Source organism: Tachysurus fulvidraco, chromosome 10, assembly GCF_022655615.1.
Source record: "Tachysurus fulvidraco isolate hzauxx_2018 chromosome 10, HZAU_PFXX_2.0, whole genome shotgun sequence".
NCBI lineage: Eukaryota > Metazoa > Chordata > Actinopteri > Siluriformes > Bagridae > Tachysurus > Tachysurus fulvidraco.
This window is the reverse complement of record NC_062527.1, coordinates 9,738,816-10,024,737: the sequence shown is the minus strand read 5'-3', so window position 1 is coordinate 10,024,737 and position 285,922 is coordinate 9,738,816. Positions and strand designations below refer to the sequence as shown.

The window sequence follows — 285,922 nt, the reverse complement described above, 5'->3', positions numbered from 1 at the left end:
AACGGGTTGTTGTAAATCTGTAGGTGTGACATGGAGATAAGAGCATCAAAAGTTCCTTTTGCAATTGTAGTAAACTTGTTATTGTTGATTCGAACTGAGCGCAGGTCTTTCAAGTTGGTAAAAGCATCCTTAGGCAGACTGACCATCTCATTGTTGTTCATTTTCAGCATCTGTAGGGCAGTGAGGTTAGAAAGGTCCTCCCATGGGAAATTGACTATTTTATTATGACTTACATCCAGATTCTTTAACAGGACCATTGGTGTCAGTGTGTTTCTCTCAATGGTGACAATTTCATTGTGGGCGAGCCAAAGAGACATAGTCTGGGTCACATTCACAAAATTCTGGGATTTCAACACTTTGATTTTGTTTGCTGAAAGGCTAAGAGTGGTCACATTGGATGGCAAGCCCTCTGGTACCAGTTGAAGTTCTTTGTAAGCACAGTCCACTAGGTGAAGAGGGTTTTTACCTGAGCAAGTACAATCTTTAGGACAGCACTGCACAGTCACAGCAAAGGTAATCACTGCAGTCCCCAAGGCGAGGAACACCAAGGACCTAGTCGCCATTTTCCACACCTGCAGTGAACACATTTACAAAGAAGGACGTTGAGAAAACTGTTCATAACTACTAAGCAAAAACTCACTGCCTAGAATAATTTAATTAAAGTTATTTTTGTTCAAAGATTGTGAGGCACCACATGCTACCCCATATTTACATGGAACACATTAGTTTCAAAATACTTATGTAGAGGCAAAGGTTTACAGTAATGGTAAATGCACAATGTAAACATACCTAATTAAAACGCATCTTCTTTCAATTCTCTCAATAATTAATGTAATAGTACATATTTAATTATGTTATATATGATTATGTAACTGTATACAATGTAAAGATAAAGACAAAAGAAAATTCCACAGTGTCTGCAGGTTAAGTGCGCTCGTTTCACATCGAGCGCAAAAGCGTGAAGCGCGACAGTATGCGCGCTGTCCGTGGTGCTAAAAAATATCTTTCAGAAACGTTTAACTGCTTCTACTTTTGCAAATAAACATAATACTTGACAAGATATGTCACATTCAATGAACTAATTTTAGCGCAATGGAGTCTGGATAGTACTCATAGTACTCAGACCAATTTGTGCGAAAAAAAAAACTTTCACAAGAAACTTTAGATTAGATTTACTTTCTTGATTTTTATTTAATTATATGCTATAAGCAAGTCTATAAACTGTCTTACCTGTGGCCGAGTATTCCGACTCCTCGTACGGAAATAAATTAATACAGCACTCGATGAAATATGATGCGATTTGTCTAGAGGTGGTAATGAGAATTACTCCAAAACATAATTAATACTCCTATGTTACTCTGGAAAACGAAGCAATATTTGTTATTGGACGGCAGATGAGACATTTTCGTCTCACTGTGATGCTTAGCAATCCGGAGGTAGTTCTCTGCATGCGCATCGAGTGTGAGCAGGAACCATTGCGCGCTCCCGCCTCCATAGAGCAAAGAGAAAGGTCGTGCACGCGCAGCCTCTCCCTGTCTATACATTATAGCTACGGGAAATGGCGCGCCAAGAAGAAAGGGTTCATGGTTTAGATGCGCTTCAAAAGTAGCAGTAGTATAATTTTTATTTTGTAGTATTGTATTATTTTATTAAAGTGCGAAAGAAACAAGCACAAAACTGTTTCGACTTTCCTGTAGGAGTCAGGTCTACATTTAGGCTGTACACAATAAGCACTGAATTAGATGGTCAAACTGATAATGACTCAAGTACATTAAATAGTATTGATCCACGAATCGCATGAATTGAGCTTTTAAGATTTAATGACTTTCATTTAGGTGAAGCATAGAAATAATGAGTAATTTCATACAATTTCATACAATCTATTCAATTTTGTTCGGTTTTGAGTCATTAATTGGACTTTTCTGAGACACACCCAAAATGTATTTTTATGGACTGTCAGACAGCATAGGTTTAATTTTTGCATACCATAAACCTTGAACCATACTTCACCTCCACCTAGATGTTGCTGATTACGCCTGGATTGGTTTGGATTAACACCTTAGTGAAGGAGAATTCGTTTAAACAATTAGTAAATTTTCTCACATTACTTAACACGAGTCTGTAAAAATGGTAATCGGTGTATTAATAAAGTATTACTGATTCAGTCTATGTATAGGCTGTACTTTTAAAATAAACGTATTCCTTTTGGATTTAGCTGAATTAAAAACAAAACATTAAATTAGAAAAGAAAAGTTAACCCATGATGCGACCACCCATGAAATCTGTCTTAACATGTGAAGGTTTAGGTCACTATGTGCCGTCCTGTTTTAATAACGAGACCAAACCCTGTCGACTTCACAACACACCCTGTTGCTTCAGAAAGCTGAGTGATGGACAACTTCTCATTGCTTCATGCGCGCTGCCACCTAGCGTCTAGTTTGCGCATGTGCAAAAATTTCCTTCAGTAGAGCAGTGTCCATTATAGTGTCTATAAATGAGTAGCTCTTAATGCATAATATACAAAAACAACAGACAAAGTACAACTTCCTCGGCATTAGAGATTAAAAAACATTATCCTTTAAAAAATAGCTCAATTAGCATGTAACTGTTATATATAATTTACATTTTAGATTAATAAAACAATGATGTTGAAACACTCATGTTTCAGGTAAAATTAAATAGAAGGTTCACCTCTCAGCTACGAGAATTCACATAACATTTTAATAGCTTGACACCACTTTGTGTCTGGACCACTAGTTTGAATGTAAGGGTGGGACTTCAACGAACAATTAGGGCATTAGGTGGTTGAGTGCCGTCAAACATGACATTTGCAGTGTTCAGTGATAAGCAGACACTAACTGAGATAAGGCATACTCTGACCCTGCCGCATGTCCATCGTATGAGTCCTTGAGTTCTTTACCCAACTGTCTACAAAATTTCATGTCTACCCAGTGCACCCTCATCCAATGTGAAGTAGGGAGAGAGGTACTATGCACCATTAAAGACCCTACGCCGTCTGTTTATCTCAGCACCTCCACGACTCAGATGGCTTTATTAGACTTACATTGCACTCATTGTACTTTGAGTGACATGTCAGACACACAAGATTGTAAATTATCATGTGAATCTCTGAGAGAAGAGATGATCTCATACATATAGTTGTACACTTTGTCTGAGGCATATTCTGTCTGAAGTATCGACAGGCTTGTTAAAGTCCCTGCCATACATAAAGGAATGCAGCTATGTTATCAATTTTGTCATGTGGCAATATTTTCAATGCAGTGAACATTAGAGCCATATGTTGGTCCTTCACATTTTACTTAATGGGGGTTTGATTCAACCTAAGGTTATAACTAGTCTGTGTTGGAACTGTGTCACAGTAGTCTCGAAATGATAAATTAGATCATTCTGTGCAACACTAAGTGTATGGGCTGTAAAATTGTATGTAGTTTTCTGAGATTATGAGCAGGTACTTGAGCTATGACTTCACAAACCAGGCAAATATTTAAGCCACATTATATTGCCCTATATTGCTAAAAGTATGTGAAATCTTGCAATCACACCCATATGTGGTTCTTCCCCAAACTGTTGCTAAAATTTGAAATCTCACAATTGAATAGTATGTCTTTGCATGCTGTAGCTTTAGGATTGCCCTGCACTAGAAATTACACAGAGGCCCAAACCTGTTCTAACATAAGAATGACAACACAAGGTCCAAGCTATGGTTTGCCAAGGTTGGCTTGGGACAACTTGAATGGCCTGCACAAAGCCCTGACTTAACTAAATACCATTAAACACCTTTAAACTCTTCCCCAGGACTCCTTGCCGGTCTGACTGCCTGACCTCACTAATGCCGTTGTGGCTTAATGGGCAAATCCCCACAGCCATGATCCAAAATCTAGTGGCGCACCTTCCCAGAAGTGGAGGTTATTTTAACAGCAAGGAGGTAACTAAATCTTGAATGGGAAGCTGAAAAACCACAAATGGGTGTGATGGTAAGGCAATGGATCAGTTTTCCTCATTTACGAAGTAAAGTGGTTCTGTGAGAGGACATCTGGAACCAGAGTGACATTCATTTTTCCAACTTCATTAAGAACTGCACATCTGACTGATGATAAAGAACCTTGGAAAAGTCCTTCAGCTGTTGGTCAAAGGTTAGTAAGGCTGTCATGACATCATCAAGGTCCAGGTCCAGTCTCTCCAAATCCGTTGACTCATGAGGCAGAGGTCAGAAGGCCTGCAGGATAACTAGATGTCCATCTATCATTGAGAACAGGAATGTATCCTGCTCTGGTTTGCAGAATAGCCTTGAACATGCCAAGAGCAAAGTCTATGCATTAAGGGGTTACTGGCAGGGCCTACAGATCTCCTACCCTTCTCAGAGAGGCCAAGACTAAGAGTAGTAGATAGTTGAGAATATTGATGCTTGCTCCAGTAAGGTGGAGTGAAAAGTGGAAGTGGAGTGAAAAGTACTGAATCCAGACACTTGACACACCTCTACTTCGTTCTATGAAAATCAAAAACATATACAATTATCTTAGTGGTGATGGACTTAAGCTACGTATAAAACACTTTCTCTGTGCACAGCTAAGATCCACCTGCTAATCAGAACACTAAACTACCCTAATTCATTGTTTTAGATACATTAATATGGGCTTTAATATGGGACCCTCTTTTGCAAACCACTGTCAAAAAACACTTTAACAAGAAATGTACACAAATGTAGGCTATGTAGGGAGTTTTTGTTTATTTGTTCATTTGGCTTCTCTGATCCTTTCGAGTTTTATTTTGCACATGAGTGGCATAAAAGTAAGTACTTCTAATGTCTCACAGACTATCACGTGATATTATGTGATATCAACATGCGTGTGCCACAACATTTAATAAAACAAGCTTAAAATTCTGATCACAGCAGTCATAACAATCGCTTATGAACATGTGCTGCACATTGCTTAAAAATGTAACTTAACTAACTTAATTCGATTTAATTTTATTTGTATGTTCTAACAATAAACATTGTCTCAAAGCAGCTTTATAAATACAGTATATAAAAGTTCATAGTCATATAGTCAACAGTAAATAGTCATTTATACTTATGTGTAAACAACATTTCTACTTTTGTATCTACATTTCTATAAATCTACATACTTCTAATTTCAGCTTTTCCTGTTAGGGTCACCACAGCAAATCATATGTTTCCAATTAACTCTCTCTTCAGCATCTACTCTCACACCAATTAACTTCATGTCCTCTTTCAACACATTATACTGTATCTCCTCTTTGTCCTTCCTCTTGACCTCTTACCTGGCAGGTCCATCTCCAACATGATTCTACCAATATAACGACTCTCTCTCTCCTCTGACAAACCATCTTAATCTAGCCTCTTTGACCTTGTCCCCAGAATAGACAATCTGAGGTGTCCCCATTGATGTGCTTGTTCCTAATCCTGTCTTTCCTTGTCACTCCTGAAGAGGATCTCAGAACATCCTCATCTCTGTTACCTCCATCTCTGCCTCATGTCTTTTAGTCACTGCAACAGTCTCTCTTTTTAAACCTTTCTTTTGATTCTTGCCGACACGCTTCTCTCACACAACTCTCATGACATTTTCTGCACCCATTCCTACCCACCTGCACTCACCTCTTCACCTCTTTCCCACACTCCCCATCACACTGGATAGCTGACCCCAAATACTTCTTGACCTCAGCCACCTGTAACCTCACTGTTCTACTTCCTTCCCTCTCATGCATACACATATAGAGCAGACTTCCACAAATCCAGGTGTTTTTCCACTTTCTCTCCACTCTCACTACAGATCACAATGTTTCTGCAAACATCACCTGTCTGACTTCATCTGTCGGCCTGTCCATCACCATGGCAAACAAGAAAGGACTCAAATCTGGGAATACTCTCTATCACCTCATCTAAGTAATTTTGCACGGTTTACAACGGATGCCCTTTCTGGTGCAACCCTCTCTATTTATCTGGGCTTGGGACAGGTGTTCTATCATTTCATTCTAGTCATCATTATTTCCTACCCAAGCTTTCTGCGCTTGTGCATTCCATATTAGCATCCTACCCAAGTGGGAGGAAATCTACAATTGTCTATCTTCACAGTCATAACCAGAAGGACATGACAAGTCACAGAGACAAAACCTGCTCAGATTTGACTCCAAATTCAAAATAATGGGTTGGTAAAGTAGCCATTGACTACTTCTCAAAGTGGGTTGAAGCCTTCCCATTGAAAACCAAAACTGCAGCTGTACCAACTTGTTTTAAACAACTTTGTTCTATTATATACAGACATGGCTGTCCTAAAAGAGTACTGAGCTATCAAGGGAGAGAATTTGTTAATGAAGTATTTTTTTAAAGTACAAAAATTAGAAATTAGTTTTCACTTTTTTTTTAAAGATTAACCATACACTTTGTAAACTGCTGAACATTAAAAAGAGTGTCACAGCAGCTTATCATGGCCCTGATGAAAAGAACCAATGATAACATTAAACGGTAAACTTTACAAATGATAATATTTTCTGGCACATTACATTACATGAAAAAAAAAATTCAATGATTGTATGGCATTATTTATATTTCAGAGCCCTCAAGAAGCTAGTAAATGATCAGCAGAATGATTGGGACATATATCTGGATGCGACTCTCTTTTCCCTAGCACTATCCATTTCTTTTAATGTATGGTAGAGAGGCAGTGTTTCCTTCAGAGGTTTCTGTGGACATGCCGGACAATGGATTGTCATTTTGTCAATGGATTGTCTCATTTTGTAAATCTAAATTTAAATTTAAATCTAAGTGTTTTGTACTATAATTGGACGAACTTTATATGGATTGTTTTGTTCAATCAATCATTATTTCAATCATTGTGTTCTAGCAAATGGAGAAACTTCTGTGTGGTGTGTTCCATGTTGGAAGGTAATGATGAAAAAAGTATGATTGAAATGATAAGGAATCATATTCATCCCACATATTCAGTTCATATCTATACATTTAAAGTACTTAAAGAAACCTATTTCTGTGGCTTAAATATTAATATTAAACTATTAATGTCTTCAAACGTATACCTGGGCTTTGAAATGGAAATATTGTAATTCAGCAAATGGTCAACTTATCCTATGATGTTCCAAATGCTCATTATCAAACATTGAAGTAATTATACTGACGTACATGTCCTTTAGTGACACATGTTTTCGAGGTGTGTAGGAACCCTTCCACCCTCCCACTAAAGGATGTGTCCTAGTTTGTACGGGTTAGTATTGAAAACACAAGATCAACTATCAGAGTTGGTCTTATCTTGAACGCAGGTGTCCTTCGGTCTTCTAACAAAGGATCCTCTTCAGGTTCTTCTACTGTACCTAATCTGTTGTTTGAATCTTTAGATGAAGGAGTCACAATTAGACCTTCTTGTCTTTTTAGGATCCTCACAATGGGAGGCCTTGTTTTTATTAAAAGAAGTGTAATACAAATAAATGTGTGTAATACATGTAAAGTAAAATACAAACAAAATATCCTTCAATTCAATTCAAGTTTATTTGTATAGTGTTTTTAACAATAGACATTGTCTCAAAGCAGCTTTACAGAACATAAACATAGAGCAGAAGGAAAACATAAGGAATAATAAACAAAATAAGGAATAATAAAAGAAAAAGAATTAACAGAATAAAAATTCAAGATTATTATTAGATATATATAGTTCACAATCTGTATGTATTTATCCCCCTATGAGCAAGTCTGAGGTGACTCAGGCAGCAGTGGCAAGGAAAAACTCCCTTAAATTGGTAAAAGAAGAAACCTTGAGAGGAACCGGACTCAAGGGGGACCCATCCTCATATGGGTGACACTGGGGGTGTGATTGTAATATACAGTCAAACAAATGTTGTATTGGTGTAAGGATCATGGACTTCAGATCTCCTTAGGATATCCTTCAAATAATAAAACAATCCTAGCATAATTTTGGGCTGCTCAAAAAAAATTTTTGGACCAGGCTCATTGTGAATAAATTCCTTTCTGTCCAGCACTGTTTTAACAGTCATCGCAATTTTCACCCTGTTTTCAGCTTTTCCCATGTCATTAGTAGCTGCACAGCTATAGTTTCCATCTTCTTTTTTGCTCAAACGAGGAATGATTAGAGTTCCATTTTGAAAGATGAGGAATCTTGTATTAGAGGGTGCACCATTAATAGGAAGCTCACTATTTTCAACAACTGAAGGCAATGGGAACGTTAATAATTGGTTTCCTGCAAAAACCTCCCACTCAACATCAGGTTTGGGGCTTCCTTTGGTTTCACAGTTTAAGATGACCGTGTGCCCCTCGTGAATTTCTGTGTTTTCAATGTTGGGCTGATAGGTTATGGTAACAGTTGGAGCCTGACATTCTAGTTTTGGCATATTAATGACCTGTAAACCTTTTAAATGGGCAGGCATCTCACATAAGATGCTGTCCTGCTCAGTCAAAATAGATTTAGATTTAGCAATCCAATCCCTCATCCACTCCAGTTTGCAAGAACAGGTGAACGGGTTGTTGTAAATCTGTAGGTGTGACATGGAGATAAGAGCATCAAAAGTTCCTTTTGCAATTGTAGTAAACTTGTTATTGTTGATGCGAACTGAGCGCAGATCTTTCAAGTTGGTAAAAGCATCCTTAGGCAGACTGACCATCTCATTGTTGTTCATTTTCAGCATCTGTAGGGCAGTGAGGTTAGAAAGGTCCTCCCATGGGAAATTGACTATTTTATTATGACTTACATCCAGATTCTTTAACAGGACCATTGGTGTCAGTGTGTTTCTCTCAATGGTGACAAGTTCATTGTGGGCGACCCAAAGAGACATAGTCTGGGTCACATTCACAAAATTCTGGGATTTCAACACTTTGATTTTGTTTGCTGAAAGGCTAAGAGTGGTCACATTGGATGGCAAGCCCTCTGGTACCAGTTGAAGTTCTTTGTAAGCACAGTCCACTAGGTGAAGAGGGTTTTTACCTGAGCAAGTACAATCTTTAGGACAGCACTGCACAGTCACAGCAAAGGTAATCACTGCAGTCCCCAAGGCGAGGAACACCAAGGACCTAGTCGCCATTTTCCACACCTGCAGTGAACACATTTACAAAGAAGGACGTTGAGAAAACTGTTCATAACTACTAAGCAAAAACTCACTGCCTAGAATAATTTAAGGAAAGAAAAAACGGGAAAAAAAATTTCAAAGATTTTTTTGCAAATAAACATGAAATATAAGTCGCATAATACTTGACAAAATATGTCACATTCAATAAACTAATTTTAGCACAATGGAGTCTGGATGGTACTCATAGTACTCAGACCAATTTGTGCAAAAACAGAAAATAAATAAAATACTTTCAAAAGAAACTTTAGATTAGATTTACGTCCTTGGTTTTTAATTTAATTTTAAACTATAAGCAAGTCTGTAAACTGTCATACCTGTGGCCTAGTATTCCGACTCCTCGTACGGAAATAAATTAATACAGCACTCGATGAAATATGATGCGATTTGTCTAGAGGTGGTAATGAGAATTAATCCAAAACATAATTAATACTCCTATGATACTCTGGAAAACGAAGCAATACTTATTGGACGGCAGATGAGACATTTTCGTTTCACTGTGATGCTTAGCAATCCGGAGATATGCGCATCGAGTGTGAGCAGGAACCATTGCGCGCTCCCGCCTCCATAGAGCAAAGAGAAAGGTTGTGCACGCGCAGCCTCTCCCTGTCTATACATTATAGCTACAGGAAATGGCGCGCCAAGAAGAAAAGGTTCATGGTTTAGATGCGCTTCTTATCTCAAAAATAGCATAATTTTTATTTTGTAGTATTGTATTGTTTTATAAAAGTGCGAAAGAAACAAGCACAAAAACTGTTTCGACTTTCCTGTAGGAATCAGGACTACATTTAGGCTGTAGGCTACACAATAAGCACTGAATTATGGCCAAACTGATAATGACTCAAGTAAGTTAAAAAATATTGATCCACGAAACGCATGAATTGAGCTTTTAAGATTTAATGACTTTCATTTAGGTGAAGCATAGAAGCAACTAGTAATTTCATACAATTTCATACAATCTATGCTATTTTGCTCAGTTTTGAGTCATTAATTGGAGTAAATGATTAGATTAAATGTTTTGTACTATAATTGGATGAACTTTATATGGATTTTTTGTTTAAACAATCATTATTTCAATCATTCTGTTCTAGGAAATGCAGAGGACTTCTGTGTGGTTTGTTCCATGTTGGAAGGTAGTGATGAAAAAAGTATGATTGAAATGATAAGGAATCATATTCATCCCACATATTCAGTTCATATCTATACATTTAAAGAAATTAAAGAACCTTTTTCTGTGGCTTAAATAACTATTAATGTCTTCAAACGTATACCTGGGCTTTGAAATGGAAATATTGTAATTCAGCAAATGATCAACTTATCCTATGATGTTCCAAATGTTCATTATTTAACATTGAAGTAATTATACTGACGTACATGTCCTTTAGTGAGACATGTTTTCGAGGTGCATAGGAACCCTTCCACCCACCCACAAAGGATGTGTCCTTGTTTGCACGGGTTAATATTGAAAACACAAGATTAACTATCAGAGTTGGTCTTACCTTGAACGCAGATGTCCTTCGGTCTTCTAACAAAGATCCTCTTCAGGTTCTTCTACCTAATCTGTTGTTTGAATCTTTAGATGAAGGAGTCACAATTAGACCTTCTTGTCTTTTTAGGATCCTCACAATGGGAGGCCTTGTTTTTATTAAAAGAAGTGTAATACAAATAAATGTGTGTAATATATGTAAAGTAAAATACAAAAAAATATCCTTCAAATAATCAAACAATACTAGCATAAGTAGAAGTAATTAAAATGCAAAGATAAGAACAAACCAAGAAACACTCCATGTGTAAGCCTGCATTTGTTCTCCTGATTCAACCTCTATCAGCAATAACAAAGTATAGCACACTGAGCTTGGCTCTAGGTGAATGCACACCAGTAACTGGTTCTAAAACTATTTATACCATTTATTAGTATGATTCCATAATGTCATTCTGCTTCTGTCAGCATCCTGTCATCTACAGTATCCTGTCAGGCGTCTCTTATGATCTCATGATTCGCAAAAACATCCTGAGAAGGTTCGTCAATTTTCTGCTGATTGTGTGTTCTTATGCTGCTGACACAAAACCTTGTGATTTCATTTTAAGCTTTCACTGTTACTCTCTGTTTTAATATCTGAACATACTATTGAACATTATATCATTTCTTAATCATACAAATGATTACATTATTTCATATAAAAGGTAAAAAAAACTTATCATTCTATAAAATGAAAAAGAAAATTCATATAAAAGGTAAAGAAAACTTATAACAATTCTATAATATTCTTTCAGCAAGATGATGGGTCTTGACCCAACTGTCTAGGTACAGTGTCTGTTCCTCTTTTGGTTGAATCAGCTTCCTTCTGGGTCTCTAATTTACAGTTTTAATCAGATATATCCAATTTATTTATTTATTTTATTTCTTTATTTCTTTTATTTTTACCCATTTCTTTTAGTTTATTTTCCACAGCTTCCTTTTTCCTTGCTTTCTGTCTTTGCTGTCTTTTATTTCTTTTGTATATACAGTCAAGCCCGAAATTATTCATACCCCTGGCAAATTCTGACTTAAATCCAACCATCCATTCATTTTCTACCACAAGCAGGGACACCCAGACTTCCCTCTCCCCAGACACTTCCTCCAGCTCTTCCGGGGAATACCGAGGTGTTCCCAGGCCAGCCAAGAGAAATAGTCCCTCCAGCATGTCCTAGGTCTTCCCCGGGGCCTCCTCCCAGTTGGACACCCCCGGAACACCTACCCAGGGAGGCATCCAGGATTCATCCGGAACAGATGCCCGAGCCACCTCAGCTGACTCCTCTCGATGTGGAGGAGCAGCGGCTCTACTCAGAACTCCTCCCGAGCTCCTCACCCTACAGTATCTCTAAGGGAGTGCCCAGCCACCCTGTGGAGGAAACTCATTTCGGCTGTCTGTATCCGGGATCTTGTCCTTTCAGTCATGACCCAAAGCTCATGACCTTAGGTGAGGGTAGGAACGTAGATCAACTGGTGAATAGAATGCTTCGCCTTGCGGCTCAGCTCGTTCTTCACCACAACAGACCGGTATATCGACCGCATCACTGCAGAAGACTTACTCCCGGCAATGCGACCCAAACTCCTGCTCCGGTCATATAGGGACCAGACAGCCCTTAGCAGAAAGCCCTGGACCCCATACTCCCACAGGTCACCACGAGGGACACAGTCGAATGCCTTCTCCAGATCCACAAAGCACATGTGGACTGGTTGGGCAAACCCAACAGCAACCTGGTGAGGGTATAAAGATTGTCCAGTGTTCCACGACCGGGATGAAACCCGCATTGTTCCTCCTGAATACGAGGTCCGACTATCGGCCGAATTCTCCTCTCCAGTACCCTGGCATAGAATTTTCCGGGGAGTGTGATACCCCTGTAGTTGGAACACACCCTCCAGTCCCCCTTTTTAAACAGAGGGACCACCTCCCCAGTCTGCCAGTCCAGAGGCACTGTCCACAGCCGCCACGCGATGTTGCAGAGGTGTGTCAACCAAGACAGGCCCACAACATCCAGAGACTTGAGGTACTCAGGGCGGATCTCATCCACCCCTGTTGCCTTGCCACTGAGGAGCTTCTCAACTACCTCAGTGACCTCAGCTTGGGGGATCAATGAGTCCACAAATGAGCCCTCTGCCACTGCTTCCTCAGTGGAAGACATGTCGGTGGGGTTGAGGAGATCCTCGAAGTACTCCTTCGACCGTCCGAAGATGTCACCAGTCGAAGTCAGCAGATTCCCACACCCACTGTAAACAGTGTGCTCAGGGCACTGCTTCCCCCTCCTGAGGCGCCGGACGGTTTGCCAGAATTTATTCGATGCCAACCGATAGTCCTTCTCCATGGCCTCACCAAACTCCTTCCAGACCCGAGTTTTTGCCTCCGCAACCACCCGGGCTGAAGCTCGCTTGGCCCTCCGGTACCTATCAGCACACTCCGGTACCTATCAGCAGCCTCCAGAGTCCCCCAAGCCAACCAGGCTCGATAGGACTCCTTCTTCAGCTTGACGGCATCCCTTACTTCCGGGGTCCACCACCGGGTTCGGGGATTGCCACCACGACAGGCACGGGAGACCTTACGGCCACAGCTCCGTGCGGATGCATCGACAATGGAGGTGGAGAATATTGTCCACTCGGACTCAGTGTCTCCAGTCTCCCTTGGGATCTGGTTTAAGCTCTGCCGAAGGTGGGAGTTGAAGATCTCTCTGACTGGAGACTCTGCCAAACATTCCCAGTGGACCCTCACAGATATTCCCATAGACTGTCACAGTTTGCAAAGGGTATGAATAATTTTGGACATGCCACTTTTTGTTCAAATGTAAATAAAAGATGAGTAATAATTTTTTCCACAATGATGATTCTTGTACATCGTCATATTATCTTCTAAGAGACGCTTGTGTCATTTCTAATCAAGAAACAACTTGCTGGTGTATGAATAATTTTGGGCTTGACTGTATATATATATATATATATATATATATATATATATATATATATATATATATATATATATATATATATATACTGTATATATTATTATTATTATTATTATTATTATTATTATTATTATTATTTTACATTTGTCTTTTAAATTAACTGTTGTACAGTTAAGTCAGTTTTTTTCTCTGGAGTTACTATTGTGCTTAAAATCAATTTTCTTAAATAATGACTTTACCAGAGATTATGCTGAAATAGACCAGTTTATTAAGGTGCTTATAAACTCTGGACTGGATTTTCTTATCAGAAAAAGCTACCCATGATTTTGGGTAGAACTATAGGAACTACATTCTGATGAAGTAAGTAATGTCAGTATCTGCTACCAATGTTAAAACTGAGTATTGCAGTGTTATGTCTATTTTAAAATAAACATAAGAAATCCTGACAAGTAGGGGGAAAACTTGCAACCCATGTGGCCAGATTAGTAAACAACACATAACGCTCACAATACTCATAATTAGCTGCATGCGCAAAAAAGAGAAATATCCAACAAACGTCCGAATGCTTATTAAAACCTTGTTTTAACCTGTTACACTTTATTCAGTTTGTCCAGCAGAGGACAGCATTGAGACACGTTTGTGGCAACGAACACAACCATCAGTGATCAGTTTCACTAACGTGAATAACATGTACTTTATATTGAGAATATAGGCTGGTTTCTGGCTATATGCATATAATGTTTTAAATAATATAATTGAATAAGCTTACATAATGTTATTTATTTAAAGCATAACTAATCATAGATTCAAAGACAAATTAGTTCATTATGGGCCACTTTGAATCTCGATGCAAACTCCACCATGCATGAAGCAATGCATAGACTCCTGACTGCTCTGAGCCACAACCCAAAACATGCAAAACAAACTGTACGAATTACTACGATACTCATCCATTATGAAAATTTAAGTACTCTCGATGATATGCCAAAAAGAGTATTATCGTATCAAATCATCCAGCCCAAGTGGCCATCTTGTTCAGGATTTTTTGGCCCCAAGTTTAGGTTTAATCTGACCTGTTTGGCTTCTCTTTTCCTTTCAAGTTTTCTTTTGTCACACTTACTGTGGGTTTATAATTATCCAAGTTCTTTCTTTACATTCACATTTACATTTACATCATTTGGCAGACGTGCTTATCCAGAGAGACGTACAAAAGTGCTTAAGTCTCTATCATTGGATACATTAACTCTGGTTCTCTAGGTTACATACTTAAAATAGCATGAGTCTAAAGCCCATGAAATACTTCAACTAGCACTTCCTCCCTGTTTGTTGTACGTGCAAACAGGGAGGTTGAAGTGTTTCATGGGTATTCACCCTTAGTTGAAGTTCATTCCACCACCTCGGTGCCACCTCTTTCTACTTCAACCCCACAGAATAAAACCATTTACAAATTAATTTCATACAATTCTCTTTAAATTCATGCTCATCAAGGGCTTTCCAATGGCAAGGACTATTGTCCACATATCCAATAAAAGAGTCTGTGCTTGTGCTTGTTTGTTCAAGTAATTGAGTAAATAATGTATAAAGCATAAAATAATTTTAATGAACAAACAAAGCTTGTGGGAAATTATTGCCTCCATATGTTTTGAATAATCGTTTTGTTTGAAGGAAATGTATAGATGTGCAAGGCGTATTGTTACCTCTTCATGACTAATGGTTCATTTGACCTAACTCATGAACACGTATTGTATTTAATGGTTCTTTGCAGAAACTATATCCATTATTCTGGACATGTCCTTAACCCTATATCAATAATCACTACAAGGACAAAGTACAATATGGCAGTGTCTCCCAGCGTTTGAAACAATCCTATTTGGGTTTCTATTCAGGACTTAGATTAACAGATTACTCAGGAGATCCTGACTTGACCTTAATCAGGTTTACAGGTCAACTCCAAAACTGCCTTTGCACCTAAGGCCAGGAAACCTCAAACTCAAGGTAAACCAAATTCACATTAGCCAGTTACCATGTCTTTTTAAGCTAACAACTTGTTACTGTTTTAAATACGTAATTCTGTATCCCGTGTTAATTGTGTCAAAACCATTGGCCATTAATATGGTGTCTCCATCATTTTCTATGATGTGCTTGCTCATTTAAAGTCAATAAGTAAACTGCTGAGTTTGTTTAGATTAACAATGAAATATTACAGGAAAAATAGACACCACGTCTTAATCACTTTAATAAAATATTATTACTGTCCAGTGTAGCATCACCCTACACCTAGCAAAATATAATGCTTTTAACAGGTTGATATCCTGTAGAGCAGACAATAATAGTTGAAATTCTTTGGAAAGGCTTGGTTGTTTTGTTATGTATCCTGTATCACCGCCTGTTGTTGTAATCATCTATCAATAAATAATAGCTCAACCATGTTTTTCCATGATGTAATGGCACCTGTTTTTAACAGCACACAGTAACTATATATAAAAATAAATATCACAAATGCACACACACACAGGATCCAGATTAAAAGTTAAAAATTTTCTTTATAAACAAGTTTTGTAAAATAAATAAATATACTCTCTAATTAAAATGCACAAAAAGTGCAGTAAAATAAACAGATTAACTTCATTCCACACCCTTTCCTTTATCCTCCATTATCATTCTGTCATCAGAGCCTATGCCCGGATGGGTGACACCTACTTCCAGTCTGAGCAATAAAAATCACGCAGTCATTCTTAATTCAGCCCACTTCTTAAATAATTAAGTTAACTGACTGTTCAATTCCATCAGATCTGCCACATGGATTACTCATTATAACACTTACATATGATCACTCGTATCAGTTACAGCCCAAATCACATCACTTTATAGACTGTACATAGATCACATTCTAATTCTACAGCAGCAGCAGGAACCACTGAACACTGTGTTGTTAAAATCTCACCCCCAAGATCCTTAAACAAAGGATTTCCATGCAAGATTCATATCTACGCAAGGAAATTAATAAAGAATGCTACATATGCATTAAGGGACTCAGGGGTGGTTAGGGAAAGAGCTTAAGACCAAGGGTCCTTAATAAACATGGGGCCCAAAAGGGAATCTAAAAATATTAATAAAATAATTTAATAATTTAAATTTAATAATTTAATAATGTAATAATTTAAATGTATAAATCAAATTATTAGAAAAGTTTAAGTAATTTAAAGATGTGATGACAAACATTTTTACCTTGAAACTAACAAAAAAGATGACTTACTGTTAAACCTAGGTGAGGAACTCAGCACAGCACCAATAAATAAGACATTCATTCACATATTTTTCAAAAATATTATAAAAGAAATGTTATTAAGAGCTATTAGACTAAATGATCTCAAAACTCCCTGCTATATAATTCAGACAACACCTACTTATGATCTGTTTCATTAATCTTATTTGAATTAGACTCCATGGCTATGACATATGGAATGTTACTGGTATTACACCATCCCACCAAACCCAAGACATACACTTTTGCAACTTGCTTGCTTTCCGATGCAACCATTGATTTATATTACTGTACACTGAAAAGAAGTGCAGTGAATACTGCCAACAGCCATTCTTTCTGAGCTGTGAGTTTGAAAGCTTTGCTTAGGATCTGTGGCTTAGCTGGAGCATGCAATTCATATACTTTAATAATTTTGTCATAGTTACGCTCCCTTGAGACACAGTTGTACATCCCATAGTCATGTTCATGGATATCTGGTATTAAATGGAGGCAGTCGGACTTAGTCCTCTGACATGGTATGCTTCTCTGATTATCTCTGTGCTTCCAGCTGTAGGTGGCATGGTGCGAGTCAATTGGGCAGGAAAGGTAAAAAGGGAAACCGTTGGGCACAGTGTGCACTATTGGAGGGGCTGGATATGAGAATGTTACATCCCGCTTGGGCCTTTTGAGAGCTGTGTAAGAAAAATGTCATTTAAAGGATTTTAGCAACAACAAAAAAAAAAACAAAATCACACAGAAAAAAAGAACATCAAAAGGGAATTTGGAATCTTGCCTGAATATCTGGAACATATTTGCGGTTCACCAGTGGCAATATTTTGAATTCCCCCTCTGCAATTGGTTTATAATACAATACCATTCAGTTCAGGCTTATTTAGCTTTTTTTACAATACATTGAGGACACAATTTTAATCTGACAAGCTTATAAAACATGCAAACATCAGGAAAATGCTTGCAAAACATACTTCATTTGTGAAGTGCATCCATTTTCAGTCCAAGCACAGTATGGGTCCCTGGCAAGAACACAATCTTCACAGGATGTATTGTAGTCGTGGCAATTCTGCAGGTCTAAGACAGACATTTTTCCAGGATATCCAACAAACAACTTTCTCTGAGAAAGTAAAGTGTAAGCAGCAAAAAGGGAATACGTTGTGTGATTTAAATTGTACTATATACTGACTGTATTCATAAAGATACATACTGTATATTAAGGGAATTTTAAGAATTTAAGAGAACAACATTTTCAAAAACAAATGAAAATTCAGATTGGAGTCAGGCTGTACCTTTTTAGAGTGTAGTTTCATTGAGAGAACAGGAGCAGAACCATTACAAAGACTTGTTTCAGAAATTATAAAGGCTTTGGAATCATGCTCCAGCATCTTATGGATCTTTCCAGTGTCTGTAGTTCACACACACACACACACACACACACACACACACACACACACACACACACACACACACACACACACACACACACACACACACACACATGGAATGACTAAAGAGAAGACAACTAACAAACAGCTAACCACCTCAGTTATTAACATTTCTCACTTTTGAGGTGGAGCTAAGAGGCAAATCTAGACTCATTGACAGTTTATAACTTAATTGTTATCATGTAACATGAAATCATTACACACACAGCTATATGGTAAATTATTGCCTGAAGTATACTGCAATGCAGAAAACTGCTGCAACAACCTTTCAACCCAGACTTTCGTTACCCGTTACCCATTGCATAATTATGCTAATTAGATTTTCCTTTTCCTAAATTTTCACAACTTTTACAAGCTTGTAATTAAGATGCTAGAATATCTTGCATGCCACAAGTCGTATCAAAGGCATGGGAAGCAATTCATTATGGAAAATGTGAGTTTTAACAACATTTAGTTTTTTGTACAAAATTAGAGGAAAGCACTACCTGCCCTCTTCATCATACAGTATATGAGATCACATTTGCCTGTTATTGGCTACTGTTGCTCTGTCTGCCAGGGTAGAGAGAGTACTCCAAAACCTCTCTCCCCAAGGTTACTGTCACGGTCGGCGGACCTGCCCCGCCTCCCAACCGGCAACACAGATAAGCGTCTCCAGAATATTAGTCGCTTCTGGACTACACCTTCATCACCCATCACGCAAACTATTTACTTCGCCACCCGATTCCTATCAGCCTGCGCCTATAAATAGGAACTTGAACGCTATGCGTTAGCAGGTATTCTGAGCGTTTCGTAGTGCCGGTTTTTTATCCTTTTTCTCTATTCTGGTTCCTCATTGTTTGCTGTGTGCCCTGACCTTTTGCCTGTCCTTGCGTGTCTGATTTTGCCTGCCCTACTATATTGTGTTTACCGTTGTTGATCCTGCTGCAAATGGCTCACCAGCCTTATGTCTCCTCATTACAGTTATACTGGGACAGTTAAAAATTTGATGACATTGTTAGACTTGTAGAGAGCCTGAAATCTGAGACAGGAAATGTTTTATTCAGACACATTAAAGTCAATGTGTGGCCCTCACTAAATAATGCATCATAGCACACACCAACAGTATTCAGAAAAAAAGAGGACAGTCCAGTAAACACTGAAAAATTTTCAAATTATACAATATAATGTACAGTAAATGCTGAATAGACATCCCTCGCACCATAGTTTTGAGCCACTTCCTTACATAGTTCCATAATTTCCAGTTATACACAATAAAAGCACATGGATGCAAACATACATTATGAAGCCTTGCAGACTGCCCCATCAATTGTAATTGCTTAGCCACTGTTATATTAGATGGTGGCTACCACTTTGTTTATCTCATCCCTGCCTTTTTCTGACCTTTTTGTTTTGATTTGCTGATTGTGTTTTGGATTTGTCTTTCTTGTGTTGACCTTGTTTGTTTCAACCCTCCTATTATTATACGTCCTGCGAATGGACTCTTGACCTCAGTGAACCTTATGTAACATTTGCTAAACTGTAGAGCTGAAGTTGAAGAAAGAACAGGAAGATAATTTTGAAGCATAACAACAATGTGTAAACCCCAAGTAATTGATTAATAGTGCATACCTGTAGCAAGCAGCAATATATTGTACACTTCTCCATCTGATGCCTGCACACTATCCACTGCAATTTTGGTGTAATTCGTATTGCTGCTATAGAATGGAACATGTTTCTGAATGGGATGGACCCAGTCAGTCATCTCAGGATAGTTTTTAACAATAAGGATAGGAGGGTTTGGTAGAGACCTACTGTCACTCACACACTGAAAAATACAAAAAAAAAGAAAAGAAATAAATCCAATGCCTGGATTTGTCCTAAGCAGTATTGAATACCCTGGAAAACAAAATATGGACAGCAATCAAAGACTTTACAAGTAGAACTGTCCCTGCAAACATGAAAATTGGCATAAAAGGGAACAAAAATGTCATAAATCATTCATTAAAATATTCATACTGTGTGCATGTATTTGTAGTTGTGGCCATGTGGTTTTTAGTGATATATGGTTTTTGTAAAGTAAAATATTAGTTAAGCTAAGGTATGTTTGTAATAAATTCCAGAGTTTTGTTCATATTTGAGTGGGGTGGGGGATTCAATACATCCTGACCAGTGTGGAGCTTATATAATAGGCATTGTTGTGAAATCTAAAAATATACTTACAGAGGATAAGGACAAGGATAACCTTGGTAAAATAATATAATTGAGACATCAAGAACTAGTATAATTTCTAATAATTACACCAGTCACAACTGCCATTATTATTATTATTATTATTATTATTATTAAAAATTACTTAACATAACCATTTAGAGGTTAGGACAAGGTGGCAACAAAATGACACAACTGGAAAACTTAAATGACACACACTTGGGTCTGTACACATAGAATTATTGTGTTATGGGCATGATGATGATTGTTAGGATATACTGAAACATGCATAATCAAATGATTTAAAAGAACATGATAAAGGTACAATTCAAATAGAATTATCCTTAGAATTTCTATGAGCTTGCCTGATTTTGTTCACTTGAGTACCTCCAGTTGTGATGGACAGGTAACAGTGTAAATGTACAGTAACTAAATATAGTCTTAAATGAAAAAAGAGTTCTTACAGTTCCTGGTCTTGGGATGGGAATTTCCTCATTGTATCCTTTAAAACTGGATTTCTCAAAAACATCATCAAGCTCATCTAAGGAGTATATGCAAACAGCCGTGGCATTCCTGTGCCATGTGTTAACAAACAGACATGTTAATACAAACAGATCCTTATAAAAATTATTCACTGTACAGTATCTTTATGTTTCACACAAGGAGTATATACACTCCTCAGCCATAAATTAAAAACCACTGGAAGGCAGACTGTATAACATTGATTAAAATGTCATCTACCATGGGGTGGGATATATTATGCAGCAAATGAGCAATCAGTTCTTGAAACTGATGTGCTGAAAGCAGGAAGTATGTGTAAGGATATGAGCAACCTTGACAAAGAATAAATTGTGATGGCTAGACGACTGTGAAGGCTAGGTGACTCAGATGGTATGCATAAAAGTGCCCAACCCGACCCCTAGTCCGCAACCAAAAGCCTACAACACGCCTACGGTATGTACTGTACTTGATCATAAGAAGCTAATTAGTGGGTACATGTATGATGCAAAAATGGTTCAATGAACCTGACAAAGAGTTCACTGTGTTGAGTTGGCCTTCAATGTCCGATTTAGCAACTGAGAAATGAGCTGAACAAAAACCCTAAACCACAGAGGCCCCACGATGCAAGGTACAGGATTTAAAGAAACTGCTGCTGCTAACATCTTGGTGCCAGATACCACAGCATACCATCTGAGGTTTTGTTAAGTCCATGCCTTTAAGAGGGACTGACACAATAATAGGTGGGGGGCTTCCATGTCTTGGCTGGTGGGTGTATTTAAATAGTTGAACTGATGCCATGCTGTGCATAAATAAAGGATGTTGTTCACCTCCACTAATAGAGGAGGATGTTTACAAACTAAGCTGTACAAAGAGAGAGTATCTACTGACTAAGCTATACAGAGGTAGAGGAGGATGTTTACCAGCTGCTTGAGAAAAGAGCATAAACCCGGGATTCCTTCCAGTCATCAGAGTGTAGCACAAAGATGTCTTGCAAACGATTAAAGTACAGTGACTCTCCAGGAATCGCACACACAAGGCGTGCCTTCAAAAATGATGTCCAAATGTTTTGGAAAATTCTCTTCGGCCCACCTTTGTCAATCTACAATGAGATGCTATAAATGAAAAAGAATCTGATGCTGCAACTGCAAAGTGTTCTTATATTACAAACCAAGCTATAGCTGAACCATTGAAAGCGACATCTAAGAGTATTATCAAATAACACACCATCAGAACTTTTCCCCATCATACAGTTTCAAAGGACAATGCACTTTTTTCTGTAGAATGCTTGTAAAACACCCAATATTTTAGGGCATGTTTATTGTCTATCAATACTAAGAAACTTGGAATGTTATCTGTGCAAAGTCCTGCCTACTTAAGTGTGCTTTACCTTGCATACTCTGGCCACTCTAGAAATCCAGGGGTCAGCTTCAGGACTGATGTCTGAGTTTTTCTCTCGAAAGAAAACATAGATTTTCTCATTCTGTGGGTCCCCAGGTCTTCTGGCCACAAAAGCTGAGATAAATGTTGGTTCTGGAATGGAGTAGGCCAAGAGAGGAATGAATATTACAGCAAACCCATTTAGAGCAATTTGAATATAAACATTGCTATCACAAATATTTAGTAATTTTAATTCTACAAAGCTCATAAATACATCCATTCAGTGGTAAAATGTAGTATAATTTGGTTCAACACCAAAAGAGTCAATGTCAGTTTTCACATGTAATATATAATATTCATGTTTTTTCAGGGGTATTTGTGTAATTTCTTTTATCTACCTGTAATCCATGGATCATACATAAATAAACTGTTTTGGATGCCTGAATGCCTGCGGAACTGTAGTGACGTTCCATCCGAATAAAGTGGAGCTGCAGCATAAATGTCTCCATCTCGGTAAAAGAAAATAATGAATTAAATATTTAAACAAACAAACAAACAAACAAACAAATAAATAAATGTGTATCCTTTTCACATAACTTTTATGTAACACAATTTATGTAACTACTAACTGCACAATTAGTTCATAAAAACATCATAAAACATATTGTGCTTGTACAAATATCTTGTGAATATTACTTTCTTTCATCATATGACTCAATCTTAGTTTGCGAGGAAATGATATTTGAATGCTGTAGATTTATGTAAGGCCAAACTAGCCGGAAGTGCCCTTAATAAATTGTTAGATTCAGCATTATAATGCACTCTAAGCTTTCTGAGGACAAAACAGCACAATGCATTTTGTATATCTTTATGTTCCTGTCATTTTTCCATAAATGTAATTGAAAACCCGGCAAAGTGTGTACGAGCTTCTTAAGCATGCCATAGGCATTTAAATAATGATTGCTGGTAATTGTGCATGCCAGGTATTTAGATTTATATCTATTATAGCCTTTCTACATGTCATGTACATGTTTTCATGCTGCATCTAAAGCAGAGTATCTGCATCTTTAAGCATCAATAAATGGGATGTGGTAGCCTAGTTGTAGCCTAGTGGGTCAAGTGCTGGACTACCAATCGGAGGTTGTGAGTTTGACTCCCAAGTCCACCAAGCTGCCACTGCTGGGCCCCTGAGCAAAGCCCTTAACCCTCAATTGCTCAGTGGTATAAAATGAGATAAAAATGTAAGTCACTCTGGATAAGGGTGTCTGCTAAATGCTGTAAATGTATATGAACTTTGCATACCTACTACAAGCGATAGAGAGTTTTGGGAGTAAGTATAAGGTGAGATGCCAATGCCATCAATACTTTCCACAACCACACTAGAGCTATTGATTATTCTTGTATCCTATGAAAAAGAGCAATTCAAAGGAATAAGAAGGATCAGTTCAGTTCAGCTACACAAAAGCAAAAGAATATGTTGATTAATGTTATTAAACTAACCTACCAGCTTCCAGCACTTTGGCTGTTTCCCATTTGTTGCACAAACAAAAAGCCAGTCCTGGAATTCTTCAATTACAGTTATGACGTTTTCACAAGAGCTCTAAAATATTTGAAAAATGTGCATTTAATTGGTACCCAACACTGGCTCATTAGACTCAAAAAAAACTTCTGGTTTAGCTGCTAAATGAACCCACGCAAACTTGTAAATGTGCAATTATGGTGTCTGGAAATTTGGGTAGAATTTTACTCTTTTACTTAATCAAAGATGTCACACATAATACTTAAGTAAAGCAAAACGACTTAACAAAACAAAAAATCTAAGCCTTTTTTTAATCACAAAAAAGTACATGATTTCTAAGACGGTTCCTACTGTATATGATACATGCACATAAGGCATACATACCCCATGACAAGAACCACCGATATCTGTCAGATTCAGATTCTACAACCAAAACAAATTCATTTTATTACATTATTTCTATCACTTTTATAATTAAACTTTCTCCTCTTACAGTACCTAAATACTAAAGAATATGTAAACTTTTGACTGTTCATTCGACACACCACAGACACACATCACAACCCTTTTTGTTTTTCACAATGTTTAATAAAGAAACAACTATTTATTGATGTGCTGCTGATTTACAATTAGATTTGGTTTTGTTTTTAATAAATGTATGCTAATCGTATTAAAATAGGAATATTAATGATATAATTTGTCAGCTTGATAAATGTTATAGTAATCTTTATACTTTAATTTATATGTGTAATATAATGTAATATATAATTTTTATGTAATATATTATATATTATGAATGTATATTATATAATATATAATTTGGAATCTTTATAACGACTATAAACCATTATAATCTTTATAAATATTTACCTTTACTACACCCCCATCGTTCACCTCTAAAACATTGTCTAGTTTCCCCAAAAGCAGATTCTCAGATCCATTTCGAAGGAAGAAGACTGTATGGTTTACATGTTTGCTATAGTTTAGATGCTTACTTCGATTATCTGTTGAAGAAAATAAAACAAAATAAAGTAAATAAGATATTAGACAGAATGTTTTCCTGTATTATTACAAACCCTTCTGTCATTATAATGATTAATAAAGCAAGACAAAGACGTGATGCATGATAAATAAACATACCTTCTCGCAAAGTTAATCTGGGGATCGACCTCCAACAAAAAACAGACAGAAAACATGAACCAAAAAGAAGCGCCTGGAAGACCAGTTTCATTTCTGTAACAGCCAACATCTCCTGTGATGTAAACTCCGCTGCGGAGCGCAGTTTATTCAGCTTACAGTGCAAGATTTCATAGGGAGGGGATCTATTGAAGAGCCCATAACATGTCTCTGTGTCAACAATAATGAATGGATATATAATAATGAATGAAATATTATATTATATTATATTATATTATATTATATTATATTATATTATATTATTTAATTTTATATTATATTATATTATATTATATTATATTATATTATATTATATTATATTATTTTTTTTATGTTATATTACTCAGTTTAAGCGACGGGTTCCAATAAGTCCAAAAATCCAATAAGTCTGGATTTTTAACATTTTAATTTTTATTTCGTTTTTTAGCCAGTCATGTCCGGTTCTGGCGTGCGTGCACTTCCTGATCCAGACTTTATGGTGATGTAGCTAACATGGTGGTTACAAGCAGAAGCTAACAGACGGATAAAAGCGTCTACGCAGCTGGCTGCAGGATAAAATGGTGCTTTAATGATATTTCTTTTTGTTGAAGATCTATTCTAGCTCACATCATCCAGTTAACGTTATATTTGGAAATTAATAACAAATAAAAGCAAACCTTTCTTGTAAACATTGCGTTAGCTAGCCGGCTAAATTAGCATTGCTAACCTGTTATGATGCTCATGACATTCAAAAAATCTGTTCATTCTGTTTTTCAGCGGTTCCGATTTTGTGGTGATTTGGACTGCCCTGACTGGGTATTAGCTGAAATCAGCACTTTATCACGAATAGTTAAGTGACAGTTTCTGCACACACACACACACACACACACACACACACACACACACACACACACACACACACTGTCACATGATCTCAGTAAATATTAGTAAATCAAACAAACACTGATATGCATTTTCTTATTATTTACACCACAGTCAAGCGTCAAGATGAAACTTCTGTGTGTGCAAGTGATAAAAGACATCCTCGACGAAGGCATTGATGTAAGTTTCAGCAGATTTATAGTTCTGTACTAATGTATGCTTGAGTAAATATGGAGATATCATTAATATTAGCTTTTCTTTTCAGTATGACAAGGTAGCAAAACTAACATCTGATGCAAAATTTGGTGAGTTAATGCCTTGTTTATTTCAGCATTAAAAGTGGGTCCTGCATCTCTTTGACACACTGTACACAAATAAGCCATAAGCAGAACAAAGAATCAGAATCAGCTTTATTGCCAGGCATGTTTACATATGTGAGGAATTTGTTTTAGTGACATAATCTCCACAGTGTAACAGGATGTCATATGCAGTATAGAAGAAATTGTATGTACACATTTACAGGTGTGAAATGTGCAGTTTAAATAAACATATGAAATTATACATATGCAAATAAGTATACAATATATACAATTTGTATGTACACATGTGCAATTGTGAAATGTGCAGTTGAAGTAGACAGTACAGACAATATGTATGCATGTATGTACAGAGTGCAAGTATGAAATGAGAAATTGAGGTATACATAGTGCAAATATTAGGAGTTGTGTGTTCCATGGTGTTAATTGTTCATCAGGTGGATTGCTTGAAGGAAGAAACTGTTCCTATGTCTGGTCGTTCTGGAGCTCAGGGCTCTGTAGCGCCGACCAGATGGCAACAGTTCAAAGAAGGAGTGTCCTGGATGTGAGGGGTCCAGAGTGATTTTCTTTGCTCTTTTGCTCAATCTGGAGGAGTACAGGTCTTGGAGAGTGGGGAGAGTTGTGCCAATGATTCGCTCAGCAGACCCTCTGTAGTCTACTGATATCGAATTTGGTGGCTGAGCTGAACAAAACAGTTACTGAGGTGCAGAGGATGGATTCGATCATGGCAGTGTAAAACTGTTTCAGCAAATCCTGTGGCAGGTTGAACTTCTTCAGCTGACGAAGGAAGTACAACCTCTGCTGAGCCTTTTTCACAATTTAGTCAATGTGAATGTCCCACTTCAGGTCCTGGGAGATTGTGTTTCCCAGGAATCTGAATGACTCCGCTGCTGTGACAATGCTGTCCATGATGGTTAGTGGGGGAAGAGCAGGGATGTTTCTCCTGAAGTCCACTATCAACTCCACTGTCTTGAGCGTGTTCAGCTCCAGGTTGTTAAGGCTGCACTAGACAGCCAGCCGCTCAACCTCCAGTCTGTAAGCAGACTCGTCACCGTCCTGGATGAGGCCGATCAGTGAGGTGTCGTCTGCAAACTTCAGGAGCTTGACAGATGGGTCATTAGAGGTGCAGTCATTCGTGTACAGGGAGAAGAGTAGTGGGGAGAGAACACAGCCCTGGGGGGCGCCAGTGCTGACGGTGCGGGTGCTAGATTTGAGTTTACCCAGTCGCACTAGCTGCTGCCTGTCTGTCAGAAAGCTGGTGATCCACTGACAGACAGAGTAGGGCATGGAGAGCTGGGTTAATTTGGGCTGTAGGAGTGATGGGATGATGGTGTTAAAGGCAGAGCTGAAGTCCACAAACAGGATCCTCACATAAGTCCCTGGTCTGTCTAGATGCTGCAGAACATAATGCAGTACCATATTGACTGCATCATTCACAGACCTGTTTGCTCTGTAGGCAAACTGCAGGGGGTCCAGTAAGGGTCCCTTGATGTCCTTCAGATAAGCCAGAACCAGTCTTTTAAATGATTTCATGACCACGGATGTTAGAGCCACAGGTCTGTAGTCATTAAGTCCGGTGATTGAGTTTCTTTGGGACGGGGATGATGGTGGAGCTTTTGAAGCATGAGAGTACTTCACACAGCTCCAGTGACGTGTTGAATATCCGCGTGAAGATGGGGGCCAGCTCTTATCAAACAAAATCAAACAAATATATCAAATATTATATCAACAAAATATAAGCAGCTCTTATCAAACAAAATCACACAAAAAGGTCAGACCTCTTCACTCACAAACAGATAAACAGTACAGACAAACAGTAAACAGTACAGCTAAATTGTAAATAAGAATTGTAATATTTCTTCGTCCTGGTGTGCTACAGAACATTTCATCCCGGAATCCACTTTTGTTTATAGTCAAAGTGACTGGCTACATGCGCTTGTGTAAATTATGCTGATACCAAACGTTCTTTAAACAAAAATAGTTTGCTAGAACATTTGTTTCCCTTTGAGTCTTGTTCCTCTTCCTCTTGTCATCTCATGGAGCCTTTTCTGATCACTTCAATTCTGCATTTGGATTTCTGTAAAGCTGCTGTGTGACAAACTACTGTAAAGTGTTCATAAAACCGAATTGAACTTCCCCATTATTTTCCACAAAGTTCAGAAATAACCGTGTAAGCAACACACAAACAGTATTGAAAAATACTAACTACTAAAGACTGGCTTATTACATGAAGTCGTTTCTGTGTACCTCAAATCTCAACAACCTTTTTTTGTATGTTGCAAGCTGTAAAATACACTTTTAATAATAAGTGTGTCTATTCCAGAAAGTGGAGATATTAAAGCCAGTGTTGCTGTGCTGAGTTTTATCCTCTCCAATGCAGCAAAGCATGATGTTGATGGTGAATCTCTGGCCAGTGAACTTCAGCAACTTGGCTTGCCTAAAGGTGAGAATGATCTAGAATATTACCTACATAAAAACTGTTGACCTACCGTGTGCTTCTCTAATACAGCTACATTAGCAATGTGCTTAGTCATTGGGAATTATATTTATTGCACACCTAGCTAGTTACCTAAGCAGTCATGGCACCCTTGTCTTTACAGAGCACACAACAGGACTGTGTAAATCATATGAAGACAAACACACTGCCCTGCAGGAGAAGCTAAAGGGGAGCAGTCTACGCTGTGAGTACAAAAGGGCATGGAAGAGACTCTATATGAGCCTCTGATTAGTACCATTCAGTACCATATATACCACAAATGAGCAGAGTGCATCATGTGTCTTCAGTGGGGTGTCTTGAAGCAGTGAACTGGAGGGTGGACTACACACTGAGCTCCAGCGAACTAAAGGAGGTGAATGAGCCCACAGTACAGCTAAAGCTCCAGGCTCAGGACCCAGAGTCTGGTTCCACTGAGACCACTGTAGTTTCTGTCACTGCAGACAAGTTCAGAGTGCTCTTAACCGGTATGATTAAGACTATAAAACCATCTGATCTTTTCAAATGTACAAGAAATTATTTATGTGTAAAGTGTATTGTCAAATTGTATTATTTATAAGTAAAGTGTAAATTAATGTTGTTGTTTTTTTCTCTTTCTAGAACTTAAACAAGCACAAGCTATGATGAATGCACTGCAGTGAACCCATCTTGTATAATTCCATTACACTTACTGAATCTCCGTGAACTGTAAATAAATTTGTTACCTTCAGGTCACCACTCACATATGGCCTGTTGGATGTCACACATTTGTGCTTTCAGCTCCAGTGGAAATTATAGGACTATTTTGTAAAACATGGTCGAGTAATTCTCTATTATAAGGTGCATCAGTTATATAGATTTATGAACAACAAGCAGTTTAAGATTTTTTTTTAAATAGATGTAAAGCAAATTAATAACACACTGATTATTCAACTGAGAACTGAATTACAAGTATTACTTAGGCCATTATTTTCGATTGTTTTTTGTTTATTGTTTTTTATTTTACTTAAAAATGTTTGTATTTTCAGATGAATGTTTCTGAAATAAATCATTTGACATAGTGTATTGCCCATGATAGTTTTTTTTATGCTGACTTATGTAATTTGTGAATGTCATTTCATAAGGCAAGGACTATGACCTAACATGTATTTGATATATAAGAGAGTATTATATTACGCAGCACCGTAAATTCTAATTTCATTTTTTCCCCATGAGGTCTGAAGGATTGAAATGATTTGTGCTTCTTTGGTAACATGACACTAGAGAGAGAGAGAATATTACTGTTTAACCAGAAGTGAATACTGGTGTGTGTGTGTGTGTGTGTGTATGTATATATATATATATATATATATATATATATATATATATATATATATATATATATATATATATATATATATATATATATATGTGTGTGTGTGTGTGTTATATGATTGCAAATGACTAAGTGATATACCAGAAACTAGCATTAGATATTGTGAAAAATCTCTTTGAAACCAAAAAATTTATACTTTCAAGAAGAAAATCAGACTTCAGAAATTAGGCTATATTAAAAACAAGTATATTTTTAAATACTGATTGTTACTCAAGTTTGCAATAATCATACTAAATGACGTTTAAATGCTAATTTGTCATCTTTAATACTTCACTGTGGTTTTAAACAATTACTTCACGTTAGATGCATGCAAGTGGCATATGAGCACTTTCTGGCACTTGTATGGATATCTCTCAATCCTACTCCTACAGACACCTGCACAATCATTTTTAGGAGGATTCACTTGCATAATCATTTTAGGAGGATTGTTTTTAAACCTTGCTGATAAACATTTGATGTTTTTTAGCCTTGAATTTCAGACCAAATCAGGTTGATTACAGGTTATACATGTTTATATATGCTTACACATCTTAAATAAATATTATTTAATGTAACTATAAATTGTAATATAAATAGTATAATATTTTAATATAATAAGTTAAACAATTAAATAGTTAAACATATTGGCACTTGATCTTCATTTAAAAAAATCAAATAAAACCAAATTAAACAATCAAATAAAACCAAAGAAAAGTCTTTTTTTAACGATTTGTAAAATGTAATTAAAAAAATCCAATTTATTATGAGGAAAAAGAAGGACACCCCCACATTTATCTGTACCTACAGGTTTTTCACATCAGGTGCAAATTCTTAGAACATTGGTACATATATTTTGAAGAATGCTTGTCTTATTTAAACCTCGGATATTTATTTTGGTTTGTTCTTAATTGTTGAAGTGAGAGGTAGCACCATGGTGAGATCCAAAGAGCTTTCTGAGATCTTCAGAAAGAAGATTGTTGATTGTTATGAGTCTGGTAAGGGATATAAAAAGATCTCAAAAGAATTTGTAAATCAGCCATTCCACTGTCTGGAAAATCATTTACAAAAAGGGAACATTTAAAACAACTGCCAACAAGGCCAGGTCACTCCATCCAAGCAAATTCACCCCAAGAGTAGATTGCAAGATGAACCTAAAATATTATCATGGGACCTACAACAAGCTCTTGCTACAGTTGATGTCAAAATGCATGAATTTACAATTAGAGAGAGACTGCACAACTTTAATTATTATGGGAGGTGTGTATCATGGGAGGAAACCTTTGCTGTCAAAGGAAAACATGAGGGAAAGACTGAAGTTTGCAAAAGAACTAAGACAAAAGACAAAACATCTGTAATAATGTGATTTGGACAGATGAATCTAAAATTAAGTTATTTGGACACCATAACTGAGGGCATGTTTGATGTAAACCAAATACAGCATTTCAGAAAAAGAAGCTTTGCTGCAGAAGGACCTGGGTGGTTCATCATCATAGAATCCATTATGAATTGTATCAGAAGGTGCTGAGACCATCTGTCAAAAAAATGAAGCTGAAATGTAACTGGACCTTGAAACATGACAAAAACACCAAGGAAATCCACCAAGGACTGGCCAAGAAGTAAAAAATAGAGAATTCTGGAATGGCCAAGTCAAAGCCCAGATCTAAATCCTACTGAGATCCTGTGTGCTGATTTGAAACAGACTGTGTATGTAAGAAACCCATCAAACATCAAACAGCTAAAAGAATTCTGCATTGAAGAGTAGGGGAACTTTCTTCCAGTCGTGTTAGAAACTGGTAGATGGCCACAAAATACAGTACTCTATTACTCTCATTGAGGTTATTTCATCCAAAGTGGGAAATCCTAGCTATCCTAGTGAGCCAAAAACATCACAATTAAAAGTCTACTTGAATTTATAAAAAATTTATATAAATTACTGAAATAAATTACCCCCCCCACACACACACACACATATATATATATATGTGTCTATATATCTCCCCATGTAATTTATTAATAAATAATTAAAATAATGCCTTCATTCGCACACAGCTATGGAATATGAGGAATATATCACTTATTGGTGTGCTGTTAAAGAAGGATAGATAAATAAAGTTTGCAGGGTTTGACTTCTGATCCATGACCCTGTTCAACTACATCTCCCATCAACCCTCAGTTCCAGCTTCAAAAACATGTCCGTGTATTGGAAAGTAGCGTAAGTTCAGTTTTGCAGTAATAGACAAATATTTTTGTTGCTTTATACCAACTACGACTGTTACAAATATCGCACAATTGTAATCGATTGAATCTTTTGTCAAGCCAAAGTTTCTTGACCTCGTTTAAGTTCGTCATTAGTTCGTATTCAGGTGATTTAAAATAAGGTAGCAATGCCTGAGGGTCCTGAGCTGTACTTGGCCAGTGTGTTTGTGAACACAGCATGTGCAGGTGTGTTGTTCACCGGCTCTGTGGAGAAGTCAGAGGTGAGTAAAGGAGTCGAGGTGCAGTTCAGCAGCGATTCTTACCAAATCACCGCCACGTCCAGAGGGAAAGAAGTGCGACTCACACTGACTCCGATCAAAACTGACACACGAGGGGAAAGCAGATCAGGACCGAATCAGGCGCCTATGGATGTGGTCTTCCGGTTTGGTATGTCCGGTTATTTCAGCTTCACGGCGAAATCAGAACTCCCAAAACATTCCCATCTGCGATTTTACACCAAGGAGGATCCTCAGAGAGTCCTGAGCTTCGTCGATGTCCGCAGGTTTGGCAGCTGGCAGCCTGATGGGCACTGGCAGAAAGACCGAGGCCCATGTGTCATTTTGGAGTACAAGAGCTTCAGGTGGCTTCAAATACGGTTAAAATTTTTGTGACCCATTCTGCACTAGTCTTATTTACAGCTAGTTAAATGGCTGTCATGGCTCTCAAGTCATTAGATGGGTCTTTAAAAACAAGTGAAAAAGTTTAACACTATCTTTGCATCTGGTATCTTCTCTTTTTTCCAGGGAGAAAGTTTTGTCCAATTTGGCCGACAAAGCATTTGACAGGCCAGTGTGTGAGGCTCTCTTAAATCAGAAGTACTTCAATGGAATTGGCAACTACCTTCGAGCAGAGATTCTGTACAGGTTATATTTATATTGACTATAAATACTAATAGGTATTGATCCACAAATGCACAGAGATCTGTGCCCTAAATATAGAATTTCCAGTTAATTCTAAATATTAATATATCATATCTCAGATGCAGCAGCCATATCATAGCTCAGATTTCCCCCCACCTCCACCCCTGACTGCCCATACCCAACTCCACCCCTGATTGCCCAAACCATGAAGACCTGCAATTTGTCTGTGAGAACATAGTGGCATTTTGACCTTTATTTCAGATTAAGGATTCCTCCCTTTGTGAAAGCAAGGACCGCATTGGAGGGACTGAAACCACAAAATGAAAACACAATGAATGTTAAAGAGGAGCCCAGAACAGAGGCGGAAGAGGTGATGATGATAAAGGTCTTGGTCATGAATCAGTCATACATTAAATTACAATCATGGCTTTGTTCTTTTTCATGTTCAGAAAGCTGGTGTGGATGAGAAGAAAACTGAGAGTCAAGATCTTCTCTCTCTCTGTCACACTGTACCACTCGAAGTGGTTAATCTGGGTAAAAATATCCACCAATGAGTGTTCTATTATTAAGGATATGTGTGGCAGTCTGGGAAAAACCTTCACATGTATCTCATTTTAGTAAGCGTTTTGTTTATAAGCCTCATTTAAAACAACAATATTGCCCAACATACTAAACAGCAGTTTAAGGTTTCATTCCCCTGAATGATATCCCACTTACTTTGCAGCCTACTTATGAAAAAAACATTACTTTCTTATTTTAAAGAAAAATAAGTTTACCATTGGAAATAAAGGATTACTTTGCTGATCACCATCATCCAAAAAAATGTAAACTCACCTCATCAACCTCTACTCAACTATAAGACTAACATTAGTCTCTCTGTTGTGTATGTTTGAGTAAATTCCTGATTATTTCTGAGTGCATGAGGTCTGATCTGTTTTGATGATGTGCAGTTGCATTACAACAAATAGTACAGCTGGTATCTTTTCACAAACTAAATTGATATATACCCAGGCATATACATCACTAGGGAATGTAATTATCCAAATCTTGACAAAATTGTAAATGTGGGTTCATATTTAACTAGCAGGGCATTAGATATAGATATACTAACCTAAATATAAACATGCCTAGGTTGTTTTGGTAATGGATACAGTTGTGTGAAAAAGTGTTGCCCCCCTTCCTGATTTTTATTTATTTTTTTGTGCATGTTTGTCAAACTTTAATGTTTCAGATCATCAAACAAATTTAAATATTAGTCAGATATAACACAAGTAAACACAACATGCAGTTTTTAAATGAATGTTTTTATTATTAAGGAACAGATGAGAGAAAGAAAGTTTTATTTTCCACAAATGGTGAAAACATGGAACAGTGGAGAACCTTCTCAGGAGTGAGAAAAAATGTTGGTCTCGGCCGACCGAAATTACGCCAAGAGCGCAGCAACGACTCATCTAAGATGTCACAAAAGACCCCACAACAACATCCAATGATCGCAGGCCTCACTTGCCTCAGTTAAGGTCAGTGTTCATGACTCCGCCATAAGAAAGAGACTGGGCAAAAATGGCCTGCATGGCAGAGTTCCAAGACAAAACCCGCTGCTGGGCAAAAAGAACATAAAGGCTCATCTCAGATTTGCCAGAAAACATCTTGATGATCCCCAAGACTTTTGGGAAAACACTCTGTGGACTGACGAGACAAAAGTTGAATTTTTGGAAGGTGTGTGTCCCATTACATCTGGCAAAAAAGAAATCATACCAACAGTAAAATATGGTGGTGGTAGTGTGGTGGTCTCAACTAGCACTTCTCCTTATCTTTTGCATTAAAAAAATACAACCTTTGACACTTTTTCATTGTAACAACGGTTTTAAACTCATGGTATCTTAAGTATGTAACCTAGTGAACCAGCATTAATGTATTCAATATTAGAGATGTAAGCACTTATGTACTTCGCTCTGGACAAGGGCGTCTGCCAAATGCTGTAAATGTAAATGGTCTGGGGCTGTTTTGCTGCTTCAGGAGCTGGAAGACTTGCTGTGATAAATGGAACCATGAATTCTGCTGTCTACCAAAAAATCCTGAAGGACAATGTGTGTGCCATCTGTTTGTGACCTCAAGCTGAAGCAAACTTGGGTTCTGCAGCAGGACAATGATCCAAAACATATCAGCAAGTCCACCTCTGAATGGCTGAAGAAAAACAAAATGAAGGCTTTGGAGTGGCCTAGTCAAAGTGCTGACCTGAATCCTATTGAGATGCTGTGGCATGACCTTAAAAAGGTGCTTCATGCTTGAAAACCCTCCAATGTGGCTGAAGTACAACAATTCTGCAAAAATGAGTGGACCAAAATTCCTCCACAGTGCTGAAACTGACTCAATGCAAATTATCGCAAACGCCTGATTGCAGTTCTTGGGTAGCCCAACCAGTTGTTAGGTTTAGGGAGCAAGCACTTTTTCACACAGGGCCATTTAGGTTTGGATTTTGTTTTCCCTTAATAACAAAAACCTTCTTTTAAAAACTGCATGTTGTGTTTACTTATCTTTGACTAATATATATATTCGTTTCATGATCTTTGATGAACAAACATGCAAAAATATAAATAATCAGGAAGGGCAAACACACATCACTGTGTGTGTATATATATATATATATATATATATATATATATATATATATATATATATATATATATATATATATATATATATATATATATATTTTTTTTTTTAAGTGGATGCCTCAATGACATGACAGGTTTTTCAGACTGCTTTACATAAATGACACATTCTTAAAATTCAACTGAAAGAAACATTGATGTCTGGGAAATATTCTAAGTTTTTTGGGGGTTTTTTTAGGTGGAAAAGGTTATGACCCACAAAAGAGAGATTACACAAAATTGATTTCCTGGATGCAGTGTTACAGTGTCGAAGGGATGAATTCAGCAAGAGACATTAATGGAAGAACTATATGGTTTAAGGTAAGGAATTGTAAATGGTAGTAACTACTCAACTACAGAACAGCTAAATCTCTACTACATATTATTTGTTTTCACACTTTTCAGGGTGTTCCTGGTCCAATGGCCCCTAAAGGTAATCTAAGATGTGTGAATGTAATTGAATTTATATTTTCGCTTATTCATCACTTGATGTAGTTAATGACAAGTCAATTCTATAATTAATGCTGTTGGCTTTTAGCATCCAAATCTCAGAAAGCAAAAAGAAAAATAAAGAAAAGTGACAATACAGATACAAAGAAGGTGAGCTGCTGCCCTGTTTATTAACTGCAGTAATAATAGTGTAACTAATGAGGGTGAAACACAAAAGAATCCTAAAGAAACCCTAGGGGCATTCCACAGGAAAAGCTTGAAAAGGAAGCAGGAGCTGGAGAAAGGTTGAAGGATGTGGCCAACAAAAGGGGCAATACCAGACAGCAGAAAGCCAGCAAGTCTGGACCAGAAAGAGATGATAACAGAAAAAGACCAAACACACGCAGTTCAACAGGTGACTGCCACCATTCTATGGTCATACGTTTCAGTTTGGTCATATCTGTACCACCATTTGTAATTAAACCATTTGTAATTACCTGGTTCTTCGCAGGGCTACAGCAAACCAAAGCTGAGACTACAAGAAGACAAAAAGCTAACACTAAAGCGAAGGCCACCAGCAAATCTCGTAAGAAGAGCAGTAGAACTGCTTAGGAGCGGCTTCCTAAAAATAAACGTAATAAATTTAAAGAAATAATAAAAAAGCACAACTGCTGGATCAACAGGCAGCTGTCTGTATCGAAATACTACACTGTAGAGGGAAAATTAAACAAATTTAACCATTTGGTTCACATCAGCTATTTCTTGAGATACTAATTACCATTTTATATTAACACATTTATGTTTTGTTTTTTATGAAAATAAAAATACAATAGTTAACCACTGAGCTACCACTTTCTTTGTGACAATACATGTTTAGTAGGCATATTTTATATTGTTTATTATATAAACCCTCTTATGTTTGAAATCTAATAAGTCAATGCATTTTTTGTGAACATGATGTGAAACATTTATGCTTTACTACAACACAAAAACAACAAAATATTAACCATTTTGAATAGCTGTTTTTTATTACTAAGTATTATTTAATCTTTCAAGAAATTACAAATAAATCATGGAATAAAAAGGTTATTTGTACCAAATACGTAAATTTCAAGACTTTGAAATTTGACAGGTTTTGCTCAGTGTAGCTGTAATAGCAGTGAGACGATCTGAAACGGTTTAAAAGTGAGGGAGATCTCAGAGTCTGTGATCGAAGCAGGACGACCAGGGCGCTCCAGCAAGTCACAACTGGTCAAAAAGAGCAGACACATTTTAGTTGTAGTAACATCATAAAGCGTCATTACACATTATATCGGGGAGATATTATTACTTACCATTATCAAAATCTTTAATAGAAAATTTGTAATGAAAATGGGTTCTTTGATTTAAAAGGCCCTAGTCAATAGCTAAAAGATTCTTTCAAGATGTTCTATTTTTAATATGATTCTGTACTGTACCCTTATACACAAACTTACTGCCAAGCCTCTTGCACTGGAAGGGAAGTAGACAGAACTGCAGTGACACTGCTTCCGAAAGACTCATACAGACGGACAACAAGGATGTTCTTCCTTCCCTCAGCCTGTGGATGATAGTAGTGAAGTCAGCACTGACAGAATGGGACGGAAATAATTCAAACAAACATGTCTAACCACCTGTTTGATAGTTTCCATGATGACCGCTGCTGAACTTATGCTGAATGCGCTCCAGGGATTGCTAGTATTGACGTCAGGAATCAGACGAAGCGGAAAGTTAAGGTTGTAGGCGTGTTGTGTGACTGACGCATCCTGAAAAGAGCCTGAAAAGGTAATGTCATGAGTTATGATTTTGGTAGAATTATTCAGAATTTTTAATGACTAGAGACTCTGTATGAACCCACCCTTGTGTGGCATGATTGCGTATGTAAACTGATGATGCCCCATATCTGCATTGGCATCAGGAGATTTTGATGCTCGCAGTCTGAAGGGAGAGAAGAAGTTTTAATGAGTCTTTTAAAACAACACAAACCTTGTTAAATAAGTGAACTTACAATGATAACGTCATGACATTCTGGTGAACAGAGTGCCCATATTTGCAGTCATTTAGAAGAGCCACTCCAAAGCCATGTTCTGAGAGATCAGTCCATTTATGGCCCCACACCTAGAAGTATGAATAAAAGAAAAATCAAGTATGGAAATTTGTTAATAGGTATGAAAATATGCTCCACATGCTTAATGGCAGTTCCACATTCTAACAATAACTGTACTCCGCACCTCAAAGCGAGCCCAGTCCCAGGAAGTGTTTCGGTGTGTAGGTCTCTGCAGGTGACCAAACTGAATCTCGTATGTGGCATTAGAACTGCGAACCTGCACAGGAAACTCCACCTTGAGGAATCTATGTGCCTCTGCCCAATCCACCTGAAAAACATTTCTCAACACTAAGCATGTGCATGATGGAATCAAAATATTTGCAATCAATAATAATGAGACTTCTGCTCCTAAATCACCTTTGTGTTAAACTTGATGTAGGGACAGTTGGCATCCAGTATGACTTCCTGAGTGATGGTACTCTGCCCACTAATGCACAGGGAGAAGGTCACGCTTCCTCGCAGTCCTCCGGAGCTCAGCACTTCAGCAGAACGTTTCAAATCCACTACCGGCTTCCTACAAACATCACGTTACAGGGATGACTATACAAACGTGTTAACAAGACTGTTAACAAGACTGTTAACAAGACCTTACACTGGTAATTAGAGCTGATGGAATGATATGTTCTTAAAATGACCTGGTCTGAAGATGGTAGTCCATCACATCCCATGCATCCCAGTATAAAGGAATGTCATCAAACAACACAAACTGATTTCCAAAACAGCCCTCAGAAATGGACTCTCTATAATCAAAGGACATAATACGTAAATGCTTTAAAAGCATTTTTAGAATTTGTTTAAAACAAAATTAAAAATAATTAATATGCAGTTGCTTTAATCACAGAGCTTATACTTAGTATGATCTTACCGGTTTGTCTGCACATGAAGCAGGGACATCAAACGGCCCGTTTTATCCAAGACGGCCTTCAAAAGTCCGTTCTCCATTCTGACATTACCATCAGGCTGTAATTAAGATAAGAGTCATGAATCAAAGCAATGTTGTGTGTGGGTTTAAACAATTTCCTGTAATGAAAAATGTCCTCCAGAACACAATACCTGCACTGTTACAGACACTACAGTCGCAGGCTCAGAAGACTCTGTGAGTGGAGCTATTCCCACGCTAGGTGCTTTCACCAGGACTGAGGAAAGCAGGTGCAGAATAGACAAGCTTTATTATTCCTACCTTCTATCATTTTAAGTGAATGGAAAATTTGAGTCTGTAGTGATTATCATAATGTGGAAAGATGCCTTTTATCTAAAGGACTCATGTATGACAGAAACCAGGCACATTTTATGGTCACTGGTTTGAACTATTAGAACAGCAGAAAGGAAGATAAAAAATCAATCAAGCAGAAGAGCATGACAAAGACCGAAATCAAATTCCTTACTGGAAGCAGGATTTGCAAATGATTGCAAAGGTGAAAACACTACAAGTTTGAGTACCGAGCTTTCTCTGAGTGCCCTCTCCAGGCAGTTCTATGACTTCAGTGCGCTCCCAAGAGAGTGTGTTGAGAACAGCTGTCCTGGAGCCTGCTCCTATCTGTGGACTAGATATTAGCTCATCACAGGCAGAAAGCAGGAGTCTGGAGCCAGTCATTTGAATTTCTTGAAATAAAAAATAAATAAATAAAAAATGGTGATTTTGGTTGTGTTAACAAATTAACCAATAGTCACATCAAATTACTAAGTAATGTTAAAAAGGCAAATACGTTACAATAAATAAAAGTATACAATAACATACAGTACTTATGTAGGTAGATTTACAGGTTTTACAGATTTTATTACCATCATAATATTTTAGTGCATCTTCTACCACCATCTCAATGCAGCTGCCAGGAATGACATCATGAAACTGGTTGAGCAGAAGAAGTCTACATGGAAATCAGAAGACAATAAATTTAGAAACTTAATGAATCCAGGTCACACAATTTCATCTGTCAAGGACTTACCTCCATAAGTTTTGAAGCTCTTTTGCTGGGTATATGAAACTTGGGCTTGTACACATTGCCAAGCAGCTGGCCACCTCAATGTCATGCAGTAAGGCCTCACACCGGCGATTCCCTAGCTTTAGCTGTGCCACAAACATGCACTGTATTCACCTTAGGTCACAAGTAAGAGAACATCTGTCTACGTAGAAGGTAAAATTAAGTGTTCTTCTGACAGATGGCCACATACCTTTGCCTGAGTAGTGTATGTGCCGTTGTGCAGCTCTAGAAAGAGCTCACCAGACCAGTTACACAAGAGACCAGAGTCAGCCTGAAGCTCAGAGAAGAGACGATCTGGACTGGACATATGAACCCTGATGAACCAAACATTCAGATATTTTTTATTAGTGCTCATGTTTACAGTGCTCATTCTTATATTAAAATACAGAACACACTCATGTTAGTTATGTCATTTTGCCATAATTAGGCTATAGGAAGCAGTTTTTGTTTGTGTCCTGTTTTTCCCTAGAACTCATGGAGCAGGAAATGACCTGGGAAGACCATCTGAATCCTGTACACGCTGCAAGCGGTCCAGCATGACCTGGGTAGGTCCGCCGCCTCCATCACCAAACCCAAACAGCACTGCACTGTGATTTGCTCGCCCTTTGTCTTTGTTGTTCTTGACAGTGTTGAATAGCTGTAAAACATAGTGAGATGAGTGAATCACACTCATTCTCATTCTAGTAAGAGCCATATAGTTTTATGGTAAACGTTCACTCACATCTTCAACTTTTCCCATCATCCCATAGGAGTTCCCAGGTGGAAAGTGAGTTAGCACTTGGGATCCATCAATGCCCTCCCAAAAGAAAGTGCTGTGCTGATAGAAAGTGAGTTTAATGATGTATCAACGTTATGATCAAGATTGGAAGCGATAATTGTGTCATTGAGGACTAAAATACAATTGATCAAGGATTGAAAGGTTTGTGGACACCTGACCATCACAACTGTAGGTCATCCTTCTATTGCTATTATCTAATTATTGTCACAAAGTTTAAAGCACGCTTGTATTCGTTGACTTTGTGTGCTGTAGCTTTACAATTTCCCTTCACTGGAACTAAGAGACCTGAACCTGTTCCAGTGTAACATTGTTCCTGTGCCTAAAAACATGGTGAGCCTAGGGTGGTGTGAAAGAATTCAACCCTACTGGACACCTGTGGGATAAACTGTAGTGCTGTAGTGGGAAGCCTTTCCACACAAGTGGAGGTTATTTTAACAACAAAGAAGGGAGAAAATCTAGAATGGGCTGTAAAAATACACATAATGGGCAGTTGTCCAAAAAAATGTTTGGCCAGAGAGTATATGATCATATCTGTAACTTTCGATACTTACTGGAAATGTGTTGATGAGATTCCAGCTTAATTTCTGAGTGAGAAAGTGAGAGATACCACAGCCTTGCATTATCTGAGGGATCTGTGCAGAGTAGCCAAAAGTATCAGGTAACCAGAACTGTGAGGAAATAACAGTACAGAGACTTGAAGATTTTTCTCTGATTTTTCAAAGAGAGAGCAGTAAGGATTCATCATGAAAGTGTCTTTAAGACAAAAGAATGACATAAAATGGCAAATTAAAAATAATAATAATTAATAATCAGTTTGTTGTTCTAAACTTACCTCTTTGCAGTATTGTCCAAATTCTGCTTTGAAAAAATTCTGTCCTTCTAGAAATTGCCTGACCATAGACTCACCAGAAGGCAAGTTGCCATCCTGTTTAATAAAAACACTGCATAAGATTCCATTTTAAGCAACATCAGTCTGTTATTGTAATAAAAAGCATACCACAGCTCTTTTGAAGTCACGAGGTTTGATGGAGAACAATGAGTAATTATGCATGTTTAGGATTTTTATTTTTCATTTCATTAACGCTTCTGTGTTGCATCACTGAAGAAATTTAAATGAATAAAGTTAAATCATCACCATCTCCACCCAGGTGCCTCCAACTGGAATAAACTGTCCTTTCTGCACAAAGTGCTGGATCTGGGAGAAAAGGCCTGGGTACCAGTTCTTCACCCAATGAAACTGCTGTGCCTGAATGAAAAGTGCAGATTAAAGGGTTCTCCAGCTTTAGTCTGTGCCTTTGAGAGAACATTAATGACCTCTACAGCAGATAATTTCTCTTTAAGGAATAGTCAAAAAATAAGCTTTATAAAGTCTTTACTTTAGCTTCACTGACAAAAATGTCTCTCATCTGCCAACAGCATTTGCCTGATAATACAGTATCAGTAGGGTGTATGAATGTGGATGAAAGTAATTTGGCATAAAGTTAGACTGACTTTAAAATCATATTTTATTCAAATTAAATTTGGGCATCTCCTGACTTGGGTGCTTTGGTCATCACAAGAATTTTAGATAGAAATTTAGAAGGGGAGATTCTATAAAGAATAATTTAGGAATTTAATTAATGAGTGTGTATACTGCACATATGTAGAGGTACTGTATACATGTATATTATGGAACTGTAACATTTGCAGTCATGAATGTTGTTAAGTAGAGGAGATATTTATTTACCTGGGAGCAAGTAAAGATAAACTCTGGGTTCTTCTCCATCAAGCGAACTGCTGTGACCCAGCTGCGTGCACATTTCCTGATGGTCTCTTCATATGGCCACAGCCAGGCTGAGAAGGAAAAAAACACCATCAGCATCAAAAGTAAACCTTAGTCCTCTTCTCTAACTAGCATCAACACTTAAGGAACAATGAAGTCAAGTTTAAAACCTGTGTCAATGTGACAGTGGCCCATGGCATGCACAATGTGTTGGCTTTGTCCATTCTTCTGCCTGAAGAATTTTTGTGCCAGGTTGCGGGCCGAAGAGAAGGTGCTGGGATTGTTTGGGTCACACAGATTTACCATCTCATTCGCTGTAAACAAAGCTTGATAGCCACGTTGGTCTCCTTCACCTAGCACCTGATTTAAAGTAAAAACAGAAGGAAGAATATAAGCCAAACTTTGGACTTAAGAAAAGTCCATTTAAAAATCTTCACATGGCATTTGTACATCTTTTTCTTACCTTAACAATGTCCACAAGCATCTCAAAGTCAGTGAGAAGCTCCTGCACATCTTTATTAAAAACTACAAGCTCAGCCTTATGAAGAGTGTACTTCCTGTTCAGGTCCGGGGCAGCTATCATGGAACCGTTTCCAGCACCGAATAATCCATTACACGCTAATTCTACATACAGGGTCATGCTGTAACACATTCATGAAAAATCAGACTTATGAGGGCAAAGTAGAGGGAATTATTATTAGTTAGTGTCTGATATTAGTGATCTAGGCTGATAGATTGCAAGTGACAAGAGCAAGCAAAAGTGTAAGATAGAAAGAGTGGTAATGCAAGCTGGCAGTTTGCAATTCATGCAACTCAACACTTCTTGATATTTCTTCACCAGTTCGCTCTTTCCAAACGACTATTTAAGGATCTACTAACATGATTATCACTCACCTGTGGGGTTCATTCTGGTTTAAGCACTCAGTCAGGATGTAGCTCGTCTTTTCTCCTTCTTTGGTCAAACCCTAACAAAAGTTGAATGTAAAAATAATCAGAGTAATGACTGCCCATGTTGCTAGTTATAGTTTATTGCACATTCATTTACCTGGACCGGCTCTTGGTCTCGCCAAACCATTCCCTCTCCATCACTCTCCCATCTCAGATGGACCTCTTTCCCTTTCCACTCCTTTGGAATTTTTAAGACAACTTTGAACCAGCAAGTCCACCACCTGCCATCATAATGAGTACTGTTTTATAGTTTCTCTCATTTTGGTGCTATAATAAAACGATGTGGGGGGTTTAAACTTACGTGGGACCAAATGCATCACCAATATTGCAAGGCTGAAAGTTTTGCAGAACTGCCTCTGAGTATGAGATGCGTTTTGGAGTCTGAAACACTGAGAGAGACTCAAGTGCACAGATTTCTCCATAAAGTCTGAAAGGAAAGTAATAAACTTTTATGGGTGTAAAGGGCAAAGTCTCACAGACGACACTTAAAACTATTGTTGCAAATGATTACAAATGTATTCAGATAACGTTGTTTATGTTATTTATTTCATAATATTTAATCTGTGACCTTTATTTGACCACAGACTGCTGTTATTCGGCATCCTGGGAACAGAAACACAGCAGACAAAACAAAACAAAAAACTAGACATAACAATGACCCGTACTTTCCCCTGAGATTGCAGTCGGTAAAATACACATCTGAAATAAACTTTTCTGCGCGCTCCAGAAGAGTCCGTCTGTTCTTAAGTACGGGCAGGTGAAACATAGTTAAAATACAAATCACCGAACAGGTCCAATGTGAAGCTTAACAAATCCAAGAGAAATAAACCTGTGACAGATCTACAAATCATAATCAGAACCTTGGCAGCCAATGATTAGCAGATTAGACATGTACGGAAACCTGGAGGAGCCAGTTTTTTGTTTCGATTTTTATTTTATTTTATTTTTTTTGTAGTATAACATGCGCGGTTTAGGTTACTAATGTGACTAATGAGACTCTGACACTTTATTATGAGGTGATGAATTCCAAGGTTTGATTGGTTGTTTGTTTAATATTTAAAAACGAAGAATTAATTAAAGAAACGAGAAGCTGACGTCATCATATCGAGACTGAACATTTCAAAATAACAGCACGGAGCAGCGGACTTTTTTATTATTATTTATTAACAAAAAGCACCAACATACAAAACTCTCGTTGGGGAACAGGATATACGTGTGTATATACAACACAAATGTTTTCACTGTACAAGAAGGATTTCTTGATAAAACAATAAAGAATAAATAAAAGGGGGGGGGGTGACACTTAAATACACAAGTCAAAAAAGGCTAAAGAAAGTAAATGACAAATATTTAGAACAGTACATAAGGAGAGACTCATCAAAATAGTAGTTTCCTAGATATGTCACTATACATTTTCCTTGTAATTTTAGTAGATTTTATCTTTTTCAGTATGGAAAAAAACAATTTAAAGTCATTCATAAACCAAACAAAAAGAGGCTTAGAACACCTCCACTTACTGCAATGAATATGATATTTATCAATCATAATAATCATATTGAGTAAATCAGATACTGATGAATCTATATTGTCCATAAAAAAGAGTATGTGTGACAGATATGAAAGGGATATTATCCATCTTAAGTGACAGCCAATTGTGTATCTCAGACCAGAAGCTGTTAGATATGGGGCAAAAAAAGAACATGTGTTCCAGAGTCTCATCAGCCACCTCACAAAAAACACAAGGGTCTACAACAAATTTAAATCTTCTTCTAAGAAAGTCGGCGACCAGATCTTATAGATTATTTTAAAGTGGGTCTCTTTAATTTTTGGGGAAATGGGCCATTTAATAAAATTAAAATGTGATTTTTCTATGGACAATGTATCCATGTTCGGAATCTGTACACACAATCCTCTGTTGTAACCAAAGAACAATATAGATTTCAAAGCATCACTAATAAATGTATTATTACATTTATTGTGAAATAAAATGCAATCGTTAATAACTAAATTTGGTAGTGTTGGTAAGGGTCTTGTACTTGCATTTAACAATGTGTTTTGAATTTACTGTAATAATGGTAGGTATTGCTTTACAGATCATACGGTATTTTCTATATGTACATTCAAATTATATTTGTCTAGGAAGGCTTGTATTGCAATAGGTTACCCTTGTCATCTATAATATCATTCACAAAAACAATTCCCTTTTCATACCAATCATACCTGAACAGTGATTTCCTATTGATTATAATGACCCTATTGTTCCATAAGGTGGATTCATGAGGAGAAAAGTTATGGGTAAATATCATTTTCCAATATTGGAGAACTTGTTTGTGGAATTTTGAGAACTTAACAGGAATTTTGGTCACCTCAAAATCACAATGCAAAGGAAAATCAAGCCCTTGTACTTGTTTAAATAGGATTTCTAGGTATGTGAAACCACATACTGTAGAATCTGGTTGTGATAGATATGTTTTTAACTAGTTAATCTTAAATGTAACAAAACATTGCTCCAAAGTCCAATGCTTTAATACTACTCATATAGTCTTTAACCAGCTGATTTCTTAAAATAATGAGTTTTGTTTTCCACAGAAATTGGAAAACAATCGAATTAGCTTTCTTAACATTAACTGTAGAAACATACAGGAAGTGGCATGGATAGATTATTTTGGAAATACCCGATTTAGACAGAGTGACTCTACCAAAAATAGTGAGATCTCTGATAAGCCAGCGGCTCAAGGATTTCCTCATATCTATTAACCGGTTAGAAAAGTTAACATCTTCTCTTATAATAGCATTTTTAGATAAAACTATTCCTAAAAAAATTCACTTCATCTTTAACTTCAATTGAAGAGATGATAGAGTCCGTTGATGAGTGAATGGGAAGTAGCTCACATTTTTTTAATATTGAGGGTTAATCCTGAAGCTTTAGAGAAAATGGAGACTGAATTTCGGGCACGGATGAATTCCTCATAAACTTCTTATATGCTTTTTCAAATATTCGGGCAAGAAAAGTCACACATTTTAAGTGTTTTTTTAAGACTTGAAAGTGAGCTAATTATCACATATCTGGCCATGTTTTAAGGTGGCAGTGTTGAGTATGTATATTATTATTATTATTATTAGTAGTAGTAGTAGTAGTAGTAGTATTGCACATATCTGGCACAGAACTCTTGGATATTGCAGCACCTCATTTTGGTCAATATAATTTCAGCATAAATTATGACATATTTCTCATGTTTCAAAACTTTTGCACTTTCTCTACTTGGTGTATATTTCTCACCCTCTCAATGTCTAGGTAGAACTTGCGATGAAATGGTGGTTGCCCTATTACCAACTCAACAACTTAAATCAATTTAATTTGCATTTGAAAACCTTATTTTGAGGGTAATGGTTTGGTCCACATTTGTAGGACGAGAGTAATTGTGGAGCAGAGACAAGTAGAGATTGGAATTTTGGCTCGTTTTGACACATCTGGATGCTCATCCCTTTAAAAGTCAACGACATCAGAAGTACATGATATAAAACACAAGAGAAGAGCCGATTTTAAGTTGGCAGTCTGCCACAGTGATGTACATGAGAGCAGGACAGCCCTTCATTAGCCTAACCCATGTTCAGTGATTCATACCAACTTGACACCAGTGTGTTATGATTCTCCTGTTGAGGTCTAAGAATATGACATGATGTCTTGCTCTAAACTGATATTATATATGTACAGTGACATGCATGACTGATATTTCTGTACTTGTTTCTCTCCTTTACAAGTTGCTTTTCCAGATAAGATTCTCATCATCTCATTCACTGCTTCATGCTAATGGAGTGGCTAAAAATGTGTGGAATAGAAAATTAGTTCCTCAGTTCTTCAGTATGATAGTTTTTCACATACAAAGGTGTAGTGAAATTAGACGCATATTCACTGAAACAGTTTAATATCCACCATATATTTAAACCTAATATCATATAGTGCAAGGTAAATTCAACCATTATGGAAATAAACATACATATTAGTACACTCGGAGCAATAAATTTATAATGATGGTAAATTTATTTTCACACACAAAATAAATATACTGTCAGTCAAATCCGTAACTTTCATATTGCACAAATGTTCAGGGAATTCATATATAGCTTTATCTTTGGATTTGAAGGATTTAAATGATAGGAAGGAGTGCTGAATTTTGAAAAGTGGGTTAACGCAGATGATCTCGGCATCAAATCTGCATCAAAAACATGTGGCAAGCCTGTCAGTGCAACACATTATGTATATAAACTACTGTAAATAATTCACACCGTATGATAATATAAACTTTGTAAGGTGTCATGAATTTAGCATTTAAATAACTTTTAGCAACACAACATACGTGTAAACATATAAACCACAGGATCAACTGTATAAATAATTGCAGTAATATATTTCCAGATTTGTAGTCTGTATTTTTTCTTTCCCATGAAAGCCATGACCAGCTCTCACTTATTGCACTGGAGGTGCAGATCAATGGGAGTGCATGGGAGTTGTCTTGTGATTAGTTGGGGAGATTGAGGTCAAAGGTAAACCCACGTGCAGCCCAAGAAACAATGAGGCATTTCTGTGCCACGTTCAGTGGGAATGAATTGTGCTCTATTTGCATGAAGCATAGTGCCCTTTCATTATTCTAATCGACAGAGCTGCACAATGCTAAATACAGGGTGGAACTGACCTAACTACCCGTCTCACGCCACCTCAGATTACAAGTGAACCACAATGTACTCGGTCAGTGGCTGGGCTTTTCCACTACTTGGATGGACGGAGAGACAAGTGTCATGGTTTGGGGGAACTACACACACACATGGAGGACAAAGCAGTCTGAAGTCATTTATGTCAGCATTTGACCTCCATCGTCTGCTGGACAAGAACTATTTATTTATGTATGTGATTGAATAACAAATGCAGGAAATGAGAAGGAAAACTCCTTTAACCCGATAATTATACTTACGCTATATTGTGTGAAACATTTGCCATTGTCTTCTTACTCAGAATTATGGTCACCTTTTGGGTTTCGGAAGCATTGTTCAAAAATAAATCAAAGGGAGAATTCCATGTTGGAATGTGGATAGAAGAAAATGTGACCAAGGGAGAGCAAACCATGCACACTTAGGCATGTCATCTATATATACATATACAAATGTAGCCACCGAGCCCTGACACCCCTTATGTCAAGGTCAGAGAAACAAATATGAAGGATTTACGGTGTTCTTTCCAGAGATTTGGTTTTGTGTATACTTTTCAAAGGTTTAATTGGAAGATACTTCACTGCTCAGGTCTTCAGATGTGGTGTAGGAAATATTGAATTACACGCCTGTGCTCTTCTCTTTTTCTCCAGACGGATTGCATCCACTGGCTTTTATGTTCCCCATGTCAGCCTTTGACCTGAAAAAACATTTACATGCACAAATTTAACATTGTCGTGCACTCCTCTTGTTAAAGCCATAATTTGTGAGTGATCTCTAATTTATACCTTCTAGCCAGATTTTTTTTATAAAAAAATTTTTGCAAGCAATGATTCAGCAAGGCAGGCCTGTGGTTGTCTGTTTAAACAGATCGTTGCTGACGTTGGTCTAAGGTTAATGGTCTGTATGATTTCATTAAAGAGGTGCTGTGAGTCACAGTGATGTTGACCACTGTGTATCTGCTACTGCAAATTCACTTTTCAACGTGCTGCTTGATTTTTACTTTTGCTTGCTAAAAGACTTTGCAAATATGTTGAATAAAAGCACAGTATGAAATGTACAAATGTTTTATAGTATTCATCATGGCATTTTTTTCCCCATTTAATGTCAGTTTTTGCCATTAAAATCAAGTTTGAACATAAAAATATAAAAATATTTATAAAATTAAAAACTATTTTTATTACATAAGATATTTTATTTCAAGTTTATTAGAAAGAAATGTTAATAAAGATGTAAGCTTGGTTTTGATTTTATTTATATATTTCACTTTACACAGAACTTTGGTCATGACACAAATACATTATGTTTTTCCTATGACAAAATATCCTTCATATGAACTCCATATTCATATTTTGGGCAGGGTGTTTTTATTGTTGCAGCTTTTCTGATGGTAGGACATTTAATGCATTACCGCAACACTTTTGTATTAAGAACGAACTATTAAGATCATTCTAGAGTTCTAGACTTTTCTATATTATATAAACATGCTAATATTTCAATAACAGTGTTTACAGTTTTGTTAGCATAAAAGTGAACAACTTAACTTCATTTTGCATGAATCACTGATATTTCTGGCTCCGTCTCATTAATGTCTGACTATATAAGAGTGAAATGTATGGATTTTTTCATAATGTTGCAATTAACTTTAAATCAAGTCTTTTTCAGGTATCTGTTAATTACACAATAAAATTGGGTTTAAATTCATATCACAAGCATTATAAGAAGAATGGATTTACTTACTTTTACTTACCTCTTCTTAAAAAAGCACCACATGACTGTGATGATGAGCAGGATGCCAAACCCAGAGGCCACCACTAAAGACGTCAGAGCACCTGTAAGAGTGTGGAGTGTGAGTATAAAACCGTGTGAAACAGACCGTTACATGTGAATAAGCTGTATATAAATGTTGCATCAATTAGCAATGAATAAGGAATAATGTTATTAATGAATAGAGACTAATAAATGAAAAGTTAGTTTATGGAAGATACAGAGAGGTTGTTAGTCACAGATTATATTCTGCCTCACTTGAAATTGAATAATCAAATTATCTTAATTGTAATTTAGAACAGAGCATCTTGCTCACCTGTCACATAGATTAATATATACAGACATACAGATTTGCATGGACTGTTATTACCGGTCTATGTTTAAAATTCTTGTGATGTTCAAACACCATATACTGTATATAAAAATATAACTAAATACATTTTAGACAATTTAATAGTAAATGAACCAGTAGTGTTTGACACTAACATTGTTATGCTTTCAGTAGTTTAAGGTAACGAATACTTCTTTGAAAAATATTGTACACTTTTCATAAAAAATGAATATTTTTCTCTACCATAAAATTGTGTTTATTATTACTTTTGATATGGTAGCTTACTGGTTAGCATAACTACTAATTGGAAGGTTGTGAGTTAACCCATGCATCCCTGAGCAAGGTCCCCCTCAATCCCCCTCAAACCCTCAATTCTATAAAATGAGATACTTACGCCATAAATGATTGCATTATCTGTAAAGTTCTACGTATGAATGTAGCTTTTTAAACATGCATCTATTTTAAAATGATTTTATTATATAAGCTCAGAGATGGAAAAGGTAGAAGAGTTAGCTCTTAATTAAAAACTGGAGTAATAGCATGCTAGATCAAATAAACCCAAAAGAAGGAAAATACCAACAGGTATTTTAAAGGCCAATGCAAACACGGATGACTCATCCTGCAGAAAAAGGTTTCTCAAATGTAGTCTGCACAGATCAGAGATCAGAAAATTAGTGCTTTCAGCCCTTAAAATTATGGAACAAACATTTACTAAAAATGACTTGGTGTGTAAAAAGACTTCAGATGGACACACAAAGTCAAAGGGTGAATTTACGTGGCCATGAGCTGCTACTGTAAATGTAGATTTTCACAATTACCATCCACAATTACATCTTTGAATAAACTAAAACATGATTTAGTGAAGACTGAGGTCATGGTAGTGCTGTCTGAGGCAGAGACTTTTCCAGATAACCACCACTTCTAACAAGCAAATGTAATCATTACAAAACAATGAAATGTGAGTAAACCTGAAGTGTGTTATATCTACACATGCAAGCAAAGAAAAATATGATTATGGTTATATGTATAATGCCTTGAAGGTATGATGAATGTTAAATTATCATAGGGACAGTCAGTAGCCATGGATCACTTGGTGCCACTTATCTCATTAATACACAGTGCAATAGGTCTTGCATGTCATTAGAAACGAGGACGTCATTGAGGTGAAAGAAAAGACGTAGAACATTGCTGACATTAACACATATCACATACCCAAGCTCCAAGCAAAGTCACCTTAGTGAGACAAAAAGAGAAAAAACACCTTAAAAATAAAGAGAGTGGCATGCTGAAGTTGCATTGTTTTGTTGCAAAAAGAGTCTACAGAAATGTAGTCATTTTAATTATGGAACAAATTGACTAAACATAATTAAATTAACATATAACTCACAGCAGCTCATGCACAATGGATTTAAAATTTACACAACCCTTTTAAAAATGGCAGGTTTTTGTCATGGAAAAAAAATAAACCAAGATAAAATCATTTTCCACCCTCAATGAGAAATTACAATGTATATGAATTACGAGAAAACCACACAGTTTAGGGAAAAACTGAAACAATCATAAACTATAACTTGATTGCACAAGTCTGAACACCATTTTATAATTAGACATGTGGTTGTTTTCAGAATGAACCAAATCACATTCAGATTCATGTTCAAAAAAAGGAATTATACAGCTATCATCAATGAAATTATTAAATATTATTAACCCCAAATTCAGATCAGCTATTTCTGTGGGATTTTCTTCACATCTTCTTGGTTTCATTGGATTGCTGAAGTCATGTACCACAAAGAGCTTACAAACCATGATGGCATCAGACTAAGTGAAAGGCGTCAATCAGGAAAATATAACAGAAATTCCAAAACATGGATCACTGTAAAGTCCATCATCAACAAATAGAAAAACTGGAGCACCAGTGGTCTCACCAAGAACAGAATATTGTTCCAAATCTTATAAAAAGACAAGACAAAATTTTCCATGGAAACTGCCAAGAGACCTACAGAAACATTAATGAAACTGCTGGCGAGGACTGGTTACTTTTTGCAAGATAGAACAATTTCAGACATTCTTCACACTTCTGGGCTAGAGGGTAGGGTGACTAGCTGAAAACCCCGGTCTCACAAAAAAGATGATTCCTTAATATTGCCAAGTTAAAATGTGCCGCCGTGCTGATAGACTCTTGCCCAAAAATAAATAAATAAATATTTTAATTTGCTTCAACAAAGTATAAGTTTAGAGGTATAAATATTTATGCAGCCCTTTTTTGTAAGAAGTTTATGAATATTGATTGCTTTTCAAATAATTTTAATAATGTTTTAATTGCATATAGACCTGACATGATTTCCCTAGGTTTAATTTTTTTATTCACAAATCCCTGCTATTTTAAGAGGGTTCTGTGTATATAATATATATTTTTAGGCATACAGTACAGGGGAAAAAAGAATTAAAACTCTCATAAAGGGACAAAAAGCCTGAAGATAAAAAGTAATGAAAAGCCACACCAAATGCAGTTTAAGTGCTTTATTGCATTTTCTTCAACACATCATGAGCAATCTCCATTTTTCAAGCCACGCACTGTTCTTTCCTTTATGCTCCCACTTTGACGTAAACACACAGCTAAAGCTGTCTGACAGACACAATAAACACGGAATGTTTATGTTGTTAAGCACCATAATTTTTTTATCATTTGCTACCACTGTCCATTGTGTGTGTCTGTAATTGTTTTACTGTGTAATTACTGTGACAAAACCTAAACCATTCAAATACAAAAATATCTTTGTCAGGAATGAATTTTAAAAATACACTGAATTAGGTTTTGACTTAATTTTGTGATCTGCACTTACTTCCTAGTTAAAATGAATTTTGTCTGCTACATGAGGCACGCAATAGAAATATCCGAACATACAGTATTGCTCATACCAACATCACACAAATATGTCCAAAAGTGAAAAAACCTTTGGTAGGATTTGTGTTGTGAAATGCCAAAACCATGTCTCTACAGTACAGGTATAAACTACTATGCATCACGTGTCACATAAACATTACTAATTCTGCCATTTTTAGTTTTGAACACCTGTACCTGTAAAAGTAAAATTTTCTAAGCCCATAAACCCATTGCGACAAAGTACTACTAAAAGTCTGGTTAAGTTAACAGAGGTTTTTAAGAACTAAATGTTCAGAGCCTGCGTTATAGAAGGACTTTGATGACTGTTATAATGTTCTCTACAGCCTGTGTTTATGGCCTCAGTGGGGTTTAATCCTCCCACTCCATAGGCTGCAGTCTGTGATTAGTGGGCACCATGTTGTGGCTATTCTTCAGGACAGCAGCTTGGGTCTGCCCAGTTAGCTTGGTCAGTGCCGAGCCCTGATACTGTGTCATGGGCTTTTGCTTATGCTTCTGACTGGCTTTGGTCAGGGCCTGATCCAGCTCATTTGCCTCATCAGTGGGTCTGGAACGAAGAAGGTATCTGATTGTTTGCAGATCCAAATCAGACCTGCAGTTTAAGTAGCTCTTCAGGTTCAACTCTGGAAACACAGCTTTTCTCAAAGCTTGGATCATCTGAGTATTCTCATGATGTCTCCTGATCCAAACAGATACATTTTTTTCCAGGGATATAAAACACAATGCATCATCATTTATACCAGACATCCCTCCACTGGAGCTTGCATGGCTGTTCTTCCAGACTGATTGTTGATTGTTTCCAGTGGTGTCAATCCCCTTGTTCTTTTGATGTTTCTCAGTGACTTCACCAAAGTGCTGTTCCACTGGTTTGTTTCTCAACTTTTTAACAGCCCAAGGCTTTCTTTGGAGTTTCGGCAAAAGATGATGTAGTTCTCCATCTGCAAGATCTGCAAGGTCTCCATTTAGTAGCTGCTGGATGACCTGCCTCCTCTGCATGGGAGATGCCACTGATGTGATACCATGCAGCCCCCAGCCTGCACAACACACAGGTTTAAAGATCAAATACATAATTAGCTGTTAAGGCTTTCTTTAAACTACAGGTCAGGTTGGGAAAGCAGCAGTGCTGCAGCCTGGTCAGCTTTTCACATAATCACAAAATTTTGCTTCAGAAAAAGTGAGAGCCATGCAGAAAAAAAACCATAAGCAGCAGCTGAAAATTTGATATGACTATAAATTACATCTTCAGTGGCAGGGTAATGCACCAAAGATACAAAATATACGAAGTCATTTTATCTTTCATCATGCCAGTAACACACATACACACACATCCCAGCACAGTGTTTTTACAGCATTCACAAGGTTAAACCAGTTTGAATGGCAGTTTTATGTCCATGGAAGCATCTACTGTAATTTGAAGCACGAAAGTACAGTAGTGCTATCCACTGGTGAAAAAAAAGCTTGTTGACAAAGAGTAGAAGAACAAGTGCAGCCAGCAGTATTTATAGTATCACATAAGCAGTGTGTGTAAGAAGAAAGGTTCTTCAATTAGCCCCAGCCATGTCAACAGCCTATAATCACACATCCACATCCCCATTTCAAGCCAATCATTTCTTCATACAGCCATTGAGCAGGTAAACATTCCATAAGTTTTTGCAAAAAAGTTTCCCATTCAGTACTCACTCTGCTGGAAGGAGACCAGAACCACTCTGTTGTCCATTAACTGGGTTTTACGGTAGTTCCCAAACAAAGGCTTTGGGGCTGCCTCTTGTGCATGAGAAGAGCACAGAATAGTGGCTAAATCCAGGTACTATTTAAAAAAAAAAAAAGCAAGAACAGAAACACGGCATTAATAGGGGTGACAGTAATGGTTTTATAGATCCTAATGAATATCTCATTATTAACTTTCTACAAACAGCTTTCTTTTCAAAGCCTGATTTAGTGATTAAATCATTTTAATTGGAAGAGATTGCAGAATATTCTTTGTGATGCTCACAATCATTTCAAGAATATCTCTGGGGTTTTTTTGTTTCTGGAAAACGTAGCACAGCAGAGGGAATTAACTGAAAAGCCAGGAGTAAAAGCTTAAAAACCTCTGCATTTAGGCATAGTTTAAATGTGGGTGTGTTTGGTTTATTCAGTTGTACCTGTCTGAGAGAGATGCTGACTGGATTCCTGAATACTGTCCAGAGCACGCTGGGGTAACAGGGAGGAGTAGTAAGAGAGCCATCGTAACGGTAGTACTCATCCAGACGAGCAGGAAGCAGCTCCCGAATGTTAAAGCCTGCTACCTGCACTTTCTGACCTGTCACATATAATAAGAACAAATGCAAATGAGTTTCAGCTTGAAGTTAGGTACAGTGTATAATATTGTGAATTAACTCTTACTACTGCAAATCCTTATAAATTAAAAAAACAACAGACCTTTATATTTAATACCCTTGATATATTTGAGGAACTGATTGAAAGCAGGATTGTGCTCTCCAACCTTTATTTTAAAAAATAACAATAAATTAAATGCAGCTCTTTTATAATTTTAGAATAAATTATTTTTTCCTCTTTAATGCCGGCTCACCTCAATAAAAACACCAATCACTGCAAGACCATCAGACTTGTCCAGTGCTATGGAGATGTTGGGATATTTGTCAGAATTGAAATGAACCAAATGCATCTGAGAAAACAAAGAAAAAATGCTTAACAAATGTACATTCCTTGTGAAAGATTTCTCGATTTTAATGAGAGTATCTTGAGCAGCATGCTGAGCTGAAGTTCTGTGCCATGTTTTCACTAACAGAGCATTGAATTTTTATTTGTGTACACTCTTAGGGATTATAATTGTCTCTACTATGCTTTGAGTGTTTTTCGGTCAGAATGATTTGAGATCAGATCCCTTTTTAGTTGCAAAGAAGCTTTAATTGTCTAGTGAACTGTTAAAGGAAAAACATAAAAAAGCGTACCACAGAGAGCTGAGGACAGACAAATGAATCCTGATGAATTCTGGTGCAATAGAAGACTTCTAATGTTTTAACCATACATGTTGTTAAAGGAAGTTTTCTAAAATGCAAACTTTAAATCTTATTCTGGAAAAACAGTTATAGACATGCTGTGGGTCTTGGGAAAGGGGAATTCCACCAATTTAGTAAGGTGCTAATTTAAAAAATTATTCTCTTTGCTCAAAGCAGTTTTAGTTTTTCCATGAACCACAATGAAAACCTTTTTTTGGTAAACTAGTATCCAGTAAAAAGACACTATAAATTACTGGATGACTATGCTTTTCCCTGAGAACTTGGACGATGAAGATGACATGGACACTTTGGTTTATACCCAAAAACAACTAAATCTGCAGGTGGCGTTTCAAATACTAACATTAGCTTCTCTATCATAATCCAGCTTTCCATTGTCAAATATGATAAATGCTGTATTGTATACCTATTTTATAAAACAGCAGTAGTGCCTCGTATCAAAAAGACTTTCTACACCTGCACCATTGAGAGCGTCCTGACGGGTAGCATCACTTGGTTCGGGAACAGCACCATGCAGGACAGACGAGCCCTCCAGAGGGTGGTGCGGTCAGCTGAACGTACCATCCACACTGAGCTCCCTGACCTGCAGGACATCTACAGCACGCGGTGCAGGACCAGAGCCAGGAAGAGTGTAAAAGATCTCAGCCTTCTCGACAAGGGACTCTTTTCTTTGTTGCGTTCAGGGAAACGCAGGCCATTGGGATCTTAAACCAGGAGACACCCAGGATCCCTCCCCCACCAACTTTTTTTTTTTTTTTTGCACCGAGACTTTAATTCTGGACTGTCACTTTAACTCTGGACTTGCACAGCACAGTGCCACTTTACACACTATTTACACACCAAACTGCACCTGGACACTTTAAGGACAATATTTAAAAACCATACACATTTATGTATATACATTATATAAAACATTTATATAGTTTTCTTATATAGTTTATACTTTTTTATTATTATTTATTTATTTTTTTTTATTTTATTTATTTATTTTTTTAAATACTTCTTATTCTAATACAGGACAGTTGCATAAAGCATTTCACTGCATGTCGTACTCTGTATATATGTGTATGTGACAAATAAAATTTGATTTGATTTTGATATCATCATACTCATTTAAAGATAAAAGACATGCATTTACCTGTTTTCTCAGCCCTAATTGCAAATGTTTGCAAGGCTAAAACCAGAATATTGCATGTTCAGTTGGATGATCATGGGTAGGAAAGGAATCCAGGCTGCAAGACCAGACACTAAATGCACCATCAAATATATATATATAAATAAAAGAGTTGGCCAATAAGCTCTTTCTGCTTCTTCTAATGGGTGCTTGGTGTAGGCAAAAAAATTGAGAGTTTAGTTTCTCACCTCAGCAGCAAACTGCTTGCCATTGACAGTGTGTTCAGAGCCAGCTGGCATGTTGGAGGAGCCCCAGTGGAAGTGAAGCTGAGCTGCAGAGTATTGATAAGGAAGACCAGCGAGATGCATCCGGGATGGTAGAGAGAGCTGCACTGTAGTAATAAACACAAACACACCTTTGCTGCGGTCATGTGTTATATGCAGTTGATATTATAGGGATGTTGCCATGGATATCGAGTACAATGGGTAAAAGTAAAAAAAAAAAAATCTAAATCCAGTCTCTCATTAACAGCATGTCTCTGGTCCACCAGAACATAACTGCCACTGAAACTACAAGGATGTGATGAAACCTGCATATTTCAGTCACACCACAAACCCCTGTTTATTTGAGGAACGTTTTAACAGCCTGAAAACCACTGCAGGTCTAAGACTGTGTTCAGAATGTTCTAATGTTCTAAAATTTTCATCTGTCACCTGATTAGAAAATGTGCAAAATGTTTGAAAAGAATACAGAAATGTAACAATTTGCAAAGTAAATGCTCACAACAAGCATGAAATGAGAATAAAAATAGGATCCTGTTGCTTATGTGGTGCTATTTATTTTCCTAACCAGGATTACCAGGGCTGTTATTATGATCTAAACTTAATTTACACCCAAAAATGAGACGCATTTAAGAGACGATACATAATTTGTTTTTAAACAGATTAGCTCCAATCTGAGTCATGACTAAGAACACTCCATATTTTACTTACCTAAATTATGAGCTCATTGTTGCTTTTGAGCACATGGACAGTTGTCATAATAAGAGGGTGATTACAGAAAATTGCTGTGCCTGACATACAAAAAGAACCATGTTGTCAGTTTCTACATGTTGGAATAGAAACGTGGCTTGAGAAGAAAAATTATATTCTGCATTGTGGCTGATGGACACGTCTCCACTAGTTTACCAGCATCATTTCACTTGTCTGTGTAAGCATTTATTATGAAAGTGAGAAAGTCTTAGCATTGAAGGTTGAAAGTAATGAACTGAGCATACAATGCCTTACAGTATATCCACTGTTTGCAAATGCATGTGAATATATAATTACAGAGTGACCCATCAAATCTTTGTATTTATGGATTTGCCCACATACAGACTGTAGTGGGATTGTCAAATGCAATTGTTTGGTGAAGCAGTTACTAGAACACCAAGATATTTTAAGCCTAGATTGGGTTAACAGTTGAATGTTAAAATCAACTTGAAATCAAATATACTGCATGTTGTTGGACTGTATGCATTATAGTACTCAAGTGCTATGTGCTACAACTTAGATCTATGTATCTTTACCCATTATAATAATTTCTTACTATTTTGTAATCCCACATTATTTAAACACATTTTTTAAAGTTAGAACAAAAATATTCACTTAAAACAGATATGTTTAACAGAAGCCTCTCATACCAGAGTGTCCATTGTTGCTAAGGGTGAGCTGCTCTTTGCTAGAGAGGTTGTAGTCCTGTAGCTGAATGGGAAGCAGGTTTGGATCAAATCTTAGCAGTTCAGGCTGGAAGTTTATGGGAGACTGGAATGCCCCTCCACAGAATGGGTAATTCCTGGTCCAGTGGTGCTCTCCATCAGGTCCTAAAACCAACAGCAGTTAAGGCAGAATTATGCACAGCTTTCATCATAATGCATTAACACCCTGCTAAGGTAAATTTTAGATGGTTATTTGAGCTGATTAAGCTGTCTTTTTAGGTCAGTTGGACTTCTAGAAATTGTGTTTTATCCATAACTTCTTCCTTCATAATGCTCAGAAAAAGTGCCTTTAAATACCAGCATGTGTTGCTTGTGTATGGTTCACCAAAAAGGTATGCCCCAAAAAGATTTGCCAACCCACTGCAGGGCACAATCTTTGAAATGGGGTAGGATCCTGGAATACCCTGAGGAAATCTTCAAAGCACATGGAGAGAAGCTCTGTGCATGCTTGGCTGAAAGCAAGAATCATACTCACAACCCTAGAGGCGAGAGGACACTATGCCTTTGTTAAGAATTATATATAAAAGAAAGAATATATAAATCGAGGCTTTTGTTATAAAGTCACCAAAATAAATAAACAGTCTTTGGTTAACCATGGTATAGTGGGGAAAGAATTTGTTGGTTTGTTCCAAAATGTTTACTAAAATGAGGTACTGTATGGCAACACAACATGGTCATATGTGACAAAGTGTTTTCTCTGCCAAAAGAGGTCATCTCTTTAGACCCATGCAGCTGCCTAACCACAAGCCCATAAGCTGCCAACTATACTGCAATGCTTGTAATGGTTTTGTTTTGGGCAATGATAGAACATAACTGAAAGAACAAATGCCCAAAGAGATACAATGAACCACAGTACTAAAAGAGTCTGATATCTTTTGTCTTTCACAGTCATAAAATGGCCTCTGTTACTCTTTTCATAGAATAGCTGTCCACAGTGGACCAATGGTGGTGTCACTGCCATCTCTTTCTTATCAATCATCGTTAATAAAGGTGTTGCACAATTACCACAACATAACTTTGGACACAACAGTAGCAGGACAAACAGTAGCTGGACATAAAATTCATTTTACAACTTTTTTTTTTTCGTTGCAACCAACAGATAGTTATAAAATTTTGTAATAATCAACCGACTTTACTGTGCATAAGGCTCAAGCAAACACAGACACACAGACAGGTGCATACACACAATCAGACTTTTTTTGTTGTTTTGTGCACTTGAATAAAATGACATCTGAAAGTTTACATAACGTGATATATTGTCTTGTCTGATGGGTTGCACAGGTCTAAATGATTGTCATTTGTACCAAAACAGACATATTCCAGATTTATTGTGCATGTCAATGGACTCTAAAATCCTCCCGAGCTTAGTAAGCATTAAATCCAACTACATACAGTAAATGCTTTGGTTGGTAATTTCCTACCAAAATCTGCAAATAGACACACCTTCACTGCTCAGACACACCTTATTACAAAAAGACAGTACAGTTTTTTATAGATTTAAATGAAGACCAGTTATGCCATTAGAGAAACCGCATATCTCAAAATAAAACAATTACACCATCTTATTCTCACAGCTAATTATAGGGAGTTATTACAAATTGTGTCCAACAAAGCTAACTTAAATAGACTTTTAATATGTGTAAGCGCATTAAAGTAAGAGTAAAACATGTTAAGTAATATAAAAAGCCACTATCTAGAATGGTGAGATGGCTGGCAGCTTACAAGGCAGCCTGTGCAAGACTTGAGTCAAGATCAGAAATGAGATAACAACAACAGTGGAATAACAAGCAGCGATGAAAGTTACAGTGAAAATAGCTTGAGGGGCAATGAACATTTGCTTTACAGTTTAACATTTGTAAACTGTACAGTGATGACCAGAATAGCATCAGTAAAAAGACACTTGTCTTCATATGCTCATTTTACCGGATATTTAGTGCATTATGGTTAAATTGAAACAAGTTTCAATAAATCTTAAAGACACTTTTTAAGTAAGAAATTCTAAAATGTGCCTTGCCATTTTTTAAAAATGAGTTAAAAGATAAGAGGAAAGATATATATCTTCAATCTTCTATTCCTCACCAGGTGACTTCTGAAGGGACCACTATATTTGGTCTTTGTGGGGTGAGTATAAAATAAATAATTTATTTTTACAATAAGCAAATCAAAAATAAACTGTAATGTTTCACTTACCTTCATAAGTCCATTTTCCACCTAAAACAGAGTTTGAGAAACACGGTCAATAAAACATTCTGAATTTTTCAAACCAAGAACCAATTTTAAATGAACTCTGGGAAAGAGCTATTACACTATGTTCAAGGGCCATTAATTCTGAGCCCATGTTCTTGATCTACTTAGGTGATGCATACAGAAACTCCTAAATCAGAGAAATAATGCATTCCAGTGCCACATCAGTGTCTCTGGTTGCAGCATGAATGCCTGATTAATGGCAAAGTTTTCAATCTATTGTCCTCTCCAGCTGAGTGTCTGAAACACCTGTCAGACAAAAAAAAAGGTTGAAAGACACTAGTCATAGCTTCCACTAAGCCATAATGATCCAGGAACAATGTGCATAAGTGTTAGAAATTATTGTAAATAATTATATCTAATACAAGTTTCCCATCCAGCAATGTTAACAATATAGTGAGCTAAGAACACTTCACCCCACCCAGATTTTTCTCTACTGCTTTCACTCTCAGGAAGATCAGCAAATGTCCTTTTAGTGGAAATACCATCTAGATTCTGCACTACTACTCCTGTATTGTTTAATGGATGCTAATTTCAATGGTTCTGTTACATGTAAACTTGTAAAAGACCATGTAAAAGTCAGCTGGTACAAAAGTTCATGCAATATCAAATCATTGTTTTTGGTTACTACTCCTAAACCAGCACATTCATCCACAACAACACGTGTTTATACACATAATGTTATCTGAAACAAATGCAAGCACAAGTTAACAATGCCAGTCAAAAGCCTAGGTTTAAAGCAGAATCACATCACATCAAAACACTCAAATAGTAGAAAAGCATTCAACAGTATATCTGAAAACTCCCATAAATGTTTGTTAAAATCTTACCACTGGAAGACAGTGGAAAGGCAATTAGGACCATTATTAGCAGAGAAATTGGCATGATGCCCCTTTATTTCCTGTGTTTTCTCATGAGAGGAATGTTATTAAACGTGTCCAAATGCGCCTTTTATACTCCACATGGTGCTGCGTTCTTTCTCACTGTTGCGTCACCGCGGTGTTGTAAATGACTGCGTTTCTTCTGCCGGCTTTTAGGAGTGTGACTTCATATAAAACTAATTAGGTTCAGACAGACAAACAACACCGAGCATTATGTCAGACAAGTGAATTAGGCGGTGAGTTTACCAGAGTTGATCCAGTTACGTCGTGTCGAGTCCTCTAAGGAGAAAATTACTAGTGTTATATTGAAGGACAAGCGTAAAAGTGGAGCACATGAACACTTTAGTCAGCAGGGGGAGACAGAGAGTAGGATACGATTAATTACCCCAGGTATAAATGTGTGTATATGGTTTTCTGCTATGGACTGACATCCTATCCAAGATACAGGCTCTGGATCCAACCCTAACCAGTATAAAGCAGTTACTGAAAATGATTATAGATTTAATGATTAATGAAAGGAAAGGAATAGGATGAAACTGTGGACACTGAAGCAGTAAGGGTGCAACCACATAATTAAAACTTGATTATTCGCAAAGGCCGGTGCTTTTTGGAGGCGAGTGGACATAAGGGTCAGTGTTACTTTTGGAGGCAAATGTACATAAAACTTGTGAAATCTAGTAGAGTGCTTGGGTGCCAGAACTCGGATCCCTTAGAAAAGTAATAGCAACAAACTTCAGACCAGTCTACAACTTATCCGAATTATGTTGGCTTCTACAAATCCAACATAATTATAATTGCAAATTCAGGAAATATAGGCTACATTTTTAAAGATGTTTTTTGATTCCTTTGTTTTTCTTTAAAAACATTTTTATTCCCATTATTGACTATATTAATGAACACCATCACAGCCAGAGACCCCTGTATTATCAAATCAGTGGACTCCATCAGTATAGCTTTATTTTATGAACATAATGCAACTCATAATATTCTCATAATATTCATACTATTCTGACTATTTATTGGTCTCTAAGAGTATATTGTTGGAAGAACTTTCCACAGTTAAAGTTGAACTTTTGAAGACTCGTGGTTATACTTCATGATGTACCACACTTTGAGAACCGCTGAGATATAAAATATCTTAAAGAAAATGGAATTCATAGCTTGTGAAATAATAAATGGAAAATTAACATGTTCTTGAAGAGATAGTATAGAACATGTTCTTGAAGAGATAGTACACTGTCTACCTCCACACCCATATGGGCAGGTGTAGGGACAGGGAGGAGTCCCATAATCATTAACAAGCCCACTATGTCAAGCAATAGCATACATTACAAGATAGAAATCTATCATGATAAAAAAAAATTAAAAGCATATGCCAGAGGTATAAGACTTTATAACCATTTTTAAAACAAGAATTAAAAATTACAGTTAGACATCACTGTTTCAGAGTTATATTTTTTCTAGCATGAATATGTCGTAACTGAATAAACCTTTCTTCTCTTTGTCAACTGTGTGACTGCTTTATTAGCATGAAAAAGTACAAAGTTCAGTGTGTTCTCCACTCAAATGCAGTTTATGAGCCCTCATTTACTTCAGCTTCATCACCAGAGAACTTACCACCATGAGGAACCTCAGCATTTTTTTTCTAATTTCTGCTGTATTTTATTGTATCAAGGGACAGCAAATACCAGGTACATTTTTTACCCATTATCTAGAGCATACCCAGTTATAAACTGCATTTTATTTGCTGTGTGTTTATTTTTGAGTGTGTTTAGTGTGTTAAAAATTTTACTTTTATATTCCGTTTTGGAAAATGAAGCTTAGAAGATTATGAAAAATTTACAATTTACAATGTCACATTCCCACATAAAGTGTGCCTGTTCATTCTGATACAAGATTCTGCCACATAGATTATCCATTGCAGTGTTTTGGCCAGATTATTTAAAGCCATAAGTATAAATTTTGGTTTAAGTTAAACTATAATATTAAGTTTAATATCAAGCAATTGAACAGTGATTTCCACATGGGTTTAAACAAATGTACTAAATTTGTCTGTACAGAAAATTTATAGACAGTGTAAGAAATCACAAACAAAATTTATTTTTAGTGTGAAGATAGGCTTAAAAAAAAGGTTTTCATACTAAACTCAACATTTTTCCCTAACAGAATATATATATATATATACATACACAGGAAATTGTCTATCCTCAATTAGAAATAAGGTTTACATAAATATGGACTCAATATGTGTTGGTTTCTTGTGACTCACTACTATAATACAATCTTTGTTACTGCTGCCATAACCAAAACCAGAGTTTCATGTTCCTTGTAGCCTAGTTAGTTTATAGCCACTATAAATACTAGGCGTTGGCTGACTGCACATGATTTTTTCAATGTGACTTGCTGACATAATATAATGACACAATTCATCAAAGTTCTACTTTTTCAAACTATAGATTTCTGTGACCTGCCAAAAGATGAAGGCATTAACTCTGACAAAGACGTCCAAGTCTACTTGTACTACAACAAGACTGCAGATAAGTGCTATCCATTCCGTTACAAGGGAGAGGGTGGCAATCAAAACCGCTTCAATTATGAGTTTTACTGCATGAGAAACTGCTCCACCAATGCCGACAAACTGTATCCAACAGACAGTGAGTTCCCTTTTGCATTATCCATTGTTATATACTGCAGCTGCTGTTTAATTACTCAGCTATTCCCTTTGCTTTCTGCAACATGGTAGAAATTATTTTGTCTGGATCTGACATTAATTAGAATATATATAATGTCTAATGTATTGCTCTTCTTTTTTACCTCAGGAACTCTAGCTTGCCATTTGCCAAAGGCTCCGGGTGATTGTTATGGTCATTATCTACGATATTACTATGATGCTGCTCATGGAAAATGCACAACATTTGCCTGGACTGGCTGTGTGGGCAATGGAAACCGTTTCTTGGATTTAAATCATTGCAATACCACATGTTTTGGAATATTAGGTGATTATTTTTTAGTTATTGTATTTTTGTATGTTTTTTTAATCAGGGAAAGTCATGCCTAAATGCATTTGTGTGTCTGCTTTGAACAGATGATGAGAACAATGATGGTAACAGCGACATGGAAACAGACACACCAATTGGTGAACACCCCACCCACCCCACCTTTTTTTAAATAATGAAATATACAACCCCTGATTGAGCTGTTCATTTCCAGTGTCATTAAAATGTTTTTCTGTCCACAGGCATTATTTTGGGTGCTGTTTTAGGTGTTATTGGAGCCATCATTCTCATAGTTGTTCTTGTTCTGACATTGCAGAAGAAGTTAGTATATAAATATATATATATATTCTACTTTTCATTCCTAATTGTATTCTCTTTTCATATGTATGTAATTTTCAAATGTGTAATTTTGGATTTGTTCCTTATAGGCCTAGCAAGAGCAAAAAAATCAAAGCAAAGGAAACAAAAGTGAAAGAAGACTCAAACTCTCCTGGACCTGAGATACCCCTTCAAATTACTGAAACTGCATAAACCACAAAGGAACACCCATTTTCAGCATAAATACTTCTCAAAACTTCATATTAAATCTTGGACATCAGAACAATGTTTTTTTTACAAGAAGGTTTCATCAAGGGATCTTTGGTTAGTTTCTTGACTTACTAAAGTAGTTTCCACACTATTGTGGAATTACGACTTCTTAGAAACTTTCCCCCAGATGGACAGGTACTAGAACCAGGTTCTGAGGTAGCCTTTTTTTTCTTAAGAGTGTAAGCAGTCACTGCTGAATATTTGGCCAGATTGGAATTGAGTTTATAATGTAAGTGAGTTTTAGGATATTCGCATATACACATGCTGAAGAATTAAGACGGTACAATTGTTAACGTTGTCATTTTGATGGTGTGTAGATTTTAAGTTGTTCATTTTTGGCACTAAACTACACTACAACAAACATGAAAAAAAATGTTCTCTGTTCATAATGACTTGAACTTTGTTTTGTAAAGGGTGCTGATGGTAAATGTTTTAATAAAAAAAAATCAATTCCATATTTTGATCCCAAGTTGTTTTTTTTTATGAGACTTCTCTGATTTTCACCAATATCAATGTCAATGACATGTGACATAGGCTGATCGGAATCTCTTACATTTTATGAATTACAAACATTTGCCTGTCATGAGTTTTAAAACAGATTTTCAAATTAGATTTTGACTCCTGTTCTTAAAAAATGTTCATTGTGGTAAAATATTTGAAACGAAGAAAAAAAGAAAATTATATATATGAAAAAAGCATGTGTAAGAAACCAGGGGGACTTGCTTGGACTGGTTCACGTACACTTTTTTATAGCAAAAATAGATCTGTTTTTATTAACTATTTAACTCCACATTAATTAGTCCAGCGTAGTGCTAAACACTGTCAAAACTGTGGAGATGATAGTGGACTCAATACTCCCCCTCACAATATCCAGCAGCACTTTGTCATCTGTGGAGTGCTTCAAGTTTCTGGGCACTACCATTTCCCAAGACCTGAAATGGGAGTGCAGCATAAACTCCATTATCAAAAAGGCCCAGCAGAGGATGTACTTTCTAAGTCAATTAAGGAAGTATGGTCTGCCACAGGAGCTGTTGATGCTGTTCTACACTGCATTCATTGAATCGGTCCTGTGCACATCCATCACCATCTGGTTTGGAGCAGCATCAAAACAGGACAGAAACAAGCTACAATGTACAGTAAAAACAGAAGAAAAAAAATCATAGGTGCCCCCTGCTCACTCCCCAGGATGTGTTCGAAACACGAACCAGAAACCGGGCAGTAAAAATCACTACTGACCCTTCACAGGCACTACAGAGCTTTGTTTTCCAAAACTGCCAGACACAGTAACAATCACCCTTATTAACAACTCACCATAATTATATTCAATGCGTCATATCTATAAGTACTGCATTAGGGTAGTTGACGTGACATGGCTTTTTCACTGTCACAGAAGATAAAACATAATTTAATTCACATTTTCATAATTTAGAATACTGTAAATGGTTAAACATTTTCTTGTTTTATATGAATTTGTTGTTTTAATACCCAAGTTATTGTTAGTTTTTTTAGAACTTTGAGCCAAATCTCAAAATTGTCCTATGGTGTGACGGTAGACAACATTATTTCATAAATATTACATTTTATAAATAAAGAAAATAATGTTTAAAAATCTTAATGAACACTCCTGGCATAATTGTGCAAGTGTCTATTTCACTAAGTGGCCATCACTTTTCATATACATACATTTCTAAAAGTGTAGGAATTTCATAAAGTTTGTCACAGATAAAAATGTCCTTTGGTGTTATGCAAAAACCTAATTTTAATTTGGGCAATATCATGGACAACTACATTTAATTGAAAGACCCCACTCAAGGTCATGTGACTGAAGACCCCTATGAAGGCCATGAGAAGTGCACATGTTAAGTATTTCTCTCAGAATTGTTTAAATATTTAACTATGTTTTAAGACCACTGAAACTGTTAAGTTTTTTTGTCCTTTGGTGTGACACCATTCATCTATTCATGGTGAAAATGATTCTAATTAGTACTTTCATGTAAAATAAATATCACTTTAAGAAAATAATGTTTTAATAATGTGAACAATTCTATCTCAATTATTTATTTTATGTTATTTAATTATATCCAGTCATTTGTCAACTACCCATTAGCAGAACTGTCAGTCATCACATCATCCGTATGTTACACACATTACTGCTGCTGTATATTGTACAAAAGCATAATATTGCACAATATTGTTAATTGCACTACCATGCACAACTCACACTTTATGTACATAACTGATCAGTCATATATTCTGTATTCCTATTTAATACTCGTACTGTCTATATTATATCACATCATCTGCATTGTCTTGTATAGTCTGTCTTTGTCCAGCCTTGTATAGTCCACGCTAAATGTAGAGTATGGTGTTATTTATGTCTGTACTTTTGAGAGTCACAAACAGCTGGAACCAGATTAATTGTGTGCGTCAACACATTTACTTACTTGGCAAATAAACCTGATTCTGATTCTGATTAAAATGTCTGAGTAACATTACAGTAGATTTCCCTCTAAAGAGTTTACAGTATATTACCAGCAGGTGTCGCCAAAATGAGGCGTTTCAAACACTTCAGAGGCTTATTAAGTGACTGGTTTGACCAAATAAAAGCACTACAAGCTTTTTTTTTTCAGCAGCACTGGTTTGGTGAGACTCAAAATACATTTACTAGCCAACAGTCCGTTTATGTGTAGACTAACGATAGGAAAGCATTTGTCGGTTTTAAACGGTATCATTAAACTACCATATTTGTCCCGCTTGTGGACTCTGCGACCCTGCTGAACCCGTGACGTCATTAGATGGCGCCTCTTCCCCGTTGGCTCGATACCGCTTTCTATGGGTCAGTTTACCTTTTAATATGGTGCTGGTAGTGACAGTCCATAGATTTTACCTTAGTTAAATCTGTTTATCTTTAAAAAATAAAAATAAAAACACACCAGTGTTTTAGTGTAATTTGGTGTATTTATCAGCGCTCGAGCTCAGCTAGTGCTTGTATCTTTAGCCTGTGAGCTAACACGCTAACTAGTCCAGTCAGCTAACGGTATTTCTTCTGCTGTGTCGATTCATTGTTTGTTTTTGGTTAAACAATACAGTGTTGTCTACGTTTGAGGGTGAAAATATCTAGCGGAAAAGCTCGGTTCTGGTTTTCCTGCTCTGCATCTTCGCCCTTGTTGTGATGGAGTGTCCGCATCTCAGCGCCACGGTGTGTGTGGCGGTGGATCCCAACCGCTTCCCTCACGGCTCACCTTCTTCATGGTGTTGCAGTGGTGAGTGCTGACTAACAACTAAAGTCTCACTCTTTATTAAGGTATTAAATCTAGCTAATAATCTAGCCAGGGTGTTTACTTTCACACAGCGAGTATATGACCTATTAGTTTTTTTTAAACTATATAAAGTTTAAAGATTTGTTTGTGTGTTCAACTTCCCAAATGACACTTTTTTCTAAATTGCTTCTGTAATCTAACGGAGATGGATTTTTGTTTTAAATCACAGTGTGTTGTCCTTCACAGCACCTCCACGTGCTTACACCGGTTGATCTTTTCTCGAAGTTTCCACACGTGATGCTGTTTCTCGGTTGCCTCCAGTCATTTGACGTGTGTTTTTTTTTTTTTTGTAATTGCACTCAATATGAACACAGCGGTTTCGTGAAGACGTCCAAGTTATACAACAGCTTAAAAAACAAGCAGGGAAACGTTTAAACACGACTTTCTAAAAGGAAAACGTGTCAAGTCAGGAAGCTTGTATTGTCATTTCAACCATATATAGCTGTTGCAGTACACAGTGAAATGAGACAATGTTTCTCTAGGATCATAGTGTTACATAAAACATAGACAGAGCTATAAGGACTTAGTAAGTAGTTGAAGATACATAAAGTGCATCTGTGCAACCTGGTGCAGGACAGGACAAAAAGACAAGAAGACAGTGCAGGACAAATGACAGTTAAAAAAAATAGAAGACATTTCACAAAAGACAATAAACAAAAATAGCTCTGACCAGTGTAAATACTGTATGTTCAAATCAATATTGTGTGTGCAGAAATACTGTGTTGCCCTGCATGACAATGCTTAAATAATTATCTGGATTATACTATGTTCAAATCACGATTATATTCACAGATTTAAATTTGGATTTAATCATTTATTAAAACGTGTATTGTGTTTCTCTTTTTCTTGGCTAGTTTGCCGTTCAAATAAAAGTCCCTGGGTTTGCCTCACCTGCTTGAATGTACATTGTGGAAGGTAACCGTTTTCTTTCAATCACTAATTAGCAATGAAAATAATCAGGGTTTAATTCATGTTGATGGTATTGTATGGCATGTGATTTATGTGTGATATATATAAACTGTAAGGTACGTCAATGGCCATGCTAAGAAGCATTTTGAGGAGGTTCAGTGTTCACCAACTGGGCAGAAGAAAACAGAGAAGCTTCAACAGCATTCTGTGTGCATGGACTGCAGCAGTTATAGTACATTCTGGTATGTATAATCAAGACTTGTTCCCAAATTGAACAATGTGCAAATATAAAACAGATTGTGATTTAAACATAATATTCATCCTCTTTATGCAGTTACAGATGTGATGACTTTGTGGTGAATGACACCAAGCTGGGCCAGGTGCAGAGGGTGAGGGAGCATCTTCAGAGTTTGGAAATGTAAGTATTGGTTGTACTCAATGTGCAGATCAGTAGCAAAGGATGAATTTCTTTGAAATGTACTTCCTTAGTTATGAGTTAATTTACAGAAAAAACACTGACTGATTCTGCAGTGACTTGTAATTACATATTCTATGAGAACTGACAGCTGTATACCTTGTATGTGATGTATTGATGTTAATGGAGTGTACATTGAAGTTGTTTCTTAAAAAATGGACCTGTTTGTAAATGTACAATACACACATGTATTTCCTCTTTGTCAGCTCTGTGATGACTTCTGACAGACAGAGGAAAAGAAAACTGTCGGGGAGTTCCTCTCCTGACCTCAGGATGCCTGCAGATGGTGTAAGTATAAACTGCAACAACAAAAAAATCCCCCACTGTAGAAACTAAACTAACTTTACTGGCTGAGGTACAGGTTAATTCTTTTCCCTGTATTTGTTAATGAGTGTGTGTGTCCTGTTTGCAAGAAACAATGCATTGTTGCCTAATTCTAATGTTGAGCAACATGTGGACTTGTTTTATGTGATTTTTCAGTGTGTCTGTAACAGATTTGTTAATCATTAGTAGCTTTGCTCTGATGTGTAAACACTATGCAAACAGACCTAGCCATAAAATGTTTTTATGCCCATTTCAGGAAGGGCCCCCTGCTCGGAGTGCCACTGGCCTTCGCAACCTGGGCAACACTTGCTTCATGAATGCCATCCTCCAGTCTCTTGGGTATAGATTTCTCTTGAATCTGTGGGGATGCAGGGCTAGCATGGTTTGTCACACTGAAGCTGGAATGCAGCCCAACCCTTTGTGGTGCTGTGTAGAAGGAAAGCAGAAAGCAGGGACTCTGTCCAGTCAGCTGCTGCTAATGGATGCCAAGAACACTCGGCTGACTGCTCTCACCAGCTGACTTGTCTGTTAAACCACAACCAGTGCTATAAGCCGCATGAGTCATTAAGCTCATATAATGATCAAGTAAACTTGAAAGATATCACCATGAGTTTTAAAATGTGTTTTTGTATAGTGTGCTGTAAGAACATATTGTAGTCACTTTTATTTCTAGTTAATGGAAAAAGCTTTAACTTCAAATGAAAGAGTGTTTGGCACAAAAAGACATTTTGTTTGAGTAAGTAGAGATTGTGGTTTAAATTGAAATGCTCTGGTGTTTTTTAGTTACCAAACTGAAATCCTGACCACTTTACCTATAGTTCTGAGACCTCCTCTGGGCTGTGATTGGCCCAATTAGTACAAGGTGTCTGGTGTCAATGTCACAGCACTATAACAGACATTTGTGACTTGATCACTGCTGCTGTTTTTTGTTCATCCATTTTGGTTGACTGGGTTTTTTCTTTAAAAGGAAATGTGACCAAAATGGACCACCAGAAGTTACTGTGCTAAGAGCATGGCTACTGTTGCAAAATCTATGTTTAAAACTAATGTTGTGCAATACGCTTTAACTAAGCAGCATTAAAAACTTTAAAATTAAAATTTTTAAAGACTGCTTAGCTTTTTTTTTTTTAAGTTTCTGCACTTACTATTGGTACAGTGTCTTAGATAGAGACACACACACACACACACACACACACACACACACACACACATACACACATATCGAGTTCTTGAGTAAACCTACAAAGATTTATTTTGTTCTTGCTGACCACTGGCATTGGAGTACAACCACCATTAATTTGTCAACCCCGTACCTACTGTTTCAACACAACTGATAAATGTACAGCTAAAAAAGAGAATAAGCCCAACTCAGACAAGCAATAGATTTAACAATAATACATAATTCAGCAATATGTACAATATAAATCTCTAGATAATGGTGTGTGCCTTATTTTGCTGTACAAGTTAAAGTCTTTAATACTAAATGTTTTGTCTTTTTTAAACTTTAAGTAAAATTAGTTTTTTCTTTACAGTAACATTCCCGAGTTTAGCTGCTACTTTAAAGACATGCCAGCAGTAGCACTGCGGAGCGGAAAGACTGCAGGAAGGAGAATGTACCACACCCGAAGCCAAGGGGACAGCAGTGTGTAAGGTCCTCTTGAGTAGATGGGCAGTTGGGGTGGTTGGTTGTGGGTTTTCTATTGTCTGTAGAAATTATGAAAAGTAATGATTTTGTTTTAAGTTGGTGTTTGTCTTGAAATGATGGTAGTATTTGCTATTATTAATTTGCTATTGAATATTATTTTAATTCTTTTGCAAGTCATGCTTCTAAAAGGGTACACAGACTTTATACTCTTGTGTATTTATTAAACTTTAGAATGCTATTAGTTTTGGACATATTAGTAAGTTTTTCATTAAGGAGTCAACCAGAAAATAATATGTTCTTTTGCATGAGTTTATCTTCTATATTTAATTTTTAAATAAATTGTTAAATAATCTTTTTTTTTTCTTTTTACATGTTTTGTGTGTGTTTTTAGGTCTCTGGTAGAGGAGCTCAGGAAAACCCTTTGTTCCCTTTGGCAGGGAAGTCAGACTGCTTTTAGCCCAGATGCTCTATTCTATGTCATCTGGAAAATTATGCCAAGTTTCAGGTAATGTGACTCTTGTTCAAGTACATGACCTGTACCACTGTAGGCTCCTTTGTCTTTCGCTGTGACTGTAGGAGTTACACTATTTTGCAATAGCATTTCTCAGACTCCTTTTTAGCTCTGCTGCTTCTGACTTCTGAGGACTGAAAAATAAAAGATGCCTTTTTCTTACCTTGTTGAAATGTATTCTGATATTTCCAGCTGTTATTTGGAGTCCAGTCAGCTGGATATTTCCAATCTGAAAAAAATGTGCTTTTATGTACAAAAGAGGAACCATTGATTGTTTCTGGCTCATTTCAGTTCATTCACTCTGTTACTTTAATAATTTAACATTGGTAGACAGTTATTTGCATGAGGAACGTAATAGGAAATTGCTAACAAACTGAAGCTCAGATTTATATTTGAAAAGCTGAGTGAAAAAGCCTAGAGCAATATAGCTAGTTGTTAGCATTTATTCTAAAACACAACTTCCTAACTACCTTTGAGAGAATTCAGAATATATATTACACAAAGATACTTGCTATAGCTGCATGATTTTATGAAATGCACTGCTGCCTCATAATGGGTGGATTAGATTGCATAAATTAGCAGGTGTACGCATGCTCCTAATAGTGAGTTCAGTAAGTCTATATTGCTAGCTGTTTGATTCACTGAGATAGGAGGGATGTCAGTTTCCTAGGCCTAGTCCCAATCTCAACTGTACTCCGTGTGCTGTGCTTTATTAATTCTGCAGGGGCTATCAGCAGCAGGATGCCCATGAGTTCTTGCGGTACCTACTGGATCACCTCCACAGAGAGCTACAGGGCAGTAAGAACGGGTTGCCTGGGTCTAGCGTGCTCCCAGACCTTAACTCAGGAAGCAAATGCAGCATGTAAGACCTACACACACACACACGCTGCACACCACCACCAGCTGCACTACCACTAACTTGGTGAATTTTACTTAATGTAATGTTAATGAATTTTACTTAATGTTTACAAATTTTGATATCCCTGACTACACTCACTCCTATGAATATCTCACTACTATTTGTAACAGAACCACCTGTATGCCATGAAACATTAAGCACTTTAACTGAGCTACATGAGCTCATATTAAACTTTTAAACTCATCTTTACATACTTGGAAGTAGTTACATACTTGGACAAAGTGCTTTATCACATGTATAGGCTTGGAAAAATTATATTCACAAAAACAAATGAGTTACTACAAATTCTGCATACTGATATGTTAGCCATGAGCCAGATAGCTGACGAGTAATCATATTATTTATTGTCTTAGACACGTTTTTATTAAAGCGTTTGTAAAAACAAAATGGTGTTTGGAAAAAAGTCTCTCGGATGATTAGCTGACTTGCAGTTAGTTTTCACTGCTGAAGACCTGCTCCCAGACTTTAAAGCACTTCTAGGCACTCATATCTTTTGTGTCCGTTTTGCTATTCAAATTTGCAAATATATCAAATATTTAAAAAAATACAGGCTGACTTCCTAGCAGTAATTGTGGTCATATCAGTTGGTTCTTGTATAATAATAGTAATGCTAATACTCTACAGATGGCACCCCATCTCACACACACACACGCACACTGTTGTTTTGACATCCCAAGACTGGAAGTGGAGCCACCCTTTTGTGATGCCATTATCAGTCCTCTGTAAGATAGACTGAGCAAATGAAGCATGCTCAGCAGCAGCATCAATGGGCCATTTGTTATGGCGTGGTCATTGATTTGTGTAAAGCGATATGGCAGTGTAATCCAGTTTCACACAAGAGGATCAAGAATTTAGTATAGACATATAGCCTTACATAGCCTTACAAAGATTGTATCTCTTGTATAATTTCATTATGTTTCAGTAACGGGGTTCCAACTATGGTCACTGATGTATTTGGTGGTGTCCTGCACAGTGAAGTAAACTGCTTGATCTGTGGCACAGAGTCGAAGAAATTTGACCCATTTTTAGGTAAGATTTATCTCCGGCATTTCCCATCAGAAGTTTATAAGTGCTCTTGGTGAGTAATATTTCTTTCCTTTAGACCTCTCCTTGGACATTCCCAGCCAGTTCAGAGTAAAAAGGACAAAGGACCAGGAACCAGGGCCCATGTGCACTTTGAGAGGTAAGTAAATATTCTGCTCAGTGTGCGTTTGTGTGTTTTTTCTGGTTTTTTTTTCTGTTTTATTTTTTTTGTTGTTGTTTTAATTAATTATTTATTTATTTATTTTTTAATTTTTTTTATTGTTATTATTTTGGGGGTGGGTACTTGGTTTTCAATACATATGTAGTAATATTGGGGCATTAAGCAGACTTATGAAATATTAAAGCTAATAATATAAATTGACTATAGACATTGGGACAGTGTTGGTAATTATTTAGCATAGTTTACTTTAAATTATAGGCAGGTATTAAATGTCCATTTTTTTTAGACTGATGTCTTTTGGGCACCTTTTTTTCCTACCTGTCTATTAAGAAACATTACTGCTATGATACTATTTACAATAACACAATTTTGTAGTATAGTGAAGAGAACAGAAATAGTATAGTGTAGATGTGATGAATCTTGTTTTAAATGTCTGTTTAATATTGACCATTTTGTCTGCAACAGAAAAGTAGTTTCACCACAGGTGGCCTGTTGCTAGGCAACAAAGTAATATTAATATTAATAAATACCAGCCAGCAGCAATTAAGGGGGCCAAGCACACATTTTCCCCACCAATCAATAATGGAGGAAGACCAAAAGCCATTGGGAAACTCTGCACTTACTCTCAAACACGTACTAAAACATCAAGCCTTTACAGAGTATATTGAAACTATAGTCAATAATAAATATTATTTTTTAATTTCATACCCGTAATGTTTTGTAGACATGTTCTACAAAAGAAAATATATTAATGTTTATTTAAAATAACACTGTGACCATAATAAATGATCATGACTGTAATGTTTAACATTTTTGAAAAGAATATATGTTAAACACCTTGGTATAACAGAACCATGGTCCATAAAATGATCTTGATGATCAGATGCAACAGTGCAGCTCAATCATATTTGGGTTAGAACTGACTGTTGCATAATGTCTGACATTGTATTCCTTTCACACACTGTTTACCACATCCTTCTATGTTTCTTCCAGCACTGCACCACTGTACTTCCCTTTAAGATTTGAAGTATAATACACATCAGATGAATGGCTGTGAAGCAAGTGAAGTGCACTTTGTAATTTTTTCCCCTCTCTCTTTAGACTGCCTTTTTAGTTTCACTGATCTGGAGGAACTTGATGAAACGGAGCTCTACATGTGCCATAAATGTAAAAAACGACAAAAATCCACAAAGAAATTCTGGATCCAGAAAATGCCTAAGGTTTGGTGTATTTTCCCAACAATTTTTAGTGCAACAAGTATTTCAGTGCTTTCGCTTTGATGGTCTGGTCTATTCTTTCTGTGTTGTAGGTCCTGTGTTTGCATCTAAAGAGGTTTCACTGGACAGCTTTTCTAAGAAATAAAGTTGATACCTATGTGGAGTTTCCACTGCGAGGCCTTGACCTGACTTGCTACTTACTGGAGGTGAGCACTGGACATATAGTCAACTATTAAGTATTAAAGTATAAGCTATTAAAGATGATCATTGATGTTGGATTCAATGTGTTTGTGTTTTTAGTCTGAAAACAGTCTCCATGAGAATTGCCTGTATGACCTTGCTGCAGTAGTGGTGCATCATGGGTCTGGGTAAGTGAATGTCTATGTTTGCTGTCCAAGTTTGGGTTTTCATCCCTTAACAAAATACAAATCAGTCTGTCTCGTGTTTTCCTTTAGTTACTGCATCTGTGTCACAAGTGATCGTATTAGACAAGGTTTTTATAGTATTATCCCTAATGTCACCTGTAGGTGGTGATACTGCACCTTAAGGCTTTCCACACTATCATATTCTGACTAATTATACAATAACTATATTTAAATAGGATTATATTTGAGAATGTGCTATTACATTGTTATATGAATATAAATTTCCCCTTAAAGTGATTCCAATAACTAAAAAACCTGGCAGCCAAACTGAGTCACATTTTCCTTTGTGAGATTATCTGTTGCTGCTTGATATGCCTTCTCTTTTAGACAGAAATCTAAATATAAATTACTCCAGGTTCAAACTCTCATCATTTCCTGAATAGGAAATTTAGAATCACTATTAAATGGAACAGCATGTAAAATAGTTTGGTTGTCACTGTAATAGACGTCACTTTCTATCAAAACTATGAACACAGTTTGCTAATTGTTTAGCAAACCTGAAGACCATAAATGAGTTAGCAATAAATCCAAACATATGGGATTAAAAACTCACTCTGTATGTATTTAATATTTAAATAGATGTTGCAATTTTGTATTCTTTCTCATTGAAGGTAAAACCACAAAGCATTAGTGATCTACAAGCTTCTCTGTCTTCATTAGTGTTTATTTTGTTGTTTTAAAATGCAAATTAAGAATACTTCCCCAATGTGTTGGTAATCTGACTTTTTCTGTATATCTGTTTCTGCCAGGGTGGGATCAGGTCATTACACAGCATATGGTCTACATGAGGGCTGCTGGTATCACTTTAATGACAGCACTGTGACTGTAGTCAGCGAGGAGACGGTAGCCAAAGCCAAGGCTTATATGCTGTTCTACACAGAGCGGAGAGAGCAGAATAACCCAGGCTCTGTGACCAAGCCGAAGCTTTAATCAGCCTTACCTTACCATGAAGCCTTCGGACTGATAGTCCACATTTCCTGCACACAGTTCCACGCTGAGCTTCAGTTATATCACCTGTAGCACCTCCATCACACCTCAGTAAAAACTAAAAGCTGCTGTGTTTATCATTTAAAAAACAAAACAAAAAAAACATTCCTAATGTTGCCTTTCATTGTTTTTGTCCATCATGTGTACTGGTGGATAGTGGTGTAGAAACTGGATCAGAAAAATTAAATTGTTTAATGTGTTTTTCAGATATTGGCCACTTCTTTTAACATTAGATCACTTTGGTGTCATAAAGGGTTTTATGTAAATGAACTAAATTTGAGTATTTTTATTTACTGTTGTTTGTCAGGATAAAGGCATTTCTAACTTGATACTTCTTAAAACTTGAATAATCAAAATTTGTGTAAAGATGTTCCCTTTTCACCTTTGTATTGCACAGACAGTTTACTTTTACAGTCGACTTCACCTCATAAAGGTGAGAGTTTTGTTTAAAGGGAAAATGTTGAGGCCGTTACATTTTAATTATTTATACTGATTTATAACAGGTGCAGCCATATGTTTTGCTTTAACCATTGATTCTACGATGACACATGAGCACTGCTGATTTTATGTGATTGTTTATAGAAGCAGTAAATAGACATCAGTTTACAAAAAAATGTAGTCTGTGTTTTTAACACGGTCCACTGAAGTACAATAATCCTGAAGTGAAATCGAACTCCCTCCTACCATCAGTTTCGAACACCTGTTGTCTTGGCTTTAAATCAAAAATTGAGGACTTTAAACTTTAATGAAATTATGAAACTTCAGTGTCATGAATCTTGTAATAGGTAACAATAGCTTATATGTTTTCTCCATGTAAGGTTCTTACTCATGAAAAGCCCCCATTTAATTCTTTTTCTTCAAGAATTCATGGTATTGATTTAGTAAATTTTACATTGTAGTTTCTTCTGTAACACTGCCCCAAATTATGCCTGCATCAGTAAATATTTTCCAACAATTTCCACTTTACAGCAGTCCTGTTGGTCTTATGATTTTCTAGGTAATCTTTGAAAGATCTGTTCTGAGAGAAGACAAATTGCACACTTTAAGTACAACCAAAAGAGATGTGTAATTACAGCCTTCATGTTTGAAATGTAGCTGAGGCAGCAGCACTTGTTTAGTGTGCCTGAATAAGTGTTTCATACAGAACCTTGCCTGTTTATCAGAGACTAATTTCAATATCAATGTAAATGGTGACCTGCTTTGATGATGTAAACCACTCAAAGCGCTAGCAAGCGCTAGCAAGCGCTTCTTCCTTTTGCCTCCCTATATCAAACGCGTTTCACCCACGTATGATGGCACGTGTGAAGGTAGAGCACATACAGATCTGTTTGTAACTACTGGCAGGCAATGCAGTGGATCTACTAAGCCAAAGGAACAGGGCCTCCTGTGTTCTGAGGACGAACAGCTGCTCAATGAGTTTTGTTTGACCCTCTGTCGCACATGCAGGTGCCAGTCTAAGGCTGGAATAATATCCTCATTAAATACACAAATTGAGCAGCTGCCTCATTCAACAACCCCACTGTGATAACAGGCTTGCTTTCTCTCTCTCTCTCTCTCTCTCTCTCTCTCTCTCTCTCTCTCTCTCTCTCTCTCTCTCTCTCACACCCTCTCCCTCTTAAACCACCACCCTTGCCTCAGGTCGCAGCTGCTGATAAGCTCACATTGACCTGTACTGCTGCTCCGTTTGTTGCTTGCATGTTATGAGTCATTGCAAATGATTCACAGGGTACAAGCTGTAATTTCACTTCTGCATCACTTCATCATCAGTGGCACATACCAGCATAGATAATGTCAGATACCAGCCTGAGAGGTCACCAAGATGCTTGTCTGTGTTTTATTTATATATTTTCTTAAAAATGCTTTACTGTCTGATATATTTCATATGCTGTGCTCATGAAATAAATACGAAATTGGTACACAGTGTTCTTCGGCTTCAGGTTTGGCTGCAAGCACATGTTCTATTTGGGCTGTTGTTGAAGATGTATGAAAAGATTGGCATATATCAGGAAGTGAAACCAAAGTTTGTATCAAGCTCTGGAAATCTTTCAAACCAACTTCTCACTTTCAATCACAGCCTGAATGAGTAAATGTGAAAGTCCTGCCTTGATTTCTCCCCTGTTAGTGAGGAACACTCACAATCACTGTCCAAACATCTGCCCCAACAGATGGCCTAGTACCCTGTGTGTGTGAATGCTTCACACATTTCCATTTTTGTCTTAGCCTGCTGTTGTCGTCTTAAAATAACTCCCATTCCTTTTGACCTTATATGTTCATGGCTACTGTGTGTGAGGAAGAGCTTGGCTGCAAAGGTATCATAAATTCAGGCCTTGCACTACAGACTGCTTTCCCTGCAACTGCTGATTCTCTGTGTGTATCAACAGACCTCAGCTCAGTATACAAAGGCCTGTTTGATGCTTTTCTCTTTTAGCAATGCATCTCACAGATCTTAATCAAGAGTGCCTGCTTCATCTTTTTTCATTCTTGGATAAAGGCAGTCGGCAGAACCTGTCTCTAGCTTGCAAACGCCTCAGAGAAGCCTTTCTGGACCCTCAGCTTTGGTCTCTGCTTAACTTTTTCTCCCCTAGTGAACTTACAAGGAATAACTTCATCCTTGGACCATTTTTGAGGCACCTGAATATATGCTGGCATTCCAGCAGGGTCAAAGTGTGTAACATTGAAGACTATAAGAAGACAACATTCCAGAGGGACCTTTGCAGTAAGCATGCGAGTCTGGTGAGCCATTTCCTGGAGCGTGTCTGCCAAATGTGAGTGCTTTTTTTGTTGTTAAAACGTAATACCATCCTGGTATTGTCTGTCACGTTTTTGATCTTGCAGATGAGGAGGAGGAGGCAAAAAAGTCAGTTGCATTGATAATCAGTGTTGCTTCCTATGCTTTTATCTTTACATTTTCAGTTTCAACAAAGAATATACAAGTGAATTGTCCACTCGTTGTCCTTTTGAATATATAATACCTCAATTTGTAAGAAAGCACTGGATTGAGGATTGCACCCCTAGCTAAAAAAAATATCCATTATGTTCTTAGCTGGAAATGCAATTATTATTTCCCAGGAGGGATTTGGAGCTACAGATGAACATGACCACCATTGGCTTGAACAAGCTCAAAGGCAAACAACCAACTGTGGCTGTAGGCATGAATAAAAATATTTAATAATTGTAGAGAACAATCATTTCTGTGAACATCTGAATGTGAACAGCATGTGTAAGCCATTTAATTGTCTGTTTGCATTCCTAAAGTGTGCCTTTTGAAGCGTTTTCTTTAAAAAGAAAATTAGTAAAACTGTAGAAACGCTTTAGAAAAGATCCACTCCCACAATCTAATCAGAAACATCCTTATCTCAGGTGTACTGAAAGGAATGTAGAAATGCTTTGACTTGAGCCTGGATGCGAAGTTTCTTACTGTTATAAATGACAAGGTCTAAGAAGCAGCAAGCGTTTTGATATGAATTATTGGCTGAAGTTTTAGCACACGCTATCTCAGGCAGAATGTAATGACTGTAGACATACTAAAGCTCTGTTTGCCATTCTATAAGGCTTTATATCTGTGTTGATGCTGTAGAGAATTGTAAAACCTCCCACTGTGCAGTTTTGATTTGAGATTCTGGCAAAACCACATTTTCTCAGAGAAATGAGGAGGTCTTTCTAGATCTGACAGCTGGCCAAACAAAAACTGGAATGACTTTTGAGGGAAGAGGTGACAAGTATAATTAGAATGAAGACCTGAAGTGTCTAGTTTTGCCTCATCTGCTCTCCTCACAAGATTTAAACTGACAGGTGGAGCTTACAATGACCTCTTTGTTGCTGTTGTTTAATGCACGTGTTTCTCTCTGACACACAAACCGATGGTGTCATAATGTTCTAATAAAAATAGTATTATATATTACTGAATATATTTCTTTATCTTTACCACGTTTAAGTTTAGACATTAATCTGTTTTCATTCCTCATAAGGATCACTTCTTTTTTAATTCTGCATGACTTGTCACATGTCTCTTAGAAAATGGGTTACATCTAGAGAATCTAAGATAACCCATATTTAAGAACTATCCATGAACCCTTAAACAAATTTTACAACAAAGAAACTCAGTGTAACTTTACTATATTGTAAGAAATCAATTCCATTAAGTCCTCTATATTGTAACACCTCCTTTGATTTAGCTGTTACTCTGAAAAGGAACAAAACACAAAAGAAACCGGTAACACCTTGTCTGTTACAATATTTGTCAGTGTGGTTTGACCTGATTTGTTGATTCACAGATATTATTTAAATCAAAAGAAGTGAATTATATGAATGTGACTGTCACACAAAAAAGGTGTTTTGTGCTTGACTACATTCATCTGCTGCATATTTCTGTGTTGTGATACTCTTGGTCTGACCTGGTCATTATGGTGGCTTAGATCTAAACAGCGTGTGAGTGTCTTGTGTATGTTCCTATCGCAAAGCCCAAAGCAACATGTTTAGTGGCACATTAGCCATACATTACCAATGAGTGCATTGAAATGACTGTGAAACCCCTGATGATATGATATGAGATCAACATATGGCAGTCCTCTAGTAAATGCCATAATGCTATTACTATAGCATTACCTGGTTACTGTAACATTGTGTTTACAGATGAACCGGAACAGTGTACAGTATATATACACAAGACACTCACACGCTGTTTAGATAAGTTCCTGCATTTCTTTGGCACAAATGTTGGTAATGTTCGTAGAGGTTCAATCTGGGGTGCCTCAGGGATCAATTTTGGGCCCTCTGCTTTTTAATATTTATGTTTTCCCTCTTGGATAGCTTTTGAGATCACTTGGTCTAAAATTTCATTTTTATGCAGATCTATATTAATTTAAAACCTAATGAAACTGTGTCTGTTGATTTTCTCTCTGAATGTATTTCTAAGATGAAAGAATGGATGACAGAAAATTTTCTTTGCCTTAAGAGTGAAAAGACTGAGATTATGGTTGTTGGCTCACCAACAATGCAAAGCTATGCAAAGCTGGGTCAGTCATGCTAACTCTTGATGGTTCAAATGTGGCGTTTGAGAGACATATCCAAAATACGGTTAAAACTTCTTTCTTCCATCTCAGAAATATTGCCAGATTGCGTCCAATGCTGTCTTTTTCTGTTGCTGAGAGACTGATCAACACTTTAACATGTTTTCCCGTATTGATTACTGCCTTGATGGCTGGGGTGTCTAAAGCTACCTTAAACAAATTGCAGGTAGTGCAAAATTCGGCGGCGAGAATACTTACAAAGTTAAAAGATCACATTACTCCCTTTTTGGAGTCCTTGCACTGGCTCCTCGTTAGGGTTTAGGGTTGATTTTAAGATTCTGATGCTTACCTACAAGGCCTTACATGGGTTAGCTCTTCAATATTTGGCTGATCTTTTAATTCCTTATATTCCATCTTGCGACCTTCGTTCTTCTGAAACTGGTCTTTTAACTGTTCCTTTAACTCGTGTAAAATCGATGGGAGATAGGGCCTTCTCTTCACTAGCTCCAAAACTGTGGAATTCATTACCAACAGAGATAAGGCAAGCAACATCTCTTGGCACTTTTAAATCTCAGCTTAAAACTTATTTTTTGTAGTAGCTTTTTAATTTGACTAATTGTAATTATACATAATGCTTATTTTATAGTCTATTTTTGTTGCTTTAATTTTAATCTTTATATTATGCGTGTATTTTTGTTGATTTTATTTTGCTTTTGTAAAGTGCTTTGAGATGTTCTTTTAAAGGTGCTATAGAAAATAAAGGTTATTATTATTATTATTATTATTATTATTATTATTATTATTATTATATGCAGTCAAAACAACTGTATGTTTTTGCTTAAAATCCCATATGGACAGAGGAATCTACGCTTTGGAAATTATTAGTCATGCCTGTTCCCCCAAACGAAGTCGCTTTGACAATTCAGCAAAAATTAGATAGGTGTGTGTGTGTGTGTGTGTGTGTGTGTGTGTGTGTGTGTGTGTGTGTGTGTGTGTGTGTGTGTGTGTGTGTGTGTATATGTGTGTGTGTGTGTGTGTGTGTGTGTGTGTGTGTGTGTGTGGTGTGTGTGTGTGTGTGTGTGTGTGTTGTATGTGTGTGTGTGTGTGTGTGTGTGTGTGTGTGTGTGTGTGTGTGTGTGTGTGTGTGTGTGTGTGTGTGAGAGAGAGAGAGAGAGAGAGAGAAAACAGGAGAGGGAGAAAGAGAGAGGCAAATGAGATTGAGGGAAAGAAGGAGGTGTGAAGCTGATTTTCAGGCTGCTTCATGATAAAAATGACTGCGTCTTTTTTTCTGAACAAAAGGAAGGCAGTGCCACTGAAGAGGAGGGCATGTACCTGAGAAATAACAAGACACAAATAGTTTATTTGTTTCTCATTCATATGAAATCAGCAATCTCATTAATCCCCTGGTGAAGAATAATGACTGACACCAAATCGGATGAGTGCCTTAGTTGTATTCCTCCTTCCTCTCTTATGGATCCACTTTCAGCTTGCTTCAGTATAGTAAAAAAAGAAAAGGACATGGCACATGATTCAAATGCTCCACCCCATGTCCAGGGTTATTGGGACAAGGCCATAATGCTCTGATGCTACTGAAATGTGTCGGCCTCACATGTGGATAAGTGGTAAGATTATGTAAGCCCTTATGTAATCCACAACAGTACACGTGAATGACATCCCAGCTCTGTGAGTGTAGCCAGACATCAGCTGTGTGTGTGTGTGTGTGTGTGTGTGTGTGTGTGTGTGTGTGTGTGTGTGTGTGTGTGTGTCTGTCTGTGTGTGTGTCTGTGTGTGTGTCTGTGTGTGTGTGTGTGCGCGTGTGTGTGCGCGTGTGTGCATGTGTGCGTGTTTTCACAAACACTGTGCAATTCCATCAGCAGGCTGCAGCACTTCCATACCCACTAGAGTAAGAGAATGCACTATCAGGAGTCATATGGAAGGAAGACTCTAAGACTTTTAGCCCAGTTCTTATAAGTGGTATGTTACAAAGCCTTAGATCCGGGGTGTCCAGTCTTATCCCAAAAGGCCGGTGTGTGTGCATGTTTTCTGTCCAATCAAGCAGGAGCCACACCTGATTCCACCGGCCCTTTCTGGATTAGATTGGACACCCCTGAATTTGAGCTTGTGTCTGGCTTTTTAGTTATTTAGAAATCTCTGGCAAATCATAGAGGTTACGTTTAGGTTAGTGTCTATCGTCAGAGAAATTGGATTGAATTTCACATGATGCTAACAGTGTGCTCCACTATCCTATTGAAGTTGTGAGGCTTAGATCCAGCACTTTGATGCTTTCATTGACAAACTAAGTGCTTCAGTGTGCATTCAATCAAAAGCATACTGTCTCACACCAAAAAGGTATTCAAAAGGAAAATAAAACCTACTATCAAATAGTCTGAGTTTATGGCAAAGCTTCTTTAAACACTGTTCTTTTTTATACACGCATCAGGCCCATAATGTGCATTATATATTCTGTTACATAATATTAATAAATGCATTTGTACATTCATCTTCAATAATAGTTCTATCCCGGACAGGGTTGCGATGAATCTGGAAGCTATCCCAGGAACACTGGCCCAGATCATTGCAGGGCACCTTGCCCTCACATTCATAGGTCTATGTAGCATAGCCAGTCCACCTACAGGTGTGTTGTGAGCTGGGAAGGAATCAGAGAACCTGGAAGAAACCCATTGGACATGGGGAACATGCGAAAAGTTGCACAGACTGTAATCCAGGATCAGATTAAACCAGAGAACCCTTTAGGTGTGACAATGTTACCTTGTTACACCACTGTGTACACTATGCTGTACAAAGAATTTCTTACTCTATGCAGTCTATGACATAAATTATAAGGACATAAGTAAAGGAAAAGAAAGGCAAAAGATGTACAGTAAATTGCAAATTGTAAATTAAAATTAGTGCAAATGCAAGAAACAATGTTATGTGCATATACTGTATAATGTGCACAGTGTGCATAAACAAAGTCATCCAGAGGCACTTTTTAATGAATCCTAAAGACAAATGCCTAAAACTGTACATGGAATAAATGCTACAGTACACATGCAAGCTGGATTTATAATGTCAGTGTATCTAATAAAATATTCAATAAGTGTTCAAAATGTATTATAACCACAATATACTAGTTCTTATACAAGTGATACACTCACTCAAGTAAAGTAAAGCCAAGTCAAGAAGCGTTCGTCATTTCAACCATATTTAGAAGATGCAGATCTTTGTTACATGAAACAACATTTCTCCAGGACAATGGTGCTACATAAAACAGAGCTACATAGAAAAACATAGAGCTAAAGCTGCTCTAGACACATAAAGTGCATTGTGTGCAACCTACTGTAGAGCAAGTGCAAGACAAATGACAGTGCAGACAGACAATACAGGTATACAAAATTGTGTAGACCAGTATGCATTCTGTAATTAAGCATTTCTGCAAAAGGAGGATTGTAAACAATAACTGGGTTCTTCAAAACATATACACTTATATAATAGCAGCCATTGGTGGCAGCATTGAACTGTGGTGCTCAAAAGAGCATTAAAGTGATTAGAAGAAATATGCACTGTTTTATAGCAATCCATATTTAAAATCACACTTTATTTCTAACATGATTGTTCTATGTCTCACTCTTAAGGTGTCCAAACTTGCTGTCTCTAAACCTTTCTGGTTGTGGACATATCACAGATGGAGACGTGATCAACGTGCTACGCTCTTGCAGGCGACTGCGGCACCTGTGTCTGGAGAACTGCTGCCGCGTGACGGACGCTGTGCTGCAAGCAGTGGTAACCCATGGAGGCAGTCTGCAGGAAGTGAGGATGGATTTCTGCAGGAATGTAACACACACAGGGCTGCAGGCTTGCAGAGAGAAGAGGCCTGCAGTTCGGCTAGTTGCTGATCGGAGTGCAGGGATGATACCTGACACTGAGCCTGGGGGAAAACTGCACATCAGGAGGGCACTGCAGAAAATCCTCATCTTTTCCTGAGAGCTAAGAATAATGATGAGAAAATTAGATGTTTTCTTCTGAGAAATCAAGGCACAATGATCTGATGATTTTTCTTTTCTTCTTCTTTTATTTGGGATTCAATAATGGGATTCATTATATTCAGATGTCTTATTTTAATTTTTGTTTTTAATTAAAATTTTTGTTACTCAGGTATTTATATGATTCAAAATGATGTGAATTTTCCCCCTTTTTCCCCCTTCTTTAAATACCTGTATTTAATACCATTAATTTCAAACTTTATTAAAAGAAAAGTGTAATTTTTTTCATCACTTCCAGCATGCAGTTCAGAATCAGCTTCTTTAATTTAATTCAAAGTATAGAGAATGTTCCAAACACTACATTTCTTCTACTCAGTATCTCGATTAAATTTTCAAGCTAATACACATAGATTACTTTAGTGATTTAAGAGGACTGCCTGCCTTAGCTCACTTTGTTCTTAACGTGGGCCTGTTTATGTAACTAAATGTCCTTACTTGGATTTGCTCTGCCATGGTGCATTCACTGTTTGTATCAGTCTCATTATACTTCCCCGAAACACTCCACACTACAACTCACAGTAATGCTCAGATATGAACCTGATTCTTGTTCAAGGATACTGTGATCGCATTACCAGCTCCATTCGAAATAGTATCTAGCAACCATAGTGCTGTTCTGGGTAGTGGGTGTGTTTTTTCACCCTACAAAAATAAGTGAATGGTTGTTTATAGACCGACATGTTTTGCTTACATGATCACGGGTCTACATGATTCATTCAGCCATAGAGACTGTAGATATTGGACAGGATCCGAGTTCCGCTGCCAGGATGCTTGCCCAAACAAAACCGGTGGAGTGGAGAGAGGACAGCGAGAGTCTCATGTCGCTTTTAATGCAGGGATAGGACAGAGAAGTGGAGCTGTCGCTTCAGACACAGAGAGCACTGAGCTCATGTCTCAGCACACAAAGGTTAACTGAGGGTGTGCTGGGCTGGCTTTCTGCCATAGGGCTGATTAGGAAAGTTATGTAAAAGAGTTGGAGGCAGAACTGCTGTAGCCTGGTTTGTGAAGATGCCACGTGACCCCACTTCATTTTTAAAGTGTTGTACTAGACGAAACCGGTTTCATTAGAGGGGGCGCTCTATGTGTTTCACCTATAGACTGTTATTTTATATACAATTATTTCAAGAATAATGCTGTATAATGTGGTGATTCTATGACTGAGATTCATAATCTCTCCCTCTGATATTACATCTACAATTATGTGTATAAAACAAAAGTAAAAGCCAAATTAATCCTTGGCAAAAAAACAAAAACAAAAACAAGTGTGTACAATACAACACTTCGAAAACAGAATTTTCCTCTCCCATCCCACAATTTTAGCAAACATTTATTTTGCATGAATGCATAACATCTTTTGCTAATATCATTTTCAGTGTCATCCATTAAAGTTACACTGTATTCCTGTCATTCAACACGTTTAGATAAAAATATTCACCACTGTGAAATATTTGTAATATTCCACAGGTCACATGTTCACAACTGGAAGTTGCAACATCCGAATTTCCTGAAGATCGTGGGAATATGAGAAGTGCATTCTTTAATGTTTGCTCTTTATTTCCATTGATATTCTGATATAGACTGATGAGGTGTTGAGGACCAAAGAAAATATAATACTGTCACCAAAAAAACATGCATCTACTTCTACACATTCTATGCTGAAAGCTCAAACCTTTTATTTTGTAAAATGTTACTCTTTCAACAGCAGTGTAACAGCACTGTTGAGTTAACACATTGGAATGGGTCATCTGTATGTTTTACTACATTCACTATATCAATTATTTTTAAAGGGCCAAATGCCACCACAATCATGAACATACTACTGAAATATTGTTTAATGCTAAATAGATCTGATAGATCTAAAGGCAGCCCCCAGGAACCACCACCAGTTTCATAATCCAGTATGTTGATCATAAACAATTTGCTCATTATTTGTGTTGGCTGGGGAAAACTTTGTCTATTTAGAAAATTTCAAACCTCATGGAAACTCAGAGTTTTTTCTTGTCATCCACGAGCAAGATTTGAACCATGAGTGCAAAAAGTGTTCTACATTTGTCACTTTATACAGCTGGTTAAATATCCTAGTAGAAACATACTGCTTCTTTTAAAACTCATAACTCTGGAATCCAATAAATTATACAAGAGCTAGATTTGAGTCGTTTTGTCTGTGCAGATTGCATAGGGGTAATAAACCTTTCAGAGATGTGAGCAGGTCTGACATTTCTACAGCATCTCTTTTGATGAGAGTCATGTATTCAGAACTGGAACCATCATCACTATCAAAAACGCATTATGGGAAACCTGACCTTTGCTCAACACTGAATGTAATAAAAACATCACTCTGTAAAACCCATGCCTGCAGAGTTATTTTAGCTCCTAGGACAGGACAAAGTCAAATTAAAGATACGTTTAAATGAACTTATGCTCACAAGACTGTAAATTCCACAAACTTAATACCCCATTTACAAAGTGTTTGTGTTCTTTTTTACTTAAACAGTTTTGACAAGAGCCTTATAAGTTCTTTCTTCTGTAGCCAATATCCTCAAGATGTTCTTTCAGTGGAGTCAGATCTTTTCTGTAGGGAATCTATCAGCTATGGACAAGAGATATGACACTGAAATAACAAAGGGATTAGCATTTTTAAATTCTCTTAGAGAAAAGGTAAATAAACATTGTGCATGTGATCTCGGTGGAGGGAGACATCAGTGAGTACTGATGTACAGTATTACTGCAGGTTTTTGTTGAGCAATAGTTGGACTGTGATTTGGTTATATAACTGTTGTCAATAAATTCTTCAAGCAAGCTGTTGTGATATTCAGACATTTTGTATTCAGCGTTCTTTTACAAGTTTAAACACTTTCTTGGATGTCTTCATTTACTAAGAATTTCAAAGAACCAGTGGAACAAGACACAGAGGTTAATATACACTAAATATCCTGAATTCACAGTTAGTCAGGCATTTCATTTGTTGTAGGTGCCAGTTCTCTTCTAGGAGTTACATAATCAACCTTCCAGTTGTTTTTGCAAGTTGTATTAGTTAGTCAGGTAGAACTAGAAAGAAATTAAACACTGACAATCAGAGTGATAGTGACATTCCAAACTATCTGTGTGTTGATTTCAGTACAACTCATGACCTTATGTGAAACATGTTAAAAGCTTTATAGCAAGGTGGGAATCAAACCTTCAGCTGAAACACAAACACATATGCACAGACATGATTTGCAATTATATACCTTAGTAATAGAGTTTTATATTCTACTTTATCTTAACATGCCTTCACTTTCCCAAAACAGTGAAAGCTTAAAGTAACAGAGACAGCAGTCCTTCACCTTGAAGCAGGAGACACGAAAAGGACATAAGATTGTGTGGTAGATTTTCTTCTACAAGGTCTACATTATTGTTGTTTTATTTTTTTCTGGATCCATGGATAACAAAGAGATTATGCACACGTAGAACCTCATGGGATATTATTGTTTTTACAACTATTCATAAGAATTATTTAAAGCTGGGGTATATATAAATTGCAGCAGGAATTGTAAAGCCTTTGCTGGGGCTTTTTAATCTATTTAACCTTATTTAAAGATGATGTTCTGTCAAAGGAATTGGGGATTTTGACTCCACTAGCAGACTTGCAAATTGAGTTTGTTTGAACACTTTACTTTTCTGTAGTCCTTCTGAGTTTTTCATTTTTAGATGGCTATATTCCTGGTACACATTTAGATTGATGTGCTTTTTCTTCAAGTCATAACCTGGTACATGACTGAACATGCATGTAAGTCATTTTTCCCCTGCATATGTTTGGCATGTTATGTAAAGTTTCTCTGTTGGCAACGCTAGCCCCACCCATACCTTTGCTTAAGGAGCAACTGCATTAATTCAGCAGGTCCTCCATTCTGTAAATTAATCTTATTGTTGTCCAAAGAATGCCTCTGTCTTCATTTTATAACCATAATATTACAGCATCCATATGAAGTGTGGATTCTATTCAGAAATCAATATACACTGTATATATATTTATGGTAGAAAATTGTGCACACATAAAAGTTTATAAGTACATATAATGAGAGCCCATATTTTCAATTATTTCTGCGTACAGGCAAAATACTTTATATATACAATAGTCACAGCAATTCTCTCTCTCTCTCTCTCTCTCTCTCTCTCTCTCTCTCTCTCTCTCTCTCTCTCTCTCTCTCTCTCTCTCTCTCTCTCTCTCTCTGTAGTTCTGGAAGAATGCAAAGGCAATTGAGGTCACAAACTTTTCCCCCCAGAAATGTTGGCAGGAAGTCATATTATAGAGACTCACAGTTTGAGTGGAAGGTGTGTGTGTGGAGTCTGATGTGTCAAGTAGTAATCAATGTCCCCCCCCCCATTTTTACACTCCTACAGCTATCTTCATTCTTCTGGCATCTTCCATGTGCTGAGTCTCCTGCATATTTTACTCCAGTTTAGTAAGACACACAAACATGCTGTGGTTGTACCTGGGCACTGTTCTGGTTATTCACCAGTAGTGTTATTGGTGCAAGTGGGGTGTGCATATGTGTTTGTGTGTTTACGCTAACCTGAGATCAACAGGACAGGTGAGAGGGCAGGTGAGATGTGTACGGTCTTTATTGATGTGAGTTCAGCTGCAGATACTAGATAGATGCCAACTTTTATTTTGATATGGATTTGTGTGGAAAAAACACATTGGTATCATACCTTGATATCAAACATGGTATCATATTTTTCACTTCTCATGTTTCATGTAATGCCTCTGTTCTCAGTAGTAGAATTTAGGAGTTATTAGAAGAATGTGTGTGAACTGGAATTGTTTTCAGGGTTTTTAGATGACTCATAACTTCTGTGAATTTATTTTTTTCTCAGACATTCTTAAGCACTGTCCTCTAATGACCCCAAACAACCCCTCACCCCCTCACTTCTTTAGCTTTTACTTTCTTTCTCTTTCTCTTTCTATTTAGGTTTAATAGGCATACCTATATCTGATATGCAACATGTTCCTCTTTTGCTCTCTTTTAAAGCCATGTTTTTATTTTAGTAATTACATAATAATTACTTGCCAGTTTTAAACAAACAAGTTGTACCATTATTCTGTTTAAACTTATTATGTAGCAAACCCATTTTTCTAGTTTTTCTCTGTATGTTGTTAACTTTGAAGGTTCACTTTATGTAACTGCACTTCAGGCTCAGTAACTATGCTTGTCAATCTTCACTTTCAAGGACACATTTTCCACATCTGTGTCTTCATTTGAAAAGCAAATTATGATGATACAAGCTTGAAGTTAAATGAAAAGCAGTGTAATCGCACGTACACATTTGTTTATGCAGCATGGAGTAGAAATGCATTCCGATATAAATTTAAAGCCTGGAGTTGACACAGTGGTTTGCCTATTGGAACTGATAACCTTTTATATGAATCTCACTTTTGCTGCATTATACTGTAAGCTTACTCTAAGTCTAATACTAGCTTTGTTTTTATGATACTCTCACCCATGTGATCATTTTCATCATCTTCATATGGATTGTCAGATGATGTTATGAGAGTTATAAGAAAACAGAGCATATGCAGAATAGTACTGCAGACATTAAAACATAATATAATACATTTAATTAATCGCTTTAAAATAAATACAATTAAAAACAATTTATGCAAATTGCAGTGACTTTTTTATTAGAATGAATTTAATTTAATGTGTGTTTTTTATTTAAAACACAGATCCCTGATTCACAAATCTTGCACCATAGTGTAGGCTTTACATTTTGTAATCTAGCTATAAATGATGATAAGGTACATATTCTTACCATTCGTCTTATGAAACTACGAGTTATTCTTTCCTCTTTTCTTTTCCTAAATAGATGATAATCTGTAACAGAGAAACTGGGTTGATGGGGCAACAGATATTCAGAATCAAGGATAGAGTTGAGGCAAATGTGATACTGTATCTGATGCAAAGGGTAATTTCAGATGTCCACAGGGACAGGCTCATCAATACTGAATCATTGCAGGACACAAAGAGGATATTATGTGAGATTCAGCGTCATCATATCCATCAAAGCCACTGTATCATATAAGTTAATAAACCTCCTAAATGCAATACTATCTAGAAAGCCTTTGCAATTATCCATTCATCCATCGTGCAATTATCCATTCATCCATCATTCCATGGATGCTAATACATCTACAATCACTAATGAGAAAGCCTAAGGTGACTGAGGCAAGGAAAAACTCCCTTGGATGGTAAAGGAAGAAACCCCCGAGGCATGGGGAGAACATGCAAACTCCACACACACAAGGCGGAGGATGGAATCAAACCCCGACCCTGGAGGTGTGAGGCGAACATGCTAACCACTAAGCCACTGTGCCCCCCTGCTATTCCAAAGTTTGGGAGTTAAATACAAAAGCGCTCTACCACCTTTATTAGATTTTGTTATTCTGGGAACTACCAGAAGTCCTGAGTTTTGTGATCTTAGAGAGCATGTATGATTGTAGCATGTTGGAAGATTTGTTAGATACATGGGGGCTAAACCATTTAGAGCCTTGTATGTAAGTAGCAGCAGTTTGTAATCAATTCTAAACTTAACATGTAACCAGTGTAGAAATGAAAAAATTAGGGTTATATGATCATGCATTTACACATTATGGACAATTTAGATATCCAATCAGCCTACAGTGCATGTCTTTGGACTGGGGGAAGAAACTTGAGGACATGGATGAACCATTAAAGTACAGTCAAACACGCACACATGGAAAGGTGGGAATCAAACCTTCAGCTGTGGAGGCATGAGGCAGACATGCTTTGCAATTATACAGTATACCTTAGTAACAGAGTTCTAAGCGATGATCTAGTGTTCCCTCTGTGGTATATTTCCACTTTACACCCAGTATAGGCTCCAGATCCACGTGACTGATTAAATCATTTATTGAAAATGAAATATTTGCATGTATTTTTTAATGTAATACTTAGATACCCATGATAATTCATTAGTATATTGTCTTATAGGGATAAGTCAGTGCGTAAGTATTGTCTTTTTGTAATATCTAGTGTTTATAACTTATATGTTACAGTTGCACAGGTGTATACAGTTTTTCTCTACTTGTGAGTGTGTTATGTGTTCTGCTAATTGTGCAAGTGCTGTGAAGGCTTTTAATAATGCACAGCAAGGCAGGTTTACATCTGCTTGCACTTGCAGCTGAATACTGCTTCTTTGCTTCCAAATTTCCCGACAGTTTCCCGCCCTAAAGCCAAGTTGTCTTCAACTTAATAATCTGCATGTCTGCCTTTCAGAAACTTAATTGTAGAACATACAGTACTCAAGTGACAGTTTGGAAATGACTGCAAATGCAGTTTAAGGATAAAGTGTATTTTCTGAAAATATGAGACTATGTATATATACAGCATCCATACAGCATATACAAATCCTGCTCATTGTCCATAAGAGAATGACTGATCACAGACACATTACATATGAACAAAGTCAGGTTTGTTCCCATAGAATTATTATTGATGGCCTCAGAGAGGTATACACTCTGCTCTTGGTGAAACATATATCTCCTCCAAGAGGGACTGGATCAAATTCTCAGTTGTTTACTTTTTAATCCTTTCATGGAAACTTGAGACACGACCCTCGGTTGATCTTATCCTCTCAAATGAAGAAGACAGCCTTAATAAGAGCCAGTCATTTACTTGCCTCCCCCGACCGATCACATGGAGCTCTGAAGCATGGATGCTTATGTGTGTGAGGGTGTGTGTGTATATATATATGTGTGTGTGTGTGTGTGTGTGTGTGTGTGTGTGTGTGTGTGTGTGTGTGTGTGTGTGTGTGTGTGTGTGTGTGTGTGTGTGTGTGTGTGTATATATATATGTGTGTGTGTGTATATATATATATGTGTGTGTGTGTGTGTGTGTGTGTGTGTGTGTGTGTGTGTGTGTGTGTGTGTGTGTGTTTGTGTGTGTGTGTGTGTGTTTGTGTGTGTGTTTGTCTGTGAACATGAAACCATCCCAAGGACAGGTTAGCTGTGTTGTCTAGGAAGAAGTTGCCTGTCCACACCACTTGCCTGCCAAAGTTTCAGAGAAAGAACAGAAATAAAGGGTCACACAGAAATACACACTCTTCTTCATCATAATAATGTCACTGACTGGCAAGTTAGACTGTTTGTGATATGCACAGAACTAATTTGATGTGAATTTGGAGGACAAAATTATATTTGTGAATGTCAGACCACTCTGAACAGTGAGTCAAGATGACTGAAGACTTTACCACTCAAGGCTCCTTCTGAAAATAGAAAATGATTCTATGATTTAATTCTATCAATAGAATATTATGAGATTTTTTATACCAGAAATCACATCTGCCATCCTACATTATCAGAAGTATCTGATAAACTGGAAGAGGATGACAAGCTAAATATCATTTAAATCTAGCTTTTCTATTTTACATCAATAAAATAGAAAAGCTGGAAGATGTGCTGATGAGCTGATCCTGTATAAGTCCAAGGCTCAGATAGTGGATACCTTAATCCCACTGCTGTCTGTGGCCTAAATGACGAAGAGCAGAAGGAATTCTTCCATCTCCTCCTTATCAATGCTGGAAATTTAGCAATTAATAACAGAAAGTTTAATTTTATTTGCATCTTTAACATTATTAATTGCCCTGTTAGATAAGGTTAGATAACAAATGATCAGTAGAGCAGCTAGGCGGCACAGTACACAGTATTGACAATATTAGAAAAGGGAGATTTGTAGGTAAAATCGGTTTATTTTAACAACTGTGTTTTTTTATTGTGTTATGGACGTATCCTTGGGCTGTGTTGTGTGTAATAATCGAATAATTTCAAATTTAATTTCCCAATGGTTCTCCACTAACTTCTCTTGGCCCCTGGGCACATGCAAAATGAAAAGTGAGTGTGTGCAGAAGTGGAGCTGTAGCTCTCTTGTGGGCCGGGGGACGGGGGACAGATCTATTTGTGGCTGTTTCCTTCTCGCTCTCTCTCTCTCTCTCTCTCTCTCTCTCTCTCTCTCTCTCTCTCTCTCTCTCTCTCTCTCTCTCTCTCTCTCTCTCTCTCTCCGTCTGTCACTGCATTTGCCACAGATCGTGCCAAGACTTAGCCTCAAAAGCACACGATGGAGACAGTAACTGGAGCAGAAACACAGGGAGAGAAGAATGAACAGTTTTATGATCCTTTATGAACTTTTTTAAAGTAAATAAATAGTATTGTGAGTGTTTCTGCATGAAGACAGGATTTTCTAAGTACTGTGTTGGCACTGCAATGTTCTTCTGGGATGTTTATTCAGTGCCTGTCAGTTCAAAAGAGTGTTTCAGTCACCTGTGCTGTTTGTAGGCCTCTGGGATTTTCAGTCTGGGCTGGAAGCAGGGTGGGTGGGGTAGTCTATGCACCCCATGACCACTCCTCATCCTCGTCTGCACTGTCTCAGACTAGAGGGAAACAGACCATATGAGAATCCAGTGTGGGAGGATGAGTAAAAGGCATGCTTGCCAGAGACAACACAAACATGGGGGTTCCAATGTAATGAGAGGATTTGATCATCAGGGCATTTCGGCACCATGCAGCTTCAAAAACTGGTCTCAAGACAGAAGATATTAAATCAAAGAAGGCCACATAGCATATACTCACTCTATAAATGCTTAATATTTTTTAGGGATTTCTTTTTTATCTGCATCAGGACCACATACGGTAGCACATTGCTAATTCCAATTTCAAAGTCAGTAGTTCTTGTGACAAATTGAGAGATATTTTGGTTAAACAACTGTAATGTAATACAACTGTATCCAACCATTACTCAAAGGAGACACGCAGTGGTATAGAAAATCTGATATGCGTATCAAATTTGTGTTTTGCTATGGTGGATCAACACACTGTCAATGAGTGAAAACTCAGAAAACAAGCAAAAATGAGTTCCAGCAGCTTTTTAATGTGAATAACAATGGAAACTGAACTCTTGTATGATAATTTTATGAAAATGATTATGATTATAATAGTAATGAAGATGGATTTTACACTGCTTTATAGCAAAAAATTCTAAATAAAATGTCATAATTCTTTGAAGGTTTTACTCTCTCATGTATCTTGAAGTCAATACCAAACCTGGCAAGTAAATAATACTGAAACCTCTGTCTGGCCTTTGAACTGTCATTAAATTTAGCCGTAAAGACAAACCGATTTATTAAATGGTTTTACATATATTTTCATATTAACACTTCGTTTTTTTATTTCACAATTCTTACAAGACTGGCTTAAATCTCCTCATTCTAAATCACCGAAAGTATCTGAACATTTGTCTGTTTGCTCTGTAGGTGCAGTTGTGTTACAGAGTTATACAATGTTTAAATGTATAAATCACATAACTGAAAATCAGTACTGGGTTGAACATCTTCTGGTTGTGGAATGTTGCTGTGGTAAATGATTCAATACAAATGTGTAACTGAATCGCTTGGACAAACAGCCTAAAAACAGCTTGGAATGAAAGAACAAGTTATTAAAAAACATTGGCCATGCTGCAGTGTGATGTGTGGGAGAATGTGTGAGGTCTGGGCTCATGATATCTGATCTCCCCTCATGTTGGGGGAAGGGATTGAGGCAGCGCTGAGAAACACTACTCACCAATTAATTTGGTTCAAATCTACTGTAACTGTGCTGTATAGGATCCTGTTTCCTTTAGGTTGTTTTAGACAGTCATTTATTAGTGAACAAAACGTCTCCAAGCACAAGTAAAGAATAGGTCACTATTCAGTCCTGGACTGTTCACTATTTCCATAAGAGGGCTGTAATGACAGGAAAGGAAGTGAAGAGGCAGAGGAAGTGCATGGCTGACTTTATCGCCATCTGACTAGCACACCCACACAGGCTGAGAGAGCTAGTGGACTGTGAAAATCTTGACCTCTTAGTCGTCTCAGATCCTTAATAATAACAGGTTCATCTGTGAGCCATTACCCAAAAGGTTGAGATGGTGGTGAAAACTCTCTCAAAGGAGGTGGTTTTATGGGTCAGGGACACAACTATGTTTTAATTTTTTCTTGTTACACCTCACAGAAAAGTGACAACGGTTTAGTCAGTTCAGTTAGCTGGAGTTAAATACATAATAAACTGACTTGTTAGAATCATTTTTGGCACACAGAAAAGATGTTGTTAGAATGAAGCAATAGTGGAGTGACTGAATGCAAAGCAAATCTCTTCATCACAATGCATCTGCCAGCAGGACTGAGAGCTCTTGGCTAAGATCTCTAGTTTGGGAATGTTCTTAATTACAGAGACTAAGCCAGACTGATATAAGGAGGGGAAGAGAGGTGATGTGAACCTGCATAAACCAAAAGCATAATCTTAAAAATATGGAACAATTGAGAGAAACTGTTACAGTAAACTGATAATAAAATTCCAATAGCATTATTATTACTGATAGTCAAATAATTAATAATAATTTGTGCCATTACCCTTCTGAATGTGACAACAAGTAAAATAATGAAATATTAGGTTATACAGTTTATAGATCATTACAGAAGACTAAAGAGTGGAAACTAAATTTTCATACACTCAACTTAGTTTAAACCTTGTACCTTTCACCCAAAAGGTTCATGTATTTTAGCATTTTTATTTTTATTTTTTCATTTCATTTTTTTATCATTGTCATATTTAAATCAGCTGATAAATTTGGTCCTAGTTTCATAGTCAATGTAAATACTAAGTAGGCATCTTTTCCTCAAAAGGTTTACTGTAGTCTGTTCAGTTTAGGTAGTCATAGGAGGAATCCATTTTTTTTAAAAGATGTCATCATCATTATATTTGGTTTAATATAAACTTAAAAGCATAAGTTGAATAATTCACATTACCATACTTGAATGGATACTTTTTTTCTATTTTTCTGATTCCATAGTTTGATGTAATTCACATATTCTTTACTGAATTGTTACAGCAAAATGAGACTTTTTAAAAAGTTTTATAGAATTATTGTAGGCACTATGACATTTTAGTGTTTTTGATATAAAACTACATTAATCATCCTAAAAGCAAATTATTCTTGTAGATTTTGAGCATCTGAATTCTCACTGTCAGGTGAGATTGTCCTTTGTTCAAGAAAATCGTCTTTTTATTGTTATGATGTTTGTGTATTGCTGCTCCTAGCAATTCTTTTTCCACAGTGCACGCACACACACACACACACACACACACACACACACACACACACACACACACACACACACACACACACACACACACACACACACACACACACACACACACACACAATAGCACTGTTATTTACAGAGAAACGTAATGTCATTATCTGTAGGATCTCCCCATACATGGCCATAGGCACTACTATCAACTCAGTGACCCTGCTAAAACAGAAGCTGCGACATGCCACTGGAAGAGTAGCAAGGGCTGTGAAGTCTGTTTTTTTAGAGTAAACTTGTCTGTCAGGCTTCTCAGTGTTTTGTAAGATTATGTAACACATAAGTCTTTTGGAGGATATGTTATAAAGTACAAAGGAGTCCACCAGATGTTTAAAAGATATATTTGGTGACTTTAATGAGACGTCTACATTTGTGCCAAAATATTTTAATATGTCCTTTTAAGGTGATAGAAAATATGAACATTTTGGTCATATTCAAGAGGTCAAACTTAATATTTGACAAACAAATTATCCACATTGGACCATTTTAAATCTGGTCAGAGTAAGTAAATAACCGATTTAGTTGTTTGCTATATTTTTCTAAAATGCAGAATTTAAGTCAACTAAATTTAAAAAAGTGTTAAAATCCATGAACAAATGAAAGAAAGAAAATTATAAAGTGCTTACCTGGAAAACATTCAACCTGGTATGCGATCAATATAGGTGGCTTACTTAGACTTTTTTGACAACATGAAAAGCGTTTAAAAGAAATGCTAAATTATTGTGATTTGGACAGAATCCTGTGCGTATATTCAATTCAATTCAATTCAAGTTTATTTGTATAGCGCTTTTTACAATAGACATTGTCTCAAAGCAGCTTTACAGAACATAAACATAGAGCAGAAGGTAAACATATGAATAATAGAATAGGAATACTGTACACATACAGTGGTTTCAAGTATTGAGCACAAGCATAAAACTACACAGCCATAAAATCACATTTACATAATACAGCAGACTCACAGGCCCAACTTTGAGTAGGAGCAGGGACAGGGAGTCAAGGGAAGCAAGAATAAACATTTATAATAAATGTACAGTGGATCAGACATTCATGTTTATTCTCTGTAACATAATGAAATCTGTCTTTTTCTTAGAAGGTAAATCTTCTAAATAGGTAGAAAAAAGACCATAGAGAGCCATAAAGTTAGCCCAGTTAAATGAGCTCCTCTTTGCAGTAATGTTCTTTACAGTTCTTTGCAGTTGTTTCATATTATTAAACCTGACATGGGAAGTATATGATCAGCACACATTTATCTAAAGTACTCAGCTTCCAAATTCCTCTACAAGAAAGACTGTAAAAAAGTAAAGAAATATAATAACATAAACAATTGTTATATAATGTGTGTGATATGCAAAAATACAAAATGACTATAAAACATTTATAGTGTTAATAATGTTGCCATTGAATATGCTGTTTCCGGAAGTGTCTAAAACAGTGATGTTTTTCCTTAAGAAAATAAATTACACAATTTCTTCAATAAAATCATGTAAAGTCTAAACCTCTTGCTATGTCTTTACATTTAAACTGTTCAGATACAAAATAACTTGTAATCAAAATAACTTGCAATCATTAGTACTGAACAGAAAAGGGGAAAAAAGCATTTTATGCCCAGACAAATTTCTGACACACAGTGTTGACTTCTTTGAAGGGACTTTGGCACTCTGAAATGGTTGGCTAGAAAGCAAGCCACGCTTATACAGTTCTGCTCAAAATACTTACTTAGAAACATTATATCCTTGTAGGAATTCACTACACACACACATACACACACACACACACACACACACACACACACACACACACACACACACACACACACACACACACACCACACACACACACACACACACACACATATCTGGCAAGGATCTGTTAGCTCCAGGATACACTCCTGTGCTTTTTGGCAGCCTGAACCCAGTGAACCTGCAGCTTAAGAAAAAGCCTCTTCTATAAAATTGAAGTAGCCAATCCCAACAATTACTAAAGAGTGAGACAAATTAGGTCATTTCAGCTGCAATTTTCAGCCTTTTGACAACCAACTGACCTAACATCGCACTTCCCTCATTGCCATCATATGCATGCATTGTCTATATATATTCAGTTATATGCATATTTCTACATATTTTTCCAATAATATTTTAATTCAGAGTGTACATTTCAAATATTCCTAACAATGCTCATTTGTATATTTGTTATAATCTCTGAATAATAATTAGAATAATCTCCTTTCCACTGCCAGCTTTTACGTATCCTTTTTCTAATAGCATCTCTTACCAATATATTTACAATTAACATTTTACACTATTCTATTTTAGTGGTTGAATGATTAGAACTCAGTCCTGTAACCATGTGAAAGAAGAAGACAGAGAGAAAGAGAAAGAGAGAGATGAGAGTGTCAGTCATGTGTCATACCTAAAAATGATTCAGACTTTACTGAGAACATGTTGTTCCACTTAAAGCTGGAAAGAACATGAGATTTCTGTGAAGCTCATATACTCAAACAGTACAGAGTTTCTCTCATACTTCATGGAAACACTTTACCCTCTGCACCTATGGCCATAATAAGAATAGATAAGTTTATATTCCATATAAATTCGACCCATTACATTTTCTTGAAATCCTAATCTAATTTACATATACTGTATAACAAACATGACTAAGGCAGCAGATGTTAATTGTGACATAAGACCAAAGAGTAAAGCACATTACAGTTTAGTGCAGTAACCGAAAGTTTTCATGGGAAATTAAGTAGCAGCATTAAAGGCCTTGATAGCAGTGCACAGTTAATTCTGCTCCTGTGACATAGATTGCAGGTAGTTCAAATTATATAAAATATAGGTTTGGAAAGGTAAAAGACATAGCAACAGTTTGTTCTGAGGCTGAAATACACAGGCAACACATTTTTAAGTGTAACATTAATCTGGGCTTATTCAAATAATGACCTACAAAATAACATAATACAATAAATTCATTCATTCATTCATTTTCTACTGCTTGTCCAAACTTCTCAGGTCACGGGGAACCTGTGCCTATCTCAGGCGTCATTGGGCATCAAGGCAGGATACACCCTGGACGGAGTGCCAACCCATCGCAGGGCACACACACTCTCATTCACTCACACACTATGGACAATTTTCCAGAGATGCCAATCAACCTACAATGCATGTCTTTGGACCGCGGGAGGAAACCGGAGTACCCGGAGGAAACCCCAGAGGCACTGGGAGAACGGGCAAACTCCACACACACAAGTCGGAGGCGGGAATCAAACCCCCAACCCTGGAGGTGTGAGGCGAACGTGATAACCACTAAGCCACCGTGCCCCCCCAATACAATAAATTAATCTGGGTTATTTAATAGCTATATGTTAGTGCACACAGAGTATGTGGTAATATTTTATTTTGAAAAAGTTGTTTGTGCTAAATAGCCTGAATTGTAATCCTTTATGTAATAGTGGAAAAGATATATTGTAAAATATATTGTGTCAAAATATCTGTTTCCATTCCAAATGTGTTGTCTGACTAAGATTCTCTCATCACATCCCTGCCACCTGCTTGGCATGGCTCCTTACCCCCACATTTCTTGGTGGTTAGCCCACAAGATGTCTCTACACCATTTCTGACTTAGCCTGACTGGGTTTCATTGGTCTCCAGAGAGAGAGAGAAAGCAGGAGAAACAGAAGCAAACAGATCCTTCATACTCCCTCTACATACACGACAGGCTCACATAGCACTAGCACCTATATCAACTTCCTCTTCTCTTTATCTATTCAGCAGCACAGGAATCACAAAAATAGCCAGAGGTTAGACAAGTGTTTGTACCCTGATATCTTTATGCTAAATCTGAATGCAGAATGATGTGATATTCATGGTTTTGATGTGAGATGCATATAAATGATGAATGTCTGGGATGTGAAAAGTCCTAAGGGCACCATAGATGTAAAGTACTATACTGCTATGCTATACCAAACTGTAGTGTAACATTTGAACTGCTGTGTACACAAGAAGCCTGCAGGTTGAACAGGCAGCCCCAGACTGTCATGTCTTTTCTGCAGCACCCAGTGTTTGAACTGTTCCAGATGCTTTTAACTTTTGAAGAACAGGGTCAGAGACAACACTTTTACAACGTGAAAGTCTTTGAATTTAATGAACTTACTAAGAAAAGGAGTAAATTATGTAAGAAAAAAGCATACTACCAATAGACACAACACATTTTAATAGCTCATAGCTCATGTTAAACACATTCTAGACATGTCTGTGTTACTCTGTTGTCTTTCACTCTGTCATCAAATCAATTGCACAATTGTAAATGCCTAAACTGTGGTACACTGGGAATGTTGCTTAAAGAGAAAGAAGAATGAACATGTATGAATGCAACCTGATTTTTGCCAGTCTTATGGGTTGACAGGTGGCCACTTGTTTTGCTTTTCTGTCACAAACACGTTGTACTGTCCGTGCTGCACAGGTCAGTAGCCATTACAGCATGACTGCCAAACATACAGCTGATTAAACAGGATGTTTTTCTTTGGATCTTTCACCTGATATCAGCCAACAAAAACATGAGTCTGTTCTTTCTTTGTGGTTAGAGATAATGAGATTTTGCATGAGGACTGACACGTCTGCCTTGGAAAAGCTGGATGGTTTGTCATAGACCATTAATAACAGTATTCCTTATCTTTTGCTACGATGACAGCAGGCACCAATTACTAATGTCATTTCACTGCGGTGGCTAATGGGCCAGTCCGCTGGGGATGGTGTCACTGTGATTGAATTAGATGATGCACTGTGGGGTGGCAGATGATCCCTGTGTGGCATGCTGATTCTAACTAATTCAGCCTTTCACCATTGAGACAGCGGGAGTCATAGTTCAGCCAGGCACAAAATGTGCTAATTACCTGGGGCTCTGTTAGATGCAATACTTTTCACTCAGGGCCTCTTAATTAGATGCTTCAGTTTATAGACTAAAATAACTGACTGTAGATGTTACATGCATTTTTAGGTTTCGCAATCTTTTTTCTTTTTTTTTTTAGTTTTGCTAAAGGTTGATAAGTAAGTGATCATGATTGTCTCTGTCAAGTGGTCAATGCAGCTGACAACTGTCCTTAATTAATGTTAAAAATTAAAATATCCATACTAAACAATGAAAATGATTAGTCATGGGCAAAACCACAGCACAATTAATATAAAAGACAGAAATGACACCTGAGTGCAGATGAATTTACATGTAGAATTAAATATACAATGATTAGGTAATGGGAAACTGAGGGATGGTAGAGAGAGGTCAGATTCCTCTGGATCGTATGGAGCTCTCCTTAAGAGTGGAGCACAGGCGGAGCTAGTGCACTTATATAATCCAGTTAAAATATGCCCATGTCACATGGAGCATTCAGCTCTGGACAGTGAGAGATATCCCACTGCTGTTTGAGCTGTGTTGGCAGTCATTCACACACACACACACACACACACACACACACACACACACACACACACACACACACACACACACACACACACACACACACACACACACACACACACACACACACACACACACACAGTCATTAAAGAGTGAACTGTGGTTTGCTGCCAAACTTTTGGCACCATGCCTCCAAGTGTCCATGGAAAAATAAGCTTTCACAATTCACATGTAACTATCAGAAATCTTCACTCAGAAGGTCTATGGAAAAAACACACTCTCTCTTTTGCTATCCCTCTCTCTTTGGGGTACAGGAAAATAAGTAAATGTGGGTGAACAGAGGGAATAAATGCCCAGACACTTTAAGCCTCAGTGAGAGTCCTGGAGGTCTGTTAAGTTTCATTTCTAGTGAGACTACATAACCTTTCACACACATTACCCCCACACACAAATACAGTCATTACTGCCACAGGCTGCCCAGTGATATCACAGTGATTTTTTCAGCTTGCAGAAGTTCAGCTAAACATAGGCACTGCTGATATTCAATCAATGCATAATCACTATGCAGCCAAGATCATGAACAGTAGCAAAGACTGTTCCCCTAAAAATGCTGAGTGAGCATCAAAACCTACGTAATAGAAGGGATACATCTGGCTTTTCTGCTTTCAAGGAGGAGCAAACTGACCATGTGATCTTAAAACACCAGCTTGATATCTAACTGTCAGCCATTTTCCTGTCTCAGGCTACAGTGGTAATTAGGTAAGTGGTGATAATGTGGAGGTGTGAGTGGTGGAGCTGAATATTTAAAAAGCTTTTGTTCACACAGAATATACCTGGTTTCATCATCAATAACCACTGCCTCTCAGGGCAATATTTCAGTGCTGCTGTGCAGTTCAGCTTCAGCCTGTTTCTCAACAGTGACATACCATAAAACACAGTAGAATGTGCAACTGTTATAAAAAACTATGCATCTACACCACTTTTACTACTGCACAAATGAAACAACTCTTTGTCGTTCTGTGTGCATTATATGGAAACTATGTTATGGAAGAGTTGTTTGTTTTTGATGCTGCGCTAACTATTCACATGTGAATTTTCAGCCATCTGTAAATGACACAACAAAGACTTGATTTGTTGTCAAAACTGTAAAGTACAGATCTGTCTCTGTCTCTGTCTCTCTCTCTATGTGTGTGAGTGTGTGTGTGTGTGTGTGTGTGTGTGTGTGTGTGTGTGTGTGTGTGTGTGTGTGTGTGTGTGTGTGTGTGTGTGTGTGTGTGTGTGTGTGTGTGTGTCCTTAATCTCAGTGCTGTGTTAGTCTCAACAATTTGGACAATATTTATGCGTCCACCCTCATATGTGTACACAAACATATATAGACTCCTCCTCTGTACACATAATAAATATAGATTAGTACAGATGTGGGCACTGTACCTGAGTCAACTGTACCAATGAGGATCCGCACACTCATCAAGTACTGTATATGCATCATTATCTAAGTATGCTGAGAAAGTTATAGGCTGCACTTTGTTCTTTATTTGGCAAGAAACTTAGTGTGTTGGACCATGAGTATTGCAGCACCTCCTACCCATCACTCATTTCAGAATCTTTGTTCTGGGAAAGGCAATAAAATCAAAACTAAACCACCCCTCTCATCTCATATATTGCAGCTGAGCCACAATCTTCAGTGGAAAATTTCCCATTCACACTGATAAAACTAAGCAATTGTCAATATTCCATTTTTAAGAGATGTGTATGTACTGTTAAATGTGTTTCTATACATTTGTTTTTAATGGTAAAATGTATAAAATGGCATATATGTTCTGTTTATCCCCTGTGTCTGAATCAGATTTGTCAATGCAAGTGTGTCTCTTTAGTAAAGTATTATTTTAAGGTGTTTCCAATATGGCAAAACAAATTCCTGTATGTGAGATACTGATTATTTAATAGTAATTTTAAATTTTTTAGGGATTCAAATTTAACATCCATGTGAACCAGGTCCAAAGTATTCTCAGTGAATGAAAGTAAGAGGGACAGCACATCTCTAAACATCCTCTCAATCCTCATTAGGCTCTGAATTACATAGCCTGCCTGACAGCACCTGCAAATCATAGAGCCGATTCCTGTCTCAGTCCTGACTCAGACCTGACTCAAAGTTCAGCATCTCTGTGAGTGTGTGCATGAGTGTGCTGGGAAGGTGGAGGAGGTGGAAAATGTCACATGCTCTGACCTCTGGTTTGTGAAAAATTCATGATAAAGGTGAACATTTTGGATTTATTTATCTTCATTTAACTGAAATGAAGATCAAGCCTACCATAGGATTGTGGGTGTTGGTTAAGGTTAATAAAGTTCAGTTCTCTGAACTGCTTGTTAATGGAAGGCTTGAGTAAGATCCCTCATGTAAATCTATAATTAAATACACATAGCCCATTATTATTGCACAGCTTTGAACACTAACAAAGCATGCCCCAGTCTCTCTGCTACTGTCCAGTGCATTGACAGACACAGGCAAAACAGAGATGTGATAATAGAAATCCGAGATTCAGACTAATGGTTACTTGTTGTCAGATTAGCAATAATCAAACAGTTAGCAGAGGATATGCACATTAACAGCTACATTAAAAGCAAGGCCACATTTAGCTTTGTAACTACAAGGACTCATCAGTTGGACCAGACCCTTTTATCTACATACCTCTCCCATCAGTCTCATTATAGATACAGAATAATTCATAGTACTTTTTGAATAATGTATATATATATATAACCCAGGACTTCGAGAGGTTAAATGTTGTAATGGTTTCTTTTTTAGTTCACATCTTTAGTATTTCAGTATTTTATCAGTGTTTGATTGGTTGATAACATATGTGGGAGTTTGAGTGGAAAAAACATTTTGTCCTTCATTCTCTGTGAGGAGAGGAGAGAAATGGATGGTATCTCTCTCTCTCTCCCCCACATGTTCAGATTTCTCTATAAAAAAAACCCCTCTGTGACTCATGCCTTCAGGCCCTGTATCTTCACCTGGTCCCTTTTCAGAGAACTAGAGAACTTATCTAAGGACAGCAGAGAGAAACAGAGAGAGAGAGAGAGAGAGAGAGAGAGAGAGAGAGAGAGAGAGAGAGAGAGAGAGAGAGAGAGAGAGTGTGTGTGTGCAAGCAAATGTGTGTGTGTGTGTGTGTGTGTGTGTGTGTGTGTGTGTGTGTGTGTGTGTGTGTGTGTGTGTGTGTGTGTGTGTGTGTGTGTGTGTGTGTGTGCAAGCAAATGTGTGTGAGTCACCAGTCACATTCTTTTGCCATAGTCATGGTGTACTCAAACTGGTCTATTCTGGCACAATAGCAATGAACCTTGAAATGCCCACACATTCTGATTTATTTATTTTTTGTCACTCATTGTCAGAGGTCTACAAGTTGGAAGACCTGGTGTCAATGTTACACCTCTTTGTCAGTACAAAAACCAAAATAAGTCCACATGCTAAAGTCAGGGCATAACATTTCTGTTGTAAAATGTCTCTGTACATCAGTTAGAGAAGATTACTGAATAGCAATGCTTAAGCTTTACTAGCATTAATATCAATAAGGTGAAATAACTCAGTGATCATTCTAAAAGGTGATCAATTATAGGGGTGTGTAATTAGCTTGCACCTCTGTATTGCATCCATCAGTGAAAAGGGAACAGCATGAAACCACCACTAACCATCATTCTCATCAGAGCTCTGACAAAGAAATAGCAGTGGGATAGATGTGTTTGCAGTATTGCTATGGGTTGAGAAATGTTCTACAGGGATGAGTTATTAATAAAAACTCTTTAGTGGGTGTACCTAATAACGTGGCCACTGATTGCATGCTTTCACAGTGTGCTGTCTTTTTACACCGTAATGGTTAATTGATCATTGCTTTGACATTTTCTTTCAATGCATCTTACAACATTTAAAAGGCCACTGAGAGCCTCCTGGCATCAGTAGGTTGTCTGCAAAATTGCCTTCACTCCCGGAGCATGGAGCTATTGCAGGTTAAATATCGCAAAGCACTAGGTGTGTGTGTCTTTGGAAAAGTGTGGTTTGATCTGGTTTGGGGCGGTCCACACCCCCCACACACACTGCAGTGTTTACGCTCTGACTGCGTAATGCGTCACGTGTTTAACCCGAATAAAAGATCGTACTGCGGTGCGTCACGTTCTTCCTGTTTCATTCATTCCTCCACTGCTAAACCATTAACGTTAATTCGCTCGGTTTACGAGCACCGTCTCACGTGCACTTAACGGGAAGCGGAATAAGAAGGCGTGACCAAAGCACCACGTGCTTTGCTGTGGTCCTATAATAAATGTAATCCCTGTGAAACACTGTTCAAGGACGTAGTATGGTTTTTATTAAGACTTAAGACATTCGTGAACCTCCTGTATCGTTGTGGATGTTGGTGAAAGGATGGATTATAATATGTTTGAATAATGCGATCGGATATCTGCTCTCTCTCTCTCTCTCTCTCTCTCTCTCTCTCTCTCTCTCTCTCTCTCTCTCTCTCTGTTCGCATCAGCCTCACTGATTTAATGAGGCGTGAATAAGTTTGCCACTGGGAGCAAAAACAGAACCACCGAGTTGACAGTCCGTCCGGCTGAAACCGATCCGCGTGTCCACGTGTTTTCTACATTTCCATCTCATTTACATATATAATCTCTTCTCGCCAATCGCCCACGGCCGCCTCTATACACGAATATTATTGGTCAGCTCGGGCTGTGGAGACGCGAATAGGAGAGCCCGGTGTGTTTGTGCACGCCCCCGCAGACACGTTGCCTGGGGAGCAGTAACACGGGCGTCTCAGTCGCAGCTCCGCATCACGGAAAAGCACGAAGCTCGTCGACGGGCTGCTCACCGTGTCCGGGACTTACCTCTGAAACAAAGGAACACGCACCGATCCCTTACATCCTGAAAAAAGGTACGACCGCGTTGTTAAACATCAACCAAAAACAACTCCGACATTTGTTATGACTTTGTAAGGCGGATATTTAGCGCTTGAGTTGTCGCACATCTTTATGTGATGAGATGTAAAGAGAGTTTAGACGAGTTGCCTAAAGCTATGCAGTGAAATCGGCGCTCATTATCGTCCCGGATCCCCGTATGTTTTTACACATGTGGTTAAGCTTACACAATCTATTCGAATAGAACAAAAACAAATGGCGCATTTCTTTTTCTTTTTGTTTGAAAGATCGATTATGAGAATATAACATTTATTATATGGATATAAGAAATGCAGGATTATAGAATGAGAGAAAAAAAACAAAAACGCAACCTTGTTCTATAACCTGTGATCGACTATATATACCTATGTATATATACCTGTGTGTGTGTGTGTGTGTGTGTATATATATATATATATATATAATGTGTGTGTGTGTAATATGTGTGTAATATGTGTATGTATATATATTTATACATACCACACACACATACATACATATATATATATATATATATATATATATATATATATATATATATATATATATATATATATATATATATATATACACACACACATACACACACCTGTGTGTATATATACCTATGTATTTACCCGCCTATAATAACATGCTCTCTAGGTAGTTATTTGAGTTCAGGCTGCATTTAGGTGTTGTCTCGTGCCCCACCCTCTTTAATCCTACAGGTAATAAACTATTGATAACGAATATCTTTCGTGGTTTTGTTTTATTTTATATAATCACCTTGGATGATCTAACCACGTCCCAAACTAGAGCTCTGTTGTGACCTAGTCTACTGTTTTAATATTATAGCATGGGGTTGTGTTTGGATGTTTACTGAGTTCTATAATCTCATTTATTCCAGTCTCTTCGATGCTATCAGACTTTGCAACAATGTCTTATGTTTTACTGGATTTGTTTGTTCTGATTGTTGAACATTTCACTGCCAAGACTGGTCTTTGTATCACTTATCGGATGTGCTCAGCATGCTGCTCCACACTTTTCCTGCTTTGAAAACCTATGAAAGGTTAACAAATTTCACAATATGTAAATGGTGCCATTAGTATATTATCACCTTTCATAGGCGCGTTTTTACCGCCTTGTCTCTGACGCTTGGTTACATAATGTGCACTTTATTATTAGAGTACACGTGTTCACAGATCTAATGAGTTTATATATTTATATAATATAAATACGGGTGATAATGTGGCCTAATTCTCTAATACTTTATAAACAGAAGTTGGCAAATGTGCATGTTTTCTATGTTTTTGTTAATTATAGTATTGTGATGTCACAAATCTGCTTTGCTTTTATGAAACACTTGTTTTAATTTTATGTATAAACAGACTGCCTTTGGAGAGTGAACAACTTCCTCCTTTGTCCTCAGTGCTAACTACAGTGGGTATAGAACAGAATTACCCCCTTCAAAATAAGCAAGAAAAATGTGACTTGCAGCCTGAAATGAAGACAGACGCAATTATTGTTTTATCCAGTTGTTTTTACTCACTGCAACTTATAACATCCAAGTAAAATAAAATATAAAACAGGTCAGAAAAAACAATGACCAAAAAAAACAATCACTGAGGTGGATAAAAGATCACCGTGTTGTGCCAGTATTTTGTTGAAGCACCTTTTAATTAGTCTGTTGGGATATGTCTCTACCAATTTTGCACCTCTAGACTTATTTGTGCACTCTTGTATGCAGAACTACTCAAGTTCATTTAAAATTGTTGGTGATATTGGTGAACTGCAGTCTTCAGGTCATTCCACAGCTTTTCAATGGGGTTTAAGGCAGGACTCTGACTAGGCCATTCAAGGACATTAATCTTTTTTTAATCGATTTTGCTGTGTGTCTTCCTTCCATTGACAACGTTCGGTATTTTCACAGTATTTTGCCCTGTATATATTTCCTTTTCTCCTGACAAGTGTTCTGCTGCAGAGAAACACCCCCACAGCAGGATATTACCACCACCATGCTTTACTTGTTTGAGGCTATAAAATAGTTTCATTTTATTCTTATCTCGCCATAACACCCTTTTCCACTTGGCCTCTGAATCTTTTAGGTGCATTTTGGCAAAGCTCAGTCATGACTGCATTTGGCCTTTCTTGAAAAGTTTCCCAACTCTCCCAGACAAGCCACATTTGTGGAGAATTTGTGATATTGTTGTCACATGCACACAATGAAACAGCTGCAGGAATTTATGACGTGGTCAAAGTTGCTGTTTGCCTCTTGGTAGCCTCTCTGCCCAGTTTCCCCCTCGCTGCTCCATCCAGTTTGGTGGGCCGTCCTGATCCAGGGAGGCTCTTGGTTGCATCAAACACCTTCCACTTCTTAGCAATAGACTTCACTGTGCTTCTGGGGATTGATAAAAAGCCTTTGAATTTTTTTTGTATTTCCTGAACTGTGCCTGTCCACAACTTTATCCTGGAGATGTTTTAACAGTGCCTTGCCACTCACAGTTGATTGTTTGCTTCAGTTGTACCACAATGAACTGAGATGCTTCAGGAAAAGCTCTTTTTATGCTGAGCTAATTAAAGTGATGTGCCATTGAGACAATGTCATTTTCAGGATACTCCCTCTCATATCCAAAATGAATGAATCAAACAGCATATTTGACTAATTTTTCAATTTTTGCTGTTATCATTCAATTGGATGTTATAAGTTGTACTGAGTAAATACAGCTTGATTAAACAAAAAACAAAAAAAATGCTGGGAAAAAAGCCTTTCATTCCAGGTTGCAAAGCAACAAAATGTGATTGTTGGACTACGGAAGTGGTTTCATGGTGAAACACTCGTGGTGAATCACTAGGAAAAAGCTTTTCCCTGCTGGCTTCATATACTTCATGCTTACTATCTGTCCTATACAACATAACCAGGAATAGTAACAATTAAAATAAAGATCCCAATTAACTGTCTTCTGTATTGTTCTTATTAGTGAACAACTTAAGTCTGAGAATGTTGAATGCATCAGGCCAATTAAAAAAGTCTTGTCTTGATTTCTTTTGTCCTTTTACACAATCTGCTTTTGTGCTCATCAGCTTCAGATGCTTTTTCTTAATTCAGGTCCGAAGTGGGACTCATATTTTATGTTATAAATGTCAGTGTTGCAGCTTCATTAAAATGGCTGTCGTCGAGGGACTATTGTTTCCATCTCACGGTGGCTGTCATGGCTGCTCTGATCCAATCTTATTGAATGAGCATTTGAGGCTCTTGGTAAAAGTTTTCAGCCACCTGGTTAGTCGAGAGGCCCCATCCATAGGGCCCTTATTTTATAAAAAGCAGAGAAAACACAGCAGTTATTTTTATATGAGAACATCTATCCATAAGAAATAATTTATACACCCAAACCAGGTTGCATGTTGATTGAACATGGATTTTGTTCAGTTAGTACATTACCTTAAGTACACACTGCATAGAAGGCTTGCAGGAAAACAAGTGTCAGTCCCAGACAGCTTTTTGTTTACGTATTTAAGATTATGGACCACATGGTGGATTTCTGTGGTGGTGATGTAGCACACAGCCTTCTGTGTGGACACTGTTTATCTGCAATGTGGAGCATGGATGACTGACTGGTCTGTGCCTTACAGTGTTGGCCCCTTACATACATGCATATTCTGGCATCTTTCACTGCAAATGTTTTTAGCTATTAATCTCCCCAATTGCTTCTTTTAAACAAAAAAAAATTAAGGAGAATGGTAAGAAATAATGTTTCTTTCTTCATATATTGCATGTACATACCCACAAGCAGGGATTTACATTTTATTGATTGCATTTTTATTCGACTTGTAGTCTGCCTCTTCTCTTTTCCACAGGCCAGTAATGAAGCGGCCGAGGATGTCGGCATCAGATTCGGACTATTCCATTGACTGGCTGGCAAGTGATGATGAAGAGCACAACAACAGTGAGCTGGAGACTAAATATGTTCAAGAAGAGGACACATTGCCCACCACTCCTGCAGCTCAGAACAGCTGTGGGCCTCAAACTTGCAGGAAAAGCAGTGACCACTCACTGAAGGTTAAGGAGGACAGAAGCTGCAGGAGCAGTCCCCCCTCCAGCCCAACCAGTTCTTTCAGCAGTGAAGACAGAGACCCTTCTCTATTGGGACAGGAAGACATGTCTGACCACATCTGCACCCCAGGAAGCCCTAAAGGCAAAAGCAGACAGGCACAGAAAAGATCACGCTGCCTGCCAGTACCAAAGCAAAAGGAAAAGCAGCTCACAGCTAGCCCAACAGAGAAGGACAAGCTGTTTGCATGCAAGGTATGGCATATGTTGTCTTTCAGGCACATTCAGTGCAAGGGGAGTGCCAGTTTTACAGAAGATGGCCCGTATCACCCACATGATCTAGATTCACACTCAAACAGAATAAGTGTTAGAAATAAACATGGTGGAACTGTTTCTGGGAAAGGTGTCTCCCTTTTATCTAGTTGAAGATGAAGAAACTGTCAGTTAAGTGTATAGTGCTTTGGTGAAAGTTCAATAATTCACATTGCTTTGGTTTCTAAACTTATACAGGGTCTAAATTATGAGGTGCAGATATCTATATGAAATCGGATTATTGAAGATTTAAGAAATTACATAATGGCTCGATATGGAAAACGCTCTCTTCAAAAACGAAAACTGTTTTGCAATCATGTCCTCAGGACACTTTCAACAGTAGAGTTGTTCTTTATCAGATAATGACTAGTGTTAGAAAAAAGGCGTTGAATGCTGGTTTTTGTTCTGCAGTGCATGGAGTTGCAGTGCTATATTCACCCACTCTCCTCAATCCTGAATGGCCTCCGTTCTGGCAGATACAGAGAACGTGAGTAGCAGCTTTCTTTAAAAAATACTTCTTACTTTGTTCTCTAGCAAGGGGTTTCAACTGCACTCCTGACCTCACACATCCCTGCACATGGCTTTCCTTACTTCTCCCTACTACAGTCTCAGCCATCTGCATGCAACAGTACCAGAATACTTACCTCTAAGTTGCTACTTTTATATTTACCTACAGCTTTTATACCTTAATTTCCTCTAGTTCAGAGTGAAGTCTTGCCCTTCGTTGAATATCAGTAATTGTGTTATTTTTTTCCTGTATGTGCTTTTCTGATTTGTGCCTTGAATAGTTTCTTTACTGTTTTTGTATTTGTCTGACCTTTTCAAAGAAGGAATAGTCAATAGGTTTGTGAGTTTGTCAGGATCCTGTCTGCACAAAATATTTCAAGCATTCTCGGCCTTTTGGCGGAATCATAGCTCACAAAGTTGTTTAATATCGTGTGATGAAAAAATTACCATGCATTGTGTATAAGTGCAGGCACACACGTATTCATTAATTACTACTGACTGTTCTGTTTAGAGCACCATAGAGGGCAGCAGAAAATGGAGACAATGGACTGCATTTATCGGCTTATAATTTCACAAATATATCTAGAATATGTGCTGTATAAATGTTTAACAGAAATATTAAAAGTGGACATGTCATAAAACATTTTTTACAATGTTTCCACCAGAAACTATAAAAATACCTGAAAATCTGTATATTTATGTAATAAATGCACACATTATTTTACTATTATTTCTATTATCCATCTAACAATTTTAGATTAGCTAAAAGGTTTCTGACTTACAATTTGGAGCATGTTTCTAAAGTTTGTAAATGTTTCAACAATGAATGACAACTATTTTAGTAAAAATTATTCAAATCATTAGCAATAATCTTTCCGTAATATTACGGTGGCCTTTTCCGTTAGCTGGATTACAAGTAAGTAGGTTTTATGCAGCTCCTGACTGTGATATCTAGAAGACTAGATTGTAGGTTCCACTTACCTCCACTTATTTCCATAAATTTCTAGTCATTGCATTAGGTGTGTTGCTAATAGGGAAGATGTCAAATCATGCAGAGAACAGCTGCACTTTAGGAGTCCCTTTACAGTGGATCTTAGGATGTTTATGAAAGTATGACCATTTGATTGATCAGTGAATTTATTATTTCCAAGGCAGGATCATGTCATTAAGACAGTGTACACTGAACACTGCTTGCAAGCCTGTCAAGTTATTGATAGTTCATTCTTCAATATTTATATTCATTATTTAATACTCCATATTTTTATGGCCTGTCTTAATGTAGTTGATCAACAATATGTGACAAAATATTGTTAATTTTTACTACAAATTATCAGGAATTCCTAAAACATGTTAAAGGTGTGATGGAAATCTCAGAGCTACAGACAAGTGACACTTTAAAGGAAAAAAAAACAGCAAAAGCATTTCATTTAGCACAAATTCTGTAGCTTCCTAGAGCTTTACTGCAGTGATGAACCTTTCTTAAAAAAAAATCAATTATTGTTTTTGATTGTGGCTATAGAGAGCTGTGATTAATATGTTAGTGGCAAAACTTCCTGTAGTGTTCTGTTGAAGTAAGATCTGATAACTGAAGATGATAACATCAAATTTATGTCATTTTCATACTTGTTACAGGATTCAGTGAGCTCTTGTTTGATCTGGTAAAAGAGACTATTCCATACCAGAGCCACTGTACTTTCCTTTAACTTATCTGTTTGTATATAATGTTTTTCGTCTCTAATGCTCATTAGGTAGAGTGTTGGGGTGTTTGTATTTTGGCTGTGAAATTATATTGGCTTCAGTGTTTTCGCAGTGGTTAGAGGACTGGTGAAACATGCATGAGTCAGGCATACACACTACCACATGGTATTAAGCCCAGTAGATACTGAATGTTGCATTTTGTTGGCTGGGATTTAGCACCGCATGGCACTGCATCTAGGCAGGCTGTGTGCCAGGCAAGCATTCACGAGCAGTCGTACTGGGATCTCCGTCAAAGCTGGAGCTCCAAATGACCCCAGACTTCCTGGCCACAGAGACAGAGAGTCTGCCCTCCCACTCACTTTTACAAAAACCCATCTGCTGCACAGGCACAGCCCAGCCTGTCAGAGACAAGGCTCTAGAACTGAGTGTCAAAAACCAAAAAAATAAATAAATAAAAGTGGTTTCCATTCACAGGACTCAGCACTTTCCAGGAGAGTGTAGCCATGGATCGAATCCAGAGAATAATGGGGGTCCTTCAGAATCCTTGCATGGGGTAAGAGCTTTTATCCTTGTAATACTTCCATCCATGTACACTGAGTTTCACCAGTCTGTGATTGTATACTAGTTTTTATGTATTAGGGATGTAACCAGATACAAATACATTATTCAGATTGAACCTACTATAATGTCTCCTAAAAGAATACAAGAACGGATAGCAGATTTCTGACATTTACCAGAAAGCTTAAGATTACAGCCCATGCGTTGTAATGAAAATGTGAGGTAGCTAAATAACTGTCCAAGTTTGGGAATTGAATAAAGTTCTTTTCTGCAAGAACTTTATGTTTTTGGATGAAAAATGTGTAGTTTGTCTTCTGGTTTAAAGTTTATTTGTTTGTTTATTTGTTTGTTTGCTCGCCATGCACTTGCTTTCTTACAAACAGGTGTTTAAGTGCGAGTGCTTTGCAGAATAAGCCAGAGGATTTGAGTATTGTGGAGGCAGTAGGAAACTCCTGCTGATGTTGTAGGTGTGTTCCAGCAGACCTTCTTGTACTCTGGACTCTGTGCTATGGCACAGGCTGTATGGCCACAACAGGAAAACCATTCAGCCTTGTTGCTATGTGCTCCGATCTAGAAATAACTGTACATCCAATCAATTAGCTGTCATGTGGTGAGACCATCTACTGCAGTGTAGCTGGTGGAAAGTCTTTTGTTGCTTTATATGACTTGCCATCCCAGTGTGAGTCATTCTTGATTCTGAGAACAGTATTTGGCACAAAGCCTGCCACTTTTCTTTGTTACATTTTGGTGCGCTGTAAAAAAGTCTATTCTTCTTGTATTGCATTGTAGTTCCTCGAATATCTAGTGTGACAATTTAGTGTAGTTTAAGTCCAGTTATATTGCTAATGATCCTAATCACATGAAAAATTCAGACGAATTTGAATAAGAGAGGGTAATGTGAATGGGTTTAATTTTAAACAAAGGACATGCAAAGATAAAGTATAGTATAAACACAACCCATCCCATGAAACTAACCAATACAAATATTACTAACAAATACAGATTTTTTCTTGAACTGTTAAGAATGTAAACTTCTGAACATGTTGCATGCAACTGACCCAGTACATTGTTGGGATGTTACCATCTCAGATGAATAGACAGTGACTTTAAATCGTAGGCCCCCGTTTTGTAGATCAGGGCCTTAAGCCAACATGGCCCCAGCTGACCCAGCAGCTGCTGGAGAGAGAGACTAAGCGGAAGAGAGGCCACCTCCCTGTGGGCACATGCAGCATGGGGTGGCAAAGAGAAGTCGTTGTGTGCCCCTCCCTTGGGTTGAATTATTTTGCCAGCTGGCAGCCACTCAGAGCAAGGCCTCAAAGCTGGCAAGGCGATCAAATTAACTTTCCTGGCAGAAATCATAATGGATAATGTGTCATGTAATTTTAATAGGGCTAGGACAGGTAGAATCTGGTCCTTTGATTTACACTAATCTACTTTAAATATCTACTGAATCCTTTTAGAAGTCCATGATCAGCAGCATGTGGGTGAACAGTAAAGTTTGCATCACTTTTGCTCAGGGCAACTGTTCCTCTTTGTATGCAGCGTGGCTGTGAGTGTATCACTGTAGGCTTATGCACCTATTTTTAGAGGCAAGAGGAAACGTGGTCTGTGCCACGTGTAAGCTTAAACATGTGTGATCTGTATTTGTGGCGAGACATGATTTTGAATCCAGTGCTACCAGTAATGTTCAGCAAAAGAAAGCAGACTTTCACACTTGCTCAGGTCAGATAGTGTACCTTTGTTGTTTCAGACCATGTCCTAAATTTATCCTTAATTCATCATGTGTCTTTCAGTGAGCGCTATATTGACATCATCCTGAAAATGGAGGAAATGTTGAAGACCTGGTTTCCAAACATAAAACCCAACTACCAAACCACTGCTGTGGAGCTGACACAAGAGACCACACTGCTGAAAAAACCCAAGGTAAAGTTTTGCTATTGTGGCTCACACGTCACTATATATCAAGCATAAGTGTCATGTCAGACTAAGAGGGTGCCAAGTGTAAAATGGTTGAATTTAGTAATTTTAGACGGGGGATCAAACTAATGGTAATTTCATACCAGCATTCATCACCAACTCAGACCTATCACGAACATGGCTAAGGTAGACAGTAAGGACAGACGATAACCATTCTTCGTTAATTACTGACTTGGAAGGAACAGGTCAGTCAAGTTAGGATTAAAACCCATTAGTACACCTGTAAGGTATTGCACATATTTCTTGTGTTACCTAAGAACAAAGCTCATATTGGGGGGAAAGGGTCTTGGTGAACAGCTACACTACACAAGAAAATATACACTTAAATATCAGTTTTTAAAAAAAAAGAGGTAAAGATTTGAACAGATCTTTAAAAGCAGTCCCTCTCAGATTGTGTATAATACTAGTGCTTCAGCTTTGGGAACGCAAATGAAACTAAACCAGTTTAATGTTCAAGGCTAATGGAATTCAAAAGCACTCTCTCAATTCAAACTCCTATATTCTGATTAGAAGGAAAAACTTTACTTCTACACCACTCAAGAACTTTTTTCTCAATACATTTCCACTCAAAAATGGCCAAGGGAATTGTTGGCATGGGTGTATATATATATATATATATTCTCTTCTCTTTTTCAATTGTTAGTGTTTTGCAGCATCAAATTAGTTTGTTTTAGTTTTCTTGCTCCTTTCTAAAAGATAAAGGCTGCATGTTCTGTACCAGTTGGTAAGTTTGTGTCAGCAGGTATGGTGTGAATAAATTGCTATTTTCTATAATTTAAAACATTGGAATAAATTTGGGGCAATGACTTCACTGTCAAAATGGCTTAGTTGGGGACCATTAGCATACAATGAGTAAGTTTAGGGATGTATCTAGAGGGCAAATGTAATCTCATATATCCTCATTCAGTGTGTATCCAAATCCACCCTGCTTTCTCGTATTAAAAAATACTGTGTAAACATTATATTCAATAATTTACATTCCCAGCATTTAGCAGAATTTACAATGTGAATGATAATGCAATGTCTCAAACAGCTGGATATTTGCCAGGAATTCTCTCCTGACAAAAAATATTAATTATGGCAGTGTGGGTATTTTTGAAAGAATGTTGCACTGTTGTAAATGGTGTTTGGAAACAAGTGTACACGCATACAAACAGCACATGTGCACACGCATACAACATATATACTTAATAGATGATATTCATTTTGCTTATCATAAAGAAAGATGCCAATAATTTCAGAGCAGAGTATATATTTGAAATGCATGTCATTGCCTCTGTATCTCTGTCACAGTTGTCCTCGCCTCCAGTCCCCATTTCTGTTGGTCTCTTCAACTCTGGCAGCACTAGTGCTTTTCCTGTGGCTGTTAAGGCCATGCGGGGCAGTGACCACCACCTTCCAACACCTTACTCTGCCACCAATCTGAAATGGCTCCACACATCTCCCATCTGCTCACCCACTGCTGAGCAGGGTCAGCGCACAGTCCGGAACTTGCTAACAGCACATAGGGATGAAGATGCAACACAAGACAACTCGGTTTCCTCCACCATAGACACCCCTGAACTTAACATGGACTCTGTGCCATGTCAGCCGCCTCTAGGAAAGATCAGCGCCCCATGCCTGGAGAGACTACTGAAATCCACAGAGAGCATCATCAACCACAAATCCTCCAGGGGGACAAGCAATATGGGCTCTGGCACTTTGTCCTAGTCCACAGAAACTAGGCTTTGGATAATCTGAGCCTTATCAGCAGGCACTCATTATCTCATGCCAGTGCACTCGAGCGCACCACAGTGCAAGCCCCCTGCTCCATTTCAGCCTTCAGGGGACACAGAGCATAGACTGACACAGACCTCACATATACATGCATCAGCGTGTCACTGGTGTAGCAGTGCATCCTCATCTAACTTGGCTTTGCCAGCTTTGATTCCTCTTGGGTGTATTGCAGTTTCTGTCTCAGACATGCCTGGTGAGACCGAGGACTAGTGGATTGATATGTAGAGGCGGCATATTGGTATCTGTGAATAAAGAAAACATTACTTCAGAAAGGGATGGGAAAAGCAGGAGTAATGCATTTCTAGGGAACACTTCAGATATTCCAACATGTCGGTGATCAGTCAGTTGTAGATAAAATGTGGGATGAATGTGAATTTCTTTTCTTTTTTTTTCCTTTTCATCTGCTCCACTCGAGCCGGTTGATGTGACTGTTACTTCATAGGTATAAACTTAAAGCTAAGATTTGGGTACAACGGGTCTACCTCATTCTGACACCATGTCAATGGTTGTGCATGGAACGAATAAGAACTAACGTTCACTGACATAGAATCAGAAAGAGGGGAGCCTGCTAAGATCAAAGCGAGCCAAATTTGCCTGTACTACCAGGGTCTTGGATATGAGCCTGACTGGTGCCAATGTATAGAATGTGAACTGCATTTTTTGTTCTGTCATTCAATGAGCGTCTCCAAGTTTGAGGGCATCCAGTGCCTGTTTAATTTGATGTCAAGCTGTGCCTGTACACTGGTTTTGAAGTGAATGAGAACACCTGGAATACCTGCAACCTCTGAACGATGGACTAGAATGAACTCCTGGCATCAGATACATGGCTAAAATGTGTGCAGTTTCTGAGGTCAAGTGGGACGATGACATTTCTGTTTGATGGATAATAGACTGAGGGGCAGGTATTCAAATTTTGTGTAAAACATTTGAGGTTGTTGTTATACCCTTGAAAAGTGGCCTTTACAGTGTGATATTTTATACTTTCAAAATAAATGTGGTTATATTTGTTTGGTGTATTTCTGTCGATTCTGATCCATTTTTAGATTTCCAGTTCATTCCATATATATATATCCTAATGGTTTGCCATTAGAAATCTCATCCATACATGTATCCTACAGCATACAAACCAAAGCCAAAAGCCTAACAAGCTAATCTGGCACATTCCACAGCTAAATAAATCATGTAATAAGGCATAACCTGACTTTAAAACTGATTCTATCATCAGTTGGAAGATATTAAATGGTCTCATGATTAACTAACCGTGAAAATCTGGCAGGAGGAAGGTCAGATGGGAGAGGAACCTCCAAAATCAAAACTACATCCTCAAAGTGAATCATTAACCTGGGCTTAAAATGAATCATTCAACTGGGCTTCTTGTTTAGATCCTCCCTATTATATTATATATCTCATTGTGTTTTATTTGTTGATCTGGCCTAATGTTGATTTTAGTTTCTACTTATTATAAAAGGCTTTTCTAAAATCAGGTAAAAAAAAATGTAGTTCCTGCTGTGGGACTTTAAGAGATTATCTAAGCTGCTAACTAGCTGGCTAAATTTTACTAAATAATAGTAGTGCCAGCTGGCTGCACCTTATAAATAAACAAGTAATAAAACTGAAAATTAAAAGTTTATATCAAATAACGAGCTATAAAAGTTTAGGCTGCTGACATCTCCTGCAAGCCCTCCATTAGACGAGCACTGATATAATTTCTTGAGTCAATTCACTATATTTGTGGTTGTTATGATGTTGAATTTTCTATCCTCTCCCCAGGTATGGTTTCCTGGCTGATGGGATAAGAATCTCCTCTTTTATTTAATTATATTAATGCTGAATGTTTGGCATGGCCAATGGAGTATGTTTTCATAGATATATGATATAATGATATATATTGTGTATGTGTACAGCATTACAACCAGAAGCAGAATATATGAGAAGCAGTCCAAATATGAGCTTATTTTTTTAAAATGTCCTCATGCCTGGCTATGTGAGTCAAGAGAATAATGACTGCTGAAGGCAAGAATAAATAGATTATAAATAATCCTGTTATTTTGGGGGAAGAAATTAGCACTTTGCTTTCAGCACAAAGAATGAAACTAAACCTCAATTTCAATATAATTAAAGCTGTATGAGTTGAATAAGAGGAATTACAGCCAGGCATACCATAGCACTGGATCAGCACTATATAAATGCAACAAAAATGTCTGTATAATCTTAGATATATAATATCTTTTTATATGTCATTATACATATGTAGCAATGGCAGCTTGCACAATACAGCAGTCTTTTCATTCTGAATTGCCTTTGATTTGTGTACCTGCTGTGTCTGAAATGACGATGCCACATGGCTGACTGAAAAGGAAGCAATTTCTTTCTAAAGGCTTTATGCTCCTTTATACCATGGCTTGTGTCACTGACTGTTAGCTGTTCAGCCTGTTCAGTGAAACTAAATGCATTTATATTCAGATATTAGAACATGAAAGAAAAATAAAATCTCGTTATAAAACCATTTCTAACGAACAAGATTTTTTTGTTTGCAGTAATCTCAACATGATGGTTGGTGAAGCTTTAGGAATACAGAAAGTACAGTACATAAAAGAAAACAGTACTGCTTAGTGAATAAAAGGTGGCATAGCTAATAAAATAGTTACAGAAATATAAATCTGAGTGAATGGCAAGCACGGAAGCACAGCCTGTTTATGACGTTGGATCTTTTTTTTGGACAGTTTAAAAAGGCACACCTTCAGTACTAGAACACCAGCTTTAGAACAGCCTAATTAAATGAAGTTATATTAAAAGCTCTTTGTGGCTTTGGTGTGTCAGATGCTTTTTAGTTGTGTGTGGTCAAACAGATGTTCAGTGGATGTTTCTCAACTTTTCAAACTAATTTAGATAAATTAACATTACTCTTAGAAGTCAGGCATATTTACTTTTATTCCATGCAAATGTTGCTGTAACTAAAAGTTAATGTGGAGGATGTGGAGTTGAACAAATGCAGAGCAGAGGCCAAGTCAGCCATTGATAAATGTGTCTGGAGTGAAAAGTTTTTACGGGTTAAAATGATTAATTGATTAAATATATTAAAAATTCAACATGAACTAATTTGCCAAATGTGCAACACCATTATAAGAGTAGAAATGAGTACATTATAGCTTATCCAATGATTTCTGTCTGTGATAAGCAATATGTACAATGGCCAGAATGTTGAAAATTAACTGTAATATAGTAATAAATAAAAAGAGCAGTCCATTGAAACTGAAATGAGAGATGGCAAGGAGATCATCTCAGATCAAGTGTGTGCTGCAGGCATCAACTTAGCATTATGAATAATTATATTGTTTTAATAACAAATGCACTGTTCCATAAATACTGTGAGGTCTGATTTTAGAATAGGAAGGAGTTTTATTTTTGAGAAGTACTGTTTTAAGCAATACAATATATTACAATACAATATATATATATATATATAACACTTAATCATCAAAGTATAACACCAAGTTAGTTAAGCTTTAGGGATATCAGTCTATCGATTTAGGAAGCATACGTGCTTGTGAATCAGATTCACTTGCTTTGGTGCAAATGAAATTGACTGCAGGTGCACTGGAGAGGCAACAGCGAGACAATCCCCAAAAAGGGAATGGTTTTGCAATTGGTGCCACAGACATTTGCTCATTCCTTGCAAATGCAATTCTTTCTATATGGTGATTTGTCACTTTTCCAGCCTGAATATTGTAACCTTTCAACCTGTATATATTGATTACCAAAACATGATTACAACGTATTTTATTAAAGGGGAAATTCTTCACTTAAATGGTGTTGTGGAAGACTATACAAATCTCATTTTTAGCAAAATGCAACCGCATATGTACACTACACAATTCCTTTTATTCATGAAAGCATTAGATGGAAGACAGACAGAGAGAGAGAGAGAGAGAGAGAGAGAGAGAGAGAGAGAGAGAGAGAGAGAGAGATTGGTGGATATCACTAGAGACTAATTTAAGCAACACTGCATCAACTGGTTCTTGCCTCTGACGTCAGCAAATCCCATGGTAACTACTATGTCGGGGCTTTGTGAAGAAATACTTGGGGGAAAAAAAAACCCTGATATTTAATACACTCATTCAGTCATTTCGGACTATTTGCTAGCTCCCGGCTCATTTGAAGGAACTGAATGGAATGATGAGGCATGGGCACTGGATTTTGGTTCACAGATTAGTAAGAAGTGGTTAACAAGCATGCATATATGAGAGCTTTGTATCAAGAGAATTTAATTCCAGTTATTCATACACAAACATATTATTGATATTAAAGGGTCATTGATAAACATAATTCAGTCTTTTAGCTAAAGCTTATTGAATCTATGAGCACAACATGAGCCCAACTACTGAGACATTCATGTTACTTACTGGCCAAAAAGTGGTGAGACTGATGAATACACATTGTCCAGCAAGCTGCTCTCACTTTACACAGTGTTGTCTACCTTCTTCAGATAAGCTCCAGCTACTTCCCTCCGTATGTGTCCACTATGGTCAGTACATATATAATTTGGTTTCTACCATGTTCAAGTATGGTAAATTCAAGTATGCTAGTTATGAATACCAGAAATCTTCCCTCCTACTATTCCAGTGCTTGAACAGTTATCTACATACCACCCACTAAATGACCTCCTAGATCCCACACAATCTGACTACAAAGCCATATATCCTATGGACATGGCCATCCTTACAGTCACAGAGGCTTTGGCCAAAGCCAGAAAGAACATCTGTTCCCATTTTTGGGAGTGAAATAATTTTTTGCATATCTACAGGATCATCCCACCACATAGCTTGAATAGGTTTAGTTTTATCACCACACAGAGTCACTATAGGAGTCCCTCAGGGGTCATCACTTGGTCCAATCTTGTCCTGCATGCAAATTAAATCACTAGAATCTGAATGTCTCATGGCATCTTCTATCATTGCAAATCTGACTTTATAATTTAAATGTCTCTCAAAAGACCGGAGAGACGTAGTAGCCTAGTGGTTGGGGTGTTGGACTACCAATCGGAAAGTTGTGAGTTCAGTTCCTATGTCCACCAAGCTGCTACTGCTGGGCCCCTGAGCAAGGCCCTTAACCCTCAATTTCTCAGTTGTATAAAAATAAGAGAAAATGTAAGTCGCTCTGGATAAGGGTATCTGCTAAATGCTGTAAATGTAAGATCCATCATATCAAATTTAGATTTGATAAAACCACTATGTATGTCATCACAATCCATCCATCCTTTGTATTCCTAGATTCAAATGGAAGGCCATATATAGCTCATAGCTAAGATAAATTAAAAATTTCATATCCAGCCTCATACCCTTTGTTCATGACTACGGATTCCCATAATTCTAACCAGGGTAAAGCAGCTACTGAAGAAATCTCTATTTCACTATGTCCTATTGTATTAATTCTCTCTACGTCTTTTTCTAAGACCTTTTTATTAAGCATCTTTCCCTCCGCATACTGTTGATCATATTTTGTATCACTTCTCTTTTTAATGTACTGATATTATTACCAATTACTTTACTCTTGTACCAGCTATAAGCTGACTCTCCTTCAGGTTATATATCCATATAGATGTAGTAGGTGTGTTGTACCAGCGTGCCTTCAACTGTTTGCAGATGAAGTCCCACCGGATACGAATGTAAATGTAAATCTTAATGTATTCCATAATCTAAAAAGACTGACTAAAGAAAAGCCTTTATAGACTGAACAGTCATTTTATAGTCTTGAGCATGTATCAGTGCCTTCAACCCAGATAAAGTGAAGAGACTCAATAGCTCTCCAGAGACTTAATGCTCCACATATCTTCTCAAAAATGTCCGACCGTCAAGGGTAATCGAGATCAACCACTAGAGGGTAGCAGAAACAGAACAAACCTGTAGCTTTCTTCTTTTATGAAGTAATTAGCTGATTTGGTAAGTGGCCAACTGCCCCAACCTGAATATAAACACAGCTTTAAAAGAAATAAGCAGTGCTGAAGTTGTGTAGGATCCAGGTCAAAGCGGTCTTTGTCCACAGACATTAGGCCGGCTTTTAATTTTCAGGGTAATAGTTGGATAAAAAATAAATAAACACTCTAGAGCAGAAAGCAGGTTACACTAAGACCCATTTGGGATCCCATAACACAGAAAACATGCGAAACATTGTGAACAGACACTTCCATTAAGCAGCTTTTCTAAGAATAGGAGCACATGCTGCTGCTCTACTGATGCATAATGAAGAAAGCCCTCCAGGATTTCATCTCATCACTATGATCATCAAGATCCAAATATAACTAGTGAGTTTCTTCCATGAATGATTAAGAGGCCTCTGTCCTCTCTCACATCAGAGTAAAATTATAATTTCCCCTGAGATTGGTGAACACATTATCAGCCAGTTTGCCTCAGGTGTGTAATATATGCAGATCAATAGTATAATATCTGCCAATCGCTTCAAGCCAGACTGCATTACTACAGTTATAGAAATACAGGAAACTTGATAGTGTTGGCATCTGAATCGTGGGGATGAAGAATAGTCCATGACCTTGCTGCTCATTGATATGCCACACACTCACTTTCTCTGACAGATGGCACTGTGTTCATTCAAATGATTGACCTTGGCTCCATTACTCACAAAACAAAATCTATGAGACATTGTCAAGGATTATAAGAAATCTGTTCCAAAATACTATTTCAAAATACACTGCATGTTATACTAACCTTTGCTTAGTTAGTATCAATTCATGCCCCTCGTTCAGACACTTATAACTTATCTTACTGTAGCTCCAGTGGGGGCAGCATTGTTCTGCATGAGATTATTGTATTTAAACAAATGATAAAGGGTCTTTAAAATATTAATGAAGGCAAAACGCAAGGCACTGCTGAAGAAAATAAAGCTTTAATATTATTATAAAATTTCTTCTTTGCATTATTAAATCTCTTGCAAGTTTGGTGCATCTTTGCATGAATATTGCTAAACAAGGTTTGACACAAACTCCAATGGATTCTAGACTGCCATGGATTTTTTCAACAGAATAATGTACATGCATGCTAAAATATTCCAACAATGTCCAAAAGTGTATATATATCATCAGTCAATAAAAGAACATTTACGCCTTTATCCAGAGTGACTTACATAAATGCTTTGAGGTTTTCATCAATAAATGCATTATTACTAGTTGACTCGGACACAGACTGGGGAAACAATCAGTCTAAAATCTCTGTTGGGAGGAAATATAGCATTTAAACATAAATAAATAAACAAACAGTGAAAAAAGTAAGCACTAGTATATAATATTTCTGGAAGAGGTAGGTCTCCAGGCATGTTTTGAAGACAGTCAGTGACTCAGCTGTTTGGACATCTAGGGGAAGTTCTGTCCATTACCTAGGTGCCAGAACAGAGAAGCATCTCACCTACCTTGTACCCTGAGAGATGGTGAGATCATGAGGAAATGTGATGCAGTACAAGCAGTAATAAGAGCTTTAATGTAAGATGGAGCTGGTATATTTTTGGCTTTGTAGACAAACATCAGTGTTTTGAATCTGACACATTCAGCTACTGAAAGATAGTGGAGGTAGAGCAGCAATGGCATGGTGTGGGAAAACTTAAGGCAGATCAGAGAGTGGTCAGATAAGGACAGATGGCAGCTTGGCTGATCTAGCAGCATGTAGTTTCACAGTGACAGCCAAAAGGGCAATCTCTATGGAATGTGCCACTTTGAAGCCAGACTGTTGGGATCTTGGTGGTTGTGAGACAAACAGACAGTTGATTATAAACAATGAGTTTAAGAATTTTAGAATGGAAAGAGATAAGTGATACCAATCTGTATTTTATATTTTTATAAAATAAAAATATTCTATATTTTTCAGGATGGCAATAACCTTTGCTTTCTTGAACTTAGTTGGTACATGACAAGATGTTATAAATCCATTGATGATTGTAGTGATGAAGGGCAGGAGGTTTTGCAAGATGGGGATAGTGGAAGGGATTAAATTTAGTGGGCAGGTGGTGGGGTTGCAGGACAGGATGACTTGTAGGATCTTTTCCGTGGCAAGGGTTGAGAAATGTTACCATGAAGGGAATCCTGGCTGTGTAATGTAGCGTTAGTCGGGCAGAAGTGAAATTTGGCAAAAGTCTTCATGTCCTGCCCTTCATATGTCCTCCTCTACAAAGATCCCCCTTTCATTTATATTCTACAGATTTATGTTCTGTTTGCTAGCCTTCAGTCAGTTGTTACTGTCCTGCACTCTCTATTGCTTGCATTTTGGACATTTAATTCTAACATGTTCATTGGAGCTATGTTCATCATGATTATTTAATGTATAACGTTAGTTCTTTACTGTATAAATACCTCATTCACTTTGCATGGTCTGTGGTGAGCTGAACGAGTCCTTAAACAATACTCATTATTTTTCCGGTCAAAGAAAACTGCATTGTAATTTCAGTGCTGAGAAATTTTAAAATCTTTGGCAGGTTTAATTTCTGGATTAGAACTGAATCTGGTTCAGGATATTTATAAGCATATGAGTACCCAAAATCTCTTTGATAGGGAGGGCCATAAACATTGGCCTGGAGTAAGTACCAGAAGAGTATGGGCTGGTAATCTTCCATGCATCAGGTTGGAGGACAAACCCCTTGCTTGGGTAGACACTACTGTCCTTGTTCATAGTTCAATACATGCTGAGCTGGTCAAGCTGGTAGACCATTTTTGCCAGCTGGAAGGAAGGAAACTGAATGACTGCTATAAATGCCATAAGTTATTTTAAGAAACATTAAAAAATTGTCAGCCATTTAGAAGACATCAGACATTTATTTGTCAAGTAGGATGTTTGACCAGCCAGCAAAGACAATCTATCAACTTCATCAGCTTAGTCTGTGTTTTGGCAGCTGGTAGCAGGTCAGACAGAACAGTGCAACCCAACACACGACTATTCTGGGTTTCCCACTGGCTGGCTGCCAAATGAAGAACACAGCGTCTCTTGGTTTCATGTGTGTTGGTGTGCTAGTGACCTGAAATATCACCACAGTGTATTTGTACTGATAAAGAAAGGTCTTTACTTTGCAATGGCTCTTCCTCAACCACAGCCTATAGATAAATTAACTGACACAATGTCAGACACAGCCATTTCTATTCTGAAAAAGAGGATTCGTGAAAAAAGTACATAAAGCTTGTACTTAGCTTGTTGTAGTGTGTTTTGATTTCAAAAATCACCCTGTTTAAAAACATAATATTCTCTCTCTCTCTCTCTCTCTCTCTCTCTCTCTCTCTCTCTCTCTCTCTCTCTCTCTCTGTCACACACTCACACACACGCATGCACGCACACACGCACACACACACACACACACACACACACACACCTATAGCTTTACACTTTTAACCAATGAAAGGAAATGGACTGCACAAGGGAACATTGTGCAATTTTGCATTTGGTCAGCAGAGGGCGACTATAACCACAGTTTCTGTATGTGAGGTCTTTCCACAAACAGTTTCCTGAATAATATTAGACGGTGCTATGGAAACGTGTAATCTAAAATAGAATCAAATGTTTTTGAAAGTAGATATTGACGCAGTCTTACAATATTTACTGTATGGAAATGTAATGTAATTATGGAAAATAATATAAATTTAAAGCTTTGTGTGTGGTAGCAGTTATGGAAAGCTCCCAGAACACCCCTTTTTTCAGATGACATGAACCCAGTTGTCCTTGGTGTTAATGATTGAAAATCTTAACATTTGACTGATGGATTCAATTCTATTGGATATTTGTCATAGCACACAAAATGGAATTGTGCCTAAAGTGACAAATGTGGCAAAAAGAGAGCAACCCTTGTACCACTGCAGCAGTAACAGATATCCTAACAGTGATCCACCCAGCGTTTGAACTTTATCCTGTTCTATCCTGTTAGAATTGCCTGCATTCGAGGTATGATGAATCAGCTTCTGCCAGCCGCTACTGCCTCTCCTCTAATTTCACTCAGTGTTTGTGCAAGATCCTCAGAGACATGGCTTTGGAGCACAAGACTGTTAGAATAACTCTGACAAAATGTTAACTGAATGTCATTTAACCTTGAAAGCTACAGAAGGTTAGGGGGTGATCATTAGGTCTCCTCCCACCATAAATCATGTGGTAGCTAATGATAAATGCCCAAATGGGTAACTCAGTAGGGTTGAAGAGATCAGTGTTCAAGCAATACAACACACACACACACACACACACACACACACACACACACACACACACACACACACACACACACACACACACACACACACACACACACACACACACAGTATGCTTGCTGTTAAAAGGTTAGAAATGATCTGCTATCAGTTACGTACAGTAAGTGCTATGAGGGCTTGAAATTCTTATAATTATATTTTTAGTCTTATATCATAATTATATGTAGTCTTATAATTCCAACAGGCATACACACTGCAGCTGGACAAGCTGCACTTTTATCTTGGTCTAGGAGTAATTTCTAAAAGTAGTTTCTTTGCTTACTTAAAGAACCGGTTGAACTGGCCATAGCTGTGTACATGTTGTCCAAGGTGCTATGCTAAGCTGAAAAGGCTATGCATCCTGTCAGCAACCCGCTCCAAGGTACTCCATATTCATATATAGCACATAAAAGCTAATTAAAATATGGAAGAGTGTAATACACAGAGTTTGGAAGAATGATTTATTTCATTATTCACAAGGAATGACACTGAACGATATTACTCACAGCTCAGTGTTTGCTCAGTGTGGGTCACTGTTATTTCATAACCTTTCAGCTGAATTTGAAGGAACATATCACTGTAAGCAAGTCATGCGCTGTTACAGGTATTAAGAAGCTTTTTAAATAGTTCGGTATGTCTTTTACACTACTGTGATTGAATCTAAAACAAATGATTGAAATAGGAAATACACTTAATGCTAAATCTGCTCTTTTCCACATTAACTCACAGGCAGTACATGATTTATGTCTTTCGTTGTCTTTGATTACTTTTGGCTTAAATAATCCCAGACAACACTTTCCTATTCAGAACGTCCAACTGTCTGATCAACGAAGCAAACCTCAGCCAAAAGAAAAGAATCTCTGACAATGTAAACAAAGTAGTTAGCATCCCATATTATTAATCACAGTCTACATAATCAGATGTATTATTTTATATTCCCCCCTTTAGAGTGACAAATAAGAAATGCAATAAATATATTAAACATTTATTGGTCTCTTTATACAAAATATGGGCATTTATACTGGGAAAGAATCCTAGACTAGAACAGGACAGAAAGTTTATTATAAAATTGAAGTAAACCTAGAAATACATTGAAGCAACCCCACTAGGATTTTAAACCGATTACTCTAAAAGAACTTAAATATATTTGAGGCATGGCCATATGAGTTCATAATGTAATGGTCTTTAAAATGCAATCAGTAACACTTGACAAATACAGTGTATAAATACACAGTGCCAGTTCCAACTCAGATTTTCAAGTCCAGAAAGATACTGTAGGGAACTTTCTCTTTCTTTTTATAATTACACTTCCTCTCTGAAAATACCAAACAGTACATCATACCCAGAACAGAACTGTGTTTAACAAGTGTTTGCACAGCATGTGCAATATGCCTTACATGAAAACAACAGGTATTACAACAAAAATGAAGTCACCTGAGCAGTGTTGCAGAACTAGTAAAGGTGGCACACTCATTTCAGTGCAACTAAATGACTAAAAGCAGATTCAAAAATACGCTAGTCTATAAGTGTGGCCATTTTTCCTCAAATTGTGTTCTGAGGTAGCATGTTATTCCCTGCTTATAAAAATATGGATAACAATAATGTACAAGACATTTAAAATATCTGCATTACATTCGTGTACAAATTTGCTATTGGAAATATTAAATAGCTTAATCAACCGGACGACAACTGTGGCTTAAAGCAGCATGGCAGCACACATGCAATATATCATGGCACATATTAATACACCAGGATCGTGTAAAGCAGTAGACTAGAAGGTTATAGCACTTAAAAAGGAAGAATGTCAGAGAACTGAAGACTCTTTAAGAACTTTTCATGTTAACATTGCACTCATAGGCTTTATAAGCTTATGTAAAAATCAAATCTACCCTCTTAAGTTCATGAATTAATTGCACAGCTTTAAAAACACACTATTTTTTATCACAGTATTGGCACACATTGAATCGTTCAACATCGCTATGTTTTTTTAAGGTGTCCAAGGTTTACACTAACCATGGCTCAGTCTCTATTTCTTTAATTGGAGGACATCCGTAAAAGACACTTCCTGGACTCTTTCACATCAGTGTGAAGTTAAGACTAGTGTCTTTTTGCCTACTGCAGATGTGTTGTTCTGTGCTGAAGGAACCTGTGGAGCTTCAAGAGGTGCTGCTCCTCTTCCTGGTCCTGGATCTCCTTTGTAATACTTCCTCTTCCTGGTCGCTCTCACAGTCCCTTGCAAAAAGGGTATCTTTGACCTCTTTTGGATCTTCCTGTTCATCCCAACACAGACACATAAATCAGACATCCATAAGCTAAAATATGGTTCTGAATATTGTTTTAACACTTATGGTAACAGGGACAAGTTTTGAAGAACACCTTTAAACAAAAATAACATGAATCTGGAAACCCAACACCAACATTTACTGTAAACCAGGAACACCACACCTTGACATGACTAAGGCAAAATGTCAGGGTAATTCTCATGCCTTTGATGACATTATATTGCCCCCATCAACAAAGGGAGGGTGAAAGGTTTTGTTAAAAGAGGCCACTTACTTGTGGTTTCTTCATCAAACGTGTCAAATGGTTACACAGGGCTACAATCCTGAAGGAGAACTGTCAGAGAGAATACCAATGAGCTAAATGTGACTACTGTACAAAGGTCTCTACAACATGTGATGGGTTATAAACCCATGACCAATTCAACAGTGTTATACAGAGTAGGATTCCGAGTAAATACCTTCCACCTGCGACGTGCATACTGTCTTCTAAAGTTCTCAATGTTGACCACAGACTGTCTGCGCACCAGAACTTGTCTAGAGTCCTTAGGCTGAAGGAAAAAAACATAAATGACAGAAACAGCTCATGAAATTATATACAAAATGGTTAATGTTTTATATCATGAAGAACTAAGATTAACATTTAATACTAGTGTCAGCATAATAAAAAAAAGTATATAGTAAAAATACAACAATAAAAATCTGAATTAAGCCTGATAGAAATTATTTGTTTTCTCTAATTCTTTATTTGATGTATTAATATAAATAAATACATAAAATATCCTAAAATATTTTGTGTTAAATTATACATTAAAATGATGCTTAGAAAATGCATGTGCTATCTGAAAAGGAAATTTGGTATACTTTCCAGGTGTTGAAAGTATACATATACAAATACCCACATTACCTTTAAAGTAGTAAAAATTACATTTGAATAATACATTTGGATAATACATTTGGATAACACATAACACATATATCATATATATATATATATATATATATATATATATATATATATATATATATATATATATATATATATATATATATATAATCCTTAACTTTGTTTTCCTCTTGACACACTTGAGCCACTTAACACTTTACTATGTTGGCAGAAATAAATAAATTTCATAAATATTTGACAACATTATAAGTACTAAGAACACTTAAAAATACTTAAAAACACACTGAAATACCTTAAAATTATGCCCTACATTAGTGTTTCTCAAGAAATGATGGCAATTTACTTCATTCATATGGCCCATACAGGTATATCAATATGCCTGTCAAACACTCAGTATTAGGCTAATATTGTCCTGAAATTCTAAATAATTACTGGACTAGATTTTATACATTTTTGTTTACAGCATGACATTAAAACAAAAACACTTTTCATACAAGTTGTACCTTCATATAGTTTTAAGTGTCTAAAGTCTGTATTAAGGTCAATGGATATCGTATCAGAAATAAAAGTATAGGTAAGTAAATCCCTGACACTTCTAACAGAAATATTGCACAACAATTATTAGATGTAATTTAGATCTAAATATGTACAAAAGAATGTACTATTGTCTTTAAAAAACATACTATATGTGCAAAGGAAAGGTTATGCATTGACCAGTACATTATTTATGTTGTTATTATAATGAATTGGAAAAAATGGCATAAGAAAATACGGAAATTGTATCAGGAAAATATATTTAAAAGAATGACTCTGTGGTGTCTGTATGGCTGCTGCAGTGAGATTCTTCTCCACAGCTATTGCTCAACATCTCCTTCAGAGCCTCATTCACTTGGTTGTTGAGGTCAGGAGTGGAGCAACGTTCTCCATTCTCCACCTCTCCATTTAAAGAACTCATCAGCTCCTGAAGCCATCGCAGCTCTGTGTTCAGCTCCTCACTAAGAGAGCTTAGCTTAGCCTGTCTTTCCATGTAGCGGGCACTGATGATGTCCAGACTGGCTTCTGTAGCCTTTATGTCCTCCTGAAGATCCTTCCTTTGAGCCTCTGCCTTACGGAACTCATAACGGAGCTGCGAGAGGCCCTTTCCAACACTTGAGCTCTCGTCTCTGTACCAGGACTCTTTTTCATTATAGATGGAAAGAAGAGCTTCAACATCCTCCTGAAGAGACTCTCGTTTCTGGGCCACTTCCTCTAGGTTGTTATCTATGAGGGTGATGTCCTCCATCACCAGAGAAAAGCGCTCAAAGTTTATGTAGGTGTTGTTGGGTGGAATGCTGCAGTGGGAGTGGATGGTATACTCCTTCAGGTGTTTGGTCTTCAGCTGACATGGTCCACTTTGCCTCTGAACTAAGCTGGTATCCTCCACATGTTCATGGTTCTTTAGAAATAGGAACCAAAGGGAGACTAAATGAGGGTGGGTCCTGTGCAGCCACATCAACCATTCACAGTTTGGGGTGTGGGGCTAGATGCATGATCAGAGAAGTTAGTGCCATGTGGTTACACAGATCAAATCAGACTGTAAGTTCTGTTAGTGTGGTTTTCTTGACAAACTCTTCTATGATGAAAAATGTGCATGCAGGCAGTAGGTAGAAGGAGGTAGTTGTGTAAGAGGAAGTCTCAAGCAAGACTTCTTAGCAGTCATCAGAGAGTTACATTTTGTCTGTGTGACACAGAACTGCATACTTTCACAAAATCCCATATGGCTGCCAACCAACCACAGAGCTCTTCTGCAGGCGACTGGAAAACTTGCCAGATTTACTCATCTCTAAGTGCTTCACAAAAAAAGTTTACCTAACTTTGAAAGACATGGTTTTAAAACTTTTTTCAATATTGTAAATATTATGTTCTGAAAAGTACATTGTGCTATGGTTACAATACGGTATATTCTTCCACTTAATATCTGCACACTGGCCAAATACGTACAAGATTGAATATGCAATCAATCTGCACTCCTCTAAATTCTGAAGCAGGCAGCACAGTGGTGCAGCACGTAGCCTTATCCTGGCTTCTTTTAGGTCCTGTGATTTCCTCCCACCTCCTAAAACATGCTGGTAAATCATATAAAATATGACATACACAATGATCAAGAATGGTCCTAATTGACCTATATGATAAAGTTATTTTTTATGGTACTTTATTGTGTATCTAGTATTTTTGCAGTCTAGTCCATGTTTGTAGTCTTTGGAGTGTTGTTCTGCTTCTGTCATGCATCATTCCGAAATCAATCATATCACAGTTCCTAATAGCAGTAGCCACACCTAGCTTCGTAATACCTAGTAGGTGCGCTAAGATAAAACCACACAAACACAGAAATACATGCTGTCACATGCACAGTTATCCAGATATTTACCTTAATCCAGGGGTGGTTGAGAGCTCCTTCTATTGTGAGCCTTTTTCTGTTGATCGGTGACAAAAATACAGATTAAAAATAATAATAAAAATAATAAATGTTGTACCAGAGTAGGAAGGTAATGTCTGTACAACTAGTGAAGCCTACTCATGTTTAAACATATTTCTTGCAGGCAATATTTCAAGCCAAATCAAGCCACCAAATTATTGTTTGATGATGCAATGTGAACATGCTTGAGCCTGTTCTCGGCATGTGGACATGTGAAGATGAACAAACTGTGAAAAGAACACTGCTGGCAACAAAAAGTTGTAATACCCATTCATGGAGGTATTGATTAGTTATCTTTTTGTTCTGACTTCCTTTGACCTCTCACCTGGTGTCCTTAGTCAAAAGCTGTCTAATGAAGCTCTTAGCAAGCTCGCTAGTGCTGCTGAAGAATTCCTCATCAAATTCGTAGCTCACAGCGGAAATGTTTGCCAGTGTCTCCTGTTTAGACTCGCCCAGAAATGGGGAAGCACCGCTTATTCTAAAGGAGTGAAAGAAATGTTTTGATGTAAGAAGAAACACTGAACTCTCTCCTTTCTGCACAAACAATTTCGATTACATAACAAAAGATTATATTTTTGTCATTTTTGAGCTTGGAAGATCAGTGCTGCATGTTCTAAATATAGCAGATTACGTTTTCTATATATTATCTAGAATCAAGATTAATTCCATTAATTCAGTCAAAACTGAATTAACGTTAATTCAGTGAGTGGTAACAATACGCCTGAAATTAAGAATCCACAATCCATACCAAACCATTTTTACACTTACAGGATGTATGTGATAACACCAATACTCCTGTAAAAAAAAGAGAAGATGAAAAAAAGAGGTGAATAAATGATAAAACCAGAGATGCCCGTTTCATTCAAACACAAAGTACCACCAATTATCGAGAACATACCACATGTCTGCTGGTAATCCCAGAGGTTCATAGTTGACTATCTCTGGAGCTGAAAATAGGCCATAAGATATTTCAAATAACAAACATTGCAATGCAATATGGCCAGAATGGTACTGAACTTCAGCTGTTGTTGAAACAACAGTCTATCTACTCTATTTAAATGAAGATGATTCACTTGAAATGTTTAGACAGTATTACTTACCCACAAATTCTGGTGTCCCAAATATATCTTTGAATTCGACCCCATCTTCAATTTTATGTGCCAAGCCAAAGTCAATAATTTTGATCCGTGGTAGTGGGACATTTTTGTCTAGCAGCATAATGTTCTCAGGCTGAAATCCAAAGAAATATATCAAAATCTAAAATTATGACAAAATGAAACAATTGGCATATTGTTTTTGTTGTATACTAAGACATTTGGGTTTGAGATCAAAAGACGAATATGACACAATTATCAAGTAATATTTCAATATTGGACCATGTGACTGACCGGTGTTTCTTGTTCCCTAGGTGTGTTCTGTTAGACTACTCTAATTTATAAGCTACAAATGTCTGCCCTTAGATTGAGCCCTGAGTTTCACCAACTGCATTTGGATATACCAACATGAAGACCTGAGGGCTGACTATGGGAGAAAAGAAAGCTGCCAATTCAACAATTTGTAATATACTTAAAAAGAAAAAACTACAGGTATTGCTTTTCCAATACATTTGGAGGGAACTGTATCTAATTAGTGTAATGACTTGCAATGTGAACTATCAATTTCATAGTGTTTCATAGACTGGAAGTGAGGAGAGTTTAGAAAAACAGGATGTAAGATCTGTTGGTTGATGATCTGAAGTTTGATGGCAATCATCATGCGTGCCTGATAATATGACAAATGTTTGGGTTTAGATCAGATTCCACAATGCAATCATAATAGGTGCAAATAATAAACTCTGGAGATGACTGGGCAATAATTACTATAGCAGCCATCTGTCTCTAACTACATTTAAGTTGAGTAATACAATATGAGCGACAGGTATAGGAATACCTCAGGATAGAGAATGATACTCCAACTGAAGTTTAGGAAAGTCAAAAGTGCAGTAAACCTTTAAAAAACAGTGTGTGTACGAGTATAGTAATATAACATTTTGCATTTGAAATGATCTCATCTCTCGAATAATATATTTCACAAGACCCAAACACAGGTGTAGGTCCCCTTTTGGAAGTTACAGGTGTTGCTATGCAACAGTGTTAACAGGACAGACCCTCTATATAGGCCAACACAGAAATGATTTGCTACCATGGCAACAATTCCATTTCCTATTTCTTCCATCTCCTCATAAGTGTGCATAAAACAGTATAACTCACATAGACTGTTTTATAAGCATTATAGCTTAAATAGGATATGAGTACTGCCCCAGTACAAAAAAGTTACTGGAGCCCACAGGCTGTTTAAGTATAAAAACAGAGGCCGAAAGGAAAGAATATTACAGAAAGAAATACATATGTACATACACTATTATAGTAGTGTCCCTAAAGCTCATAATGCACGTAAGATCTAGTTGCTTCTTAAAGATATAGATTGAAATAAATGTTATGACAAAGCAGATACCTTTAAATCAAAATGTGCTATTTTTTTGGAGTGAAGGTAGTGGACCCCATTAAGAATCTGTTTAAGAAACTCAGTGGCTTCCTCCTCACTCAGGGATTCCTTTTGGGCCAGGAAGTCAAACAGCTCTCCTCCAGATACCCTTAAAGATACGCGCGCACACACACACACACACACACACACACACACACACACACACACACACACACACACACACACACACACACACACACACAATAGGTGTTCTGCAGCTAATACACAAACCCTATAACTCAAAACACATTTGCATTTCACCTATGTTTAATATTTTGCTGATAAGCTATAACAAGAAGCTGTCGATCTATTTAAACAAAATGTTGTGTGAAAATAATCTCAAATTTGGAGATTAAAAAATGTACTTCCTCTGTCACCATGCTTCAAATCTAACTTTAACCACAAATCTTATCAGAACTATCAATGCATATGATTCTCACTTTCTCAAAAATGTCTTTCTCTGCACAGCAAATAAACACTGTTTTTGTTCTCTGTGGACTCCACATCGATGCTTTCAGTTCATAGATCTGAGCAGCTGACCGGCTCTTGACAGTTTCTGGCATTCCCACACAGCACTGATTGAATTCAATTCACAATTAGTCCTAATTGGATGGTCATTCATTCATGCACACATTAGAGCATAAGACTGACATTCTGTTCAGATGTGCCTGTGTGTTATTAAAAAACACACAACAAACACAGACACTGGGAACATGGGAACATTGGAGAACAAGGACATACTGTATTTTCACAGATTCAGACAGGCACATACATCTCACATACTGTACACTCACATGCATCTCTTTACTAACTAAAAACGGTCTAAAATCAGTCATAACAATTTAACATACAGTCGGACTAACATAAAATGAGCTGTCTGTCATAATTTGTCCAGTCAGTGCCAGAACTCAACACACACTCATTCCGGTTTCACTCCATATGTAACACATACTGTAGGCTTTTTGTGTAAAGGTCACTTACAGTTCCAGCATAAGCACCACGTCTGTGCGGTTCTCGTACACATCGTGCAATGAGATAATGTTAGGGTGCTGGAGATGCTGTAGAATGTTCACTTCTCTTTCGATTTCTTCTCGCCGCACTCCTCTTCTGCTCACTTTGCTCTGGCGCTTCTTTATAAACTTCGCTGCATAATCTAGACCTGTACTCTTCTCCTTACATCTCTTCACTATAGCAAACTGCCCGCTGAAATACAAAACAAAAGTTTGTTACAAATGAACCTAACATTTAAGACTGTATCTTTAATAAAATCTAGAGATGCTTGATGTTCATTACACTATATTACACTATAATGCCTGTGTTAAAAATGTATCGCCCATTCTCACGAGCAAAATGGGAAACAAAACATCCCCCACAGAGTGAGAATTTTGAGAGGAAACTCTTCATATGGTCAGCATTACACAGGGGTTATGGAGTAGGCAGAAGGCAGAAGGCACACACAGGAGAAAAATCCTTTCCTCCTACTCACTTTAGAATAGTGTCAAGCATTCTGCGCTTGCTTCCTCCTGCATTCTTACAACACAGCTTCCTTGTATTCAACATAACTGTCTAGGGCAGAGGAGGTCATCAAATTCCAACTAAACAACTTACATTTAAACGGATGCATTTTGTAAGGAAGTATATTAATTTTAAACACCAATCTTGCTTGATACATATTGTATTAACTTCTCAAGACTGAAGCTTTTCCTGTTCATAAGTAATCGCATACATAGTGCAATTAAGAAAAAGCATCCTAATAGTTCAGCAAAAAATAATGCACTAATGGATATGCTTAATTTTCCACAACACACATCAGCCCAGAAATAATAATTACAATAATAAATAATTAACCATAAACACTAAGAGCAATGTCTTAATGTGTCAGATTTTATCCTAGAATTTTTGTCAGACTGCATCAGAACAACACTGCGTGTGGAATGTATGAATGCATCTGAGCTGACTAAGTAGTCCCATGTTTGATTTTGAAGTGCACTCATACTCCTCTTGTCCTATCACTCTATCAGGCTGCACTACTAAAGCAGAGCCCCATCAGTGCACACTCCAGATGGTCAGCTTTAGAATGCAGATAGTGTGGAGGTGGAGAGCCAGGAGAAAGAACTGACTGAGACCCAGGGAGCAAATGAGGGTGCCTCCAGTCTAAAATATGATAAATAAATATTCTCTCTTTCACTGTCATCCCGAATAAGGCCAGAGACTATAGACTGTGCCACAACTTAAAGATACCATAGGACTTTCCTGTAGGATGCTTGTGACATGACGTTGTGCGAAATTAATGTCTGTCTTCCAAACACACTTTGAAGAGACACAGTGGAGTAACACGAGGGAACAATAATACAAAGATGATTTATATTCAGTTATTTCCTTTGTTTCACACTGGGCCCATGCAGAAAGGAGTGTAATGGGGGTGGGTTCATTATAACCCATTTTCTGTCTCACTATAGTCTCATCCCTACAAAAAAGTGCAAGTTATTAGGAGTGCTAAATGCAAGAAAGCCCTTTGCAAAAGCAAAAAATGACTCCATATAATCTAAACCTAATAAATAACAGAGTAAATAACAGAGTGTGTGGGGCTTTTTAAAGTCATTGCACTATAACAGAAGTAAGGCTGTCACTTTAAATGTTTTGTTACAAGAGTATCTTCAAGACAGAGGAAACTGCAGTTTGTGGTTTCTCAACTACGTGACCATAAGCATTGTTGCATTTCTGCAGTTGTTCACCATGAATCCAGGAATGCAGACCTATTAGTTCCTCAGTTGCACAACTCCACTCGACTACACACTGTAGTAGGAAGGACATTACAGTATCTACATTTACATTATTTACTGTCCAGTGTCACCCAAATGAGGATGGGTTCCCTTCTGAGTCTGGTTCCTTCCTCATATCGTCTCATAGAGTTTTACTTTACCACCATTACATCAGGCTTGCTCATTAGCGATAAATGTTAGAGATAAATAGTAACTTAATTTTAAAGTAAAAAAAAAAACGTTATTCTGTGTTTCTATACTTCTGTAAAGCTGCTTTGAAAGATTGCATAGTGTTAAAAGCTCTATACAAATTAATTGAATTGAATAAAAAAAACACCTTAAAAGGTTAAAATATTTTAAACATTATTGAGATTAAAAAAGTAGCAAAATTGTTTAACAGACTACAAAATTACACCGCTGACAAATTGCTGTGGTATACCCACTCTGTTGTTGATTATATTCCTACAACAGTACACTCCATTGTATTTGATTCCTTATGTCAATTATTAAATCCTGTGAATAAACACTTACACTTTCAGATCAGAGAAACGGCAATTCTGAGGTCTCCATATAAAAATATAGGTGAAGCGCTTCCCGCAGGCCATTCAGAGTTTAAACCAGGAAACACCCAGGAACTAATACTGGACCTCTCCCTCCATCTTCACTTTTTTCTGCACAAAATTTTTCTGCACTATGACACTAACTCTGGACTGCCACTTTCACTCTGAACTTGCACAGCACAGTGCCACTTTATACCACACCATACTGCACATGGACACTTTAAGGACAATCATAAAATCATTTTAATTTGTACTGCCGATACAACGCATTTATGTTTACACATATTTTCACATATACATTTATACTTTTTATTTACCTACCTCCTTTTATTTTTATTTTTATCCTTAATTCTATTCCTTTTTTATGCTTGAATACCAGACAGTGCATGTCAAACTCTGTATGTATGTGTATGTGACAAATTTGATTTAATTTGATTTGATTTCACACACACACACACCCACCCACCCACCCACCCACACACACACACACACACACACACACACACACACACACACACACACACACACACACACACACACACACACACACACACACACACAAACACAAACACACACACAATGTACAAGTAAAGCAAAACATGGTGGGTGGAAATGTAAATCTTAGGGCTGGCTTTCTTTAATGCTGTCTTGGGAAAACAAAATCTTTGGGGTTTAAGTCACTGACAATCTGTTCAATCGATCTGTTCTATCTAGAGCACAACTACCCAGAGACAGTGTCAAACATTTTGCTGGCTGTCCTGGCTTCCTGCAGTAAAATGGAGTGTCTGAATTTGTGCAAAATGGCCCCTTGTAACAAAAAAAATCTAAAAATATATATAATGTGTGTATAATGTGTGAATAATGTGTTTGTAAAGAGAGCAATAAAAAAAGTCACGAGGCTTTTCTAAGGAAAAAGGTTGGGAAATCAGCAACACACCCTCAAGTTCTCATAAAATCCTCAGAGTTTATATCACCCAATTCCAGCTTAAAACTCCTGGATGTCACTAACATCAACACCTCCACACTTCCAGGAAAACAGCAAAACTGAACAAATTATTTTGTTGGAGATGTTCAGAAGAGAGACTGGTGAAACATTTGTATACTGGTCTTTCCATAGAAAGCATGCCAGGTGACTTTGCTCTAAACCTGCCTGCAGCTCTCAGTAAAAAAAACTCCCTGCACGTCTCACTGGACTATCTACTCAACAGCTGCTGTTTTTTAACTGTGTCAAGGCCGTGTGCTTTGAATGAACGGTGTCATCCTAATATTTACATACAGTATTTATCTTTAACCCCACAGCTGGGGGAACCTATGGCAGTAAATTTGGGAAAATGAACTGAGGTATTCACCAAAACTATTTAGGGAGTGTGAAAAGGATTTTAAATTTTAAAAAGTAGAAGTGAAGCTACATTGGGGTGAAAAACTCTAGTAAGCACTTGTGAAAATGCTTTTAACTCTAAAATTGACAACAGCATGAAAGAAAAAAAAGAAACTGTGACATATTTACATCCGTTAGTATTTGGCACATCCTTTTTTTGCCTTGGTTAAAGTGTGCACTCGAGATGGTGAAAGTTTGTGCAAAACCTTACAATCCATTTTAGATCATATCTAACAGTGTCATCTGGACACATACTTTAATAGAAGAGATTAGATGTAAGGAAAATCTGATATGTTGTACAAAGCAGTTAACATGGTCAATATCACAAATTTGGTTATGCTTATATAGGACCTAGAAAGAGCGCACAATGTTTAACATTACTTCCTTTGTTTGGAATATTTCAATATTCGAATCATAGATTTTGAATGTGGTATCAGACGTCTGGACCCCACGGTACTGTATATAACAACAATGGGAAATATGTTTATGACCTGCACAAAACTCTACATGAATGATGACAGTTAGCTTCCTCATATGCAATTATGAAGCAAAAATAACAAAGTGCTGTTATGTCAAGAAGTGAAATTCATGCTCAGAAAAACACTTTACTTTGGCTGTCATCTCCATTGAAACACGAATCTTTTCAGCAGGGGTCAAAAAATCCCACGCAGCTCATTATCCCTCCCAAGCAAATGTACTTCACTTCACTCAGCGCTTTCTGCAGCTGCATCATACACTAGCCATTCTGTCTCGACTTCATCTCAGTACAGCTTGATGCTTTTACACACAAGATTATCAATTTATAGACCCAATAATCACTTGAAACAGTATACCCTAACATAAGAGAAAAGGATATGTACTAATCTACTAAGTAATAACACTGCTGCATGAAATGAACACAAACTATTTGCAAACTACACAAACAATACACTCATTTTCTGGAACAGTCATATACAGCAACAACATCTTTGCTCCTTTCACAAATAAACTTTGAACATACACACACACATGCACAGACAGACAGACACACACACACACATTGGAAATGTAATATAGTTACGAAAGAGCTTGATAATGCAAGAACATTTGGGACAGAAATATGACAGAAATCTGACTCATAAAAAGACTGACGTTCTTTTTAAATTTATGTAAAACCAAAACTTTATGCTGCTGTTCATACATTCATGCATGTCAACTATTCCTCTCACTTCCTCCTACAGCTTATCACAAGGTGACGAGTTGCATTTTTTTTCGTTCTTCTTTCAGGAATATACATTACACATATATACAGTATTATACATTCAGAGATGCTTTTCTGCTCATCATGGTTATATAGAATGACTATTTGAGTTACAGATGATTTCCTGTTGGTTTGAACCATTCTGTCTGTCCTCTGACTGCTCTCATCAGCAATGTGTTTCTGTCTGCAAACCTGATGCTTTTTCACACCAACAATAGAGAATGTTGAGAGATTAACAGTTTCTGAAATACTCAAACCAGCCTGTCTGGCACCAACAACCATGCCATGCTCACAGTCTACTGAAATAATTTTTCTGACCTGTATTTTCATCATTGTATACATTGCATTGCTGCCTCCTGATCAGTTAATTGCACGGAAAAGCATGTGTCCAGGTGTTCCTGTTCAAAGTAGCCTGTAAATGTGAGGTTGCTCATACAAAAAAGACTGATATTATGCCCATTTGAAAGCTGTGACATTTCCTTTTAGCCAATGTAGCTTTTTGTGGAAGGAAAATTAGTCTCCAAGATGGTTGTTAATCAAGATGTTTGTTAATCAAGATGGTGAGTACAGCCCACCACAGTAGAATAAAGCCCACCACTATCAACATCATGGAAAAGGTGTATAAGGTCTCACTTTTCTCCACAATGCGCAGCTAAATGATTCATGACGTGACGTGTTCAGTAAGCAATGCCCACTTGGAACACAATGAAAACCTGTCAAGGTCTAACTATTTCACATATCTAGTATTTTCTATGCTGTAATTATTGCACTTTTGTGTTTCCCTTACATAGTTCTGCTACAAGAAACAGCTGCTTGATTTTCACAGATCGCAAACAGTTGTGTGAAACCACATGCATGCTGTTTCCTCTTTCATGTTAGGTGATGAGTGTATGTTCAGTATAAAAGTCCCACTACACTTGTCCATAACAGGTCGGAATTTTACAGCATGCTTAAACTTCATACACTGCGGAACATTATTCTCCATCTGTGGTATACAAATCATTCCACGGAGTGATGATTACTAACACAGCCCACTTAAGATGATCATGCCTACTACCCTAACAAACAAATAAAAAACCCAAAACTGTTGCCTTTCCAATGGGTGCTGATCTGAAATACTATTTATTAAAACTACAACTGCAGATGCTTTTGTGTCAAAGTCAGAGGTTCTGTTCTACCTTGGTTAAGTTGCTTTAAATCTCCCTCTCTCTACGCCAGTGGCAGGGTGTGCCAGATAAATTGAAATGGAAATTGAAAGACAGAGCATTGAGTCAGCTAGATGGTATCTCTTTTTTATATATTCACAACAATAACACATCTACCTGTTAGCCAGAGGGCATGGCTACTCAGCTTACTTTTTCCAACAATAATTTACTCCAGTCACTCCCATGTGCAAAGCTTAGAGAATTTTGATTATTACATTGTTTAATGATTCAGATTTTAGTTGGTCCTAGTCCTAAAGCAGGCTTAGAAGCAATTCATACTTCAGCCATCTTTTCACAGCCTCTTCATTCAGGTGCCAGGGAAAAAATATGTTTCAGCTGGGCGTATAGCCACACCTTTCCTGAAAGCTAACAAGCAATTCAATGCTATAACCCCACTTCCTTTCAGGACAGATTTACAACTACATCATGAAAAGATGCTATGATTATGTTTTCACAGTTGATATCCATAATTTGAGTGATGAGAGCTGGTCTTGCCTGTTGGATCGGCTTTTTGTAGGAGTGTTCTTTACAAAAGTGAACAAAAAGAATATTGGTGAGCAGAAGTGAAAAAGGAAATCGAGTCTGTCTAATAATCTGGGGGGTCACAATGGTTACTCAGGTTGCAATAGCTGTAAAGAGAGCTGAAATAAAACTATACTACACTTATTCAAATACACATTTAATGTCTAAAAACATTTCTATGTGCTGCCAAACTATGATTGCAATCTATGACTATGACTGCATCCCTCTGCAGATGTTCCCTTTTCCAGCCTCAGAAAACATCTGTTGGCCAGGTCTTTAAACACACTCTTGAGGACCATAAACCATAACACATGCAATATGATGAATGGTCTTTACAGTCAACCTTACCCTTCAGGTGAGATAATGCAATTTTGGGGAATATAACAATATTTTATCCTATTACTCACCTTCCAAGCTCCTCTTCAATTTCATAAAAATCATCCACTTTCTGTTGCTTGAACACATCCATACTCAGTGTCCTCATTGATGACGAATAAGTCTTCAGAAAATTTGAGCAGATAAACAGGACTTCAGCTCCGGTTAGTTCCTTGTGTTAGTATAAGACCAAAAAATCTGTAAAATAAAAATAAAAAACATCTGTGTTTGTCTGCATTTCTGAAACATGCAATAAGCACTTATAGCATACCCATATAATAAGCACACGTTCCAGCATGTTACTTGCATTCCATCACAAGAGAGATGGAGATCCTCTCATATCATGTTGCTTGTTACTGGAAATCTTATTGCTTCTACATGCTTTTGGTTTACATTAAATGTTTAAGTAAAGTAAACCACACAAAACTAGATGTGTCAGGACCAGGGCTGAAAGAATCTGTACACTATGAGACTCATAAATTAATATGCTTCTTGAAGCAATTTAGACAAGTACAATCAGCAGTGTGATGATGATTATGATGATGATGATGATGACGATGAAGAAGAACAGTTCTGTGTATCAGGTCTGATACACTATAAAGATGACAACGTGCAGATAATGTAGTGTTTACTTTTTAGCCAGTTACCACTCAGGAGATGTGGCACAAACAGAAGAAGTCTACAGTTTTGATTGTCTTCAATACCAGTATATAATAATTATAATAATAGGCGAAAACAATGCCATGTCGTTACTCAGTCAGAAAAGTTCAAAAGCACTCAAACATATACTTAGACGTCTACCTAAGTTGTTAAGAGAGTTTTTCTTACCTTTATTCGTCTGTGAACTGTTTTGGTGTAATATACTAAGCGCAGTTTGACTCCTCTCCGCACCGCTCGCGCTTCTTGACAGAATAACTTGAGTGCAAGAGCGTGTATGATTGCAAGGCTCGCACTGCGCATGCGTAGGCTGTAAATAGCGAGTTCTATTCTGTACCATAATACCGAGGTCAGTTCACTTTGACAAGACCCTAGCGTTAATATCTGCATCACATTATAGTGTGTTATTTATACAGAGAATAACACTAGAATTTTCAGGTAGCTAACATTTTTTTTCTATCTAATAAATCTAAAAATAGATAAAAAAAAATAAAAATAAATAAAAGTCAATTTACTTTCAATTTAAAAGTCAATTTTCTACAAATTAGTAAATTAAGTATAACATTTTTGTTGACTTTGGCTACTTGAACAGTAACAGTATCAAGATTTTTCCAATAATCTACTTTTTTAATGAAGAGCTTGTATTCACCTTGGCAGAAAGAAAATACTGCCACCTGCAGGAGAAGGCAGATGCATCGGAATAAAAAGGTCTAAGTATAATGATAATGGGAAAATAAGTCATGTAGAGAATTTTGTGGCTAGATATGGAATGGTAATCTCTATATAGGCAGCAAGGAAATGACAATTGTGAGGATGAATAACAGGAAGGAACTCTGAGCCTTCTGTATTGTTTCGCTGCACTGTTATCCTATATTCAATTTCCTTTTTGGACTGACCTGTAAGGTCTTCTTCCGTTATATGAACTCTGACCAGCAAAAAGTAAGCATGACTGCACATATAACACACACGCTAGTGTGAAACATCAATGCACTTTATGGTAATGAAATTTATTGATCAGGCCATTCGACAAGAAAAACAATGATTACACTATGAAATACTTGATTCATTTAAATGCATTACATGATTTCTAAAAGGTTTCATGTATAGAAGAAGATATGCACTTATGCAAACATAGAGGTGCAATGCATTACTGAGCCATAAGGATGGAAGTGAAAATACTAGCTTATTCAATGAAAACAGTGAAAAATCTATACTAGATAATGTAAAAATATATCTGCTTAAAAAAAACAAGGTCTACATGATGAAATTCGTATAGAAAATACTTAAATGGTAAAGAAAAAATAGGAATGTTGCCAGTTTTGGAAAATATGGGTAGTGCAGTGAAAATGTACTTCATGTAAAGTGGAATCCTTATAATGTAGGGAATGTAGATATAAAAAGTCATTTTATCCCTGAAGTACACTATAGAAATTTTTTAGGTCTGCTCAAAATCCTACAAAAATGCCGAAAGCATAAATGGCATTCTAAGAGACCAGCTCTCAGTGAAAACATTCCCAGCTTGGAATTAAGAGTCAATTGATTTCTTTTTTCTGAGCTGTAGCAAATCAAATACAGTTTCATGAAATTAAAGATAAAACATTTGTGGAGGGGGCAACCTGTAATATAACCTGTGGAAAAACACTGACACATATCAAGTATACATGTCACAAATGCAAATCAAATCAGATTTGTTTATAAAAAACAAATCAAAACAAAAAAAAAACAACAACAAGCGAATAACATCAAAAATAAAGCCAGCATTATAAAAGGGCAGTAATACACTTTCACTGTATCAGTGAAAATCAGGCACTTAACATGTACCTTGATTTTTAAATGGAATTAACCGCTAAAAACAGGCAATGTGCATGAGGAATGGAATGTGAATCAAATGTTGCACATAATAAAAGATCATTATTATTTAAAAAAATTGACTAAATACTGTTCCGTGTGGAAGAAGGTGGTAAACCTCGTACCACTCAATCACTACCAAAATGCAAGCTTCTTGGTCAGGTTCAGAACTTATTTTCAGTTCTAACTTTCATTCGCAATGCTGTATTAAAATTTAAGGCCACAACTGCCAATTATCTAAAATGAGTCTTGTACTGAAGCTCTACTATGCATTAAAATAATACACAACACAAGCAGCATGGGATATATGGCTGAAGCCTGAAAATTCAAACTGGTCCAAATCCAGCTGATTGCTAACAAATAAATGTCACTCAAGCAGAAAATAAGCAGCTTGGCTCTGACAGACGAAATGATATGCATTGTCCAAGGATTGTTTTCCAGCAGCTAAGTGTCATCACATGACTGTAGACAGAAATTTTCACTGAGCTTTTGCAGATACTTCATGCACACACATGAGAAAATTCGCTACTTCTCAGGTTCAGCTTCCCTGTTGAGGGAAGTAGTTAAGTATCCATAATTTAAAGTGATTTAAGTGCTTTATAAGGAAATGAAAACAGCAATAGAAGTACCAAGAAAATTTCATGACAATCAAAACCTGAAATATTGAATTTCACAAGCATAATAGGATTAATGGGTGTCATGGTGGCACCTTACAGATCTGGGGTCTGAGGTTCAATTATGAGCTCAAGTTAATGTATGTGTGTGTTCGAATAGTCTCCCCATGTTCCTGTTGGTTTTCTCTGGGGTATAAATCTCACAAAAGCATTTATCTGTCTACTTTTAACTTATATATTTGTCTGTGCTGTACAGCCTATCTAGGGTATATTCCTGTCTCATGTCCATGTTCCCATGATAGGATCGGAATCTACAGACGTAAATAAATGGTACTGGAGATGAATGAATAAAAGAACATGATTATCAAAAATGCTATTATGAGCATAATATAAGAAGTAAACAACTGACAGTCAATCAATAAATGCAAAAGTGAAACATGTAAATTTGACTGTAAAACACTGGTGCATCTGACCAGAATGTTCAGTATGACATGTAAAAGCTCAAAGTTATCTAAAGTAAAAAAAAAAAAAAAACACTCTCCCTTAATAATCTATAGACTGTTTATCTGTAAGATAACAATATCAAAAGATCAACCATCGCTGACAGCTTTTGAAAAGGAACAGGACGGAAAGATACTGTTGAACATAATGTGTTGACCACATGTGGACCACAATGCAAGCAAGTCCACAATCCAGATTGCTTTACCAGAAATATTTGCCCCAAACACCGCATCTCTATAAACAAAATGTTTTGTGCAACTGGAAAGACAGAGAGAGGGAAAAAAAAAAGATATGTCACTGTCTCACACAGATGTATGTGGTGTTGCTGTCTTGATTTATTGATTTTGTCATTGATTTAGTTGTCCTCCTCATCATCACTGATAAGCGTGCGTCCGTTTTGGGAGGTCTCTCTCTCACGTAGGAATGTCTGGCGAATGGCTTCCAGCTCCGTGAGCTCCAGTCGAACCTTCTCCAGATGAAAAGTGCGACGGTTTTGGATTTGCCTTAATGGGAATGGGTTCATGTCAACAAAAGCCATGTTCATCAGCTTTCTGCAAGAGATAACAATATTAGAGTCTTCATAAATCCAAACATCAAGGATTTATGAATTTGAGCAAAAGAAATGTTTAAAAAGTAAACAATTGAGGTGAAAATAATTCACCTTGCGTCTAGAATTGTTCGTGTGAAGTATCGAAGATACTTAAAAATGGCCATGGGGTCCTGCAGCTTCAAAAACTCTTCCTCTTTGCACTTGAAGAGAGCGAGGGCGAAGCGAAAAATGATCTGTAAAAGTAAAGAAAGTAAGTTTAATGCTGATCTTAGGAATCTTTCACATGTCACCCTCACAAGAGTTAACCATTAATGGAAAGAATAATCCCCAACAAACTCTTGAAGGACATCTATTACTATATTTTTGTTGTCAGAAATTTATTGGAATCATTATTGACACATCCCGGGTCTCCAGTTTAATCCCGAGCTTAAAATATTTTTTGCATGTTCTCTGCACGATCAATCCAAAATAACTGCTAAGCAAAGGACAAACTTTTCCTTAATATAGATTACCACAAAGTAAACAGAAGTCCTGAAGAGACCAAGATTACACAGTACCAGGAAGCTGAAAAGAGGAACAAGAATAAGGAAGCATTTATAACCCAAAACATACCACTACACTTGAAACAACACAGTGGTATTATCATGAATTTCAACACCTGAACCACTGAGATGTTAATGTCAATGACAATGTAGGCACAAATCCCCAAAAATTAACAGGAATCGAAAATGAACTGAGCACTGACATGGTAGCTTGAGAAAATACCTTATGTTTCACTTGATATGGGGGTAGGTTTTCATTGAAGAGCCTTTGCAGTGATATATAATTAATAGCTTGATAACTAGATTGTATAACATTTTAAACACCAGGCATTTCCACAAAGCAGATTCACAGAAATCCAGATTTATGCTGTATCTCGATTTGTCCACTTATGCACTGAAAATGGGTCCTATTTTTGTAAAGAAAACATATCTTTTTGTGTAGAAAAAGAGCATGCAAATACTGGTACACCCTAATACGTCATGTGGCTGAAGAAAATGTCACTTAGTTATGCTCACTGTCACTATCAACTCCTTGTTGCATTTCAGCTTTTCTTCATTCATTACCCCTTATGAGATTCACACTGTATAATGTCATTCACCAATCCCTTCATTCCATTCATAACCATTTAAATGTTACAAAACAATCTCAAAACTCCTCCTCCATCGCACACAGCGCTGCTACATACTTTTTTTTTACACATCACATTTACATGCTGCTATAAGCTGCTGATGCCGTATGACTACGTATGTTCACAAAACAATAGCATTCTTATTTTCCCTTGTTTGCAGAACCAAACATACTGTATACTGGTCGGCATTATTTTATGTATCTCTATTGTATTTTCTGTTTGCACTGGCTCGTCTGGCACACATGCAGGTGTGGGTAGGTTAAAGGTAGGGTCTCCGATATTTGAGAAATGCTTCTGAAAACTACATTAGGAAACCAAACAAAACAAAAATCAAAACAAACGTGTAGCCACTGAGCAGAAAGGGGCAGGTCTTGTCAATATGGGCGGAGAGAGTGTTCAGTGCGCATGTGTGCATATTCACAAATTCGAGTTTCCCGAGTCAATAACTCCTGAGCTAAATGCTGTTACTTGCAAAATGCGGTTGTAGCTGCCTCTCTACATTACTATGATAGAAAGGTGTTATTTGTATAGTAACAGCATTTAGCTCACGAGACTCGGAAAACTCGAATCTGTGAATATGCGGCCAAATTCCCACTCTTTCAGTTCTCTGCAGCGCTGGAAAGCTGAGCCTATATTAACACGGGTCCTACTTCTGGCCTTATCGTAAGCCTTTCTTTGTTTTTATCCTCCACATCAATGTTAAAACCGCTTTCTGCTAATGTCACACATGCGCACTGAACACTCTCTCCGCTGCATATTGACAAGACACGCCCCTTACTGCTCATTGGCTACACGTTTGTTTTGATTTTTGTGTAGCTTTCAGTTTTTTTCAGTTTTCTGAAGCATTTCTCAAATATCGGAGACCCTACCTATAATTTTATTTTCTCGCCCTTCATTGTATTGTGTAGGACTGTGTCTAAGTAGCGCCATGGCCCTTGAGGAACGTTGTATCATTTCTCTACTTAATGCATCATATAGTCAAAAAGACAATTAGAACCTATTGATTTGACTTGAAGTAGCTGTAGACAATATTAGCTGAAAAAGTGTCCACAAATCCACTTCCAAAATCTACTCGAAATAGCAGACCATCGGGGTAACTTTGGTCTACTTAACATACACACTAATTCTGATCTCAGAATCTATTTGAGACGGACAGTTAACTGAATTGAGAAGCACGGTTAGATTCATACTAAGTGTGCCAGAATAAGTGTGGCAAAGAAAATCTCAAAGAAAAAGAGGAAAAACTTCTTCAGAAGAATCCGAGTTCCGAGTGACAAAGATATAGATCAATGCAGTGTACAGGTGTAGAAGTGGTCAAAGAAAACAAAAAAGTGTTTCTAAAGAGCTTCTGTTAACCCATACTGTAAATAAGATGAATACATTCTGCCTTTATGTAACCTCATCTGAACTATCGTGTAGATTTACTTCAGAAGAACACTTGGTTCTTGTTAATTCCACTTTACGCTGGAATTTTTGCTACTATTTAAACACACTCATGCGGGCTTATTTACTAAGGCGTTCTATTTGTAATTGTTTTGTTTTCAGTTACGGTGTACAAATTCTTTGGAAACATCAGTCAATACTAACTTTGTTTTTATCAGAACTATGATCATCTGTAACATGAGTCAACTGACATAGTTAAAGTGAAAGAAATATGCCCAATTTTAATAATCAGATATGTGTAAGAGATGATAAACAGATTAACTGATTAAGTTTTAGAAGAGGGGGGAAAATATCATTAATGTGCCTTAAATGGGATCATTAGCAATAATGTTTCTCATCTGTAGGTGGTGTGTTTATATGTTAGACATATATAACTGAACAAGTAAAGACCATCATCAGTGAATGTTAATATTTCAATCCTTACGTAAGTGCATATCTGCCATAACACACAGGTATGAAACCTTCACATTTACATTTCTGGCATTTGACAGACACTCACAGACCACAATGACTTACATTTATTATTATTATTATTTTTCTTTTATTTCAATTTATACAACTGAGCAATTGAGGGTTAAGGGCCTTGCTTAGGGGCCCAGCAGTGGCAGATTGGTGAATCTGAGATTCTAACTCATGACCTTCCGATCAGTAGTCCAACACCTTAACCATTAGACTATTATTACCCACAAACAGGTATAAACATAAATCAAGCCATAAAAACATGAAAGTGTAATCAGATGACCAAAGCCTACGTCGCATTACATTTATTGCTACTTTGTGCAAACTTCCACAGAAATGTTGTGTTCCACAGAAATTTTAGTGCACCTTATTAAACAGCCTCATGTATCAGCTGTCAGATATCTGTTCTTTGACTCATTTCAAACCACTTGCTTTTTAAGTATAATGCTCTGTTAGAAAAGTGTCCACAAAAAACTATTTTGTATATTTTTCATGTTAATTGGTGACTTCATAGTACATAGAACACAGACATACAGTATATAAAATTTAATGTGTGCGCACACACCAACTGGTACACTGGGTGTGACATTAGGAGAACGTTACTGGTATGATATCCATACTTTTTTTTATATTTTAAATATTAATATGGTTAAATTTAGTTAGAAATGTATGTTAAGTCTTCTTTTATTATTAAATTTCCATTTGTTTTGGTGTGCTCATATGACAGTAGACACAAACATGAACGGAGACACGCTTTAAGAATTTTTTTATTATGTCAGTTTTGCAATCAAAAAGCTTTAGTTGTGCTATAAATTTTATCTATATACCAATGTTATTGTGAAAAGATATAAATTGTTTCCCTAGCAGGGGGCTCAAATCCTTCGCCTTTCACATTGCCTTGCTCACCAGCAACTAAACACTGCCATGATACTTGATTTAGTGATAAAACACACAGACAAATTTTATAACAGGCATGTGGCAATAAAATTATTTATTTGTTTATAATGAATCTGCCAGCTGAATGATATGTGTAAATTATTAGGTGCTTGTTTAATCACAGACCATGCCTTACATACTCTAGTTAGTATCTATAATGTAATAGCAGAATTTTAATGTCATATGCCAAACATGCCCAATTCTTTACTTTGTCAGTGCTACACTTGGATCTAAATATGTTCAGATCGTCAATCTTACCTTGGGTCCTTCGTAAAAAAAAGCATCCCATATTTTGAAGAGGATGTCACCGACCACACTGTCTACAAACACCACCAGGAACCAGTTAAAGGTGATTAGGGAGAAGTCCACTTTATACTGCTCAAAATGTGCATGAAGTCTTGGCAGCTTCTCACTCATCAGGTCCTTAAACACACGCTGGTCCACCTGTAGACCAGAAAAATATACTGCTTAAAATGCTGGCCACCATACATCTAGCATATTCACTACATTAGCACCAAAAAAAAAATAGTCATATATCAGACTGGACAACAATGTCATGGAATAGGGATGTATTTTTTCCGAAAAAAAACCCCAAAACATTTTATTCAGAATCTACAGGAATGCTAAATCTTCCGACCACTAAAAACAAAACTTGAGATCTGAGGGATTAACTCATTTGAAACACTTCATTATTGAGGCTACACAAATATTGTATACAAAATCGTATACAAAAAAGAAGAATTGCTCATTCAGAGCACAAAGTGCTTTGGGACTGACCATTTATTTTGTAAAAGAGAAAGCAAAACATAAAGGAAGAATGAGTAATGATTTCTGTGATCCATCTGCAATCTCCTGTCTTTATCAGTTTGCAATCTTGTTACTTAATTGTCTTTTACATCTTTCCTCACCATCACAGCATTAAATTCATGTTATTTCTTAAATGGGCATGATGGTCAGATAATAAGAGGCATGGAGGGAAGGAAGGAGGGTTTCTGAGAAATTAGGAATATGTTGTTTATGAATACCTGCTTTGTTCCTATGAATCTTTCGGGGGGAAAAAAATATGAAACAATAAACCAAGATGCTGATAAGCAGTATTGCATTTTTCAGCACTGTTATACTGCTTAAGTCACACTGTAACAAATGATTGGTTTCTGGCCAAATCAACTGGTGGTGAAGTTCCCTCAAAAAACAGCATTACACAGACACATTACTTCATAATCCATGCTAATACCATGGCTAAAAAAAAAAGAAATATATTACCACTGTGGATCATATTTCACATTTTTAATTTAAGTACTGAATTTTTAAATCTTCCTTTATACTCTGGATTACATCGCATCATCACATATCCTGGCCTTAGTTATGATGCACAGCGATGACTCACTGTTTCCCCCAAACTGAATCCTAACACAAAAATCAGGTTATCTAGATCTCTATCTCAAGTTCAAGTTCAAGAGGTGAGCTCACTGTACTCAATGACTACATTACATACTGCAAAAACATCCAGAATCATGGGAATTACAAAAAAAACACCTACAGAACTAATGAATCATAGTCATTTAAAAGTCACATGCAGTAGACTGTTACTGTGTTCTACTCCAGGCAGTACTTCTGAGATTCTTCAGTCAAAATAAGAAACAAAATGACCAACAGTGGCTTTTAATAGTACCTGTGAGCCGAGTAGCGTCTTGGTGTAATAGTCTCGTGGCATGAAAACTTCCACAATGGTGATTAAACACCAGAAAGCCTCCTCTTGCTCCAGATAGAGAAGAGCTATGGCTGCTAGCCTTAAAGGTTTAGGGAGCAGAAGGGGAAAAAATCATGTTTAATCAAATCAAAAATCAAAAACAGTTTAAAATAATTGTAGCCACTTGTGGGGCACTTACTACATCACTATTTTCATTAATTCAACAATATATAAAAATAGCAGCTTAAAAATCAAAAGAGATGTGTTTATTTTTACCATAACTTATTGTTCAATTTATTTTGCTTATACTATGATACCCTCCTACATAATACACACATTATTTCATATTTTGTATTATTATACTCATTATTTGGTAACTGAATAGCTTTTTGTTTGTGATGCCTTAACATTTACTTTAGGCTACATTACCAGTATATAAAAGGTGCTATTTACCTTATGACATTATCATCATTATTATAACTATTTTAGAGAAAAGCAGTCTTGTTTGCTTACCTGTTAAGTCCCTGACAGTAGCCAATGTCAGGGTTCCTCCAGGAGAAAGCCAGCAGCACATTTCTGAGTTTCTGGATGCCATCAGCTGAAGGTGAGGCATAGTGCTTGTTATTGGGCAGTGTGCGCAGCAGGTCCAGTTCAATCTGTTTAGAAGCTGGGTTAGATTTTTCCCTTGCTGTGCACAACAGACTCTCATAGTAGTCTGGCTTCTGGCACTCACGGATCTTCTTCACGTGGAAATTAACACACCAGCTCCAGACTTTGGAGCGATGCACATGAGGCACACCACTGCGGATTAAGGCTTTCAGCTCTGGAGAGCGTACCATCTCCCTATTCATGATACTAGCCAGGTAGTTTTCCCACTTCACCCCAATAGACACTTCTTGGTCAGTCAGAGAGAGACACCTGAGCTCTAGAGCTCTAGCTTTGGCTACCAGCTTCTCTTCCTCATCCTCCTCCTCCGGTACGGTTTTGAAGCCATACACATCGTACTCACTGGGAATGAGGAAGCAATTACATCATCAGAACATTTATTTCATTTAAAATGAATTACACATTACGAATGTGTACATAGATACATGTTACAAGAATTTCAGTTCTCTGAATAAGTTAGCGAGTGACTGCTGTGCATGCTTGGTGCGTTTTCCCCATGTAATTTCAGCACTACACCGTGTCTTAAATTTTAAAGCAAGCATGATTTTTTTCAGTAACGTCACTTCATACTAAAACGGTTGACTTTAAATAAGCTTTTTTTTATATATTGTAATAATTTTTAAGGCAACATTTGTAAGCCTATTTAATTTCATCTTGTATTTGAAAATGTTTTGTAGTTTTAGTTGAATAAATAACAAATTTGAAAACTGTGTGCCTTCAAAGCTGTGAGATACAAGGCTTAATTTATACTTCGGTGTGAAAATTGAGTAGAAATTACAATAAGAACATAAAAACAGCAGTTTATTTTTGTAGTGCCTGGAAAAGTTCTTGTTCCTCTACCATACAGTCATACAACTATTACAGGAACAGTCTATTACTGCTGTTTTGGCTACTAGTTGAACAGCCAAGCAAAAAGACCTGACTTTTGGTGTTTTTATTTGCTCTCATAATGGTGTTCTACCTGACAGGATGGGGCTTGAGAATCGTGTGCTCCTGCTGGTCAGAACTCTCCACCTGCAGAGCATCCTCCAGCAGCCTAGATATGAGATCTACGCTTGGGCTTTGCTCGGATGAGGAGCACACCGGAGTCTTTACCTCCTGCAGGAGCACCAGGTACTTACTCTCCACCTGGCACAGCTTGGCTTCCAGAGCACTGTACTGCATCCAGACCAAAGAAAATATTCAGATTAAAGAAGGCAAAGATGTAGACAGTAAGACAAAATGACTTTACAGATGCTTCCACTTTAAGTGGGAAGTGATACAATACTGAATCAACAAAAAGGCAAACTAGAGTCTAAAATATGCAGAAGAAATCAAGATTTTCCCTGTAACTTCCTGTACTGGTAAAAATAATACAATAATGCAATTACCTTCGCCTCCAGGACTTTCTCCCTAGTTTCAGCATTCCTTCGTAACACTGTCAATTCAAGGATTTCTTTGTTCAGGAAATTATTCTGGGATTTGTAGCCTTGAAGGCTGTCCTGAAACACCAGAACAACCAGGAATGTTTATGAAGTGAACATTGTACAGATCTACTTGCCAATGGTTCTAGAAAACTGGGATGAATAACATAAAATAACATGGGATGAACCTTTCAGGATCACAAAATCATTTAACAGGCTATTCAATATTGATGTAGATTATTAAACTATTTAAAAAAAATTGAAGATTTATTGTTAAAATGCCTTTATGAAGACCTTCCAATAGATGGACAATGGGTAAAAAATTAAAGATAAATCCAACATCAAGTGTCTTCATATTTAATACTCATACTGCCTATATTGTATCACATCGTCTGTATTGTCCTGTTTAGTATAGTGTTAATTATATCTGTACTTTTGAAAGTCATAAACAGCTGGAATTAAATTCGTTGTGTGTGTCAACACACTTGGCCTAATTAATAAATTGCTTGGCCAGTGGCATTCAAATTTTGCCCAATCAGCTTAAATGCACCTTGGAACAGATTTTACTAATCTCTAAAATGTTGCTGGATGGAAGAACACCATTCTTCCAAAAGATATTCCCTGAACTGAAGTTTTGGTCATGGTAATGAAGAGTCAAAGTTTACCACCAGTGTTTAAACAAATTGAAATCTAATGATGGGCATTCACAACATATGACTTACATAATGTTCATACTCATAAAAAAAAAAAAAAAGAAAACCCGTGTGCACTCTGTTATTTTTATATTTCTGTTCCAATGAGTGCAAAATATTGTCTAATATCCTCACATCTACTAAATGAAATGCTGTCTAATGAAATAGTTGGTTCAAATCTGTATATACTGAATATAAATTTATATCACGGCATGCTTAATTTATGCACAGATTTAATAGTACCATACATACTGCAGCATCTATACAACACTCTTCGAACAGTAACTTAACCTCAATGTTAACATGTCTGCTTACCTTCAGTTGCTGGAGCTCTTGCAGGTCCCGCGATGAAGGAGAGCTGCACTCAACGGCCTCTGTACTCCCTTCCTGGCTCTGCTGTGACAGCTTCATGATGACCTCATCTTTGGCCTGGATGGTTTCCATTAGCATGCCTAACTGATCATTAATCTCTCCCACTTTGATCTTTAACCCCTTCAGCTCCTGCTGCAAGCTCTCTTTCTCCAGTGCCAGTCTCTCCATGTGACCACACAGAGCCTGGATCTGGCTATCTCGCTCAGATAATGCCCCGGCCATGTCCATCTCTCCTGACCAGCGCTCACATTGAGCAGTCCTCAGAGTCTGCTGGAGGAGACGCACTAGTTCCTAATGGGAGAGATCAGACTTAATCAGACTATTTCCTCTGGCTATAGGCTCAGAGAGTGCCATGACATAGTCCACTCACACTGAATGAGCTGATAGGAGCAACACAGTGACTTCTCTGTGATTGATCAAGGTCTCCTGAAGCCAAAGTTCATGAGAATAAACCTTAATTTGTTGCAGATGTGCTGACCAATTCAATTACCACTGTCTTCTCTAGTGGTTTCTGTGTACAATCTGTGCTGACTAAGAAAGAAAAACACTTAAACTAGAAGGGTAAATGATGCAATGGTCTCATGATCTCAATCAACTCAACTATAAACCTCTACTGACAAACTGTCTAGCAGGAGCTAAAAGAATAGGGGTGATGTTGAGACTCTATGTTTTATTAAGGAATACATACAGAACCAATTATAATGAAATGCAAAAATGACAAACGTGTTTAAAAAGTTTGATCAATCTCTTTTTGTATCTAAACCTTGGTGCATTAAATACAATCTAAATAAAATAAACAACCATCTCTAGGTCTATTTGAACCCCACGTTACATAATTTCTCAGCATAATACAGACATATCGGTCACATTCATTTGCATTAAAATCTTTTCAGACACTATTAAAAATGGGATTATCACCAGTGAGTTGCACATTACATGAACTGGAATTTGAACTAGACTTTGCACAGACACACAGTCGCACACAGTCGCACACAGTCGCACACAGTCGCACACAGTCGCACACAGTCGCACACAGTCGCACACAGTCGCACACAGTCACACACAGTCGCACACAGTCACACACAGTCACACACAGTCACACACAGTCACACACAGTCACACACAGTCACACACAGTCAAACACACAGGAATTCCCCATTCCTCTGTCTCCCTCCCATACCTTCTGACTACTGAGCTCATCTTGTAGGTGGTTCTGCTCTTCCTGCATGCGCCTCAACTCCTCCTCTTGGCTGTGCAGACGTAGTTGCAGCTCCACTGCTTTACTGCCATTAAACTCCACCGGTGACGTCTCTGCATTGTGGCCCGATTTAACCAAGTTCTTCTGGAACGGACGCTTCCGGAAATCAAACGTGAACGCTGAGCCGATGGAGTCTGGGCCAAGAAACAAAACCTTAAAGGCTTGAAAGGTTCATTCAAAAATAAAAATAAAAACTTGTAAGACATGTAAAAATATGCAGGAGGAAAGAAATTCTAAGTATTGTTTTATTTTATCAGAAAGAACAGCAAATGATGAAGACAGTCTCTCACGTCTGTGTAGGTGTGAAGGGCTTTCACGGCGCTGACTCTCAGCTGGAGGTTTAGGTTCTGGAGTGTCCTTAGTCGGGGGATCCACCATCTCCCACTCCTCATTGGTGGGTGTATAAAACACACTGCGTCTGCTCTCTCCTCCTCGGTTGGGCCGCAAATGAGACATACTGTGCCTGAGGTAATGTTTGTGTGCGTGCGTGTGCGTGCGTGTGTGTGTGTGTGTGTGTGTATATATATGAGTGAGTGAGTGAGGAGTGTGTGTGTGTGTGTGAGAGAGAGAGAGAAGATGACCGAAATTAATTGTTGTGGTTAATGCAACAACTCAGGGTGATACAAAAAATACACCGGCTCTAAAAATGAGCATAAATATATATATAAAACTTTGATATAGTAATTTTATTACTTTTTATCCTGATACTTTGTTAGCACATTTACATTGTATGTTGATATGTTGATATGTTACACTATATATTGTGATAAAAACAATTTGATATGTCTCATATCTGCTAGGCCTACTTCCAATTAATTCAGTAATACATTTTGCAACTCACTGGTGCTCTCTACACTAGCAGTAAATAAGGTTTAGCACTGAGAACATATGACATCAAATATGAAACATTATTTCGGTCATCATGTGTGCAAAGGTTTGCATAAACAAAAGCTGGGTTGTACAGATCCCCTTCACCAGTCACACAGTTTACTGAAGATAACTACAAAGTTTCACTATGTTTCAGTGTTAATCAGAGAAGGTTTAATTCAGATACATCCTAAATATATACTAACAGATGAGACAATGTAATAAAAAAGAAACAATCATGTTAGCAGGATAAAACATGTGGTTAGAGTTAATATAATCTCTCTTTTCTAATCTCTCTCTGAGCCAAAAAGAAAAGTCAGTATACACGCACAAATGTACACAATATACACAAATCTTCCAAATCTCTTTCTGTCTACAAATAACAAACCTTTCTTGTTCTGTCAATTATAAACACTTAACCATACCTACAGATAGGAGTGGGAAGGTTTGAAAAATTCAGGGTATAATTGCTAGCTGACTAATATGTCAGTCATCCAACATTTCAGGCCTTACAGTAACTTTAGGTGTGTGAATCTGAATCACTCCCATTATATTTAAATCATGGTTTAAACTATATGATATTCAGTCCCTGAACATTCAACAAATTTGTACTTTCACTGTTCTGTCTCACATCAATCTCAAAACTGGGCAAATCTTTGCATCTGTGGAAAACAAACTGTGATGATACAAAGACATAGATATTTACATTTATAGATACGCAAAGACATTACTAGAAAAACACAACAGTTAAGTGACTGTAAAAATATTTATAAAGAATTTACTGGTGGGACCAAACTAATAATGAAAATGCTGTATAAATAAAGGTGAAGGAGGTTTATAACATTGACAAAAGACCAAAGACTACACCTTACTAGTTACACCTATACTACAACCAGTACAGCCCAATATCATAGTATCTACTAAGATTTCATTTTAAAAAGAACACTGCATGGGTAAGACATGAATTAAGTTACATGCTTTTTTTTTTATTCTTCTGTGTTTGCACAAAAGAAATTCTCTAAATTTTACTGTTATTCTTGTTGTTCATCATATCATCAGCAACACAATGTACCCATAAATGACTTGTGTACATTTCAAAGGTTTAATCTATTACAATTACCTTTAGGAAACAAATACAAAGGCTACTCTACTTTTGCCTTCTATGTGACTCTCCCACAGGTTCTCACCTCAGTTCAGTGCCCCACTGTCGAAAAGAAAAATTATGTGTTGTTTGGTTCCTTGCCATCTGGAGGCCAACCAAGCAGTTAGCATCTGCCTCCTCTGTGAAATCATTGCGTGCACTCTCCATAGTTTCATTAGGTAGCTCAGGGGACAGTGTATCTGAAACACAATACACATAACTAGGATTCCTGAAAAAAATAAGGCTTAACTTTCACTGCAACCCACTGACTACATGACCTCTCTAAATTGCTTAATGTAGTCCTTGTAGCACATAAAAGCTGGTTACTAATGCCAACATTGTTTAACAGGTGTGTGACTGAGTAAACAATGATAAGCAATGGCTACACTACCTCAAAACCTCTACAAGAAATATAAAACAGAATAATAAAAAACAGGCAAATCAAGAGGTTAATGTTAACCAAAAGTTTCTTGCAAAAGTCTAGACTGCCATCTTGACTAATAATAACAATATGTATACAGATTGTGCAAATTCATTTACAGAACTATTTCATCATATGTTCACATGGCGTTCAACCCTGCTGTGTATTCGTATAAACTTCCTTCACAATAACTACTTTGAAAGAAAGTGCAAGAGTCAGAGAGAGAGAGAGAGAGAGAGAGAGAGAGAGAGAGAGAGAGAGAGAGAGAGAGAGAGAGAGAGAGAGAGAGAGAGATCTATTTTGTTAAACATTAAGCCACTTAATGTAAGCACAGAAGTATTTGAGTCACTTCTTGTTCTGATGAGATCCAATACAGCAATACTGAGCCAAGCAAAAACTTTCCCACATGCTGCAACAGCGCATCCTGGCCGTGAGGAGCTCTGTTTTGTAACACCAGAAAAACTGGAGCAATTCCATGTGTTGTCATAGATTTAACCAAGTTTAACCATGTGTGTATGGGTTAGTTACACGTTATACTACTGTACATATGGCCTGCACTTATCAGGCCCTTACCAGCATCTTTGGCCACCAGGCCTGTGTGAGGAAAGTGCATGGTTGAGGAGCACATGCTGTCTCGGTTGCCACATCCTCGCATGTTACTGAACTCCCATCGTTTCTGCTGAAGCTGCTGAAGCCAGTATTGCATCACCTGCCTGCTGGGTGCCTGCACAGAGAAAGAGAAATTTTCAAGGACTGAACGGACATCATCACAAGCAGAGCTTGCAGGATAACAGCTGAAATGAATGAAAACTATCCTTGCTTAATATTGAAATCACAATTATTCATTAAAGTAGCATGGCTGTGAAACAGGTAGTGTTTATTACTGTCTGTCCTAGTGTGCATGCTTTTCCTCTAGGTTTTCCAGTTTTCTCCCATCTCACTAAAGCATACGAGTACATGGACTGGCTATTCTTAATTGCCCCTAGATGTGAAGGAGTGTCTTGCCTTGTACCCAGTATTCTCAGTATAGGTTCCGGGTACACTGCAGGCCTGACCAGGATAAAGTGGCTACTGGAGATGAATAAAATAAGAAATTAATGATCAACCACAATTATACAGCTAAACGGGACATAATATAATTATAATGTAAATTCCTAACCTTTATTTCTTAGCCCAAAAATCCTTTAATGTACTGAAAATCCAGGGGCTCTTGGAAATGCTTAATATTTATATTAAATACATAGTAATTAGCTCTATTATTTATTATGCATTTAATTAGCTCTAAATACATAATTTACTAAATAATAGTTAACATTTAAATGGGAGGCTTGTGATTCCAATTTCAATTACAACAGACAATTAGTTGCAATTTTTTTGAAATTGTATAGGAAATAGGAATCTTATGTAATATGATCATTTGTGTGTATTCTACAGTGCTATAGAACTGGACCCAACATTCAGATGTTGTTAGGAGTTTTGCCTTGTGAACAAAAAAGTGTTTTTGTACAAACAGACTGTAGAAGCCCTGATGAATTTGTTCTTTCCTTTTTACACAGATGTTATCTAATATAGAAGTACAGATGGAACTGGCCTCTGGTGTGTCTGCTTTAGAGGAACACAGACAGCCGTGAGCATGACTGAGCCTGAACATAACAGTTTCAGTCTCAGTTCTAGTTTACAAAGTTTTTAGATGTTAATGTGAGATGTAGATGTGTACTCTGCTAAGTTAGCCTAAAAAAAACAAAAAAAAAACTAAAACAAAGCCAACTCCATAATATTCAGTTTAAAGTTGGTCACAGCTTACAAAAACCCAAACTCGCATTGATAGATTTAAAAAAAAAAAAGTATCAAGCAGACAGTCTGTACATTTTCTTCGACTGTTCTCTACTGTGCTTTAGAGCTCTAATTTGAGGCCACAATATCAATCTTATGGCCAGGTCCAATCTCAATATATCTCCTCTTACTGATAGCATGCTAATGAGAACATTACAGATGGCAAGAATGTGACAAAACACATTCAAATTTGATATAATACAATATGGTGATGTCTTAATATGAGCTAGCACAAAGCTTTATATTTCCAACTCTGCTATTATCTAGCCACTTTGCTCTCGTTAGATCTAGACACGTTTATGAATCTTGAATTCTCCACACAGAGTCTCGTACAGCCTGAGTGCTATGGTGATTTCTGTAATACAGACTGTATCTGTGACAAAAGGCTACTTAAATGCTGCACTGTGTGTGGGTTTCATTTTTCATCTAATTCCACTAACCATCTCGACATAAACATATTTGCAGCTGTATTGTATTTTTATTGGAGCTGATGTAAGTTCAGGTACCATGCAAAAAAGCCTTCTCTATGACGCATGTTTTTGGGAGGTGAGAGGAAACTGGAGATCCTGAAACCCATGTAGAGAAAGACCAGGAAACACTCACAAAGACCACAATGAATTTGGTGAAGTTTAAATTTACAAACTTTAAACACTATTCAAAGCTGTTGTTTCACATAGTTGGACCCCTTCTATCAAAAAACTGTCTAAAATTGTTTATTAAAACAAGTACAATGCCTGAAAGTCTAATGCATTTTTTAAACATTTGTGTAGCAAATCAAAGATGTTTCTTTGTACCCTTGTAAGGAGAAACCATCTGATGGGGTGACTAAGAGATTCCTTAAATGTGCTCAGTCTTCTAGAATTTATATGAACTCTTTTAGTGTGGTTAGACCTGCAGAACGTCTTCAGATGTATTTAGTCATCTATTTTGTAATTAGGTAAAAGTATAAAACTAAAGCAGGTATAGTATATACAGCGGAGTGCCAAAGATTAACCTTAGGACCAAGGAAATGTCATTTATTACAACAAGGAATTTAGTGAGTTAGGTTTCACAGCATTTTCACTGCAGACATATTATGCAAGTTCAAAAGTGTGCATCTAGTCTTTCAAACTGCTATATAAATATTCTTTAAGAACTTTTAGGACCACCCTTCGGATTTTCCAACTTGCTTATTACTTCACTAAATTCTGTGTTATTTCGTTAAACAAGTAGAGATAATTCAGTAATTGTTTCCTTTCCACCAGCTGGTAAACAATTGTTCCAGCAGCACAAGGAGCTCGGCCTGGGATTTGTCTGCTAGTAACTGGTCAGACTCTGTTGGATTTTTGGGAATCTCCATTTTTGTTTGTGTATGTGTTGGTCAAAACTGTTGAATGATGTTTTCTAAATAAAGTGAAAAACTAAGTGGCACACTGTCAGGTTTTCTCATGTGGACTGAACTGAACCTTGTACGTCTGTTTATGTTTAGAGAGGGTGGGAGGGGAGTTCTACCTGATGTAAGACAGAAAAGAAACCACTGGTACTTGGCATGATGAACCATATACTGATTGTATAAATGCGTATTTGTGCTCAACAGGCTAACTTGACAACGCCTAATTTGGAGATGTAGCGCATTTAAAGACCAGTGGAAGCTCTCAGAAGGCTAACAATCACACAGCTAACGAGCCTTGGTTTGGTTTGTTATGAAGTTTACCTTGAGGAGGAACTCTTTTCCAGCGGTGCGGATCTCAAACAGCCCTTCTTCTCCTTCCACTTCGTAGGTAAAGGAAGCGTCGGCGATTTCGATGTAGCCAAGAGGAAGAGCGTCCTGAGGTGTCTTGAAGTAATACAAGTAACACTTCCTCGGGTCGTAGACGAACCAGCGCGTTTTGAATCCCTTCAGAGGCCCCTTGCTTACCAGTTTGTTCAGGTAGCCGCACAGTTTGGGCGCGTGATCCTTTGCGGCATCGCACTCGGCCACGTCTACAGACTTGGTCGGGAAAAAGCGCGAACTCCTCGCAGGAGTCGCGTCGGCGGTGTCATCCTCCTCCTCGCGCATCTTTCTCCAAACTTTTCACTTCGGCGGATGCACGGTGGTGTTTTCATCCACATGACTCGTCGTCCATTCTTGTGGTGCGGCAAAGACTTGCGGGAATTGTAGTGCGGAAGAAGGACAGGGAAAAAGCGCACACTAACTTACTACATAGTAGGCGTACTAGTTTACCCAAAAAACTACTTGGTACAGTAGTGCGCGTTGGGTTTTTACGCATGCGTAAACCCGGGGAGGTGGTTGAGCGTGTGGGCTACTGACAGGTTCTAAAAACAAATCCCAACATTGCCAAACTACTTATTCAGTTAGATCATTATCGGCTCTGTCGATTTAAGTGTCGGTCTAATGAGCAAAATGTATATGGAAGAGATTTGACCTGCCTAATATTTTACATTATATACCAAACATAATATGGGTATATAATATATAACCCAAGTACTATAAAACTAGAATGTATTTTTAATCACCTTAAATGTATGACATTTTATTTCAGTTTTATTACATGTTTACTGTTAAACGTTTATTTGATGAAAAGGGGAAACAAGTAGTAATAAAATAATAATAATAATAATAAAAACAGCCATTGTGTACCAGTAGGGGGAGCAAAAGAGCTGTGTAACATCAGGCCAAGATTGTTTAAAACAAAACTGACATGGCCAGCTCTGTTTTTTTGTTTGTTTGTTTGTTTTTTGTTTTTATTTATAATACTAATAATAATAATAACAATAATAGTAGTAGTAATAATGTTGCTGCTGTTATTGAAGTAATAAAGTAACATTAAAGCACCACAAATATTAACATTAACATTTAAATGTTTCCACATTTTTGTAAACTGTCTAAAGAAATCGCAGTGGTAATATTGACAAAGGAAAAACAGCCATGATACAATGTAGTAATACAAGTGCTGTTTTGTATATTTAATTACTCTTAAAAAAATAGGAATTCATGAGCCTTGATACGCCCCTCATTCTAAAGAGAACCTTCACAATCCTATGAGCTATATCATTAAAATGCAATAGGTCAACAACTAAAGCATACATTTTTGGATCCGTGTTTATGTAGACTGATGTTCTGAGACTGATGTTCTGTTCATTTTGTAGACTAAGGGATCTCACAAAATGATTGAGAAGAGGCTATGAATTTGCCCTCTAGTGATCCATTCAAGTGTACCTTGTTTTGATTAGTTAAACAATTTATTTCCAGCATGTCATAAAGTTTACTATCAGTCTCTGTTTGATATCTGCTGCTGCATGAGCTGTTTATGTCAGACCCAAGACGTTTAGAAAGGGAAACACGTTGGTTTCCTGTTTCACAGATGTATTTTTGTAAACATATTGTGTGTGGCACCTGTTAGAAATTCAACTGTTACCTTTATGGTATGAATTATACAAATACAAAAGGAATCTAGATTCCAAATAAAAAGAAATGAACTGAGAACAAATTTTCACAATTTCATTTCAAGAAATAAGGCTTAAATGTTGTTTTATACTGTTTTTGTTTAGAATGAATCTTCTCGGAACCTGTAAAATATTGAGATACTGTATATCATTTCCACTCTGCATTCCAACAACTTTTCTTGTATGTTTCTGTCTAGTGAAATTCTATCCTTTGCTGAGCCAATGTATACATAACAGCTTTGCTGTGCTATTAGTTTTAGTTTTAGATGACATGTGACCTTTCAAAAATGTCAAGCGCATCTCATATGCAAGATTCTCTGACGAACCAACACGTCCTTCTATCACATCTTTGACATCTGTCAAAAGGAAAAGAAAGCAACTGTGACCTAATTTAGTGAACCGTCTTCAACAGATATAAAATAAAAAAACATTTCTGATTTTTCAGTAATGTGTATGATGTAATGTTTCATCTTTTAGTTATAAAAATTATAATGATGTAATGTTCTGTAGGCATTACACCATATGTAAAGTGTGAATAGACTCAAATAGAAGAAGGAAAAGTGGGTTTTGTGTCAGTATAAGCAACAGTAAAGCTTAGGCGTACATTGCCATGATTCACTAAACTTGTTGCCTTTGCACTTTAAAATGATTTCCATGAATCACAGAATTAACACGATATTGTTTAAATCCTTACCGGTAAAAATGTACAAAAACCTGTAAATCAGTGTACAAAACCTGTGAGATATTATTCTCGGTCATTTACACTTTTCTGTACTTCCCAGATCTTTCCTGTTTACCATTGCTGTCTGGTGGGAACCAGTATATCACACAGTGATTACCAATTGTGAATCATCAAAGAATTACAAATGAAGACACCACTGTAGAGAAGTAACATAGACCCAGTTTTGAGGTTGGGGTAAAATCTGCTGTAATTCCACCCCAGGGTTGAATTGCTTGTATGTGGGTGTGTCTTAGTGCTTAGCGAGCTTAAGGTGAAACCTGTGACACATCAGCTCTGTAGATTCTAAGTGTCCCACTCACAGCGGGGAAAAGGTAGGTCACTTTAACACTCAGAAGACACGCAGACTAACCATGATGTAGCACTTCAACATTACAGTAAACACTCTAATGGTAACTGCGTGTGTGTGTGTGTGTGTGTGTGTGTGTGTGTGTGTGTGTGTGTGTGTGTGTGTGTGTGTGTGTGTGTGTGTGTGTGTGTGTATGTGCCCAAGAGGAATTTCGTCAGTGGAATACACAGAGTAGAAATTTTTTTTGGGAAATTCATGTCAGTTTGGGGGAAATTTCGGAAATAAATGTATGCATTCCTTATACACTTAGATATATTTTCTTCTTTGTTTGATCAAGGTAAATTTGCACTTCATTGAAATGTTCATGCATACAGTATAGTGAAAGTCAGTTATAATCACTAATGCCTATACAGGATTACTGTAGATATGTAGATACTGTGGCCTTGTGGCATGGAGCCTTCTGACTCATTTGATGTTGTTGCAGATGATCAGACATTGATACTCTAAATATTTAAAGCTGATAAAAGCCCTATATGACAAAAATATGACACCAGTAATTGTATAAACCAGTGTATAACCAATGTATAAAATCGCCTGTATATTGTAGTTTTGTGCCTGCTACTGTATGTGCCTGCTTACCCCAGGCCTTATTCACAATATACATATAGTGAACATCCTTAAAACATATTTAGTAATGTTTGTATAATGCTTTGAGCTGCTCTAAAATTAATAACCATTACAATTTATCCTACAGGAAATGACGGGTATCATCGTCTATTGCTTGCAGCAGCTGCACTGTACGTGAACACCCGGAGACCGCAATTCTTTCCTTTGCCTGCTCAATTCCATTTCTCTTCAGGAAACTTGAAGTTTGTGAAAACCCTTAGATCTACATGTGTGGTGTGGGTGTGTGTGTGTGTGTTTGTGTGAGTCTGTCTGTCTTTTTTTTCCTTTTCATACTCTCACTCAAACCACCATGAGCTGTTCAGTTTTTTGCCCCTGAACTTTCCAGTCACCATGGAAGGTGTCTAATGTAAATGTATATCAATATTGTAACTGTCTGTACACCTTTAGAACGCCTTTTCCCTCTGAAGCAGCTGAATAGAACATCTGTCTTGAGCAATATGAGACTCAAATCAAACCACATGCGGCAACATTCCCCAACAGGTACGTCTCCATTGTTCAGTTTTTTTTTAGGTTATTTGTAAGAATAAAGCATTTGGAATAAATTGTGTATAAATGTTATAATTTTTTGTTATTACTACAAATTTAATGTCAGCACATGAAGTGCAGAATATATAGGTATAATTTCCTTATATGGTATGTTCTTATTACCATAAACCATAAACCATATAATCTCAACTTTGTATGTATGTATGTATGTATGTATGTATGTATGTATGTATGTATGTATGTATGTATGTATGTATGTATTCAATCAATCAGGTGCTTATGAAACTGATACTTCTACAGTACCTCTTTTATGACCTGTTCATCATTGCCATTGGAAATCAACAGCAGCTGAGGAGCTGCTAGTATCAATTAAAGTAAACTTGTATAATTAATATATTAATCCTCTCATGTTTTGTGCTCATTAGCTTTCTGGTGCCTTGGACAGAGTTGTTGCAAAACTCAGCTTACACGTGTCACTTGTGAACGCTCAGTGGAGCAGAAGAGGCCACACAGGATCCAGACCTGCCTGTTATTTTTCATGAAGGTAATGCATTATTCGGATAAGCGGTAGAAAATGAGTGAGAGATGAGTGAGTGAGAGTAATGCATTATTATATATCAGAATTGAGTGCAATGCACATTATAATGGTTTTCTAAATGTTTGACTGATGTTTGGTTTTATGTATAACATCTGTACATTAAGCTAACATTTTATATTAATGTTCCCTTAATTAAAAATATTTTACTGGATTAGTGAATAATTATTAACCCATGAACGCATCATAAGTAATGATACCACTGCATTTAAAGCTTGTGGAAATTTAATTCATTCATTTTTAACTTGTGTAGTTAATTGTTAAAATGTATTAAAATCATTCCATTATTTCGTCCTCATCATTATGTAACTGATCATTTGGGTGGACATATTACTGATACCTTTCCATTTACATTTCTATTTACATTTACGGCATTTGTCAGACTCCCTTATCCAGAGCGTCGTACAAAAGTGCTTTGAAGTCTCTATCAGTGAATACATTAACACAGGTTCACTAGGTTACCGACTTAGATTACAATCAACCTACCTGTGGAGAGCTAGAACATGCATGTATTAACCTTTGTGAATTTAATTAAACATACATTAATTAATCCATGTGCTAATATACAATGTTGATTTTAAAACATGGTGTATTAATACTGGAGTTTATTTTAGTGTTAGTTAATGAACCCTCAATGTAAAACATTTCCATAATACATTGCCACACATGTCTTGTGTTTATTTGTGTACATAAATCAGACCAACAATAATCATCATACTACATATTTATATTTGTGTTCAATTTTAGATTTAGTACATTGTGTAAAACCAAATTCCCAAAACTAGTGTCGCTATAGACAAAGTAGTCACTTTGTCTTTACCAGCACAGGCAAGATAAACAGGAACAAAACCGTTTCGAGACAGCCGCAAGCATCAGGTGGAAAGTAGGCAAATTAGGGTGCCAGATCCACACTGCCGCATAGTGAACTTAATATTATGTGCTCAGAGCCTGTGTTGAATTCTCTGGTCTGTGACCGTGTTCAGGATCGTGTGAAGATGGAGCATACGCATCCGGAGAGCACAAAGAGCAAACTGAGGGAGCTGGCCCTCAGGTGGTTCACCGAGACCCAGGCTCCTCTCATCCTCCACAAAGGCAACTTTCCTGCCTGGTTCCAGGGCTTCATCAGCAGAAAGTAAGAATCACAGTGAGAAAGGGAAATAAAGAAAATAGAAAATAATTTAAAATTACAATTTCAATTTAAAATGATTTATGTCATTTTAGACATTCTAAAGTAAGTAGTGAAATTATGGACAGGCAATGATATGGAAATGAATATAATATTTACATTTCTTAATTTTTAAAACGCCTAACACATCCAAGCCAAAGTTCTGGAAATGTCCTTGTTTTAATTTACTCTGCTTGTAAAACTGTAAGTCTTGTAAAGTCATTTTAAAGATTGGACAGTATTATCTGTAGCAGCTTATTGAATTTGTATATTTATACTGTATACCATATTGTTTGGTGAATAATGCACCTCTTTCTTTTGTGTAACTTACAAACTAACGTAACTAAGTATGGTTTTCTAAACATCTGTGTTATACGTTTTATAAAAATGTTGTTTCTAAAGAATAATATTCAACTGGACTGTATTACACAGGGATGCAGAAGATCATCTGAGAGATAAAGAATTGGGCTGTTTCCTTATTCGCCTCAGTGATAAAGCTACAGGATACATCCTGTCATATCGGTGAGTCTCAACATATCATCTGATCTATCGCTTAGACACGCTCTAACAGTAGACACCATTCACTGAGGAGAGGCACTGAGGAGAGGGTTTTATAAATCATTCTGTAAATTATTTGTATTTCCTAATCGCAATTGAGGAGATTGGTAGTTCTAATATTCAAAAAAGAACCGCATCTTAATAAGGAAAGTCAAAACATTTCACCTGTTTTCTTTTTTTCTTTCTTTCAGAGGACGTGATCGGTGTCGACACTTTGTTATTAACCAGAATAAGGAGGGGCAGTTTATTGTGACAGGAGACACCGAAATGCATGATACACTTACCAGCCTGATCGAGTATTACAAGACCAGTCCTATTGAACCATTTGGAGAATATTTAACAGTGTCTTGTTTTGAGGTACAGTACCTCACTTTCAAATGCTTCAACCTAGTATAGTACGTATACAAAAATAGAGCTGATTTTTTCCTGACCTAGATGTGTCCTTAATTATCTTGCAGTTACCTGCAAATGATCTGTACGATGTGGTGCAATTTGAGCCCAAGGTGAAGCCAGGGGTAAGTGTGGAGGCAGTAAGGAAGATTTGGAACCAGCGAGCTGAACAGGCAGCTCAGTCTCAGCATGCTCCAGTCTTGCCACCCAAGAGCACCAAAAACATCCAGGTATGTACAACATAATAGATCATAATATTTTTAATCAAATAATAACAATTATATCATTACAAATAATGATCATTTTTAAACATGCACTACATATACTGTAGCATAAATGAACAATATTACATTTATTATCTCTTTATTATATCAAGCAATTAATTGTTAATATAATAAAATAGTGAATTAATATGTGTGAATATTTTTGTACATTTTACATTTTACATTTTACTGTTTACTGTAAATTGTATATGTACTAAAACATAGGTATGCTATATGTTATCAGGTTATTAGTTTATTAGTCACATGTTATTAGTCAGGTTTTGTCTCAATGGTTATAATTACCTTACACAGGCAATCCCTCCAGTTCCAAAAAGAGGATGCCCAGTAAAGACAAGCTCTCTGGAGGAAAAATGCAGCTCAAGCAGTAAAGTACTATATGCTCAGCTGGAACAGGCCAAGCCTCTGGAAAGCAGAGATAGTGATGCTAGAGGTCCACGGGCGAGACACGGTGGAGCTGGGCCAGTTCTTTGTCCACCAAATGTCACAGCCCAGGACATGCCTACACCGGGAAAAGCCACCATTTATTCAGAACTCAGCCTTTCAGAATGCAGGAGTAAATCACTCCCCCTACCGGAGGATAAAACAAAGGACGAGCCTTCGTATACGGTGAACACCTTTACAGACAACCCACCTCAGCTGTTCACTAAACTCCAGAGAGAGAATGCTAAGAAAACCAGCAGCCATGAGGTGCCAAGCCACAGCCACACTATGGATAAGCTAAGTGATCATTCCTTCTATCAGCTGGCTGGCAAGTCTGCCCAACAAATAGACATGCAGCAGCGAGGAAATAGTGACGCTACATATGCTGAAGTGCCTTGTGAACCCAGGCCAAACCATTTGCTCTTAGACAACACTTATGAGCAAATTCCTGAATCAAGATCCACTACAAACCCAAACGAGAACTCTGTTCATGGAAACACATATGAGACACTAGAAGACTTCAAACCAAAGCCAAGCGAGTCAACATGGGGCTTTAAGGTGATTATATGACTATGATATGCAAATGATGGTGACTGATATACACACGTTAGGCTTATGGGTGCTTTCATTTGAACTTCAACAGGATATTGCTATAGTTACAAGATGGCTCTTTGAATAAGAAAACATCTGATAAAAAATGTCACGTATCAGCTAAACTTTCAGCATTAATCTATTTATTTATATCAACTGAAAATTAAGAAATAGAAGCTCTATGAACCTCTATGGCTTACTGTTTACATTTGCATGTCCAGACTCACTGAATAATATTTCCCCTCACACTGTGTAATGATTAACTCATTTCTTCCTGCAGGGTGACAAGTGGAAACGACTGCTCCCTGAAAACTGGAAGAAATGATCGAGTCTTCATTCACTAAATCAACTGTTACATATAAACACGCAAATCATGAGAGTTACACTAAACACAAAAGCAGTCATTTTATTAACCTTATTTATGTCAAGGCTATTATAAATCCATTCAAATGTTAAAATGAATTCATGAGGTTCTATTCTAGTGTCCTTTATAGATATTTGTTTTTATTGTGTAGAAATATTTAAACTGGTATGTTTTTGCATTTGTATTTATTAACTTAATAAAAAATCTAGTTATCCATAAATACTGGGTTTGCCTTTAAAAGTGTTATTGGTGCTTACTGGCAGCATGGCATTGCATCAGGTTGGCAGTACGCTGTGTTAACTAGATACTTACTCATGTCCATGATTAAAAAGATGCTTTATTATGGTACTACATTTAGATGCATGACTCACATGATGACATTTAAAAATGTCATTTGGTCACTTCATAATCACAGAGAATTTGAGTAAAAGGGGGGTGAAAAGGAAGTCTTTTTAACATAACATTTTAATTGACTTTGGGTGTTTTTCAACCACTGATTTATATTTAGCCACCTCCATTCTGAAACAGAGAAAAGATTACCAATCTTTCGAATCAACATACACCTTATGTCCCGTTGACTATGCTGCAATGTGAAATGACCCAGAACATTTTTGATTTTAGAGAAATACAATTGCTTTGAAAATAACCAATATGTCAGGCTTATCTAGCAAAATTTATGGATATAGGAATGCTGTTTGTGCTTTAAGATAGCTGTGTGTGTGTGTGTGTGTGTGTGTGTGTGTGTGTGTGTGTGTGTGTGTGTGTGTGTGTGTGTGTGTGTGTGTGTGTGTGTGTGCGTGCGTGCGTGCGTGCGTGCGTGCGTGCGTGCGTGCGTGCGTGCGTGCGTGCGTGTGTGTGTATGTGTGTGTGTGTGTATGTGTGTGTGTCTGTGTGTGTGTGTCTGTGAATGTTGATAGAGGAAATGTGACATTTAGATTTTTTTCACACTTCAACCTTAACACTTCTCGGGTTTAAATAAGCTATAATATTCTAATAGTTATTTAACATAAATATGATGTAGAATAACATATTTTTTAATTCTTGCTGCACTTTTATTTAAAAAAAATTAAAATAATGAAAATGGGTCATTTGACCCAAAACAATGTAAAGTCACAGAGCTTGTTGTGATTGAGACTGTCAGTAAGATTGATGTGGAGGTGGGGAAGAGTCCTGTGTGCAGATAGCTCCCCGCCCCACACTCTCATTAGCATGAGCACTGTAGATGGTGGGTTGCAGTGCACCGTAAATCTCCTGACAGATGATACTATTAGTCACTACCAACGAGTGTGGCTGAGCATCATTCACGTGACCCTACACCAGTGAGCAGTGAAAGATGTGTGCTTGAAGTGTGAAATGCAGGACATCCAGACTTTTCCATTTGTGGCAATGCATGTTAGACATCTAAAAACATTTCACATCTGAGGTTGTGATTCATAAAGGTGCTCTATTACGAAATATCAGAAACGTCTGTGAAAACAGAATGCATGGAAACACTGATAGATCGAGCATGGTATATATATTGTGTAAGTGTCTGTTGAGGTAAGATAACAGTTACAGAATTTTGAGCAATACAAAAAAGGGGGGAAATATTCATATATGTGCACATGTTCATATGCACCTTTGACTCAAGACCCATACAGGAAGACTCATACAGCATGGAGCTGTATGGTTCATGGCTTCATTATAATACACATGAAAATTAAAAGCTGAATTAATTCACATTCTCATGAATGACCCTGTGTGCTAGGCATAGTAGTCATTACAGCCTGCCATGAAATTCTTCACAAGCAACTAGTTAGTGGATTAATTAAAGGTCTCATGGTGGACTATAAATAAGCAAATATCAGACTATTATAATGTTTATACTTTCAGTACGATAGAGGCCTATCTATTCTGCTATGCCCTCATTCAATTTCAAGGTAGATGTAATTCACTTAGCCTAATAAATGCAAAAATCAATGAATACACTGTAGATTTGTTCCCTCAAAAATGCATTTTGTTACCTAAGAATAATAATTTTCTATTCTGCTGCTGTATCAGAATAAGCTTTAACTATCAAATTAATTGCAACCATCCGTACATTTACTGTTTATCATAAGGTGAAACCTGGATCTCAGGGGACTCAGGGCACAAAGTGGGGGAGACCCTGAATGGAGTGCAGACCATTGCGGAGGCAAATTCACACACTCACTCACACACCCATTTACAAAATTTTTCGCCATAAAATGGATTTAAAATAGGTTTAGTGTCCTAAAGTGTTCACAAAACGTTACCTTTACCTCCGTGTATCAAGCTTGATCATTTACAGTATGGTCTCAAGTCACCAAGAAATGCACTCACAGTGGCATGGCAGTGAAAGTGGCAATCTCAGCAAACTCAGTTATTTATATCTTTTTAGTCTTTATATCGGATGTACAACATAAAATGCTATATATCCTTGTCACTTGCTACTGCATGCAGTAAATATAAAAGTGTCATTTAAGCAAATTCTAAAAATAAAAAAGAGTATGTCTAAGATGTCTATACTATTATCTAAACTTTATATAGCAAAGTAAACTTTTGCTGCACATCCTGGTTGTATAATCATGAAGTCCTGTGATCCTCTGTAAAGAAGAGTAAAGAATTATGTCTGCTTGTCATTTCATTCAACCGCTAATCAAAGTCACAGCATCGTGTATATGCGTATCATAGCATAAAGTAGTATCTTCAACTATCCTGCACAGTATAACATTTAAGGACATGATATGTACACGATTTACATTATTTATTTCTCAATAATATTCTCACTCACTCACTCATTTTCTACCGCTTTATCCGAACTACTCGGGTCACGGGGAGCCTGTGCCTATCCCAGGCGTCATCGGGCATCAAGGCAGGATACACCCTGGACGGAGTGCCAACCCATCGCAGGGCACACACACACACACACACTCACACACTACGGACAATTTTACAGAGATGCCAATCAACCTACCATGCATGTCTTTGGACTGGGGGAGGAAATCGGAGTACCCGGAGGAAACCCCCGAGGCATGGGGAGAACATGCATACTCCGCACACACAAGGCGGAGGCAGGAATCGAACCCCGACCCTGGAGGAGTGAGGCGAATGTGCTACCCACTAAGCCACCGTGCCCCCCGTTAATAATATTATTTTTATTATTATGACCCATAGTAACATTATATCATTTTCAGTTATGCACAAACACTAAGCAAAATAACATTGGACAAGACCTCAATGTAAAGGGACCATAAAGCTGTCTCTTATCATATGGTAAGTAACCCGTGGCATCCTGAAATACATTTGTCACTACTATGGGTTTCAAATGACATGATATCTTGGTGATATCTTTTATTTTTTTCTAAATATCTAATTGTCTTTTATTAACATTTTTATTACTAGCTATTTTGACTGTAATTTAACACAAATTTATACTTTAGCTAAGTATCTTCATTGTTCATCACACTCTGTACCTGATGTACTTTACTGTTCTTCGTTTTGCAGAATGACTAGCATAGCCACTGAAAGGCTGGATGAGAGCATCATAAGCTTCCTCAATGTTTTAGCACCCAAGTGTTGGAAAAAATTTGGATTTTGACCTCAGCAATTTTTTTCCAAATTTTAATTGCATATCAAATTGATTTGATTGAACTTGAAATAGTTCCACTGTAACAAATATATTGAGTAACACAAACTGAATCATCCATAAAAACGTTTCAACTCTGTGTATATGTGCATTATCTCTTTCTCTTTCACACAGAGATGATAGAAAGTGCAAGACTATAGATTACAGAAATCAAGAATTGTAACACTTGTATTAAACAAGCAGGAAAATGAATATAAATGTAATGTAAATATATGGGTCAGTGAGCAGGAAGAGTGACGTGGTAATGGCAGAGCAAACAAATGAGCACTGTGCATAGTTCCTTATTTGTGCACTAGTATTATTGCCAGGTACAATTTTTAGGTAGAAACTGAGAGTTCATTGATTTCTGTCACAACCAACAGGACAAAAAACAGAAAAAAATATAACCCGATTTTTAAAGTAAACCAATATGCTTATCAAAGAATCATAGGTCTGAGCGCAGCTGAGCTGCTTTTAAAACACCAAACATTATGTACTGTAGCTTTGCCTAGGAGCCATCCTGCACTTTCACAATGTTCAAATTGGATTAAAGGCTTGACAAAACCAGAGAACAGTGTGTGTATGAGTGAGTGACTAACACCCTACATTGCACTACAGGCTGGTGAATCAATGTGCTTAATGGCTACTTTACAGTCCAGCAGGCTTGGTAACTGTATCAGACTCGAACAGAAGTCATGCTATTGGGGGATCTAAATCAGCAGCTGCTCTGGCTGAGGAGTGCAATTAATGAAGCCGCATCATCAGCACTTGCCTCCCCCCACAGATTTTAACACAGGCCTCATAAAGGGAGATGGAGGTAAATGCAGCAGGAATTAATTGCATATTAACACAGGCTGCTTTCCTCTAATATGTGCACACTGCTGCACTCGGATTCTACACTATTTCTATGTGGCAATGTTTTATCAATGCAAACTTTTTTCCCCAATCAACATTTTGTTTGTTAAGACTGAAATGCACTTCGCTATTTTGGTTCTTTGTTGTGCTTCTTTTTCAGAACATGTTTCAGGTAGAATCTAATTACATTCTTTTCCTAAAATGTATTATATACTACATGTTTATATACACAATATAGCTAGTAGTTTGTGGACACCTGACCATCACCCCCACATGTGAGCTTATTGCGAAAAGTTTGGAAGCTCACAATGGGTTAGGGTGTGTTTGTATCTGGTAGCACCTTTAATTAAGTGATGTTTCAGCATGAACATGCTCCTGTGAGATCCATATTTTACATGGTTTGCTAAGAAAGAGCTTGAATATATTGTACATATGCCTAATCACAGCCACACTGAACACCTTTAGGATGAACTGGAATGACAGCTGCGCACAAGGCCTTATTGTTCAACATCAGTGTATGACCTCACCAATGCTCTTGTGGCTGAATGACCACAAATCCCTGCAGCCTCACTCCAAAATCTTCTTGAAAGCCTTCCGTGAAAAGTGGAGGCTGTTATGCAGCAAAGTGGGAACAAATTTAATATTCATTTCCATGATTGTGGAATGGGATGTACAATAATCTACACTATATTTATAATGAATTTTCTATTAATAGCTTGTGTTGTGGTTATTATACACTGTATTACTCATCACATGAACCGCATTATATTCATTTAATGAATGAGTTTTGGCTGCAATTACCTGGAGTAACATCTCATTCAAACCTCCTTCTCAGTGTTCTCCACTGTGACCCTGATCAAGATAAAGTGTTTATGGAAAATGAATGAATGAATGAATGAATGAATGAATGAATGAATGAATCAATCAATCAATCAATCAATCAATTTTGGCAGCACATAGCTCCAACAAAACCATAACAAAATGAATTGTGAGACCTGAAGAAAATTTTATCAATGGCTCCACCTGGAGCACACACACACTCACTGCATGTTTAAACAGACCACTCTCATCTTGATCATTTCTCTTTTTTTCACACAGAAAAATACTCCAGAATAATTCCATTATTACCAAACCAAATAAACATCCACAGATTTCTTATGAATAACATTCATCTATGTTCTTTCAAGCAGGGAGAAGCAAGTGACTATAAATCATCAGTCTGGCTTATATAGCCAAGGACAGTTACGTGTGCATTTCTGAGCTCAGATTTACCGCACTCCAGTGTGTGGGTATAATAATGCTTCTGGATGCTGAGGCAGCACTGCTCCTAACGATCTCATTCAACTTAAAAAGTCATTACAGGTTATACAACAGGAGGTGCAGGGGAATAATAACTGTTCTCTGCTGGGAACACTGGCTGATATTTGCTGGGGCTTTAGGCCTGCTATGTTCCAGTGAGAAAAATGCATGCAACAGTCAACAAGATGTTTTCACTTTTTTTTTGCAACAGCGGATTTAGATGCTAATCAAAACTGTTAGCAGGTTAATAATCGGTGATTAAACGTATATAGTGATATATGAGGAGAATTCTAACATAATCTGTAAATTATCAATACTGTATGTAAATACTGAATTGAGCTCAAAGCGATAGAAATTCAAAATACCAGTTGGACGTAAATGATTATCCTGTTCTTGCACAATGTGTAAAAGAAATCACCAGTATGAAACAGATGCATTCAGTCAACAAACAGCAGAAAACATTTTATTCAAAGTTAAGTCAAATGCCCTCTATTATACTGAAAAAAGGGTTGACAATAAGAGATTAAGAGGTGGCGCTAACACACATCAGGTTCAAACAGGAAAACCAGAATGTAAGAGCACAATAAAAATGTATGGTTTCTGAATGGTTCAATGTAAGAAAAGATGACAGAGCCCTTTTTACAACTGGAGAACAGTTTGATATGATTGTCATCATGCTCCAGTCCTATAAGCAATAAGACAACTAAGAGAATCAGATACAGCAAAAGCAATTTTTTAGCAGAGGGCAAAATTAATGAAACTCATGCATTTCATGGAGAAAGATTGCATAGCTGTAAAAAAGATAAGACTGTCTTTCTGACTGTGATGCCAGTGCTGTGCTTTTAGCCCTCATTTTCTCTCTCTCTCTCTCTCTCTCTCTCTCTCTCTCTCTCTCTCTCTCTCTCTCTCTCTCTCTCTCTCTCTCTCTCTCTCTCTCTCTCTCTCTCTCTCCTGGCAATTTCTACATCCTATCTTTTTGCTCTTCCTTGTTTTGTCCATCTTTCTCAATTTTAAACAAGAGGAGACAACAGGAGGAGAGTGTCTGATGTCTGAATCAGTGGTGCCATAGACAAATGAACAAGCATAACACCTTAAGTCCATATTCCAGTGGTGTCTTCCTCAAACACCACATGGTTATATGAGAAATGCCCACACAGATGTTCAACCTCCAGGCATTGTTATTACTTCCACTCTGAGAATCTTAGCCAACTGTGGAATCTTTCCAGCAGGGGATAATAGTCATGCATTTTTTTCAGCATTCCTCATTCTAAAGTGTGCTTCCTTTAGAAAAAAACAAATATAGCCAAAGAGATCCAAAATCCAGCTTCCCCAAGAAGTGAGTACTGTTCAAATAGGACCAAGAGAAAACTCTTCAGAGATGTAGAGGGCAGGCACTGCTTTGCACTATATATGTGTCCATCGTTTTTCAAGAAGGATTCAAGTTGTAGTCAGGGACTCCAAGGAATCGCTGTTGATGTAGTAGAAGCCCGCTCAGATTCGTATATGGAAGGTGCTGCATGAGAGAGAGAGAGAGAGAGAGAGAGAGAGAGAGAGAGAGAGAGAGAGAGAGAGAGAGAGAGAGAGAGAGAGAGAGAGAGAGAGAGAGAGAGAGAGAGAACGAGAGAGCGAGAGAGAGAAAGATTACGTAATTATTCATTAAGATAGTTTCCTCCCATTAAAAGTTTCATGAAATTTGCCTGATGCCAGGTAAATCAGAAAGCTCTGACATTTACTGGCAATTGGTCGGCAGTGTCCTGATTCGGAACAGTGATAACAGCAAAAAAACTGGAATGAATTTGGAGTTAAAAACATTCAGTCTATCACCGTTAGTGCTGACTCAGAAGATTCCAATTATCCATATGTCTGACTATAAGACAAATTGAAAATAACTGGGAAGAACAGATGGCTTTTGATTACATTTGCAGTGAGAATGGCTTATTATATTGAAACGACCTAGGATTTTAATAAGGTAAAATAAGAATACAGCATTATGTGAAGCACAAACTTTGTGCCGCTGTAATAATAGCTTTAGTGTTATTTGCCAGACAGAAAAGGTGTATAGTTTATCTCTTATATCTGTATCTCTTATATATTCAAGTGTTTGTAGTTTTTTTTTTTTGGAGTATAATTAAATCATACTTCCTTTATATTTACTTTAATTTTTATTTAATTTTTAAGAATAAACTATTCATATTTTATTATATTTATTTTGGAATTCTCTGAACATTTTTGGATTAGTTCAGTCAAAATGTACACATATGAAAAAATAATTTGTAAAGCAATTGCATTATCAACACCAGTGGACTTATTAACTTTTACCTGAGTAATTTTCTTGAACAACACTTTCATTTTATTTATTTTTTTTATCTTTTTACTCAAGTGAATTATTACTACACTAGCAGTACTTTTACTCAAATGAGTATAATTTCTACACTTAATTTAATTAAGTGTATTTATAATTTAAGTGTAATTATAATTTGTCCACTGGTGCATTTCTAAATATAAATCACATGGATTAAAGAGCAAATATATAACAAAACAACTTATTATAACAATTTTAGAATGTCACAATAAGACTTTAAACTGTCTTCTTTCATATATCTGTAATGGAAATGTCTTCATCACCAGATCTTGTAAAAGCTTTTTTGAAGCAGATTAATGTTCCTGCATGTAAAAGGCAGAAGTATGCACTTTGCCTCAGTGTAAGCTACAGAACAATAAACAATGCTATACTAGTCTTCTGTCAGTCCCAATCCCTCTGTGGCAGTGGGGCACAGCTGTGGAGCTTGTAAATGTCCAGCAGAGGAACGGCTGACTCATAAAAAGAACACATCAGAGCTGAATTACAATAAAGGGGCTTACAGTTCAGAGGGTGAAAGCTCACTGAGCTTGATGCAAAGGTTCAACACATGCTTCAAAAACAAGATTAAACATAAATTAAAAAAATCAATAAAGACTGAGTTTATCTTGTGTTAACATTAAAGGATGTTATATGCATGTGGTTTATTGACATGTGAGTTAAACAAGGAATAAGACAGTCACTCAAATTTGGTGTGATTGGGTACATTTAGTTACAAAATATATAAGCTAACCTGGCCTAACCGTAACCATAAACCTAATTAAACCCATATGATGTGAGTCATGTCATTTAATATTAATTACAAAAATGTTAGACAATTTTGTACATTTTTGTATGCATAGGCAGATGGAAACATATTTCATGACGCTTAATGTTGGTATTTTCAATTTGCTTAGCTGTCAGAATAGCTGTCTACAATGAACCATTCACAGTTCACATTCGCACACATTCACACAGCCTTTCACATTATGGACAATTTTAGAGATGCCAATCAGCCTACAATACATATAATTTATCTTTAATTCAAAAACTAGTCTCATTTTTTATGATTAATAGTTTTATTTTTGGTTTGCTTTTTCAGGTTGTTAATATGGAGCAAGTTTCATTCAAAAACTTTTCAGTAAATTTGTGTAAGAAATTAACATAAACAAGCAGTTTAAAGTTGTGAGTGTAATCCAACTTAAAAAGATTCCAGTAGTTCATGCCAATTTTAATGTTTGAATCCTGCATTGGGGGGGTTGCATTAGCAAGGCTCCTTATATGCAAATTTACACAGATGTAAAATTTCAAACTGAACTGAATTTTCATTAACATTACCTAAATATTAATATGAGTGATTTCCCAACATATTCACTTGGTAAATGAGGCCCAATGTGGCTAACAGCATATAAAAGCACTTCAGAGCCAGTTAGCTTGACATTATTTAAACAATGATAAATGGTGCCCACTTGTTTCATTTTTTATTCATGATGATCTGTTTTAGTATTTTAGAGTGAAGTATTATTTTAATGCCTGGTATTGATATTGCCAGATAATGCTGCAGAGTGTCTTTGGTGATAAATATCCATTGTGTAAGAGAATTCCTTGCAACTTCTGGCACTTCAGCACTTCAGTATGGCGGTAATGAAGACAAAGTGCCAATAAAGTGACAGACATACCAGTTACTAGGCTAAAATTCAGTGTATACTGTATCAACAGCAGTGGGACATGCCATAAAGGGACTCAAAGTTCAATTGATAGTAAAGAAGAAGCAGTTCAGTGCTTCATTATAATTTCTGTTCAAAAACATATTTTTTGCTTACATGCACAAAGTTCTGTACCTTAAAAAATCAGGAGCCCTGGAAATCATGTTTTCAAAGTCAGCGAAGGAGAGCTTGCTGTCTCCATCTAGGTCAGCTTCTTCAATCGCCTTCTCACACACCAGGATCACCTCCTCGGGTGTCAGCTCCTCCTTCGTCAGCTTGTTCAGTGTCTTCTCAAGGTCCTCCTTGCAGATGTAATTATCCACATTGAAATCTGCAAATGGAGAATGTGAAATACATTACAGATTATTAGGGCCACTAAAGCCACAACTTAAACTGTGGTAGGGAGACATTATGAAATGTATGTGTGCTAATGAAAAGAGGCTCTGTTACCATATATTTTAAAAGCATAAATGGCCTTTAACTCTCGGGGGGCCATTTCACTCAGAACTGAGAACATGTCGACAAAGTCGTTGAAGCTGAGGTTCCCCAAGCCATCCTCAGAGAAGGATTCCACAATCCTGTCACGGAAAGGATTTTCCTGCACAACACGGATGGATTACGTGAGTGCATTAAACCAAGTACAAAAAAGCTAAAGGACTGGCAAGAACAATGAGGTAAGATTCATCACTGAAGGATAATGGATGCTAAACCTTGAGTTTGAAATGTTACAGTTACTGTGTGTATCACTTGCACTCTGATTAAGTACAGGCATAAGAGCCTATTCTGCTGAGTGAGACTCTCCACGCTGGTGCAAATATATTTCTCACACACTGAACTTTCCAATGGCTTCCAGGAATTTTTTATGTGCTTCCAATCAGCTGACTCAACATTGTTACAGTATGAGCAAAACAAAGAGAGGGCAAGGATATAGACACACTGTGTTTGAGTCAGTGCATGGCTGACCACCCTGTGCTGTTCTGTGCTGTAAGATAAATAGGTGTGGCTCACATTCCCAACCAGGCACTTCCGATAAATAAGGAATAAAAAACACAACTTGGCCACCCTGTGATTCCAAAATAATTAAAGACAGGATAACAGTATGATGCTGGCAATGGAAATAAGATTGTTTTTGTCTTGATTGGTTTTATACCATTAATACCCACAGTAATTTTTTTATTCTGACTGCTCCTATTAGAAGGTTCAGAAGGGATCAGAATTGAGAGTGCACTGGTTTGTGAACCTTCCATACACAATCATGAAAGGCTATAAATGTTCTTTCTCTTGCCCTTTTATCTTTCTCTTGAATTTCATTTGACGCACAAAAAATACACATCTTGTTCTGTTTCCAAGGCACCGGAATACTTTCCCTCATTGGAAAACATAGTTACAGCTTTACTGTACATTGACCTCTGACAGGCTGATGCTTGAGACTCCTCACAGAAAATACTTAATAAAATGTCTCCTTAAGGAAAGCTTTTCATAATATACATAAAATGTTTATCATATTAACAATTACACACATTTTCATTCTGTTTATATGGAGAATCCTGGAAGGTATTGTGAAAAAAGTGAGCTGTCGTGGTATGAGCATTTTGTTTCGCTATATTTTACTTTATTTAAGTTAAGATCGGATTAATGCCTGTTGATCCTGGATCAAAGAAAGGCCAGTCTGTAGGGGAAAAACACTGACGTAAAAAACACTCGGACTCAGTGATGTGTGGTGAATCACATCACTTGAACATGAAAGGCTAATTAGCAGCCAGCCTTGGACTGAGTGTGGACACAGATTTATGAAGTCTAGGAAGACTTTTGGAGGCTGTGTGCTGTCAGAGGCACATCAATTCTATCTCCTTCACTATAGGCCACCACTGTGAGGGGGTTTACAGCCCCACTAACCACACAACATATTTACAGGAAGGAACAATTACATCACCAGCAAGGACACATGTTCACCCTGCCTGATCAGGAAGAACTGACTAGTGAGCCAGAGATCACGTGTGAGGCAGGACATAGTAATAAACAATATAGTGTTGACTCCATTGTTGCCAAATTAAACTAAAACTGCACTTTGGCATAAACTGACAAGTAAATGGCAAATATTAAATATATTTTAATGTATTTTTATAATGGTAATATGTAAGGAATAAACACAACAGGGTGCAGGACAATAGAAAAACAATTATATAGTTAATATCTTCTTCAACCTAAATCACTTAAATAACACCTTCTGACCAGTTAGACCTGAGAATTCAGCAGCACTATAATGTTTTTGAAGTGCTGACCTCTCTTGACACATATGACCTGAACTATTAAATACTTATTCAATGATGTATTGCTTAGCTTAACAGCAGTCTTCTCAAAGCATTTCCATCTAAGTTCAAGATTAAATATACAGGATGCTTATTTACGACCATGAAAAATCCAGCAGTGCTAATTTAAAATCTGATACATCATTATTTCATTAATTGTTAACTTTTATAAGCTCGGTGGTACAAACTACTGTTCCTCTCATGTGTTGTACAATATCATCAAAACAACAAAACAAGTGTTCCCGTTTCACAGCAAAAAATCAAGTTTAGATTTGATAGCAAATTTAAGGTTTAGTCTGAATCAGTGAACAAATAGTTAGAGTACCAATACTCAAATAATGCTAATGCATAATTAGATGTTGTAGATGTGGTGTTAAAAACAGCATTACCTTCAGCTCTGGCATATTGACTATGAGGCTTAAAGGGACTTTAACATCAGGGTCATTTGTGTAATCCATGGGAACTAAATGTGGAGCCAGTTCATGGAATCTTCCATGTAACCTGGAAAGAGAACAAGACGTTACTACTAAGTTTACTGTTTCAGTATATATTACACATTCTGCCCAATGTTAATCCTGAAACTATCAGTTATTGTAAATTATCTAACCCTCTGGTGAACACAAATGCTCAGGGCCATGCTCCTTAGCCAGTAGAATTTTATAGAAACTTGTCCTGTATATTAATCAACAGAATCAATTGCAGCAGCTTTCTAATTATTATCGGCAGATACCTGTTTTCTTTCTGCATTACTGTGCTCAGAAATGGCACAATCCATAGCCATTTACAAGACATCTATACTAATGATTGATCGTCTGATGAGGTATATACAGTATCGGCTATGGTTTAGATTTAGTAGCAGATTTCTCATGGAAAGCTGTGAAAAATGCACTTCTCATACATTTGAGAAATTCAATTATTAATGACCCAAACTTAATGTAATATTTTACTGGCAAAGGGGAATGTAATAATATGATTAGCAAAAGAGGCAGAATTCACAAGGCTATTTTATCCATTTGCTCACACATAGATACTTGGAGCACGTCCAGAGAGCCGTGTCTGAGTCTGAGCATGGCAACTAGTGAGAGGGAGAGAGGCTCCAACTTTAATAAGATGGGGAAAAAAATACATTGGCACAAAGATGTTTTATAAAAATCAATATTGGAATGATATGAGAGCAAGCAAGCACACACCTACATCCTAACACCACACACAAGAAACAGAAGCTAAATACAAAAGATAACTTATAGAAGAATCTTATAGTAAATCTGGTATAGAAAACCTCAGGTCTCACAGGCCCTAATATTTCTGTGTCAATGTCTGAAACAAACCAGTACAGTTACATATGAATAAAGCTCATCACAATCATTTGATAAGCTTGAAAATAATATAAATTCAGTGTCATGACCTCTAACCCTGTAAAATTGTCATTTTTTCTTTAAATATAATGAAATGTTACACCTAATACAAAACTCCAGTCATGTTAGGAATAAGATAAGGTAATGTGTGTGTGTGTGTGTGTGTGTGTGTGTGTGTGTGTGTGTGTGTGTGTGTGTGTGTGTGTGTGTGTGTGTGTGTGTGAGAGAGAGAGAGAGAGAGAGAGAGAGAGAGAGAGAGAGAGAGAGAGAGAGAGAGAGAGAGAGAGAGAGGCCTTAAAGACAACATTTGGACCCAAATCAGGTCAATGAAGATGACAACCTGTAATGATTGGTGATGATAACCATTTCCTAACCCTGCATAATAGTGTCACTACCGTGTTAGTGTGTTGGCCGGATGGGAAGAAGTGTGTGTTTTATGAAGGTCATAAAATACAGGACTCCATTAGGTTGTGAGGTGATTGTCCATTTTGTTTCCTGTGCTCCACTGGCCCTCTTATCAAACCTAATCTCAGTGTCACTGTAGAGGAATGATTCACCCAAATGAATCAAATAAGCTGTGTCTTTTCTTGTGTAAGAGCTGGGGAGATAAAAACCACTATAATGAATAGTAAAACCTACTGGAAAATGAACTTACTAAGGAATACTAACATATCACAATATGTTTACTTTTTTGACATAGGATTATCTTCACAACAACTGCTACTGCATAATGATACACAAAGAGAATCAGGTCAAGACCCCATCACCTATTATTATGGGACCTATAAGACATACTGAGCTTAAAAGCAGCTGTTTGTCAAATATGAAAGCATGATGGAGCTGCATGCACTCCCTCAGTGTAGCTAGGTGTATGACAATATTTCTTGCAAATAGCTCCATGCAAGAAGTACTGAAAGAAGCAGGTGATGCAGCACTCTGAAGACAGCAGATAAAAGCTGGTAATGGCTTAGTGCTGAAGAATAAGCTGAGGCTTTAGTAGCCATTAGAAGCTAATATATTAAACATCTCATTACCCCTCATCCCTAGGACATAAATGCTAGGTTTTTCTTTCAATAGCAAGCACTTAGCTAGTATATCACACGGCATCCTTACTACTAATTCTAATAGCGCATCCATTCTTCACGTAGAGAAATTCTCATTTTGGCAAGAGCTTTATCCTCTTGGCAGGAGCAGCCCTTAGTGAGAAATGTATGTAGGTAATGATGTATGTTTATGTTTGTGTTAATATAGCTGATGGATATATTTTATGCAGTGCTGCAGGTGTGTGTGTGTGTGTGTGTGTGTGTGTGTGTGTGTGTGTGTGTGTGTGTGTGTGTGTGTGTGTGTGTGTGTGTGTGTGTGTGTGTGTGTGTGCGTGTGTGCGTGTGTGCGTGTGTACGTGTGTACGTGTGTGCGTGTGTGAGTGTGTGCAGGTGAGTGTGTGTGTGTGTGTGTGTGTGTGTGTGTGTGTGTGTGTGTGTGCGTGCGTGCTATTGGGTAAGGACTATTTTAGCTTATTTTATTAAATAAAATGTGATCAGAAATAAAGCGCTTCACCCTTTACTTAAATGCACCTCAGAGATAATAGCATAAATGTGAGGTACTTTGACAATAGTAGGATTATGTATTTTGTAAGTTTGTATTTTGAACAAGTATGTATTTTACAGATTTTAAAGTTTTATATTTTTATTATACTGTGTGTACAATTTGGAAGTGTGTCTATAGCATTATCTAAATTAAATAATGACAGTTATATGTTTGACATATATTCATTTATATGATATGATATATAATTTGCATGAATTATCCATGATGAAGGGAACTGCAGTGGTCCATTGGTGATTTGTTTGTCTGTGCCTGGGCTTTATAAAGTTTGCATTATAGACAAGTTCCATATAACTGTCCATCATAGTTCCAATTAAAGGCCCTGTAACTGCTACTTTATGTGCACTCCTTGCAATATCTTGTGTATGAGGCAATATGGCAGGTTGGTTTGCTTCAGTTTTTAGGTATGGATGCCTGGCTCACATGGAAGCTTCATGTTGAGCCATCAAAATCTTCTCTCACATAGTCATGCTAACTGATATGCTTACTGAAAGTGATGAAATATGTTAAATTAATGCTTAATCAATCTGAAATAAAGACCTATGAAAGAATAAAAGTAAATATTGGGTAGAACAATAAAAGGAGTCAATTTGTTTTAATTACCTGCAAAATATGATTAATTTCTGCAATTTTTAGTTGTAGAATGTTTCTATGTCTGTATGATTATAAGAACTGAATTCCCATAAAGTAATAATGATTATAACATGAACTATTAATTTCCATCAAGTGACAAAAGATGAGCAGTTTAGTTTGTGTCAAGACAGAAACTCAGTCAAGGCAAAGCGCCACAGTTCGAGCTCAGTCATTGGTAAATTTGACTGTAAACCTACACTGTACCTCATCCCCCAGTATCTGCTTTTAATTTCTTTGAGTAGTAACTTGATCTTTCTACAGCCCCGATTAACAGCACATCCTGAAATCTGAGAGCCATATGTCAATTACATTAGAAAATAACGGGAGCGATTTGTTGTATGTCTTGTTGCATCCAGAGTGGCCTGGAACAAAAACTGGTACTGTTATTTCTTGGAGTCCTATCTTTGTTCAGCCACAAATGAAAGAGGACGGCATTTGTTATTTTTATAGGTGACGTGGCCTCAAGTGGGGGATGGGGAGTTGGGTTGCTTGGATGCCGGCCCATAATCAGAAGATTGGGTTCCAGGTCAGGTGCGAGGCTTGCAAAGTGATCCTTGCCTAGGTGAGAACACCACTGTAAGGGGTGAAGGGTTTCAGCGAAAGCACTGCTGCTCTTCTTAGTATCATATTTATAGAAGCTGCTAGTAACACACATTCCTGCTGAACCAGCTAATCTGATATGTGGGAATGGGAATATTTAATCCACATAGTGAGGTGAATTATGTGGAAACTTAATACTAACAATATGCTTAATATTTTAAACATGTCTCAGATGGTGTCAATATAATTTTTGTTGACAACTGACTAAAGCATCAAAGGTCATAACTTTCAGAGGCTATAACTAATGAACATTCTGTTTAAGGATGCTGTAAAATATGACCAGGTCAATAACTCTGACAAAAATATTGTTGAGTCAATAAGAGAGCAAAGGTAAGAAGGTAAAAAGGCAAAGTTAACAATATCTTCATACAATCAAATAATCAAGAAAACCCAAACACCAGAAGGTTTTTGTTCTCTCAAAAATTGTGTGCTTACAAACAAATGCTGATCTAGGAAAGAATAAAAAAATAAATATCATATAATAAATCCACCCAAATCCATAAGTTCACAAGGGTTAACAGAATGGTGAGATGAAGGTGAAAATGATGTCAATTATATGCTATAGCCTTCATAATTACCAGATCTTAAAACAAACAAGCAAAGAGATATTGGACTCTATTGTCCCACAGTGTTCTGCCATCCCATCAACAAAATATGAACAGGGAAAATATCTTTAGATAGAATTTTGCTCATTACTCCATTACAGTTCCATAGTTGTGTAGAATTTATACAAATTGAAGCTCTTCTAGTGGCATAACAATAAAGGCACTGACAAGTCCATTATACTATTGCATATTCATCCACATGGGAAAATTGTGTTAATTTAATTTATTAATTGCTTGAAAAATTTCAATAAGAAAATATGCATTAACCACCCAACATCCATGATTAGAGATCAGTTACATTTACATCATCTATGTTCATCTCATAAATACAGGTTAAAACTGTATAAATGATACTAAACATCTCCATAGCTAATTGCAATACATCTGCATCACTAAGGATCTAAGAAATTGACTAATGATATTTTTGCTGATAGAGCTAGGATAGTTCTCAATGTTACACCTGAAGTGGTAATGTCTCAGTAGTACATGGGCCAAAAATCCTGTTTTACACCCAGTCAGTAAAACCTAAAAGAGGTACAAAGAGAGCTGTGCAGAGATACCAGTGAAAGTTTGTGTATTTGCAGGGCTTGTAACAGAAGCAATATCATATGTCGTTCAACCAATTACACGCTTTGCTGCTTGCTGCCAGGTCTTCTGAGGGGTAGATTTTGATAGAGACACATGAAAAAAGAAAAAAAAATAATCACACTCTTGCAGAGTGCAGTTATAAATTGTGTCTGGCTAGGTTGTAATCTCTCTGTCCCCCTTTACTAGGACTCAGTTATTCCTAGTCTAAAATAAAGTGTTCCTGGAGACTTTTGTGAGGGGTGTACACAGCAGTCTTGCCATGTATTCTGTATATTGTAAGAATTGTGTAGGTTTCTTTGATAAACCCAATTTCAATTTACCTGTAGAAATTTAAGTGAGGAAGCTTTTTTGACTATTGAGTGTGAACAGTTATCAGTACACTGCGGTCTACTTTTATTGTGTCAACCTGAGGACATCCATATTGTAGACATTGTCTAAATATGGTCTGAATTCAAGCAAACATCAATGGAAAGATTAGTTTCTTTACAGCAGCCTTCAGGAAAGTATACAACAACTACTGTGTTTTTTTTGAATGAGAATCCATTAAGCACAGCTAAAGACAGCATGACATATTGAACTAACTAATTATTATACCATTAACTCTTCCAATGTCAAGCTGAAATATTTTTACTGGACTTGACCAAAAAAGAAACAAAAGAATTAAAGATCTGCATAACAGCGTGTATGTAAATACAATATACAGACCTATATGAGTTCACTTTAGGCAGAACACTTCAGTCTAAATCAGCCCAAAGAGTAGGTGCACTTTGTAAGTGTAAATATCCTGACATGGAAAATATGCTAGTTAAATAACTGAACTACTTACTGGAGGTTTATGAGCTCAAATCCGATTGAACTCCAGAGAACCACTTCTGGGCCACTAATCAAGGCTCTTATTGCTCAACAGTTCAGCTCAAGTGTAAGTGACTTTGGATATACGCATATCCCACATAAAGAATTGTAAACACACACTCCTCTATCCCATCCATCAGTGGAAAGATTACAACTAAGATCATGTTTGCATGGTAAATTATTTCCAAAACTGGAACTAGTGTGTTTGACACCGGTATAAGTGTGGACTTGCAGGTTTTTAAGCATGTTACCATTACTGCTAATTAAAGTGAGAAATATATAACCAACAGTGATTTTAACATAAAGAGGTGATGAAGGGCTGATGAAGGGCCAGAATGTAATTAAATAAGGAAAAAATCATAACAGGTTATGTAATAAAAAAATAAATAATCAATGATGGAATTGTTACTTGTGGAGCACCTGTAAAATAAGTTAGTTCCTGTTATAACAAAAGTTCTTGTTATAGAAAATTTGTCAATTAGAAACCAATTCAACAGTGCTGAGCACAGATTAGACAATATAAACAAAACTAACAAAAAAAAAAGCCATACAGTTCAACTTTGGTCCAGTTTGTCATCAAGGTAGTAATGTGACAACATTGTATACAAGGTTCCTTGTATACAAAAGATCCTTTAAGAATCACATACGCTCATATCATATTAAGTTTGCATAACTTACCGAAGGATTTCCTTGCGGGTAAAAAATGTGCAGTCCTGCAAAGACAGAAGGAAAACAAACTGTATGAAACATTCTTAACAGGTAACAAGACTTAAATGTTCTGAACACAATCTTCACTGATATATAATTAATGTTAACTAAATTGTCACTTGAATTGATCACTTTTCTGAGCTTCTCTGCCTCTGAGTATGTCGTCCTTAAACACAGAAAGGTTTAACGTTTCTCTCAGCTGATAATGTTGTGTCTGAGAACTGCCATCGATTACATCCCTGTCACATGAAACCCAGCAGTTCTATCAAGACTGTATGGTTGTATCTATTTGCATTGCTTTTACCAGTCCAGTGGCTTAATACAGCATTGCTGGTGTATCACCAATATAGTATGTACTGATGTACTGTTTTATTAGCTAATGACTGATGTCTCCTTTACAGTGTTAACCCTGTGTTTGCCTTCATAGGCTTATGCAACAACAACAAAAAAAAAAACAATGCCAGAAATCACTCGAGATTCTTGTGAGAGTGCTTTAAAAATTATGGCATTAGCCTTTAAATATTATTAATTTCTTATTAGTCTGAAATATTGGGACTTGGGTCTGTGTGATGTGAGGCAAGGCCAGAAAGACAAGAATTATTAGCACACTGGATAGATTTCCTGTGTAAATTATTACCAAAACACAGAAACTGAGAGATGAAAATGGACTCTTGGCCAACATCTAATAATGAATAAAGGGTTGCTTTGAGCTTTGTAGGTTTTTAGATCTTAATAAATCTCATACCTTTATATAAGTACATATATACTAATAAAATTCTTATGTTATGTAAGGAATAAACTACATTGTTACCCTTAGAAAACACAAACACATATTAGAACACTACTGTGTCATGCTGGAGTGACTAGTAGTGATGTGAGTATGACTTGGCTCTAATAGTCCATGAACTGGCTGGTTTTAATTACAGAGCATGAACAATGGGAGTGTTCATTTCTGGCTCTAGACAGCGTTGTATTTAAAGTTAAGAAAAATGAAGAGAACTTTCAAAAGGTGTCTTATTTTCTATGCATGTTTTTAAGAACTTCAGATAGTAGATGTCATTCACTAATCATACTGTAGATGTTATTTGGGTATTTTTGCATGCACATGGGTAAAATCAGTCGGATCCTTTCCTATCTCCATTGTCTTCATTTTTTCTTTGACCCTTTATTATTCCAGGAACCAGTGGTGATAAGTTTGCAGAAGTTTCCAGTATGACTGTACAAGGTGTAAGATAATCCTCATAGATTAACTGAGTATTAATTATTAACTGGATTTCCTCCAGGTACATACAAGGAGAAGAAAAACTATATGGGTCACTAAAATTATGGTGATGTTCTAAACTTTAATTTACCATATTAAATGGCAAACTATGATACACTCTAAAAGAAAAATAGAGAAAAATATTGTCCCCTGAAGGGTTCTTTGGTTTGTTGCACTGGAGGAAACCACAAGGTTCTGTACAGAACCATAAAACAGATTGAGGAGGCTTAAATGTTTGGTGTGGTTTTTTTTTTATTTTTAGGTAAGCATGTTTTATTATCCACAGTCATAATAGTACACCACCTATTTAACTACCTATGTGGTTTGGGATATCCACATTTCTATAGTAATTATGCCATTCAGTGATTCTAGGAATAACAAGATCAATAAACAAAACAAAAAAGGCAAACCCACATGTAAAATAACATCAAATAACTCTCAAGAAGATGCTACATGTAATTGTATTCTGCTATAGGTATTGGTTGAAGCACAAAAAATGGCTACCTGTTAGCTGGTTAAAAAAAAATTCAGTCAGCACAATCATAGTAAGCATAACATTCATATGTTCAGGTAATCTAATTTTCAGAATTTACCGATTTTTCCTGGATTACTCATATACCAAAGCAATATGGTATAACCTTGGCCTTTTTTTGGTTTGCTCGATGCTTTAGATGAAATGCCAGATGAATATGATGGCAGTGAGAGTTACGCATTGGCCAAGGATTATAGGAGCATCCTGTTCAGGAGAAATTGCTGAGTATAATCCCTCACAATTTTTTCTGCCTTTCAATCTAAAAACTAACCTTATTGTTAAGAAAAGAGGTGTGATCATGTACTGATCAAAACAGTTTGGAAGTTTAAATTAAAGGGTGAAAGACAAAAACTCTGAATAATTTTGACAAATATAAATATGCATTTTCTATGTAGAGTAAGGTTAATCTAGAATTTGTTTTAATAGATTTTACTAGTTATTTTTTACATTCAATTGCAAAGATCAAGATAATGCTACATTTCAAAAGTAAAAGAGCAATTTGGTAAGGCAAAGAAATGTAAGAGATGTGGTGTAAGTTTTTGTGTCTCCATTTTAAAGCAGCTCAGGATCCTGCAGCAGTATGTAATACAGCAGCCTGTAGGCAATATCCTAACAGCAGTAACAAACAATAGGGATTTTTTACCTTCTACTGCATTGTAATTAGTTTATGTTTCCATGAATAGCCTAAATAGGCTCTGAAACACGAGCAAACTTGCTGTATGATTACCCTGATTTATACAGATGTCAGCGGTTCTGTAGGTTATGATATCTGACTTTAAGCTTGATTACTGGTGGGAAGTGTTGAAGAGCTGAATATACCTAGAAGTCTCTTACCTGGTAGGCGTCTAGCTGTTCATCAGTAAATATCGTCTGCTTATTACCCATCTTAGCCGAGTGATTTTCCTGTCGTACAGATGCATCACATTCGGAGTTGGAGGAGTCCTGGCTTTTCTAGGCATTTATGGCATGTATACGGTGTGGCCAGACGGAGAAAAGCGTGACCGCGCATAGAATTGCAGACCTCCGGCTTACTTATGGATGTTTGTAATACCAATAGCACTCTCCATAAATACTTGAGTGCAAGATGATCCGCGATCCTCCTCTACTCGAGTGTAGAGGTTCATGAATAGCAAAATAGCTTGTAGGATTACTCACACACTCCCGTTTCAGCACCACTGCTGTCCACAGCTGCTCACTCTGCCAACGCTCAGCGGAGAACTACAGCATTGGACTGGGAGGGAAATTACACTCAGGTGACACTAGGGGGCGTCTGTCACCAGGTCATGAAGGAGATAGATAGATAGATAGATAGATAGATAGATAGATAGATAGATAGATAGATAGATAGATAGATAGATAGATAGATAGATAGATAGATAGATAGATAGATAGATAGATAGATAATTAATATTATACATTAGTGTTCAAACCCTACTTTTAAAATACAAATATTGTTATAGACAATATTACAATAATTTCTCAATAAAGGTAAGTTACATTTAAAAAAGTGTATACCTGATTAAAAAACAATATCTGACAATAGAAAACTTGGATTTTGACTGCAAAGTCTTTCTCCAAGATGTTTAGACCTGCAAGCCAATTACAATCACAAAAACTGCACAAACTGTACATGAGACTACTGATATGTTTGAAAACATTAAAGTATTGTCATACCAAATATTGATTTTCTTTACTTTATTATTCTTCACTACTCTATTTATTTATTTATTTATCTGTGTGTGTTTGTTTGTTTGTTCGTGTATTTATTTATTCATTTATTTATTTATGTGTGTGTGTGTGTGTGTGTGTGTGTGTGTGTGTGTGTGTGTGTGTGTGTGTGTGTTCATGTATTTATTTATTTATTTATTTATTTACTTACTTACTTACTTACTTACTTACTTACTTATTTATCTGTGTGTGTTTTTGTTCATGTATTTATTTATTTGTTTGTTTGTTTGTTTGTTTTTGTAGAAATCTTTGCTTTTACTGTTTTTCACAGCATTTCTTTATGGCATTGCCTTACAGTATTTTTTGCATATGTAAAACTTTTACACAGTACTGTGTATTATGATGATTTATTCCCCCATGTATTTCTTTCAAATTTCACATGGTAATTAAAAAAAAAAACTATTTGCCAGCTATTTATGTGTAACTGGTAGTTAATCACAGTCAAAATAGTGTATGATGCTAATTTAGAACACTATATTTATTTATTTTTTAGAAATATTAAGATCAGTATAAACGATTTTAAGTAAATGAAAATATAAAACGGACCAAATTAATAATATGAATGAAATATTTCAGGCATATTCCTGCGTACTATAATATATAATATACTTTTGAGTAGTATTTACTTTTATTTTACCCTGCACATATGGCTCTACACAGGATTAGCGTTGCTAGGGACCTTGACATAGCCTTAGTAACCAAGCAGCGTACACAGAAAAACAGGACAGGAACTTCCGGTTGATACAAAAAAATGGGTTGTGAGGAATATTATCCTCTGAGCATTTTCTTAAGTCTTTGCAGATCAGGAAATATTTAGAAATAAAATGATAATATACACAAACAAACCTGACGCGCAGCCGTACAGCGAATCAGCCCAAGGCACACTGTACCATTAGCATAGCATCAGAGCTCAACAGCAGCTACTGTACGACAAAACACCTCTAATGTCTTTGTCCTTTAATAATAGCATAAATTAGGTCAAACATGGAAGCAAAAAGGGATAAAGATCAAGGTAAGTGGGTTACCAGCCTTTATATTTACCAGTCAAACGTGTAAGCTAGGCAGCTATGTCACTATTTATTATATAAATAATTCTGTCTGTGGCGTAGAAATACAGTAGCTGTCTGTACGCTGCGGTACTAATAAAGATACTGTTCTAGTAACTTAAATGAGTAGATCGACATGATTAACTACGTCTTGGTTGAATCATACCTTAGTGAATACATTATTTCGAACAGGTTCTTCAGTCAGGAAATTAAACTAACTGGTAATTATTGTTGTGCAGTGCATTGTTTTATATAAACTAGTTTATTTCCATTCATTCATATTCGGTGATGGCTTTAACTTAGTAAGTGCCATGGTGGACCCATTTTAGATTAGCCATTCCTTCTATTTACGCATTTTTGTATATGGGAGGAAACTGGACAAACCATAAAGAAAAAAAAAACTTACACAACACAAGCAGAATATTCGAGTCACGTCAAGTCAAGTCAAGAAGCTTTTATTGTCATTTCAACCTTATATGTCGCTGTTGCAGTACACAGTGAAATGAGATAATGTTTCTCCAGGGCTGTGGTGCTACATAAAGCAAAGACAGAGCTATAAGGATTTCGTAAGTTAGTCCTAGATACATAAAGTGCAACTGTGCAACCTAGTGCAAACAGTGCAATACAAAAGACAAAAAGACAGTGCAGGACAAAAGACAAGAAGACAGTGCAGGACAAAAGACAGTGCAAACAAAAAATACAAGACAATACACAAAAGACAAAAAAAAAAAAACAGAAACAGCACAGACCAGTATGTTCAAACAATATTACATGTGCAGAAATACTGGAATGAACACAGTATTATAACAGCAGTTACATGAGGTATTGTAGATTGTGCTCTCCACTCATGCACAATATCACACCAGCGAGCTGCGAGGCAGTAACATTACTTTACTGCACCACTGTGCTACTTGTGTACACATTCAGTTTATTCACTTTAAACTTGTCCTCTTTTCTCTGATCTCATAGTGGATGTCAGTGGTTGTATATTGCAATCTGAACTATCAGATAATTATTTTTTTTATTTATTGTCACAGATTTTTTTCTTAATCATGTTGAACTTATAATCTTTATTTGTTTTGCAGAAACAGAGTGTGCAAAGATCACTAATGGGCTCCTGAAGTCCCGAACTGGAGAATTTGATTTGGAATCCATTTTATTTCTCAAACTAAGGGGCCTAGGTAGTTTTCATTGTGTTGTTGCTGTTAATATGAAGTATATGTAGTCCATGGTCATTGTATCAGAAAATATTTGTTTGTGTTTTTTGATTTTAAGGAATATATGATCTCGGATGCATTGGAGAATGTATAAACCTGGAAAGGCTGGACCTCTCTGGGAATAATATTACAAATCTAGCACCTCTTGTGTCACTCCGACTTCTTCTTGTGCTTAATCTGTCTGCTAACAGGATTTCCAATATAGGTAAATGAACATAATGATTAGTTAGAAGTAGTCATAGCAAACAGTGTATCTAATATGTATTATAATGTATTGTTATTTTGTAGAATCCCTCTCTGGTTGTGAAAGTCTACAGAGTCTGAATATGGCAGGCAATCTTATATCCAGGTACTTTGCTTTGCAACCATTTTTTACCCAGTTTTACCCTTTTACCTTTATTTTGATTAAACGTCTTGTATTTCAGCATTGATGGCCTCCATGCTTTGAAGTCTTTACGGAAATTAGAGAGTATTAGGCTGAAGGACAACACCTACAATTACACTAATCCAGGTTACTTTTTTAGTCTACTGGTAATGGGCTTTGATGTTTAATTTGGATTTTTATAATTTTGCTTACAATTTAACTTCACTCACTCATTTCTTCCAGTTTGCAAGAACCCATCATACAGAAACACAGTGCTTGAAATGTTCCCAAACATCAAAGTGTTTGATGGTGAGGAAAGTTTAGCACTGGGACCCATAATAATACTAGCAAACTAACACAAGTTAAGAAGCCAGCCAAATGATCATACAAATAATCATTTTACATTGCCATAGGGGAACGGGTGGCTGGCCGAGGAAGTGATCTTTACCAGTTATGTAAAGACATTGATGACACAATAAAAGGTACTTCTAATTGTTCAAATAATTTTTTAATTTGTGAGTAAACTGTTTTATTATCAATTTTATTTGTTCATGATATTATTTTTATAAATATAAAAGGTTTCAAAGGTTTTTGTTGTGATGGTTTAACACTTTCATTGTGCAAACATTCATATGGATTCATATGGACACACATTCATACGCCTTAGTAATCTCAGTAATTGTGATGTTAAATAATACATGGCATTTCCAGTTGCTCTGATATCAATATCTTTTCCTTTGTAGCAGGCATGTATAAAAATGGCCAGCTGCCAGAACTGCCAGAATGTAAGCCATGGGTAGAAGATGGATTTTGGGAGATAAAGAGATCAAATAATGCCATTGTTGAAGAAGCCTACAAACAATTTAATGGTAATACCTTATAATATTCTATTTCATTTTTAATATTTCTTTCAGTGCTACATTTAAAATTCTACAGACACCACAGTAGCTTAAAGAATGTGATTTATGCTTTTTGCTTTATTTTTCCTCTTCTCTTGACAGATGTTATTCATGAATGCAGGCTGCTAAACAGAAGAGCAGCTCATGCAATCTCACAAACTGAAAGGACACTTGGCCTCAAAAACCCGCCAAAGCAGTATTCTGTTTAAAATGAGCACGCACTGCTAAATATTATTGTATTAACATAGGTGCTATCACACACCTTTTCTATTTGTTTTTAAAGACAATGGTTTGACCGCATGGTTTACACATCACTGGTGCCAGAACTCCTGAATAGTCAGTGCATAGAGGGCAAGCTTTACTGTAACTCCATTGCTGACCTCTTGTTGTTATACTGTCATTTATTAACTGTTCTTGTTTTTCCTTTCATCCACTGCTTATTGACTTTATTTTTGTGTGCTGCATAGAATTGTTCACAGTCTTTGTAATCTTGCATTGTTTACTTTTTACATTTTGCCTGCATATTTCTGACTCTGAACTTCATCGAAGAATTTAAAAATGTTTAATATTAACTATCGATGGCATCATGGCACAGTGAGTTGAGCCAGAATTCATTCATTTTAATATTGAACAAGTTTAGATATGTTAGCTGGGCAAATTAATTAATACATAAGCAAAAAATACACTGGAATGAGTGAGGAAAACAGCATTTTCCCCCAATTTGATCAGATCACAATAGGATTATACTTTTCAGTGTGGAGTAATTTGGATAACTAGTTTTACATCGCCATCTTGTGGCTGTTTTACTGTGCTTTTTGTTCTGACACCAGCTAACAGTCCAGTGTCACATAGACTTTTTAAAATACCATTCATGCAGATATACCAGGACTATATTGGCTAATCTTTCTTGCCATTATTAAACAATACTTGTATTTGTGATACTTTTGTTTTTTAATTCTCAAAGTGTTGACTATTTCTGGGAAAATATATAGCATTTATATCTGAAAAAGCATGGCTTATTTTATTTTTATTTTTTTACTTTCATTCATAATTGCATGTTTAAAGTATTTTTTATTTGTAGCACACGGTTGTGACATTAATAAATTACATTTCAATAACGAGATTTTCAAAATATCCAGATTCATAGTTGACTTTATTCTATTTGATGAACTCAATAGACTAAGTAAAAGAATCTCACCAACGCTGTTGTACTTCAGAGATGTTTATTATCTCCTCTCTTTACCCGTGACTGCATACAGTAGATGTGCATGCCTTCTATAGCATTATCAGGTACGCAGATGACACCATTGTTACAGGCCTTATCAAAGGTAACAGTGAAACAGCTTATAGGGAGGAGATCCATCACCTAGTGTCATGGTGTGGGGACAATAACCTGAAACTTAACACCAGGAAAATTAACGAGGTCATCAACACATTCACATCAAGACAGCTGCTGTTAAATCTGGGTATAAGCTTAAGTTTCTCGGGGCCCACATCTCAACGGACTTTATCTGATCCATGAACTCCTCCTTTGGGGTCAAAAAGGCATAGCAGCACATTTTCTGAGGATTCTGAAAAAGGCCCATCTGTGCTCCACTAAAATGTGGTGAACCTCTTCCGCTCTACCATTTAGAGTACATCTCAAACTGCATCCCAGTCTGGTATCGCAACTGCACTGGAACAGACCGAAAATCCCGTCAGCAAGTGATGAATACTTCCCAACAAATCATTGGTTCCCAGCTTTCCACCATAGAAAGCATTTAAAAGAAATGCTGTCTGCATAGGAAAAGACACCTGTCACTCTAATCATGGACAAAGCCAACAAAATGCAAAATAAAGTTAGTATTCTTTACAATGAATTTTATATATATATATATGTATATATATATATATATATATATATATATATATATATATATATATATATATAAAATTCATTGTAAAGAATACTAACTTTATTAACTTTATTCTTTACAATGAATTTTATATATATATATATGTATATATATATATATATATATATATGTATATATATATATATATATATATATATATAATTCATTGTAAAGAATACTAACTTTATTTTGCATTTTGTTGGCTTTGTACCTGTACTTTGCACAATGACAATACAGTTTAATCTAATCTAATCTACATATTAAGATGTGGGCATTTACGATGGCACGCAAATTTACGATGGCATGCAAATTTATGATGGCAAGCGGCCCGACATTGTGGGTAAATTGCCTGACATCATTATAGTGCATGTTGACCTCCAGTCCAACAGGGGGGCTATTTGTCCACCTCTCAGCTTATTGGTTGCCAGGTTGATGAAAACCCATACTTTTAGAATGCAAAACTAAAACCAGAATTTGTGTTTTAAAATGCATATCTTGGAGGGTCTTTACTTTTTGACTGTTAAGGAAAAACATTTGATTTTTGACAACTAACCCGTCGTGATTTATGTGAGGAAAAGAAAAATCCTATCTGATAATCTTTTAAAAGTGATGAATATGAAAATTATATTATTATTAATATTGTTGTTGTTACATGGGTGTAACTATTACTCTACAATGCAAATAAGATGTTAAGGTCTTTATATAAACATGATATGGCAACCCGTAAATCTCTCACTACACACAGCTGAGGATGAGCTGAGCAGGTTTACTGCAGTGAACACACTCAGGCGCTTGTAGCTGCTTGAGGAAGATGGCTGGAAATGCATGGAGGTCAACGGTAAGACGTGCATTATATAGCACCGAGGTAGTGTCAATAAGTGTTGGAAAACCAGTGGCTAACAATACAACTTTGTTTTTGTTCTTTTAATGGGAAAAAATTAATAGAGATGTGACAGACGACTGATTTTCATATCTTTGGGATGCCAGTTCAGAGGCCCAGTGTGCGCGTGCCCTTCATCTCTATGACACTGATTACAGTGTTTAACAGTTGATTATTTTTATCGTCCTCGATTAAGATAATTTTACTAAGATCTGATCTAGTAGACATTAACCTGTGGCGAAGTAGCAAATTGTCTTAAGTAGAGAAATGTTTTTATGTTTTCAGCCTTGTTGGTCTTAGCGGCTAGCTGAAAGTTAGCCATCATTTAAATAACGGCAGCATTAGCAAAGATGCTAAGGCATGTAGGCTCTCGGCTAATACGCGCTAGCTAGTGCTTGTGCTTTGAGTTTCAGATTTCCTGAGAACTGTTTTGTTCGGTGTATCATACAGGAGAGTCTGGTTTGCTTCTTGTAGGTTTGTAAAGTACTGGAGATGTGCAGTGAGTGGATCAGTGGGCAGAGAAAAGCACAGGAAAGTAAGAGCATTAGCGTTAGTTCGCTTCATATGTCTGTATCTCATCGACATTAGCTGGTCAGGGGCAACTTCATCTGGATGGATGCACTTGAAACTAAAGTTGGATAAGATCATAAAACATCCAGCTGAAGAGTTTTTTTTATTGTAACTTAATTTTCTTTGCTAATTTTCTATTAACCAGTATGTTTTCCTGAGGTTCCTTTTTTTTTTAAATCTATTTTAACATGGATTAAACTATCATTTTTCTTTCACGTGTTAAATATATTTTTTTAAAAAAAAAACAATTCTTAAACCCTAACATTTAAAAAATAAATAAATAAAAAACACCATATCTGAAAGTTAACATTTTTAAAAATGTCTGTACTCCAGAGATTTTGTACTTATCTCAATCCCATAAGTAAATTCTGTCTTTTTTTAAATCATAAACATAATTATAATTATTAATAATAATTAATAATAAACATAACACAAATAATAATTATTAAACATAATTAATCATTTTAAACATAATTAACCAGAATTTCTAGCGAAAAGTCTGACACTAATTGGCTGAGAGGTGTTTGTTGGGAGGGTAAATAGTCAAACTGTGAAATCACTTGCTTGTTCTTGCAACTACAGATAAACAGTCACTGGCTTATCCAGACATGCACAACCCTTAGCCTGTCTAAACACATCCACTGTGCATTACAAAACATGCACGTGGCTTATAGATCTCTAATACGTTTATCATCACTCAATTTCAGTCATATAAACAGTAATCATGTCCATGTGGGACTTTCCTTTGAAGCTTTTGGCTTGAATGATGTACTGAGTCTTGTTTTTGTGCCAATGTTTGTTTTCCTTAGGTGTCCCGTGTCTTGGGTGTACTAACAAGCCAAACACAGCCCAGACCTTTTTCCAGAGGAGTAAGTATAAATGTTTTGGATTATTTCTTGAATCTCATTATCCCTTAACAGCACTGTTATATTCGCTTTGCTAAGATATGTAATGAAATCTCAAGAAGGTGTTTTTGAGGTAACAGACATTATTGCAGTTGCCACCAAACTCAAGCAGTTTGTTCTGAGTATCTTGTGTAGCTTGTTGGAAATCACACAGACTGTGTAAAATGTTCCATAATTTATGATCATAACTTTGTATGGAAACGGTTTTATCAGGTTTACCAAACTAGTGATGGGTCATTAAATTAGCTAGGTGCCAACATTTACGATGCGGCCATAGCTTTTTTGAATTTTAACCCATTATGCCTTTTCAGCTAACGAAGTGTCAGGCCAAATGTGAAACTAATTCTTCTAGCAGAAAAGGGCAGCTTAACAAAGGCAAAAGTGTTAAAGCACTTACTTTTTCCATTGTGTCAGCTTTATCTGGATGAACCAGCTGTGAATTCCAAAACCTTAAAAAAAATTTTTTTTAATGATCTAGTTCTATACTGCATTGATGTCAATACGTTTTATCATTTCCGTTTTTAGCATGTAACCTGTCAGTCCACACAAACATGATAGGGTTTTTTGCAGTTAGACTTTATGCATGCTTCAGATTTTTAGTCCTAGTCTTAAGCTTTGATGCTTAAAACATTTGAAGTAATTTGTTTAATATTAACCTGTTTTTCAAATTGTTTTTCAGCTGCAAACTGTAACACTAATTCCAGGAGATGGTATTGGTCCTGAGATCTCCACGGCTGTTGCAAAGATATTTGAAGCAGCTAAAGTAAGATTTAAACAAAATATTACAGAAATACGTCATTCTTCCTCCTGTTCTACCACTAATGGAACTTTGCCTGTCACTACATTTACCTAGAACATTACAGCATTATGTGTAAAATCTATCTATCAAGCCAATTTTCGGAATGTCAAGCGATGTAGTAAAACTACATATTTTATTTTTTAAACCTGCCAGGTTCCCATTCAGTGGGAGGAGAAGAATGTGACGGCTATCAAAGGACCCGGAGGGAAATGGATGATCCCTCCTGAAGCCAAAGAGTCAATGGACAGAAGCAAAATCGGACTTAAGGGTACATTTACACACGTTAACGAACACATCTAAATTTGTAACCATGTTTATGTGATCTTGATCATAGTATGGTTGCTGATGTTTAGGACCTCTGAAGACCCCAATTGCTGCCGGCCATCCTTCCATGAACTTGCTGCTTAGAAAGACGTTTGACCTGTATGCAAACGTGCGTCCCTGTGTGTCCATTGAAGGTTATAAGACTCCTTACACAGATGTTGACCTCGTTACTATCAGAGAAAATACTGAGGGAGAGTACAGTGGAATTGAACATGTGGTATGTAATTGTAAATTGCTTTAAAGATTTACCTCACAGATTTCAGACTTTTGAATTAGACATTGTCCATTCCTTTATAATCTCTTGTATCAAATGTACAATAAACTCCAACCTGAGCAAAATGCAGCAATGAGAATATTAACCCAGCAGAAAATAAGACCCCCACACACACACATTTTTATTAGATTATTTTTTCTTACAAATTTTATTATTTGACTTACTTTTATTGAAATGTTTATTTTGTTTATTTTTATTTTTTTTTTGGCTACTGTTTTTTCTCTGTTCTTTTTTCCTGTTTGCTTTATGGGAAATAAAGATCTTTTCCCAAATATCTGTAGTTTGTAACATCAAAACAGCACCCTTTTTACTGTAATTTTTGCCTACTTTTTTTTCTCTACACATGAAGAGGTTAACAAAACATGGAACTCTTTCTAGTCACAGTTCACACTTCATCAAGCATTTACCAGCTGTTTTGTTAACCTCTTCATTTGGCACAACTCTCTAAACTTGTGCTAATGTTCTCGAACAGTTTTCTACACAGTTCTAGTGTAATGGGTGTTATACATTTGTGTCGAGTCACAGTTCTCATCTCTGCTTTCCAGTTCATGTTCTATTTTGAGTTATGACCCACTGTCGAGAAATTTCTAGAAATGTAGATCTGGGTTCAGTGTATGCATGGCTAGTGATCCCAATAGCTGTTTGCTTGATGTGTATCTGTTGCTTTGTGTTAGATTGTAGATGGGGTTGTGCAGAGCATTAAGCTGATCACAGAAGATGCCAGCCGTCGTATAGCTGAATATGCCTTTGAGTATGCCAGGAATAACCAAAGAACCAGTGTAACAGCTGTTCACAAGGCCAACATCATGTGAGTCTGGTGGTCAAGAGCTTCAGAATAAACTCATTTTGAAATGTATGCTGAGGAAGTTCATTTTTACAACTGTGTGGGCATAAGAAATGCTTATGGCACCTGATAGTTAATAATAACCGCTGACGTCTACCTGTCAATCTCTCAATTTCATTGTTTTAGGTTTGTTTATTGTCTGTTCCATAGGCGCATGTCTGATGGACTTTTTCTGAGGAAGTGCCGAGAGGTGGCTGAGAACTACAAGGATGTCAAATTCACCGAAATGTACCTGGATACAGTGTGTCTGAATGTATGTATTTATTTAATTTGATTGAGAGTAGTAAATAGTGACTGATTGTGCCAACATCTGTTTTAGACACGGCCTCTGAGTTTTCACCTGCCTCGGCGAGGCCGTCCTTAAAAATATTCTTGTTTGCCGTAACCCGACCGACCCTGTCAATTTAGGGCCGACTCAATTATTTTTTTTTTATTTTTTTGCTTTAAGTCTGACTGACTTGCCGGTTGTAAATTTGCGTTAATCTTCAAAAAACTAATACAAAAGCAATATAATAATATTAACAGGTTCAGGCACCATAATGCATCTAAAAAAAAATCATTAAAACAGCTCGACACCGCTTTAACTTGGCACGAAGTTCTGGAAAAACTGTCTCAAGCATCAAAATGAGGTTTGCAATGATGCGCCTGAAGGCACGGGTTGAAGAACCAGTCAGTGACGTCACGATATGCTAATTTGTGACCTACGTAATCCCCATCACCAAAATTGTACTTTTTTTTCTTTTTTACATTGAAACTTGAAAAAAAAAATATATATATATATATATATATATATATATATATATTATATATATATATATATATATATATATATATATATATATATATATATATATGACCACCTTACCGACCCTTTTTTTTTTTGTTTTTTTGTTGTTTTTTTTACTGCAAACCAAAATATTTTTAAGGATGGCCTGAAAAAAACTTTATCCTTAATCGCAGTTTTCAGAAACCTACTGCTGATCCATGTGACCGTTTGTGTACCTGTGACCATATATATATATAATTTTGTTAGCATGGAGCTGTACCATCCAATTGCACCAGTGGTTTTGTGGTTAAATTCTGTCTTTCTCTCTCTGGCACTTCTTGTATAACAGTGTGGCTATAGGTTAATATTTATATATCTTTCATTGCTCTTTTTAAAACTGTTATTGAAATGTGACTTCAATTCTAGTGTCTCACTCAACCTCTGTTTTTCTTCTTTTTTAGATGGTGCAGGATCCCACACAGTTTGATGTGCTTGTTATGCCCAACCTGTATGGTGATATATTGAGGTAGGGTCAAATATTCTTATTTACTATGTGAAGAAATGATTATCTCATTAATCTAGATAGCTATGGTTACTAGTGAACACTGAGTAATTCTGATATGGGATTTATTTCAGCGATCTTTGTGCCGGATTGATTGGAGGTCTAGGAGTGACTCCTAGCGGGAACATTGGTGCTAATGGTGTTGCCATATTTGAATCGGTACGTGAGTTTCTGTTTTTCAGAGTAGCTACAAGTATGTCATTGATGAAGTATTTATGTCCACCCGTTCTTCTTTTCTTGGACATGGTGCATATTTTCAGTAATGTGAATGTGTTCTCCCACAGGTACATGGAACTGCACCAGACATTGCTGGTAAGGACCTGGCCAACCCTACTGCTCTGCTCCTGAGTGCCGTAATGATGTTGAAGCACATGGGACTGCATGACTATGCCAAGAAAATCGAGCACGCCTGCTATGACACCATCCGAGACAAGAAGGTACAGTACGTTCGTCATCTGTTTAAAAAATGGACATGGGATATTTTTGTAATAAAAAATGGATGTAAAGATAAAGTCATCTGTTTTCTGGAAACATTAATTGCAAAACAAAAACCTTTTGTTCTCTAATATGTACTTCCAAATTTTATCATTCTAGGTTTTGACCAAGGATCTTGGTGGAAATTCCAAGTGTTCAGAGTTCACAGCTGAGATTTGCCGACGAGTACAGGACATGGACTGAGACATGGCACACGGTTTTGTCACTGGTTATGTGATAAGGCTCCTGTTATCAAAAGGCATCCAAAAAAAATTGCCTTCTTATCATTCTATCTGTATTTGCGCACAATTAAACTATAAACATATGTGTATATCTATTGAGACAAAACTGAACCTTAACTTAAAAATGTATATTTTATGTTTATTTCACCTTCAAAACAAAGATTTGTTAAAATTTGTCCACGGTATAGATGTGTAAATTTTATTTTTTCGTTTCTCAAGTGAACTCCATAACCGAAGATCCTTTTATTAACTAGGGATGTTCTCTGGTTTCTCATGTTTTAGCATAACCATTTTGATGCTGGTTTAATGGCAGGTGTTAGCTGTCAAACATTAAAGTTGCTGATATTTTAAATAAGCTTTGCTGTACTTTATTATTTGGGATATGTAGAATGGGAAGTATATGCAGGGTAAAATAAATTATTGTGATTTTTTCCATGCAAAAACTAAAGCTACAAAACTCATCATGATTCATCAGGATTTAAACTGCCCAAATCACATGATTTTTTCACTCTGAGATGTGAATGGACCTCTTACAGCCATTTTTACTCTGCACATGGTTTCCTATGTAGGACAACTATGTTAGCACATGTGGATATGTCCAGAAATTGCACATAACCCTCAACATTCATTCAATGTAATTTACCCAAGGACATTCTAATTGATTAGAGCATTATTCCTTGCCATAATTATAGTATATATATAACATCACCTTATTACTTAAAGATGAGGTTTCTCTAAGCTGAAGACAGTTTGTCTAGCATTATTTTTAAATAATGTTTCGAAAAGTGAACCTGTATGAATGTTGTCTGTTCTGGCACCAAGGTGGTGGAATGAACTTCCCCTTGGGGTCTGGAAAGCTGAGTCACTGGCTATTTTCAAACAACAGTTGAAGACCTACTGATTCTTGAAACCCTTTTCTTCCCTGTTTGTTGAATGTGTGTATTTAAAAAAAAAACTTTGAACAGTGATTTAGGCTCTGTGGCTTAGTGAACCTGAGTTCATGCATTCAATGATAGGGACTTAAGCACTTTTGTACGTCGCTCTGGATAAGGGCATCTGCCAAATGGTGTAATGTAAATTCATGATGTAGAGAAGTGTACACATATATGTTTTTCCTCTTCTGATGAATTGAGTCTATTAGAAGAGGAAAAAATTTATGAACTAACTGATCTGTGTGATCATTAAGGTAGAATGCTACCCCTTGTTTAGTCTGGTTAGCTGGAGTTATTTTCTTATTCTTTGTAGAAATTTTCAATTTCACTGTGGTATATCTTCAGGACAAGTGGTCGTCGCAGTTTCATTGTTGGACCTATAAATGACAAATTATTACTTACTTGTGCTGCTGAATTAAACAAATTAATCCCATCTTGAAGGCAGTACTCACCCAGCTCCCCTCCAGAGACTGAGAAGTCTTTCCCTACAATTTTCCATTTCTGAATACGCTGGGCATTGGAGCTAGCCTTAGCGTTGACCCTGTCAATGCCCTCCTGAATGACCTGGTTCACTGCTTGGTCTTTCCCCTCAATTACATCGGAAACTTTTGTTGCCTGGATGCCACGTTGTTGAAAGTATTTCACAGTGTCAGAGGTAAGGTCCTCAGTGGGCTCCATGGTTTCAACATTGGTGATGCACTGTTTGGGAGGCAAATACTTGAATTCTTCAATTATTAACTTCAAATAAATGTTCCTGTTTCTTCTGAAGTGGGATCCTCCAGTGAGCAGGTACTTACTATTTAAAAAGTAGAATTCTTTATTACCTTAAGTGTGAGCAGCATTGAGAGAAACTTCCTCTTGTCACCAATTAGCATGGCATTACTGATGATGGGCAGCTCCTTTTTCACAGCATCCTCTATAGGGACTGGAGGGATATTCTCTCCCCCCGCAGTTATGATTAATTCTAAATAGAAATCATGCACCATTACATCGTCTAACATGGTAAATATGGCCATAACACAAAACTGTTGAATATCCAAAGTACAAAAGATCCTTTTGATAGTTATTATGGCTAATTTACCTTTTATTCTTCCGGTAATGTAAAGAAAATCATCTTCATCAGTTTTGCCCAAGTCTCCAGAATGCAGCCAGCCGTCCTCATCTAAGATTTCCTTGGATTTATCCTCCATGTTGAGATAACCCATGAAGACATTCCGACCCCAAAAGCATACCTCCCCAATACCATCAGTGTCAATGTTCACCAGTTTATATCGGCAGCCAGGAACCACTTTGCCACAACTTCAAGTTAAAAGTGAACATTTATGGTGTTGAATGCCAAGTCTTAAAAAATTCTATTGACTATACTGGAAGGGTCATTTGTGTTTACCTAATAAAACTCACCTTGACTGCTTGTGAACATTTGGACCAGACATAAAATGAGGCCCACTGGTTTCACTCATACCATAAGCTTGATACAACCTAATATTGAGGCCAAGGAAGAACTGGATTGTATCATTTCCAAGAGGAGCTGCGCCTGAGAAGAACTTCTCACAACAAGAAAATCCCAGCTCGGCACGAAGTTTTTCTAAGACCAGCATGTCTGCTAGGGTGAAGAGAATGGACTTTTCCTCATCTCTGTTATAAAACATAAAAGGAGAGAAAAATTGCTTATTGTAATTACCATAGAAACTGGATGTGTAAAATCTCACTAGGTTTGAGTCATCATCTCACTATAAACCTTTGATTAGCTGCCAAACTAAGAGACATGGACCAGGTCAGCATTTTCTTTTTTATGTATGCACAGTGTGAGACTGCCTCTTGTATTTTTTCCATTATTTTTTCCCAAACACGAGGGACTCCCATATGGGATGAAGGGTTGGTCTCTTTTAAGGTTTCAATCAAGCTGCCCTGAAATAGAAACACATCATTTAACAGAAAACGTCATGCTAATGTTATTTTTCTTGTTACCTGGCACAATAAGTATGCAAAACATTGCATGTAACCAGGATATGTTTAGTAGTGTATTACATAATAAAAATGTCTATAATACACTCTGTTTTTGTGTACCTTCAAGGCATCAGGCTGTGCGAAATAGACTAACTCGCCCCACTGAATCCCTGTCCACAGGTCATAGATCTGAGCAGCAATATGGCTGAGGGGGAGGTAACTCACTATGGATTCCTGTTTTATCTCAGCAGGCTGCATGTCTCCAGCCCTACTCACATGGTGAGCTGTCCAGGTAATCTACCAAAGTCCACAAAAAAAGGCTTGTTTATCTATAAGAATACACATAATTAAGATTAAACTAACTTACTACAGCATAAACATAAGTGCAAACTTGACACCCTAAAAAATAACCCAACCAATTTAGTAACATCTTCCAAATGAGCAGCTTGTCCATTTTCTGTGGTTGCCTTCAAAGACAAAATAAAATGCATACATTTTTTTAAAATTGAAAATGAAAATCACAGATTATTTTTTACTACAAATTTGGTTCTACATATTCTCACTTCTGATGTTTCCAAACATTCATAAAGTGTTCCAATGTATGACTGTTTACACAGTTCACTACTGAGAACAGTAAAAATGTCCTTCCTCAAGGTAGATAAATGATTTTTTTCATTAATATATTACTAAATAGTAAATCAGGGACTAATGTTGTGTGTTATGAACAAACATAATGTTAATCTACAAAAATATCTGTTCCACAAATATGGTGGAAGGTTCTACAGACACATAAATTTAGTCCTTTACCTAATGCCCCAAGCAGCATTTAGTAAACACAACATAACACACCCATGAGTTCTAAAAATGTATTTTTATCAATCCACTTCATTAGCTATGATGTAAACAGATTATTCCATATTTTTTAATAAATTAGCAATCTATCCTTTAACATCAGAAATGCGAGTTTATGAGAAAATGTATGTATGTGGAAACAAATATACCTGCACTGTAGTCACTATGAAACAGATGCATAGTTTATATCTGTGCTAGACAAATAATATACAATCGTTATAATAATCAAGTCATATTATTAATATAAATATGGAGGAAGCACAAGCCATCCATAATTGTGATATTTGTAATACTGGTTACTCTTTTGAGTGAAGTCTTAGTAATTCAAGGACACCTACATTGTCATGGCTAAGCATCACTCCTTTCGGCATGCCTGTGGTCCCTGAGGTGTAGATAAGGACACAACATTGGTTCGCTTTCTGACTATTGATGATGTCATCAAGGGTTTTGTCTGGAATTTCCACACCCAGACTCATGAACTCCTCCCACTGGCAAAAACATTCTCAGAATTAATTTCAAGTATGATCACCATATACACATATGAAAGATTTATTCATTCATTTACCGAATACAGATTGGCCATTTTTTCCAACATGGGTCCGTAATATTGGACAATGGCTTTCAAATGTGGCAGTTTATCTTTTATCTGTGAACAATATTAGAAATTAGTGTAAAAGCCTTATACGGGCCTAGAATGCATAAAGAATAGTATTATTACCTGCAAGATTTTATCCAGCTGCTTTTGATTTTCCACTACAATAATGTTTGCTCTTGAATCATGGGCCACGTAATGGCAGGCTTCGGGAGAATTTGTGGTATAGATCCCTGTCATTATACCCCTGATGGAATTACACACCATCATAAAATAAATACATGCATAATTATTAAGTCATTTTTAGGAGCATTTGTGTCTCACCCTGCAAAGACGGCTCCTACGGCAGAAAAGAACCACTCTGCTGAATTGAATCCCAAAATGGCCACCGTGTGGAAACGTTCTAGCCCCAACTAGCCCAAAGAATACATGAAATAAACATACTATTGTATTATCAGCTTGATCCAAAATTCACCTAGTCATTGATGTTACTAAAAACACACAACTTTCACAAAATAGCAATGTGTAATTAAAATTGTATCATGTGGCTCACCTTCAGAAAACTCTTAGCAGCTATGCGACAGCACTGGTAGTATTCAGAGAATGTAATTTTTTCCCATTTGCCTTTTCTTTTCGTTGCCAGGGCAAACAAATTGCCATATTTCTGAACGGAGGTCATAAACATTTGATGCACTGTGATTGGCTCCTGTGGACAGAGGTCATCTATTCTCAGTTGCACTGATCCACTTGCCTCTGTGGTCCAAAGGCACTGGGCTGGAGCCAGAATTTCCCCTGCTAAAATCAATAAACAATAAACTTATTTATGTTATATTGTTCACTAAATAAAAAATTTGTTTTTTTTTAAAATACCACAAAAAATGAAATCATTGACATCAAATTGGCAGCAAGTGATATATTTTATGCAGTATAACTACTTAATAAGAGATTACAATAAACCAGATATAATTTTATAAAGCCTATTTTAAGTCTATTTTATTTTATATTATTTTTAAGCTTTGTTTACCCCCTCCCTTTAAAGCTTTTTATTCTATTAGCAACTAATTTTGCTTCTTCATAGAAAATCATGCTTAAAATTAGCATAATAATCTGTTAATAGAACTTGGAATGCCAATAGAAATACGATTTAAAGCTTAAAAGTAGTAAAATATGTCTAGAAATAGGCTTAATAATTTTATATTTGGTAAATTGTAACTAAATTTGACTAGATTCAAGATATTTTGCTAAGATGTCTTTTTTTTTGTCATAAAAGAGTTTACTTTTATGACAAATAAAACACATCATCAAAAGTAGCATATAACTCATATAACCCAGCATATAAAAGCAGCATAACCCATAATGGCTGCACCAACCCCAGGTGTTTTCTTGGATTGCTTCATTACGTGTAGCCTGTTCTTCTCCCTTTCCTTTGGAGTCTGTCATGAGCACCAGAGGTGATTGCTCTGAGCTGAAAAACAGAGAGGACACTAACCTGTGAGAGCAAATAGTATGATGGGGCACTGGAACATCACATGGCATCAACTCAGCATTGTACAGTCACACAATGTCAGGCTTTATGGAGAGCCAAAGTCCTTGCAGCTTTGTTAGCATGCAGAGTACACAACATATTTTACATTTGACCTTTATGTGTGGTATAAAACAGCTTTTCCCATAAAGAAATATTGAACCGGTTCTAAATTAGACTCCTTCCAGAAAAGTTTTGTCTTGTTGCTTTCTCTTTTATGGAGGACCACCGAGTCTGGCACTAATGATTTTCCTTACTCGTTTTGATTCAAAGTATGTTCTATGTCCTTTCATACTGGACCTTCATGGGAGGTTTCCTTAAGTATCAAATGGAGCATGCTTGTTTATTAGCTGATTATCAATGCCAGTGTTAAGAAAATCCACTTCTTCATTTATCTACTTTCCTAACAAAAAAGTAGAAGAGAAGGCTGCATATGTAAATGGTCACAGCGGTTGAAGAGAATTTCTACAGGACAAGTGTAATGTACTGGGGATCTATAGGCTACCCATGTGGGATCACAAGCAAGCAAAAATACTTAATTAGTTCTGCAAACAAGTGCACTAACACTGTGACAAATACTGTAACAAGATTTACTCACAATTGCATGCACAGTTTATTGTAGTTTAAAAACTGGTTTGCAACCAAAAACTTTATTTTCCTTTAAAACAATTATGCAATCATTTATTCATCATATAATTATGTAATGATGGAATTATATATTTTAAACTGCAATAATTACTGTAGTCAATATTTGCATGGCAGTGTATCTGCCAGTGCTTATAAAGGGATTTTAAACCATAACATTGTTTAGAAATAATCAACAGTAACTGTACATACCTGTGTTGCTCCTTCTCGTCTCTGTGTCGATTTTTGTTGGATGATGGTTGTTGAGATATTCCATTGCTGATCATACTGGCAGCTGTGCTGGTATCAGCTGCCTTCCTGTTCATAATAGGGGAAAGGATTACCCTCCTCCTCTCTCACTCAACCCCCTAACTGAGTGTGTGCCAGTAGCACTAGTGAACAGAGTTATAATCCTCCAGTTTTCAGGGAGAAAAAAAAATGCTGACTCATTTAACAAATGATGTGCATGGTTTCAGCCATTAAATAACTATATGGTTAAGTTTAAGGTGCTGAGAAAACTTATGCTTGGTTTTTACAGGTTGTTTACAAAGAAAGCCTCGTTTTGTTGGAAGCTGCTGTGTGCATGTTAATAAGACTGTCATGCCTTCTTTTGAACCAATGTTGTGTCAGCCAGCTGTATGGTCTGGTCTTTAACAGGAATCAGGTTTGTGATGAACTCAGAGTTTACAATGACCCATTAGTTCCTCAGGGGCTCTCGGGTTGCACTATTATAAACTGTTGTAGAAAGGACATTATTTACGTTTACACTATTTAATGTAGAATGTCACCCAAATGAGGATGGGTTCCCTTCTGAGCCTGTTTCCTCTCAAGTTTTCTTCCTCATATCCTCTCAGGGAGTTTTTCTTTGCCGCCGTCACGTCAGGCTTGCTCATTAGGGATAGGGATAGATATATAGTATTTTAAATTTTAAGTTAATCTTTTTAAATTAATTTTAAACCTTGATTCTCTATATTCATTTATTTATTTTTATTCTTATTTTTCTTCTTCTTCTTATATATTTATTTATTTTTCTCTCTCTTCTGTTTCCATACTTCTGTATTTCATACTAGACATATGATTTCATGAAAATGTAAAATAAATAACTGAAAAAACACTAAATATTCCAGATTATTTATTAAGTTGCATTGTTCTGTATACGTTGCTGTATTTATCATTCCTATTACAGTTTCACAATTTACCATGCAGGCTTGTTTTATTATTTTTATGCCTGTGAAATTGAATTCTGAATAATTAAACCTGCTCGATGTACACACAAACAAATAAATAGTTTTGAGAATGGTTCTTTTGAATGTGTGTGTGTGTGTGTGTGTGTGTGTGTGTGTGTGTGTGTGTGTGTGTGTGTGTGTGTGTGTGTGTGTGTGTGTGTGTGTGTTCAGTGTTCATTGTTCATGCTTCACTTATTTACTAATAACATGGACAGGGCAGGCAAAGGGGCTGCTGAAAACATCTAAACAATTCTTACAAAATGAATAATTCTTTGACACTGAGACAGTTAAATAAACTAAACTTTAGGGTTTTAGGGTTTCTTCCTTAAACGTATGACTGTAACAGGAGCAGATTTTCATGCTCGCCAGCTCCCTCTAACAGTGTGTTTCTGTACTAAGAGGCGGGCTGTAGAAATTTCCTGTTCTTCAGAGCTCCAGAAAGTTCTGCAGCTCCTCGTATATATATATATAAAGGCGCAGCGGCCATCTTCATTCAGACATAGCAACTCCATCCAACCGGCAGGCTGTGACACACTGAGCGAGGAAACAGTTATTGTAAGTATGGCAGGTTATTCTTATAATATTATGACACCATTATCGACAGAGTATTATCACTTGTACATAGCAGACTGTGTCAGAAACATTAATCATCGTTAAAAAATTCACCTGATACAGTCAGCTGAACCGTAAACAAGTAGCATATATATCTTTCCTACATACGGCTGAGTGTTTGCTAATCAATCAATGTAGCTAGCTCGAAAACCGATATCTTGCTGTTGATCATAGTTCTGTGTTGATCGTTGAAGCCGGTTAATCTCTGCTCCATTCGGTCTTGTGCTGTAGGTTTGTCAGAAATGGTGCGAGAGACCGGCTACTATGATATTCTCGGAGTAAGTCCGAAAGCCTCTGCGGATGAAATTAAGAAAGCATATCGAAAACTGGCGTTAAAATACCACCCGGACAAAAATCCAAATGAAGGCGAAAAAGTAAGTTGTTGGGTCAAATGTCTGTATCTATTTTCATCAGCATGTGACACCCTGGAGGAGCAGCTGACGGCGACAGAAACACGGAGAACTTTCTGGAACTAGCAGGAGCGCTCAAGCTATGCTAATCTAACCTGACGTACTTGTCAACGCTACTATATACGCACTGAAATAACAACAACGTAGTTTTTATTGAACTGTTTGTAGCCAGCCTATATATATATATTTTTTTTATAACTGAAAGGTTTTGAGTTGTTTACTGGCTTTGATAATAATAGTCTAATCAGCTACCAAGTCTTCAAAATATGTCTCTTCTTCCAGAATATTCATACAATATTGAATTAAGAACTGAAATAAATAAATTTTCCTTTCTACCAGCTAACAAAAATAGTTTACCGGCTCATGGCTTTCTCTCTGTCTGGTTTTACCGAACAAAGAAAGCTAGCTGCAGAAGGTTTACTTTGAGGACCTCAGACCTTAGTTTTCTAATTGCCTATACCTGTACTGATTTGCCTTACAGTTCAAGCTCATTTCACAAGCCTATGAAGTCCTGTCAGATCCTAAAAAGCGAGATGTGTATGACCAAGGAGGTGAACAAGCACTCAAAGAAGGTGGTGTGGGTAGTGGAGGTTTCTCCTCTCCTATGGACATCTTCAACATGTTCTTTGGTGGTGGAGGGAGAACTCAGAGAGAAAGGAGAGGTAAATTATTCCCACAATGCCTTATGCTCAAAAAGCTAATGGTTAGGAAACAATTGTGCTAATGGTAAATGAATCAAAAAGCCCAACTATTGCTGAGCATGTTTTAAAATATTCAGTAATTATTATACTGTTATGGCATTACTATTATGATCAGCCAACATCAAAATTCCGTATGTAGTCTTTAATAAGCTTAATGCAAAGTAACATTAGTGTTAATGTTTAAATTGTTTGAATGTTCCATAGCTAATTTACCCTCTTGTAATTACAATAGGGAAAAATGTGGTCCACCAACTTGGTGTCACACTTGAAGAAATGTACAGTGGTTCAACCAGGAAACTTGGTCTCCAGAAGAATGTGATCTGTGAGAAATGTGATGGTAAGCTCTGACAAACTCTGCATATCAATTGTGAACTGATGTTCAACAACTGTCTGAGCACCTCAAGCTAAATGCAGTAGCCATAACAAAAACTGGCAGACTAATACATAAAATAGTATTCCTCATTTAGATAGTCTGTGATAGTGAGGTATTTTATTTGTTAATGTTATCTAGTACAGTAGTATGTGCTACCTGGTGTTAGTTTTTAGGTGATTAAATGCAGAACAAGATTGGCATTTTTGCTATTATGAGCAAACATGGTGTTAACTTTATGACTATGTATTCCCAAGGTTACGGAGGAAAGAAAGGGGCTCTTGAGAAATGCTCAAATTGCAAAGGCAGAGGAGTGCAAATTCAGGTACAACAGATTGGACCAGGAATGATTCAGCAGATACAGAGTATGTGCTCAGATTGCCAGGGACAAGGTGAGAGGTTCAGTGCCAAGGACAGATGCAAGAATTGCAATGGGCACAAAGTGGAGCGCAAAAAGAAGATTCTTGAGGTCCACATTGACAAAGGTATTTGTTACCATGATAAATGTTGGAGATAGACTTAATTTATAGTCTTGGGATTCCTTAAATTCTGTGATCTTAGACTTCAGTTTCCTTTGGATGCTTGTTGAACCAGTAAAACTGTAATTTTTTTCCTTTCTTTCATTCTTTCTTTTTTATATATAAATACCTCAGGTATGAAAGATGGGCAAAAAATCACATTCCATGGAGAGGGTGATCAGGAACCAGGTTTGGAACCCGGTGATGTCATTATCGTCCTCGACCAAAAAGACCACCCTATATTTCAGAGGAGGGAAGACAACCTACATATGAAGATGCAGTTAAAGCTAGTTGAGGCTCTCTGTGGGTTCAAGAAGACTATACAGACACTAGACAACAGAACACTTGTCATCAGCTCACCTCCTGGTATACACCACTTATATTTCAAGGCTAAATATGATAACTTGTATGTGATGGTATAATAAATTTAACAACACAATTTCTCTTCTTTAAAGGTAAAGTAATAAAACATAATGAGTTAAAGTGTATTCAGAATGAGGGCATGCCTGTGTACAGAGATCCATATGACAAAGGACTGCTCATTATTCAGTTTGAGGTGAGTTTTAATCATTGTAAGTATGTAATTTCAGCTTTTCTTGCAGGGGTCAACATTTTAATCTTTTTTTGCTGAGACCAGGAATGGTGGGTTGTTTTTTTTTGCGTAATGTTGTGCTTTTCACTCCAGGTTGAGTTCCCAGAGAAATACTGGCTTCCAGAGAACATGTTTCCCCAGCTGGAGGCACTGCTTCCTAAGCGAGATGAGGTGATGCTGATTGATGATATGGAAGAGGTGGACCTTTCTGAAGTAGATTATGAATCCCAGAGGAGTAAGTACAGTAGAGAAGCATATGAAGAAGATGAGGGTTCCAGAAGCCATGGAGTACAGTGTCAGACTCAGTGAAACTTCTCCTGCATTTTATGTTGCAGCTTTTCTGTGTAAATTTGACACCAGAATTGCTAACTTTTTTCCTGTCTGTGAACAAGATGTAATTTGATTGGCTTGAACCCAGAAATTTCCCTTCTATTGCATCCTGTTAAAGAAAGTAGGTGGAAAGGACAGGACCTGACTTTAGTATGTTGCTTTATTTGTCACACAACTGCTCACAGTTGTGCCTTCACTGTTTGAATATGTCTCATTTATCTGTTGATGTAATTTGTTTTTCTTCTAAAGAAGGGTATCTGTATGCTTTCTATGAAGGTAACACCCCTCACATTTCACCTGTGTATCTATCAATGAAAAATGTGTTTTCTGAAATAAAACACTTTAATTGTGCCTTTTTTTTTGGTCTGTTAATCCTTTGCTAGCTTTTAAAAGATAAACTGGGCCGAGAATTTTTGTAGCATTCATAAACAATTAGCATGATTAGCATTTACAAATGGTGTTTATATTTTCCTTAATTGTCCAGTGTAGTGTATTAAAAGGGTAGGATAGTTTAACTAATCATACAGGACCATGTAAATTACCTGTTACTATTAAATGATGTATTCGAATGGTGTCCAGTAACATAAAACCTGTGATTCATGTTGGAGACAGCACCTTCTGACCAATTGTCATAGATTAACAGCTTTGTGGGGTATATAAAGAAGTATAATGTATAAAGTAGGTTTCTTAAAATTCTGTATTTTGAAAAGCCAGTTGCAGCGAGCAATCATAAAGCTAGAAAATCAGAAGCAGCTAATGGCTGCAAGTTTTAAGTTCAGTTGCCAGTTAGGATTAAATAAAAGGACTAAAAGATGCACTGCTCAGACTTTATTCAGAAACATGATACAGTAGAAATAATCTTCCACATAATTATCACTGCAGTGAAATTTCACTCATTGCAATCAATGAAAAGATAATGTACTTTTTATTCAAAAGATCCAATTTAATTATTCTCGTCAGTGCTTTCTTCTGAAAGAACAACCTGTTGAAATGAAAAAAGTAAATGATTGATTTGAGCTAAATCACTATAGCATAATTCGTGTGGCAATACAGCATCAGACTTATCCAAGTAGCCTAATAATTTTATGTATGTATTTAATACAATAGTTTTAATGACTGACTTTAGTGTGTAACTGAAATACTCACCCTCGGTTAGCCTAGCCTTTCCTCCTGTGGGCTGGCAGAGCACTGTGGAACAGCCAACACACAACACTACTGTCTGAGCATGGCTGAACACTGTTGTGATTTTATAGCAACCTGCAGACAGATAAGAACTTTAGCACACATACATTACCCTAATATTCTTTGAGAAGTCAAAACTTTTTAACAGTAAATAACCACTGTTTGCTCAGTTCAGTATTTCATGACATTTTATAAACTTGACCTTGATTTGAGGAAATCACAATAGAATATAAGGGTTAATAACTTTATTACCGCAGTACCATAGCATTGACTAGCTGTAGTGTTAGGACTCATCCAGTTCTACTTTAGCACTGGTATTTGTTAATTTGCTTTGTCTTGTACCATCACAGCACAATGTAAACGCCTAATTAAATGTTCCTTCACCATATTGCCATATCAAATTCTTGTTTAGCAAGTATGTTTAATGCATAAAAAATTATTTTAGATACAATTCCATGCATAATGAAGGTGTGTCTAGAGGGCAACATACCTGGGCATTTCACATCCATAAAGTAAGAGTTTGGACTCTGGACCAGTCTCTTCTTCTTATGTTGCCTTCTCTCAAAGTCCAGAGTCGGATTTAGTAAGTCTTTAGCCAGCTGTTACACACACCAGACCAATCATAGTGGTAAACAATATAATCTCGTTCAAAATTATCCACAGATATTCAATATCACAGGTTTAAAATAAGTACAAGTGAAAGTGTAAGCTAAAGTGAAACGTCACAAGACAAGCTTTACAAAACTTAATTACGTCACAGCTTTATAAAACTTTTCACCTTCTTATTACGTCACATCTGAAAAACAGACGGAATTGGAAGGGTTAAATGAAAATATAAGCAAAACAAAATGAAAAACAGAAATATTTATCCAAATAGCATTAACGCAACAACTGTCTTGATAAACTACAAATATTAAATCAGGATTTTAATTAAATAAATAATTAAAAAAATACATCATTTCGAAGTTTATATTTTACACACAAAGTATAAAGTAGGATTGGTAGGAAAGATGCCTTAATGTTAAAATGTACTTCACTGTTTCATATATATACACATATATATAATAAAATAAGCATATTAAGAGGCTATCAGCATGGGGAATGTGGAAAAGAAGAGCAACAGGCCCACAAAGCTCTTCTTTAAAGACGCCATGTGAAACCAGGGCAAAAGTTTCATACACACCAATGCATTAAACTGGTCGTCGTTTAATATAATCAAATACAGCAATACGTTGTTGATGATGAAGCTGTCAATATCATATGTTTACGTAAAACAAAAAAAACGTGGATACTTACAGGCATTTTCTGGAGGAAGCGTTTTCTCCGACGTACACAGATCGGTGTTTGATTTCTAAGTGAAGCAGCCAAATGGTTGCCAAACACTTTTCATAAATCCCCGCAAGCCAGACTTTCTATTGTATTTAGTGAGAGGACATGTCTAGGCATGCCACGATGACTACATAAAGTCAATTGCTATCCAATGACTTTGCATATTATTCTATTGGTCTCAGTACAGTATGATAAGTAAGCAATAAAAAGTACAGGATGTGCTCATACGGGAAAATATGATATGTCATATGAAAATATGTCATGAAGACTGTCACTGTGGAAGTCTTTCCGGCCTGATCCAGAAGAGTCATTCTTTAAAAGTACATTAAAAAAAGTAAATAAGCATCTCCTTAAAAATCACCATATCAACAAGTATACATTTTTCTTTGTTAGATAACACACTTGAACATGCTTATTATTAGCCTTCCATCAAAGAATCGTGAACTTGAATGACTTTCTCAGTGCCAAAAATGTACCAACGTTTGCTATACATATAATGGTGTAATGGTTTAAGAAGGTGTTTTATTTACCATTTGCGCTTAGAGAAGGACTCGTTTAAATTAGTCTGAATAAAATGCATCTCTGACCTCCTGTGAAGTGGCTTGTCCATACAGTTTCTCTGCCGCTTAACCTACACAGGTCACATGGAACCGGAGGCCTATTTCAGAGATCTTTGAGCACATGGATCGGGACACCATGGACATGGTGCCAACCCATCACATGCAGCAGTCACACACACTTAAACACCCATTTCCACAATTCCAGGTGGCAATCAGCCTACAACACATTTTTATGTAGGTCTGGTAGGAAATCTTTAAACTATGGGAAGGGCGTTCAAACTCTGTGCAATCTGGTGCTGGTTGGAATCAACCTCACAACCCCAGAACTTCAATGAAAATTATCTTCTGGATTATGAGGCAAAATGATTATCCTTGTCAATATCTTTACAGAATCAAGAAGAAATGAGCAGTTGTCAAGGCTTCCTAATACTGATCTATATTTATAGATCATTGACATTAGCAGCATCTCACCAAATGATATCGGTGATTTTCCTAATAACTGGCAACCTCAGTATACACACAAACACACACACACACACACACACACACACACACAATTATACGTGAAAAAAAAATCAGCCTTCATAGCAAAGATAAAAACATAAAATTGAATATAGTTGCTTATAAATATTTTTGACACATTAAAGTTGAATAAAAAGTTGCTTATTTAAATGCACTTACCAGTATTCCCTTCCTGAAAGACGTTATCATACGCTGGTTAACATTTAGGCTATAAAAAGCTTTTGGTTTTGCATATCAGAAAAAATGTATTTAATGTTAGTCAGCCAGTCAGTGTGTGTGTTTTCAGGGTAATATGCCTTTCCTTATCCAACTTTTAGGACCATTTTCCCAGATAGAAAATGAATATTTAGCCATATTGTGACTAACTATGTGACCATATGTCAATGACTCCATATCACAGAGTTGTAACTGGGATTTCGTGGCTACAGCTAAATCACAGCCATGCTGATATTTCAGTACATCTGCATTCTGGCTTGTTGGGATGTTCATTAACAATAACAGTAGTAGACATATTAATAGGCCCTCTTAATTGACATGGCACATTTGTTTTACAAGATTTTGAGAATGATTTTAATTTCCATTTGGTTGCCAGGAAAACATTCTTTGTAGAAATATACAATATCATTTTTATATAATCTTTAACCTTGGCTTTATAAGACTTTAAAAGAACATTACAGGAATGTTCACCATATAGTGGGACTGTAGTTAAACAATATTATCTAAACCTTTAGTCCCTTTTAATTCTAATATAATAACAAGAGACTGCGTTTTTCTTTTTAGAATTCTAGGTTCGGTTTCAGGAAATTGTGTCTGCGAAAAATTATAATTAAATTGTACATTCTAGTAACCTTATGAAATGGTTCAGAAGAATCGATTCATGTGTTGTCAGAATCAGAGTCGACTCTCCGTCTCATTGACGTCAGAAGAGGAAGCCCCGCCCTCTCATCCTGCCCTGTATGAACTAGTGTCAGTGGTATGGCCAAGACACACACTGTGATCAGACGTTCACGATAGGATCTCTGGCGTAGCAAATGGCTAAAACTTACGATTACCTCTTCAAGCTCTTGCTCATAGGAGACAGCGGAGTTGGAAAGACGTGTCTTCTGTTCCGCTTCAGCGAGGACGCGTTCAACACCACCTTCATCTCCACAATCGGTCAGTTCGCCGGGTCTTAACGGGTGGGAGGAGGTTCACCATGGGGCTCGTTTAGCTTCTCACTTAGGGCGTTTCTCTCTTACACCAAAACATACGGACACGATTTGTTTTATCATAACGTTTAATATTATCTACGGATCATTTGACCGTATGATAAAAACCGTTATGGATAACGAGGGGAAACAGGAAGCTGGATTATTATTGTATGTTCAAGGGGCCTCAGAATTCTGAGACATCTTCTGAAACATCTTGAGCAGGGAATGTAAACTATGGAAATACTTTGTAAGGATCCAAACAATGCACATGTGCAAACGATGAAACCTCCTTAAATGGGCACCGATTTGTGCTTTTGGCAGCAGTTATGTCGCATTTTTTGTAAACTACTAACAAGATGCTGCTTATGTTATTTACCTGCCAGCCTCATTGTTGTAATTCAGTCTGAGGTCCACAGACTGTTGAAACAATTACTGGGAATCAAGTACCAGCATTTCACCATGATACCAAGATTTCAATGCATCTGTAGCATTGTGTCTAAACAGGGCAACAAACCTAAAATACTATATATGTATATAATATTTAGCACATATATATAATGTATCAGTTAGGATAATCAGGTTTAATATATGATTGGTACTGTGTGATCTATAGGGTTTAAAGACTTAATTTGCATTGAACCTAGATCAGTACTGCCTGTAGGTTTCCATCTGATTAAGTCGCATCAATATTATCTGCCTTTCTCTGGTCCAAGATAAACTGCTTACCCAGGATTTTCCTGAATCAAACATTTTTTTTTGGTTTCTAAAAATCTCATTACATGCTCGTTGTGTATCTTGGATTGTTGACATGTATACAAATGTCTGATACTTCTTCGTATGCCCCAGATTGTATTGTAATTGTATTGTACCCTTTATTGTAAACCTTTCATTATTGCTGTTGAGCCTTGTTTAAGATTAAATATTTTTATTGTCATAAGAATGTAAGCACAGTACCACATTATGCTCATAGGTCATAGTTAACAACAATAGACTGCACATTTCAACATTTCATGTTAATGCACTGGTCATTCCAAGACCTGTTGTGCTGGGAAAGGCCTTCTGTCCCACAGAATCAGGCCTGTCCTTGAACACAGACCACACTGTTTAAAGCCACCTCTGGGCCTTGTGACATTCAGCTTGTTCACGCCTTCATTGTACAGACAATGCAGTAGGCAGAGGCGTGATGGGCAGCTACTTCCATGTGCCAGGAGGTGGCTGACCCCAGCGTTGGCCATATTGCAGGCTTCCCTGCTAACTCCCTCCAGAGCACAGGAGATATCCACCAGCGCTTCCTCTGGTTCACCTGCTTATACTTTGCTTATCTTGTTCAGGTTATTTAAAACCCAAATGTAGTAAATGTGTAGTATATTTGTCTGAAATTATTATTAAAAAACAGAAAGTTTTTTTCAGCATGCATTCATCTGCATGCTCACTGTTTTCCATTAAAAGGACATTACCTAGCAAGTTACTTCCTCTGGGAGTCTCTTTTGTCAGAGTTTTGTTCTCAATCAACTTCTCATTTTTTTAACAGTCTGTTTGTTCATGCTATAAAATAACAATCACTTGGCTGTGGCAATGTTAACTGACTTAGCAATTGAATTTGTTATTTTAAACTAATAATAAAATCAATCAATGAGTAAAAAATGTAAATGAGTAAATAAGATTAAATAAACTTAGCTTTCTTATATTTAACTTTCCTGTCAGTTATATAAGTGACTTGTTCAGAGGGCTATAATAAGTCTGTCACCTGTGATGAAGCTCAGTTTAGCAGAGAGCTGTAAGGGATTTAGACAGAGTTGGGGTTTCATGTCTGATGTTTTCCGGAAACTGTGGTTTAAAACAGGGCCATGTAGCCACCTTCTCTTCTACAGAAAGTTTGTATGAACTGTTTGTTAAAAAAATTTCATAGTTGGAAATTCTGATTTGATCATGGACTTGTATCGGAACATTCTGGACTTTCCCACTCCTCGAATGAGTCATTAAAAAGTGTTATAGTAAATGCTTCCACCTGGTTATAGTAAATGCTTGGAAATGCTGTTGTGTTCTGACTAAATTATTTATGGAAAGCAGCTTTATTACCACACTGAAATTGTAGGCTGTTTCATATACAGAGACTATCTGCATTTATGTTTTGCATATTGTATATTTGTCTGATTTTGTTTGTTCAACTAGAAAAAAGTAGACAGGAAGTGGAAAATAGAGCTGCTCTTCAGTTGCTCTGAGCAACATTGCATTGGTGGTGATATTCATCCTGTAGATAAGACATTCCCTGAAGCTTCCTTAAGAATCCATTAGATAGTTTGTTTGCTTATCTTCATATTTTTTGCATTTATTCTTGTTAAGGTCACACATACATATTTTAGTGTGACTGTAAAAGCAAACATAGTTGCACACACAGAATGTATTATATGTTGATCAGAGGAGATTCCATTTAGTGATTAATGTGCAGTCTAATTGTTTCTTTTATTCTCATTTCAGGAATTGACTTTAAAATCAGGACAGTAGAGTTAAATGGAAAGAAAATCAAACTCCAGATATGGTAAGCACTAAGGCTTTCAAAATTCAAGTTTTATCAGCTGATTTTGTTTGTGTGTGTGGGATTTATTTTACTTTTAACCGGATCTTGACATTTTGTTACACTTAAGTTTGAAAATCAGTCCCAGTTTTACCCAATCCAAGTGAATATATTGTAGTCATTGCTGTCTTTTATGCACAGTAAGCTTAACTCGCTCCTCTTCTGACATCACTTTTACACTAAGATGACTACTAGAATAAAAGTTGATGCACACTTCCATATGTTGATTTTTGACAGTAAAACAATAGACAAACCATGAGCTTTCATGAGCAAAATAACGTTAATATATGAAAACTCTCTACAGCTTCATGTCTGTGAAAGTACTAAAATAATTTTGTAAAACTCTAGTGAGTTAGAGAAGCTGGCCTTTTGCAACGCCAGTCAAATGACCAATTTAACAGAACGAAAGCAGTTGTTGACCACATTCGGTGATAAAAAGAACCAAACTCTCTAGTGATTGGTAGATAATCTGTGATCTTGCCAAATAATAACATCCTTGTTTTTTTTTTATTTATTTATTTTTTAAACATGTTAGTGTCAGTTTCCCACTTTGCTGAATGTGAGTTATGGAGAATTACTGCTTAGGATTTAATGCAGCATTGTATTTTAGATACCCCATTTTCATCTGACTTTTCAAACCAGTACATATTCCACATCTCTAAGGTGATAGGTGAACCATTTTTACTATGAGCCTGTTGAAGCAATAGGAATCTCCAGTATCAGCACTTTGTAGCAGTCAGTGGTACAGCTAACACAGGAGCATCTTTATCACAGAGGACTTTGCTTTCTTGATAAGCTGCATCTTTTGTCCTATTAACATCAAGGGAATAAAGCGAGGCATCTAAGGAAAAGATTGTTATAATGTAGGTGAGGAAAGGAACTAACCTGTCTCGCATATATTCCACAACATTAAATATAACTGTAATTAAATAAAAACTAAGTATTGTATAAGATGGGATTAAAAACTTCGTCATTCAGTTATGTAAGAAATAGATATATGACTGGTCATTTTGTAACAGGAAATCCTGCATGCAATCTTTTTATTCAAATGACCATGTAGTTAGTATTTTGTCCCTACTATTTATGGGTCTACATTTAGTTACTAACCAAATCACTTACATTAGAACAGCTAAAGACAGTCTTCCCCTCACCAGCCCAACTTTTTTTAATAAGACAAAAAATGCAGCTGTCAATTTACACTACAGGTAAATTATATTGTAAAACTACAGTCATTCAACAAAATTAACAGTTGATTGGTTAATCAGAGTGATTGTATGATAGCTAATCGTCAGCCAGCATTTCATAATGGTGTCAGAAACCAAAAGATTTCTAAGTGCAAGAGAAATGATGTCAGGAAACAGGCTGGTCTTCCTGTTGGGGTCATAATTTTGGCCCAGACATTTAGTGACTAATGTGAAGGATATGCACACAATAGTGCAGTGAGAAGTGTGCCTGCTCTGTTTACAGGATGTGTAGATTGGAAATGGTGGGGTTGGGAAGGGTGGGCCTCTCTTGAAACCAAATGAGAGAATTCAGGTCATGCATGAGAAGGGGAGTTAATGATGACTTCTACATTATGTCTGACCGATGGTGATGTGATTTAATATATATGTACTATGTTCTGGTTATAGGGACACCGCAGGACAGGAGAGGTTTAGGACCATCACTACTGCATACTACAGAGGAGCCATGGTGAGCCCATCCTCATTCCCATCACATTTTAAAATCTTTTAAATGTGGTAAATATAAATCTGTTCTATTGCTCTTTCTCTTTCTCTCTCTTTCTCTTTTTCTTTCTCTCCCAGGGCATTATGTTAGTGTATGATATCACTAGTGAAAAGTCCTTTGAAAACATCAAGAACTGGATTCGCAACATTGAGGAGGTGAGTTTTTGAGCCAATATGACTTACAGCAAGGTAGCAACACGATATATACAAATTATACAACTCGGCACATTTTAAAAAAAATGTATTCTGTCACTAAATCTATTCATGGTAAGTTTGTGTTTAAATTGCACAAATATATTGATTGTACAGTTATTACGAACAGTAAATGTTACTGTCTTATAATATTATCACGATCAAAGATTTGAATTATTAGTGCTATGCTCTCTCTAGCATGCATCGTCAGATGTAGAGCGGATGATCCTTGGAAATAAATGTGATATGAACGACAAGAGACAGGTCTCTAAGGAGAGAGGAGAGAAGGTACATATTTTCAAATATCCCAATTTATTATTTTTGATATTATACCAATATCAGTGCTCTGATTACTGGTTAACTCTATTCTATAATCTACTCCCAGTATTCCTTTTGTCTGTATCATGGTGGGTTTTTTTTGGCCAACATATCAGCTTATAGCACAGACAATAAACTGCATCCATTTATTCTGTGTAAAAAGCAACTTCCTTTTTTGCAATTGTGCAAATTATTAGCAAATTCAACATTAAGTAAAAATGGAAAGTGAAACTAAACCATCACAGCTGGAATGTGGCAATAAAACTCCCTACATTTGTCAACCAGAGACAAAACTCTTAATAATGGGGATTAAAGTTCAGCAATCTTTTAACTCCTCCCTTAGTAAAAAAAAATAGCCCCCATTATGTGCATGTAAAATGACAAGGATTCACGTGAGAAATTGTCAATGGATTGACATTTTGATGAATATAATAGTATATATAATTGATCTATATAGTAACAGTTCTTTTCCGTACAATTAATCACAGAATCAAAATTAGGTCTTTTATTTGTATGATCTTTTTTTGAAATATATCTGTTTTTAAAATGTTCAACGTGTTGTCCTTTATGTTGTCTTCTAGTTGGCAATAGATTATGGAATCAAGTTTTTAGAAACCAGCGCAAAAACTAGCATAAATGTGGAAGATGCCTTTTTCACCCTAGCAAGAGACATTATGGCCAGACTCAACAGGAAAATGGTGAGCCATGCCATGATCTACAGAATATTACATGAATAAAACTACATTAACTTACTTGCTTATTATTGTGATTCTTGTTGAGAGATCCCTTCTCTTCATTTCTTTATTTTTAGAATGATGGCAGCAATTCTGAAGGAGGGGTACCAATTAAGATCACAGAGAAGCGTTCCAAGAAGCACAGCTTATTCAGGTGCACACTCCTATAACAGACTCCAGCGAGTCGAATGCAACTATGGACTTGATCTCTCTCTAGCTGCAGAATCAGCTGGTATGGAAGGTCATATAAGCCTCTTTCAAGAGGTGTGCACTCACGTTCTTAATGAACCGGGAGACTCCTGTTCAGACAGATCACCGGGCGAGTTGGCAAGAAGGATACTTGGAGTTTGAAGTATCTTGTTTCAGAAATATCTTATTGTTTCTTTTTGTGATAATCACGGCACATCTTTAAGTTTGACTGTCTTTTCTTATAATATCAAAGCTTGAATTATTCCTTTTATAGAGCCTTTGTTCACATTTTATAAAGCTTTTATAAGCATAACATCAGTGTTGTACTGCCATTACACATTGTAAATGGGCAGATGATTATCTCTAAAAAAAAAAAAAAAATGTATAGTATGACTAGCTAATTGTATGTAATTAAAGGGCACCTTTAAATGGAGCTGATTTAAATGGAGGTGAAAATAGAACATATATTGGAAAATGTCTCTTGGATTGTCTTACAGGCACATAACTATGTATAGCACTGACAGAGATCCTGCACTCCTCAAATTGTGGAGACTCAAATATAGAACATGAAAGCTGAAGAGCATGATGGGTAAAAGTACTACACGTGTACTGTCTGTCCATGAGTCTGTGAAGCTGCAGCCAGTCAAACAGGAGACATGAGATTTATAGCACAAATTTAAGTCCAGTGGTCCCAGCTGTTGTCCTGTCTCCTTTGGCAGTCCAACAGAGCTTGCTGATTGCTAATTGAACTTGTCAGTCAAGGAACTGGTTTAATCAGGTTTAGTCAAAGCAGAGAAATCATTAACTGTGCTGGACTTTGGTCATGCATGGTGGGATTATTTACATGACTCTGGTTAATTAATTCATCTTAAAAAAAAAACAACCACAGTGTTTGACTTGCAAAGGGGTTGCATGTTCAGGATTGACGTCTGATGAAGGGTTTAAAATATCTGTATATGAATGTATAGGAAAGCAACTAATGCATGCTTTTATTGTATGTATAATGAATTATTAATTTTTCATGTTGTCATTTTTGCTGCTATGTATATTAACAAAATACTGCCTATTCTTATTGCTGTTTGTTAAAAGCCCAAAGTATTTTTGGTTTACACACTTCATAACCTGTGATATCTATTACTAGTAGCTCTTTAAAGGAAAATACAATTATCAAATAGACTGTGTGTGTGTGTGTGTTGTGTGTCTGTCTGTGCTTGGGTGAGTCCATGTCAATATCTATGTATTCTGTACCCAGTTACGTCACATAAGTAGCATTTATTTTACTTGGGCCAATGCTCTTAATGTAGTTAAAATTTGAGGGTGATGAAGTGTTTCAGTTGCACTAATGTTTCAGAAGAAGGAAAGTTTAAAAATAGTCTGACAGAATGAGTCAGCAATAAAAATTTCCTGCTAAGATCTTTTAATTCCTCTTTCAAGCCCAAGAGTTTGAAGAGGCCTTGGAAATATGTACACGAGTCAGTGTTTTTCAGAAACTGCAGTAGCAAATCTGCTTAAGTGCTTACTTTCAAATGCAAGCAAATGTAGCTTAATTAATCTAAACACCTAAAGCCTTGGTGTTCAGACGGGACCATTGTTATCATATTAATACATATCTGCAGCTGTCTTCTTAGTTTGATTTAAATTTATTTTTGTGATTGTTCACAGTGTACTGCAGTCTGTCAGTTCAGAAAAAAACAGCCTTATCATCTGGTAGGAAACATATTGTTTAAAACAAGTGTAACCTCTAAATTGTAGCGTGATTTTTATTAATTGTGAAACTTTTTGTACCAAATATAACTAAAGCACAATTGCATAGTATTATGGTTCATGTGTGCTGTTTGTTCTCTGATCTAAAGTGAAACTAGAACTACGTTTCTGTACTACACTTACTGGACACTAGAGACTGCTGTCATGCTTTTTGAGATGTACAAACTTCCCTTTCGCACCACACAAGGTTCAAGAAAAATCGGTGTTAAAAGTCTGAGCTTAATGTTATGAATGTTGGCACAAATATACATGAATCATGTAGTTCTATAACTTCAAATTTAAAGGGACAATAAGAACAGATTTCCATTATAATAACAATGAATATTATGCATGTCTTAACAAATCTGTGGTTGTCAAACAACATATTAAAATAAAATGTCAACTGTAAGGCAAGAGTATTAATTATTACTTGCAATATTTAAATCCTAATTTGCTATAGCGTTATGTAGTTATACATACAATACACAGAACTGTACACTTAAAGCTATTAATCACATCATCACAGGATTATCTACTCAAATATAAATTAGGATTATCTACATAACACCAAATTTCTCGTACTTGGGAAATGGATATTATACTGCAATTGTATTATTCTTAAAGCTATTGATGTTTAAATATCTTGATGCCCTGTGACAAACTCATCCCGGGTGTATTCCTACTTTGCAGCCGGTTTCCCAGGATAACTATGAACAGGGTACTTGATATATTCTGAATATATATTGGCACGCTCTGCCCTGGGCTGACTGTGTGATACCATTTGTTGATGACCTCAACTTATGACCATGATATCCTTTGTTTTGACCTACAAAAGCTTTAAATTGTTTACACATTGAGTCTACTCTTAACTAGTAGTTTTATCTCCTGACCTCAGATCTATCTTTTCATTTCACTCCTCCTTTCCTGACCCTTTCCCAATTTTTTCTGCAGACATCTTAATGGAACTTCCATGCGAAAGGCTCCTCTCACTGCTAGAGACTCGGGGCTTGTCAGCACTTTCCTTTAAAGCTTTGCGACATTTTGTGTTCCAGCTTTTGGATCTTCCAGGTGGAAATGTTCTGTCTTCAGGGACCAGAAGATGAAAAGAGTCAGGAATAGCTTCATGCATGTTCAGCCTTCCATCATCAACTGAGTTTCTCCACATTTCTTCCATCTTTGTTGGTTCTCTGTCTCTTTTTTCTGTATTACCTTCCACATTTAGACTTTCCTCTGAGTCACTATTTTTTCTGTTCTCCTGTTTAATATCAGTTCTTCCTATATGACCACCTTCTTCTTGAGTTCTCATCTTAGTGCTAAGAATGTTTAGCTGACTCTCAAATTTAGGGGCTTCATTTGTCTCTGTGGGTTTGATAATGTGGATGTCTGGTGGTGCCTGGAGATTAGGTTGCACTTTATACTCAGAGCCAGCACTCCACCGTCGTGTAGTTGAGGATCTGACAATTCCTTTTTGAAGAGAATGAGGCTCTCTGGATCTCTGTATTAAACCTTCTCTGGCAGTTGGATTAAACAAGCTGGTGCTCCTAGATCTTTGAACTAAAGATGGTGAAGCTTCATGTGCTATTTTGGCTTCTTCATTCTTATCTATAGAGTCAGTTGTCTTCTCACGAGGGGGGATCCAAGTGTTTCCACGTGAGTTAGGACAGATCCTTACTGCTGGAATATCCACCTCAAAATTCAGCCCATAATCATTTGCATTAATAGTTGTGGTTTTAGATGTCTTCTTCACATTTGCCAGTGTCAGTTGGTTTGACTTGGCCCTGTCCTTCTCCTCAGTACTTGGACAGTCCTCCATATTGTAGCAGTGAAGACTGTATCCATCGTTGCTGTTAACGCTGCCCGTGCGGAGAAGAGACGAGAAGCCACTAACAGAGGATGCCCGTGAGTTTGTTCTTTTCAGTTCACTGTGGTCAATTCCTGCCAGTCTCTCTAAGGCTGTCATAATGCGAGAATAGATGTCCTCCAACTGAGCCAACCTTAGATCCACTGTCTGCAAAGAGGCTTTGATATTGTTCTCTTTTTCATTGACTTCCTCCAGGTGCATGGACATGTTTTCTACCCTGTCATGAAATCAAGTTATTTAAAAAGTACATTTCAGTGACAGGTCTCTTGTTATATCCGAAAAAGGCCCTCAAATGGTTGGTGATAAAACTTTCAAGATTAAGTCCAGTTTACAACACATACCAATTTTAGACCATCAGTTAACCTGGATGATTGAAATATGTATTTGATTACCTTTCAGATGTCACCCTTATCCTTTCATCATTTGAAGACTGCTGCTCATCTTCTTTCTCTCTGAAGTATTCTTCCACACACTCTTCCTCAAAATCATACAGGCATCTCAGCTCCTCAGTATTCAGTATAAGCTCTTACAGGAAAAGAGAGATGCTGTGATTAGTCAATAAGACAGTTACCTGAAAACCTAATTCTGTGTTATATAGTTTATCCTTAAACAACAAAAAGTTTAAACAACTGTCTTTTATAATTGTATAACAAGTTCACTGAAGTATTATTCTTCAGCAGTTCTATAAGCCTTTTAATTTAGCAACTGAATATAATAGTGCAACAGTCTTATTAAGCGAGAAAGGCTGATCATTGCCTTTATTGCATCCCAACTGATTGACTCTGAAAGCAGAAAAGTCTTAGAAATAATAGATATGATTCATTTATAAGAACTCACTCAATCCTTTGTCCTTTTCATCCAGCTCCCCCTCTTTTTTCTTGCCACAGCGGCAGCAAATTAGTCTGATGAGGATGTAAATGTGACTGAAGATGATAAGAGGAGGTGGAAGCACTGGCCGGTCATGGAAAGTCATAATCAGCTGATACCGCTGGAACTTCCAAACCTGGTTTGAAATGGACTTCACCTCAAAGAAAGTGTTACTGTTAGGGAGAAATTAAGGTGGATCGTTTAGAATTCTGTTCATTTTGGACAAGCAGAGTAGTTCAAATTTGCTTTAGTCATATTAATTCATATTAAGAAATATAGGTATTTTTTCTATTGATTTCTACACTTACTTAAAAACAGCAATAAGCAAGTTGACCAGAAGGATGTTAGCTACTAGCAGATAGCAGGCCATGATGGCTGGAGTGAGCCAGGCACCAGGAATGCAGGGGGGGAGTTTCTTTCCATCCTCATCATACTTATTATCTCCACAGGGGGCTGAGGAGAGACCTCAAATCTCAGTCCAGAATAGATGTGCTAACATGATTTCCATTTTGAAACAATATTAAAAATGGAGTGTAATATATACATACGGTTTATTTCCATGGCATAAACTGCAGTCCATTCCAGAGTAGAAAATTCGTAGAGGTGATGGGGGCAGGGGGAAAGCAAGCAAATATTTACATCAAAATCAAGGAAAAAACCTCACGATAGAAACATGGGATATATAGTGCTTCTGAATCTTCATTGTTGCATGTGGGGTTCTCACACCTGCAGCTTAGTCTGAAACAAAGCACGGTTCACATTAAAAATTGATGTAGTAAAAGCAGTCATGCGGACAGAAGGCGAATCATTTTACTGAACCAGAGACTGCCTTCAGCTCACAATTGGGTCCACACTTATTTAGGAAGTAAAGTAACTTGTGCGTGTGTTTTAGGCGATGACGACATCATTAGGTGTCACAACACATGTATACTGAGTGGTAGGGGAAAACTGTATGACACAACAGTATAGGATACCTCTACTGTACTCTCTCTCTCTCTCTCTCTCTCTCTCTCTCTCTCTCTCTCTCTCAGTCTGGTACTGTTCTTTCTGATCTATCTATCTATCTATCTATCTATCTATCTATCTATCTATCTATCTATCTATCTATCTATCTATCTATCTATCTATCTATCTATCTGCAGTACATGTGTAAGATGCTAGAAATCTTTCCTTATTCTCAACAGAATTAAATAAACCGAAGAAAATCCTACATGAGAGTAAGAAATGATGTATGAGAAGAGATAGATGGTGTAAACTTTAGTAATAGGTGCCTGATATAAAGGTGTTTGGTAAAAGATATATAGTTTGGATCCATATTTCATCTAAAATTTAAAGAGGACAAAATGATATAAATTTAAAAGGACTATTCAATGTGCAAATGCGACTCTATGAAACCTTGGAACCTTGGAAAGCACTGAATCTTACTATCAATTCTGGTCTTACGGTCTATTGAGTCCGCAAACACCTCTCCATAGATCATCCAGTAGGGCATGTAGAAAATGTTTCGGGCTAGTCGCCAGGTTGGTTCTTCATCTGGGTGGAGGATGGCCTGCCGTGCTACCCCAAAGCTCATAAGGACCACCAACATGATCACCACAAAGTACAACATGTCTATCATCTGAAAAAAATCAACAACAATAATGTTACATTAGAGTTTTATTATTATTATTATTATTATTATTATTATTATTATTATTATTATTATTATTATTATTATTATTATTATGTTGTAGTTGTTGTTGTTGTTGTTAGTGTCTTAAATGGTGTAAAGAATTGAACATTGATGATGATAAATCTAAAAAACTATCTACAAGTCTATAAAGTCAGAAATACATGAAAGTTTGCTTTCTTTATTTGTGTGATTTACTGTTACTTACCATCTTGCCGATCATCATGACATAGGGTCCGAGGTATTTGTTTACCCCAAAAATATCCAACACACGGATGTACCAGAAGATGATATCAACACAGTATATAACCCTTCCATAGCCCATGTAAGGTTCAGGTTGTAGTCGGAGGAGGAGACCCAGCAGGAAGGTAGAGATGGCCACCAGATCTGTGATGTTCCAGTACTCTTCCAACCACACGTTAATCTTCTGCTTGAGCTTACCAGGCTCTGACATAAGAATCTACCATAAACAAGAGCATTGATGTTGTATATTCCCTCAATTTACATTCTTTTTAAATTGTCTTTCAGAACATTTTAACAGGAGACAAAATTATCTCCAGTTATTTAAGTGCTTAATAACATTAGCGCATGTGCTGAAATTCAGCTCTAATCTGAATCTGATACACATAATACTCTGTTGTTGTCCATGTCACCTACAGTAAATACATAAGGAAAGTGCATGATCAATAAGACACCCTATTAGTAGCAGCACATTCCTTCTTGTTCTTTCCTCCTTAATAAAAAGTATCTACATGATTTTATGTGTTTTTTGTCATGTTATATTTAGCGATTTACAGTACACCTTTAAAAAAGAACTCCTCTAGGACTCTTATAGTAAAGGATTCTCAAGCTGATAAATGTCAAAGGTAATACATGGAAAAATAACATAAATGTGGAAATTAACATGTGAAATTAATGTCTTATTAATCATATGAGAAAATTACACCCAAGAATGATTTAATAATATGAAGAAATGTGAAAAACAAATGCACTACATGTGAAAAGTCAATTACGTGGAAAACTTTATGAATACATAAAGTGAGGTTTCTAAAAATGTGTAAGATTCATATGAAATTCCTGAGACCTTTCTGTAAAGAGAATTTAAACCTCACCTGTCTCACTTTCTCTAGGCCGAGTGTCAGTATGTAGGAAATGACCAACCACTCTTGGATTGATGGCCAGCGTTCCATTTTCACCAGGACAATATAATTGTACAGCATAAGATACACAAGGTAGGAGATCTGTCCCAAAAATATCAGACGATATTTTATATTAGAGATACAGAAGTAAAGTAAAGTTTTACAGAAGTTTTTTCATCAAAAAGAAGACATCAGTAACATTATATTAATATATGATATAATATTAATATTAATTCAGTGGTTAAATGCTTACTGTAGTAAACCAAAACTTGGTGAATGGAGCATTGTAGAACTCATAGATCTTTCTTCCAATGGGCACATGTCTCAGCTTTTTACTGCCACCTTCTTCGTCACCCTTCTTTGAATGTGAATCTGTGGTGGCATCCTGGAAGAACATGGTCATGTTATTGGGGAGATGAGAAATGCAGATAATGCAGAAATATCATGATGTGTGTTAACATTTTTCACTAAGTATTTGGTAATTCCCTGTTTCAAAGTAAACAATAAAATAGTATTCATTGTTCAATAGTAAAAAGCATGCTCATATGATGCATTTACAGCAGTCATTCATTGTATATCATTCATTATGTATTGTTCATCCTTTGTATATTCCAGGTCCGGCTTACTTTAAATCAAATTAGGCTACTAGGTTGTTATATTTTAGAAAACAGAAATAAATTCAGTACACAATATGATAGCCTTGTACAAACAGAAATAAAAACTGTCCAAGCTGGTCAAAAAAAAAAACAGTCTTTTGCCATCTTAATAATGAACTCAGGTACTGATAGCTGAGATTGAGGAACTGTCGGAGCCAGAAATCACAGATCATGCTGACAGTACTGGCATGTTTTTTAGTTTTCCAGTGTTTCTTGGAACCTAGTGTAATGTCTTAAAAAATTGTAATAAAAAAAACTTTTTTTAGTCACATCCACATCAAGTATGAATACAGATTTGAATATATGGAGCACTAAACAGATATAAATCATGCCATTGAGTTCCACCCCTACCACACACATAGACAACTTACTAATTAGGATGTTTTAGAGAGAACAGTTACCTTAGTAACCTTGCTGGATTTGTTGTCATTATCCTTGTCATTGGAACCTGTGCTGTCATCAGAGCCTTGGTAGATTTCATCACCCACACGGAAACCCAGGAGCAGGATTGAAGGAGGAAAGATGATGCCTGCAATCACCTGAAGAGATGCAGTTTTTTTGTGAATCAGAAACTGCCTAGTACCTAAATTATTCTATAATGACACATAATTTTTCACATCCCAGGGATAGGGAATCCAATGTACCCATAAAATGGAATATGATTCCAAAGATATATCATTATATAAATAATCACCTTAAGCCCAGGGTTTTTGCCAACCCGCAGGCAGCCCATCCACATGTCAGTCAGCAACATTTGGCTGCATGTGTGGGCAATAAAGTCTCTGTGCTTGGCTGCCACAGCTAGTTTCAGACAGGTGGAGTTACTCCAGTTCTTAAGCTCATACGTCAGCAGCTTCATAGCCACCTGCTCATCGTGTTTGTATGCCTGGTCCAAAAGCTCATAGGCCAAAGTTCCAAACTCCCTGAAAGTGAAATATGCTGCTAAATATGATGTTCAATGGACAGTGTGATTGTATGATGAAAATGTTCAAAAGCAAGCACAACAAAAATAAATCTTCAGTTTTATTGTTCTACAACATTTATATGTAAAAGACAATTTTTTTTCTTTTTTCAGTCATCCATTCATGTTCAGTAACCAATCAAAAATTGATCAGCAATCAAATAACATTTGGTTCAAGGTGAGGATAAACTGTCGATGGGATGCCAATCCAAAGCACAGCACCATGCATTCATAGATTCACCTCTAGGGGCAATTTAGAGCTGCCAATGACTATTGGCATTTTTTGGAGGTGGAAGCCAGAGCCAAGTTCCCTGGAATTGTGAGATGGCAACACTACCCACTGTGCCTTTTGTTCATGTTCTCTATTTAAATAATAAGATGAAAGACTTGGGGAAATCAGTGTGTTAGCTTTCTCTGCGTCTTTTTATCACATGCATTAAACTCACTTGGAGTTGTTATCTAGATCCTGAAATATGTCATCCACCAGCTCACTGACAGAGGATTCATGGGCCATGGCTTTATAAAGCTTACAGGCCACCAAGGCCTTAGCCATGGCCTCCTCTCCCCTCTGCCACAGAAACAGAGCCATCTTCTGCCTCCTCGTCAGCACAGCCCAGACTATCAACTCGTGAAATGGGTACTGGAAACGGCTGACCTCAGGGTCATCCATGTCAATGTCCACCTCCTCCTCTTTTTTCTTCTTTTTTTTCTTTCCTTTCAGATTTGGTTCATCCTCCTAGGAGTGCCAATGATAAATCAATGGTAATAAACTGCTGCATGTTCAGTACAGAAGAGCATAATGAACAGCAAAAAGCAAAATGTCAATCATACCTCCATCCCAAGAAGTTTTAAAGCCTTTGGCTGTAAATAAAAGAAGTAAGACCCTTGTTAGACTCTTATGTGTTCGGACTGTACATACAAACACCTGCTGTTCCCACTCACCCTTTTAAGACCATAAAGGTTGTTGTAGAGAGAGCGGAAAGTTTTTCTTGTGTATTTACAGCGATAGGCCCCTCCCATAAGGTACTCCATCACCAGGCCAATGTCAATTAATGTAATCTGGTAGTCTGGTGGTAGGTTGCCCTAAAATATTAAAGAGGACTTGTTTAAATAAAATGACATACTTGATGGTTAGAGACAAAAAAACACAAACAGGAAGCTAAGAAATGTGTGATGGAGAAAAGTATGATGTTTTTGATATACAATTACATAGTTAAGGGTAAAAATGTCCCATGATTGCTTTGGAACTCAAAACTAAAGAAGCTACTTGAATATCAAAATAAATTTTATGTAAGTGCATTATTACTGAATTCAGTTTTCCCTAAGCCATTGCATTGGTCAATTTGTATTAAAGCAGATGAATCACATGAATGAGTCAAGATTTAGAATTTAAATGAGAAATTCTTTCCATTATATAGAAATGGAAAGGAGTGCCAATAATTTTGACTCTTTCCAGTATGTACAAATTATCAAAATAGTATAGATGCATTCTCTTTATCCTGTCTTTAAATCAACAAAATCTTATTCTCTGTCTGACCCAAAATTAAGGGCTTACTTTTTTAACATCTCGAACTACAGCATTCAGTGTGTTAACAGGTCCAAGTTTCTAAAGAGATAAAATTGTCAAAATACAACAACTAATAAGATGCAGGCAAATATATGTAAACAAAACAGAGAAAAAAATAAGCCCATGTGGCCTCAGGGCAGGTGAATATTTTTTCTGAGGATTAAAAATTTCAATTTCATAGATTCTTGTGCAGCTTTTTCAGTGGTGCTTACTGTGTTATATAACTCCTCTAGCCGTGGGATGGTGAGGAAATGGTGAATGTTGACCCCATTTTCAATCAACAGCTTAACAAAATCTACTCGGTCAAGCACCAGTGCATCCATCATTGCCTGCTCCAATGAGTTTACCTTAGGAGGGCAAACATGCGAGTGTCTTGCTTTAATAAAAGAACATAATGGTATGGTACAGTACAATATGGTACGGTATAATATGGTCCATCATTTTTACCCAGTTGAGTAATTCTAGCTTTCTAGGATCCAGTTCCTCTGAAAGATCTGCACTGGCCTTTCCCCCTTTGCTCCTCTTGCCTCTGCCCTTAGCTGTGCCCTGTGATGCTGCAGGAGAGCTCTTGCCTTTCAGGCTAGTCGTGGCACTAGCTACAGCACTTGCAGGCTGCAAAACCAAAAAAGTTTCTGATTTGGAGCACAATAAATGTATTTATTTTTCAGCATAGTAATTTTAAAAATGTGTCTAACTGGCAGGTTGTGTCCGTAAACAAAGATTTGGTTGCGTGCTATATCGACTCGATTCCAGGCAAGAGCCAAGCTCAGTTGATCTGAAGCTGAAGCATTTGTGCCTAAGAGGGCAGAGAACACACACAGATGCGATTTATGATTTATGAGGTGATTTATGATTGACCTATGCTGTTTAATTTATTAGATCTGGAGAGTATCTGGAGAGTACCTTTCAGTAAAGCTGTAAGAATGGCCATCTCAATGTCCTGTTGTCCTTCTGAACCCATTCGAAAGACTGTTATCTGTAGTAGGAGTATTGATTAAAAAAGTAAAAGATCATGTTTAGACATTTTACATGAAGGAAAATGTGACTAAAATGAGCTGAGTTAATGAATGAATGATTAAATAAAACAAATCTCTTTCTCTTACATTCAGCTTAGCCCAATATACTGTAGCTATTTCATGAAACTAAGCAAAAAGCCTTCCTCTCAGGGTCTCATACATATGATGCCTGACTAATGCTCTGTACTTAACAGCAAAATAGAGCTTTCCTTGTTTTAGGAGGCTTGTATCAAATACCATTGCCTCGGAGAGCTAGTCACATGTGCAGAAATGTTAAGTGTGATTAAGCTGGTATGAATATGTGGCACAATGCCAAAGAGTCCAGCATTGTAGTGTGCACTATTAACCCTTATCTTAATAATGTTGCGGGTCATTTATTTTTGTTATATTTTATTCCAAAACAATTATAAGATATATTGAGGAACACAGAGAGTACCCAGAAAGTCTTACATATGTCAGAATTAGTTAAAGAAGATATTTGTGAAAATATTCACACCTTATGCCATCACGTTTACATTCAAATATGAGTGTAAATAAGCAATTGATGTAAAGGCAATGAGACCTAAATCATGTTGGAAAATTTAACTGAGTATGCTTTTTATGTAATTTATTATGTTTTTTAATATTTTAAAATGCGACTTTGCACCAAACCCTCAGACTTAAAGGCAAAGCCTGTTCACTGTAATCAAACCTTAGTGCTATTATACTGGTATTCTGTATTCAGGATTATAGACAAACAATAACACTGTGTTCTTTTGTTTATTTTATTCCAAGCTTCTTTAAAAAAAAAGTATTGCAAATAATATTACCTGTTTCTGATACTTGATGCCAATTAAAAGGTCTAAACATGAAATGCATGAACAGGCATAAATGAACATACTGTGTATTATTGTTTTTAGGCACTTAATATAATGTCACCCAGTAGAATCTACCTTTTATGAAACTGAACTTTTAGAGTAAGTGGAGGTGGAAGGATTTTTGGGGTATGAAGCCTGACTACCATGTTTCTAGGAAGCAAAGGAATGAACATTGGGGAAGCAGGGGGTGCTGCACTCATCATTGTTATCATCTGTCCTCATAGATATCAGAAAATACTTTTCAGATCACTTACCCTCTGCCAAATCTACTACAGGAGTGTAAATGCTGTCTGATGTCTACACTAAAGATGAGTGGGATGATTAGTAAATTTTACTAGCTATCTAGTTTTTTTTCCCCTCTTTGGTTGCTCCCTGATCAGGGTCACTACAGCAGGTCATGCGGTCCACATATTAAATTTTGGCACAGGTTTTATGTCGGATGCCCTTCCTGATGCAACCCTTCAATTTTATACGGGGTTGGGATCAGAACTGAGAGTTACCCCTTCAGTGGCTGGCTGGGATTCGGACCAGGGCCGGGGCAATCAGAGTGCGGGATCTTGCCGCTGGATCACCAGGAGGCCTTTACTAGTTATCCCGTAATGTAAATAATGCTGTAATAATACATCAGGGAGGTACCAGTTCTTATAAGGAACTCATGCAGATGAAACTTGACTCTGGAACTGAGAGCATGCGGTACAGAAGCTCATGTTCATCTGCAAATGCCTCAGCAAATAATTGACTGGTATATCTTAATCACTGGCCTTCTTTGGATGGACTAACAGGCTGGTAATGATCCAGTAGTCGAAGCATCTGGAGCTCTGTGAAGTCCTCATAATCAGCTTCTGTGAGCTGACATGGGACTGAATAGTAATGAACAGCCAGTGGCAGTGAAAGCATGACAGAATTCACTATGCCATGGAAGGCACATTTACATTTTATTTAACTTTAAAGAGCAGAAGTGTGTAGAAATAGAGCCTCAAACATATCTTTACAACATAAAAATTCATATAGGAATTATATGAAAGGTCTATGCAACCCTTCCATGGACACTATTAAATATATGTAAATGAATATAAAAAATACATTAGCATGATGGTTAAAAAAGGGAATTAGATGAACCTGCTAGTTCTTGCTCAGTGAGCTGCCTGAGGGTCTGAGATACATATGAGCTATACGTAGACATAATGCAACACAGTTTGGGGAAAAAGACTTAGGGAAGAAGACTTTATTCACAAATGATCACATGGTGATGGTGTTTTTCTTTTTACACACATGGAAAGTACACAAATGAAGATGCAGGACAGTGAAAATCAGGGCTGTGTTTATTTATGAAAAGTTGCATGAAATACAAATAAATATCATCAAATAAATCAAATTAAAATAATCAAATAAAACAAATTAACAGTTCATGAATCACAACAATATGCTGCCATTTGATTACAAAGAGTTTTTATTATATGTAGAAATAACTAATAACTAATAATAACTAACAAGAAATAACTAATATTTGGAAGAAAGACCTCTCTTGCTAGTTGATCTCCTATAAATTCCCATCTCCACTACTTAAAAAGTTTCCCACAATTCCAGCCATATGTCTCCCTACTTTTTACACTTCTGCAATCATTGTTTGTCATTTAGTTGAGAGTGTGGTCTGTACTTGTAAATCAACCAGTGTTGTGTTTTAAAATTTACAATTATACATCATTAAAGAACTAAACTAGTTTTCAATCACTGTTGGGTGGCTAAACATATACTTGTATAATATATTTTCTTCTTCAATGTATTTACCTATTGGAAATAAATAGCTACATATGCATTTTATACAGTTTTAACTATAAAATATCCCATTTTGGACTGTTTCCTGATGATTGCTTTAGTTGCATCATACATGTACTTACCAGCTCTCTTCTTTTCATGCACTCCATGATTATAAGGAAGATCTGCTTTGACTGACTCTTGGTGTAGTTAAATGTCTTCTGAATGCTGACCAGTAGTTGATCTCGGGCATCATCACTTATTGTCCTAGAAATAACAAATGCATGTTTAAGTCTACTAGCTAATCATTTACAGCTATCAGCTCTTACTGCTTGATTAAAAGCTATCTCTTACCCTTCATTCTCTGAGTGTTTGTGAGCAAATGAGAGGATATCTGAGGCTCTCCCACTGCCATCACACACTACTACAGGCACAGGAGGTTCCTCACACAAACTTTCCAACACCACAGTGATCATGTTTGGGCCTCCTTCTACGATCAGGCATACTAGTGGCACACCCTGACCTAAACCTCAGGCACAGCAAAAAAAAAAAATTCATTTTAAGATTAAGATTTTTAGGTTGCTGGGATAAGACAAAAGTACAATATTCATTCATTTTTAATGTAAAAACTTCTTCAAGCTTAAAATAATAGCTTAAAAAGTCCCCGTTCTTAGAGGAAGTCCATTTTTCACTTACCAGAGCTTACTAACCATCAGACAAAAGAGACAGAGGTCTAGTTATTGTATCGTATATACTACTTTTTGTATTGTATTGTATTGTATTATTATATATAATACCTATAGTGCATTATACTGTGCTTTGACCTGGTTAGCATGTGATGTGAGTGATGACAGCTGAGCATCCCTTTGCTTTCCCTGCCTTATTCCAAACCCCAGGCATAGGATGACAAAGGGAAACCCACAGGTCACAGACAAAGGCCTTTTCAGTGCATACAACATTATTTGAGATCCAATATCTGCCATCAACCTCTATCACTACTGACACAATTTTTAAGTACAAAATGTAGCCATAACAGACATTTCAGATGAGAACCTTAATTGGACATTAGAAGAAAATGGTACAGCATTACAGCACTGAAAGAACAGTTTGTACATGCTTACGGGTGTTTATTTTCTGCAGAGAGATGTGCTTCTCCAGCTGTCTACGCAGTTTGACCTCTGCCCCATACTTCCCACATGTGCCGTTGTCACAAAGGATGAAATGGGAGTGGCTACTGTTGAGAACGGCCAGCTTGCTCAGAGGGTTGGACATTGTTTGGTAAGGTCTGGTGACCTGAAATTAAACCCAAACTCATTAGCAAAAAAACGAATAGAACTCAGCATCCAGTGAGAGTAAGAATACAAATCTATACATTGTGGTCAGACTCACATCTCTTCCAATGAGATCCTCCTTGCTCTCTAGGATTCCCCATGGTGCAATCCCAATGGCACAGACCTTTCCTCTGGATTTAGAACAATGGTCTTTCAATGCATCTCCAACATGCCGGATCACGCCTGAATGTTAATTTAGAAAATTATGTAACGTATCATTGTTTAGATCAAAGCGTGTAGTCCTGACTGGTAAATATGCCCACCTGTGTTAATTCCTGCAGTGAAGATCCATGCCCCTGTTGTCACCGCAGCTTTAATCAGACCTTTGCCAAAGACCTGCTTGAGTCTGGGCTGCAGGTCAAAATTCTGGAGGCCTCCATGAACTGATATGAGGAGTGTGGGCAGCTCTAGATGCCAGTCCTTCACCATTAGGTGCAACAAGCTGTTCGGTTTGGTATCATAAGATACTCTGATGTACTGAAAGAAAGATTTTTGATATTTCAATGGAGAATTTTCATCAATCTTCACATTTTAAATTCAGGCATAGAGTTAGTCTTTGTTCATCAGACAATCAGCTGATGTTACATGTAAACATATTTCATGAAGTGTGATTAAATATATATACCATGGCCTTGTTCATAAATCCTCCTCCTTGAAACTCGATGGTGCCATAAGCATCAGTGGAGGAAACTTGTGTGTGTTTGAGTACAGTCCACTTCTCCTGAGGGGGGTTCACCTGCACTAACTGGTCCTCCCTTTTTTCAGTTTGGATGGTGCCATGTTGGGTCACCAAATGACCACAGGCACACCTTTGTAGAAAAGTAAATAGTTTTACATTCTGTGCATGTAAAGTTTAAAAACCTTTTAGAAGCACTTTGGGGGATTTCTCCCCTCTTCAATTGTTGATTGTTATCATTGCTACATAAAAATAGTTTGATTTTATGCAACAAATAAAAAGTCTGGTCATCAATGTAGGCCATCTGGATGTAAACAGCACTCTTTAATAAATGTTCACTATAGCCATTTGCTCTGGCAGCCCTATACCTTTCTGGCCATGGGTGGTTAGTAGAGCAGTCTATAGCCCCTTTTACGCCGTCACGCACAGCTGCTTAGCAGTCAGTTGTCCTATATTCCTTAAAGTATTATCAGAATTTCAGAAGCCTCTTTTACTCCCATAAAATCAACCAAAAATGGTCTAACAAGTGAAATCCTTGTTGAATTAGTGTGCATTGTGACTCATTAATATTCTTTTTTTAATTAGAAGAATTTGAACTAGACTTACAGAATACTCTGTATTTTCTGTTTGCATCTATGATATTATTTATCATTTTAACATTGTTGAAATTTCCAAGGTCTTTTCCCGACTATTGCGTTATTTAGGCTAATTGGTTTACCGAGTTGGATCCTTCGATGGAATGATGTGAATGCATTCTCTTTTCTGAAATGTCCTCTCAATCCAAGCTTTCAGACCCTGCAAAAGAAGAGTGAAGATTTGCTAAATGAACATAATAATTTTATGTATTTTTTTAGGCTGAAGGTTTTGACTAGTTATATTTATTAAATTTACTTATTTTAGTAATACTAAATGAAATGTAAGTACTATAGTGCATGATGAAAAAATATTAATACATATTATGCTTAATATGCTAATCTCTGGTAAGAGATTAAATGTATGTAAAAAAAATCTTACTATAAATCTGTGTACAAAAAAAGTCATTAGGTTGTATTGGTTAAGAGAGATAAAGCAATAAAATTCTAAATGTGGGAAAGAAAGGCAGAAGGGGCTACTAACTACATTCAGGCCATATTTGTTTTTTGTCCTGAAATTATTAGTGCATAGCAAATTAGACCTCAGATTTGTTCTGCACATTGTTACTGCTCTCTTTTCCATTTCTAAATAAATGGAAGAAAACCCAATAAAACAAAAAGTAGCTTTTTAAAAAATGTCAGACCCAGCAAAGCCATTTTTTCATCGTGTCCCAGTAAATCGATGAAAATAACTTCCCTTTTACCCAGGCCTTTCTTGTCTGTTCAATCCTAATTAGGATGAAAGCTTTTGAAGCAAATCTTTCCTGGATGTTTAAATGAAGAGAAATGGACAAGTGAATAAGAAAAGAGCTAGTTATATACCCATGTGACCACAACTTACCCCCTGCTATTCTTTTGTACGAAGTCATCATCAGTAGACCAGGAAAGCAGTCTAGACTAAACGTATTAGTGTTTTTGAAGATTTAAAATTTCATGTATAATTTACCAGCACTTATTTTACTTTTGAGAATGGTTTTCTAGCATTTTAACATTATTTCCCAAGAAATTAATTTACCACAAAATATATATAATGCATTTGATTAACTGATACCAGCTTGTCATTAATCAGATCAATTATGATAAACTGAATTACACCACAGATTCTCTTCATAAGTTCAAGCTGCCAGTGTACCATTTTAGCATGCTTTCTTACATCACCAGAAGCACCTGCAAAAAGTACACAGTCTACAGACAAACAAGAACTTTTAAGAGTCCATAACCTAGTCCATATTCAGCATTACTAAAGAATGGTTTCCTCGGTTTCAGCAGCTGAAAACATATCCTACCTGTGCAGCCTATTATGTTAAAGGGAGAAAGGGGGAGAAATCAAGGCTCTCAGCTTTCTGCATCAGTGTCCTCTTTCCTGCTCCTCTGGTCAGGGCAGCTCTCTCCTTGTCAGTGTGTCAGCACCCACTGAATCCTACTGGACATGAAACTTCGCCACTTTATGAGGGGCTGTTCATATGATGAGCATGTGAGCAGGCCCTTTGTTCACAGAAAGTCTCATGATTCCAGTTCAAGGTAATCCTTTTGGGAGTCCCATGACCCCTCTCCCTTTGCCTAGAGGGTATTTTCATCCCTTGCTAGAACAAGGAGAGCAGCAAATCTGCTTTGATAGCCTCAACCCCTCCTCCTTGCCTTAATCTTTCAATTCCTGAGACTTCTTTTTCTGGATTTTTGTCTTAACCAAGCAGATCAAAGCCAAGGTTTGTGATGGAGTAAATGCTAAAAGAGATTTGATGTTTTACTAAAAGAAAGTGGGAAAGAAAAAGACACAACTATAGATACTATGGTGAGAGGAGCTTTCTGACTTGTCACCATCCCCAACTACTTTCACTTCAACACCAATCTGCATAATTGAGAGAATTGGGCCAGACATCCTAATACAAGAAAAATCCTCTTGTTAAGAAATGACTGGACTCCAGCTGGAGATAAGGTCACGTGTTGCTAATGGCATTTAAGCGGTTTTCTCTCAAGCATGTTATGACGGAGTTAAACAGAGTCTTTACCAGACATATATTAGAGTGTATTTCTAGCTTTCTTTCATTAATCTCTGAATAACAACATATTGTATATACAAACACTATACTGAGTATGAAAAATATCTGAATAAATGTCATAATTATAATAAATCATATTCTATGGCCTATGGAACACCTATGGGATTTTTTTGGAGTGACAAGTGAGACATGTCAGTGTGTAGCCTTTAAACACGGATTAGAAAAATGTTTATCCTTCTAGGAAGGTTCCAAAGGCTTGTATAATTCTATGTGCATTGAAGATATTCTGGTGATGAAGCAATGAATATAAAAAAGATGAAATATATATATTATTTGGTTTAAATGGTTTGGAACAAAAAATCAGATGAAGGAGTTTTAAAGTTAATGATAAAGAGCAAAATTTTATAAATGTCTTAATCACTTATGCTACATGTCCAACCCATTCCCTTCATTTCATTTGTTGTCAAATATTGTGCGCTGACTTATTCAGAATTGTTCATTCTTTCATTGGTTTCCAAAAGGGGATTTGTATTGCTTTTGTATTTTGCTTGGGTGAGGTGTTTTATAACCAGACATTAAAAATGCAGCCATTCATTGGGATCTTTTTTATGGACGTGAGTTAATACTTCAATGTCTGATGACAGTCAGGGGACACTAGCAAACACAAGCAGCATGTAGACAGCACTATGTTAGTGCTGTGGTCAAAAAGCTGTCAATTATGTCTGAGGAAAAACAAAGGCCACTAGTTTGTGTTGGTGTTCATCTATAGTGACGCACTTACTTCAGCTTACTTACACTCATTATAAGCATCAATTAAAACCCAAATCCTTTCAGAACTCATGGCCTCGTTAGTTTTCTGAGAAAATACACAAAACCTCGGAATACATTCTAATGGGGGGGTCGGATTTTGTTGGCCAAACATATTAATAAGGCCTATAACAAACCTGGCAACAATCAACAGCATTCATTTATTTCATAAGCCATGAGTAGAAGCTGATGCTCAAAACAAAAGATCATTTATACCTGATTAAGAATGGCTCTACCATTACTGAAAACTGATTATAAATGCCCCTAAAGATTTTTTTCAAAAGGTTAGAAAAAAAATAAAGAAACGGATTAAGATGTAATTTTAAGCATTCCCCAGCTTTCAGCTTTGCTATTCAAATACAAATCTTATTTCTTTAAGTTAGGCTAACTCTTATGGTGTGATGACTGTCTGTTTTATCTGTTTCTATAAGGCAAAGATCATAATATCTTAATGCTACATTGCTTATATCTTTAAAGTTTGATTCAGGTAGAATAGATTGGTGATAAGAGGATAATGGACAGGTGATGTTAATTATAGTTTAAATCATAGCTTAGTTATATAGTTATAACAATAATATATATGATTTAATATATAATCCATTTTTTTCTTAAAAAATAAAAGAGAAATACTACATATGTGTGTGCACACTTTATTTGACCATGACCAGTTCTTTATTTGAACTGACAAGCTTGTACTCACACGAAATATGAACATACAATTGCGAGAGATTCACTACTGATTGTTTATATTTAAATATTAAAATATTAAAATTCATACTTATTATATAGATTATAAACAGTATAAGTATATAAACAGCATAAGCTGGGTGTTCATTTCAGTGACTACAGCTTTCTCAGATTTCTCAGCCATCCTGGATGCCTAAAGTCATACAGCTGCCACTGAGTGTGTGGTGCACAAGGCAAGTTTAAATTAATTTGCTTTAACTCACTAAAATGTGTCTCTCTATGTGTCTCTAAAAAGACTCATTGTATCTGAGTCTTAAAATCCAGTTAACCATCATCACATGCAACTGTTTAACCTTGGAGTCATAAGATGCATTTTCATGCCAGCTATGTGTTTATTTTTGTCTTTGTATTGTACAATTTAGACATGATCTTGTGTTTTCTAAAAACCGATACTGTACAATGTATAAGAATCAGAATTAAATTCACTTGGAGATTAAAGTTAATCTGTATGTCTTTTTAACACACAACACTCTGTCTTTGCTCGTATAAATGTCTACATTCTTTAAATATTTTTACACGTCTATGAATATTCCCAAACAATTCACCTAAGGAAAATAAAATATGTAAAAATCATAGTTTTACAACACTAAAAACTACATGATAAGTATTTTATAACACCATATATAGCAGTTTGGAAAGTGTTATATTTTGTGGCCATACATGAGAAAGTAAAAAGCTTAATCTGGCCCAGCTGTGTGTGCACATACTCAGCCATTACAGAAGATTAGTGATGGGGATGGATCAGACAGCCTCTTTGTGCTGGTATTGAGAATGGTTTGGAGGTTTCCGATAGGGTTAAGAAGGTCAAGTTAAAGGTTTGAAAGTTCAAACAAGTACAAAAGTCCAACTTTTTTAGCAAACCCATTCCTCCTTTTGCTGTTGAGCAGCAATGCAGTGGTGGATCACATGCTCTAACTAACATTACAGCTCTCACAATAGCACAGAACAGCTGCTTTCACAATTTTAGCCTCAACCATTAGTTCTCAGTCATACAGAGGACTGGAATTACCCTTATTTCAAATCTCTGTAATGGAAATAAAGCCATGTTTCAATTTCAGCTCCGGAATTGCAGTGGTTTCAGACACAAGAAAAACACAAGACAAAATATAGTTTTAAATCCAGAAAATACTTAAGGCTCAGAATCTGGTCTTTGACATAGATTTCAATTTTTCATAATTCTTTATTTTCTCAGTATATTGGTTTGAATATATAAATACTGTATACGATTTATAAAAAGTACTTTATAATAATACAAAACATCATTCATATGTAAATGGACTACATTGTTAAAACAAGTCAGACTGAAAGACATTTTATTAATCTTGGTAACAATAGTCTAACAAATATAATTAAAGCCACTTGAATGGTTGGTTTAGAAGAAAAAGTGAATTCTATCATTGACATTGAAGAGGGAAAGAAAAAAGTAATGGACTGCAATGTATTAAAAAAACTGTTGGCTTGTTGAGGGTTATGCAAATTGCATTCTTGTTTGTATATCTGACAATAATTCGTTCAGTAGGTGGAAAAAATTAAGCACTTCAGATTTCCCAAAATAAGCCAGTTTCCATTAAACATTTAAAATAATTCCATTGCTCACCCCCCATTTTCTGATTTAAACTGTGTACATACTTAACTGAACTTTCTGGATCTGGCCAGTCCCTATCACTGGCATCCGTTAAATACTGACTCACCACCAAATCAACTTCAGATGAACATGTTTATGACTCTAGCAGCAAAGTCTTACCTTCTGGGAGCCAGAATTGGTGCGACTGATAGAGGCCCTTTTAAAAGAACCACTTGTTTTTCTTACTCCTCTTTCCATGAGTCCTTCATACACTCACACCTGTCCTGAGCATGCCGAAGAGCCAATATCCTTTCAGAACCGCACAGTACCTGTATCAAAGCTGAAGCATCTATCAATCACAGCATTTCTTTCAGCCTGATGCTTCTAACTGACAAGATGGCAACAAGGGATAAAAACCGTTTGCTGACAAGCTCAACACATAGAGCCCATTTCCTCCTCCTGGCACACTATAATCAGGCTTAATGCACCAAGCTCTTTGAAGCATCTGACTTTAATGGATGGAGATTTCATAAATGGTTATAGAACATAAACCTATTTTAGGATGCCATTGCCCTGAAAAATGGCTTGGTTTGAGAAGCAGTGACAGATGGGTTATAGAAAAATAAAAGAGAGAGTGAGACAGATGTCATTTGTTAGAGTGTGTTCCTGATTTTACACCTGATTATTTTGCATAAGCCTCCATGGGCATACACAGACACACACACACACACACACACACACACACACACACACACACACACACACACACACACACACACACACACACACACACACACAGTAACACTGATAACTGATCTGGGAAAATGAATTGGTTTTCAATTTAAATTTGGCCCACACATTAGGTGAATCTACATTGCTAATATCCATGAGTAATTATTTGTTTGCATGCATGAATCTTTTTTTGAGGAAGGTTAAAACAGGGATGTCCACCGTCTGGCCCCAGAGCTAAATTCAGGTTGCAGACTCCCCTCTTCAGAAGTATAACATTAACTTCTGTATAATTTTATACTTCTGAAGAGGGGAGTCTGCAACCTGAACTGTGTTAATAGTTCAGGTAGCTAAATGCTGTATGATAAGTCATGTCATACAGATAGATAGTACAAAGTTAATAGTGAGAGAGGCTGACATCTAAAGAGAAATCAAGAATTATTTCCCACCAAGTGCCATGTAATTATAGTCTTTATTTCATTAAAATGCCTTCTATGTCAAGAGACTGTTGGGGCAACTATTACACATAATGTAATATCATGAGGATAATCTAGACAATATCCTAAAGAAGCAACTTAATATCAGAGCAAATGTAATGCAGAACGTTACACTAGTTAATAGGTGGCAGTGATTCCAACTACTGAGCCTGGAATTTACTGCTATTGAATGTAATGTTTGTTCAGTTACTTTTTTTCTTTTAAATTGGGGTCCACATATTTAAATTAAGTGCTTTAATTCATACATAGCTCACAGCTTGGTTTGGATATAAATACCTTAACTTCACTTTAAAGCTGAAAATATTAAGCATAATTCATGTTTAATGATGGGGTCTAATCTGAATTCTTTTCAAAAATATTTCACCCCTGGTTTAAAGGCACAAGTTCGCCCTCTTCTGGTCATTGTAATAACTACAATAATAAGCTATGCATGGATAATAATTTTGTAAAGACTAGAGTTACTCCTTTTGATGCTCTGTTAATAAATGCTCTGTATTGTGTTGGGTTCTGCTAAGCTGTAATACCAAGAATGTAACCAGTTATGTGTACATATTGCAGAGAAGGACAATGCAGTCACCAACCATGTACACATTGTCTCATCTCACACTAAGAGGATCAATCATTAGGTAATCCACCTCAAGAAGAAAAAAATCTACACAGATATACTCACATGCACATACACACATAGAACCTTGTGTGTGTAATTTGATATAAATATGTGTGTGTGTGTGTGTGTGTGTGTGTGTGTGTGTGTGTGTGTGTGTGTGTGTGTGTGTGTGTGTGTGTGTGTGTGTGTGTGTGTGTGTGTGTGTGTGTGTGTGTGTGATATTTTAATACACCAGCTTAGCTTAGCTGAAGGTTTCTTTAAAAGACTTCTGTAAACATCAGTGTATGTCAACTTATATAGAGGTATGGTGCATTATTCTTTATTCCACACATATAGATAGATAGATAGATAGATAGATAGATAGATAGATAGATAGATAGATAGATAGATAGATAGATAGATAGATAGATAGATAGATAGATAGATAGATAGATAGATAGATAGATAGATGTACAAAGCTGTATAATATCACGTGTTGAGAAGCTTACCTGGTGTATTAAGCATGTATATATGTAACATTATACAGCTTTAGAAATATTACAGTAATCCATCACTAGTGCACATAAAGCAAATATCTACATTTACCTGTGCTGAAGATCACAAATCCACTTGGAAGCACTCCTGATTTCTGTTTGCAGGTGTTTCTCAATTATTTTGTAGAAATACACTGCATATCTCCCTCTATGGTCTTAATGCATTTTACCATTGCCTTAAGATAATGCATAAAGTCTCTCTGTAAGAAAACCCAAATGAGCTTTATGAGCTGCAGATCACTCGTCCTTTATCAGTCACAGTCTAATGCCCCACATAATCATTAGCTGAAGAGCTGAAGACTCCCATAGCACAATGTGTCCATCATTTCTATTCATTCACCTAGTGTACACAAACCTCCTAAGGTGCAGTATGCAATAGAAAACACTGGCTTTCCTATTTGCAATAGTCTGTGGTTGCTTAATATAAAATTCAAACACCCTTTTCACCCTTTTTCATTTATATAATCTCTGTAAATATTGCATAATTTCAAGTGTGAATTAAAAAACAGTTCACTGGATCTTTTTTCTGACACATCATAACACCAAAGTTATAACAATAGGAACATCATTTTAGGAACTAAGAAGGCTATACATGCTCTGATGCTCTGTGTGCAAGCCAGTCATCTAACATAAACCTTAGAAGGAGGGGTGGATTTAAGGGATTTGCACTTGTCACTGGGGTAGTACCATCAGGGGTACCTTTATCACTCATTCTGCACCTGTACGCTTTTTTATATTGGTTGGGGTACAAGAGGCATCTGCCTGTAATAAATATGATCTCTTAGAAACAAACAAATAAACGGTAAACTTTCAGACCAAAAAGCAAACACTACAAGATCTATTACCTGAATATAGATTGACTATATATTATCAGGCTAATTAATTGGTTCATGTATTCTTCTTTTCTGTGCATTCTAAGGTTTATTTTATCTTTCTTCTCCTTTTAATTTATTTCCAGAGCAGGTTAACACTAGGAAACACTTTATTATGCTAGTAAATAACTAGTACAATTACTGATCTAAATTTGACCATTAGGAACATTAGAAAACATAAGCCTGACCAAAAATATTATTATTATTATTATTATTATTATTTTTTTTTTTTTTTTATTAAGGTATTTATATCCAAACCAAGCTGTGAGCTATGTATGAATTAAAGCACTATTTTAAATATGTGGACCCCAATTTAAAAGAAAAAAGTAATTGAACAAACATTACATTAAATTGCATCAAATTCCAGGCTCAGTAGTTGGAATCACTGCCATCTATTAACTAGTGTAACGTTCTGCATTACATTTGCTCTGATATTAAGTTGCTTCTTCAGGATATTGTCTAGATTATCCTCATGATATTACATTATGTGTAATAGTTGCCCCAGTCTCTTGACATAATAATAATAATAATAATAATAATAATAATAATAATAATAATAATAATAATAATATTATTATTATTATTATTATTATTATTATTATTATTATTATTATTATTATTATTATTATTATTATTATCCAGTAGAGGGCGCGCAAGAGGTGCATGTGCTCAGTTGATTAACCCCACAGGGAAGACCTCATTGTCCTTCTTGTCCTTTGTTGGAACGAGATATATGTCTAAATAATTTGGTCGAATGTAATGAGACAGCAATTGTTATTGAGTCCATGTTGTCAAATTAAATTTTAATTTCTTTATCCTTCAATTTTTTTAAGTTTTCAAATCACAAATCAAGCTAAATATGAATGTGTTTCATTGAAGTAAGGCTACAGCAGGTGAAATGGCTGGCCTGGACTGTTAGTTAGAGGTCAAGGTTCAGGGTTTAGTGTCAGGGTAACTCATGGTACTCCTCATTGAGTTCTAAAAGTGGAAGCGAAAGTCACCATTCTCCAAGCCCACAATCTCCTTTCTCTAGTTGTCTCTTTGTCTTTCTCTGTGCTAATTACAAAGCTCAGAGCCTTTTCATTGCCATTTCTGCTCCAAAATTTCATAAGTAGGGGTTAATCCTAACAGAATTTTTATTTGCTTCAGAAAGGAAAAGTCCTAACAAGCACTAACTTGTGCATAAATGGCTATGTTGTTTTCCATGTAGCCCATCCTGTACCTCACAAGCTTTTATTGTTGTGATTTCTACTTGTTAATATGTAAATGTTTATCTCTTCGTGGCATGTCTCATTGTTCAGGGTGGGGAAGGGAGAAAATAGCGAACAGCTGTTATGCAGGTTAAAACCAAAAATTGTGTCCATATGCAACTATGGAAAAATAGCATGCAAAATGGGTCTAATTTAGGGCTTTTCAGTTGCCTGATGTCAGGATGAAGCAGACAAAAGAGAAGAGGAGGGATACTGTTATTTGATCAGATTACATGTGGCTCTAGGCCTGCATGGCTAGTCAATAATGCAGCAGGTGTCTGCCTTACCTGTGAGAGCCGACAGATCCACCTGGTTGGTATGGAGACAGACTGCAAGCCCAGCTGGGACAATGAGTGCATAGTGAGTTCATTCCCATAACTCTCTCTCTCTCTCTCTCTCTCTCTCTCTCTCTCTCTCTCTCTCTCTCTCTCTCTCTCTCTCTCTCTCTCGCTTGCTCTCTTTCTGTGTGTGTGTGTGTGTGTGTGTGTGTGTGAGAGAGAGAGAGAGAGAGAGAGAGAGAGAGAGAGAGAGAGAGAGAGAGAGAGAGAGAGAGAGAGAGAGAGAGAGAGAATGTGAATGGGTCATATATTCATTCTGAACCTTCTAAAGTCTGTAAGAGTCTTGACAGGAAAACAATAACATACTTTGGCTTTGGTTTCAGTAACGTCAGAATTGAAATAAGCTTTTCTCTGTTTGGGTTTCTCTTTACGGTTATTGAGAATGTATGTCAAGCACTGAATTTAGTCTGAGAGACTAAAGAAGAGAAAAGAGGCTTTAGCATGGAAAGGATACTTGGGCAAGTTAGGACACATCACCCAGCCAGTGTTTGCAAAGATTTCTTTGTGTTAGGAAAGTGGAGTGCTGGACCTGAATCCGTGTCCAAAATGCAGAAATATATATATATATATATATATATATATATATATATATATATATATATATATATATATATATATATATATATATATATATATATTTATAAGTGTTGCACAGATAATTCAAGATTTAAAGGATCATGGCTCTGTTAACACCAAACCAATGACAGTTTCATATATTTATTTAGCCATATAAGTTATGTATGACATAATGATGACTACACATCAATTTTGTATGGAATATTAAATTAGTCAGGCAAAATTGCACAATAGTGTACTTTATGGATCTTAGAGCCACCTAGGGACGTTACTGTATAATCACCAATGTGTGTCTTTTATCATACAGTAAACATGCCTAAGTAAAAGTGAAAGAAGGCATACACACTTTATCTCTGTATATCTGTGTCATAGTATCAGTACCAGACACACTTTTCTCTAACTTTTCTCTACTCATTGGCATGTATTTGTTCTTGTGAAGACATTAAAAACTTCTGGAAAAATTATAAGAATATTTTAAATTTTACATCAGACCATGATCGTGTAATGGGCCATACGAGTATAATCATTATCGTTTTTTTAGTGTTTACCTCTGCAAACATTTCCCTGTGCATTCTTGGCAACAACGAGTCCATAACATTTGCCAATGTTTTCCTGTTGTCAAGGAACTGTCTAGAACTAACTACACAAAAGAAGCTCATGAGCTGATAAAAACATAGTGATTAATGCTACCTCACAGCATTTAGTTGTCAAAAATCCAGTCATTGACACAGAGGATTAAGAACAAGTATAACAGAAATGTAAGAATTATAGGATTACATGACTGGAATATATTAGAGCTTTTTCTTTGCCTTATTTGATAACTGATGAAATAACACTCATAGACATAGGGGACAAAGAAATGGTTTATTTGACAGCGATGCCAACACAGACACTTCCATAGATAAAAAAAAAACAAAGTCTACAGTTGTTGTTGCACTTGTTATAAGTAGGGAGGATCCAATGCTTTCACGACGAGGACCTTTAGCAGTTGTTAATTTGGACCTTCAGCAAGTAAGCTTGCCCATCGAGCAAGCCCCAACAAAGTAGTAAATATAAAGAAAAAAATTATGAGGATGACTGAGTGTTTCCTGTGAGGACTGATCAGGGCACAGAGGAAGAAAGGGAAAAAGAGAGACATAAAGGAATGCATTATATCATTGTATTTATATAAAGACAATTAAACCTGCAATAATTTGCAACTATTTGCCAGGGGGTTTGAAGCAACTGAATCAAGCAGGTGTTCTTCATGAAGTGAAACTCCTCCTGTGGTGGTGTGTATATCTTTATAGCATCAAAGATGTTAGGCTCTGCCCCTGGGTGGGGGTAGCTTGGAGCCAGGAGAACTGAAGAAGGCATAGTGCAACAGAAAGGAGGTGCTTGAGTCTCACAAAAACGAGGAGTGGTTCTGGAAATCTACAGAAGGCAGAAAAAACGTACCACCTGTAGCTGGAGTAAAGACTGACCTACAGTACCTAGTGTTACAGCTGAAGCTCAGCCTTGTCATTTAAGCACTTTAAATATAATAAAATATACACAAATTTTAATAGCATAAATGTATTATGTCATATACAAGAACATGATATTATCCAATTCCACTGCTTTGATGAAGTTGCTTTGATATAGAGAATACTATATAGGTGATACACTTTTAAACCAAAATTAATGCAGTGGTATTTTGGACCCACAGTTTTTGGTGTTTAGCAAAAACAAAACAAAACAAAAAAATCTCTCTCTCTCTCTCTCTCTCTCTCTCTCTCTCTCTCTCTCTCTCTCTCTCTCTCTCTCTCTCTCTCTCTCTCTCTCTCTCTCACTCACTCACTCTCTCTCACTCACTCACTCACTCTCTCTCTGCCTCTGTCCCAGAAGTTGCCAATTAAGACTAGAGTAAACAGTTCTTAGAAACTCATATTCCACCAGGGAAATGCTATAACATGATTTTCATCTTCTCCTATACCTGACCCTGTGTAGAATTTGATAAAAACCATTGAACCAGCTCTCCATGTTCAAACCTCAATAATAATTAGTTATAATAGAAACCGCAAACTGACCACATTTTTAAGCAGTTTTCACCAGCAGAGGGAATTGAGGGCATGTGGCTCAGTCATACACAAGCTATAAATCCAACAGCTTACCATCTGACCTTTCACCCAGCCCATTTCTATTCAGCTGGATGTAACAATTTATCCACAACAAGGAGAGCCTTCTCTCTCTGGTGTGAAGTGTCTCAAACGCTTCGGGATTTCAGTAAACTAAGTCCTCTTTGGTCTAACCCTATTTCAGGGTTCAGTTGGAGATGATTTGCCTCACAGGCAGTGGAGAAGAGAGAACTTCAAGGCCTTTAGTGCTTCTGTCAGCTGTGTAAACTTCCAGTATCAAACCACAATCCACAGTCCCCAGAGCCAGATGGTGGACCTGTGAGGCCTGGATTAAGCACATTATTTCCACTACTTTTTCCCTCATTGTGTTGTTACTTCAGGGGCCTTTTGGAAAGGCAGCAGAAGAAACAGCCATTGCAAACAGTGCTTAGTTATCTTCTGCCGTAGACACCACAAGCTTCACAAGAGCATTGCCTGGATATTTATGTCACCAGTGAACTGCTGAAAAAAAAGAGCATTGCCTGGATATTTATGTCACCAGTGAACTGCTGAGAGGAACAATGGTCATTTCCATGTCTGCAAGAAAGCTGAGACTAAAATAACCTCAGAGCTGAAGTGTTCTGTTGTTGAGCATTGTGACTTTTGCTTCTTACACTGCTTCAGTTCCTACATATGAGAAGAAGAAAAACAAACCATGGATTTAGGTCAGAATAGAAAGCTGATTTTTTTATTTCAATATAATTGCAAATATTATTTGCTTTTTGTGAAACCTTACCCACTAAATGTCTTGAGGTTTTGTCTTCATTTTTCACACAAATGTACATAGTGTATGCAAACTTTTGCACTCGGTTATACTTTATATTCACAAACTGGTTTTGACAGTTCTTATTCTGTTTTAATAAATGTGATTGAATGGCAATGTGAATTAAAATATTAGAAAATCAATATCCATTTCTGTGGCAGTTTAATTACACTGACAGTCTCAATCAGTATATATCATAATCACAGGGTTTTCCGGAAGGTCACTGTTTGTTTTCTTTTATCCTAATTACACCGGGAGATATAATCGTTATACTGTATCTGTACATGTAATGCAGACTGAGTTCCTTTTATAATAAAGCTCTCTAAAATACAGTTATTATGGGCACAAAAGAAATGTTGTCCAAGATCCTGGACACCAATCTGGAAACTTCTTCTACTTCAAAGATCAATTAAGGCATCAGTCAGTAATATATACAGATTTATTTACTAATTTTAATTCCTACCAATTGTATACTTTATTTAGACACTATATACAACAAATACAAGTTTATTACATATTCTGGTCTATTAGCTAATGAGCCAAGAAATCATAGCTAAATCATATTATTGCAGAAAGTAATATCTAATTAACATATTTAGTATTAGTCATATCGCAAAACTAACTCGTTCTGGGACTTTCTGTCATCGATATAACCTTTTATCCAGCTTTAAAACATGAATATACTTGAAATGTGAAGCATGTAATTGTGGGTGCAGTGTGGAGCTTACAACAAGACGCAATATGTCTGTGATCATGCAGGCAGGTTATTATCTAGCTTAGAGACGAACAGCATAAGAACATTTGGGTGGAGATTGGGCCAAAGACAATTGCTGTTTATCAGAGGAGCAAGAAATCTTGAATCATTTGGTTACAGACCACAGTTAAGATGCAAGGATAAGAGGCACAGGGAATGAAAACAACAAGTATAAAAAAACACACACATACACAAAAGACACAAACCTCTTAGTGGCATCCTCAAAAAAGGTTTTCAACTAAGTTTACAGAGATAAATGCACAAGTTTTCGGAAGTAAAAGAGAGCTAGTGCAGCAGACACTTTGTTTGCTCCTGTTTACAAAAGTGGCACTCAGCACAAACTCAATATTTTTGTCAGCAAAAACAGTTCTTGTCCCACGCATGGATTAGTCAAGATGTTCTGAACCTTGAGAAAGCCCCTCTCAGAGACGGTCAATTAGCATCTGTCTAATCTTGCTGATGATAGCTGTCTTGCCCTGTATTTACGGAGCCTTATATGTGGCTCTATTAATTGGAAGTGAGCTGGTTGATCTGTGCTACAGATGGTGCTGAGACCCCCAGCTAATCAGGATGAGTTGAGATAATTGGCTGTGGTCTAGGTGAGTGCACAATCTATAGGACTACCTGCTCAAACAGGCTTTGGATCACAGACGAGCAGCTTACTGCAGGCTGTTCTGAACAAAGATGTCATTAGGAAGTTGCTGATCTTGTACTGTATGTTGCCTGTTGAAAATAAAGACATCTGTAGCCCTGAAAACTGCTATTTCACTGAACTGAAGAGGTGGAAGGTAATTTAGTACCGAGGGAGAATTCATAAAACTGGCTTTTGAATGTTTTGGGCCTGATTGTCTTACAAAAATTTTTTGAACATGAGAAGTGTCAGGAATCTGCCCGGACTTTTGGCCATATGCAGTTGTTATTGTTGTTGTTGTCCCCTGTCCTCCCCGCCTTCGTTCACTCCTCCCCGTCTCCACACCTGTTCATTATTCCTAATTACTGCCGATGGCAGCACGGAATCATTAGTCTGGTTAAGTGTCGTCTCTGTTACCGTTTTATTTCCTTGTCCTTTTGTATTGTTTTAGTTATCATCTTTTACTTTATCATTTATTAAACCCCATTCATTTGAAGCTATCCTGTGTATGGGTCTGTCTCCCTCCTTCCTGGATGTGACAGAATGATTCCACCCAAACTCGGACCCAGCAGGATAGCTTTCAGCTCGGACCGGCTTTTTTTTCTCCTCCTCATGCTCCCCTGGACTGTTCTGTCAGTCTTCCCGGACCTTTTTCCCTGTGCCATCGCCCCGCATCCTGTTTCGGTGAGGGACGCCGCTCCACTTCCTGTTCCGTCCGAGGAGGACGCCGCCTCACTTCATCCACGGGGGGTGTTGCAGGCCCATGGCAGAAGATCTTTCCCGCCCTCCCTTCCTTTTACTCTGGTCATCAAGACGTGGGTCTGGCCATGGTGCATCGTGGAACGTTGATCAGCCTTTGAACTCGGGAATGGTTCCCTGTAGCTCGGCTGTGGACATCACTTGGCCCTTCAGCTCAGCTGTGGACATCGCTTGGCCCTTTAATTCGGCTGTGGACATCGCTCGGCCCTTTAACTCGGCTGTGGATGCCGCTCGGGCCTTTAACTCGGCTGTGGACGTCGCTCGGCCCTTCAGCTCAGCTGTGGACATCGCGCGGCCCTTTAACTTGGCTGTGGACGTCGCTCGACCCTGTAGCTCGGCTGTGGACGTCGCTTGGCCCTTTAACTCGGCTGTGGATGTCGCTCGGCCCTTTAACTCGGCTGTGGACGTCGTTCGGCCCTTTAACTCGGCTGTGGACATCACTTGGCCCTTTAACTTGGCTGTGGACCTCGCTCAGCCCTTCAACTCGGCTGTGGACGTTGCTCGGCCCTTCAGCTCGGCTGTGGACGTTGCTCAGCCCTTCAGATCGGCTGTGGACGTCGCTCGGCCCTTCAGCTCAGCGGTCCGGACTTTTGGCCATGTGCAGTTGTTGTTGTTGTTGTTGTCACGTGTCTGCCACGCCTTCGTTCACTCCTCCCCGTCTCCACACCTGTTCATTATTCCTAATTATTGTCATGTGTATTTAACTGAGCCGCGTTGCCGATGGCAGCGTAGAATCATTAGTTAGTGTTGAATGTGTTGTGTTCTCTGTTACGGTTTTACTAGCAGTCTTGACTACTGGATTGTACAGTATCATAGCTGATTTTGCTTGCTAGTGCTTGATTTTAATTGTATATTTTAACTTCTACTAAATTCAAATAGCTACAGCTAAAGAAGCAAGATTAGCTAAGAATGTAGCTAGCACTACTAGCCCAATCAGGTGAACTGCTGTGTTGCTGGATATCTTGCTGGATAAGCTGCTACATGGGGGCATGCCATGAATCAGTTCTGTTTATTAGCTTCTAGAGTGAAAATAGGTGTGCTGTCTCCCCATGAACAAAACACTGCTAACCAGAATCCTCTATAGATTGAGGAAACCTAAATGATACTTCTTCATATGTTAAATGTGGAGTGTTATCCATCAACAAACAGCCTCATGTAAAAGTTTCCCCAGTTTAATCGACTCACTCAAAGGGATAATTAGAGTCAGCTGACTGAACACAGCCAGGCTTGATTGCAGTACTGCTCAATGTAAACCTCATGTATTTGAGGTTAAGTTGCCAGTTCTAAGACTCAACAAGCCCATTATACCATGATCAAAGGTAATGAGCTGAAGCTAAAGTGTACTTGGGTCAACAAGCAAGACAATGATCTGAACACAAAAGCAACTACGTGTTAAAATGGTGAGAACGCAGCCCAATGGAATTCTTTAAGAGGTCAAGGAGAAAGGAATAAATTCCTCAACAGCAATAGCATGAACTGATTTGTATGCTGTCAACACACAAGGATATGTGTGTTAATAAATGAATTAAAAATTATAAGTGAAAGTGACGTGACATGCGGCTAGGTACGGTGAACCATACTCAGAATTCCTTCTCTGCATTTGACCCATCCAAAGTGCACACACACAGCAGTGAACACACACACACCATGAGCAGTGGGCAGCCATTTATGCTGCGGCGCCCGGGGAGCAGTTGGGGGGTTCGGTGCCTTGCTCAAGGGCACCTCGGTCATGGCCGGCCCGAGACTCGAACCCACAACCTTTAGGATTACGAGTCAGACTCTCTAACCATTAGACCACGACTTGCCCATATGTTACCTGAACAATATTTCAGTAATACAAAATTACTGGATATGATGATAAAGAAAAATAATCCGATTATATCATAGTAATATGGCAATAATTATGACAGAATATAAGCTTTAACTGTTATAGCTACATTTAATGTTATCACCTACATTATTGCACATATAAGCAATTTCTTCCTCATCAGCCTCATTTGTTTTTTTCTCTCTCCTTAAGTTAATAAGACATAAAAACAGCTTGTCATGTTACCAAGAAACTGGAAAGAGCAAATTCCTCTGTCCTATCAATTATTATACATTTTCTTTGCTAAATAACAATGTTTTAATGTTTATTATTAGCCTTAGGTTATGTCTGGTCATGCATATGAGACCCTGTGAATGAGTTGTTACAATGAACTCGATTACATATTAGAGCATGCACATTAACATAAACAGATGATATAAATGTTTCTATTGTTTGCTGATACTGAAAATTAGTTAAAACATTCTGAACAGTCAGACATGGGATAGGGTTATGGGGACATGATATAAGCAGTTATAGAAGAAATTAGGAAGGGGCATGCATAGTTTAAAACTACTGCTTGAACTATTGCTTGACAAACATATAAGCAGCTTTCGATTAATCTGATTATCAGTCTAGAATCTCGGGTGAAATAAGGTCATGTGCTTAAGGTTTCATTATTTTCTTAGATACTAAGAAACAAGATCTGAAAGTAGTCATACGCCATTCATGAGCCATAAATCCTGGAGTGTACAGTTTACCTTTTATAACCATAATACATTATATCGACCCAGATTGCTTTTAGGAAACAATCACAATGGGCATCTTTTTATGTTTTTTTTTTTGGTAGGCATTTACTGATTTACTTGTGAGTAGTATAACCTTGATAAGAGCATGACATTCAGTGTGAGAGTGTAGAGTTGGCAGAGACCAAAAACACATATCAGTATAATGTTGACGGTACAGTATGTACCAGTGCAAAGATAATAACAATAAAAAACAAAGAAAGAAAAAGTGAGACTCCCGAACTTCATGACTCAAAGGCTTAATACACATAGTTGTCATTCCGGTTCTGCCGTGTGCCTCTGTCTGGTTCAGAGACAGAGTACTCGCCTTCCATAGGGGTTGATGTCTCACTCATAATTGTCAGTGGGCGTGTTTGGAGTTGCTCTATAATTTGCATGGTGCCTATCGTCTGGGTGAGGCTGTGCTGAGCCGTGGAGCACTGGTGTGGGTCACTAAACCCTGTAATTGCTGGTTTGATAAACTATGCATAACTAAGAGGTATACAGATACACAGAAATACCATATGAGGTATTCTTCTTCACAATGCTGACAACACTAGACAGCGTTAGCTTTTCACTAGATGGCACAACATGATTCTTGTGCAGTTTTGTAATACAAATCTGGTATTACAAAAGGTCACTAATATATGACATTGAACTTTAAGAGGAAGTGGTTAGGCATGCGTCAACACCTAGTCTTTGTTCCCTCTTACTGAAAATCAAGTGGTGTACAGATGTACTTGCATGGGAAATACACCTCGACAGTGTGATAAGTCTGGGTATTAATCAAACAAGCATGCACTAAAGAAATTTGCATTGACATGGTTGGCCGGGATTCAGTGCACCAAGCTGAGTCCAAGTTTCAAACCAAACCCCCACTTTGAAAAACATTCAGGCTAGCAACAGAGAGAATTACCTTCCTCTGTCTGTCTATCTTTCTCACTCCCTTCCTCCCCTTTTCCACTATCCTCCCCTTTTCCCAAAGGCTGGGCCAAGCTCCCAGTGCAACTCAGCTGTAGGCTCTACTATGAAGCCTGTGACTGGGGGAAGGGATGCGGTCACCATCATCATCGTTGTGCTGCTTTGTTGAACAGCCTGAGCCAAAACTATTTAAATTATCAAAAAAAAAAAAGCTTAGTATCTGACATTAAATCAACTGTTTTGCTGTTTATTGTTCAAATGTTTTTACATATTTTATATTAAATCTAGTGTTTGCTAATTGTATAATATCCTATCCTCAGGGCACATATTCTCACCGGCTAATTGTGAAATAGAGGGTGTGATGTGGTGATGCCACAGCTTCCAGTCAGCTAAAATGCTTCATTGGTTTTGAAATGAACAGTTTTATAGTAATCTTACAAGTCTTGGACAGAAAATAGTGTTAATTTAAGACACTTGATATCAGTCCTTTCCTTGAGGTTATATTGCATTTAATAGTTTGTTAATGCAGTGTCACAGAAATGTAGAAATTGCGAATATGAACAAATGAAAATAAATTGCACTCAAATGCAGCTACCTTTTGACCCTTTTCTGATCCTGTAGATATAGAGACAACAGGATTACGTTTATATATACATGCAAGGGTTGTGACATACAGAAAACCGCTGACTAAGGCAAGCTGGTTTATCTTTAAAAGCCACCAGCAGTTTAATTCAGTTTTGGATTAACTCCAGGGTCAAATGTCTGTAGTCATCATTCACAAGGCAGTTTTTATGTCATGACTGGTGAACATTTTGACTAGAAGAAAAAGAACGGAGCCACAAGAGGTGAACTGGTTACTGAGCTGAAAAAATGAGAATCATCACAATAATGGCACAGCACTTCCATACTTGCACATATATATCACATACGCAAGGTATAATAAAGAACTTGGGCGTTTTAAAATGAATTTTCAGCTATGTAGAAATATGTGAAGAACATATGTTAGGAAGATGCAATTAGGGTTTTGAGCTGTGAGAGGTGCATTTTGGTGCACAGTGCTGATGCTGACTTTGTGTTTCATAACTGTGTATGTGGCTGCGGGAGCGCGCGCGCGTGCTGAGTCCCATCGCGTGTCTAGCGCGGCACTCAGAGCACAATCCTGTGACGCAGGGGGAGCTATTAATATCATAGGAACGGGATGTTCTCGGCAGCGCCGGGTTCACCAGAGGACAAGCGCGGAACGACGGCCGGGGACTGTTGCGCACTGGATTTCTGCAGAACTGTGGATAAAATGACGTCTGTATATCATGTCATTTGGTTTGTTTGGTCGCGCTTGGTTTGAGGCGCAGGACAGACGGAGCAAAAGGCCATTCGGATAGCAGAGGCAAGCGGAAGCCGCATTGGCCGCGTTAGCACAGTGGAAGCCTTAAAAACCCGCCCATTCCTGAACCCGCTGACTTGTTGCTCTCCGATCAAAACAACCAAGCGAGAACGCGCGCGCGCACGTGTATATGTGGGCGTGTGCGTGTGTGTGTGTGTGTGTGTGAGCTGCACACGCACACGCTTTACTGCGGAACACATTTTTTTTTTCAAGCACTTACCCGAGTTATTGCAAGCATGTAAGGGCACGGAAAAGGTCATTGACATACATAGGTATACACACCCAAATACACACCTGTACAAAAATGTTTGCACCCTTAACTAGAATGGGTAAATTAAAAGAAACGTCCGGTACAATGATTCAAAATTTCCACTACAAGCTTCTGGAGGTGAGGGGAGGGTGAGAGGACAATGAAAACCTGTTTATAATAAACATGAAATTTGAGCAAATTAACCACAAAGGATAGCTAAATGTTGTCATATTTAAAGAGAGCTACATGTAAAGTGCAAAACATCACTATGGAGAAAATAGGGGTGCGTTTGGGGGGGGGGGGGTTGAACACAAAGAAGCACTATCAAGGCCATCATAAAAAAAAGGGATAAGAACATTTTATTCAGACTTTTACATGATCAGCTTTATCCATGTTAAGTAAACTACTTTGTCCTAGTCAGGGAAGTGATGGATCCGGAGTTAGTTTTCCAGGAATGCACAGAGTGATGTGAAACCAGTCCCATACTCATTTACACCTGAGACCTTTTTGGTAGCTGGTCGGAAAACTGGTGAACCCAGAGGAAACAAACAGGCATATGGTAACCACATGCTGAAATACTCACACAGATAGTAGCCAGAGATTAGAATCAAACTAGAGACCCCAGAGCTGTGAGGTGGCAATGTTGGTGCTGGTGATGGTAACCCTGTGCTGCCCATATCATATTATAGTTTTTAAATATAATGTCTTTTTAAAAATATACAAGCTCAGAGTAACAATAATCTATAAAGATATTTCATTAATTATACGTTTTATCTATTGATGTTTTCTCATTTACAGGACAATGGCAGTTATTCTGTAAAATACTGTTTTGTTTAATACACAAGCAAATGAATGTGAACGTAATATAAATGAATGTCCAGTCGGTGTTCATGTTTATGACACATTTTCAATAATAAATACATTTAAATATAAATCCACAACAATAAAATGCATGTCCAATATGTTGCAAGCTTAGATTCAGAGAACATTCTTCGGCTCTTAACCCTTACTGAACCTTTAAAAAACAGCATTTCATTTGCTTATGTAAAATGTAATGAATTATAATGTAATAGATTATACATCCAAAATCTTACTTATTCTTTCTAAACTTAAAAAGAAGAAAATGTCATTTTACCATAGTGGAATGACACACTTGGTGAGAAGCAATCCAACAGGTGCTGGGAGAAGGTCAATTTTCCCTTATTCAGACCTCCTTTAAAAACACCAAACCTCCAGAAGTATTCTAACCACACGTTGCAAGGATACACTGCAGTACAGTCAGGAATACTAAGGTTCAAATCATGTTGAGCTCATTACATATAGAGATGTTTTCTGTTTTTCACACGAACCAGTTAACAATCAGTGCTAATCCTAGTCCTGATTAGCATAAGAAAATATAAATAATAGAAATTAAAATAAAATGGCTTTCCCATACATAGTCCCACATACAGTGCTCATACAGGCCTCCTGGCTAGAACAGCCATAAAATTCCCAAGACCCTTAAATGTGTTAACAGCTGCAATACCCATTTCTGTTGTGTTCAGGCTTGTTAGTCAATGAAGATACTTTAAAGCATACACCAGACTGTTTTAAATATTTCATATGTTTTAAATAAATATAGATGCAAGGCTTATACTGTAGGTTGTACAGGCAGCAGGCTATTGCAATAACCAGTTACTATTGTCTGTTTATTAAGTTTTAAGTTTCTTCAGTTTAGATTGTTGTTTTTCCATTTATTTAAGGCTACAGTGTTTCCCATATTAATCTTATTTAATTTATTCTTAATAAAACAATGTCATTTAAAAAAGAATTAAAAAACCTGAAGTTTGACATTTTTTATTGTGTACTCACTATAGGTGCAGAAAATAGGAAAATAATTAAATCTTTATCCCTTAAGGGCTCTTTGGTGGCACTCACGAGGAAACTATACAACAGATACAACTTTTCTGAGTGAAGACGTTAAAAGCTTAATATAAACTTTTTAGAAAGCTAAGAACACATAACTATCAAACGAACCAATGTAGAATCTTTTTGAACTGTTTTTCAAATGTATAAAGAAAAGAGCATGAAAATATAATGACAATGACAAAAAGTATACCTCACTGAAGATTTGCCTCCCATGTGCTCCTACTGACCCACATCCACTAGAGAGTGGTAAATTAAATACTAAATATATTCCACTTATAAACCAAATTTACTGTCATTTTAATTGAAAGATTGTTATGTGAATATGGAGTCTGTTAAAACAGTCAACAGATGGTAAACTGAATGCTGTTAACCTTAAGCACATTGCTGCCACATGCCCAGAGGTTAGACTAAGTAATGCCGTAGTTTGAATAAACAGAGCAGTGAAGGCTTTTATCAACTGTCTCTTTGGATGTGTAAATGCAGCTTATAGGGGTAGAATGGTATAGCGTGAGTGGAGAAAAGGAGAAATACAGGTGTCTTATTGCAACTCAACAAGACCAAACAAGACCCATCCGTGGACCCAACAAGACCTGGGAATCATTATTAACCACTGTTGTCACACAATTTTATCATCTTACTATATTATGCTTTCGTTTTTATCTGAATTAAGATGTATAGTTACAATCAATGTGGTAAATGTGGTCATGTTTATATCAGTCATTTTATTCAATCATTAACTATGAAAGTCACAATGAGATTTTATGGGGTTAATGTACATCTGAGATCTGAGATGTACATTATGCCTTTCTTATCTCATGCCTTCCTTATTTTGATTTCTCCTAGTACTGCTGAGTAACACAGTCTCAACATGTTTGTCTTTTACTATGACACATTCTGACGTGGCTTTGTTTGACTCACAGACATTACCTTGGGTAGAGGGGTGTTAAAACCTGACTAACTAGAGAGTTCAGCCCCTTTAAAAACATAAAAACATAACATTAAACTGCCTTTTCTTGTCTATATTTTGAGTTGTTTATATTTCAGAGAACCTTGAATTGTATTTAGTTCCAGACTAGTTGATTCATCACTTCTTTAATTTTGTCTATTGTTATATTTCCTGTGGTGAACAAAGCACAGAATATAATAGAATGGGGGTGTATGACAGTCTGTACTAAAAACTTGTTTTCTTTCCACTCATCATTTTAAAAGTAATAACCTTTGCATTCACCACAGGTTACCTGTGAGACATCAGTAGATCAATTCTTTCTCTAAACTTTGTTAGTTATGCCTGAACACTATTGCTTGTGGACTTATTTGTATATTCGTTGCTTCAGCATTTTCCTCTTCCAAAAGTAGCCTTGATTGTGAACAACAAAGAGCAATGCTTCATGCACTCCAACAGGTTGGACAAGCAGTATGTTATTGTACTGGCATCTGAAACACTGGGATACGTACACTATGTCAATTCTGAATGCTGTATGCGTGAGAAAACATCAACATGTTTAATGATTGACCAGTAAAAGGGGGGTTGCTTATAAGAGGCCCTCTTAACACCAATGGCAAACTCACTGAGAAGACGGTTGTGTTCATGAAGACAAATACACTTTGGGGGAGGGGCTGAGGGAGTGAAAGTACTAGCAATACTGTGTGTGTTTGTGCGTGTGTGCGTGTGTTATGTGGGCAATTTTTCTGTTTAAATGTCGTACAATGCCTTTCACATGAGACGCTATCTCTTCCCCTGTCTACTGCTCTGAAAGCAGCCTTGCTGTTTCTTGCACAATAGCTAAGACTTAGACACAGCCAAGGGAGTGATTGTAGATCAGTACCAAATTCAGACATTTCTAGCAGGAAGAGAGTATTTGTGCCCATGATGGGAAATGAGACATTTCCCAACAATGACAGAACAAAGCTAAACCACAAGAAGTAAACAACCTCTGGGTCTCATGTATGTCAAGATCTGTGCATTGACATTTAAACGCTGCATGCTTCTATTCAACAAATAAACAAGACATCCATTAACTAGAAGACTAAACTCAAAATGCTTATTTAAAAAGACTATGTTTGTAGTGAGAGTTAGGACATATCGAGGACTACACAAATGACTGTTCTGGTTAAAGTAACATTGCTTCATAACCTTCAGCCTTCTGATTTGCTAGTCAGGTCATCAGAGCACTGACATGTTCCAGGGAAGAGTGCGTACTCTTAAGTGTTTATGATACATACCTGAAGTGCTGCTTATTCCAAGTGAATTTCCCTGTAACAAACTGGAAGGAAATATTGTGCAACAACTACATAAACATTTCCTGTTAGTGCCACTGAGTTAAAGAACATTATTCTGATATTTTTCTTCAAATCTTAGTGATTGGGGTTCATCCTTATTGTTGACAGGAGATGGCCCCATATTACACACAGCTAAGGCACATGGTGCACATGTTCTAGGACAGCATGGCCTCAAATGAACAGATTAACCCAGTGCTGCACATGGTCAGACCTTGCAGACCTAGTATAAAATATTGATTTATTTTATTAACATAACAGCAGCCAAAATAAGATATAGCCTACTGTAGGGTACATTAAAAGAATTCAGCTACTCAGTTTGCTGTGAAGGAAAACTACTTTCTAAAACTCTGTGAATCAGTACTGACTATTAAAATAGACAAATCCTTTCACTGCAGGGGACATATAGTGGGAGAGATCACACCCACCATCTAAATTTTTGGTATTGTGTGAGCTCAGCTCATCAGTAAAAGGCCACACAGTAGGTTGTGTGTGGGTGAAGTGAGAGGTATTCAGAATTTCTTACTGTACTACTTGTACAGTGTTTGGGCTTATTTTCATATAGTCTCTGTAAGCATTATACTAATGTTTAATAATCTTTGAACTGCAGTACAGGTACAGTTCTGCATCATTATCTGTAAATACTTATCATTACTATACTACTTTGGCTACATGCTTTGAAAAGTACGAACACATTCATAAATACCCTAGAGAAAACATATTTATAATGAAAGAAAACATAGATAGAAATATTTGTCTATATTTTTGAAACATACATGCAGTAATATGATATTGTTTTTTCACGCATTTCTGCTGCTTATCTGACTGCTGAAGACAAACAGATAAGCATTTCCCCCCTTTTCATTCTGAGGCAGCCATCTTGTGAAAGAGGAACTGCCCCCTTGTTGTTGTGCTGTCATGGAGTGCGCCTCTGAAGAACCACATGAAATGCAAGAACACCCAGTCCTTGTGGTGAAAGAATATGTAAAGTAATACAGACAGATGGCCCTCTGAATTCAGGAACTTTCCAGAGCCTTTTGTGAACAGAACTGAGTGAGTACACACTTTCCCACAGGAGAGATGCACAGCACTTGTGTTCGAGTGTGCATGACTACATCCTTGCTTTTCTTGTCTCATGATTACCCAATTTACCTTTGATTTGAAAACAAAAAAGTAAATTCTGGAAATTTCTACTTCTGCTTTTTTCTGTGCTCTGTGTTAAATAATTAAAAACAAGAACAATGAACAATGTTTTTTTTTAAATAAAGATGATCTGTAAAATGTGTGCCATTTTATATATATATTATCATATAAGCTGTTAAAACCTTGGAAACTACTTCAGCTTATTAAACTACCTAATCATTTTGTGTTCTTTTAACTCGGATTGAAGTGCAGGTCAGTGAATGTGTGGCCGATCTGAACGCACTTTTATGACATACAGCTCTTTATCTTCATCAGATTATTTAAGCAATGCCCAGTTCTCCTTCTTGAAACACTGCTTCCTTATGACTGCTGATCGGAAGTGCACACCTGTTTCAGTTAATATCAGCTAGCTAACATTTTGTCATGCAAGACACACTCAAGGAAGGGAAACCAATCACTTCAAGTCACATTTATACCTAAATAAATTATTACAATATGTACTTCCATAAGTACATAACTAAGAAGTTAAAATCACTTGCAATACTTGGCCAAGCTCTGTACTTTTTTAACTTGACCTGTTGACCTTGACCTGTGGGGTCTTTTATTTTGTTAATAATTGTTGCAGTATGTCTCATATAACAACAATCATTATACAATGTATAGATGTAATGTAAACAGCAACCACAATAAAATGTATAATAATAATAATAATAATAATAATAATAATAATAATCCTGCTGCCTAACTAAAGTACAATATCAGGACAACAGATACAACACCAATTTAATGTTCAAATACAAGAAATACAAATTTACAATTGTGTGATTTGGGACAACCAATTTAATGACATTTGATTAATATGAAACATATTCCACAATTTGCACAATTTAGTTAAGAACTACCTAAAAAGCCTCATACTATTGTATCTAATATATCCACTGCATATTTCACTGACAAGAAAATGTGTCCAAAGAATACGTGTCATTATGAGTGTAACCGGTTAGTATAATGTAGGCATCATATAGCATATTGCCCAGTACAGTATTGTGTACTACAGCCTGCTTGTTCCTATTGCTTGGTAAGAGAAAATACTTTTTCACATTTACAGCATTAAGCAGACACCATTATACAGAGTGACATACAATGTATTTCAGTTTATTCAACTGAGCAATTGAGGGTTAAGGGCCTTGCTCAGGGGCCCTGCAGAGGCAGCTTTTTGGACCTGGGATTCGAACTCATGACCTTCCGGTCAGTAGTAAAAAATCTTAACCATTACGCTACCACATCCCTTATATAGTACAGTATAAAGTAGTTGATCATGATTGTTAGTTTGTTAAATGAAAAACATACTTTAAATAAATACTTTAAATAAACAAAATTTGGTAGGGTACTAGATAGGAAGACTATTTAGTAACGTGGTATCCGGTTTTGGATAGATCCGAGTTCACTTGGTGAAGTTTGAGACGGTGCACTTTGGGACACTATGCGGGCCAATGAGCTCGCGCGCGCTGTGACGACACCCCGGGCCACCACGCCTCCAGCGTGGATACCGACAGCTCCAGTCAGCGCCGAGCACAATACTGTCACTTTACGTGGGTATGGACTTTTCAGCCACGATGGGGAGTTTTCATATTCATGCAAAACAAGTTTATGAGTCTGTCTTTGCCTGAACAATAGCTCTAAAGTGACCAAACAATCTGTGCGACGCGTTAACGGTTTGTATCTCCGCAAGCTTTTTATTCAGGATGTCAGGTTTCTTGAAAAGCCGGTAACGATACAAAGTGAGTTTGCTGAATGTTCAGCATCACACAAAAGGGATCTGCGACGGAGTTAAGCGATTTAGACAAGTGTCATTTCGCTTCTGAATGTTCTAAAGAAACATCGAGGGGCATTTTTTATTTTGCGTGTTTAACAACATGGAACATTTAGCAGCAGAGTGCCTTGTGTCTATGTCCAGCCGTGCAATTGTTCACGGTCCTAAAGGGAACAGGGAGATCCGACCCGAAACTGCGGCTGCACCAAGGAATGGAGAAGAGACCAAGGAAGCGCTTGTGAAGGACAACTCTTCTCTTTTTGTCGTGGCACGAATTCTGGCGGATTTCAATCAGCAGAGCCCCACTAATTTCGCCGAGCAGGCAAAAACAAAAGACGAGAGCGCACCACCAACCCCAACGCGAGAGGATGGAAACTCTGCCACACCTACCGCCGTCCCTGCCGACTCTGCCCTTAAACAAAGAGGCAAGCGATGGAGGGCTCGTACTGAACAGGAGTCCCCGCAGAAAAAGCACAAATGCCACTATTCTGGCTGCGAAAAAGTTTATGGCAAATCGTCACATCTCAAAGCTCACCTAAGGACACATACAGGTCAGTTTCCATTGCAGCGAGTGCTTTGTCATTTTGCAGCTCAGATACAGACACAGAACCAGAGCTACAGAAACCGGTTGGGAATTTAAAAAAAAATCTCCGAGTTACACCAGGATTTATGAATGTACCTCTACCTTGCTGCATATCATTGTAAATAAGACACCATACTTCAAACCTTGGGCTTGCGTAGTTGAAATAAAGAAGACAACTAATTTCTCACATACATACATACATACATACATACAAACCCGCTAATGTTACGCATTCTTAAACAAAAGTAGGTTAATATGCGATTTAACCGTGAGACGCGGTGTCGTATATAACGTCACGCCCACAGGAGAAGCCTATAGTCTATATAGCAACAGTTTCCCAAAGATTTTTAACGGCAGCACATCCGGTGCTTTTCTTTACAGATGAGCTCACTTTCTGTAGAAACACTTATTAGACTTGATGTGTAGGAGGTATTCTGGGACAGTATGTCCCGACCAAATGCTGGAAGTCAATGCGTAATTAGCGCGCAGTAACCAGTTGTCCTTTACCATAAGGAGAGACAGTAAACAAACCTCGCGTAATCTAAAATGAAAACACATACACACACAAACGCACCACTAGGAAGTACTAAACAAAGCCAACACTTTACACATAGCTCATTTCTCACGCAAAAACAAAAGTTGTCAAAACTGATAACACACTAGAAGGTCACCAAGCAGCTAGCTAACAGAGGAGCAATGCGCAGGACGCACCACGCAGTGCCACTGTCATCCTTTTTTTTTTTTTTTTTTTTTTGATACTGCTGATAATCCACGGCATGCAAAGATTGTAATAAATGCGTAGAAGAAACGAATAAAGAAAAGGGGAAAAAAAACAGGGTGGGGGTCGCCTGGAGTTGTGTAGATGTGTGTGCTTCTGAAGCCCTTTGTTGTGAAGTGCCACACCCCCCCGCGCGCTACACTGCCAGCTGATCTGGCCAGCAACAGACTCAGCTAGACGAGCTCCGAGAGAGAGGAACACAAGTACAGCACCACCCTTCAGCTTCACATCGAAAGCTTTTGTGCATTAAATAAGAGAGTTCTGCAAAATACAAGGAAGTTGTGGATGCTTATCTAATTATTTGTTATGTTGTCTAGCTGTTCTACTTGATCATTAATGTCCTTGCAAAACAGTTTTATTTAATACAACAAAGACAGCCAAGCCCCTCCCCCAAAAAAGAAGTCTTACACTATAGTATAGCATTAAGCACATCTGGCATCATAAAACTAGAGATCACCAAACAAGGCTTTTCCTTGACGTGGCTGGCATGGTACACACCCATTTAGATGAACATGGCCACGGCACACCCTTTTCATATGCGACAGTGAGTGCAGACAGGATGCACCATGTGAGCAGCAGTGAAGACTCACATTTTGTTTATGAATCTTTTAGTGTATGGCTTAAACAAGGCCAGAGTCAAAGCAATCACAATATAAGCCCAATAGTTTACTATTAATTGACATAAATTAATTCATTAACATGATATTTTTAATCTCAGATATTTTTGCTTGAATTCTTCCTTTCCCACATCTACCTTTGTTTTACTTCTAGGCCTCCTTGAGTTTGGGTTATTGCTGGAGACACATTCAGAGTGTATATGCTTTTTAGCACTGTATCAGATCACAGTTACATAGTCAGTAGTCAGAGTTCCCACAGAGTAATGCACTACATGGTATCACAACAGTGGAATGTGTGTGTATAAATAAATAAATAGAAATAGCGAGGGCCAAGAATATATATATATATATATATATAAATATTATATATATATATATATATATATATATATATATATATATATATATATATATATATATATATATATACACACACACATACATATATGGATCCTGATTTTTTTTGGCCCTCGCTTGACTTCCAGGCTTGCGAATGAGTGGTATTCTGGCAGAATAATGAGTATTCCATCTCATTTGTTTTGGTAATCAGGGAATGTGGGTCACTTGAGTTCATCAGCCAAGGCTCTGCCAAACTGCTATGTGCTCCCAGTCTTTTCCAAAGCACTCAGCAGATTTTCCCTCAGTCACAACCAATAGATCAAAGAGAAAATGGATCTCTCTCCCAGCTAAACACCACTGTCTAAAAGAAGGGGGAACACTGTGTTATAAAAACAAACCGGTGAGCCAAGTGGGCTGGAGTCCTTATTTGACTTCAACAACACCCTGAACTCTGTGCCGACTCTGGTTTGAACTCTATGTTGGAACATTTGTCCTCCTGAATCAGAATCTGGGCACAGACCTCTGTTTCTCCCAGAATTGAAAAAATGCTTGGAGCTAAGGATTTTTTTAGATGACTCAGTGTAGCATTGCTGATGTTTTTGATATTAGGTCATATTGGAATGGAGAACAGTTTCCCCCCTACAGTATTAGTTTTGGCCTGCAATTTTGCATATATGTGCGGTGTATGCAGTGGAAGGGCTGGGAAGCCATCATCACGTGTGCTAGCTTGCTGGGAGAAAAGGAGGTTTATGAGGGCGCTTGAGCAGATGTACTATTGTGATCAAATGCTGGCTTAAATGATGTGACAGAGGGCTTGACTAAATGCTTTGAAGGAGACTGCAGTACTGTATGCATTGAAATGCAAATCTATCAAGAACAACGTTAAATAGTAAACGTAATCTCAGAATAAAATGGAAATGTTTGTTGTTTTTGATGGCTGTTAGACATTATTATCATATTCTTCATCACATATTGTTTTAACATCCAGCTAACAGGCTTTGGAAGCATAACTAGTGATTATATCTCTTGCAAGCTCCATTCACATTGCACATTGCTTTCCACATTTCTAGACAGTATGCAAATCTAGCTTGTTGACTGTTTTAGCTTTTGGGTGTTTGTAGTGCTGTTCTATATAATTGACCCATGCATCTGAAGTTCACTTGGCCATTCCCTGTAATCCTGTGGTGACCTGAGTTTACAAAATGTTCCTGATTGAGATAAGGTTAGTGGAATGACCTTGAGGTGGATTCCCAAGAAATCTGTTACAGCTTAGCTTGACTGTAAAGCCAGAATTTGGCTGACTCCTGAGTATAGAAGTTAAAAGTGAACTTTCCTGCTAAAGGATTGTTTGATCATTGTCTTTGTCCCCCAGTTTTTATGGTAGATGTCTGTATATTAATTTGATCATGAGAAACAAGTAGATAAGACTTGATGCAGAGAAGTCAGATGTTTTACATTAGAGAAACAAAATATAGTCAACTTTTCACCAAACTAAATAGCTGGGAAAAACAATATACTGAAATCTTTGGACCTTTAACCTTAATTCCTACACAAGCCAACAAAGATAGTTCTGATTACAAAACATCTTCAGATTGCAGAAACATGTAGGAGAAAATCTAAAAGATTCTTAGAACATGAGGTTGTGATGTGCAAGGCTCATAAATCATAATCACCCACACAGATGGATGACTAGCACTAGATGTGTTGTCTTTATCTGTGACGTAATATGCTTGCAGGTTGCAATTTAGAGAATTTAAATTTCTGTAATACAATGAAGGGGGGAAAAACATGCAGTACTGCTTCTGTGCACTATGTAAGTGAAATAGCATGGGTGGGGATCCATATGAGAAAATCACATATTTGCAGGAAAGTTACAAAGCGGAGATTCTTATTTTTGTGGGCAATTTGGCACACACGTTCTATGCTTATAGTCTTTTCCTTGAGGTCTTTACAAAAGTTTTTTTTTTAACAAAATGTGTACAAAGCCACATCTCAGCTTTTTTGACTCTATTTCTAAAATATTAAATGTGGCTTAGCTTAAACTGGGCCATATGTTAAAGACTGAAATTCTTTAGCTGGGTGTCTTGGTAGTCTGTAATTTTTTTATTTGTTTTAACCTCTAGTTGAACTGGAACTTTTATATAATTTACACCAGACTTGGATATGATATTCGGGATAATTCTCTGCTATAAAAATGAGCCCTCTGGAATTTCATTATGTGCACAAATGTGTTTGATTAGTAATTCCAAGAACTTCTCTTGTAATTGGAAAGGGTGTGTATATATATATATATATATATGTGTGTGTGTGTGTGTGTGTGTGTGTGTGTATTTTGGGTAAATCTCTATCAACATAATCCATAATAAGTCTACTTCCTGTACAGCTCTATAATGTCATCTGGCTCATATAGGTTGAGCTAGTGTTCATGGAAGTGACTTAAAAACTAAAGCAGAGCGTTTAACTGAATCGCATTGAGGTTGTAGGCTGCTGTTTTGCACTCACTTTTTTCCTTTTCTCTGCACTGAATTACAGAATGTAGGTCAAATGTGTGTTAAGACAAGACGTTTTCAAAGGTACAATCTGAATACAAATGGTTCCCCATACTTCATGGGTTTGCAAGGCCTCAGCAGGTTGAGGGTCTAAGGTTACTAGACTGATTTGTTGACAACTCGTATAGGTGGGGTGTGGGTTCCCCTTCCTCTGAACCACTTGGCCTTAGCTATGGAAAATAAACTGAAAAGCAATAAATTGTTGAGAGATTAGCTAAAGCAGCTTTTTTGGTGGGGACAAAAATGTACAAACACATAAGGGCATGGTGTTCAGTTTGGTGACCCTGAACGTGTATCTCATGGAGGTTGCAATGCTTGCATTCAAAACATAGCTGCAATGTCTGTAAAGTCTAATTAATAAAATGTTTCTGTTACCATGCTGAAATGGAATAACATGAATAATGTGTCATGCCATGTCAAGAAATATGGTTAGTTTTGACAAAGTGATGCCTCTGATGTGCTCATTAAATGTTTTGTGTGCTAGGAGGCATGTCTAATCCTCATGGTTCCCAATGTCCCTGACAAAATGCCATGTTCTAGCTGCATTAACTTTTGATAGGACTCACAAGTAATCTCACAATCTAGCCAAAGGACATAATGGAATATTTCACAGACGGTTTGCTTTTTTGTTCTTCCTCTAACCCATATTACCCGCGGAAGCTCCCCATGGCTTTGTGTTCTCCATCACAAGGCACCTTTTTTGTATTAATCCACAGACAGGAACATGGCTGTGGATTACACAGTGAATAATAAGTGAAATTACAGCCTTATTTATTTATTTATTTATTTATTTATTTATTTATTTATTTATTTATTTATTTATTTATTTAATGTCTGGATAATGGATAATGCCTAGGAGGTATAATAGACTATATTCTGGTTCTCAGCCTCCTGTACTGTCCTTCATACAGCACTGATCTCACATATCCTTTAGTTAGCTTTGGCAGATCCTTATAAAAACCACTCTGTTCCTCCCCACCCTCTCAGCCTTGTGTCCTATTTCCCTAGCTGCCAGGGAGTTAAGAAAATGAGTTGCTGAGGTGTTGTGTGCTTGGCAGTGCCTGGCCTCACGTGCCCTCTAGTTGCGTGCGACCCAAAGGTGTCAGTTTCTCCTGGCAGGAAAGAGAGTTTCTAAAGCTGCCATGTTGCTTCATTTTAAGCCTTCCTGATGATTCATAGAGCCACCAGTGGAGGGTCACACACGAGACTTAGCACTGGCTGCTCACTTTGCCCTGCTTGGGACATGTTGTACAGAGTTGACCCACTGGGGACAGGGGATGAGTTTATGTCAATGCCTGTGTTCCCCCCACCCTGTTCATGTAGGTCATTTGTGCAGCTGCAGCTGCAGGCAGTCTGATTTGGGTCTTTTCAGCCTGTTCATTTTGGAGCTAAGAAGCATAGAGAGATGGGGATGATGTATATGTGTCTTTATTGATTGTGTGGCAGATTTGTGGAGTCTCCAGGCTGTCATATTTACATTAACTGTAGTCTGGGAGGTGGTTGACCCCTTCCCACTCTATACATTTTGAGCAGAAGATCCATAGTAGTGTGTTGTGTGAGAGGTGGTTATGGCACAGATGAAAAGGCACATTCACGCTGATGGGCAGCAGCATTGGGGTGCGGAAGGAGGGAGGAATGTTCTGAATTTCACATACAGAGTAAAAAAGACTTCATTCTGTGTGCTCTCAGTTAGAAGACTGATAAAGACACTGATGAGGGTCTTGGTATATTCTGGCACTTTCTTTAATGATCATACACTGTGTTATTGTATGTCCTGTATGTTCTTTGTATTCACTCACAACAAGCAGTGAAGCATGGGAAAGAGTCACACTCAAGGTGCTCAGCACCCTCCTGTCCATGGCAGCATTTCTGTAGATAAAACAGCTCTTATTAACAGCAGCTGTTTCTATGCCCTCAGTTAACCAGGCTTAGCTTACAATCTGCTGCAAAGAGAGACTGTTAGGCCTTTATGGTGTCATAAGCTAATTAATAAGCTTAATATGGTGAGTTGTAGAATTCTACCAAACCTGCTTCTTTGCACCACAAAGATTGAAGAATAGTACATGACTTATGAGTGTAACTGTGTCACTCCCTGGTTCATGCAAGTTAATCTGAGTGCTCTAGATGGTGGGTGGAGTAAGTTATGGTTATCAAAAATGGAATACTGCAATGGCTGAGAACATAAACCCTCCCATAGCATACACGGCTGATGCGACACAGTTCAAAAGTGATATTTCATCAGAAACAAAGGGGATAACAAATTAAATACCGGTTGTGAATTACCATCTGTCATGAAGACCATTTCAGCTCACATACAGTATATGTCTTTGCTCCACCTATACTTAAAACATTACTCACATAATTAGTCAAACGAGTAAAAGCAGACAACAGATTGAAAGCCTTTCAAGCACTGGTGTCTGTGTGGTTATACAGACCCTCCGCCAAACTCCCATTCACACATGCACATGCACAGACACAGATTCACTAACACAAGGTGTGATGCACTTCTGTATTTTGCCATCTTCCTACTCTCTTTGTTTGGATATGAGTTAAACCACATGAGGAACTTTTCATTTTGTCAGCAAAATAAAATCTGCAATTGTTCACAGTGTATAGTGTTAATACTCTGTGTCTGATAAATTACAGACAGCCGTGGCTTTATTACCAGTTTCTTTTCTTTTGTGGTTTTTAGTCTGTATGGTATATATGGCCACACTGAGCTCATTTTTTGGCTTGTTGCACTAGATGGTGGGTGTGACCCACATCTTTCTCCTGGCATGGTTATAGCGCTGCAGGCGCTCCCATGATGACTGACTCTGGTGTACTTCTGTTGTTTCATGAAGCTACCTCTGCAAGAGAGACATGCAGACTGGTCTGAGAACAGCACTGTTCTATTATCTGTTAATGATGAGGATTTGGAGATAACAAGCTGGTCTTGGACTAGAACAAAAAGGCAGGCAACACCCCGTGCCGAAGCTGCAGCTTCCACAGCAGTCTTGTCATTAACCCACTGTGGAGAAGTGTGGTTGGCTGGCTCCTGCCTGGCTCTCAGCCATGTCTATAAACGCAGGAATAAATTACATCCCTCTGATGAGTGCTGCTACTATGCTTGTGCTGCTGGTCTGGGACTCACATTTAGTTTGGCCTGCTATGGATATGATTGGACTTGCTTAGTGGAGCTCAACGTGGTGAGAGTTGTGTTTCTCATCCAGAAGGGTCTAACCAATACTTTCAAGCCAACTTCATGATGACATCAAACCACTATTATAGGTGGGCTAATGCTGGTGAGAGAAGCATGGCTGTCTCCTGGCTCCACACAGCTGCCATTTTTAGCTAAGATCTAGGATTAGCAATTTTCTTCTTTATTTTTACCAAACACATTGAACTGAAGTCAAGTTTGCTCAGTGGTGCTAGCTGCCTTTTTGTCTGCTTGGTAAAGCTAGTGGCTGTATAAAGCAATAACCCAGAGACTTTCTACTAACCATGGACATATATCACTGGGCCAATGTGGACTGAACCAAACCACATAAAAATATTGTTATAGGTATCATTTTGGTTACATTTATTCAAAATGTCACTCTGACTGAAATCTAGGTATGGTGTCCAATTGTAATCAATTGCAGACATCAGCAAGGTACGTCTTTTAAAAAGTCTTCTAAATGTCTCATTTCAATAAGAATGCTTGGTGTAACTTAGTTCCCCTCTCTCTCTCTCTCTCTCTCTCTCTCTCTCTCTCTCTCTCTCTCTCTCTCTCTCTCTCTCTCTCTCTCTCTCTCTCTCTTTCACTCACTCTCTCTCACTCACTCTCTTTCTCTTTGTCTTAGTAAAGACAAGTTATCAGAGGGAACCTCTTCCCAGGGGACATTAGTTGAAAGGTGTCCAACAAAGCTCTGTTCTTTTGATGGGTTTCTTCAGAAACCCTATATGTACAGACCTCGAGACCTAGTTTGGCCAGGGAAGTGTACTTTATGAGGCGTGTTGTGTTGATAAGTCAGGGTGGATTCATTAGATCTCCCATTGTTCATGTCTGACTGCCTGCTGTGCTGTCTCACTCCCCTGCTGACTTTTGAAGCTCACGGCTGAAGAAGCTGGAGGAATTTTATCTTTGCACTTCTTAGAACAGGTGACTGACGTTAAGTCTTGTGGCTCGTCATTGGGTCTCATTTAGCGTTGCTCAGATACAGGGCTGATCAGATGTCCATGGAGCAGACGGTTGGCCTCAAAGGGCCTCTCTCCTGTTTCCCACTGTTCCGTCTCAAATCCCATTCAGGATAGATGCAATCTGAGTACTGTATTAAATCATGAACTTAGGACCCAATCATGCACCGGCTAATCAAACCTTTTATAAGCCTGCTTGCGTTATGTAAGAATGCTACCTGTGACATAATTGTATCATCCCAGAGGGAAGACATTTGCTGCTCTGTTCTCAGTACTCAATGTGTCTGTGATGTAACTGCCTCTTGAGGTAACTGGGTCACTGTGTTTGTTAGTGGCGAGCACAAAACAAAAGTCTTCTCTAATTATTGCCCTGTGTTCTTAGAAATACAGGGACACACGGTCCTGCTGGCTCCCTGCCAGGGGGAGTAGCGCATACTAGCAGCCTCTGACATCATCACCCACAACAAAGGTC

At 37.0% G+C, this 285,922-nt stretch overlaps 23 protein-coding genes and 2 long non-coding RNA genes across 45 annotated transcripts in view; 13 read left to right on the top strand and 12 right to left on the bottom strand.

The window, feature by feature from the left end:
- LOC113660231 (immunoglobulin superfamily containing leucine-rich repeat 2) overlaps nt 1–1,486 on the bottom strand; it is a 3,924-nt gene extending 2,438 nt beyond the window's left edge. The window contains exons 1-2 of the mRNA XM_027173556.2: nt 1,231–1,486; nt 1–572 (exon numbers count right to left, since the gene is read on the bottom strand). The exon at nt 1–572 is cut by the window's left edge and continues 2,438 nt beyond it. Coding sequence (XP_027029357.1) covers nt 1–563 — 563 coding nt within the window. The 5' untranslated portion in view covers nt 564–572; nt 1,231–1,486. The remainder of the gene's footprint in view (nt 573–1,230) is intronic.
- Nucleotides 1,487–7,824: 6,338 nt separating this feature from the next.
- LOC113660232 (immunoglobulin superfamily containing leucine-rich repeat protein-like) lies at nt 7,825–10,735 on the bottom strand. The gene is made up of 2 exons (XM_027173557.2): nt 10,626–10,735; nt 7,825–9,093 (listed from the first exon to the last, which is right to left on the bottom strand). The coding sequence occupies exon 2, from the start codon at nt 9,082–9,084 to the stop codon at nt 7,876–7,878; it is 1,209 nt and encodes a 402-aa protein (XP_027029358.1). The 5' UTR covers nt 9,085–9,093; nt 10,626–10,735; the 3' UTR covers nt 7,825–7,875.
- Nucleotides 10,736–16,080: 5,345 nt separating this feature from the next.
- On the bottom strand, nt 16,081–25,149 carry sema7a (semaphorin 7A). Its single transcript, XM_027173552.2, has 14 exons — nt 24,989–25,149; nt 24,719–24,852; nt 24,233–24,271; nt 23,834–23,929; nt 23,632–23,734; nt 22,728–22,838; nt 22,340–22,482; nt 21,873–22,051; nt 20,916–21,024; nt 19,873–20,068; nt 18,109–18,224; nt 17,791–17,936; nt 17,601–17,656; nt 16,081–17,499 (listed from the first exon to the last, which is right to left on the bottom strand). Exons 1-14 carry the CDS (start codon nt 25,095–25,097, stop codon nt 17,114–17,116), a joined length of 1,923 nt encoding a protein of 640 aa, XP_027029353.2. The 5' UTR covers nt 25,098–25,149; the 3' UTR covers nt 16,081–17,113.
- Nucleotides 25,150–25,430: 281 nt separating this feature from the next.
- commd4 (COMM domain containing 4) lies at nt 25,431–29,737 on the top strand. 2 transcript variants are annotated; one of them, XM_047820163.1, is made up of 8 exons: nt 25,431–25,584; nt 25,781–25,852; nt 26,000–26,065; nt 26,151–26,190; nt 28,583–28,645; nt 28,803–28,883; nt 28,987–29,163; nt 29,297–29,737. In XM_047820163.1, the coding sequence occupies exons 1-8, from the start codon at nt 25,582–25,584 to the stop codon at nt 29,335–29,337; spliced, it is 543 nt and encodes a 180-aa protein (XP_047676119.1). In that variant the 5' UTR covers nt 25,431–25,581; the 3' UTR covers nt 29,338–29,737. The 2 variants fall into 2 exon arrangements, with proteins under 2 accessions (XP_047676119.1, XP_027028783.2); XM_027172982.2 differs by having other exon boundaries at nt 25,432–25,584; nt 28,526–28,645.
- A 2,361-nt stretch (nt 29,738–32,098) lies between these two features.
- neil1 (nei-like DNA glycosylase 1) lies at nt 32,099–37,069 on the top strand. Its single transcript, XM_027173458.2, has 9 exons — nt 32,099–32,865; nt 33,029–33,148; nt 33,407–33,515; nt 33,595–33,679; nt 35,996–36,117; nt 36,202–36,229; nt 36,335–36,396; nt 36,496–36,640; nt 36,737–37,069. Exons 1-9 carry the CDS (start codon nt 32,414–32,416, stop codon nt 36,835–36,837), a joined length of 1,224 nt encoding a protein of 407 aa, XP_027029259.2. The 5' UTR covers nt 32,099–32,413; the 3' UTR covers nt 36,838–37,069.
- Nucleotides 37,070–37,227: 158 nt separating this feature from the next.
- On the bottom strand, nt 37,228–44,713 carry man2c1 (mannosidase, alpha, class 2C, member 1). Its single transcript, XM_027173457.2, has 26 exons — nt 44,486–44,713; nt 44,122–44,247; nt 43,918–44,041; nt 43,767–43,837; nt 43,336–43,513; nt 43,043–43,232; nt 42,837–42,943; nt 42,246–42,356; nt 41,943–42,035; nt 41,662–41,778; nt 41,054–41,149; nt 40,824–40,969; nt 40,523–40,646; nt 40,297–40,418; nt 40,133–40,218; nt 39,791–39,952; nt 39,404–39,486; nt 39,216–39,310; nt 38,986–39,090; nt 38,708–38,864; nt 38,475–38,618; nt 38,252–38,361; nt 38,102–38,181; nt 37,878–38,020; nt 37,701–37,804; nt 37,228–37,473 (listed from the first exon to the last, which is right to left on the bottom strand). Exons 1-26 carry the CDS (start codon nt 44,584–44,586, stop codon nt 37,365–37,367), a joined length of 3,084 nt encoding a protein of 1,027 aa, XP_027029258.2. The 5' UTR covers nt 44,587–44,713; the 3' UTR covers nt 37,228–37,364.
- A 4,460-nt stretch (nt 44,714–49,173) lies between these two features.
- LOC125145793 lies at nt 49,174–51,855 on the bottom strand. Its single transcript, XR_007144253.1, has 3 exons — nt 51,835–51,855; nt 50,275–50,356; nt 49,174–49,224 (listed from the first exon to the last, which is right to left on the bottom strand). It is a non-coding gene; the product is annotated as an uncharacterized LOC125145793 (long non-coding RNA).
- A 1,272-nt stretch (nt 51,856–53,127) lies between these two features.
- ca12 (carbonic anhydrase XII) lies at nt 53,128–62,903 on the bottom strand. 3 transcript variants are annotated; one of them, XM_047820074.1, is made up of 9 exons: nt 62,786–62,903; nt 61,605–61,625; nt 59,340–59,519; nt 57,907–58,049; nt 56,097–56,192; nt 55,946–56,009; nt 55,669–55,826; nt 55,205–55,331; nt 53,128–54,558 (listed from the first exon to the last, which is right to left on the bottom strand). In XM_047820074.1, the coding sequence occupies exons 4-9, from the start codon at nt 58,024–58,026 to the stop codon at nt 53,876–53,878; spliced, it is 1,248 nt and encodes a 415-aa protein (XP_047676030.1). In that variant the 5' UTR covers nt 58,027–58,049; nt 59,340–59,519; nt 61,605–61,625; nt 62,786–62,903; the 3' UTR covers nt 53,128–53,875. The 3 variants fall into 3 exon arrangements, with proteins under 3 accessions (XP_047676030.1, XP_027028744.2, XP_027028745.1); XM_027172943.2 differs by lacking the exon at nt 62,786–62,903 and adding an exon at nt 62,489–62,762; XM_027172944.2 differs by lacking the exon at nt 62,786–62,903 and adding an exon at nt 61,720–61,918.
- Nucleotides 62,904–64,081: 1,178 nt separating this feature from the next.
- si:dkeyp-73b11.8 (BPTI/Kunitz domain-containing protein) lies at nt 64,082–66,578 on the top strand. Its single transcript, XM_027173063.2, has 6 exons — nt 64,082–64,230; nt 64,996–65,193; nt 65,359–65,535; nt 65,625–65,675; nt 65,778–65,856; nt 65,964–66,578. Exons 1-6 carry the CDS (start codon nt 64,161–64,163, stop codon nt 66,064–66,066), a joined length of 678 nt encoding a protein of 225 aa, XP_027028864.2. The 5' UTR covers nt 64,082–64,160; the 3' UTR covers nt 66,067–66,578.
- Nucleotides 66,579–67,925: 1,347 nt separating this feature from the next.
- On the top strand, nt 67,926–79,025 carry usp3 (ubiquitin specific peptidase 3). 2 transcript variants are annotated; one of them, XM_027173502.2, is made up of 16 exons: nt 67,926–67,982; nt 69,213–69,386; nt 70,298–70,358; nt 70,469–70,594; nt 70,687–70,770; nt 71,034–71,115; nt 71,408–71,490; nt 72,684–72,797; nt 73,188–73,301; nt 74,032–74,169; nt 75,149–75,255; nt 75,329–75,409; nt 76,532–76,650; nt 76,740–76,853; nt 76,948–77,015; nt 77,822–79,025. In XM_027173502.2, exons 2-16 carry the CDS (start codon nt 69,296–69,298, stop codon nt 78,000–78,002), a joined length of 1,563 nt encoding a protein of 520 aa, XP_027029303.1. In that variant the 5' UTR covers nt 67,926–67,982; nt 69,213–69,295; the 3' UTR covers nt 78,003–79,025. The 2 variants fall into 2 exon arrangements, with proteins under 2 accessions (XP_027029303.1, XP_027029302.1); XM_027173501.2 differs by lacking the exon at nt 67,926–67,982 and adding an exon at nt 68,755–68,959.
- A 1,451-nt stretch (nt 79,026–80,476) lies between these two features.
- On the top strand, nt 80,477–92,708 carry fbxl22 (F-box and leucine-rich repeat protein 22). The gene is made up of 2 exons (XM_027173012.2): nt 80,477–80,824; nt 86,704–92,708. Exons 1-2 carry the CDS (start codon nt 80,490–80,492, stop codon nt 87,050–87,052), a joined length of 684 nt encoding a protein of 227 aa, XP_027028813.1. The 5' UTR covers nt 80,477–80,489; the 3' UTR covers nt 87,053–92,708.
- A 16,531-nt stretch (nt 92,709–109,239) lies between these two features.
- Nucleotides 109,240–121,509, top strand: LOC113660099 (circadian-associated transcriptional repressor). Of its 2 annotated transcripts, XM_047819517.1 has the most exons (6): nt 109,240–109,624; nt 113,480–113,929; nt 114,398–114,473; nt 116,666–116,744; nt 118,543–118,672; nt 120,020–121,509. In XM_047819517.1, the coding sequence occupies exons 2-6, from the start codon at nt 113,489–113,491 to the stop codon at nt 120,434–120,436; spliced, it is 1,143 nt and encodes a 380-aa protein (XP_047675473.1). In that variant the 5' UTR covers nt 109,240–109,624; nt 113,480–113,488; the 3' UTR covers nt 120,437–121,509. The 2 variants fall into 2 exon arrangements, with proteins under 2 accessions (XP_047675473.1, XP_027029150.2); XM_027173349.2 differs by lacking the exon at nt 109,240–109,624 and having other exon boundaries at nt 113,459–113,929.
- Nucleotides 121,510–131,693: 10,184 nt separating this feature from the next.
- On the bottom strand, nt 131,694–147,910 carry dapk2b (death-associated protein kinase 2b). Of its 3 annotated transcripts, XM_027173491.2 has the most exons (12): nt 147,759–147,910; nt 146,963–147,128; nt 139,870–140,091; nt 138,859–138,997; nt 137,466–137,595; nt 137,264–137,312; nt 137,134–137,160; nt 136,691–136,843; nt 136,318–136,363; nt 133,465–133,554; nt 133,281–133,340; nt 131,694–132,994 (listed from the first exon to the last, which is right to left on the bottom strand). In XM_027173491.2, exons 2-12 carry the CDS (start codon nt 147,037–147,039, stop codon nt 132,881–132,883), a joined length of 1,107 nt encoding a protein of 368 aa, XP_027029292.1. In that variant the 5' UTR covers nt 147,040–147,128; nt 147,759–147,910; the 3' UTR covers nt 131,694–132,880. The 3 variants fall into 3 exon arrangements, with proteins under 3 accessions (XP_027029292.1, XP_027029294.1, XP_047675224.1); XM_027173493.2 differs by lacking the exons at nt 131,694–132,994; nt 133,281–133,340; nt 133,465–133,554 and adding an exon at nt 134,066–135,345; XM_047819268.1 differs by lacking the exons at nt 131,694–132,994; nt 133,281–133,340; nt 133,465–133,554; nt 146,963–147,128; nt 147,759–147,910 and adding exons at nt 134,066–135,345; nt 140,375–140,487.
- A 663-nt stretch (nt 147,911–148,573) lies between these two features.
- Nucleotides 148,574–167,578, bottom strand: tbc1d2b (TBC1 domain family, member 2B). 2 transcript variants are annotated; one of them, XM_027173262.2, is made up of 13 exons: nt 167,146–167,578; nt 164,193–164,343; nt 163,245–163,398; nt 161,481–161,653; nt 161,113–161,324; nt 159,876–160,223; nt 158,836–158,946; nt 158,427–158,623; nt 157,313–157,807; nt 156,782–156,899; nt 155,368–155,553; nt 151,212–151,333; nt 148,574–151,101 (listed from the first exon to the last, which is right to left on the bottom strand). In XM_027173262.2, the coding sequence occupies exons 1-13, from the start codon at nt 167,488–167,490 to the stop codon at nt 150,906–150,908; spliced, it is 2,808 nt and encodes a 935-aa protein (XP_027029063.1). In that variant the 5' UTR covers nt 167,491–167,578; the 3' UTR covers nt 148,574–150,905. The 2 variants fall into 2 exon arrangements, with proteins under 2 accessions (XP_027029063.1, XP_047675221.1); XM_047819265.1 differs by having other exon boundaries at nt 161,481–161,647.
- A 585-nt stretch (nt 167,579–168,163) lies between these two features.
- Nucleotides 168,164–175,666, top strand: sh2d7 (SH2 domain containing 7). Of its 6 annotated transcripts, none has more exons than XM_047819267.1 (10): nt 168,164–169,931; nt 170,661–170,703; nt 170,981–171,073; nt 171,505–171,623; nt 172,658–172,806; nt 173,272–173,361; nt 173,589–173,754; nt 173,856–174,017; nt 174,363–175,049; nt 175,363–175,666. In XM_047819267.1, exons 3-10 carry the CDS (start codon nt 171,031–171,033, stop codon nt 175,405–175,407), a joined length of 1,461 nt encoding a protein of 486 aa, XP_047675223.1. In that variant the 5' UTR covers nt 168,164–169,931; nt 170,661–170,703; nt 170,981–171,030; the 3' UTR covers nt 175,408–175,666. The 6 variants fall into 6 exon arrangements, with proteins under 6 accessions (XP_047675223.1, XP_047675222.1, XP_027029065.1 ...); XM_047819266.1 differs by having other exon boundaries at nt 170,661–170,775; XM_027173264.2 differs by having other exon boundaries at nt 170,661–171,073.
- Nucleotides 175,667–182,096: 6,430 nt separating this feature from the next.
- Nucleotides 182,097–197,584, bottom strand: cib2 (calcium and integrin binding family member 2). Its single transcript, XM_027173442.2, has 6 exons — nt 197,152–197,584; nt 194,495–194,529; nt 187,968–188,079; nt 185,720–185,867; nt 185,405–185,600; nt 182,097–182,738 (listed from the first exon to the last, which is right to left on the bottom strand). Exons 1-6 carry the CDS (start codon nt 197,200–197,202, stop codon nt 182,717–182,719), a joined length of 564 nt encoding a protein of 187 aa, XP_027029243.1. The 5' UTR covers nt 197,203–197,584; the 3' UTR covers nt 182,097–182,716.
- A 1,136-nt stretch (nt 197,585–198,720) lies between these two features.
- lrrc61 (leucine rich repeat containing 61) lies at nt 198,721–202,686 on the top strand. 2 transcript variants are annotated; one of them, XM_027173441.2, is made up of 9 exons: nt 198,721–199,057; nt 200,177–200,272; nt 200,367–200,513; nt 200,597–200,657; nt 200,734–200,819; nt 200,916–200,981; nt 201,086–201,154; nt 201,419–201,541; nt 201,674–202,686. In XM_027173441.2, the coding sequence occupies exons 1-9, from the start codon at nt 199,030–199,032 to the stop codon at nt 201,778–201,780; spliced, it is 783 nt and encodes a 260-aa protein (XP_027029242.1). In that variant the 5' UTR covers nt 198,721–199,029; the 3' UTR covers nt 201,781–202,686. The 2 variants fall into 2 exon arrangements, with proteins under 2 accessions (XP_027029242.1, XP_027029241.1); XM_027173440.2 differs by having other exon boundaries at nt 198,723–199,057; nt 201,416–201,541; nt 201,674–202,685.
- Nucleotides 202,687–204,205: 1,519 nt separating this feature from the next.
- idh3a (isocitrate dehydrogenase (NAD(+)) 3 catalytic subunit alpha) lies at nt 204,206–210,461 on the top strand. Of its 2 annotated transcripts, none has more exons than XM_027173438.2 (11): nt 204,206–204,304; nt 205,726–205,785; nt 206,501–206,584; nt 206,774–206,888; nt 206,974–207,161; nt 207,893–208,026; nt 208,213–208,315; nt 209,290–209,354; nt 209,465–209,549; nt 209,675–209,827; nt 209,985–210,461. In XM_027173438.2, exons 1-11 carry the CDS (start codon nt 204,278–204,280, stop codon nt 210,066–210,068), a joined length of 1,098 nt encoding a protein of 365 aa, XP_027029239.1. In that variant the 5' UTR covers nt 204,206–204,277; the 3' UTR covers nt 210,069–210,461. The 2 variants fall into 2 exon arrangements, with proteins under 2 accessions (XP_027029239.1, XP_027029238.1); XM_027173437.2 differs by lacking the exon at nt 204,206–204,304 and adding an exon at nt 204,824–204,877.
- On the bottom strand, nt 210,225–216,963 carry acsbg1 (acyl-CoA synthetase bubblegum family member 1). Of its 2 annotated transcripts, none has more exons than XM_027173435.2 (14): nt 216,789–216,963; nt 215,800–215,894; nt 214,983–215,224; nt 214,754–214,842; nt 214,556–214,676; nt 214,403–214,483; nt 214,176–214,325; nt 213,106–213,282; nt 212,777–212,946; nt 212,440–212,673; nt 212,120–212,337; nt 211,863–212,002; nt 211,491–211,737; nt 210,225–211,415 (listed from the first exon to the last, which is right to left on the bottom strand). In XM_027173435.2, the coding sequence occupies exons 1-14, from the start codon at nt 216,899–216,901 to the stop codon at nt 211,339–211,341; spliced, it is 2,154 nt and encodes a 717-aa protein (XP_027029236.1). In that variant the 5' UTR covers nt 216,902–216,963; the 3' UTR covers nt 210,225–211,338. The 2 variants fall into 2 exon arrangements, with proteins under 2 accessions (XP_027029236.1, XP_027029237.1); XM_027173436.2 differs by having other exon boundaries at nt 214,983–215,221.
- A 1,156-nt stretch (nt 216,964–218,119) lies between these two features.
- Nucleotides 218,120–221,685, top strand: dnaja (DnaJ heat shock protein family (Hsp40) member A). Of its 2 annotated transcripts, XM_027173482.2 has the most exons (8): nt 218,213–218,356; nt 218,645–218,787; nt 219,305–219,485; nt 219,757–219,861; nt 220,152–220,379; nt 220,548–220,778; nt 220,868–220,968; nt 221,098–221,685. In XM_027173482.2, the coding sequence occupies exons 2-8, from the start codon at nt 218,656–218,658 to the stop codon at nt 221,311–221,313; spliced, it is 1,194 nt and encodes a 397-aa protein (XP_027029283.1). In that variant the 5' UTR covers nt 218,213–218,356; nt 218,645–218,655; the 3' UTR covers nt 221,314–221,685. The 2 variants fall into 2 exon arrangements, with proteins under 2 accessions (XP_047675277.1, XP_027029283.1); XM_047819321.1 differs by lacking the exon at nt 218,645–218,787 and having other exon boundaries at nt 218,120–218,356.
- Nucleotides 221,686–222,147: 462 nt separating this feature from the next.
- rps27l (ribosomal protein S27 like) lies at nt 222,148–224,516 on the bottom strand. Of its 2 annotated transcripts, XM_047819324.1 has the most exons (6): nt 224,376–224,516; nt 223,813–224,157; nt 223,295–223,312; nt 223,007–223,115; nt 222,481–222,591; nt 222,148–222,316 (listed from the first exon to the last, which is right to left on the bottom strand). In XM_047819324.1, exons 4-6 carry the CDS (start codon nt 223,023–223,025, stop codon nt 222,291–222,293), a joined length of 156 nt encoding a protein of 51 aa, XP_047675280.1. In that variant the 5' UTR covers nt 223,026–223,115; nt 223,295–223,312; nt 223,813–224,157; nt 224,376–224,516; the 3' UTR covers nt 222,148–222,290. The 2 variants fall into 2 exon arrangements, with proteins under 2 accessions (XP_047675280.1, XP_027029284.1); XM_027173483.2 differs by lacking the exon at nt 223,295–223,312 and having other exon boundaries at nt 224,376–224,510.
- A 1,352-nt stretch (nt 224,517–225,868) lies between these two features.
- rab8b (RAB8B, member RAS oncogene family) lies at nt 225,869–233,028 on the top strand. The gene is made up of 7 exons (XM_027173394.2): nt 225,869–226,082; nt 228,596–228,656; nt 230,324–230,384; nt 230,498–230,575; nt 230,810–230,899; nt 231,511–231,627; nt 231,741–233,028. Exons 1-7 carry the CDS (start codon nt 225,959–225,961, stop codon nt 231,831–231,833), a joined length of 624 nt encoding a protein of 207 aa, XP_027029195.1. The 5' UTR covers nt 225,869–225,958; the 3' UTR covers nt 231,834–233,028.
- A 1,200-nt stretch (nt 233,029–234,228) lies between these two features.
- LOC113660114 (transient receptor potential cation channel subfamily M member 1-like) lies at nt 234,229–254,390 on the bottom strand. Of its 2 annotated transcripts, XM_047819323.1 has the most exons (27): nt 253,881–254,390; nt 248,669–248,745; nt 247,900–248,083; nt 247,538–247,751; nt 247,333–247,457; nt 247,065–247,236; nt 246,298–246,472; nt 246,087–246,210; nt 243,219–243,291; nt 243,011–243,111; nt 242,763–242,927; nt 242,528–242,662; nt 242,304–242,354; nt 241,691–241,831; nt 241,580–241,609; nt 241,195–241,484; nt 240,482–240,710; nt 240,189–240,326; nt 239,385–239,516; nt 239,105–239,233; nt 238,201–238,452; nt 237,749–237,941; nt 236,872–236,892; nt 236,632–236,776; nt 236,294–236,496; nt 235,849–235,981; nt 234,229–235,673 (listed from the first exon to the last, which is right to left on the bottom strand). In XM_047819323.1, exons 1-27 carry the CDS (start codon nt 253,956–253,958, stop codon nt 234,506–234,508), a joined length of 4,878 nt encoding a protein of 1,625 aa, XP_047675279.1. In that variant the 5' UTR covers nt 253,959–254,390; the 3' UTR covers nt 234,229–234,505. The 2 variants fall into 2 exon arrangements, with proteins under 2 accessions (XP_047675279.1, XP_047675278.1); XM_047819322.1 differs by lacking the exons at nt 234,229–235,673; nt 235,849–235,981; nt 236,294–236,496; ... (16 more) ...; nt 246,087–246,210; nt 253,881–254,390 and adding an exon at nt 249,869–250,069 and having other exon boundaries at nt 246,294–246,472.
- LOC113660116 lies at nt 235,383–240,394 on the top strand. 2 transcript variants are annotated; one of them, XR_003444745.2, is made up of 5 exons: nt 235,383–235,494; nt 235,652–235,751; nt 235,856–238,858; nt 239,123–239,224; nt 240,251–240,394. It is a non-coding gene; the product is annotated as an uncharacterized LOC113660116 (long non-coding RNA). The 2 variants fall into 2 exon arrangements; XR_007144068.1 differs by lacking the exon at nt 240,251–240,394 and adding an exon at nt 239,460–240,148.
- A 21,778-nt stretch (nt 254,391–276,168) lies between the features above and the next one.
- The window catches only part of klf13 (Kruppel-like factor 13), a 20,993-nt gene continuing 11,239 nt past the window's right edge, over nt 276,169–285,922 (top strand). The window contains exon 1 of the mRNA XM_027172974.2: nt 276,169–276,977. Within this exon, the coding sequence (XP_027028775.1) occupies nt 276,530–276,977 (448 nt within the window). The 5' untranslated portion in view covers nt 276,169–276,529. The remainder of the gene's footprint in view (nt 276,978–285,922) is intronic.

Excerpts from the sequence above, each read along its gene's own strand:
- LOC113660232 (XM_027173557.2), bottom strand. The coding sequence starts at position 9,084 with ATGGCGACTAGGTCCTTGGTGTTCCTCGCCTTGGGGACTGCAGTGATT.
- sema7a (XM_027173552.2), bottom strand. The coding sequence starts at position 25,097 with ATGTTGGCTGTTACAGAAATGAAACTGGTCTTCCAGGCGCTTCTTTTT. Across the intron at positions 23,735-23,833 it reads AGCCAAAGTGCTGGAAGCTG|GATACAAGAATAATCAATAG; the intron begins GTAGGTTAGTTT and ends TCTTTTTCATAG. Across the intron at positions 17,657-17,790 it reads GGATGCACTTCACAAATGAA|AGGGGGAATTCAAAATATTG; the intron begins GTATGTTTTGCA and ends AACCAATTGCAG.
- commd4 (XM_027172982.2), top strand. Across the intron at positions 26,191-28,525 it reads AACATCTGATGCAAAATTTG|AAAGTGGAGATATTAAAGCC; the intron begins GTGAGTTAATGC and ends TGTCTATTCCAG. Across the intron at positions 29,164-29,296 it reads GTTCAGAGTGCTCTTAACCG|AACTTAAACAAGCACAAGCT; the intron begins GTATGATTAAGA and ends TTCTCTTTCTAG.
- neil1 (XM_027173458.2), top strand. The coding sequence starts at position 32,414 with ATGCCTGAGGGTCCTGAGCTGTACTTGGCCAGTGTGTTTGTGAACACA. Across the intron at positions 32,866-33,028 it reads TTGGAGTACAAGAGCTTCAG|GGAGAAAGTTTTGTCCAATT; the intron begins GTGGCTTCAAAT and ends TCTTTTTTCCAG. Across the intron at positions 33,680-35,995 it reads ACTCGAAGTGGTTAATCTGG|GTGGAAAAGGTTATGACCCA; the intron begins GTAAAAATATCC and ends GGGTTTTTTTAG.
- man2c1 (XM_027173457.2), bottom strand. The coding sequence starts at position 44,586 with ATGTTTCACCTGCCCGTACTTAAGAACAGACGGACTCTTCTGGAGCGC. Across the intron at positions 42,944-43,042 it reads CCACTGTCACATTGACACAG|CCTGGCTGTGGCCATATGAA; the intron begins GTTTTAAACTTG and ends TTTCCTTCTCAG. Across the intron at positions 40,419-40,522 it reads CATACACTACTCAGGCAAAG|CTAAAGCTAGGGAATCGCCG; the intron begins GTATGTGGCCAT and ends TTTGTGGCACAG.
- ca12 (XM_027172943.2), bottom strand. The coding sequence starts at position 62,543 with ATGCCAATTTCTCTGCTAATAATGGTCCTAATTGCCTTTCCACTGTCT. Across the intron at positions 56,193-57,906 it reads GCAAGCAGTTTGCTGCTGAG|ATGCATTTGGTTCATTTCAA; the intron begins GTGAGAAACTAA and ends TTGTTTTCTCAG. Across the intron at positions 55,332-55,668 it reads TCAGCATCTCTCTCAGACAG|TACCTGGATTTAGCCACTAT; the intron begins GTACAACTGAAT and ends TTTTTTAAATAG.
- si:dkeyp-73b11.8 (XM_027173063.2), top strand. The coding sequence starts at position 64,161 with ATGAGGAACCTCAGCATTTTTTTTCTAATTTCTGCTGTATTTTATTGT. Across the intron at positions 65,194-65,358 it reads CAAACTGTATCCAACAGACA|GAACTCTAGCTTGCCATTTG; the intron begins GTGAGTTCCCTT and ends TTTTTACCTCAG. Across the intron at positions 65,857-65,963 it reads GTTCTGACATTGCAGAAGAA|GCCTAGCAAGAGCAAAAAAA; the intron begins GTTAGTATATAA and ends TGTTCCTTATAG.
- usp3 (XM_027173502.2), top strand. The coding sequence starts at position 69,296 with ATGGAGTGTCCGCATCTCAGCGCCACGGTGTGTGTGGCGGTGGATCCC. Across the intron at positions 71,116-71,407 it reads TCAGGATGCCTGCAGATGGT|GAAGGGCCCCCTGCTCGGAG; the intron begins GTAAGTATAAAC and ends TGCCCATTTCAG. Across the intron at positions 71,491-72,683 it reads GCCATCCTCCAGTCTCTTGG|TAACATTCCCGAGTTTAGCT; the intron begins GTATAGATTTCT and ends TTTTCTTTACAG.
- fbxl22 (XM_027173012.2), top strand. The coding sequence starts at position 80,490 with ATGCATCTCACAGATCTTAATCAAGAGTGCCTGCTTCATCTTTTTTCA. Across the intron at positions 80,825-86,703 it reads CTGGAGCGTGTCTGCCAAAT|GTGTCCAAACTTGCTGTCTC; the intron begins GTGAGTGCTTTT and ends CTCACTCTTAAG.
- LOC113660099 (XM_047819517.1), top strand. The coding sequence starts at position 113,489 with ATGAAGCGGCCGAGGATGTCGGCATCAGATTCGGACTATTCCATTGAC. Across the intron at positions 116,745-118,542 it reads CTTCAGAATCCTTGCATGGG|TGAGCGCTATATTGACATCA; the intron begins GTAAGAGCTTTT and ends TGTGTCTTTCAG. Across the intron at positions 118,673-120,019 it reads CACTGCTGAAAAAACCCAAG|TTGTCCTCGCCTCCAGTCCC; the intron begins GTAAAGTTTTGC and ends TCTCTGTCACAG.
- dapk2b (XM_027173493.2), bottom strand. The coding sequence starts at position 147,039 with ATGAGGACACTGAGTATGGATGTGTTCAAGCAACAGAAAGTGGATGAT. Across the intron at positions 138,998-139,869 it reads GTGGTGCTTATGCTGGAACT|GGTATCTGGAGGAGAGCTGT; the intron begins GTAAGTGACCTT and ends CGTATCTTTAAG. Across the intron at positions 137,596-138,858 it reads TAGCACATTTTGATTTAAAG|CCTGAGAACATTATGCTGCT; the intron begins GTATCTGCTTTG and ends TTTGGATTTCAG.
- tbc1d2b (XM_027173262.2), bottom strand. The coding sequence starts at position 167,490 with ATGCGCGAGGAGGAGGATGACACCGCCGACGCGACTCCTGCGAGGAGT. Across the intron at positions 158,624-158,835 it reads AGAAAGTCCTGGAGGCGAAG|TACAGTGCTCTGGAAGCCAA; the intron begins GTAATTGCATTA and ends GTCTGGATGCAG. Across the intron at positions 156,900-157,312 it reads TACTGTCAGGGACTTAACAG|GCTAGCAGCCATAGCTCTTC; the intron begins GTAAGCAAACAA and ends TAAACCTTTAAG.
- sh2d7 (XM_027173264.2), top strand. The coding sequence starts at position 170,944 with ATGTATATCAATATTGTAACTGTCTGTACACCTTTAGAACGCCTTTTC. Across the intron at positions 173,362-173,588 it reads GGATACATCCTGTCATATCG|AGGACGTGATCGGTGTCGAC; the intron begins GTGAGTCTCAAC and ends TCTTTCTTTCAG. Across the intron at positions 173,755-173,855 it reads TAACAGTGTCTTGTTTTGAG|TTACCTGCAAATGATCTGTA; the intron begins GTACAGTACCTC and ends ATTATCTTGCAG.
- cib2 (XM_027173442.2), bottom strand. The coding sequence starts at position 197,202 with ATGGGTAATAAGCAGACGATATTTACTGATGAACAGCTAGACGCCTAC. Across the intron at positions 185,868-187,967 it reads TCAATATGCCAGAGCTGAAG|GAAAATCCTTTCCGTGACAG; the intron begins GTAATGCTGTTT and ends CGTGTTGTGCAG. Across the intron at positions 185,601-185,719 it reads TTATGCTTTTAAAATATATG|ATTTCAATGTGGATAATTAC; the intron begins GTAACAGAGCCT and ends CTCCATTTGCAG.
- lrrc61 (XM_027173440.2), top strand. The coding sequence starts at position 199,030 with ATGGAAGCAAAAAGGGATAAAGATCAAG. Across the intron at positions 200,273-200,366 it reads TCTCAAACTAAGGGGCCTAG|GAATATATGATCTCGGATGC; the intron begins GTAGTTTTCATT and ends TTTGATTTTAAG. Across the intron at positions 200,820-200,915 it reads CTACAATTACACTAATCCAG|TTTGCAAGAACCCATCATAC; the intron begins GTTACTTTTTTA and ends CATTTCTTCCAG.
- idh3a (XM_027173437.2), top strand. The coding sequence starts at position 204,839 with ATGTGCAGTGAGTGGATCAGTGGGCAGAGAAAAGCACAG. Across the intron at positions 208,316-209,289 it reads TGGATACAGTGTGTCTGAAT|ATGGTGCAGGATCCCACACA; the intron begins GTATGTATTTAT and ends CTTCTTTTTTAG. Across the intron at positions 209,550-209,674 it reads GTGTTGCCATATTTGAATCG|GTACATGGAACTGCACCAGA; the intron begins GTACGTGAGTTT and ends GTTCTCCCACAG.
- acsbg1 (XM_027173435.2), bottom strand. The coding sequence starts at position 216,901 with ATGAACAGGAAGGCAGCTGATACCAGCACAGCTGCCAGTATGATCAGC. Across the intron at positions 214,843-214,982 it reads CTGCTAAGAGTTTTCTGAAG|TTGGGGCTAGAACGTTTCCA; the intron begins GTGAGCCACATG and ends TCTTTGGGCTAG. Across the intron at positions 214,484-214,555 it reads AGCTGGATAAAATCTTGCAG|ATAAAAGATAAACTGCCACA; the intron begins GTAATAATACTA and ends TATTGTTCACAG.
- dnaja (XM_047819321.1), top strand. The coding sequence starts at position 218,135 with ATGACTGTAACAGGAGCAGATTTTCATGCTCGCCAGCTCCCTCTAACA. Across the intron at positions 219,486-219,756 it reads AACTCAGAGAGAAAGGAGAG|GGAAAAATGTGGTCCACCAA; the intron begins GTAAATTATTCC and ends TAATTACAATAG. Across the intron at positions 220,969-221,097 it reads TGCTCATTATTCAGTTTGAG|GTTGAGTTCCCAGAGAAATA; the intron begins GTGAGTTTTAAT and ends TTTTCACTCCAG.
- rps27l (XM_027173483.2), bottom strand. Across the intron at positions 222,592-223,006 it reads TATGGATGTGAAATGCCCAG|GTTGCTATAAAATCACAACA; the intron begins GTATGTTGCCCT and ends ATCTGTCTGCAG. Across the intron at positions 222,317-222,480 it reads AAAGGCTAGGCTAACCGAGG|GTTGTTCTTTCAGAAGAAAG; the intron begins GTGAGTATTTCA and ends TCATTTCAACAG.
- rab8b (XM_027173394.2), top strand. The coding sequence starts at position 225,959 with ATGGCTAAAACTTACGATTACCTCTTCAAGCTCTTGCTCATAGGAGAC. Across the intron at positions 226,083-228,595 it reads CACCTTCATCTCCACAATCG|GAATTGACTTTAAAATCAGG; the intron begins GTCAGTTCGCCG and ends TTCTCATTTCAG. Across the intron at positions 228,657-230,323 it reads AAAATCAAACTCCAGATATG|GGACACCGCAGGACAGGAGA; the intron begins GTAAGCACTAAG and ends TTCTGGTTATAG.
- LOC113660114 (XM_047819323.1), bottom strand. The coding sequence starts at position 253,958 with ATGGAAAGAGGAGTAAGAAAAACAAGTGGTTCTTTTAAAAGGGCCTCT. Across the intron at positions 246,211-246,297 it reads AAACACTCAGAGAATGAAGG|GACAATAAGTGATGATGCCC; the intron begins GTAAGAGATAGC and ends TGTTATTTCTAG. Across the intron at positions 238,453-239,104 it reads GCCTAGAGAAAGTGAGACAG|ATTCTTATGTCAGAGCCTGG; the intron begins GTGAGGTTTAAA and ends TGTTTATGGTAG.